Raw genomic sequence first — 288,358 nt, 5'->3', positions numbered from 1 at the left:
TAATACAACAACAAAACTACTTTTGCTCACACAGATTACATTTTCGTGTGTGCTTTTTACGCGACAATAAAATGAGTTGAAATAATTCTCATTTGGTTTATAGCATTAAATGTATAAGTATTTCAGTTTGCATAGAATAATGTAGTTATGTTTTTGTGAATCAAATTGAAATTTGCGAAGTGTGTTAAGTATTGTAAGTATGTTATCTTTATTTATATATATATATATTTTTTTCCTTTTTTTAGAAACTGTAATTTTACTGATTCAGTAAAATTTATTTTGTTTTCGATACATATCTTTAAACGAAATTTTGAACACATTGGATCATAATATGATCATGTATAACAATATTATTATGATAAATAGAAAAATATTATGATGAAATATTTTAACGGTATTTAATCATAATATGATATTTTAAATTTTTTACAATAACGATATTATGTTAAGACTACAATCATAATTTTAACCATAATATGTTGCTCTTAGAACATGGTTACCACAACCATGTTTTTTCTCTGCGTGCACAGAGTAAGCATTTCGGAAAGATATAAAACACAAAAATAGCTTGAAAACTTTGAAAGTTATTGCAAATATTTAGGAGATCTTATGGCAGGTAAAAATATTAGATAAGTATTTCTTACAGTTTAGCTGTACCTGCGATTCGGGAAAATCGTATTTTTTTAATATTTTAGAGAATACGTATTAATTCTTTACTGTTGCACATTTTACATAAAATATTATCGTAGTATTATAGTCCATTATAGATAATATAAAATATATATCCGAAGTTTTATTAAAATTGGACATTCTTAACCCATAAACTGTGGAGTTCAAAAGTCAAATTTTGGGAATTTTTAGTGTACCATATAGAAATAATATTTATTTGTCGACCTTTAGTATATATAGTCAAAAAGGGTTAATTCATAAATTTTTATACTTAATATAGAATTTTTTGTTTTATTTCTGTTATTCCTCTTATTATATGGAGCATTATTCAAGTAGATAGTGTTTTTTTCGAATTTTTGAACTGTGGTGTAAAATTATCTTATATATATATATAAAAGAGTAGCGTTACTGACTGACTGATTCATCATCGCACAGCCTAAATGGCTGAACCTAGAATCATGAAATTTTGACAGTAGATGTGTTTTTGGTTATGTAGATCCACTAAGGAGGGATTTTTGGAAATTTGTACATTTACGGATAAAAAGGGGGAAAACGGGTAAAACAGGGTTTGTTAATTATCTTACACAATATTAGTGATACAAGAAAAATTTTAAATGTACCTGTATCTATTCTTAAAATGAGCAGATGGGTGTCTGGTACTTTTTTGAAATACGTACTTTTAAGGGGTAAAAATGTGTAACAAAGGTGATTTTGGTACCTTTTTTAGCCCCTTATAACTTTTGAACTAATTAACATAATTGAATTTTTATAAATATTTTGGATACATCTCCCAAAATTATGAGACACCTGTTTCGTACTTTTTTAAAATTCAGTTCTTTTTGGGTGTAAATGGGAGAAAACTGTATTTATGGTACTTTTTTTTAGCACATTAAGAAAACTTTTTCGGTTTATTGAATTATTCCTATTAAATTACGGAATAACTCTGTAATATTTATTGTTATAAAATTTTTGATATTTCACTGGGGAAAAAAAGTACTAAAAAGGGAAAAAAACGGGAAATTTAATTTTATTCAAAGTCATTGAGCCAATTTCTATAAAATTTGAAAAAGTAGTTTATTTACTCACACAAAATGAGCTGTTGGTATATTAATTTGGAATTCGAGTACTATAGGACTTAGTACTCAGGATCAAATTCGAGCAAAATTGTTTGGTACTTTTTGAAAGCACTATTTTTCTGGAACAAATGAATGCAGATTTGAATCGTTTGAGTTTTATCTGTGATATATAGATTTAAATACGGAACATTTTGTAAACTTAATTCTCGAAAAAGTATATTTCTAAGCGAAAAAGGGAAAAATTGTACTATTTTTATTGGTACTTTCCACTTAGGTAAATTTTATTCCACTTTTGGTACTTTTTATACCCACCATAAAAATAGATGGGGGGTATATTGATTTTGTCATTCCGTTTGTAACACATCGAAATATTGGTCATAGACCCACAAAAGTATATATATATTCTCGGTCCTCATTAAATTCTAAGTCGATCTAGCCATGTCTGTCCGTCTGTCTGTCTGTTGAAAGCACGATAGAGTCCCAATGGAAAGAGCTAGAGGGTTGAAATTTCACATAAATATTTCTTACAGGTAAGGTTTGTTTGGTATTGAAAATGGGCAATATCGGTCCACATTTTCTGATAGCCCCCATACAAGTGGCCCCTCGAAAAGCAGCTTTAACAGCCATAACTTGTTTAAAAATACGAATATAGCGATAAAATTCGACATAAGTAAGTTTTTTATGATCCAAAATCATTATGCAAAATTTTATGAGGATCGGTCTATAATTGACCCTACCCCATATAAGGTCCCCTTCAGAAAATGACTTTAACGCTCATTACTGGCTTAAAAATACTAGTATATAGATGAAATTCGACTTAAGTAAGTTTCATACGAGACAAAATCTATCTAAAAAATTTTATGAGGATCGGTCCATGATTGACCCTACCCCCCATATAAGGTCCCCTTTAGAAAATGACTGCAACGCTCATTAATGGCTTAAAATACGAGTGTAGCGATGAAATTCGACACAAATAAATTTAATACGAACCAAATTCTGTCTACCAAATTATATTAGGATCGACCCATAATTGACCCTACCCCCTATATAAGGTCCCCTTCAGAAAATTACTTTAACGCTTATAACTGGCCTAAAAAATACGAGTATATAGATGAAATTCGACATAAGTAAGTTTCATTCTAGTCAAACGAGGTTTGATGGCGGGTATATAAGATTCGGCATAGCCGAATATAACACTCTTAATTGTTCTTTCTTCAAATGATACTCTTTGTATGTTCTTTAATATGAATTCAAAACACATGATTATTAAACATACACGGTCCTCATTGAATAAGATTCTTTAAGAGAGAACTTTTTAGTACTTTTTATCTCATAAATGGTACTTTTTTAATTTTCTAAAATATTCAACCTAGGAACATTAATTTTAACATGCATGGTCTTGACTGAATAAAATTCTGGAAGTGGGAACTATTTGGTACTTTTCTATTCTTCAAATGGTACCTTTTAGATTCTTTATAATGGTTAACCGGAACACACGGTCCTTATTAAATGAGAATTTATTGAGAGAGATTTTTGTACTTTTTCGTTTTTCCGATGGTACTTTTTGATATTTTTACGATATTGAACATAGATATTGAAAATAAATTTAAAATGTAGTCCCTTAGTGAATGAGAATCTACTGAAAGGGACTTTTGGTACTTTTTCATTCATTAAAATATTATTTTTGGAATTGTATATATTATTGAACAAAGAAACATACAATTTTTGATTAAATGATAATCTATTAGAGGCATTTTATAGTACTTTTTTCCAAATAGTACTTTCGAAATTATCTATAATGTGGAAGCTAAATGAATGAAACTAAAAATACAAGCTTCTTACTGAATGCGAATTTAATCACGTGATATTGAACGTATAAAACTGAAACATTAAAAAAATTTTTAATCAATTTTAATTTTCTATAAAAGTAAACAAAATTGTGTATGTAATTAATTTAAATTAGGGTAGCGAAGCACCCAGGGTATGCTAGTATACTATAAATTCCAGTCATTCTTGTTAAATATGGCCGACAAATAAATATTATTTCGGTATGGTACACTAAAAATTCCCAAAATTTGACCTTTAAACTCCACAGTTTATGGAAATTCGCAACTTCGTTTTTTTGGAGCACTCTAATGTATATATTTGACAATGGATGTTATTGAAAATTTTGTGTCAATTTGGTATCAGGCGCGTATATTTTTTTCCCTCTGTCTAGAGAATTTAAGTGTAAGATTATTTTTATATGTATTTAGTGCTTGTCTACACAAGGAAACTTTAGCTGAAAAACGTGTTCTTATTTCTCTTTTGTGGTTTCATTATGCATTGAACACATTGAAGACAGCAGACTACCAACTGCAATCTGTCAAAAATAAAATACACACGTTTATATGAAGACGATTCTTTTGATGACAGCAAGCTATACGACCACTCGACTGCTTTTGTAGCTGCAGTCGAATTAAGCTAATTTCTATTTTTGTCAACCACAAACAGAAACAGTGTTGCTTATATAATAAAAAATTTAAGTGCTTAAAAATATATTTTTTTTACTTTATTGAGAGAAGTTCTGATAACCATATTGGAATTAATTAATAATAGGTACGTAAATTATTACAACATATATATTTTTACTCAAAATAATAGTTTAAATCTTAAATTAAAAAAAAAGTAAGAACAAAAAACGATAAAGTGACACCACTGAATTATAAATTCATATCAACAAGAAACAGCTGTTTATTTATATTACTTTGTAGCTATAGTCTTTAAAATAATTCAGTAGCTACCACACGACTACAATGATATCTTTTCTCTCACACACAAAATCAAAGTTTGCCTGTGTAGGCCAGGACTTTTTCTTTAAAGCCCCTTTTACATTATACCTAACGTGACCAGATGGTTTTGGAATAAAATCGGGATCCGAGTGATTAAAAAGCGGGATTTGAATGAAAATATATTGAAAAAGCGGGATTTTGAAAATTATCATTCATTAAATAAGGATTTAATAAAACTTAATATAAAATCAAGTAAAAACATTTGTATATCGATATTAATTAGATGCTATTTTATGGTAGAAAAAAATTAATATTCAGAGTTTGTTATTTTTTATATAAAAAATTTTATTGGTGTTACTCACAAGACTCTAACAATAGTGTTCTTGTCACAAAAATGTTGTTGCACAGGAAATATTTATATAAATAAAAAAATATTGAAAATTCCGTTAAAATATTCTTAATAAATCTTGATGAATAGACGTCGAAAAAGATATTAATGGGAATTATATACTCGGATAAATAAATTTGTAATTCTGCAATAAAATGTCAAGAATTTTTTGAATTTTTTTATTTTTCCGTTCCAAAAAAATTCTTAAAAATCTGGTAAAAAGTGGGTTAAGAAAGTTCCAAATTTTATATTATAATTTTTGTTTTCTGAGTTGATTGTTAGGTTCCAAAAAAGATGCAAGCAAATATTTTATAAGCACTGAAGAATACTGCTGAATTAAAACCTCTTGCCTCTTGTTGTTGGCCTGTGTTATTTAAAAATCAGTATAAATTAAACTTTTTATACATCATTTTTCGTATATTCCTCGAGAATTCTGACTAAAATCTGAGGAAACATAGTGTATAAGAAAAATTCTATAAAATCACTCTGAAATATTAGTAAAAAAATAAAACAAATCAGAAGGGCCCACAAATGAAACTACTTATTTCTCCTGATTGTGAAATATTAGTGTATTCTGACGGATCAGATACACAGTCACATTAAGTGAGGATAAATTAAATCCTCCAGTAGCTCGGGATTTAAAATACTGGTCATAAAATTGAATTGATATTTTTCTTGTAACTCGACAAAAAAGCACAGCTTTATAAGTTAAAAATCATGGGTCCAAAAAGTTAATGTTCACTTGTCACTTTATTTTTTTTAGACCATTAACTTTAAAAATCAACCAGAAAATTTTTTATTTAAAAAGTGGATGTCTATTTTTACCCACATTTTGAAAAGTTATTAAAAAATACTAGAATATTTCTTTCGAATCTCTATTTTCTAACAAAATTTCTTAATTAAAAGTTTAAATTTTAAACTTTTAAATAGAAATTCCCAAAATGATTACAATAAAATTAAAGACGATTGACCTGTTATGTAACAAAAAGCAGGATTGAAATTTAAGTTGGCATCAACCTTTATAAAACGGGATAATAACGTTTGTAATAAAGTCATCACACATGAGAGAGAATACGAATGAAAAATTTGAAATGATTCAAAAAACAAAAAAGTTTCATTAGATCAGGGATGTATTTTTATGTAAACACATACAAAAATTGAAAAATCGTTTAACGTCGAAATCGGTTCCTGAAAAAGACGACCTTGAGCGAAACGACGTAAATCGAAATTCAAGTAACTTAAATCAAACGTATGAAAGGGACTTGAATGTGAGATTACAGGTATACTTATAGTTTAGTTTTTAAATAATTTTTTTATTCGATTTTGAATCCACAATAAAGGGAGTTTTTGTATAAAATGACTAATTAAAATAAAATATATGTTTTGAATAGGTTTATTAGATTTATATTCCGACCATGGTCATTATATTGATGTTATCATTGGTTATACATATATATACATTAGAGTTATTACTTTTTTGGAAGGCAAAATACCACAGCACTGCCAATACTGTCCTGATAATAAAAGGCTATTAAAGTTAAGTAAATTCGGTGAAAAAACTTCCCGCATCGAACGCAATTTCTAAAATGCTTTTGTTCGTTATTTTTACTAAAATTATTTTAATAATTTTCATATAAACGTATACTATTATCTATAACTTGCAATGTTATCGCGATTTGTTAGAAATTTCATTAAACAGGGGTTTAAAGAAGAATGTTCTCTTTAAGATAGTGTAATTCAAAAATGTTGGCAAAAATATTTATTTTTCTCATATAGAAAAAGTAATATTTATACAAAACATCATCGCCTTTGGTGCGGGAACTTTTTTTACGATCGCGAAAAAATAATATCACATTCATTAACATCTGTTCACGTCCTACAAGGTCTTGCTATGGTATTTTTGATATTTGCAAAAATTGCAAAAAGTCATAAACCTAATGTACATACCCATATTATTAAATCCTAATTAGTCTCTCCGTCTTTCTGTTGAAAATACGATTGTGCATAAATGGACAAAATCGGATCACATTAGACACTCTCAGGTTGCCTTCAGACTGAATTTAAAAATCTGTACAGAATTTTAGAAGTGCAGTAGTTTTCGTTTATATTCATCACTGTTATAGTCACATTAGTTATATTGTCAATTTTATTAGATTTAAATCTCTCTGTCGATAAATTTCATATAAAAAGATCGCTTTATAGTCCATTTTTGATATAAGCACTTTTCACATACAGTGGTTTCCCGGTTTAACGAAAGATATAATGTCAGGCCCATTCGTAAAACCGAAAAATTCGTTAAACCGAATAACAACTTTTCTATGATTTAATGATAAAAATACGGTAATGGAAGGTATGAAGTCTATTTTTTAAATCTTTTTGAATGCACCCATAAAGTTTTTGACAATTTCCATGCATTTTTATGCAGTGTGCAAAAGATAGAAATTAGTTTTTTGTTGAATTTGCAATCAAACCAAAATTAAAGATTTTATGAAAAATTTTATTACAATTAGGTAAAAAAAATATTTTTTGTTTAATGATGTTAAAGTTGTTTCATTTCGAAAATGAATTCTTCTCTTATAAAAAAATAGGGATTTGATGCCCATTTTAATTGGCATCCCATTTTAATAAAGGGAGTTTTTGTATAAAATGACTAATTAAAATAAAATATATGTTTTGAATAGGTTTATTAGATTTATATTCCGACCATGGTCATTATATTGATGTTATCATTGGTTATACATATATATACATTAGAGTTATTACTTTTTTGGAAGGCAAAATACCACAGCACTGCCAATACTGTCCTGATAATAAAAGGCTATTAAAGTTAAGTAAATTCGGTGAAAAAACTTCCCGCATCGAACGCAATTTCTAAAATGCTTTTGTTCGTTATTTTTACTAAAATTATTTTAATAATTTTCATATAAACGTATACTATTATCTATAACTTGCAATGTTATCGCGATTTGTTAGAAATTTCATTAAACAGGGGTTTAAAGAAGAATGTTCTCTTTAAGATAGTGTAATTCAAAAATGTTGGCAAAAATATTTATTTTTCTCATATAGAAAAAGTAATATTTATACAAAACATCATCGCCTTTGGTGCGGGAACTTTTTTTACGATCGCGAAAAAATAATATCACATTCATTAACATCTGTTCACGTCCTACAAGGTCTTGCTATGGTATTTTTGATATTTGCAAAAATTGCAAAAAGTCATAAACCTAATGTACATACCCATATTATTAAATCCTAATTAGTCTCTCCGTCTTTCTGTTGAAAATACGATTGTGCATAAATGGACAAAATCGGATCACATTAGACACTCTCAGGTTGCCTTCAGACTGAATTTAAAAATCTGTACAGAATTTTAGAAGTGCAGTAGTTTTCGTTTATATTCATCACTGTTATAGTCACATTAGTTATATTGTCAATTTTATTAGATTTAAATCTCTCTGTCGATAAATTTCATATAAAAAGATCGCTTTATAGTCCATTTTTGATATAAGCACTTTTCACATACAGTGGTTTCCCGGTTTAACGAAAGATATAATGTCAGGCCCATTCGTAAAACCGAAAAATTCGTTAAACCGAATAACAACTTTTCTATGATTTAATGATAAAAATACGGTAATGGAAGGTATGAAGTCTATTTTTTAAATCTTTTTGAATGCACCCATAAAGTTTTTGACAATTTCCATGCATTTTTATGCAGTGTGCAAAAGATAGAAATTAGTTTTTTGTTGAATTTGCAATCAAACCAAAATTAAAGATTTTATGAAAAATTTTATTACAATTAGGTAAAAAAAATATTTTTTGTTTAATGATGTTAAAGTTGTTTCATTTCGAAAATGAATTCTTCTCTTATAAAAAAATAGGGATTTGATGCCCATTTTAATCGATGTGAAATTCTAAGTATTTTATGGTAATTTGCAATTCCATTTCTCACTTTATTAGTAAAATAATCATAATATTCTCTTAAATAAAGAATTTTATATTAAAATGTATTTAATAAATTTTATTTATATTTCCGAAAATAATTTTTTAAATGTTATTTTCATTCCTATTCCCGGATTTTTGTATTTGTAGATTTTGTACCCATTGAATTGGGTATTGAACATACATAAAATCTTAATATGTTATTGCTTTTGGTTAATAAAGAAGTTTTTTATAGAAAATTTTTTAGAAATTCGTTATATCGAGTACAAAACTTATTCATTCGTAATATAAGGTACTCAATGGAAACAATTTGGCCGTTCGTTAAATCGCGAATTCGCTAAACTGAGTATTCGTTAAACCGGGAAACCAGTGTATATACCATCTACCCGTGGCTATTAAATATCATGTTATATGAAAAAACTTCACGATATTGTTACACACAAAATTTATGTCTAAAAAATTTGTTTTTAAAGTCGACAAAAAAATGTTAACTAGTAACGATCCAAATGAAGAAATTTTTGTTGAAGAAGTTTAAAGAAATTTTAAACGCAGTATATATTTTGCGTAATTTTTGTTTAGATCAAGAAACTTATATATATATATATATATATATATATATATATATATATATATATATATATATATATATATATATATATATATATGACTATAAGCGAAAAGTAATGTATCGGTATATTAACACCTCTTACAGAAAATCTTTGTCAACAAATCGTTCAGAAATAAGGGTGTTATAAGAATATCAACAAAAATTACTACCATTATTTATGAACTACCATTATATTCATATAAATAAGATTTTGATGGCAAAATATCCAGCAAACTATCCCGCATCAGTGACATAAATTTCAAAAGAAAAAATATGTTTTGGCAATTTTATTGCAATTTTTAAATTTCTCTATCTTAAATACAGAAAAATTCTGAATGCAAAACTCTCTATCTTATCCAAAAATTGCTTTTGGATAATTTTCTGTTGCAAAACAAGTATTTTCACTAATTTGGACATGCTGAACACAAATATTTGAAATCGATTTAATAGTTTTCGAGATATCGCTCATGATGATACTAATTTGATTAATTTTATTGCTGTGTTTATCCATATAACATTGATTTTGGACCAAAACCTTATAATCTGTTGCTTTTTCAATAATTTGGTTTATACATATTACTTCATTAAATTGCATAAAATATAATATTTACTGATATTAAATCAAATAAAAAATTTATATTTTTATGAAAAACTCTTTATTTGAAGGTTGTAAAAAAATTTTTCGTAGAAAAATCTGATATAAATTTGTGAATAATTCTGCAAATAATGCAAAATTTTAAATTCTTTTTATATAACGATGTAGAATATGGTCTTAAAAATATATTGTAGAAGAAAAAATTCAAAAATCTACACGAACTAGCTAAATAAACAGTTTTTTTTTTGCTCTCCTGAAAACATGTGTTATTTTAGTTAGAGACTATTGAATACACTTAGTTCATGATTTTGCTATTGATATTTAAATAAATCACACTTTAAGCATAAGTGGAATGTGTTTACTATTCATTTTTTACGGGCGAAACTTATTAATGAGTTTTAGTTCATCAAAAATAGTCGCATAGGCTCCATTTGGTAATTAGTTTTTTGACTGGTTGTGTAAAATTCTGTCTATTTTTAATTAGTTTATTTAATGTAATTTTTATCTCCAAAAAAAGCACCCCAAAGTGCGTCGTAATAAACTTCACCCTACATTCTCAGGTAATTCATTAATTTTCGTTTTTTCACACAAACTTTCAGATTATTTTATAAACTACCTTAATACACATTTGTATACCTGAGGCAAATAAAAAATACGTATGTGAACATACATATATATGTAAATTAGAGATTTTTTATGAAACAAATAGTTTAAAAACATATAAATTGAGACAACCAATATAAAAATGTTTAAAGTAAATCTGTCAACTTTACAAGGAAATGTTGTCAGATCTCGTAAAGTGAAAAACAAAATATTTCTATCATTGGAATATGTAATTTTTTGAAGAAGGATTAATAAAAAGTAGTCGGTCGCGCCGTCTATGTGCAAACCTAAAAGATAAATTAAAATATTTTACGCACGTGACCGATATGTCACAACCAATTATGAACAGTGTACAAAAAACATGGAACTTATTAGTATTGAGTTTCATAGGACTGTAATTTGTACAGGATTTTCGGAAGTGGACTTTATATGTGAGCTTTCTTATATGGGATCTTTTTTCTCCAATTAAATTTATACGTGTTTAATTGTGTTTCGATAATAGTTAAAAACCAATCGTTATGTTTAAAGTATGACCATAATAAATATTTGTTTATACATAATTTTATTTTATGTCATTATTGTAATTCGCGTCTTATTTTTTTTAATTTAACTTACTCGAGACTCCCACATAAGATCCACTTCAGAAAAGTTGGTAGTACATATATTAGAAGTACATACGTATATATTTATGTTATCACATAGTCGGACTTTCTTAATTGTTTTTATGAAGCAATATTCCATATTTTATTTTTAATACACGTATTCTTATAAATAATTATTGATTTATATTTTTCTTTCTTTTTTAGGATGGATTTTTTGAAAATAAATAAATCTTTAGTATTGAACTCATTTGATCAAGTTTATGTATTTGACAAGATGGAGCATTTAATTGGAGATGGTGATTTGTTTACAAATATGTACAAAGTTTGTGGTATGATTATTGGGTTAGCTATATTGTATTGGCTGTTTTACATACCATGCAACTGGAAAAAGGTAAGTACATAATATTATATTTGTGCTTTTCAAAAACATTAACATTATGATAAACGTGGCCCAGATTTAGATTTCAATTTAGCTTTTTCAGCAATTTGATTTATTTTGTACGTACGTATTTCGTATATTTGGGGAGGGTATATTGGGTTTGTGCTGATGTTTGTAACGCACAACAATATTTGTGTTTTATTGCTATCATTGAGTGTTAACTAGGGTGATCGATTATTCGACATTTTCCAAAATCGGTTTTCGAATAGTTGACATTTGAAAAAACCGTTTGTTATTTTCCAAATTGAGAAAGAACCGGTTAACTGATTTTTCATTGTCAATAAAAATGTCCTTTACAAAATGCAAAAATTAAATTTTTGTGTAATTTTACTTATAAAATGTGACCCGAATAGATTTTTAACATTTTAAAAGACTATAACTTTAGATTTAGTCGTATGATTTACATTATTTCTTTAAAGTAAAGAAATTAGGAAAAAAGTAGGACACTTTTGTGCAACTTAAGGAAACTAGGTAATCCTAGCCTATTCCAGCATATTTTTAATTTTTTTGACAAAAGTTTACTTAATTCTCATAGACATTTGACCAAGTCCATAAAATTTCAGCCCCAAATTGAAAGTATTCTTCTCTTATTATTTTAATTCGAATATAATCATAAAATTGATAAAATTTAACTTAAAACAAAATGTTATCAAACAATTTCGTATTAATTTTACAAATAAAATTTGTTAAATAATTAGAAAAATAAAAAAATATATAACAGTTCTTTTAGAAAAATGTACTCTAGTCACTGGACTCCTATTTTTTATATTATTATTTATTTCAAATTCTAATTTAAGTATCCGTTGAATACAAAGAAAATCAAAATATTCGAAACCTCAATCTTGAAATTACTTACAATTCTTTTCTTTAAATTGTATTTTAAAATATCTTTTTATTATTTGACATTCATATTTGTATTTATACCCTACACCACTTTAGTGGGGAGGGTACATTGGATTTGTGCTTATGTTTGTAACGCACTATAATATTGGACTTACACCCACCTTAAAGTGTACCAATAGGCTTAGAATTATCTGAGTCGATTTAGCTATGTCCGTCTGTGTGTCCGTCCAAGTAAACTTTTTAATCAAACTACAGGTCGCAATTTTAAAGATAATTCAATGGAATTTGGAACTTTATCTTCCATTGTTCAAAGGGACGAAGCCTATTGAAAATGCTTAAGGTCGATCCATTATTTCAAATAAAGTTTTGAACAAAAAATGTTTTTAAAAATATTAAAAATAAAGCACAACACATCAAAATATGCACTAAAAGAGTAAAATATATTACATATAAATTTGTTACAAAAGCCAAATCATTCAAAATTATGCTCTTATGGGTAAAATATGCTCTGACAAATCCTGAATTCAATGCCAAAATTCTTAATTTAGTCTGAAACGTGTAAATATGAGTCCATCGATACCCACAAAAATCATGCATTTGCAAATTTTCACAAAATTTATAGGTATGGCCGTAAGTTATAAGTGCATTAATGTACGAAAACCAGTATCTTAAGTTTTATTTATATTTTTAAAATTTAATTGGTTACTCGAATGAAAAAATTATTATAAGTTTTTATTGGAATAATTTTAAACAAGAATAATTGACAAAGCTAATATAATTTTAAAACATTGGTTTTCGGTTAACCGGGTTATCCGGTTTTTAAGTCTCGGTTAACCCGTTTCAAAAAATCAAATTTTTAGTACAAAATTTTATGTTTTCTTTGATTTGGAAATTTTGGATAGATAATTCTAAACATTATTTTCCGTTTGTGCATATGAAAACAGACCTAAGATTGTTAAACAAATGTTAGGACATAAAATTTACAATTTCAGACAATCAGGAAATTAGTAAAAAGTTGGCATTTAAACCAATAAAAAATTAACTATTTAAACAAATTTCAACCATTTTATGAAGAAATTTGTTATTTATTAAGACTAAATAAATAACTTTGATGATAAAATACTGCGTGAGTATAATAAAAATCGAGAAGTTTCTCAAACGTTATCAAAACGTAAGGGTTGTTGTCGCTGTCCGAGAATTTATGCTGCTGGGGTTTTTCGCAAACTGTAATGGCGCTTAGGTTGATTGACAGGAAGTCAGAATGACACCTGTCAATGTAGCTAAGCGTCATTCACAGTAATTTGAACAATCACAAGCGTAGCGAGCGGAGGGAGGTCACAATTAAAGCAGGGACACAATGTCTATGTCGAGACAGTCGTCGTCTACTTCCATTCCCGATGAATCGTCGCGAGCCTGAACACTATTTATACTTGATAGTCCTGGACATAAAATTTTTTATTGATATAGATGCATTATATATTCAAAGGTCAATTTATCCCTCCTATGGCAACTTCCATATACCTAACGAATCAATAATATCTTCAGATCTGTATAAGTTTGTTTTCTTACGATATATTAACGTACATATCTATACTAAAAAGTGCAAATATCTTATTAAGTGATTCATAATATTTCGCAAAATTACATTTTTCAACTAAATACATAATTTAGACTCGGTTAACCGACAAACCGGTTTTCTAGAAATGGTCAATTTTCGTTTAACCGAAAAATCGGGTTTTCCAAAAGTCGGTTTTTTATAAACACTATATGTCTGTCTTCCCTTATAAATATATCACAATAATTCAGACATAATGCATCGGCTTTGCTTATTTATTCAGTAGTTTTTGTAAAATATGTTTTTACAATCTACTAAGATTCTGTGATTGTTATAAAATTGCTACCAAATATATTACTTTTTTATGTTTTTTCATTGTTTTTATATATTTTTATATATATATTTTTTTTGGTCTCCAAGTGTTGGCAACTCTGGTGATGACATTGGTGGCAAGTATGGATGCGAATTGGGATTGAATTTTAGAAATCCCGGAATCTCGATATCATATTTTGTTCATTAGTGTCTAAAACTAACTGGTGTATAAATTTTGCCAAAGTGTAAACTTTGGTAAATAAAAGGTCTTTTTTAATTCATAACATTTCAACCAAATATTATCTTCTAGAGAAAATTATCATTCCAACAAATTATAAAATACTAGCTATACCCAGTGTGCTTTGCTACCCTAAAAGCAATATGAATAAAAAACCCACTTAACGATTTGGAAGATTCTTACTACAAAGTTTTCCACATATACAATTTTTACATATGAGAGATGCTCGGTTTTTAATAACCGGTTATAACCGGTTTTTCTGATCAAGTAGGTTTCGGTTTTTCTGAAAAGCTCACATTTTGAATATCGATGAAACCGGGTTTTTCTCCTCAAATAGCCGGTTTTTTTCAAAGTGTGTTTTTATGCAATTAAGTGTATTAAAAACTTTAAAAAATATTTCCTTTTAATGTATAACTTTCTTATTTATTGTTTGTTCATCTGGCAAACTATAAACAACGGCTAATAAAAAATGCGCCAATTACTCAGTAGAATGTGAGAAAAAACAAACTTCACGATAGATTTAATCATTAAATTTTAATGACATTATGGCACAGATTTTTAATAAAAAGACATTTTTACCAGATAGAATGATACATAGGTTCTCCACAAAATCCACTTTGTTGCATTACAAAATGTTTATCATCAGCGTTGTCAACTATTTTATACCAAAACGCGCTGTCTCTTTACTCAAAACGCGCTAAAAAGCGCTAAAATTAAATGTAAATATAAGGTCACTAAATATATAGTACTAGTGTAACCTGGGTGCCTCGCTACCCAATGAAAATTAAGTATAAAATTTTTATTACTTTTATAGTTAAGTACTAAGTACCAAAAATCTCCCTTTTATAAATTCTCATTTTATAAGAACCGTGTGTCATTTGTTTCAGATACCCACTGTAGAAACTTTAAAACGTTTGATTCTTGTGCGGATTCTTATTCAGTCAGAATTCTGCATGTTTTATAGTTAAGTACTAAGTACCAAAAATCTCCCTTTTATAAATTCTCATTTTATAAGAACCGTGTGTCATTTGCTTCAGATACCCACTGTAGAAACTTTAAAACGTTTGATTCTTGTGCGGATTCTTATTCAGTCAGAATTCTGCATGTTCAATATTATAGTACCATTTGAAGCACGATAAAGTTTAAATTTACTCTTTTCCCCCGAATTTCAAAATAATATACCAATAGTTTATTTTGTGTGAGTAAATTAAATATTTTTTCAAATTTTATAAAAATTGGTTCAATGAGTTTGAATAAAATTATATTTCCCGTATTCCCCTTTTTGGTACTTTTTTCTTCCCAATGAAATAGAAACTATTTTGTTTTCATAAATATTACAGAGTTAGTCCGTAATTTAATAGGTATACGTCAATAAATCGAAAAAGTTTTTTTAATGTGCTAAAAAAGTACCAAAAATACAGTTTTCTCTATTTTACACCCAAAAAGGACTGCATTTTAAAAAAAGTACGAAATAGCTGTCTCATAATTTTAAGATATGTCCAAAACATTTAAAAAATTTTGATTATGTTTATTAGTTAAAAAGTTATAAAGTACCAGAAAAGGTACCAAAATCACCTTTGTTACTCATTTTTACCACTTAAGAGTACGAATTTCAAAAAATTACCAGACACCCATCTGCTCATTTTAAGAGTAGATACAGGTGCATTTTTTGTATCACTAATATTATGTAAGATAAGTAAGAAAACCATTTCCAAAAATCCCTCCTTAGTGGATCTACATAACCAAACACACATCCACTGTTAAAATTTCATGACTCTATGTTCAGCCGTTTGGTCTGTGCGATGATGAATCAGCCAGTCAGTAACACGACACGATATATATATAGATTTACCTAAAATTTTTTATTAAAAATTGCTCGATATTTGGAAGTTTGATTCGGGAACGAAATTTAAAAAAAAAATCCAAAGCATGCCATTAATTAAGGTTAATACAAATATGTATGTTCGATTTTCTTATTCAATGACTCTTCCTACCATCTCAAGATCTCAATAACTAGTCAAAGCGATTTTTGCAAAATTTCCCATAATAAATCTGCATTTAAAACCTTCATTTCCAAAAATACCAAGAGGCAAAACTTTGTGAAAAAATAAGTCGTCAAGGAATTGTTTCCTTCGCAGTGAAATTATCAAAAAAAAGAAAACAGCATTTTGAATTTTTTATATAATTTTATAATCAATTCAATTCACGAAATCAATTTTCCCTTCGAAGAGAATGAAAATTTAAAGAGAACACAAATTTATCTTCTATTGGTGAATATTTCTTATTTTAGTTTTTTAATTATTTATGTAACTACTGTCCAAAATTATTCTGTTTATCTATATTGCTCCACTAGAGTAATTTTAAGTTATTAAAGAGATTTTTCATTTCTTCAAAAACAAAATAGGTTAAACGCGCTGATTCAGCCCCTTTTTCCACAAAAGCGCTAAGAGTAAAAAATGCGACTTTTGTGTTGTTAAATGGCGCTAAATCTAGCGCCAAAAGCGCTAAATTAGCAACGCTGTTTATCATATTTGTTTAGGGTTGCCAGCCTGGCTGGACTTGGCTGGATTGTCCAGGTTTTTTGATGCTTGTCCAGTTTCAAGCTAAAATTTAATTTGTCTAGCTAAATAGAATTTTTAGTATACTTCAATAATTTTTATGTTATCTTTGTCAAATCATGTTAGCCAACACTGATTGTACATTTGTTATACAACTAAGTTATGATTTCCCTCTTCTATCATCACTGACAACATGTCTCAACACTTGAACAGCTGATGTCGTAATAAATATTAGGTTTGTTCGCGTACTCGATAATTTGTAACAATTTGCAACAATTGTTACTGGATTCCGTTAGCGTACTTTTGAAAACTTGCAGCGATAGAGTAAGAGAGCGATAAAAATGACAGTTCGTTGATAGAGAATTTTTTGGTTTTACTGGATATTTTTTCCCCAGTAAAAAATATCCAACATATATTCACAACATATGTTTGATGAATATTTCTTGGTGTTACACACGGAATGACAACTTATATATACCCTCTATCACCACTGATGGTGGCGGAGGGTATAATAATTATGGTAACTTTTTTCTTAATTTGGTTATTTTTTATTCGAATTTCGGTTAGAAAAAAATTAATGTTGTGGCAACTTTGTCTGAGACCCAACAAAGTATATATATTCCGGTTCCTTATTAAATTCTGTGTCGATTTCGCTCTGTCCGTCCGTCTGTCTGTGTAAATCAAACTACCGAGATTATTAAATGAATTTTATCTGTCACACGCTATTTATATCGCCCAGAGATTAATTATGTTCAAACTCAAACAAATCGGTCCAAAATTTCCCATAGCCCCAATACATATTCTCGAAAATAGTTTTATCGTTAATAACTTCGTCAAAAATGTCGGTATCATCACGAAATTTTGCACATATGTATATAATATGAACAAAAATCATATTACCAACGAAAATCTGTATCGGTCCATAAATGGTCATATAAGGTTCACTTCCGAAAATCACTTAAATGCACATAACTTATTAAGAAATAAATATGTATATTTGAATAATATTTGACATAACGTCCGTTATGAATATGTTAACAAACCAAAGAAATCGAAAATTTGGTAAATTTTTAGTAAGAAATATATTAATTAATAACACACGAATATTAAAAAATTATTTGTAATTAGATTTATTTAAATTTTATTTATCACTAGCTATACCCAGTGTGCTTTGCTCCCTAAAAGCAATAGAAATAAAAACACACTTAACGATTTTGAAGATTCTAACTACACAGAAAAAAATATGCACAATTTTTTTCTTAACAATCGGTTGCTTAAATTTAATTTCGATTTTTATAAATATTTTTATTTGGGTTTATAACGAATTTGTTTGATGTTCACACAGAAGGAAAATATTTTCTAACAAACACTTTATTGAAATAAATTTAACTTTCAGTAAATATTTTTACTGATTCAATAAATGTTTCTGTTTGAGTTTTATTTTTATGTCAGCATATGGAATACAACAATAAAACCAGTTTTGGAATGTACTAAAACGAATTGATATAATTCTTATTTGGTTTATAACATTTAATGTATAAGTGTTTCAGTTTTCACAGTACAAAATAATAGTTTCTAGAATTAGAAACGTTTTCTTAAAAATGTTGTAAGTATATATGTAATTTTTTTACTACTTTTAATTTTAAATATTTTTTGTAAAATTTTTGTTAAAATTTAGTATATATTTTTTAACAAAATTTTTATAGATTCAATAAAAAATTTTCTTATTATTATTGCCAAAATACAATAAATAATTTAACTGTTTCAGATAACATATTTGCTTGAATTTCAGTACAAATACTAATAACTTGTGTTATTGTTTCAGTAAAATAATTGTTTGGAAATGTTGCGATTATTTATTAATGTTTTTCGTAAATAGTATATTATTTTAATAAGAAAAATCCTGAAATTTTTTCAATAAAGAATTTACGAATTTGAGTACTTGATTTTACGAATTTCGTGATAGGTCCTATTTTAGTAAAAAAAATACTTGGCTTTATGAATTTTTTGTTTGATTTTGAATTCCATTTTTTTCTGTGTACAATAGTTTTCAGGATTTGCAATATTTTACATATGAGCACAGAAAAAAATATGCACATTTTTTTTCTTAACAATCGTTTGCTTAAATTTAATTTCGATTTTTATAAAAATTTTTATTTGGTTTTATAACGAATTTGTTTGATTTTCAAGCAGAAGGAAAATATTTTCTAACAAACACTTTATTGAAATAAATTTAATTTTCAGTAAATATTTTTACTGGTTCAATAAATGTTTTTGTTTGAGTTTTATTTATATGTCAGCATATGGAATACAACAATAAAACTAGTTTTGGAATGTACTAAAATGAATTGATATAATTCTTACTTGGTTTATAACATTTAATGTATAAGTGTTTCAGTTTTCACAGTACAAAATAATAGTTTCTAGAATTAGAAACGTTTTCTTAAAAATGTTGTAAGTATATATGTAATTTTTTTACTACTTTTAGTTTTAAATATTTTTTGTAAAATTTTTGTTAAAATTTAGTATATATTTTTTAACAAAATTTTTATAGATTCAATAAAAAATTTTCTTATTATTATTGCCAAAATACAATAAATAATTTAACTGTTTCAGATAACATATTTGCTTGAATTTCAGTACAAATACTAATAACTTGTGTTATTGTTTCAGTAAAATAATTGTTTGGAAATGTTACAATTATTTATTAATGTTTTTCGTAAATAGTATATTATTTTAATAAGAAAAATCCTGAAATTTTTTCAATAAAGAATTTACGAATTTGAGTACTTGATTTTACGAATTTCGTGATAGGTCCTATTTTAGTAAAAAAAATACTTGGCTTTATGAATTTTTTGTTTGATTTTGAATTCCATTTTTTTCTGTGATACGGATTTAATATTTCCTTAATATGGGCGTGGCTCCTCGCCCACTTGAAATTTCAAAATAAGTAGCCATATATACAGAAATACTCTGTGAAAATTTCAAGAAAATCGGTTCAGCCGTTTAGTAATCTATAAAGTTCAAACCCTGCCAGCAACTCAACTAACTTTAAATGCATTAAAAGCCGACTTTTTCATCAACTAGTTATGGTTGATTCTTGGATTATTTTTAATGGAGCCAACTGACTATTTTAACATGGCGATGTCCTACGCAGTAGTCAATTGTCCGACTTCTCATGACTTTTCAACTAGCTTAAAGTTAGTTACTAAAAAATTTGCTTAAAGGTAACTCTTTATTAACTAACTTAAAGTTAGTTGCAGAAAAGTCAAGTAAAAGTTTTCTTTTGTATTCCCTACTGTATTAATTAACTACATTTAATTAACTATACTATATTTAAAATGTAACTACTAGTTAACTAAATTACATTTCGATTTAATACAAGTTATGATATTAGTTCGTTAAAATTAATAGACATCAGTTTTCTGCAGGGGAACTAATAATAACACCGATATCCATAAAATTATGAATGATTTGTTCATTATTTCCATGATTCCCATTGATCCAAATCTAAAATAAATTTTAAAATGTTATGTGTAATGTAATGTTAATGTATTATATTTACAGTATTAATCAGCAGAATTTAGAATTTAGGGGCCGAGTTTTGAAATATTTAACCTTTTATGATTAATTTTTCCAATTTACTGACTCTAATTTCATAACGTATACAAAAAAATGACAAAAATGTAAAACAAAATTCCAAATAATAAAGAAACATGTCGAAACAAAATGCTCTCCAGATAATTTTGGGGTACTCCCGCATTATATGATAGTTAGCTTGTAGCTAGTCTTTAAAAGTCGGTCGTTTACGTTAATAAATACCAAATTTTGGAACATTTCTGCATTACATTGTTGTTCGTTTATAGTCAGTCTACTAAAGTTAACGAATAAAATCATAATAATAGAGAAACAAGAGAAAACATGTTGAAATACAATTAATTCTCTCCAGATAATTTTGAGGCACTTCTGCATTACATTATAGTTAGCTTGTAGTTAGTATTTAAAAGTCGGTTCTTTACGTTGCCAAATACAAAATTTCGGGACAGCTCTGCATTAAATTGCAGTTAGCTTATAGTCAGTCTGTAAAAGTAAACTAGAAGTGAATTTTTCTCGTAGTCGACTACAAAATTGCTGGCAGGGAACATACAAACAAACACACATTAATTTTTTATATATAGATTAGTTGTTAAAAGAGTTTATTTGTTGTGAAAAATCATAACAAATATTGTCAATCTAGCGTTTATAAAACAATTTAGTTTGTCTTTCTCTTAGCGATTTTGTGTAAATTTGTATTTTAATAATATGTTTGTATCATGAAGTTTTAAAACAATAATATATTTTTAATGATACTACATGTTTTGTTAACTTTAAATATCTACGGCTGTATTTATAAAAACTTATTTTAGGTTTATTAAACAATTTTAGGCAAAATTCAGGAAAATCGTATTTATAAACGTGAAATAGCTTAAAACACCTTCAATAAACCATTGACAATTAGAAGAATTTTATTGTAGGCTCGACCCTTCTTTAAGCCAACAATAACTTGATTTTTAACAATTTTTTTCTCAGATAAAGATTTTTCTGGTAATTTTAGGTTGATTGCGAAAAGTAATTATGGTTTCTTTTAAAATAAAATCTAAAAATTCTAATTTTAACGTTTACAAATTTGTAAATAAAATCCCAGAAAATTTTTAAACGATTATATTTTGAGGAAAAAACTCAAATCTAGGCATTATTGGATTAATGCATGAATATTTGACAATATTCCAATTGTCCAGCACTATTTTTATGAAATTAAGAAAACCGAATCAACGAATATTTTATCCTAATTGTACGCAACACTAACACATAAAATGACAGCCATATTGTACAGTGCTGCCAACTTAAACATAAATCAGCACAATAGTTAATATACGTTTATTATTTGTTTATGAATATCACAATTTTATTAATGGTTTTTAAGGCTAAAGTGTGCTTTAACTATTGAGTGCATTAAAAGCAAAATAAGATTTTTTTATAAATACAAGCGCTAATCTTTATTTATAAACTTGCATTTTTTTTAATTGGATTTCGCGTACTTTTTTGGATATTTTTTGATTGAGAGTAAATTAAAAATTACTCTCTATCATAATGTTACTGGATATATCTTACAGGAAAGTACTCGAAAAGACCTATTATTGCGAGCGATAGTTAATTTCTTTACGAACAGCTTACGTACTTATGATTTTTACAATTTAAAACTTCAATAATGGCGCTTTTTAACATCTTTTGCTCTTAAAAACTAAGTTAACGAAGTGATCGGGTGTAACTAAAAATATATTCGTACCCTTTGGACTATAACAAAACGGAATTGGTATATGAGAAGCCCAGCTTTTTTTGGTATATCACTGTGAAATTATTTACACAAAACCAAAATTAACATTTTCTCAGTATTTTTTTTTGTCCAGCTTTTTTTGTTTTGTCCAGCTTTTTAAAACCCAATGTCCAGCTTTTTGCGAATCGGAATCTGGCAACCCTATATTTGTTATTAAACAAAGATTAAAAAAAAAAAAAAAATACCCAATTTTCCTGAACAAAATTATTGGCACACTTATTAACAATCTTAAAAATATATGGTTCTAAATAATTTTGGAGAAATCGCTATTATTTATACTTCCTAAAATGAACAGTTATCACTTGTCAAAATGAACTGGTCAGTGTGCCTAAAATTTTCATAGAATTAACGTATTTTTTAAAAAGTATTTGAATACAAAGAGAATCCGCTGAATCACAGAGTAAAATGATTCTTTTTTTGTATAAATGAGGCATAGATATTTTAGAAATGCTGGATTGGACTAGATACGATAAATATGTAGATTTCATTCGGAGAGTCATGCTGCGTTTCAATAAGTTATAAAACAAATTGGATTCGCAATTATATACAAAAAAATAGTTTTAATAAAGTGTGCTAATAATTTTGTTCAACCTACATAATTGGATCTTTTTTCCTTATTTTTTAAATAAATAATAATATGATGTTAAATTAACATTTTAGAATTAACATTGTTAATTCTAAAATGCAAGAAAGTGAATTTTGTAGAAAACTAGTTTCTCTATTTTGTGCTTTCTGTGCCAATAATTTAGTTTGTCAGTGTGTATTCATTATCATAATTATATGATCTCATTTCTATTTAGTTATGTTTTTCAATGAACTGTTTTTATTTAGTAAATAAAACTTTTTTTCTTATTATCGACAATTTTCCCGAACGTTAATTAATATTTTAATGTAATCTATGAAAATTTTTTTATAATCTAACAGTTTACCAGATGTACGAAATTTTGAAAATTGAAAGTCCGCCCGTTATTCTCAAAAGCTATAATAGTTTCTCAGATATACGTATTTTCTATTTAATTTATATGGGGGCTCCAAGACCCCCAGATGAAAATCCGCCCTGTTTTTTACAAAATGTTCAGATTAATATTAAAGTTCTTCGTGCAAAAATTTGAAGAATTTAGTTTTATTAGTTTCCCATATAAACGAATTTTTGTAATTAATTCATATGGGAGGTACCGCTCCCCTCATTAGTAGTCCGCCAATTTATAGCCCAAAATATTTACATGGCTGTTAAATTTCTTCGTGCAAAATTTTAAGATTCTAGTTGTAATAGTTTCCAAGATAAATGAATTTGTGTATTTAATTTATATGGGAGGTGCCATGCCCTCTGCTGCTAGTCCGCCTACTTTTTATCCTAAATAATCATATTGACTCTAAAGTGACTCGGACAAAATTTGAGGACTCTAACTGTTATATTACCTCAGATATACTTATTTAATATTTTCTTAATATGGGCGTGGCTCCTCGCCCACTTGAAATTTAAAAATAAAAGGTAGCAGATAATCTCTTACAGGAATACACTGTGAAAATTTCAAGAAAATCGGTTCAGCCGTTTAGTAGTCTATAAACTTCAAATATACAAACACACATTCATTTTTATACTCTACACCACCATAGTAGGGAGGGTATTATACGTTTGTGCTGATGTTTGTAACGCACAAAAATATTGGTCCTACATCCACTTTAAAGTATACCGATCGACTCAGAATCACTTTCTGAGTCGATTAAGCCATGTCCGTCCGCCTGTTCGGCTGGCTGGCTGTCCATGTAAACCTTGTGCGCAAGGTACAGGTCGCAATTTTCAAGATATTTTGCTCAAATTTGGACCATACGTGTTTTTCGGCCCAACGACGAAGCCTATTGAAAATGGTTGAAATCGGTCCATTATTTTACCAACCCTACCCCCCGGAAAGGGCTTATGAGTTCATAATTATGTTAAATACTAGCTTTTTGTACCCGGCGTTGCCCGGGATTTTAAGTGATTTATAACATTAATCAATGTATGCAAATTAACATTGACTTTGATTTTTACCCCTGAAATGAATATGACGAAATTACATTCAAAATATATAATTCAGAACAACTTTCAAAAAATTTACCAAAAACACACATTTTCCCCTTTTTCAAAGAATTTTGAATGGTAAAAAATTACCTTTAAAATTTTTAATTTCATAAAGCTATAAAAATATTAATACTTAAAATTTCTAATCATTTTCTCCTTTCAAGCATGATTTAAACTCTTCAAAGCATTTGAAAAGATACTTTACAAAAAATTGAGAAGCAAAATATATATATTTCCTTAAGGGGCCTTCACACTATCACACTTTACGTAAGTAAAGTCTAAAGAATAAGTAAGATGAAATTCCATTCGTATGTTTTATAATTTTTTGTTTACACGATTGGTATAAAACAATAACAAAGTAAGCTGTTTCACTTTTTTTGAGTTTACATAAAAATATATTCCTGATCTAATGCGACGAAGAGAGCTATACGAATGTCAAATTTTCCATCCGTATTTTCTCTAAATGTATGAAGGTTTCATTACATATTGTGTTTAGACGATCTCTTCCGTATCCTTCTACACAAAATTTTGACAGATACAGATAATATTCATTGACATTGAAAAAGTATGTACTAATTTTTCCCCTTTCTGAATCATGTTTCGAAAAATGGCTATTAAAGCTTCCCAAAACCGTAAAGTGTGTGGTTCAAATTTCATTAAATTCGATTCAGTCGTTTGTCATAATAAGACGTAATTGCATCACAAAAAGTATCAAAAATACGAATATTTCCTTTGCAGTTTAATTTGTCAAAAATATTGATATTTATAAATTTAAAATATTGAGTAGTATAACTTTCCACAAATTCAAAAACTTCATATCATTTTAAAATTACAAAACAAAATTCGTTCCTTTTAACAACATGCACGAATTAACCAAAAGCCTCTGTAAATCTGTAAATTTTAGTTTATTAAAATATTAATAATTAAAATTTTAACCCCCTTATTCACAAACAACATTTTTATTTTATAAAAGGTTTATAAACAAAATTTCCATACAAAATCTAATTTATAAACCATACATAAAATAAAAATTTTGTTTGTGAATAAGGGGTTAAGTATATATGTAAGTAGAAATTACTTTTGTTTCTTCAATTAAAAAAATAATAATTTTACCGCGTTCCGTATTTCGTCCCTTTCTGATTTTTTGGAATAAAGATATAACCAATCGAAACTTCTAATTAAAGATATATCTTTGTTTAAAACTTGTTAAAGTCGGCCCAGCCATTATTCACAAATGTATTTCTTGTTATTTTATAAAGCTACAATTGAGATATCATTGAGTTATGGCAACATTTAAAAAATGTATGAAAAAAGTGCCAAAATGCAAAACATTTCCCTCTTTCCCTATTAAATACAGACTTCCAAAATTTATGTTGTTTAATAAATGTTGCATCATTTGTAGAATAAATATTTAGAAAAAGCACGAAACTCCACTTTTTACCCAATTAAATTTTTCTAAAATATACCTTTTGACTGAATACAGCAAAATACTTCTCAAGTATTTGCATATTTCCGAAAAAGTACCTAATTATGTGTATTACCCGTTAAGTTTGAATTATCCACATGCCTATTTCCCCTTCAGGTCCAACTTTCGCAACGAATTTTTCCCAATACATATTTCTGACACTTTAAAAGCTAAATCGAAAGTATTTAGCTTTAGAATCACTTTTTAAGGACAAAAACAGTAATTTTGCCCGTTTTTCATCATTTCCCCCATTTTTTATCCGCTTTGGTCAAACTTTCGCAAAGGAACTTTGTTAATACAAATTTTTTACACTGTAGATAGCTAAATCAAAATAGTTTCGCGTTAGAATATACAAAAATCAGTTTTCAAGCGCAAAAGAACCGATTTTACCAGTTTTTCGCCCTTTTCCCAATTTTTTATACCCGTTTTGTTCCAACTTTCGCAACGCAACTTTGCTAATACATATTTCTGACACTTTAGATTGCTAAATCGAAAATATTTTCGCATTAGAATAGACAAAAATATGTTTTTATGCACAAAATTTTTTACCCCCTTCTAGTCCAATTTTCGAAAAGTAATATAGCCTATTGACGCTTCCAGACATATATCTTTCTATGTTCCAAATTTGAAGAAAATGGGTTCATCCGTTTAGGCGTGATTGTCTTACAAACAAATAAACAAACTTACAAAGAAATTTATAATATATATTAGGATTTTAGTATCTCTACAAAAATCAACAAAACTTAGTTCTATATACGTCTTAATAATACTACCAATTTTCATAATTATCGGACTTTATTTGACCCTAGCCCCCATACAAAGGCCCCTTCAGAAAATGACTTGAAGGTCAATAATTCACTAATAAACACTAGTATCACAATGAAATCCAGCATACATAACTCTAATGTAAAAGTAAAGCAATGTACCAAAATTTATAAGGATAGCCCCATAACCTCTCTTTTAGAAAATCACTTTTTTCAACAAATTGTTAAAATATTTCGGAATTAAACAACTTAAATGCTTTGTTATTAAATATAATCCACATTTTTAACATACTCAATGGTGTATGGTCTGCCATGCCCGACTATACTTTCCTACTTGTTATATATATAGATTACCATCGACAACAGCGACAAATAACAAAGATATAGGCATTTTTACAAATACATATTTACCCCTAGTCCCCATATAAAGCCTCTTTCAGAAAATTGGTTTTTCATCCATAAATTGCTTAAATGTATCGGAAGGCAATGGAAGATAAATGTTTTATTATGAAAAATAAATCACATTTAATATTCATAACTGCCCAGCAAAATAAGAACTTCCAAAGAAGAGAAAAAGAAGTAGAATTTACTCCATGGAAGTACTGAAAAAGACCTGTAGAAGTGATGATTTTAACACAGGCTTGTCATAGGAGGGATGTCCTTTTTATTTGATTCCAAATTTACTACTTCTAAAGTAATTCTTAAGAAGTAATTTTTATGTTCTTTTTTGGAAGTTATTCGGAAGTTAAATTGTATTATTATGGAATACAACTAATTTGACTTAAATAATATTGTCATTAATAAGGGTAAAACAGAAGTCCAAAAATAAAATTTTTCATCTCACAAAAATGTAAGAACAAAAATATATCTTCAGCATTGAAAAAATATAATTATTTTCGCTTCTTCAGAAGTCATTAAACATCACTTCCACAGAACGTAAAAAAAAATCACTAATTGCTACTTTTGAAGTGGTGATAAATGTTATTCTTTTGAAAGAACTTCGCTCTTTTTTTGCTGGGTGGTGTAGGGTATCATATGGTATCACGCCCGACTATACTTTCTTACTTATTTTTAGATATTTTTGTTTACATCACTTCTGCATGCAAAACAATGCAAAAAATTCATGATTTTTTAAATACATGGCTTGGGAAGTTGTCAATAACTTTGTTGTTTGTCCTTTGATATAAATGGTTTATACCTCTTTGGATAGAAGAAGATAAGATTTGGTAAAAGATAAGAAGAGATAAAAGCACAATTTTTGAAGAAATTAATTTACCCAATTTTACACTTTTAAATCGATTTCCGGCACTAATGAACAAAATAAGACCCATCCAAGCAAAATCGATATTCTTTGGATACATCTAATGTACATATATATGTATATCATCTTACCTTTTAATTGTATTTTTAAAATGTTAATATAAACAAATATTTTTGTATTTTTTGTTTATTAAAGAACATTGATGAAGTCGGTTATAACGTAATTCTGCGTGATGAAAAAAAATTAAATGCGATTAATAAAAAGGATGCTATAAACAGAATACGCAAATTACGCAAAATTGGAGTTAAAGAACTGCCACCGCCATATCCCAATGGATGGTATAGCATAATGGAGTCTTCAGATCTCAAACAAGGTGAATCCAAAAGTGTGTCCGCCCTGGGTGAACAATTTGTAGTATTTCGAACACTAAATAACACAGTTTACGTATTGGACGCGTACTGCCCACACATGGGAGCTAATTTAGGTGTTGGTGGCCGAGTTGTTGATGATTCTATTGAATGTCCATTTCACCAATGGAGTTTTCGTGGCAGTGATGGAAAATGCGACAATGTACCTTATAGTACTTGTGGTAAGTATGCAAAACATAACTTTTCTGAATCTGGTAAGCATGACTTAGTTGACCCCTTTGCAAAGGAAAGATATGAAATTTTGGTATCATAAGTCCTTGAGAGACGCTCTTAATTGGTTATCAGAATTTTTTTTGTAACAGCAAAAGTAGTAAAAATATTATAATTTTCCGAAAATGTTTCAGATTTTTTAAATTTTAAAAAATGATATTAAACTACCCAGCAAAAACTCGGTAATGTGTTGAACTTCCATAACCACTTTCTTTTCAATGACTACTACTTATCGTCTGCATTACTTAGAAGTACTTTAGTAATGACTTTCTTCTAATCTGATATAGAAGACTCTATTTACGACTTTTTTATTTTGTTTGTTTAATTGCGTGTTAAGAATTGTGTTTTACAAAAAAGAAAACAAAATTAAATTTGTATGTGAAAACCAATATTTGACGCGCAATAAAATAGCTAAGCAGTGGTGCAGTGAGTAGAACAGTTGACTAACAAACCGAAGTCCCTGGTTCGTATTCTAGCAGGTTCTTTTTATTATTAAAAAATAAAACAACTTACTAAACAACTTCGTTGTAAAATAAATTGCAAGTACTTCTTTAACTTCCTATTTGTAAGCGAGCGTGGAAGTACTTTCCTCCATGAAAATGCTAATGAAGAAGTAGTGAATAGAGGTTTTATTAGCATTTTAACTCATTACTTTTCAATGTAAGTTTTTCTTGGGTAAATGACCAAAGTAAAAATTTAGCTGCAAAATGTATTGTTTACTGTATATTTCGCTTTTATTAGGGACTAATCGGATAAATATTTTAGAAAATATAAAAAATATGAACATTGAACCTTGTTAAAATCTAAACCGTAACGAATTTAAAAATTTTGAAGAATTTTAAATTTCGTAATTACATGAAGAATGCGTGTACCGAATTTTATCGAAATCGGAAGGGTTATGTTCAAAATCCTATTTATACCCTACACCACATTAGTGGGGAGGGTATATTGGGTTTGTGCTGATGTTTGTAACGCACAATAATATTGCTCCTATACCCACCTTAAAGTATACCAATCGGCTTAGAATCATTTTCTGAGTCGATTTAGCCGATCGGTACATTATCTCACCTAGCCCCCATATAACTGAACCGGACTAATAGGGCTTTTAAGTTTATAATTTTGTTTAATATACTCGTATCTCGACAAAAAGCTGCAAAATCAAGTTCTATACTAGCCTTGATGACCCTCATGAATTTTTTAATTATAGGGTCTTATTTGACCGTAGCCACTATTCAACTTAAATGTCCACAATTTTATTTAACAATAAATGGCTTAAGTATATCTGAGGCAAGGTACAATTCAACTTAAATGCTTTATTATGAAAACTAAATCACATTTTTTGTTTTTTTTTTTGCATATTTTCTATAAAAAGAAGGAAAACAAAACAAAAAATTTGAAAATTATTGTACGTTTTAGAATGACATACATATGTAAATTATATGTAAATATTATACCATAAAAGAATGGACAAAAAAGTGAGTATAAAAAATAATAAATAAATATCTGCAAGATAGAAATTAAATAAAATTCTGCTAATTTGTCTAAACAATCTCTATACTAAGTAATCAAAAATTAAATCTTTTTTTTTTAATATTTTAAAATTTTACGGAAGTTGTGTTATGAATATTTGAAATTTTTTAATTTCCTAATGCGGTTTCGAAAGTCTTTTAAATGATACCTTTGTCGTCCTATTCCAATAAACATTTATATCTTTGCATAACAAGTGTTTACAAAATCACCAGTTAGGCCTTTGACAGGAGACTTGTGTCTTTGACAACCGGCCTCATCTCTGTATTATTTAATGTCCAAAATATTCTCTTATCGAAACTGAGACTTTTTATTTATGGAATGATAAGTAACATTCTTATTTACATATATTTTTTGTTATTGTTTTAGCGCCACAGAACTCAAAAATAAAAAAATGGATATCTTGTGAAGTAAATGACAACATATTTATATGGTATCATGCAGAATCTGATCAGGAACCGTGGATTCTTCCAGTTGTAAAGGAAATAGAGTCAAATGATTTTGTTTACCATGGAAGAAATGAATTTTATGTAAATTGTCACATACAAGAAATACCAGAAAATGGAGCTGATTTGGCACATTTTAGAGCAATTCACAATGCCAGTGTTTTAGCTGGAGGTACAGATCCACTAAATAGTGTATTAAAAAACGCTGGGAATCATCATTGGAAAGCTTTGTAAGTAAATAGTATTTTTATGCCATACAGTTTTTTTTTACGCTTCTCCTTCGTACATATAAGTTTGTCATTCCGTTTGTAATTTATATTTTAGTTTTGTTTTAAATATAATTTTGTTTAAATATATGGGGTATCATTTGATAGGGATTTTTAAGCCGCGTTCAATGATATATTAATCGTAAAATACCGTTTTCTAATAATTGTCATATTTCAGAAAATTTTAAATCGTTAGGTTTTTTATTAATACAAATAAAATGTATGTACAATTTGGCAAATTTTGTTCACCATTAAAAGTGGCTTCAAAAACTTTTCAAATGATACCACATGGTTGGTTGGTTAACGTGGTAGTTCACTGCAGGCGAACTGTCAAGTAGAGTCGAAGAGACTCCGTTTTGACCAGACCGGACTCGTCAGATGTAAGTAGTATTTATAGTATTAGATCGATTTCACCAAGGCCAGAGCAGGGCATTCACAGAGAAGATCTAAGACCGTTTCTTTTTCCTGTCTTTGCAACTGCGACAGTGATCGTTAAAAGGGAGCCCAAGCCGACTTGCATGTCTGCCTATCACCCAGTGCCCTGTTCTCATTGCTATCAGCCTCGATATGTCCCGCCTACTTCGGATCTCATTGAAGGATGGCCACAATAACTTGTCCCCTTTACATGTGTCTAGGTTATTCCACCTATTTGCAGCCTTTTGGAAAAATAATCTGAGGATACTGCTCTTGATGAAACCTTACGGAGTTGCTACTGAAACGGCGTTGGAAATATCAAGAGCAGATCCCGTTCTGGCAAGCTCATCTGCCCGTTCATTACCATAGTAGTCCCTATGCGCAGGGACCCAAACAAGGGTAATGCCAGACAGGCGAACCAGCCTTGACAGATCCTTCTCTAACTAATAGGGAAGTGGTAGTATAAAAGTTTAGTGAGAGAAGTGCCGCTTGACTATCGACAAAGAATCCTATGTTGCCGCGAATATAGAGGTCATGTAGTACCCTACAGGCTGACATTATTGCAAATATTTCAGCCTGAAAGACACTACAGTTGTCGGAAAGATGGTGACATATACTTACCCCAGCTTTTTCACAGAAGACACCAGAATCAACACCGCTGTTCATTTTAGAACCATTTGTGAAGATTTAGGTGGTATATTCGCTCGGTAGGTTACCTGTACACCACTCGCTCCTGGAAGGAACTCTGACTTTGAAAACTCTATCAAAGTCCGTGTGTGGGGTAATATAGTCGGATGGTTGGTTCAAGATTGGAGGTACTAGGCTTAAAATCTTAGCGTGTCCATATGTTCTTGATCTCCAACTTCCGGATAAGTTAAGCCTCGCTGCGCTGAAAGCAGATATGGCCATTATATGCAGATCTATAGGTAGGATGTGCAATAGGGATATAACTATTGACATTCTTTACAAATATGCAAGTTGGCATTCATAGTCGAATAGAGTATTAAAAACTATGAGAAATTACATTATTATTTTTTCGCGGTTGTCTGTCTGTTTTTTAAAATCAGTTTTTTGAAGGCTCCATATGTCTTCGGGATCCAAATCTTAGATAATTAATTTAAATATGCTTTTAAGTATTTACTTGTTTAAAACCAGTAAAATCGGTCCATATGAATCGGAGATATGGTCAAATCAAATATTATCAACAAATAACTTTTTATGGACTTTTTGATTTAGGGATGTAAAATAGTATATTTGCGAAAAATCAAAAAGTTCGGAGATATAGGTAATGATGAGTCGCGATGTGACAAAAATATACTTCTAGGTAGAAATGCCCATATATAAATATTTTAATCTTAAAATTAAAAAAAAAAATTGGTTTATATTAGAAATTGGTGCCTGATGTTTTTGATTTCAAATGACATAAAAAAATTATTTTCAATAATTATACAACATTGGCCATCTCGTGGTGGTATGCCAAAAATTTCGCCAAATTAGTTATATCCCTAATGTGCAATATACCTACTGTCATTGACGATTTCCTTGACAACATCTTTACAGCCGGAGAAATGAGTATTCAGTAGGATATCAAGACATTCTGCCGAGGATTCTGACCAAGTGTCGTCCTTCCTCTTAATATAGGTTAGATTGGCCTTTAGCAAGAATTTTGCTAAGTCTAGCAGAGTCCTTTGTGTTGTCTATAGATTCGCAGAAACTTCTCCATGAGGTTTTTTTTGCGACAGCTATAGCTTTCTTATAGACTTAGTTTTTCGCGGTATGGCTGACACGATTTATTTTTATAGCATGTGTTAAAGACTCTACGTGTTTCTTTACGTAGCTTAGATAGCTCCAAATTCCACCATGGAGGGAAGATTTTCTTGCCTTTGTGATTGGGCAGGAAACTTCAAAAGCTTTTATCAAAACTTTACTAAAGTTTTCCTCTATCTTTTCAAGACCAGCGATGTATTGTCTTAAGTTTGTGTCTGAGGATCCCTTTGTATTTAAATTAATCGGTTCTTCTTGGGTTCCTATAGAGCGTTTTCTCTGTCGGGTTTTGTAATCGTATATCGAAGAGAATTCAATTGTGGTCTGAGAAAGACTTTTTATTGGATACTCTCCACCAATCAGCTGATATTTTAGATTTTTTATTAATGAGTGTAATGTCTAGTACCTCCTCCCATCCATTATAATTACCCGTACTAAGAAAAATTAATGTTGGTGCGTTACCAGAATTACATATACTTAGATTGTTAGTATTAATGAATTTGAATAATGGCTCACCCCTTTAATTAATTTCGCTGCTACTCCAGATCGAATGCCTGGCGTTGGCATCACAGCCCAGGATTATGTCGTCAGATGCTCCTATTTGAGGCAGGAGATCGCTCACTTCGGCTGGTGGTGCTATCCTCTCAGTGCCATGTAGCTTGAGGCAATGATAAAGCTTCTATTGTTCGGTAACTCGACATTTGCGACTGTTAGGTCTTCTGAGCTAAACCGTGTACAAAGAGGCTTACCATTACTTCTTGCATATAGACTATTGTATGTGGACGCTGGGAACCCTTTGACTTCCGAGTCTGTGACCCAGGGTTCTTGAACCAGGCAAATGTCGAGGTCTTCCTCAGCTAGGAGTACCCTGTACCACATTTTTAATGCTTCAGATTAATTTGCACTACCTTTAGTGCCATTGTCAGGATTAGGAGGGGGTTCTGAGAGCTTCATCTCGGTGAGCAGAGAGTTTGTAACTTCGACTTCAGCTGCATCGCCACCCCCAGATTTTGTCGGACGGAACACCTTCACTTTAGTATCCCTGAACCCGAAGAAGAGCCTGTATCCTGCTTTCTCGTGCTCAGCAGAGACGGAGGCACGTGTAGCCGTCGAATAGTTCTGCGCGAATGATGGACCAGTTGTCCATGTGGATGTTGGGATTCTGACTCTTCAGGCATTCCAACATTTTGTGGGTTTTAGTGGTCATTTTGGTAACCAGATGCGTGCTCAAAGTCTCGTCGAAATTTCTTTGGTCATGCAGGCTATTAAGTTCGCTGTCATGCGGGAAAGCTCAACAGAGTTTAACAGCGCGTCAGAGAACCACAGCCACTAAGCCACCACATCGCGGCAAGATTGTTATCCAGGTGGTGGATGATACCACATACTGTATATTTTGTTTAAGAAAAAATTGTAAAATTTTAAAATAAAATCTAAAATTTGTAACCAGCTCACGAACGACCATCAATAGACCGAAAATATTTTGGGAACCCTCATAAAATAAAACAAAGATTTTTTGAAACTGGATAACATTTTGAATCGAACTTAAAAAATCGTGACCCACAGAAAATTATCCAGCTCGCGAATGTACAACTCTAAGCCCGAAATATTTTAGGTAAGATCATAACTTAATAAGGGTCGGTCTAATATACATACATACAGTGGTCCTTCGATGATCACGACTCATTACATTTTGTTCCACTTCTTTATTGCATATAGATTTTTTTCTTTCCTTTCAAAGTACATGTATATTCCGAGTCCTTATGTATAGCGGAGTCAACTAAGTTATGTCCGTCTGTCTGTTGAAATCAATTTTCTGAAGACCCCAGATATCTTTGGGAATAAAATCATAAACAAATATTTAAAATCAGCAAAATAACGGAGATATGAGCAAAAATCCAAGACAACCTCTAAAAATTTCATCTAAAATAACATTTGTTTAGCATGCTTAGACAAAAATTAATAACTATATACAGTTTCTTAAGGTATGTACAAGCAGAGAAAAAAATGATTCGGCATTTTGTTGCCACAACCATACAATTGTTATGTTTATTGAATTTCATCCATATTTTAGTTACTGTAAAAATTATATGTTTATGGCAATTATAAATTTGAGAGTAATTCACTGAAAATAATTATTTTTACAACAAATAAATAATGAAAACTATTTATGTAAACATATTTACCCATATCGTCAATAGATGTGAAATTTTTGTTCCCTTAAAATTTTCATTCCCCTCGAAGGGAAAATTGCTATCGTGAACTACTGTAAACTATTCATTCACAATAGTTGGTTTTGTATGCAACAGCTGAACGCCAAACTTTTTATATAAAAAATGCTGAAAATCTGTTTACAGAAGTTATCATACATCCTGGCTGTACAATAAATTTCGGATATACATAGGTACAAAACGCCTTTTTAACCGGCTGATTTGAAAAACTGTTAACCAGAAACTGATTAAAAAGCTAAGAAAAGTGAAACATTTAATTTGAATTATATAGTTTCGATTATAAATCTTTGATTTCATTTGTAACATCGAAATTTTCTAGGTTTTTATTCTAAAACGATCTAGACATGTGTGTCAGTCTCTTGAAAGAACGATATTACCTAAACTATTGTTGCAGTTTGATTGGTATTCAAAATGGACAAAATCGGTTTACATTTGGACATGGCCTCCATATATTGTTCGCTTTAGAAAATTGCTAACGTTCATAACAGGCTTAAAAATACTAGTAATTTTATGAACTTATACTTAAATTTTTTATGAACCAAAATTTCATATAAATTGGCAAATTGAAATTTGCGAATTGCGTTAAGTATTGTATATATATTTTTTATTTTTTTAAAAACTAATTTTACTGATTCGATAAAATTCATTTTGATTTCGATACATATTTAAAACGAAATTTTGATAAATACAAAAATATCATGATGAAATATTTTGACGGTATTTAATCATATGGGCAATTCCATGAAAAGGTAAACCACGACTGAAAAAATAAAACCCCTATAACATTTGCATTTTTTAAGATAATTCAACAAAAATTGGTATATGGTCTTTTGTAGCACCAAAGACGAAGTCTGTTGAAAATTTTTGAAATCTGTCAATTTTTACACCTCGTCCCCATACAAACGGACCCGCAAATATCTCTTTTTAGCTCATATTTATGTTAATTATAATACTATTCCTTCCAAAATCAGCAGATCTATAATGTATATAAGCCTAAATCATTATGACGATTTTCATAACGATTAGACCTCATTTGACCCAAGTTCCATTCAAAGTTTAATTTCAGAAAAACACTTAAACGTCCGTAACTCACTTATAAGCACTAGTATTATAATAAAATTTGGCACAAATAAGTCTTATATGAATAAAAATCCCACCACAATTTTATGAGGATCGGTCCATATTTGACCCTAGTTGCCATATAACTTCTGTTTTTTAATTTTATCTATAAATTGCTAATATAGGTCGGCCTTGTCCGACTGCACTTTCCTAATCCTTTTTATTTGTTGAGGTGTGTGTGTGTGCATGTATTTCCAAAATATATATTTTATAGCCTAAAAAAATCAGGAGAAGAATCTGTCACATACGATGTGTCACGTACGATATTCAAAAATGTTCATTATAAAATTATATTAATTATTTAAAAATTATGGATTACGAAAGAAAAATATGTCCCATAGTGAAAGAAATTAAAACAAAAAAGATACACCTACAGAATTCGCAGATTTTCGTAAATATTTACATGTACTTCAAAAACACTTCCGTTTTTCGTCACGAATGATATCGCTATATTTTAATCTATATGTTGGAAAACAAGATTCCTAAAAAAATAATTACAATTTACGGCGAACACATAAGAATAACCATATTATGTTTGATATGTAACCATAATATGGTTACTTGAAACTATAAGATTACTTGAACCCATAATATGATTACTTGAAACAATAATACGATTATTTAAAACAATAATATGATTACTTGAAACCATTATATGATTACATCAAACCATAATAAGGTTACTTGAAACTATAATATGATTACTTAAAACCACAATATGATTATTTTACACAATGACAATGTTATGATATTATTGGGTTATAATATGATGTTACAACATCACATTATGATTAATAAAATAATATTATGATGAAATATTAGGACTATATTTAATCATAATATGATATCTTATTATACTAATAATGATCATAATATGTTTTAACTTTAACCATAATTCTAACTATAATATGTTGCTCTTAGATTATGGTTACCACAACCAAAATTCTCTGCGTGCATATATGTAAATGTTGTGTTTGTACTTGTGTATTACTAAAAACAATACGGAGCTACAACAAGTTACGTATAAAAAGATGTGTGGTGTTATTGTTTTGTTAATGCCAAAACCAGAGATCGAAAATTGTGTTTGGGAAATTAAGCAGAGATGGTAAAAAACTGAATTTTTTAAATTAAATATGATTGGTGTGTTATTTGTAACACTTTTTTTGGTGCCTTTTCGTTCTTTAACAGGTATATTTAGAGTTGTCTAAAATATTGAAGCTAGAAACATGAAATTAACCATGTAGAGCACGAAGTAGGCACTTTTCTTTCTTTAAAATGTACTTTTTGAGTTTTCTATAATATTGAACCCATGATATTAAGCATGTATAGCCCGGAGTAAATGATAACAAATATACCCTACACCACTTTAGTGGGGAGGGTATATTGGATTTGTGCTGATGTTTGTAACGCACAATAATATTGGTCCTATACCCACCTTAAAGTATACCAATCGGCTTAGAATCATTGTCTGAGTCGATTTAGCTATGTCCGTCCGTCTGTCTGTCCGTCCATGTAAACGTTGTAATCAAACTACAGGTCGCAATTTTGAAGATAATTCAATGAAATTTAACACATGATCTTCTATTGTCCTAGGGACGAAGCCTATTGAAAATGGTTAATATCGGTCCATTATTTCACCTAGCCCCCATACAACTGAACCCCCGAATAGGGCTTGTAAACCTTGTAATCAAACTACAGGTCGCAATTTTGAAGATAATTCAATGAAATTTGGCACATAATCTTCTATTCTCCTAGAGACGAAGCCAATTGAAAATGGTTAACATCGGTCCATTTGCTCACCTAGCCCCCATACAACTGAACCCCCGAATAGGGCTTGTAAACCTTTTAATGAAACTACAGGTCGCAATTTTGAAGATAATTCAATGAAATTTGGCAGATGATCTTCTATGGTACCGGAGACGAAGCCTATTGAAAATGGTTAACATCGGTCCATTATTTCACCTAGACCCCATACAACTGAACCCGACGAATAGGGATTTTATTTTTTTTTATAATTATGTTTAATATACTCGCATCTCGACAAAAAGCTGCAAAACCAAGTTCTGTACTAGCCTTGATGACTCTCATGAATTTTATAATTATAGGGTCTCATTTGACCATAGCCCCTATACAAATCCCACTTCAAAATTTGACTTAAATGTCCACAATTTTATTCAACAATAAATGGCTTAAGTATAATTCAGGGCAAGGTGCAATTCAACTTAAGTGCTTTATTATGAAAACTAAATCACATTTTATTTTTGTAACAGGTGTAGGGTATTATATGGTCGGCCTCGCCCGACTATAATTTCTTACTTGTTTAATTTTCTATGATATTGAGTTTAGAAACATAAAATTAAGACACGTTTTTGTGCTTTTTCGTTCTTTAACTGGTACTTTTGAGTTTTGTATAATATTGAACCTAGAAACATAACATTAAGCATGTAGGTCCCGGAGTAAATGAGAAACTATAAAAGGGACTTTTTGGTACTTTTTCGTTCTTCAAAGGGTATTTTTTTAATTTTCTATAATATTGAACCTAGAAACATGAAATTTGCCATGTAAAGCCCGGAGCAAATGGGAACGTATAAAAGGGTACGTTATCGTTCTTCAAAAGGTACTTTTTAAATTTTACATAATATTGAGCCCAGAAACCTATAAAAGGGGACCTTTAGGAATTAAACTAATATTCAAGCGAATTATACTGTTGTTATGTCATATGTATGTATGTATTTATATTATACATATGCATTTCCTCATACTCACACTTATGTCTTTTGTATGTATGCATTGCGAAAAAGAAGAATTTCTTCAGTTCGACGTGCATTTATTAAATTTTAATAAAATAAAATATTAAATTTAACGAAATTTCTTGTATTCTACAAATTATTCTTCATTACTACATTCCTTTAGTTAACCAGAAGAAATTCCCTAAATTTTAATAAATTGATTTAGTTAAAACTGGAATATTCTGTGTGCGTCGCTACCCTAACCAAAATTAAATACATACAAAATTTTTATTACTTTTATAGAAAATTTTAATTGATTAAAAGTTTTTTGAGTGATTCTGTTTTTACGTTCAATATTATCGAAATTATCACGTGAATAAACACGTAAAATAAAAGTGAAACTGCAAGAGTTAAAGTAGGGAGTTAAAGAAGTACTTGCAATTTAAGTTGTTTAAGTAAGTTGTTTTATTTTTTTAATGTTGAAATAATTTGTTTATTACTTGTTTCTAATATACTTTGTTCTAAGCTTTTCAATTTAATCGAATATGTTTTATAATTTTTGTTATGTGAAAATATTGATAATAAAAATGTATGTTCATTCTTGAATTTTTGAATCAGAAAGAAAATGCTGAATTTTATTTGGCTCAACAGGTTATGGGCCCAGGATACGTAGCAAAAAAAAAAAAGAATTGTTAAGGGTCAGAAACAAAGAGTTTGTAAAGGATTATTGGAAGCTGGAAATCAATTAATCGGAAAATTAAACGACGCGACTCAATGATCGACATGGAAGTTTCAAGTCAAAATCACGACGATTGCTGCTGATATTTATGAGGTAGCAACAGGAGATGAAAAATGTCCATTGAATGATGACGCTAAAATCCGTGCATGGCGAAAGAAGGATGCTAAGAATCCAGTTTACTCTAGCTGCATCAGAAGTTCTTTAATTTTACAAAAGATGCTGATGAAAATATGATTTCGTATATTTCGAGAATTGAAGAGTTAGTTAAGCGTCTTCGAGATCTCAAGAAAACTATTTCTGATGATATGATAATTACGAAAATAATTTTGTCACTGCCGTCTGAATATGCAGCATTTAGCAGTGCATGGGAGTCAGCAAGTAAGGCAGAACGTAGTTTGGATAATCTTAGAGGAAGGCTGGAGATTGATGAAGAACATCTAATTTCACGAAAGGAGATTGAATCAATTGAGGCACTGGCTGCATCAAAAGGAATAAAAATAAAAAATGGCAGACAACAAGAAAATTGGCGTATTAAGGGCAAGTGGAATAAATTGACATCTCCTTGTTTTCTATGCGGTCAGAAAGTCATTGGAAGTGGTACTGCCCTAATGATAATAAAAATATAAAAAATGGTGGACAACACGAAAGTTGGCCTATTGGTCCATGTTTTATATGTGGTGACGAAGGCCATTGGAAGCGGAACTGCAATGATTTCAGAAAAAAACTGGCTACTGAATTCGGTGGCAAGTCATCACATGACATCTAATCGTAGATGGTTTCATACTTTCCGTTCAGAGGAAAGATATGTAAAAATTTCAGAAGATGATATTCAATCACATGGAATAGGAACCATAAATGTACAAATATTCGATGGGTATAATTGGAGATATGGAATTCTAAAACATGTCCTATTCGTCCCAAAAATTGAAGAAAATTTATTTTCTCAAAATCATGCATTAGACCAAGGTTTGATTTTGGAAGGTGACAGTTGTCGAATGAAATTTAATCGAAAATCTGACAGAAAAGTAGTTGTTCTGGGACAAGGTCATGGAAACGTTACTGTCATGAGTATGAAGGTATTAGTGTCTGAAGATCATGAATCTGGAGATTCGAATGACACTAATAATGATTCAAGTAAAATGCTTTTGAAACATGATGTTGAACATCATTTAGGAGAAGAGATTATCGACAATGGTGAAGAAAGAAGAAACTACATGATGGAAGAAGCACTATGTTCTGAAGACGAAACTTTGGAAGACGCTTGTGGGAATTCAGGTGTAATAAGTAGTATACAAATTTGTGAACCAGCGTTAACGGAAACTTCTTCACGCAGTATTGATAACTCGTCTCAGTACTTTATTGAGTTTGAAAGTAACCAAAATATACCGAGAGATTTTCCATATGTTAACAAGAGTAACACGAAAGAAAGTCAACTTAGCGTCAAATCCGAACATACTCTTGCAGTTGCTAGTACTTTTGTAGCATTAATCGAGGAAGTGTCTGGAAGTTATGATCACTCATGCAAAACTCCATGGAATGTGACTATTACTGATGTTTCAAAATCTGTAAATGAAGGTTACACCTGGAAATTAGCTCCATCAGTTAATAAGCAAATCAATGATAAATGGCTTTATAAGACTATAAACAGTGGTGCTGGTAGCATGAGCAAAAGCCTAACAAATTGTGCTAAAATGGGCCGTAAGAGATTTTCAATTTAATCGAATATGTTTTGTAATTTTTGTTATTTGAAAATATTGATAATAAAAACTTATGTCCATTCCTAAATTTTCGAATCAGAAAGAAAAGGCTGAATTTTATTTGGCTCAATATTTAATAATAAAAAGAGCCAGCTAGAATACGAACCAGGGACTTCGGTTTGTTAGTCAACCGTTCTACTCACCGCACCACTGCTTAGCTATTTTATTGCGCGTCAAATAATGGTTTTCACATACAAATTTTATTTTGTTTTCGTTTTTGTAAAACATAATTCTTAACACGCAATTATATAAAATGTGGGTATATCTGAAAAACTATTAGAGCTAGAAAATTTTACATGAAAAACTTTGACATTTATGTGAACATTTAGAGAAAAATGCGCGGACTTTCAATGGGACCTAGGCATCTCCCATATGAATTAAATACAAAGTTTCGTACATCTGGGAAACTATCATATTATTCAAATTTTTCATAGGTTACATTAAAATCTAAATTAACGTTTGGAAAAATTGGCGAACTTGCAATAATTTTCGTAGCATCCCCAAAATGTAAATAATGTGTATCTGGAAAACTATTATAGTTAGAATCTTCAAAATCGTAAAGTTTTTTTATATATACATTTTGCACTGGGTATAGCTAGTATTTTAGAAAATTCAATAAGTACCATTTGAGAGATAAAAAATACTACATAGTTTTATCCTAAAGAATTTAATTTAATAAGGACCGTCTATGTTTAATAATCATGAGTTTTGGATTCATATTATAAAACATGCACCTTTGTGGAAGTGATAATAAAAAGAGTACGATTTTCCCCCTTTTCGCCTAGAAATAGACTTTTTCAAAAATCAAATTTACAAAATATTCCGTGCTTAAATCTATATATCACAAATTAAACCCAAACGATTCAAATCCAAAAACAATTTACCCGAATTTGGCCCTACATAGGCCTTAGTACCTGAATTCCAAAATAATATACCAATAGCTTATCTTGTGTGAGTAAATTAACTATTTTTTAAAATTTTATAAGAATTGGCTCAATTAGTTTGAATAAATTAAATTCCCGTTTCCCCCTTTTTGGTACTTTTTTCCGCAGTGAAATAGCAAATATTTTGTTTCAAGAGTTAGTACGTAATTTAACATGTATACGTCAATAAGTCGAAAAAGTTTTCTCAGTCTGCTAAAAAAAAGTACCAAAAATACAGTTTTATTTCTTTAACGTCCAAAAAAGACTGAATTTTAAAAAAAGACGAAAAAGGTGTCTCATAATTTTTGAAGATATATCCAAAATATTTACAAAAAGTTTATTATGTTTTTTAGTTAAAAAGTTATAAAGGGCCTAAAAAGGTACCTAAATTACTTGTGCTCATTTTAAGAGTATAGACAGGTGCATTTAAAATGTTTATTGTATCACTAATATAGTGTAATATAATTAAGAAAACCTGTTTTACCCGTTTTTTTCCTTTTTTACCCTTAAATGTAAAAATTTTTAAAATTCCTCCTTAGTGGATCTTCATAACAAAAAACACATCTACTGTCAAAATTTAATGAATCTAGTTTAAGCCGTTTGGGCTGTGCGATGATGAATTAGACAGGCAGTAGCGCGAATATTATATATATATCGTGAATTCCAGGAAAGAACACAGAAAAACTGTCAATTTTTGACCTCATGGGTTTCAATTTCCTTCATATTATCAATATAAGTTCTTTATGTAGAATATAAAACAACTCCGTTGTTTAATTTGAAAAATTTCAAGAAACGCGTTTTTATGGCGATTTTAATTTGTTCGAAAACTACAAAAAATTAAAAAGGTATAAAACTTTGAAGGTACACTATCGGACAAAATAAAGTGCAAAAGTGCTCATGCTACATTATTTTATCGAAAAATCTGTTAAATGATTATTGAATATGGAACTTTTTTTTAAATTCATTTAGTTTATATACAATGCTACAAAAATAACTATAAAACAAATTTATTCCACCTAAAATTTTTCTGTATAACATTTAAAATTAAAGTAAATTCACTTTTTTGTCGGACAAAATAAAGTGTAAATTTTATATATCATTATTTTAATTTTATGTATATCAAAATTTTTTATCTATTTTGGTTCTGATTTGAATATCTGGATCTACTCAAGTCATTTTTGTAATTATTTTACCATTATTATTCGCAATCGCTTTCACTTTTCCTTGCTTTCTCCCATACTATTATTTTCAAAAGAAATCCGTTTTTGTTCGCTATTTCAGCGGAATTTTGTGATCAATTGTGGTCAAATATTAATCTATTAGATTTAGGGCGATGCTCTGAGCAGGTCATTCAAATTTTTCAGTGTTTTTTTTTGTACAATAATGTTTTTAACCTTAGTCGTGTGTTTGAAGTCATGAATCGGTTGAGGCATTAAGTCTCCCAAACCCATTTTTACGGCATTTATTTCCAAATTTTTATTAAATAAGCTCGTGAATTGCTCATTTGTTATTAGTTACTCCATTTTCACTAAGATTCTCGCTCTTAAAGTTGAATAATGTAACAATACCGATAGCCCTCCGCCATAATATTATTGAAACCTGGGGTATTGTTTTTTAAATTTTGTATATTGAAGGGCTTAATTCACACTCATTGTCGACATTTCAAAATTTTCGGTAGAAATTGGGACTCATCTGACTAACTACGTAAATTTGATCTAAAAAATATGAAATTAAATACTAAAATCGAAAAAAATTTTAAGCTTTTAAATATGTTGGTGAAAGATTGAAGGTATGGGTCAGTTGACTCTTCGTAAGTGTCCAATTTTTAACGTTAGGTGTGGGGAACCTAGGTGAAATTTATTCAAAAAGCTCCAATGAACACTATATGAGCATATTGCAGTGAAATCTTAAGATCAGTGCCTTCGAAATGGACTTGGGCAACTTTATATTTCGGCAAGATAATAAGCTTAAGCACTTGATAAAGTTAAAAAATAACATTACTGTAGGAAAAATCACTGAAAATTGAAATAAGTTGCTCAGAGCACCGCCCTAAATCCAATAGATTAATTTTGGACCACAATTTATCAAAAAATTCCGATGAAATAGTGATCAAAAACGTATTTCTTTTGAAAATTATCATATGGGGATAGCAAGGGGAAGGGAAAGCGATTGCGAATAATAATGGAGAACAAAATTACCAAAATGGCTTAAATAGATACAGATATTAAAATCAGAACCAAAATAGATAAAAAATTTTGATATACAAGAAATTTAAATAATGATATATAAAATTTACACTTTATTTTGTCCGACAAAAAAGTGAATTTATTTTAATTTTAGATGTTATGCAGAAAAATTTTAAGTAGAATAATTTAGTTTTATTGTTATTTTTGTAGCATTGTATATAAACTAAATGATTTTGAAAAAAATTCCATATTCAATAATCATTTAACCGATTTTTCGCTGAAAGAATATACATGAGTACTTTTGCACTTTATTTTGTCCGATAGTGTATATATCTTTGAGAGTTTACATCGGATTTTTTTGATTTAGAACCCAATCCATGATGAGATGAGATCTTTCTTTCTAATGTAATTTTTATATTAAAAAGTTTAAGATAGTTCATTTTTGATTCCTTCTCCCTATTGAAAAATTTTTAAAAGTGCATAAGTCAATTATTGAAGCTTTTTTTATGCAAAATATAAACATATTTTGTTGTGACGTTCTATTTTTTGTCGATTTTTAAAAAGTTTTATATTGAAAATTTTTTGATATTTTATGCATTTAAAGAAATTTTAAACTACTTAAAATATTTTACGGATCAGAACTGGGATGCAAATATTTAAATTAGATTACAACTAATGTACACATTCATAAAAATGCATTTCTAAATAATATTTGTTAAGATAAATTTTTAACTTAAACTGAAAAAATAAATATTAAAAAAATATGGAAAAATGATAATTGCATATACATACGTTTAATAAAAAAAATTATTTTATATAATTTAGAAAATAGCGGTTTAAAATTCCTTTAAATGCATAAAATATCAACAAATTTTCAATATAATAAATTTTAAAATATCGACAAAAAATAGAATGTGCAATCGAACTAAAATATTTGCATAACAATTGTGATCAGTAACGTATTTTAAGCAGTTTTAAAATCTGTAAAATTCTTAAAATATCATTAAAATTTAAAAATTTTACAATATAAACCAAAGAATAATATATAAACATTAAACAAAAAATAGATTTAATGCACGTCACAAAAAAAATCTATATATGTATATAAAAATTAATGTATGTTTATTTGTTTGTTTGAAGTCTATAGACTGCTAAAAAATTTTCACAGTGTCTTCCTGTATGTCTGGAAGGAACTATAGGCTACCTTTTATTTCAAAATGTCAAGTGAGCGAGGCATGTCTCAGAAACTGCAACAGCTAGACTCCTCAAATTTTGTATCGACAACTTTGATATCCATATGAACACATGTTGGCAAAATGAACAGCCTAAATACAGTGGGCGTGGCACCTTCATATAAACAAATCTTAAATTAGTATATCTGTAAAAGTATAACAGCTAGAGACCTCAATTTTTTTCGGAGCCACTTTCGTGGCATATGAATAAAATATACAAAAATTCGTTTATCTTGTGACGGCTCAAAGTTTACATTCCCCTACTTGTCGGAAAACCACGCTACCTACGGCCGTGCTCAGGGCTATGGGGTGGAATCTTGTTTTCCTCAAAGTAGATAATAGCCAAATCCATAACATTTAAAATTAGGTAGCAATATAGCCAATAATATCAATTACACCGAAAAAAATAAAGAAGAACCAAAAGAGAGAAAATAAATGACAAAGGTGAAGTTTAGTACAAGAGAGGTATAAGATGTAATTCACCTCTTAATTCTTCTACCCTCCCTACCATGCTATCTATATATAATTCTTTAGACAGCCCTATTCAAACTTATCTACATCTGACTAAACTTTTCGTAGAATGCAAATTAAATCTTTTAGAACGTCATATTCAAAAGTTTAACATATTTATTTAAAAACAAATTAAACAAAGTATTAAAATTCATAATTCTAAATTTTCATAATTAAGTTATTAAATTTTAATAATAAAAAAACAAATTAATAATAAATTCTAATAGTTATATGTATATCTAATTATAAAGTTTGATTAGTATCTCATTATTGACAAGTTATTATAAGTGTATTCAAGGTATTAATATATATTTTAAAGGAAATTGGTTATGAAATTATATATTCATCAAATTTAAGTTTTATTTATAATTATAAATTTTTTTTAAGGAAATTAAAAAAAACAGTATTTTCACTCACCAATTACTTCTCCATCGAGGACATAAGGCCTTGTGTCTGCTTGAGTTTTTTTTTGATGCTCTATATTTTCTTTAAAAAAAACTTAAATTCTTGAGGAATAAATTTTGAAATTTTCCATAACCAAATTATTTATGTATGTATGTGCTAATGAATGACAGCAAAATAATAACAACATTAGAATTTACAGCATTAAATAATCATTTAAAATATTAGGTAAACAGCCAATAAGATATTAATTAATTTAGATTTTTAATTTGGAAGTTATTTTAATTTTTTTTCTTTTTTTTATATAGTTAAATGAGAAGACGTGAAACAATATAAATTTAGATCGAATGCAAATTTTAATAAAAAAAATAACAAGATTCTGTTAATCTTATCAGCCACCCACTAAGTAATGATGATGAATACTTATCTATTTTACAAATACTTTGCCCTTGTATCTTTCCAGTATTCGATAGTCCTCAGGTGTTAATAATTTAGATTACAAGAAAATTTCATTCCCAAACTTGCCAAAATCTTACAATATTATCTACGAATATTGTTCCTCAATACCAAATTGTTTGCCTTTTCCTTTATTTTCTTGCAATGAAGAAAAATTTCCTGGATATCTATCGGTACCTTCAAACTAAATTGTCCGCTCTTCATAAACGTCTGGAGCTAAGTTTCCTGATATCCTTCCTAATTCTCATTTGCAATTTTCGTCTTCTTTTCGCTTTATTTCCTCCGTTTTCCAATTCAAAAATCTTTTCTTTTTCAAAATTATTATTCGTTTTTTTCCTTTGTTTTTTTCCAAAAAAAATCTTCTTTTCCAATCAAATTCTCAATAATCAATCCTAATTTCTCTCACATTTTTCCCAATGGTTGCTTTTCCAAATTTTAAATTTATATTTTTCAAAATTATAAACGAGTAAAATTCTCAGTACACTTTCGAGCATAACAAGAGCACCTCACAACACAGATACAGATCGTGATGCATTTATCAAAGATCTGGATCTGAAAAAGGGCGATAAATATAACCTTATGTTGTTTCGAAATCATTTAAATTTTTACGTCCATATGTCCTTCGAATGATAAATACCTATATTGTTACTATCTATATCCTTAAGTTCATAATTTACATGTCCAATCTTCCGAATAATGCGCTTTCACACCCACAGATGCTAATTTAACATTAAAATTGTTTATTTTAGAACTTTGTGCAAAATTTCTTCGTATAACTTCCTGTCCGATTTCGAAGTCCTTTTTCCTCGTCCGTAAGTTGTACAACCTTGCATTCTTTTCATAAGCCTTTTTCATGTCCTTTCTAATTGCATCTCTTAGTATAGTAAATTCGTCCTGTCTTTCTAATTGTGTATCGGTCTCTTCCAAAATTTTAAGTCTCTTCAGTAGTTCGTATTCTTGTCCGTGAGTAATCATTGTCTGTCCGAAAACGATCTGGTACGGAGATCTGCCAATAGTTTGGTGAACACTGTTACGAAGAGCGCAATTTATACTACCAATGTACTTATCCCAGTCTCGTTGATCTTTTCTTACATATGACCGCAGGGCTTCGTTTATTGAACGATTTACACGCTCGCTCGCATTGGCTTGGTGACTGTAAACTGCGGTAAGCATGTGTTTTACTCCATGTGATTGTAAAAATTTTTCAAAATCTTTGCTCCTAAATTGTGTTCCGTTATCAGACAGTAACACTTCAGGCACCCCGTAGCAGTTAAAAATTTCAGTCCGAATAAATTCAATTATCTGTCGAGAGTCAAATTTTCTAATGAGTTTCAAAAAAAGTAAATTTAGAAATGTGGTCAAGTACAATTAAAATTCCTATATTACCAGTCCTTGTCCTTGGTAAAGGTCCAATTAAGTCAATGTAAAGTCTCTGGAACGGTCTGTCTGTCGTTACCATTTGTCCCAGTGGTGGTTTTAAAATTGTGGTTGGTGATTTTGATGTCTTACATAGGTCGCAATTTTGTATGTAGTCCTTTACGTCCTTCACCAGTCTTGGCCAATAAAAATATCATCTTATACGTTCTAGATTTATTCCAATCCCACCATGTGACGAATTAGGTGTATCGTGTGCCGAGTAGATCACGCTGTGTCTTAATTCTTTAGGTACGAAAGGCTTCCAGGATTCCGAATCGTCAGTAAGTCGAGAAGAAAAGTCTGTCCGTTTGTAAATATATTTGTCAATAATTTTGTAGTCCGGTAAACTAGAATTTTGAAAATCGTCGCGTAATTTTGAATATTCGTCCGAGTCAAATGATTTTGATTCAAGGTCAATCGCCGGCATGCTTTCCAGTTCAATGGAGTTCACTAATTCATCACCCTCATACGCACGAGATAAAGTGTCAGGGACAATATTCTCCCTTCCACTACGATGCTCTATTGAAAAATTGAGTCCCTGAAGTTTTAGCGACCATCTAGCTAATATTCCTGATAAGTCTCTTTGGCCCATTAACCATTTAAGGGTAGCATGATCCGTAACAACCTTAAATTCTTGTCCCTCAATATACGCACGGAATTTTTTAATTGCCATTACAACGGCCAGGCATTCCAACTCCGTAATTGTATAATTTCGTGGAGCCTTATTAAGTTTGTGAGACATGTAGGCAATTGGTCTTTCCGTCCCGTCATCGTCCTTCTGCGCCTAAACCGCACCCACCCACAAGTACTAGCATCACACTGAAGTATAAATGGTTTGTTGTAGTTTGGGTGAATGAGTAATGGTGCAGATGTCAGTCTAGTCTTAAGTTCGTTGAAAGCTTCTTGAGCTTTATCGGTCCTAATAAATGTTTTCTTTTTAGTCAATAGTTCTGTAAGTGGAAAAGTCACAGTCGAGTAATTTTAAATAAAACGTCTGTACCATCCGGTCATTCCTAAAAATCGTCTCAAATGTCTAATGGATTTAGGTACAGGGAAGTCGCGTATGACCCTAACTTTGTCCTCGTCCACCTGTAAAGTCCCATTTCCAACGACGTAACCGAGGTATTTAACTTTGCTAAGAGCAAAACTACTCTTCTGCACATTAATAGTTAAACCTGCCTTTCTAAGTTGGCTAGCCACTTCTAATAAGTGAGTCTTGTGTTCTTCAAAATTTTGAGAAACTATTAACAAGTCGTCTAGGTAAACAAAAACGTGAGTCTTTAAATTAAACGGAATTACCATGTCCTTCACATACATACTCCAAACGCCATTCTTGTAAATTGATACAATGGCCGATTAGGGACCGTAAAAGCAGTCTTAGGTCTTGAGCTTTCCTCCAGTTTAATTTGCCAGAAGGCATCCTTCAAATCAATCTTCGAAATACAATAAACTGGAGGAAGTCTCGCGATTAGTCCGTCAATGTTCGGAATCGGGTATGCGTCTTTAACTGTCACTGAGTTTAACTGCCTGCTATCCACACACATTCTCACTTTGCCAGGTTTAACTACTACCACCGTCGGAGAAGACCACGGTGAGCTTGGTGCTTCCTCAATAACCCCGAGCGAGAGCATTCTATCAATTTCGCGCTTAATTGTTTTTCCACAGCAGGTGAAATAGGATAATACCTCTGCTTAATGGGTTTAGCATCACCAGTGTCTATGAAATGCTCCACTAACGTCGTACACCCTAACCCTTCTGTTTCTGAGTTTGGAAATGCCGCTATTATTTTGTCCATTGTTCCTTTTGTTCGTACGTCAGTTGTAATTTGTCTGTATCTGAATCTGTCTCTGTACAGTCAACTTCTGCAACGTCATTTATAAAAATTTTTAGTCCAAATGTCTTCCAAAAATCAAAACCACAAATAATTTCTTGTTGTATAGTCGGTACTACTAAGAAGTCAAATAATTTTGTCTGTCCTTTAAAAGTAACCTGTAATGTCACAGTCCCTAATATGTTCTGTCTCTTTCCGTCTGCGGTTCGTACATTGCCTACACATCTCTGAAAATCCGGTTTACCCTGAACTTTAAGTGCTAATTCCCCACCTATGACGCTTTTATTGGCTCCACTGTCCAATAAGGCTAAATACAATGCCTGTTCAATTTTCAAATGAATGTAGGGTCTACTATCGGAATCTTTATTTACAATAGAGGAAATTACACACGATCGAAGTGATTTAAGTTTACGATAAAAGTTCCTTATACGCCTTGATGATCTACTGATTCGTTTCTCCTGACCAAAAATTTTTGCACGAGCTTTTTCGTATTCTCTCAACCGTATATGGTAAGGCCTTCTTAAAGGATGTATGTTGTCAAATGTTTTGTCTAAGTCCTCGTCATTAATGTACGAAATTTTCAGGTCCTTTTTGTTTCTGTCCGATTCCAAATCCTTGGATGTCCGTACTACTTTCGACGGACATCCCTCTGTCCGTTTCCCTGTCCTTTTCTATTATAGTTGGGGCATGTCGGTTTATATGTGTCCCTAGCGCCGCATCCATAACAAAAAACTTTTCTACTCTCCATACATTCTTTGTACGTATGTCCACTCTTTTCACAATTCCAGCATTTTAAATTATGCTGGACTGCACAAATCTCTGTCTCTGTCAAATTTACCTCGTCTATTTCATCATTGTGTCCTGCGATTTCCGCAACTCTTACCTTAATGGATTTTCTATTTTTCATAGTATATAAATTTCTCATAAATTTTTCGTGTTTTTGGACCTCCTTTCGAAGTTGAGAAACGCTACGGATTTCCAAATGTAAAAGTTCGTGGCGTATCTCATATTTTAACAAATCGCTGTCCGATATAGGTAATTTTAATCTGTCCGTCAAGGCCGAAATTGCCTCAAAATATTCGTCAAATGTTTCATTTGGTTTTTGTCTTCGTCGTCTTATATCGTCTAAAATGTCAAAGTCGCTGTAGTCTACCTTGTATTCGTTTCGTAAATCGTTTGTAAAGTAATCCAGTCAATATCAACATGTGATCTATGATATCGCCAATACCATACTAACGCCTTACCTTCAAACAAACAATGTGCATGATCATCTAATATTCTGAAATTACCTCCCAAAGTCTTAGTTGTGAGTATGTCAACGCGATATATAGATTCATCAACAGGTATCGGATTGTCGTGCCCTATGAATTTTATTCTCCAGTTTCTAATTATATTTAGCACTTTTTCTGCATAAAAAGGATCTTGTGAACTTCCATTAGAACGTGGAGATTTATCTGTGAGACCATTATCAGGAGAATTATTACCGTTATTATTAGTACCCAGATTATTAGACACATTCAAATTTTGAAACATCGATCTTAACTCAGTCGAAATAAAATACCTCATTTCGCCGCGGAAACTATTTAAAGAATCGGAAATCATTTGTCCAACTTGAGGGTTGTTTCTACTATTGTCAGGTTGTATGATATTAGAACTATCCGAAGGAACTGTAATTGCTCTCTTAGACCGAGTACCGTGTGATACTGGAGTTGATGGGTTGTTAAATCTGTTTTCTCTGATTGAACTATTCTGAGCAGTAGCAGGTGTATTATCTGACCCCATGTCTACTGTGAAACTAACATTTGCTGGTTGATCTAAATTCGCTAAATTTTCACGACTTCTAGTAATTTTTCTGTTTAGTAATTAGCATAAATATACAAGTTTTAAGATATGTTCCACTACTTCATTTAGTCATTAGTAGATAGGTAAATGTATAAAATAAAATATAAAATAAACTAAACTTCACTCAAAATGAAATAAAGAAAAAAAAAATAAATAAAAGATGTCGCAACAATTGTCTGATTGAGTAATAAAATATAAACTATATCATATTCCAAAAAATCTCAAATCATAACAATCGATACAGGAAAAATTTTAGTCATATTATGTGAGTAGATATTCAGTATTGACCATATATAAAAATCTCAAACATAAATAAACTAAAAAAATAAATTTCAGGGAAACAAAAAATATCATCAAACATATAAAGTCCCTGTTATGTCTCCGTGGGTATAGTTACGAAATCGAAATCCTCCAAAACTAAATATCCCTGACACAAGATTATAACAGTAAGAAAATGTTATTCCATTTATCATATGGTAAAGAAACTTTAGAAAATTCAAAGATATCTAAAACAGAATTCAATATGACAAAGTAGAACAGTGAAAAGTAATAAAAAAAGTAATCAATACCACGATCTTATAATATGTTTTGGTAACCTCAGCTAAAATCAAAACTTAATTAAAAGCTTATCAAAACAAATATTTGTTTGCCAATTTTAAGTTAGTAAAACTAAACTCTATTTACGATGAGGCCCCACGTTGGGCGCCATTAAATTTATGTGACAGCTCAAAGTTTACATTCCCCTACTTGTCGGAAAACCACGCTACCTATTTAAACCGGCCGTGCTCAGGGCTATGGGGTGGAATTTTGTTTTCCTCAAAGTAGATAATAGCCAAATCCATTACATTTAAAATTAGGTAGCAATATAGCCAATAATATCAATTACACCGAAAAAAATAAAGAAGAACCAAAAGAGAGAAAATAAATGACAAAGGTGAAGTTTAGTACAAGAGAGGTATAAGATGTAATTCACCTCTTAATTTTTCTACCCTCCCTACCATGCTATCTATATATAATTCTTTAGACAGCCCTATTCAAACCTATCTACATCTGACTAAACTTTTCGTGGAATGCAAATTAAATCTTTTAGAACGTCATATTCAAAAGTTTAACATATTTATTTAAAAACAAATTAAACAAAGTATTAAAATTCATTAATCTAAATTTTCATAATTAAGTTATTAAATTTTAATAATAACAAAACAAATTAATAATAAATTCTAATAGTTATATGTATATCTAATTATAAAGTTTGATTAGTATCTCATTATTGACAAGTTATTATAAGTGTATTCAAGGTATTAATATATATTTTAAAGGAAATTGGTTATGAAATTAAGTAATGTATATCGCAAGTATATATTCATCAAATTTAAGTTTTATTTATAATTATAATTTTTTTTTAAGGAAATTAAAAAAACAGTATTTTCACTCACCAATTACTTCTCCAGCGAGGACATAAGGCCTTGTGCCTGCTTGAGTTTTTTTTTTTTTTTGATGCTCTATATTTTCTTTAAAAAAACTTAAATTTTTGAGGAATAAATTTTGAAATTTTCCATAACCAAATTATTTATGTATGTATGTGCTAATGAATGACAACAAAATAATAACAACATTAGAATTTACAGCATTAAATAATCATTTAAAATATTAGGTAAACAGCCAATTAGATATTAATTAATTTAGATTTTTAATTTGGAAGTAATTTTAATTTTTTTTCTTTTTTTATATAGTTAAATGAGAAGACGTGAAACAATATAAATTTAGATCGAATGCAAATTTTAATAAAAAATAACAAGATTCTGTTAATCTTTTCAGCCACCTACTAAGTAATGATGATGAATACTTATCTATTTTCCAAATACATACTTTGCCCTTGTATCTTTCCAGTATTCGATAGTCCTCAGGTGTTAATAATTTAGATTAAAAGAAAATTTCATTCCCAAACTTGCCAAAATCTTACAATATTATCTACGAATATTGTTCCTCAATACCAAATTGTTTGCCTTTTCCTTTATTTTCTTGCAATGAAGAAAAATTTCCTGGATATCTATCGGTACCTTCAAACCAAATTGTCCGCTCTTCATAAACGTCCGGAGCTTAGTTTCCTGATATCCTTCCTAATTCTCATTTGCAAATTCCGTCTTCTTTTCGCTTTATTTCCTCCGTTTTCCAATTCAAAAATCTTTTCTTTTTCAAAATTATTATTCGTTTTTTTTCCTTTGTTTTTTTCCAAAAAAAATATTCTTTTCCAATCAAATTCTTAATAATCAATCCTAATTTTTCTCACATTTTTCCCAATGGTTGCTTTTCCAAATTTTAAATTTATATTTTTCAAAATTATAAACGAGTAAAATTCTCAGTACACTTTCGAGCATAACAAGAGCACCTCACAATCTGTGAAACTAATAAAGCTAGCTTCTTCAAATTTTGCACAAAGAACTTTTATATCCATCTGAACATTTTGGAGAACAAAGCGGACTTTCATTATATTATAGCAAAAATCCTCAATTTTTGCACGAAAACTTTGAAATCAATATGAACATTTGGTACAATGTTTTTTAATGTAGCAAAGCACACTGGGTATAGCTAGTATTTTTATATTTTGCATTAAAATCTTTAAATAATGGACCTATGTTCTTTTAAAAAATTTTAAACAGGGAGAACGATTTCAAAATTGCATTCAAAAAGTGCATTTACATAATTAATACACTATCTTAAACTTTTTAAATAAATATATATATGATGGGCTTATTGCAGTAACTCGATATGCCACCAACCATCACAATTTGATTTTATGTGCTTTTTGAGTTGCTAGGAACCGTATCTAAAGTCCCTAAAAAGAGTTTTAGCATATTATGGTAAATTGGCGATATGAGGGTCATGCCTCATTTAAACAATTTGAAAAAAAATTTATTTCATAAACTCGATATACCACATATATTTTTTACACTTTTTAAGAAAGTCCTTTATAATAATGGAGATAAAAGCGGAATTGATATATTTTTATGTTACTGTGATAGAACAAGTTAAGACAAGAATCATTATACGAAGGGAAAATTTTTTTGCTCGAAATCTCGGGAGATATAATTTTTTTAAATTAAAGTGGCTTACCATTTTACTGCATAAAAATAATTTCATATATAATTATGTTGCTTACCAAGTTCTTGCTGATTGGAAAATGTTCGATTGCAAAACACCAATAAATTTTGCTTATAAATTTACTTTCATTTCGTGGAAAAATCTTATATAATGTTCAAACTATGTGCATAATATAAAATCATATTTATCATACCAAATTAGCAGACATTGCAGCATATCCTATAATCTTTGTAAAACATATCACAATCATCAGCATATACAAAAAGCATAATATTATAACGCCTGTTATATAAAGTGCACATCGAAACATCTTTTGAACAATGGACTTGAAATTTCTAAAATCCGTGCCAGACTTCTGACACAACGTGCATCGAAATTGGTTCAGATGTTTAAAATGATGATCAAGAAGCAGAAAATCAACTATGCTGAATAAACTCAAGATTATCTAAAATTTTAATCTGTGTTTTGTCATTCTATTCAAAAAAGAATCATACCACAGGACCTAGCTGCCTTTTACTGCAGAATAATTTAGCTAAGTATATTTAGCCAAATTTATTCTCATATAAAAAATAACTAAAAATATAAATTTCATATTGAAAATACAATTTATAATTTTTTTTTTGTAGCAAGAACATGATAAGCCACTTTGAAAATGTACTAGAACTTGTTTTTTGAAAATAAGAAAATTTCAAATATTGTTAGGCAATAACTTGATAAGCCACAATTTTTTGCTAAAACAGTTGTATCCACTTTATTTATGATATCCATCTATTGGCATAAGATAGTTATCGACCTTATATGATTATTAGGCGTGTTAAAAGTACAAATTAAAAAAAAAACTATTTTTTGAGAATTTTTTTAAACTTTAATGTCGATTTACTTAAAATTTTATTTTTGTGGCATATCGAGTTACTACAATAAGCCCTTCATATATAAGAATGAAAGAGCACAGCCATAGTTATAGATTGGTTTTTAAATAAAAAATCTATATAAACTTTCAAAGATATAAACCTTCAAAGTTTTATACCTTTATGATTTTTTGTAGTTTTTGAACACAGAGAAAACAGATTCGTTGTGATAACCGAATTTGCTTCCAATCGAATTCAGTCGGTTCTCACAACTATCCCAAAATTCGATTGTTATTATTGTAAAATTCGGTTGCTATTACTGAATATACGGTGTACACAACTATTTGTATTTATTATTCGGTAATCTGGATTGAAATTATTGGTAGTTGCAACTGAAATATTATTTATTGAAAACTAATTTGTGGATGATGTGTATTTTAAAATAAATTTTATTTTGTTTAAAATATTTATAATAAAATATGAATATGTATGTTTAAACTTGCAAAACTTATAAATATAAAATAACATATTCTCCCCTTTAGTTTATGTACTAGGGATTTTGCTCTTCATTCTGTCCAACATTTCCAATTTTACACGTTAACTCCTAACGTGTATAAATTTTAAATTTGAACGTTAGTAACAAAACACAACTATTATAAATTAATTTTTTATATTTTTGTATACGTCAACCAAAGAATATAAAGAAATTGGGGCTTGTCAGTTGGTACGTAAAGGAGTTGTCATTCGGTACCTAACTCTAAGTATGTATTGTTAGAATTTTTGTATTAGTATTGGAGCTCCAACCACTTTCACCACACTTTCCAAACATACATACTTGCATAAAATCGTACATAAAAATTTTAGGAAAAATAAATAACATTTAAATTTCTACATTCGCAGATTTTTTACTTTATTTTGCCCACATCTAATCAGTAAACAATTAATAAATATATTTTTCGGACTTAAAATCTCTTTTTATGCAAAAAAATAAGTTTATTTTAAATAATTTTTTCATTTTCAATACCAAAATATACAACTTTGTTTTGTTAATTTTAATTTCAACACACAAAAATTAATTGTCAAAAAAATTAAAAAAATGTTTTTTTAGTTTGTGAAAAATAAAAATATTTCGGATTGTTAAATGCGATAAAATTGTGTAAAAAATTAAAAAATAGTTATGTGTTTGTGAAAAAACGTCGTTCAAGTCCTATTATCCCGGTATTTTCGCGAAAAAGTTTTGAAGTATTGTGAGAGAATTGAGTTCTCACAAGTGTGTTGAATTTACACAGAACTCGTCTGTGAAGAGAAGGAAATGTTATTGTTGTAAAACAATGTCATAGTCCAACTTCTTATTATTCTTTGACGTCAACTACAACTACTAATTAATCGGTTGTGAACATCGAATTTGGTTCCTTTAACCTTAATTAAATTTTAAATAATTTTTCAATTGATAACACTGTAAGTAAAATTTCAACTTTCAAAAAGACACAGAAAAACGCCGAAATACGTGAACTTAATTTTCGGTCGTAGAATCTAGGTCAAAATCGGGAGATATTGGATTTTAAAGTTTGCACTGTTTCTGAGGTGTTTTTTGATTATTTAAATTAAAAAAAACTTTCACGCTTAGAAAAGTTTATAAATACATGAAACTAGAGTCCTTTTTAATTAATTATGCCTTTATATTTAGTTTTTTATAATTAGTTCGTATGTCTATGCGTGAAAACTTTTTTCAAAATTTAAAAAATAAAAAATCACCTCATAAACAGTTCATACTTTAAAACGCAATATCTCCCGATTTTGACCTAACTTTTCAAAACGGACTAAGCCACTAGATTCTACGACCTAAAATTAAGTTTAGGTATCTCGGCGTTTTTTTGACATACTGACAGTGTAATTGGTTGCAGTGCTCAATATTTTTTTCTTTCTATTGTTTTTCAGTGACAGCGACTAATATTTGATGTTCTCACGTTTTAATCCTAAATAAAAGTCGGTTGCATTTACTGAATTCACAAATCGGTTATTAAATTCATTTGTGAATTCAATAAATGCAACTGACTTTTATTTAGGATTAAAACATAAGAACATCAAATATTAGTCGCTGTAACCGTAAAACAGTAGAAAGTAAAAAATATTGAGCCCCACAACCAATTATCAATTGAAAAAATTATTAAAAATTTAATTACGGTTAAAAGAACCGTATAAATAATAATAAAATGAATTTATAAACCTAGTTACATTTGAAGATAAATTAATGCGGAAACACGGATAAAACAAGGTAATGTTTAGAATATTTTATATCTTATATATCTTTTGAATAATTTTACAGCCGCAGTAAGGCGTGGAAAGATAGCGTTCCTTTGGAAATGTTGGACAGAACGAAGAGCAAAATCCCTGGTACATAAACGCTATGTTTATTAACATCAAAATCTTAAAACTAAAGGGGAGAAGTTGTTATTCTATATTTATAAGTTTTGTAAGTTTAAACATATTCATATTTTTGTAAATATTTTAAACAAAATAAAATTTATTTTAAAATACATATAATCCACAAATTGGTTTTCAATAAATAATATTTCAGTTACAAATACCAATAATTTCAACCCAGATTACCGAATAAAAAATACAAATAGTTGTGCACACCGTATATCCAGTAATAGCAACCGAATTTTACAATAATAACAATCGAATTTTAGGATAGTTGTGAGAACCGACTGAATTCGATTGGAAACAAATTCGGTTATCACAACGAATCTGTTTTCTCTGTGTATATATATTAACGCTTTATTTCATTATTTCTTCTTCTTTGTTATACCTACCATCAAAAAAGATGGGGGGTATATTGATTTTGTCACTCCGTTTGTAACACATCGAAATATTGGTCGCAGACCCACAAAAGTATATATATTCTGGGTCCTTATTAAATTCTAAGACGAGCCATGTCTGTTGAAAGCCACAAATATTCCTTATAGTTAAGGTTTGTTTGGTATTGCAAATGGGCAATCGGTCCACGATTTCGCATAGCCCCCATACAAGTGGCCCCCCGAAAAACAGGTTTAACAGTCACAAGCATTTGAAAAATACGAGTATAGCGATGAAATTTTACATAAATAAATATGCGTCAAATATGCGACTTCAAATACGAATATAGCGATGAAATTCGACATAAATAAGTTTTATATACGCCAAAATCTCTCTACCAAATTTTATGAGTATCGGTCCATAATTGACCCTACCCGCCATATAAGTTCCCCTTCAGATAATGACTTTGACGCTCATTACTGACTTAAAAGTACAGCGATGAAATTCGATATAATTAAGTTTTATATGCATCAAAATTCCTCTACCAAATTTCATGTAGATCGGTCCATAATTGACCGCTCATTACTGACTTAAAAATACGAGTATAGCGGAGAAATTCCACATAAGCAACTTTTATAGAAACGTAATCTACCCCATATTAAGGTCCCCTTAAAAATGTGAGTACAGCCATGAAATTTGACAAAAAAGAATTGCTCCATAATTGAACCTACCCCTCACTTAAGGTCCCCTTCAAAAAATTATTTTAACGCTCATCACTTGCTTAAAAATAAGACTATAGGGAGGAAATTCGACATTAGCAACTTTTATAGGAATGTAATCTTCCTACCTATTTTCATGCAGAATGGGTCGGTTACTCACCCACTTTAGCGCCCTCTAGCTTCATGAAAAAGAGCAAATATAAATTTTATTTTACATATTTAGTTAGGACATTTTATAAGTTTTCCAAAAATTTCATCAATATCCTCGATACAAAAATAAAAATGAAGTTTGCCTATGGGGCAAAGCACTGTGCGGCGTTACCCTGCATTGTAGTTGCATAAAATTACACAAATTTCGTTGAATTATAACAACTTTCATAAAATTTATCAAAAAGTACCAAAAGCAAACATATTCGACTTTTTCATCCCTAACTATCTGATTTTTGGAAAATACCTCACAAATTAGTTTTTTTGCTTTTTATAAAGCTATAGGTCAAATTAATTTGATATAGTACCAAAAATAGAGTTTTGTAAACTTTTTATATACTTTAGTTTGAGTTTTTATACCCACCATCAAAAACGATGGGGGTATATTGTTTTTGTCATTCCGTTTGTAACACATCGAAATATGTCCGTCCGTCTGTCTGTCTGTTGAAAACACGATAGAGTCCAAAACGAAGGAAATTTTTTGCATAGATATTTTATATTGATGCAGATTGTTTGGTATTGAAAATGGGCAATATCGGTCCCCGATTTCGCCTAACCCCCATATAAGATTCTCTTCAGAAAATCACTTTAACGCTCATAAATGTCTAAAAGAAGCATCTAAAAGAAGCATCTATAGCAAAGTAATTGAATTCTCTACCGAATTCTATGAGGATCGGTCAGTAATTGACCCCATATATGGTGCCCTTCAGAAAATGACTTTAACGCTCATTACTAGCCTAAAAATGCGAGCAATGAAATTCAACATAGGTAAGCAAGATTTGTATAAACTAAAATCGTTTTAGAAAATTTGACGAGGATAAGGTAGTAATGAGCAAAAGCATAAAGAAAAATAGAAGTGCTGAAATGCTGCAGACAGTAGTGGTTGGTCGAAATTAGTCGCTCTGATTGACTGCGTTAGCAGAAAACATTTCACACCACCACTGCAGCTAATGAGTTTGTTTTTGTTTTTTTTTTTTGGCTTTGCTTTGGTTTGGATACAATTGCTGAAAAACTTTATGCAAAGCAGATATTTTGGTGCTTTTGCTAATTTTAAGCAAGCTGTACAAACACTGCTTAAAAATACAAGTACAGTGACGAAATTCGTTTTGTTCGAGCCAAAATTTCTCTACCAAATTTTAGGAGGATCAGTCCAGCGATTAAATTCAACATAAACAAGACCTATATGAACTAAAATCGTTCTACAAATTTTTATCGGGTCATAGGTGACCCTACCCCCATACAAAGTCCCTTTCACTAAATTACTTTAAAGCTCATTACTTGCTTAAAAATACGAGTACAGCAATGATATTCGACAAAAACAAGTTTCGTTCGAGCCAAAATCGTTCTACCAAATTTTATTAGGATCGGTTCTTAATTGACCCTACCCTCCATAGAATAGCTAGTTAATATCGATATATGTATGTATGATGGTAAAATTCTACATAGATGTAATAAATGAGAAAATTGTTTTGATAACAACAATTCTTAAATATCAATGTTTGTTTATAAGGAAGCTTCCCTTTTCGGCAATGATTTAATGGTGCGTATATAAGATTCGGCACATCCGAATATAACATTCTTACTTGTTCAAACTTATTTTGTTCAATCAGTTACAGAAAAAATATATTAAAGTCACACCCGTTTATAACGAACACCGGAGACCAGTCAAATTTGTTCGTTATAAGCGATGTTCGTAATATTATCTTTAATTGATGCTATTTGTTCATATACTTAACAAGCTTAAGTTTTTTCCAACAATATTAAACCCTGGTTTTTACGATTTCAACCAGGGTTTAATATTTAGTTTTTAGTTTTATTTTTTTAAATGTCGACTGAACTGAAGAAAGTTCAAGTATTTATTTTTCCCTCACAAGCTAACTGAAGTCAGTCAATTGTGTCAACGCACTGTTGCAATAACTTGCAAGTGGTTTTGTTTTTCTTCAGCAGCCACACACACACACGCAGCGGCCATGTTATATTTTTCAACTCAGCCGAACTGAACACAACGACTGAACAGTATAAACAGATTTGCGTGTGCTGCTTACGTATTGCTTAGTTCTTGGTTTCGTTTCCTTACTAAGGGACGTAAAAAAACTGATAGTTTGACTGGTTAGTACAAATCAAGCAGACTGAACAGTAAAACTTGATGGGTTGTTTGTTCATTAAGACTTTGTTATTGTATGCAATTTGTTTTAAAATATTGTATGTTTTTGTGTTTAAATTTGACAAAAGCAAATAAAGTAATTGATAATTATTGCTAATAGAAATTGTTAATTAATTTAAAATTTATAAAATTATAAATTACTATACTTATAAATTTAGATATTTTCTTTAAATAAAAATTGATTTAAATTTAAGCATTTTGATGATTCTTTAGTGAGATTTTGTTATTGTATGTATGTATGTATATTAGGGTGGGTCGAAAATAGGCTTTTCGCTCGGATCAACATCTAATAGTGAAATTATGTTGTATTTTAACGTCAAATGGAAGACTGTAAAATATTATTCAATTATTTTGAGGGTAAGAGCCCGCGCATCGCCGCCAAAGTTTGTAAATGCGTTTATATGGGAAAAATTGCACTTTTTGGAGTTTTTTCACAAAATGAGGCTTTAAGTATTAATTATTGCACCATTTTATAGCAAAATCGTAATGTCTACAAAAATTGTCTTTCCAAAAAGATGGAAAAACTCAAAATTAGTTAAAAAAGTTTTGAGTTATTAAAATTTCCCCCGAGAATTTTGTGATTCTGAAGACATATAAAAGTAAATATGTATAAGAAAATTTTTGTTAGTTTTGAAAAATTTTACAAAAAAATATTATGTTTATCTTTATAAGGTTCATAAATGTGCTAGTACGAATATTTCTTCAAATTGGATAACGCTTACTCGGTTTAGTCTGTGGTCAAAACTTTTCAAACTTTAAAAAATTTTGTTAAATGGATTATTAAAAATTAAAGTTTTCTATACTGGATATTATATATAGAATATATATAAGAATTAAACACAGAAAGAATGAGCTTAATACCTCTCATAGTTTTACCGTACCTGCGATGTGAATTTGAAGGATTTCGGGAAAAAGGCAATTTTTGCCAATAATTAAGTAAAAATTATATTACATATTACCAATTGTTGCTTAATCTTGATCAAGTAAATTGCGATTATTATTTCCGAGTCCATGGAAAGTTAGTTCTAATCAAATTTTCGAAACTAAAAATCATTAACCCTCTAAACACCGGGGTCAAAAACAAATTTTTGAATTTTATGTTCTTGAAGAAATAAGAGCATGATGTTGTTAATTTGTTGATGGATATTGATGAAACTTCTTAGAAGTTATTTTTACTACATTCAAATAATAAGATAAACCAAATACTGGATATATATCCATTAAATCTTTAAGAAAATTTATTTTAGAAAATTCCTTTTTAAAAGTGTTTTTTGTAGTGTTTAAAAAATCGGTCTTGAATTGACCCCAAGTATGACAGAGGGTTAATTTTTAAAGAAGTTTGATTCCTAGATTTCTGGATATATTTTCGTGTAGTTTGTCAAAATGAATTCATAATTAAATAATCAATATTTTGCTATTTTTAATGAAGAAAATTAAATATACAAAAACTTGATTTTGACCCCGGTTTTTAGAGGGTTAATGATTTTTAATTTCGGAAATTTTATCAGAAATAACTTTTCATGGACTCGGAAATAATAATCGCAATTTAATTGATCAAAATTAAGCAACAATTGGTAATAATATAATTTTTACTTAATTATTGGCAAAATTGCCTTTTTCCCGAAATCCTTCAAATTCACATCGCAGGTACGGTAAAACTATGAGAGTTATTAAGCTCATTCTTTCTGTATTTAATTCGTATATATATCCTTTATAATATCCAGTATAGAAAACTTTAATTTTTAATAATCCATTTAACAAAATTTTTTAAAGTTTGAAAATGGAGTTTTGGAGATGCTGTTAAAATAATGGCCCTTTTTTGACCACAGACTAAACTGAGTAAGCGTTATCCAATTTGAACAAAAATTCGTACTAGCACATTTATGAACCTTATAAAGATAAACATAATATTTTTTTGTAACATTTTTCAAAACTAACAAAAATTTTCTTATAGTTACTTTTATATGTCTTCAGAATCACAAAATTATCGGGGGAAATTTTAATAACTCAAAATTTGTTTAACGAATTTTGAGTTTCTCCATCTTTTTGAAAAGACAATTTTGTAGAAATTACGATTTTGCTATAAAATGGTGCAATAATTAATACTTAAAGCCTCATTTTGTGAAAAAACTCCAAAAAGTGCCATTTTTCCCATATAAACGCATTTACAAACTTTGGCGGCGATGCGCGGGCTCTTACCCTCAAAATAATTGAATAATATTTTACAGTCTTCCATTTGACGTTAAAATACAACACAATTTCACTATTAGATGTTAATTCGAGCGAAAAGCCTATTTTCGACCCACCCTAATATACATACATACATACAATAACAAAATCTCACTAAAAAATCATCAAAATGCTTAAATTTAAATCAATTTTTATTTAAAGAAAATATCTAAATTTATAAGTATAGTAATTTATAATTTTATAAATTTTACATTAATTAACAATTTCTATTAGCAATAATTATCATTTACTTTATTTACTTTTGTCAACATTAAACACAAAAACATACAATATACTAAAACAAATTGCATACAATAACAAAGTCTTACTGAACAAACAACCCATCAAGTTTTATTGTTCAGTCGGCTTGATTTGTACTAACCAGTCAAACTATCAGTTTTTTTACGTCCCTTAGTAAGAAAAAGAAACCAAGAACTAAGCAATACGTAAGCAGCACACGCAAATCTGTTTTTACTGTTCAGTTCGGCTGAGTTGAAAAACTTAACATGGCCGCTGCTTGTGTGTTTGGCTTCTGAAGAAAAACAAAACCACTTGCAAGTTATTGCAGCAGTGCGTTGACACAGTTGACTGACTTCAGTTAGCTTGTGAGGGAAAAATAAATACTTGAACTTTCTTCAGTTCAGTCGACATTTAAAAAAATAAAACTAAAAACTAAATATTAAACCCTGCATACAATAACAAAGTCTTAATGAACAAACAACTCATCAAGTTTTATTGTTCAGTCGGCTTGATTTGTACTAACCAGTGAAACTATCAGTTTTTTTACGTCCCTTAGTAAGAAAACGAAACCAAGAACTAAGCAATACGTAAGCAGCACACGCAAAACTGTTTGTTGAAAAACTTAACATGGCCGCTGCTTGTGTGTGTGGCTGCTGTAGAAAAACAAAACCACTTGCAAGTTATTGCAGCAATGTGTTGACACAGTTGACTGACTTCAGTTAGCTTGTAAGGGGAAATTTTAACTAGTTACTATTTTTTAAGCATGGTACTAAATTTAGTCAAATATTTAGTAATTTGCGACTGCAATTAGCAGTTTTTTGAAACCCTGATTTCAACACATAAGTTCGTTATAAAAAAGAAAAATTGTATGAAACTGTACTTTAGGGATTGAAAAAGTAGTTCGTTTTATCCGAGGATTCGTAATAACCGAGTTCGTTATAAGAGATTTTTTTAATGAAAATTGTTACCAAAATAGTTTGAAAAATTGTTTGTAATGGCCTACTAACCTTGGTGTGAATTTCATCCAAATCGGAAGATTTTAAAAATTGGGCCACTTGACACGAAATTGGCCATATTAATATTTATATACATATTTCCATGTTATTTGTTATATCCATAACGAGAATAATCGAAATGAGTTTTAATTATTAAAAAATATTTTCTTTTAGGTGGAAACCAGCGGAAGGGCAAACAAAACATATTGCAAGAGTTACATTAAAACATTCTATAGAACTGACGAAAAAACTACATGTTTTTGAAATGGATGTTGTTGGTGAACAGGTATGATTATTACAATATTTTTTATCGCCAAGAGGTGTCCAAAAATATCGATTATCAGATAGGTCTTATTTTTTATTACTGGTGTAAAATTTTAATCCAATCGGATAACGGGAACCCGTGCCGGAAATCGATTGAAAAGCGTAAAATTGGATAAAAATAGGACTTTTTATTTTTTCAAATAATGACATTCAAATAATATTTATTTATTAACTCAAGTTTTTGACAATTTCTCAAGCCACATAAAATTTTTTTTTTTGTTTTCTAATTTCTTCTACGTACAACAAAATATTCTACACAAAAATGTTAGTAAAATATGTAATATAACTGTAATGTACTTCATAAAAAATACTTTTTTATTATTAATTTAAAAAATCAATGTTTCTTGAATTTAAATTTCCATTATTTAAAAAATATGAAAAATAAAATTGTTTCACGATAGCAATTTTTTTATAAATCAGGTATGGGATCGCAATAAAAAATACATTTTTTTAATAAAAAACGGCCAAACCGACAAAAAATAATCGATACTTTAATTCCATCAGGAATACAATTTCCTGAATCAGCAACAATGAGCCAGTTAAGATGTTTATAGGATTCTGTGCTTTTGAATCAAGCCCATAATGATTGAATTCTTTGTGAGCAGATTGTTTCTCCTGTTACTCTCGATTTTACTTCTGTTTCAAAAATTGGTTTATTCACAACTGAATTTTCAGCAGCAACAGCTGATGCAACATTGCCTATAAACAATGTCATGCCAAGATATACTTCTGTTTATTCCAGTTTCTCGAGAACCTTTCCTCCTGTTACCACTTCTCCTCTCAAGGATTAGAACTTTTTTTAAATTTGAAAAAAATATACTAATAATTATAGTTATGCTTTTATGTTTGAAGTGGTTATTGGAAGCAACAGCTAGGGAATTTATGGAAAATTCAAGCAATTGGACATACAGTCATTTTAAGGAAACTCTTATGCAGGATTCAGAAGCCTTCAAAGAGCGGGCATGTAAAATAGCAATGCCTGAAGTAGTCAGATCTAATATTTATGGACTACAGGCGTAGAATTAAGAGGAAAAGTGGAGTGGCAAAATTGTGCTTTTTTACATTTCAGCTAATTTTGATGTCCTATAAAACCCAATGAATGGCAGTTACACACTTAATACTGTTAATAAATTATAAAAAACTAATTTTGCATAACTCTGGCCCATAGTGCAATGTTCGTCTTTCGAAAATTTCGATAATATATAATTTTAAAAAAATTATTGTGAACATAACCTATAAAGTCAGGGAACTATTTACACAAAATTTCATTGAAATCAGACTCTGGCTTCTACAGCGCTAATATAGACAGCCGGCTTATTTTGTTTTCAATATTAAACCATGTATACCATAATGTTTTTACTCTTTAAAAATTTTAAAAATAGCTACAAAATTTTTTAAGGTGAAGTTTGATCTTTATATATATTTGGTGGGAATATTACTCTGACCACATTGTGACCACCAATTTTGTCAAGTTTTATTCGTATTTATGACCTGTGACACTATCTAAAGTTATGGATAGACATACATTGCACCATGGGCGACACGAAATAACTCCCAATGAAATAACACCGAATTAGGAAAATTAAATTACTCCCAATGAAATAACATCCAATAAATATGAAATAACTTCCAAATAAAAAAGTGAAAAAACACCCAATTTTAACGAAATAACACCCAATTAAATCTACGATGTAATTTTCAAAAATTGGGCTTTATTTCATTATGAAATAACTCCCAAAAAAAGGAAATAAAGCCCAAAGAAATATTTCCCAAAAAAATGAAATAAAACCCAAATATGTTAAATTCAAATAAACGTTTTTATTAATCTTTACAAAAATACTTTCATGGTTTCTACCACCTGACGGCATACTGGACAATTCAATTGTTCATTGTTGGAAATAGCCTGAGCTTGTAATTTAAGGACACATTGGTAACACATTTTCATGTGTCTACATGGCAAAAACAAAGTATTAGGCTCTTCATTTACACAGACTAAACACAATTTAATTTCTATGTTGCGTGGTTCCATATGATCTTCTACATCGTCTTCTTCAATTTCCTCTTCCAAGTAGACCAATTCTTCAAACACATCTTCATAAGGTTCCATATCTGAGCATGTCCTGTTTTTTGGGTATACCATTCTATTGAGAAAGGTCGCTGAAGTTATTTTTCCTTTTTTTAACTCATCAACAGCTTTTTCAATTTTTTGATTTTTTTCTATTGCCGTCTTCCTTCTTTTCACCTGTCCAAATAAACCACCACTATTTGCAAATTCTTCGAACTCGCGGCTTTTGGAAAATTCTTCTCCTTGAAGAGTTTTTACAAATTTGAAAAAGTTTCCATGTTTTGGGATCATTTTCCCAAGGACGCCATTATATGCTTCTAAGGCTGATGTTGTTCTTGTCGAATTTTCGGAAACAGAAATTCCTTCTGGGCCAATCTGTAACAATTAAAAAAATTAGAAACTGACTAGTTAAAATATTGAATTTATTTACCTTTTTTAACCAGTGGCTTTCAAAATAATTGAAGAAGGGTGTAAATTTAAATTGATGATCAATTTTTTCGGTGTCATCTTTTATTTGTTGGAAGGAACTAGTGATGTAAATAGGTGGTAATAAAGGCAAGCATAAAACTTTATGATATTCTATCGACGCTTTTTTATTTTGTCTTATAAATGTTGCCAAGTCCTTATATTTTGTTGTAATTTGTCTTCTCAAGGCTTGGCAATAATGGAACCAGCATCCATATATTTTGGAACCTTCAAAAACTGTTTTAATACCTTTACGGAGACCTTGCTCATAGTCCGCTATGAATACAGCTCCATTTAAATTTAAAATTTCTTCATTTATATATTTAAATAAATGAATGTATCCTTTTGAACATTTTTTATTCATTAGAACAAATGCAAACGGAAATACCTTAAAAAATAGAGTTTAATTATCATTAATACTTAATGATTAACTTTAAGCAAAAGCTTATAATTAAAAGCAGAAGATGTTTTGTAATGAGGAAGGATGGAAAAGCGCCGCAGGCGAAAAATTTTTGTAACAGAAATTGCGGCGATTTCTGTTACAAACCTTTACTAACCTTTTCTAAATATTCAATTGTTATTATTATAAGTTGTTTGAAACAACCTAATGGAACCACTGCAAAAGTTCCATCAATTAAAATTTTCCTATTGGAATTTTCGGGAATATTTTCTTTTATGATGCCAACAATTTTATCTGACACAAAAACGCAATAGGAAAATTCTGTTTGTTCGTGGCAAATTTTAAAAAAAGGCGTTGCATCGTTGTGTTTGCTAAGTCCAAAATTTTTAAAAACTTCTTCTTTTTGAAACGCCTGTTGCACATCATTTGGTGTCTTTGGAGATGTCAAGAAAACTTTGCTAGTTAAATACTGCAACCCACGTTGAATTTTGGAAAAATCTATGTTTTTTGTAGCATCGTGGGATCTGCATGTATGCAAAATATTTTCAATATGTATCATTTAAAATTAATATTGGTATTTACTTACCTATTGCAGACACTTTTGAATGTTTCCCTAATACCAGTAATTGCATTTTGCTCATTGATGTTGCACAGTGGTATAGGAAAAAAAAAAGAGGGAAATAATTCGGTAACTTCTAAACGGTTAATCCGATTTTAATGAAATTTGGTATGCACAAAGAGGAGGTGTTGTCGAGTTTAGGTTTTGAATTTGGACCTTATAGGCCAACCAGGGGCCCGGCGGGGGGTCCTCAAATTAGGACACCTCGGCTATGTTAAATTTTTAAAACGATCCTATTTCTTCATTTGAGTTCCGATTTAAAAAAAATTTCGTATATAGAATCTCCTCATCGAGCACTATAAAAAATGTCGTCGTAGCAGTAAATTATCTCTTATAGTTTAGGAGATATTCGCATTTGAATATTAAAATTTTAAAATTTTTACCGTCCTTACTTTAGTTTTTTTGATAATAGCAGGTCCAAATATTTCCGATTTTCGCCATTTTTTTTTATTTGCTTAACAACAAGTTTATATACCAAGCAGTGAAAGAATTATGTAAAAATCATGACTGAGTCCAAAGTTATAGGCATTTAAATTTAAAAAATTAAAAAAAGGCGATTTTTTGTCATTTTTTTGGGAAAAAAGTATCTTTTTCTTTTTAAGTTATCTAAAAAGTTTCTAAGAAGATGTATATAGAATTTATACTTTTTGGAAAGCTGACTTTACATAAAATACGATAAATGAAACAAAACCTAAAAATTTTTGATACCGAGGGGACCAGGTCCATCCAAAAAAACCCTATTTTTTATGGAAAATTAAATTTTGAGCAAAAATTCTCAAATCGCATAGTCGATATCAAATTATAGTGACCTGTTTTATATGACCCAATAAGTTCTTAATCATTTTGTAACGGGTTTCGATAACCCCGCCCCTGGTATGGATATAATAGGCAAAAAACCAAAAAATCCCATTTTTGGGATTTTTTAAAACTTTTTTGGGAATTCCGGGATTTCTAATAAGAAAATTCGAAATTTTTATTTAATTTTGGATTTTGAGTAAAAAAATCTACCTAACTGTAAAATTTCATCAAAAAATATTCATAAATAAAATTTTTATTGCAATTTGAAAAATTTGTATCTTCGCAAAAACTGAATAAAAAACATTTTTTAATTTTTTTTTAAAAAAGTATTCCGCGAATTTTTTAATTTTCAAAAATTATATACAGTTTTGAAAAATAGACAAAATTACCTTTCCATTGATATATAACATGCCTACCTAATGTTTTTTAAGGGACAAATTAATTAGGGAAAACTCAACATCTTTTAGAAAATTTACCTAGCACTATTATTTTCATCCATATATGTAACAAATTTAAGAGTTAACCTTATGGATGAAAATAATAGTGCTAGGCAAATTTTCTAAAAGATGTTGAGTTTTCCCTAATTAATTTGTCACTTAAAAAACATTAGGTAGGCATGTTATATATCAATGGAAAGGTAATTTTGTCTATTTTTCAAAACTGTATATAATTTTTGAAAATTAAAAAATTCGAGGAATACTTTTTTTTAAAAAAATTAAAAAATGTTTTTTATTCAGTTTTTGCGAAGATACAAATTTTTCAAATTGCAATAAAAATTTTATTTATGAATATTTTTTGATGAAATTTTACAGTTAGGTAGATTTTTTTACTCAAAATCCAAAATTAAATAAAAATTTCGAATTTTCTTATTAGAAATCCCGGAATTCCCAAAAAAGTTTTAAAAAATCCCAAAAATGGGATTTTTTGGTTTTTTGCCTATTATATCCATACCGGGGGCGGGGTTATCGAAACCCGTTACAAAATGATTAAGAACTTATTGGGTCATATAAAACAGGTCACTATAATTTGATATCGACTATGCGATTTGAGAATTTTTGCTCAAAATTTAATTTTCCATAAAAAATAGGGTTTTTTTGGATGGACCTGGTCCCCTCGGTATCAAAAATTTTTAGGTTTTGTTTCATTTATCGTATTTTATGTAAAGTCAGCTTTCCAAAAAGTATAAATTCTATATACATCTTCTTAGAAACTTTTTAGATAACTTAAAAAGAAAAAGATACTTTTTTCCCAAAAAAATGACAAAAAATCGCCTTTTTTTAATTTTTTAAATTTAAATGCCTATAACTTTGGACTCAGTCATGATTTTTACATAATTCTTTCACTGCTTGGTATATAAACTTGTTGTTAAGCAAATAAAAAAAAATGGCGAAAATCGGAAATATTTGGACCTGCTATTATCAAAAAAACTAAAGTAAGGACGGTAAAAATTTTAAAATTTTAATATTCAAATGCGAATATCTCCTAAACTATAAGAGATAATTTACTGCTACGACGACATTTTTTATAGTGCTCGATGAGGAGATTCTATATACGAAATTTTTTTTAAATCGGAACTCAAATGAAGAAATAGGATCGTTTTAAAAATTTAACATAGCCGAGGTGTCCTAATTTGATGACCCCCCGCCGGGCCCCTGGTTGGCCTATAAGGTCCAAATTCAAAACCTAAACTCGACAACACCTCCTCTTTGTGCACACCAAATTTCATTAAAATCGGGTTAACCGTTTAGAAGTTACCGAATTATTTCCCTCTTTTTTTTTTCCTATACCACTGTGTGTTGCTTACATTTAAACACTCGGTTTTAATTTTATTTAAGGCTTTTAGTTCTTCATATAATTGTTTTTGTTTATCGTGATTATGTTCAATAAAATCAGAGTACTTTGCCAAAATATTATTTAATAAATAAACTCGCGATCTGCACTTTTTATTATAACAAATGTAAAAGACAGTATCTTTATATACAGATTTTTTTTTAATATAATTGTTCTTCACTAATAGAATAGAGTAATAGAGTAACCACAGATAATTTCGTATTCCATAATTTTCGATGTTGCTTCTTCAAATGCACTCAAAAGAATAATTGAAGTCAAATATTGATGATACTAAGATGTTTTAAGAATATTTGAAGATCGACCTAACGGTTTGAACTAAAATTTTAAAACTCTAAAAAACTTTTAAAACTTAATTTTATTAAAATGAAATAAAGCCCAAAAAAAATGAAATAAAGCCCAAAAATATTTTTTATGAAATAAATCCCAATTTTTTTGATTTTAATTTGGGACTTATTTCATAATGAAATAACTGCCAATTTTAAAATTAAATAAAGCCCAAAAAAATGAAATAACGCCCAATTTTGATTTTTTTTATATTTTATTGGGATTTATTTCATTTTCCTAATTGGGTGTTATTTCATTGGGAGTTATTTCGTGTCGCCTGCACCATGGGCCTTAGAGTGATTTTGAAGTAAAACATATAACAGCGTATAAGCATATATTAACAGCTTATAAATAAGTCAAAAATTATGACAAAATTGTTATCGATTATTATATTAAGATTTGAAAATATTAGTGAAAATAACTAATGATATGCAAAAATAGTCTTCAACTAAAATATAGAAAATATAATTCACAATAAGCAAAATAATTGTAAAAAACTGATTTTTGTAACCTATGACCCCTAATTCCTCGCTTAGCGTACATGGGATTAATGGTGGCTTTTATCTCCTTAATTGAGACCCCAAGACGAAGTTCTCTCTGTTTCATAAAGCTATCTAAATTTCCGCAGTTTGCTAATTTTTTTCGACTAATTTTGTTGGGCTATTAAAACAAAAAATATTTGGTGTCTAAAATTAATGTTGAGGGTAATTCAGACTTTTATTTGGCTGATACTCAAGAACTTTCAAAAGATTTTATTAATTACAATTCGAAGCTAAGTGAAGAACAAATATTGAAATTAAGTAAATTAATTGATAGGTTAGGGGATGTCCTCACTGGGGGCATACTTGGGTCCAGTATATTGATCCCTTTGATATCTGAAATGAGAAAAGCGGTCAGCGTATTAGTACACTTTAACCTAAGTACTCTTGATTCCTAAACCAAACCAGTTTGTCGCACGAATATATGCGTCTATCTTTCGGATATCAACCTGTTTTTAAATAAAAATAAAAGTGGTGAAATACGAATATGTGTAGACTATAATGCATTAAATAAAAAGACAATTCGAGTTAATTTTCCTTTGGCTTTTAATAGAAGATTGTATAGAATGTGGAATAGAAAAAATGTTTTACTCTTTTAGACCTCCTTTGTGACACCTCATGGACATGCTTATGAAACAGGATTAAAATTTAAATTGAAAAATGCAAATTTTGTTATCAATCCATTGAAAATTTGGGATACTTTTTAGATCCTTTAGGAATCCGTCCAAATGGAAATGTATACCATCTTTTCCAGTTATTGCCAGACCTTTATTAGATTTATTACGAAAAGAGAAAAAATATAACTTTTCTCCAGATTGTGTCAGATCCTTTAAAAAACTAAAGAAATGCTTAATGAACCAACCGGTTTTATCAATATATTCACCTAAAAGAGAATTGCATTGTGATGCAAGCACAAAGGGATTTGGAGCAGAAACAATATAACAAAGAATTTCCTCAGCCGAGTGTCGTTACCAAAGTTTTGAACTTGAGATACTTTCTATTATTCTATAATCTAGAATTGTTAAATGTGTTTTATAATTAGAAAACTTTGACTATTCTATTTAGCATCGTAGACGGATGTTTATGAACCACGTCGACGCTTTAAGTAGGAATTGTATTAATGTTATTACGGACAAAAGTAATGTAATAGCTGCTTTAGATTACAATAGTAATATAAAGAAATTAATTTTAGAATTGGAATCTAAATTAAAGGATATGAACATATGGATGGCATCTATTTCGTCAGGATGATACTTAATGTTGTTTGTGTATAAGGAAATGGAGGAAAATGTTATAAGAATGGGAAATGTTTTGACTAAATTCGCTTTAATTATTGGTTCCCAAATATGAAAGCTAAAATTAAAATTACAACCTACATTTAGAGTCGCAAAAAAGCCAACCAATTGTAGGCATGGAATGTCAGAAGAGAATAAAAATAGACATGTATTATTGTTTTGTTAAAAGACAAATGATTTGTAGTATATTCTTTTAATTCTCATTGAGTTTATAAAAATAATATACTATAATTATTTCTAGTTTTTCTAAAAACTTGGGAAAGGTTTTCTGATGAGCTGATTTAAGCAACCTGAGAAATGCGCATTGGAACTAGCTTATCCCGAATAATACATTTCATTTTATTCAAAATTTAACTTTAATTAAATTAAAGGCTTGGGAATATTTAGCACGTCTGAAACTAAATTTACTCGAAGAATAAACTAAGATTTCCCATTAATTAAATTTTGAAAGCTAAAATTGTTTCGTACATACAAAATTATGTACACAGAAAAAATTATCAGTAGTTTATTTTCAATTAACATGTTTTTCTCTTTCTTTAATTTTAATTTAAGCAATTTTTTATTTGTCTTAATTATCTCGTTGTTTAAAACCTAAGATTACAAATTTGATTAAATTTTTAATTGATTCAATTAGTTTTTTAATTGATTGAAAAAAAATTTCTGGCCAACTTTTCCATTTTAGTTTATTTTTAAATATTTTATTTTGATTTTCTATGCTAACAATGTTTATAATTCTTAAATAGTTAATACGATTTTAGGCATATAATATTCAAGTTTCCTGACAATTTATAAATTGAGAGTGTTAAAAGTGTTTGTGAAGTGTAAACAACTAGTGAGCTCTGATATAGTGTATAAAAGTTACAAAGTGCTTGAAAGGACAAGTTAATGGAAGAGAGAAAAGGAAAAAAAAAATTTTTTGATATATAAGGTCAATACAGATTTTGAGAAGCTTGCCTAAAATAGTAGGCATTTGACAAGTATAAGTGAAATTTTTGATCCATTGACTTTTTGAGAAGCGTGGGCAAAATAGTAGGCAGTCTGCCTTGTACTTTATTGTGTGTGATCACTAAATTTAGTGAGAAGTTCATAGGAGGCAACAGAACTTCGAATTTGCTTTGATATAAGTGAATTTTGTGAGAATACATTGGAATTTGATATTTTATAGACCCAAAGGGGCAAATTGAAAGTGAACTGTGAGTGAATAAGGAACTTTTGGGGTATATTTCGATAATTTCGTTTTAAATGCGGATAGATACTACCCCTTAACAGTGAGCGGTGAATATGGCGGAAAAAGGGGATCTTAATCCCCTCAAACGGCCTAGAGTTGGGACCACCCCTGAGGAATTCCAAACTATGCTGGAGGAGAAGCAGAAGGAGATTGATTTTTTGAATAAAAAGTTTGATTATATTATGAAGGAGAATGATAAACTCAGAATCCTATTGAAAAGATTGGAAAATGAAAGTGAAGAGGAAATTTCAAGCGAAGATGAAATGGTTATTGAAGAACAGGAAATACCTGTTGAGGGTGAGATAGTAGAAAACAAAGCTGAAGTTTCTACTAAAAATAAAGTGGAAGACCAGAATAATGCCGTATCTGGTTCATCATCTAATGTGAAGCCGAAGGCTAAGAAGCAGGAAGCTGCCAGTCCGAATGATCGTGTAAAGGTTTCATCCAAGGAGAAGTCAACTCAACCCAAGGAAGCAAGGAAGAAGAGTAAGTCTATTCCTGTGATAACTACTTACAATATTAATTTAAAGTCTATGATAGAATCTATTGACAAACTGTTAGGTCATAAGAACTATAACTTGAAATCATTGGGAAAGAATGTTGTTAACATAGGACTCTGCACTCTCGAGGACTATGACAGGGTAAAGGCCTTACTTGTAGAACAGAACGTATACCCCTAAGGGTCTACGTCCATACAGTGTTGTGATTGAGGGGCTACCTCACTCTTTTGAGTCGGGGGACATACTGGGATATCTGAATGGTCTCCAAATTAATTTTAATATTATTGGCATTGCTAAATTAGGCTTTGACAAATGGGTGGTTAGAATGGCCAGGAATTCTGACATAGATAGATTTTATGACATAAGGTACATATTGCGTTGTAGAGTTCATATTAGAAAGTTTATAATGAGAGGTATAACACAGTGTTATAATTGCCAACGTTTTGGACATGTTTCGACGAATTGTAGGATGCCCTATCGGTGTGTTAAATGCGGCGGGTCCCACGGTCCTGGGAATTGTAGTGTTCCTCCAAAGGGGGAGAATACAGGGGAGACTTTTGTCACTGACCCTGTGACTGGCGAGGTATCTAGACGTATAGGTTTACCGGTGCGTTGTGTTAATTGTGGGACTGAGGGACATGCGGCTAGCTCAAAGGAGTGTCCGCGTAGACTTCAACTCATTCGTAAGGTGGAGGAGAGGAAGGTATCGGGTGGCGTTTCTCGATCGGGACATGTGCCAGTTGACAGTGGTTTGAGGGCTGGGGTCTCATACGCTGCGGCAGCTGGGGCTGCTTCTGCCGCCGACAATGTAACGACCCGTAATGTGTCTAGGGTACCTGCGAACTCTCGTGGGTCTGAGGTGTCATTGGGTTCCGCCATGGCACAATACAATATTGTTGATGGTGACTGCAAACGATTCTTCGGGGGCGGACTGCTACAGTGTTTGGGTAAGATGGGTAGTTTTGCTAGGGATTATCAGGGTTTGGGTAGTGACGAGGATAAATCTCGTGCCCTACTTGGTTTACTAATGTCATTGAGTCATCATGGCTAGTACACTAAAGGTGATATTTGCGAATGTTAATTCAATTGTCTCTCGGCACAGGAGGCATTACTTGAATTTATTTTTGACGGAACATAGACCTGACATAGTGCTGTTGGCTGAGCACCGTCTCAGCTCTCGCCACAAGTTTGAGATTAAGGGGTTCAGGGTATTTAGACAGGATCGACGGACAGGACGTGGAGGAGGTACAGCTGTTCTTATTAGGGACAGGCTTCAATGTGAGGAGGTTGTCCTTGATACGGGTGCCATTGAGAATACGGCAGTGCGTATTCGTAGGCTGCATGGGAACGATATTATAGTGGTATCGATGTATCTAAGGCCAGGAGATGTATTAGTTGAGAATTACTTTGACGCAATACAACAACTGGTTGGGGGTTACAGTTTGGTGATCGGCGCGGATCTTAATGCTAAGCACCCGTACTGGGGAGACCCCTACACAAATGAGAGTGGACGTAATCTTCGGGACTTCTTACTGACTAGCCCTGATTTGGACATCCAACAGACTGAAGGACCTACAAGAATAAACGCTGTTTTGTCATCTTACATCGACTTTTTCATCACGACTGTGGACATTACCACGACCAATGGGAATAGACTTAGGACACTTGACTATGAATCGGACCATAGGGCTGTGGAAATGGTCTTCTCTACCAGTGAATGTGTGGTGCGCGAGAATACCACGAGATTTGATTATGACCGAATTGATGTTCGCAAATTTAAGCGTATGTTGACTGGGAATCTTGATAACTGTAGATTACCGGTGGATAGGAATGTTTCCAGAATGGAGATTGACGATGTGATTAGGACAATGGACAATGCTTTTAGTGAGGCTATGTACAACTCGATTCCTAGGGTATCCACTGGGAGGAGAGGTTTGATGAAACTACCACCACACATTCTTGGATTTATACAACAGAAGAAGAGACTCAGACGGACATTGCACAGATGTGATCCTGGGAGACGCAACACTCTTAAGGCAGAGATTAGGAATCTTGATAGAATTATACAGGGTGCCATTGCCGTTTTTGAACGGGATTATTGGTCGGATTTCCTTGGCAATATTCGTCTGAATAATAGAACATATAGGAATGTGAAGTTGGCAGCGGGTTTAAGTGCTCGTCCTGTAATTGGGGGTCTAATTGGTGACAGTGGTAGGATCGTATCTGACGATAGTGGGAAGGCTAACCTTTTGGCTGATAATTTTTCACGTGTATACCTGGAAGGCAACAGGGTCGCGTAGATACATTTGGCATGATGGTAGAGGAGACTGTATCAACATTGGACAGATCAACCCCTTTGACAACATTTGGAGAGACTTTTAGGGCTGACGGGAGGACTAGAGGAACTAATAACGACTTTGGACGGCTTGGGTTAATTGATTCAGAGTCGATAGGCAATGCGTTGAGGAAGAGATCGAACAAGAGGTCCTGTGGTGTTGATGGAGTTCCAGACTTTGTTCTGAAAAAAACTGATGTTAACGCCTGGGAGTTTTTGTCGATTCTATTCAACCATTGCCTGAATATTGGATACTTCCCGACTGCATGGAAAGAAGCTCTAGTTGTTCCCATATTGAAACCAGGGTCTGACCCTGGAGATCTCCTTGCTGTCAGCTTTTGGGAAGCTTTTCGAATATTTTATATTGACGAGGATCAGTGATACTTTAGTAGACAAGGACATACTTATTGACAACCAATTTGGATTTAGGACTGGATTATCAACGACGCATGCGTTGATGGTATTCTCGGACTATGTGGCAAGGGGACTTAATAAGAGGTGCCCGACAATGGCTGTGAGCCTGGACTTTTCTAAAGCCTTTTACTCAGTGTGGCAGGACGGTATTGTTTATAAACTTATTGAAAAGGGTTTTGACTCAACGACATGTCGGATGATTGACAGTTTTTTGACAGACCGTAAATTCAGGGTGAGATTGGGGGACACTTTATCGGACGAGAGGTCCATTTCAGCGGGAGTACCACAGGGTTCGCTTCTGGGACCTGTGTTGTACAATATTTATATGTCGGACATACCCGAACCACCAGGGGATGAGCTTTTATTAATATACGCTGATGACATACTTGTGGCCTCTTCTGGTTCTAGGGCAAGGACAGTTAATAACGGACTGAATGAATATCTGGCGACTCTGACAGATTATTTCGCGAAATGGGGACTTAAACTTAACGTACAGAAGACTGTGGCGATGACATTCAAGGGCAAACGGAAGCATATTTATCCAAATTGGAGGAAGCACATTCCATGTTTGATGGTAGGAGGGGAACCGATTCCGACATCGGACAGAATGAGGTACTTAGGTGTCACTTTCCAGGAGAAGTTCGAATACTATAGACACTTGGATAATGTTCTACAAAGGTCGAAGAGGGTGTACTCTGCGTATCAGGGTATTCTGAGGCGGAGGGGTGGACTTGATAAGAGGTTACGCCTCTTGGTATATCGTCAGGTAATCAGACCTCTCATTTCCTATGCCTTTCCATCTTGGTTTGGAATATCATCCTCCCAAATGGAGAGGCTTAGGAAGTGGGAGAGGAGAGTCCTCGTAGCTTGTCTGGGTATGAGACCCCAATTGGGATCTGACGGTATACCTCGTAGACCATCCTGTAGGTCGATCTATGATGCAATTGATTTTGCCAGGGTCGATGTTTTTATGGTGGAGGGAGCCATAAGGTTTCTTGAGCGTGCTCGTTCCTTAGAGAACGGTTTGATACGGGATTGTTTTACTAGGGAGAGGAATTTGGAGGCCATTCGGCTGTCAAGGTATCTTTCCCCGGTTGATCTTTTGACCCTTAGGGACGCTGGTCTTCTCTTCGAGGGTGCAGATCTCCTGTTTTATCATAGGAGAATTGATACTTTGAACATAGTTGATACGGTATACAATACCGCTCAATAATCCATTTTGGATATTTTCTGTATATAAATTTCCTTTACTACCTCTATCTTGTATATATTAGTCTGTAAGATGTTCTTATTTAGTTTTAAGTTAGATGTAAGATAAAATACGAGCGTCTCCCTTTTTTAAGCCCTTTTTTAGGGAAATGAGTAAATGTATAATTAATACCGTATAAGTGAAGCAGCTGAGCTGCATATGATTTGATTGAATGTATAGTCTTTGTATATTACCAATAGTATGTAAGGAATAGTAATAAGCTGAAAATGTATTAGTTCTTAAGATATTGATTGTATTGGAATGAATTTCTGGGGTAAATAAACTAAACTTGAAACTTGAAACTTGACAATTTATAAAACACTTTATATGTTTAAATTTGATAATAAAGTGATATTTTTTGTAAATGCTCAACGCATTGTTAAAGGTCAAGCATTCCTTTAACATTGTGAGTAATCAATTAATAATTTGATTGTTTTAATCATCAACTTAATTGGTTTTTAATACATTTTCTACCAAACAAACTAATTCATTTGATTAATAAATTAATAAAAATTAGATTTTATTTTTATTAAATATTTAATTTATACAATTAATGAATTAATCAATTTTAAATTTTGTCTCAATTATTGATATTAATTGTTCTGATTAATTCGTTATTTGGAAAAAAGTATTTTTTTAATTTTTTATAAATTTGATAATTGATATCATCACTTCGGTAATAGGTGCAAAACTTGCTTGATACAATTATTTTGATAATTGAAACATATTTTTAGTTTTTTCTGTGTATGTATATAAAATATATAACTCGTGTAAACGAACAAAATTTGTACGTATAACATTCCAAAGAAACCAAAAAGTTTATTATTCTTTAGAAAAGTACTTTAATTATTATAGAAGACCAAAAAAATTAATAACAGATCGAGGTTCTTATATTACATCTATGGAATTTGCAAATTTTCTGATTGGTTTCAGAAATTATCTCAAGTTGAATACATATGTTATAAACAATACTGTACATGGGTCCACATCCCACATTTGCTGAAAAACAGGGAGGTAAGGTAGTGGATGCATTAACAATATATTTGGATGATAAAGTAAAAAACCAGAATAGTCGTGATTTAGAATTACAGAGATTAAAAGCGTTAGAAGAACCAATAAATAATAAATGAATAAATCATAATATTCGATTCCAAAAGGATCTATCATCTATAATAACCTAAGTCCATATGTGCGACTCTTGATTTATTCGCCATATAGGTATGTATAGTAGGTGGGTCTAAAATCAACTTCTAATAGTGAAATTATGTTGTATTTTAACGTCAAATGAAAGACTGTTCCGTGGTTCTGAAGACACATAAAAGTAAATAAAAGAATTTTTTTTTAGTTTTGAAAATTATTATAAAAAATATAACGCTTACCTTTACAAGATCCATAAATATGCTAATACGAATTTTTGTTCAAATTGTATAACACATACTTGGTTTAGTATGTGGTCAAAAAGAGACCATTATTTTAACAGCATCTCCAAAACTCAATTTTCAAAATTTAAAAAATTTTGTTAAATGGATTTAAAAAAAATAAAATTTTCTATACTGTATTTTACAAGGGATATACATAGGAATCAAACATAAAAAGAATGAACTCAATACCTCACATTGTTTTGCCGTACTTGCGATGTGAAATTGAAAGATTTCGAGAAAAGAGCAATTTTTGCCAACAATAAAGTAAAAATTATATTATTAAAAATTTTTGCTTAATTTTGATTATGTAAATTGAAAATATTATTTCTGAGTCAATTAGAAGTTATTGTTAATCATTTTTCTTAAATCGAGAATCGTTAAACCTTTCAACCGGGGTCAAAAACAAGTTTTTGTATATTTGATATTCTTCATTAAATCTAGCAAAACGTTGTGTGTTTAATTATTAATACTCATATTTTGACAAACTACACAAATCTAGGAATCAAACTTCATCAAAAATTAACCCTTTGGCATACTTGGGTCAATTCAAAACCACTTTATTTTAAATACTTAATTAAACACTTATTTAAACACTTTTAAATAGAAATTTTGTAAAATTAATTTTCTTAAAGGATTAATGGGTATATATTCTGTATTTGGCATAAAGTATGATTTATATAAGTATACTACAATTAACTTCTAAGAAGTTTCATCAAATTCCATCAAAAAATTAGCAACATCATGGTCCTATTTGTTCAAGAACATAAAATATTCAAAATTTAGATTTTGACCCCAGTTTTTAAAGGGTTCTTAATTTGGGAAATTTGATCAGAAATAATTTTCTCGAAATAATAATCTCAATTTACTTGATCAAAATTAACCAACAATTTGTAATAGTAGGAAATTGCCCTTTTCCCGAAATCCATTAATTTCACATCGCAGGTAACACAAAACTATGAGAGTTATTAAGCTCATTCTTTTTATGTTTAATTCTTATATATATATATCCCTTATAAAATCCAGAATGGAAAATTTTAATCTTTTTAAATCTATTTAACAAAACTTTTTAAAGTTTGAAAGTAGAGCTTTTGTGATGCAGTTAAACTAAACCAAGTAAGCGTTATATTTATATTTATGGATCTTGTAAAGGTAATCATTATATTTTTTTGTAAATTTTTCAAAAATAAAAAAAATATTATATTTACTTTTATGTGTCGTCAGAACCACAAAATTCTCCAGGGAAATTGTAATAACTCAAAAATTTTTTAACCAATTTTAAGTTTTTTATGTTTTTTGGAAAGACAATTTTGTATGCATAACGATTTTACTATAAAATAGTGCAAAAAGTATTACTTAATACCTCATTTAGGTGAAATTTTTCCCATAATTAAATATATAATAATTTAATAATATTTTACAGTCTTTCATTTGACGTTAAAATGCAACATATTTTCACTATTAGAAGTTGATCCGAGAGAAAAGCCTTTCGACTCCCCTAATACATACATATGTATATAGGCATTCTCTTGCATGTTTTTGCCAGTTTTGTTACGAGCTTTTAGCTTCCTTGTTTGCGCTAAAAAAATATGTTTTTGATGGGAAATAAAAGTGATTTCAAATTTAGCTTGTTTTTTATGAAAAATGAACTTTTATATTTTTTTTATTAAAAAGTCAGTTTTTAGTGAATAATAAAAGTGATCACAGATTTTACTTGTTTTTATTCTATCTTCTATAGTTTCCGGGAAAATGCACTTTTAAATTTTTAATAAAAATCGGTTTTTATTATTTGTTCTTAAAAAAAGTCGTTTTTCGCCCAAAAAAATAACAAAAATCTACATATTTTGAATTTTTAAATTGAAAAACCCTTATTTTTGGATCCATAAATGATAGCTCTCTGATTTTTTTTGCATGTAATTGATAATTTGGTTGTTCAACTAACAAAAAGAAGATCTAGTCCATTCGATTCAAAATAACGTCCTTTATAAGAGGTAAATAATAGCACACGCAAACATGTAAAAAATCATTAATATCAGATGAAAAGAAAAATAGCAAGCGATTAAAAATTTTACATGTCGAAGGTACCCCACTTTGAGCTCCTATAACGCCGCCCCTAAATGATGTGTGGGCTTCATTTTTTAAAACTTTATTTTATCCTCATCGAAATGCCGGATTTATTTCCAAAAAATGTCCATTCCTCCCCATTGTGCCTTGTTAGATAGACAATTTTCTATGGGAGATAAGATTTGATTTAAATATTAAAAATTATGATATGAATGCCATTACTTTTGAAAAAATCAAAGAAAGACCTATCCTGTTATCCGATTTGACTAAAGTTTTACATAGGTAAGTTATAGACACAAATAAAGAAAATAAGACTTTTTTCTATATTTTTTGCACCACTAATGTTCATTACACTTATTTAATTACTGCTCATTCTACAGATTGGACCATCTTATGTACAACTCCACATGAAATCACCATCAATGGGTCGTATCGAAATTTTGCAAACAGTGACACCAATTGAACCCATGTTGCAAAAAGTTGTTCATCGATTTTATGCGCCTAGGATGCTGGGTCCCTTTATGAAGTTTGCTGTATTCGGAGAGAGCATTATGGTAATATACATATATATGCATTAGAGATGAGCGATATTTTCACTACTGTGATTTAAACAGGTTGATTGATAATTCACTGGTAACTACTGTGACTAAAATTATCAAATAACAGTTACTTGCAATGCCGTTCTTTTCAATTTTTACTTTATAAAATTAATTTATTTTTTATTTTTCCATAACATAAAATCCTCTGGCTCTGATGTCACCAATTCATACATCACCGTGCGACAGCAATTATTTTACCAGAACGAGATCATATACTCATGGTACTAGAGGTCATCTAAAGTGAAACTGGGTTTTCAGTTTTACATTTTGTGATATTTTCTCTTTTTTAAAGCACTTTAAAGTTGTAAGGATATTAAAATATATTAACTGAATAATTTTCATCAATATGGGTATCAAATGACAGAGGACAATCTCCGGAACTCAAATCAATTTTTTTGTTTTTACTTTTTAGGACGAAATATTTTAAATAATATCATTTGCAAATTTCTTCCCTTTATATCGTTTGGAATATCTAATATATTTTTCTTAAAAAAATATATGTTAAAACTTTACGTATTCTTAACCGAATACTTAATTTTTGTTCCTATAGCTTTATCAGTTTAGCCGCTAGAAAAAAATATATTATAACTCTAATATTAAAAAAAAAGTATTTCTTGCTAAATAAGGAAATTAATTTTAATAAAATACTGGACACTGCTTATATGACTTGAACAAAACTAAATACTCGTGAAAGCAGTGTTATTTTCAAAGAACGTCAAAGTATTAAGAGTATAAACATTTAAAAAAAGTTTCTATCTTTGTATCAATATATGCATCAAATTAAAGGAAAGGATGTCTAAATATGATAATGAAATATATTGCTTTCATTTTCAAGTTGAGAAATAGATTGACCTTTAAATATATTATTCCTTCAAATTACTGAAAATTTCCAATATATGTACATTAGAGGGTCACGAGGAACAGCCTTTTTAAGAATTTCATATAGGAATACCTCTCAATCGATACGTATTAATGTACTGAACACCAGAAGAATAAAAATTATTTTTTTTCGAATGGTCCTCAGTTTTCTACCAGCGATTGAAAATCCTGACCTCAGTATAATTTGTTAAAAATAAAGTATTTTCGATTATTTTGAAATGGTTCTCAAAAATTTTGAGGTAATTAGGGAAAAATAATTTTAAAATTTTTGTAGAGTATTTTTGGTCCATAAAATTATTTTAAGTTGGTTAGAAAGGCATATTATTTTCGCCTTTTATCGAAATTGGTGTCAAAATTGTCGTAAGTTTTAGTTTATACAGAGAAGTATTAAAAAAATAGTTTGGCATTTGGTTTGGTCCATTTTAGAATTTTTTAGATTCTTTTGAAATTTATGTACCCCTTATAATACACTAAAAGTCGTTTTTCGGACCAGGAATAGTCTAACAAAATTTTTAATTATTTTTCCCGCGATAAGCTCAAAATTATGGAATTTTTGAAACCCATTTCGAAAATATTGCATAAAATATTTTTTGTACTGAGATCAAGATTTTCAGTCGTTGCAAAAAGGGTTGAATTTGGGAAAAAATGGAGATTAATTGAAAATGTAAAATTATTTTTTTTGAAAATTTCTTTTTACTCGATTAAAGAGTACAAAATTCTACATCACTAGTAAACATTTCAATGTCATATGTTGTTGAATTTTTCTGTTACATAGCTTTAAAGTTGAGAACTTTTTCTTTTTTGTAAAAAGTTGAAATAATTTAAAATCGGACTATTTTGAAACTTTATAACCTTTTTCAATACTTTAAAAAACATTTTTGTTATGGAATCATGAACTTCAGTCAATTAGGTGGGATCGAAAAAAAGAATGGTAAATCCATGTTGAAATATTTTTATTATTTTTTCTTAAATATGTCAATGTTTGCGCTATTTTTGAAATGTAGAGTTTTAAATGGGTATTGGGTAACATTGGGTAAAAATATAAATTTTGTATTAAACTACAATATGTTGGCTTTAATAATCAAAACTAGTTTTGCGCGAATCACTTTTATTAAATAAATTGTAAAAATAGTCACTGATTAAAAACCAAATGTTCTTGTCTTAATTTGTTTATCATCGTTTTCGTTGTTTTGATTTATGTTTACAACAGAGACGAGCAAAACCACTCACGTGATTATCTTGAATCACGCGTGATCTCAAATTATCGTGATTTTTTACTTTTTTGTATTCATTCCCGTGGTTGTAATCAAGGTGAGTCATAAATATATTGACGTGGGAATTTCGTAGACCGATTAATGACCATGTTTGATTTTTCTTTATACTCTACTATACTTACATGGTCGTGGGTAAAAGGTACTCACGATCCCAACTCTAGTTTAGACAAAGCATTGAGAGCTGGTTTATATTACATAGTTCATCCTAATCAGCACTATTTGAATAGTTATGAGGTGGTTTATGAAGAGAAGTATAATAATTTTTGGCACCATGGGAAATATAAACGAGTTTACCACATTTTATTTTTATTAAAAAATGTGTATTTTTATGTGTTTTAACATATCGATGAACAATAAGTTCAAATTAAAGCTCTCGTATTTAGTACATTAATACGCATCGTTTGAGAGATATTCCTCCAAAAAAGTGGTTCACGGGACATCCTAATGTACATATGAGCAATATCGTGTCAAGTAATCCAACTCAAAAACTCGATTTGGATAAAATTTGCACCAAGATTAGTACTATTGGATAGTAGGCCAGACACAAATTTTCAGCTCCGGAGTTAGAAAAGGTCAAAGTTGGAGATTTTGCTCATACAGGGTTTTTTTCAAATGACTTTAACAAAAGAGTTTAGATAGCTATTTCTTCACTGTTTGCATTGTTTTTTCAAAATGTGCCCTTTTTACTCAAAAAAACCCAGTAAAAAATTTTTAGGCTTTAGGAAGCTAAAAAGGGAAGTAACTGCATCTGTATTCGCTTACTGTTAAGAATTACTGAGAAGCAGGAAATAAGGGAATACCAATGATAGGAGTAATTTTATAATGTAAGCTGAAATCCCTTACAATCCCTTACAGAGAAGCAGATTGTAAGTGAAGTATTTAAATAATATTTAAGCTTACTAGTGGGAATGCTTCCAAGTGGGAATTCGCTATATAAAAATCATGCCTTATCGAAGCAGGTTTGTAAGGGAGAAAATAGCTTCGTTCCCTTACAAACCTGCTTGCATGTAAGCTCCAATTTTTACTGGGAAGCTTATACAATTTCTTTTAATAGCTTAATGGGATGGGACATAAAATTGCCCATATATTTTGGTAAAGAATTTAATTATTAAATTGATCATTTGTTTCTATTTTTCAGGACGAAAAAAATTATTTTAATTTTGTTGGTTCTGATAAAAAATTTATCAACTTAATAATTTCATGCTTTATTTGGAAGAATAACATTTTAAAAGGATATTTCCATTTTTAGAGACCGTACTACCTTACTTCACGCCCAGTAACACAGAGATACAAATATTTGAACAAATAAAAAAATATTATATTCTTAAAAGTTTGAAGTCCTTAAAAAGGAAAAGGGATTAGAAAATTTAAATTAGAGTAATAATATAATTTTTTCTAGTGGCTTAACTATGAAATATATAGAAACAAATTTTATGTATGTGGTATATAATACATAAGGTTTCAACATATATTAATTAAAGAAACAAGTAATAAAAATTCTCAAGGATATGAAAGGATGACATTTTCAAAGACATTATTTAAAATATTTGGTCTTGAAACATAAAAACGAAAAATATATTTGATTTTCAGATATTGTCCTATATCATTTGATACACATAATGGCGTAAATTATTTTGTAAATATATTTTAGTAAATTTTAATATCCTTACAACTTTAAAGTCCTTTAAAAAGGAGAAAAGACCACAAAATGAAAAGCGGAAAACGCAGTTTCACTTTAAATGATCTCTAGTGTCATATGTATATATGTATATGGTCTCGTTTAAGTCCAATAAAAAATTGTATCACGCTGTAATATATAATTCTCACAAAAATCTTTAAGATCCAATAAAATACATTGTTATTGTAAAAAATTCGGTTTTAAACAAAATAGTCGTAAAAAAATATTAAAAAAATTAATAATTTATTAATAAAATACAGTGATTTACAAATCACGTTCATTAAGAACAACGGTCTTTAGAAATCATTGGATCGCTCATCTCTTATATGCATATTGTAAATTATTGTGTGCATTTGAAAATTAAAAAGTAATGTATTTATAGTTTGAACGGGATATGTGTATGTGGAACCACAAGATATTTCGAAAACAGCCTCAGTTAGTAAAAGAAGATATGTCTGTAAAATTATTTCGTAATTGGTATTCCCAATTCTACTCTCAGAATAGCCGCTCATTTAGCGAAGCTTATGAAAATTTTGATTGGTAATTTTAATTCATACACATATGTATTTTTACTATTAGAAAAAAATGCAACCAGTGGTCCTTGTGATTTAAATAAACTTTTCAGAAATTCAAAAACATAAATTAGTTGTATTTTTTCATGTAGCTTAATTAAATCAGGTAACAGTGCAAATCTCAGCATATTAAAAAAAAATATATATATATTTTTTAAATTTTCTAGAACATACGTATAATTTTAGATGCCTTTCAAGAAGGTTTTATATATTCCCAATAAATATCAAAAGTTGCGATTTTTGACCGACCGTTATTGATACGACAACATCGGATGCAACGGTGAGCGGGTGTTCCGTATCTAGATCAACTACATGCTAAGGAACAGATGGATAAGTTGCGTGATGTACGATATAACTATCAGAAAAAGGTATTTCGCGGTACACCACAAGGTGGTAAGCACGATTAATAGCTTCTGGACACATTGAAAGGCTATACACAATCATCGGTCGTGCCCGATCGACCAGACATAGAATATGTCGGGAACTTAAACACTGATTCCAGTGGATCATTACAGCAAATATCCATAGGAATCCGTTCCTACACGGATAACTCTAAATTTGAGGACAACGTAGGGCTGGGATTCTATATGAAGATACAGAAATAGAAATATACCACCGTTTACCTAATCAAAATACTTGCTTCCAGACAGAAGTTCGAGCAATAATGAAATGCGTAAGAGCATAATACAAAATTATCCACTATGTCAAATGCTTTAGAGCAGTGCTGCCCATACACATACTGTTACACATTAATTTGTATTGGTAAAGCAGCAGAGAACAAAATGTAACCCAAAATAAAACTGTACTAATAAAATGACTGCAAACTAAAAAGTATATTCTAACTGTCAAATTGATATTATGGATTTTGACAGACAGCGTACATTAAAGTTCATATATAAAAAACTATCAGCTGTGCTCTCTCATTCATCTACATAAATTCGGCTTCCTCAAAACTTTGTTGTTGTATTTCTGTGTGGATTTTAAAAAAGTTGCGTACAGATCTTGCTTCGACAAATGCTGATCAGCAACTGAGTTGATTTTGTTGTGCAAGTTGAGAGATAATCAACTAACACATGCTCAAATAAGAAAATACACAAGTAAGGTTATAGTGTAGGTGAGTCAACGCAACGTCAGCAGAAATTTCTGCCCTATCTCGCGTGATAGGGAATCGCGATTTTGGGCAACATTGCTTTAGAGTGATCTAGAAGGACAAATAATGTCACATTTCCAGAATCAATACTACAACGGTCAGTGCAGATACACAGTTGTGTTTTGAACGAAACCCAGATTGCTTTTCGCTTATAAGATTATAAGTACATAGATGTTCTCTATATTGACAAAATCTTATATGGGGAAGTTTGAAAAATCCAAATTTTTGGTAAATAATAGGAACACGCTTAGTATCTCAAAACAAAGCTAATATTGTTCTCCAAAATTTATATTATATTGTACATAATACTTGATACTTTAAGTCAAACAGAGTACAAAAACTTTTGTCCCCAAAAACGTGAACTGGTCGCGGTAGGAGCATACTTCGTGTATTTTGAAATTATGTATTAGGTATAAAACACAAAAATTGGTTGAAAATTTTAAAAGTTAAAAAAAATTTATCAGGCCATTAGCGTGTCCCAGGGCACTTGATTAGGAAATGTGGAAAAATTTATCTTATTTTGGAAAATATTCTAATAAAACTATTTTATTACATAAAATATACATATCTATATTTACTCGAATATAAGTTTTTTCCTTAAAAGAACTTCAATAAACCATTGACAGAGGCTCGACCCTTCTTTAAGCCAACAATAAGTTAATTTTTAACAACTTATTTCTCAGATAAAGCTTTTTTCGGGTTGATAGCGAAAACGAATTATGGTTTCTTTTAGAATGAAATCTAAAAATTCTAATTTTAACGTTTACAAATTTGTAAATAAAATCCCAGAAAACGATTATATTTTGGGAAAAAACTCAAATCTATACATTATTGGATTAATGCATGAATATTTGACTATTCCAATTGGCCAGCACTATTTTTAGGCAATTTGGAAATGTCCGTCTGTCAACCAAATGATGGACAAAATCATTTGATATGCCTTTTTCAAAGTTTCGCCGGCGTTAAAATTAGTCAAATATCAATATTTGCAAAAATTTATGAAAAAATACAGTGAATCAACAAAGTTTTTTTACCTACCTTTTTTAAGAGAATTTAGTTTTTTGTTCATAAATAAAATAAAAAAACAGGTAAAAAGTAAATTTATGTTTTCCAATTAAAAATAAAGATGGGAAAACCGTGAAAAAAAATATTAAAATACAAATTTTGGTGCATTTGTTGTTGCCTTTTATTATTTTTCATCAGAATTTGCAGGTCAATAAAGTATTTTGCATTTTTAGAATTCTAGTTAATTTCGTTGGGTTTTTAAAATTACTTTTTTAATTACTTTTTGGAATTTATTGTTTTGTTGTTGAAAGGACACTTGTTTTTCAATTGAAATTTGCAAAAATCATATCCTCATTGAAGCCTAGAAGTTATTTGCGTTAAAAATGTTTAAAGGAAAATAATGAGGCAATTCCAATATAAAAAATTAGTTTAGATTTTTAGAACAAGTATAAATCAATCAAATACAGTTATGAAATGTTTAATCAATATTATTAAAAAATATAAAATATATATAAAAAACGCACTGAGTGGTCTTTCAAAATCTTTAACTACCAGAGGGGAGCGGCTTGTATCCAAGGAAAACCATTAAACTCCTCATTTATCTTCTCCAAAGTCCATATACGAACTAGGAAGAACACTACGTTTAAATTTAGACCTCTAAACAGATGTTAGGTTGCTTGGAACCAATATAACATGAACTGTCGTCTGGTACAACAAAAATACTTAATTTAGATCAGGCGCGGATGCACGGAGGGAAAGGGGAACCCGCCAGCCCAGCCCCCCTCCGCAAAACCGAAAATTTTTGATACAAAATATAAACATGAGAAAAAATGAAAAAAGAAAATAAGTAAATATTATATTTATTTTTAGGATTTAATTTAATTTTATAAAATTTCAATTCATTTTTGTATTATATTATAATTTAACATTTTATATCTGCATCAAAGTAAGTAAAAACAACAATAACAAATAAATACATCATTTGTAGTACAAGCCTCATTTTGAATCGACTTGTATCTCTGCACACATATCACATAACAGCGCAGAAAGAAATATTAACCGTTGTACTGTAATACCACACTGAAACTGTATTACCACTTTCAAACAAATATGAGCTGTACTACCAACATATTACTGCTTTATTTCCTTGTTTTTTATGATTTTATTTATAGTTTGTTTAGGAAATTTTCAGAGGTAGTCTCAGATTTTTTGCCCATATCTCAGTTATTTATGGACCGATTTTGCAGATTTTCAATAGGAAACTTCTCGAAAGCATGTCTGACAGAATTATTGAAAATTCGGATGCCGAAGATATCTGGGGTCTTCAGAAAATTGATTTGAACAGACAGACAGACGGACATGGCTTAATCGATTCCGCTATCTATAAGGATCCAGAATATATATATACTTTCTAGGGTCGGAAAATAATATTGTGGAAATTACAAACGAAATGACAAACTTATATATATCCTTCTCACGAAGGTGAAGAAGGTGACTAAATTAATACCAACACCCCCCCCCCCCTCAACGCTTGAGCTGGATCCGCGCCTGATTTAGATATTTACAAGTAGAGGTGGTTATCATCACCTAAGGTTCACAAAAGCAATATTTTTCAGCTAATACATACACATATATAGATATAGATATATATATATGTATATATATATGTATATATATATATATATATATATATATATATATATATATATATATATATATATATATATATATATATATATATATATATATATATATATATATATATATATATATATATATTATATATTAAGAACCCAAAGAATAACTATCCAGATCCAAATGCGCCTACTGTATTATATTCATAAAATAAATCATTCATAATATAACAGTAACAGTAATACCCAAATAGATGAAGTTTCCGTAATGCAGTTTTTGTTTATCAATACAAAATGACCAAACCCCAGATTATTTTAAATAACAACCCAAAACAACAATGAAATATCTCCGAAAGCAAAAAGAACGAAATTTGGGGTTTTAATTCGCTTTTTGAGGCATTGTTTCACATTTAAAATGGCGAGTTATTTCATTATGAAATAATTCCTCAAAATTCAAATATGAAATATATCCCTAAAAAATTTCATTATATTACTTTTACCACACGAAAACAAAAAAAATGCTTGATAACGGGCCTTCGGCCGGGTGCAGTGGTTCTGCCTCTGGCTTATATTGGACACCGGCTTCGCTAAGTATACACTCTCCGTGTAAAAACAGCGTTCGGCCTTAGTCCGGCTACTTAGGTTAGGTTGATAGGAGGATGTATAGTACATCAAATCCGAAGAAATACGGCGTCATGAAATAACTCCTCACGAAATAACTCTCCAAAACAAAAATGAAATAAATCTTCAAATTTGGGGACTTATTTCATTATGAAATAATTCCCCAATTTAAAAATTAAAAAAAGCCCCAATGAAATGAAATAACTTCCTAAATTAAAATGAAATAACACCCCATTTTTGGGGATTTATTTCATATGAAACAAATCCCTAATTTTAAAATGAAATAAGTTAAAATGAAATTATGGAACAAGTGGGTTTTAGTGACATTTCTAAAAAAAGTAGGACGCTCATACTTTCGAGTGGAGCTTCAAAGTTTAATACATTTCAGTTTAATCGCTTAATAAAGATTCCCTTAATAGCCGGCCTGCGGCCGGGCGCAAAGACTTTCTCCTATATGGTATGTCCAACAACGGCTTCGCTTAATAAATATTTCCTAAATAGCCGGTCTACGGCAGGACGCAAGGATTTACCACTCTATAATATGACCAACACCGGTTTCGCTTAGTAAAGATTTTTTAAATAGCCCGCCTAAGGCCGAACACTCTTGATACAGGGAGAGTGTATTGTTAGCGAAGTCGGAGTCCAATGTACCCCAGAGGATAAAACCCGCCGGGCCGAAGGCCAGCTATCAGACATATATTTTTTATTTCGTGTGATAAAAGTAATATAATGAAATGGCGTCATGAAATAACTCCCCACGAAATAACTCCCCAAAACAAAAATGAAGCAACTCCCTAAAAATTTGTTCAGAAAGCAAAAACAACGAAATTTGGGGATTTAATTCGTTTTTTTGGGGCATTATTTCACATTTAAAATGGGGAGTTATTTCATTATGAAATAATTCCTCAAAATGCAAGAATGAAATAATAATAATTTCATTATGAAATAATTCCTCAAAATGCAAGAATGAAATAAATCCCTAAAAATATTTTTGGGAAGTTATTTCATTAGGCGCTGCGAATTATGGCCCCAGGTAAAATGGCCCCAAAATATAAAACGAAAAATTGCCCCAATGTTGGGGTCAAAATTCATTATGAAGTATAACCCTAACATTTTTTAAGAAAAATCACCCCAAAATTAATGAAAAATCCCCCCAAGGTTGAAATGAAAAGTGGCCCCAAAGATTGGGTTAATTTTTCGTAATGAACAATTACCCCAAAAACGTAAATGAAATTTCACCCCATTTAATTTTAATTCAAATATAGGTGACGTGTCATAAAGTCCAGTGTCATATTTTCCATGGGCGTTATGACTCACTAAATTGAGTCTAGTGTCCATGGACGTTATAACAATTTCAAAAGTGTCACAATGCATATGAGCAATGTAACATAAAGTCTATGGATTTCAAAGAGTCCATTTATCAAAAGAAGGCTTAATTTAGCGAAGCCGGTATTCAAAATACCCCAGAGTTTAAAACCCCTGCGCCCGGCCGAAGGCCGGCTATACAGAAAACTTTTTAAATGGAAACCAAAATGCAACATACACCAAATTTAGGATAAATTCCTTTGGGGGTAAGAATGTCCCTTTCATAAATTCTTTACAAATTTTCAAATACAGTTCTGTTTTAAAAGTGATACAATGTCAATGGACATTATAACACTTTTAAAAATTGTCATAACGTCCATGGACACTATGAAACTTTTTGGTGTGTCATAACGTCAATGGACATTATGACATCCCACCTCAAATATAAGCTAACATATTTATAAAATTTCATATTTAATAATTTTTGTTGTATTTTCATTAAATGTTTGTTAATTTTGAACATTCTTGAAATATTTTTTGTAAAAATATGTTCAAAATTAACAAACATTTTATGAAAATACAACAAATATTATTACATAAAATATTTTTTAATAAAAAATATCGCGCGATAATGTTCTGATTTTTTATAAAATATTAATAAATAGTAATAATGAAAGATCACCCCTAATTATTATATGGTTTTTTAGGTCCCTTTTTAATATTTTAATATTCACGTATTTTACAAAATTTAAGAATGAAAATTAGCCCCAAAGGAAAAAAGTTTTGTTTTGGGGTATTTCTTCATTTCACAACATTGGGGTCATTTTTATTTTTTTTGCAAAATGCAGTATTACCCCAAATGTAAAAATGTTGAAATACCCCAAAAAATATATGAAAAAAAACAAAAGTTTCGTGTTTTTGTTTCCTGTATCTTTGTTGGGGCCATATTTCGTTTTACGTTTTGGGGCCATTTTACCTGGGGCCATAATTCGCAGCGCCATTTCATTATATTACATTTGTCACACGAAATAAATAATATATGTCTGATAGCCGGCCTTCGGCCGGGCGCAAGGGTTTTATCCTCTGGGGTACATTGGACACCGGCTTCGCTAAGAATACACTCGCCTTGTATCAAAAGTGTTCGGCCTTTTATTAAGCGATTAAACTGAAATGTATTAAACTTTGAAGCCCCACTCGAAAGTATGAGCGACCTACTTTTTTTTAGAAATTTTGTTATTTTTAAATGGGAACTTATTTCAATTTAAAATTAGGGATTTGTTTCATATGAAATAAATCCCCAAAAATGGGGTGTTATTTCATTTTAATTTAGGAAGTTATTTCATTTCGTTGGGGCTTTTTTCATTTTTAAATTGGGGAATTATTTCATAATGAAATAAGTCCCCAAATTTAGGGAGTTATTTCATTTTTGTTTTGGGAAGTTATTTCGTGGGGGGTTATTTCATGACGCCTAATGAAATAACTGCCCAAAAATATTTTTAGGGATTTTCATTTTTGAATTTTGAGGAATTATTTCATAATGAAATAACTCCCCTTTTTAAATGTGAAATAATGCCCCAAAAAACGAATTAAATCCCCAAATATCGTTGTTTTTGCTTTCTGATCAAATTTTTAGGGAATTATTTCATTTTGGTTGTGGGGAGTTATTTCGTGGGAGTTATTTCATGACGCCGAGAAATACACCTAGGCCATTATCCTGTTCATGAAAAAAAATATTTCACTGAGTATATTATTTTTATACCCTTTACCACCATCAGTGGCGATAGAGGGTATATATAACTATGTCATTCCGTGTGTAACACCAAGAAATATTCGTCTGAGACCCAACGAAGTATATATCTTTTTCCAATTCAAAGTTGATTTTGCTATGTCCGTCTGACCGCTCACGATAAAACGAGCAATAGAATTTAACCAAATTCACCCAAAATGTTCTTAATTTTCCTAATTTGTATTGAAAATGAGCAAAATCGGTTCACATCGGGAACAATTATGAATCAAAATTCAAAACAACTCCGAAAAAAACTAAGCATTTTTTACACATTCTGATGTAATTTTCACGAAAACTATGCAATATATTCCATGAAAATCATCATACATTCGTTTCTATACGAGATTCCTGTTGAAAATTGCTGGAATCGGTCCGCAATTTCATATACCTCCGATACAAAAGTACATATTCTTGGAAAATGAGTTTATTATTAATAATATCTTCACAAATTTCTCCAAATTAAAATTTTATGTCAATAGAATTCATTTGGAGAAAAACTTTTCTGGGTCGGTCCATAATTGGACATAGTTCGCATACAAGCTCCCCTCCGAAAACCACTTAAACGCACATAACTCATTACTAAATTAAGATATCCATATAATAAATTTGGTACAAGTATTGCTGTTATACACAAAAATATTACTGTGAAATTTGTTTCCGATCGGTCCATAATTGGTCACAGCTCCCATACAAGGACCCCACCCGAAAATCACTTACACTAGCATAACTCATTACTAAATTAATATATCCATATAGAATTTGGTATAAGTATTGCTCTTATATACAGAAATGTTACTGTGAAATTTTTTCCGATCGGTCCATAATTGGTTGTAGCTCCCATACACGGTCCCAAGGTGATATTCATAAAAAATTGGCATAAATAGTATTTTTGAACATAGAAATGTTATTTTAATTTTTTTCACGATCGGTCCATATTTGGTCATAGCTCCCATACAAAGTCCCTCCCGATAAAGCTATTGATACAAAATTTGGCACAAATATTAGATTTGTATACAAAAATTATATTTCAAGATTTTTTCACTATCGGTTTATAACATGGGTGCGATCGGTTCCATACATGGTTCCCTGCTGAAAATCACTTAATCACACATTACTTATTACTAAATTACGATAATAGATACAATATTTGACTGAAATATAGCTTTTATATACACAAATGTTACGTAAAGAATTTTTTACGATCGGTCCATAATTGGTCATATCTCCCATACTAAGTCCTGCTCCGAAAATCACTTTAACCGTATTTAACTTGTTGCATTATCAATTTGTGTAGAACAATATTATATATATTTTGAATTTTCTTTAAATCTTTCACACACATGCAAATTATTAAATATCGCTAAAGCATATCTTAGGCCACTACAAAAATATAAAAGAAAATGACATTTGTAATGTTCAATAAATCTTGCAATTGTAACAGATTTAAGCTGTTTATATATTGCGGTTTTTCTATTTAAGACATGAGAACACTAATTGCTACAAATATTTGATCGATTAAAAAAGTATTAATATAAAAGCAGCTGGTGGAGGGTATTTCAGATCCGGCTCAGCCGAATATATCACTCTAACTTGTACAATGTTCAGAAACACAGTTTCCTGGACGTACATCACATCCAAAATACTTGGATCTAACTTCGACGAATGCTTGACAGTGGCAAAGAAAGTGCTCCAGAGTTTCACTGTCTTCTCCACATGCTCTACATTCGTCTGAATCCGCACGGCCAATTTTGTATAGATCTGTGATCTGTAATCCTGTGTGTCCACTCAGAATACAGACTTGCTCATTTGAAGGAGATTTCTGGTCTTGTTCTCATCAGGTTCACCCCATAGGATCTTTGTGGTTTTACCCAGCGTTTCATTATTCCAAGAGGCCATATAGGATTCTCTCACCCATATTTTTAATTCAGCTTTTGTTGCGGTTTTGCGTTTGTCAGGTTAACTGCCTCGAGCTCCCTTCCATTTAATGCTAGTACATTCGCGCTTTCATTGCCGGACGTAAGACTTATCGGTCGATAGGAATTATGTGTCGCATACCATTTAATGGGGGTATATGTGAATTTCAAGCAAGCAGTGAATATCTGAGACAAATGTACTGAAACTAGTCCCGTCTCCATCTGTAAGAGGACCGGAAAATGCCATCCGGCCCTGCAGCTTTATAGGGAGCGAAGCTCTTGATTGTCCCTTTAACCATATCAGATGTAATAACAATTTCCGTGTTAGCCTAACCTTCCTCCAATATCGGTTCATCTATGTTATTCGATATACCGGCTGGGAAATGAGAGTCCATTAGGAGTTTCATTGTCTCCTCCATATCCTCCAGCCTCCTGCCCGTGTCATCGACCATAGACTCAGTTTGTACATGAGTTTTTGATAGGAATTTTTTTATCTTCGATACGACATGTACGCCAGGAGTCTCGTTTGGCTTTTCGAACAATTTTCTTATATTCACCAAGTTTACTACGATACTCATCCCAGTATACTGCGGTCTTTTTACGTAGTGCCTGGTTAATAGGTTCCGAATCTCCCCTGTTACCCAGAGTTTCTCCTGGGCAGATCTCTGCTCTCGCAGATGGCAGCTGTCCTCGAAAGATTCAACCAGGGTAGTTGTGAGCATTTCTACTATAGGACATAGACTAAATATTTATTTCGACATTGAAAAGTGTCCTGACATAAACGGTTCTTTAGTAAGGAACCGAACATTGTCCAATTAGTTTTAGACTTATTCCGAAACTTTATCGGCTTTGGTGGCGGCCGTAGTATTTTGAATCTTAGTCTGTGTGCCAAACGGCAGCAAAGTTCTATGGTAAAATAAAATTTTCTTATGGTGGAAAATATTATCACTTTTGCTGTGCCAAACGAAATCTTTTTGATTACATTAAATTTTGACAATTGTCACCAATTGCATAAGAAAATCTGCATTTATTTTAATAAAATAAGCTCTTTATTGATTTTTTTATTATTGAAATATATTTCTACAATCACAAATGTATTATAAACTGAAATTATAAAATATTTTATTTTTGTATTTTCAAATTTTTCTTTTCATTTGTCAAAAATTTATGTAGCCCTATGAGCTAGTCAAATTTTATTCACCTCATATCTATCAAAAATTTACATTTTCAAGTAAATTGTTACCGATTGGCACACACCAGGGATGGCAAATTTGGTACGATGGTACTTTTTTTGATACTATTTGATGTTCAAAAGTACCGTGATACTCCCGAGTCTTATTTGATACTCTCAGGCCAATATCTCAACCTCCGGTTATCGTTTAGCAGGTGGATAGACTGCCGGTTAAAATAATTTTTGTATGTAAAATGTCAATTTATCGTTATGATAAAACATAATCAGACAATGAGAAAATGGGGGTCAAAGTATCTTTAAAAGTTCAAATTTGAAATTCTAAGAATGTTTTGAAATCTAGTTTTAAAAGCCACTTTTTAGAAGTATGTTTTGCAAATAACCAATGCAGCTCATTTCGAATTTTTATCTTGATTGACATTATATGAATATTAATCTAATTAAATTTCATTGTTAATATTATATGAAAAAATTACCAAAAATTTCAATTTTGAAAAAATATTTGACTTTAAAACTAATTATTTCCAAATGATAGAAGCGCATATGTATATTAGAGTTCATTCTAAGATACCATTTCTCAAAATTTTTGTCCTGACGTCAATATTTGGTGAGCTGGATCAAAGGATAAAAAGGTCCTTTTTAGGGTTTTTATGTTATTTTTTCACATTTTTGACAAATAAACCATATGCAAATTTAGTATCATATGAAAGGTCCTTGGGAGACGATTTCAATGACATACACAAAACCAAAATGATTACAAATGTCGTAATTTTTCGGGAAAATTTTAAGTTTTTCATATTTTTACATAGAAATATATAATGTAATTAATTGAAATTATTATATTATAAACCTCACCTCACCTAAATTTCACCGAAATGGTTTTTTCTGTTTTTCGAAATACTTTATATTTTGTATTTTATCTTAATATTTTAAACTCTATTTTGTCCCAGGTATTCTGTTAGCTATATTTATCTAACATACTTAATATGTACATCAGCATACGCGTAATTTCATTAGCTTTACAATGGTATATAACTCTTTATTCTATTATCAATCAAATTTTTCAGTTTAACTATTTACCAATGTCGGTTTTTTCTAAATGTTGATTTTTTCGATTATCGAATAACCCGGTTTTTTAACTTTTTAAAAGCCGGTTTCGAATACTTTTATTTGCTTTGTATTCAAAGATTACTTCAATTAAATTTTAAAATAAATAATAATACCTGTCTAAATTTTAAAATATTCGAGTCAAGAAACTAGAGTATATTTTTCTAAAGCACCTTTGGTTAAACTTTTTTGATTTTCCTAATAATTTAAAAAAAATTATTTGTAAAATTGATTGGAATAACTGTTGGATAAAATTTTATCAATCTTAAGATTATATTCCAATTACAATAATTAATTTGGCGCTGAAATATTATAGCAGTGTTGGAATGCCTATGAAAATTTACTAAACAGGGACTTTAGAATAAACTAGGATTATGATTCTTCCCAATTTTTTACATTAAAGAAATAATGTTTATTTTAAAAAATCAGTTCGGGTCATAATTTCTTTTCAAATTAAACTAGATGTTTTTATGTATAATAAAAATCCGTTTTCTCTGAATTTGAAAAATATCAACCGGTTTTTTTCACATGTCAACTACTCGAACTACTCGAAAACCGGTTTTTGGAAAATGTCGAATAATCGATCACGGTATATATATACCTTTTCTACTTCTGTTGTTAATTATTTAAAAATGTCTAAATATGTGAAGGTGTATTTAAAAAATTAACAACTTTCAGCAAAAAAAAATATTTTAGTACTCTAAGATCCAAAAAAGTACCCTCTGAAATATTTTTTGATACTGAAACAAAATCTCATTTTCCATCCCTGGCACACACTCTTATGTACAAATCCTGAATTTCGTTTATAAGATCTTCTGAACATATATACTTCTTCTCTGATTCCATTGACTGGGGAACTTTTATTACCTAAGTTCAATATGATCAAGTCTTTAGTATTAAATAAATCCATGAGGGCTTGTCCTCTGTGATTGGTGTTTGTACTACCCCAAGCTACATGGTGGGAGTTGGCATCACAACCTATTACAATTTTCTTATTTTTCCCTTGTGTCTCTTCAACCAGTTTCATCAGCTCCGACGTTGGTGGTAGTGTCGGAAAATCGAAAGGCAGGTAAACAAATGCAAGGTATATGTCGCCACGACCTTGCTTCAGCACCGTTGTATCCGATGTGAATAATCCTGTTGAGATGAGAAAACATAAGTTCTTGTGACATAAGATGCATGTTCTCGGTCGAGACCCTGTATCAGCGTAAAAAAGTTGGAAATTTACGTGATTTAAACCAGAAACCCTGTTGCGAATCGTCCAAGGTTCCAGGATTAAAGCCATATGTATCTTATCTGTCTTGGTAGCTGTCTCGCTCCGATAGAGGTTTATTTGGATAACTACAATCATTGTCATCCATTTAAACTGTCTTCCAGCGAGTTAGTGATCACCTACTCGCTCGTTGGATTTGACTCTTCCGGGTAACCTGAAGTGGCTCTTAATGCAATGGGTACTATTGATGCTACTGCGGTGTCCTTATCAGGCATAGGAAGAGCAGTCTTTTTAATCGACACTTTCCCAATTTTGGACATTCAATGCTGTTCTGTCTTCTGGCGAGTGAGTGATTTCCTCCTCGCTTTTACGATTTGAATTCTCAACGTTATCAGTAGTTGCTACTGATGCTGTGGTCTTAGATTATTTAGAGTCCTTTATTTATTTAGAGTCCTAGGATCTTTGTGGTTTTACCCAGCGTTTCATTATTCCAAGAGGCCATATAGGATTCTCTCACCCATATTTTTAATTCAGCTTTTGTTGCGGTTTTGCGTTTGTCAGGTTAACTGCCTCGAGCTCCCTTCCATTTAATGCTAGTACATTCGCGCTTTCATTGCCGGACGTAAGACTTATCGGTCGATAGGAATTATGTGTCGCATACCATTTAATGGGGGTATATGTGAATTTCAAGCAAGCAGTGAATATCTGAGACAAATGTACTGAAACTAGTCCCGTCTCCATCTGTAAGAGGACCGGAAAATGCCATCCGGCCCTGCAGCTTTATAGGGAGCGAAGCTCTTGATTGTCCCTTTAACCATATCAGATGTAATAACAATTTCCGTGTTAGCCTAACCTTCCTCCAATATCGGTTCATCTATGTTATTCGATATACCGGCTGGGAAATGAGAGTCCATTAGGAGTTTCATTGTCTCCTCCATATCCTCCAGCCTCCTGCCCGTGTCATCGACCATAGACTCAGTTTGTACATGAGTTTTTGATAGGAATTTTTTTATCTTCGATACGACATGTACGCCAGGAGTCTCGTTTGGCTTTTCGAACAATTTTCTTATATTCACCAAGTTTACTACGATACTCATCCCAGTATACTGCGGTCTTTTTACGTAGTGCCTGGTTAATAGGTTCCGAATCTCCCCTGTTACCCAGAGTTTCTCCTGGGCAGATCTCTGCTCTCGCAGATGGCAGCTGTCCTCGAAAGATTCAACCAGGGTAGTTGTGAGCATTTCTACTATAGGACATAGACTAAATATTTATTTCGACATTGAAAAGTGTCCTGACATAAACGGTTCTTTAGTAAGGAACCGAACATTGTCCAATTAGTTTTAGACTTATTCCGAAACTTTATCGGCTTTGGTGGCGGCCGTAGTATTTTGAATCTTAGTCTGTGTGCCAAACGGCAGCAAAGTTCTATGGTAAAATAAAATTTTCTTATGGTGGAAAATATTATCACTTTTGCTGTGCCAAACGAAATCTTTTTGATTACATTAAATTTTGACAATTGTCACCAATTGCATAAGAAAATCTGCATTTATTTTAATAAAATAAGCTCTTTATTGATTTTTTTATTATTGAAATATATTTCTACAATCACAAATGTATTATAAACTGAAATTATAAAATATTTTATTTTTGTATTTTCAAATTTTTCTTTTCATTTGTCAAAAATTTATGTAGCCCTATGAGCTAGTCAAATTTTATTCACCTCATATCTATCAAAAATTTACATTTTCAAGTAAATTGTTACCGATTGGCACACACCAGGGATGGCAAATTTGGTACGATGGTACTTTTTTTGATACTATTTGATGTTCAAAAGTACCGTGATACTCCCGAGTCTTATTTGATACTCTCAGGCCAATATCTCAACCTCCGGTTATCGTTTAGCAGGTGGATAGACTGCCGGTTAAAATAATTTTTGTATGTAAAATGTCAATTTATCGTTATGATAAAACATAATCAGACAATGAGAAAATGGGGGTCAAAGTATCTTTAAAAGTTCAAATTTGAAATTCTAAGAATGTTTTGAAATCTAGTTTTAAAAGCCACTTTTTAGAAGTATGTTTTGCAAATAACCAATGCAGCTCATTTCGAATTTTTATCTTGATTGACATTATATGAATATTAATCTAATTAAATTTCATTGTTAATATTATATGAAAAAATTACCAAAAATTTCAATTTTGAAAAAATATTTGACTTTAAAACTAATTATTTCCAAATGATAGAAGCGCATATGTATATTAGAGTTCATTCTAAGATACCATTTCTCAAAATTTTTGTCCTGACGTCAATATTTGGTGAGCTGGATCAAAGGATAAAAAGGTCCTTTTTAGGGTTTTTATGTTATTTTTTCACATTTTTGACAAATAAACCATATGCAAATTTAGTATCATATGAAAGGTCCTTGGGAGACGATTTCAATGACATACACAAAACCAAAATGATTACAAATGTCGTAATTTTTCGGGAAAATTTTAAGTTTTTCATATTTTTACATAGAAATATATAATGTAATTAATTGAAATTATTATATTATAAACCTCACCTCACCTAAATTTCACCGAAATGGTTTTTTCTGTTTTTCGAAATACTTTATATTTTGTATTTTATCTTAATATTTTAAACTCTATTTTGTCCCAGGTATTCTGTTAGCTATATTTATCTAACATACTTAATATGTACATCAGCATACGCGTAATTTCATTAGCTTTACAATGGTATATAACTCTTTATTCTATTATCAATCAAATTTTTCAGTTTAACTATTTACCAATGTCGGTTTTTTCTAAATGTTGATTTTTTCGATTATCGAATAACCCGGTTTTTTAACTTTTTAAAAGCCGGTTTCGAATACTTTTATTTGCTTTGTATTCAAAGATTACTTCAATTAAATTTTAAAATAAATAATAATACCTGTCTAAATTTTAAAATATTCGAGTCAAGAAACTAGAGTATATTTTTCTAAAGCACCTTTGGTTAAACTTTTTTGATTTTCCTAATAATTTAAAAAAAATTATTTGTAAAATTGATTGGAATAACTGTTGGATAAAATTTTATCAATCTTAAGATTATATTCCAATTACAATAATTAATTTGGCGCTGAAATATTATAGCAGTGTTGGAATGCCTATGAAAATTTACTAAACAGGGACTTTAGAATAAACTAGGATTATGATTCTTCCCAATTTTTTACATTAAAGAAATAATGTTTATTTTAAAAAATCAGTTCGGGTCATAATTTCTTTTCAAATTAAACTAGATGTTTTTATGTATAATAAAAATCCGTTTTCTCTGAATTTGAAAAATATCAACCGGTTTTTTTCACATGTCAACTACTCGAACTACTCGAAAACCGGTTTTTGGAAAATGTCGAATAATCGATCACGGTATATATATACCTTTTCTACTTCTGTTGTTAATTATTTAAAAATGTCTAAATATGTGAAGGTGTATTTAAAAAATTAACAACTTTCAGCAAAAAAAAATATTTTAGTACTCTAAGATCCAAAAAAGTACCCTCTGAAATATTTTTTGATACTGAAACAAAATCTCATTTTCCATCCCTGGCACACACTCTTATGTACAAATCCTGAATTTCGTTTATAAGATCTTCTGAACATATATACTTCTTCTCTGATTCCATTGACTGGGGAACTTTTATTACCTAAGTTCAATATGATCAAGTCTTTAGTATTAAATAAATCCATGAGGGCTTGTCCTCTGTGATTGGTGTTTGTACTACCCCAAGCTACATGGTGGGAGTTGGCATCACAACCTATTACAATTTTCTTATTTTTCCCTTGTGTCTCTTCAACCAGTTTCATCAGCTCCGACGTTGGTGGTAGTGTCGGAAAATCGAAAGGCAGGTAAACAAATGCAAGGTATATGTCGCCACGACCTTGCTTCAGCACCGTTGTATCCGATGTGAATAATCCTGTTGAGATGAGAAAACATAAGTTCTTGTGACATAAGATGCATGTTCTCGGTCGAGACCCTGTATCAGCGTAAAAAAGTTGGAAATTTACGTGATTTAAACCAGAAACCCTGTTGCGAATCGTCCAAGGTTCCAGGATTAAAGCCATATGTATCTTATCTGTCTTGGTAGCTGTCTCGCTCCGATAGAGGTTTATTTGGATAACTACAATCATTGTCATCCATTTAAACTGTCTTCCAGCGAGTTAGTGATCACCTACTCGCTCGTTGGATTTGACTCTTCCGGGTAACCTGAAGTGGCTCTTAATGCAATGGGTACTATTGATGCTACTGCGGTGTCCTTATCAGGCATAGGAAGAGCAGTCTTTTTAATCGACACTTTCCCAATTTTGGACATTCAATGCTGTTCTGTCTTCTGGCGAGTGAGTGATTTCCTCCTCGCTTTTACGATTTGAATTCTCAACGTTATCAGTAGTTGCTACTGATGCTGTGGTCTTAGATTATTTAGAGTCCTTTTCGAGGCATTTTGTAACAGCCCTTCCAATCGACACCTTCCCAATTTTGAATATGACAACTTTAGAGGCGAAGTAAGCCCTACCTTTATTCTTGGCAAGACTAGCCATAGATTTCAGTTCGTACTTATTACAAAGAAAGTTCCCTCAGGTTCTTCTTTCCTGTAAAGGACGTCCCATTTTTCCACTACCAGCTCAGCATTTTGACCAACAAGAATTTCCAGTATACGTTCATTAGCCAGTTTACTGCCCCATCCTTTTATGTAGACAGTGGACTTTAAGAGCACCGGAAGCTCGCTCTTCCTTGTCAGTCCCAGCTTAGCGCCGTCCCAGGGAGGAGGACTTAGTTCTTTACGGTGCTAACACATTGGTGAGATTCCAACCTCATCATCATCACGCCCATGCTGAACTCGCAGCTCACGCTCTATATTGGCTGTTTGCCCTTTGAAGCGATTGCGTAGTCCACTATCTTATTGTTGATCAGGTCTTCTATTCTACTCTGTTGGTCTATTGGAATTTTGCCTGTCGGATTACCGGAATCGTAAGCTGCATAGAAGAGATCGGCGGCTCTTTTCCTTTTCCATTGTCTAGCCTCTCCTCCTTCGACTCTCCATCATCGGCTTCTTTTGAGATACCCTTACATTCGAGGTTGATTTTGCCGAAGTGGTCGTCTTCGGAATATCTATCTTTGGGTTGTCACCCTTACTCGCAGTATTCTGACTTGAGGTTCCTTTGAGTGAAGTATGGCTTGTCTTCGACTCGTCTCTTTTTCTTCTTAGGTTTATTCTCAGTTGTCAACTCCTCGGGAGACCTGCTCTTAATATTTGCATATTTTGTATTTGATGTTGTATTTATGAAGTATTAAGTTTTTGGTGCCGTATACGTTTTAAGCTCCTCTTGCCTCTGCGTTAAAATTAACATAAAACAAGTAAGAAATTATAGACGGGCGAGGCCGACCCTACACCTGTTACAAAAAAAATGTGATTTAGTTTTCGTAATGAAGCATTTAAGTTAAATTGTACCTTGCCTCAGATATACTTAAGCCTTTTATTGTTGAATAAAATTGTGGACATTTAAGTCGAATTTTGAAGGGGACTTTGAATAGGGGCTGTGGACAAATGAGACCCTATAATTAAAAAATTCATGAGGGCCATCAAGGCTAGTATAGAACATGGTTTTGCAGCTTTTTGTCGAGATACAAGTATATTAAACATAATTATGAACTTAAAAGCCCTATTAGTCCGGTTCAGTTGTATGGGGACTAGGTGAAATAATGGACCGATGTTAACCATTTTCAACAAGCTTCGTCTCCGGTACCATAGAAGATCGTGTGCCAAATTTCATTGAATTATCTTCAAAACTGCGACCTGTAGTTTGATTACAAGGTTTACAAGCCCTATTCGGGGGTTCAGTTGTATGGGGGCTAGGTGAGATAATGGACCGATGTTAACCATTTTCAATAGACATCTGCCAAATTTCATTGAATTATCTTCAAAATTGCGACCTGTAGTTTGATTACAAAGTTTACAAGCCCTATTCATAGTTGTATGGGGGCTAGGTGAAATAATGGACCGATCGCAATAATTTTCAATAGGCTTCGTCCCTGAGACAATAGAAGATCATGTACCATATTTCATTGAATTACCTTCAAAATTGCGACCTGTAGTTTGATTACAAAGTTTACATGGACGGACGGACATAGCTAAATCGACTCAGAAAATGATTCTAAGCCGATTGGTATACTTTAGGTATAGGACCAATATTATTGTGCGTTACAAACATCAGCACAAATCCAATATTCCCTCCCCACTAAAGTGGTGTAGGGTATAATGACTTTAAAGCTCATTATTGGCTTAAAAATACGAGTACCGCTATAAAATTCGACATAAACAAGTTTTGTAGGAGCCAAAATCTCTCTACAACATTTTATAAGGATCGGTCGATAATTGACCCTACCTTCTCAGGAGAAATTTTTTTAAATCAAAATAAAGAACCTGAACATATTAATTATCTCAATGAGAAATAAATTTAAAAAAGTATACATACCCAGTAAAAACTCGGTAATGTTTGTACTTACTTATTAGTGACTACTACTTACAGCCTGAATTCCTTTTAAGGAATTCAGATCAACACTTGCCGCCGATATTGGGTTGTTTAGGTCCTGCACCGTAACTTTTATCTTTTTATTTTCCATGTTTGTTTTTTCCAGTTTTTTGGTCCGCGGGAAATATAATATTACCAGGTGGTGGACAATCTGACCTCCCTCAGCTTAAGTGACTCTAAAGCTGGGAGAGGACAGATGGCCTATCCGCCACCCGGGGACGAGTTCGGTAGGAAAAACTGGAAAACTCCCCCGAGAATTTTCCAGTTTTTTCAGTTTACTAAGCGAAGCCAGTGTTGGATATATTACAGAGCAGCAAATCCTTGCGTCCGCCTGTAGGCCTGCTATTTAGGAAATATTTATTAAGCGAAGCCGTTGTTGGACATACCATAGAGAAGAAAGTCCCCCAGATGAAAATCCTCCCTGTTTTTTTACAAAATGTTCAGATGAATATTAAAGTTCTTCGTGCCAAATTTGAAGAATTTAGTTCTGTTTGTTTGCATTATAAACGAATTTTGTAATTAATTTGTATGGGGGTGCCGCTCCCCTCATTGGTAGTCCGCCAATTTATAACCCAAAATGTTTACATTTAAATGGATGTTAAATTTCTTCGTGCAAGATTTTAAGATTCTAGTTGTAATAGTTTCCAATATAAACGAATTTGTGTATATAATTTATATGGGAGGTGCCACGCCCTCTGCTGCTAGTCCGCCTACTTTTTATCCTAAATAATCATATTGACTGTAAAGTGGCTCCGACAAAATTTGAGGACTCTAACTGTTATATTATCTCAGATATACTGATTTAATATTTTCTTAATATGGGCGTGGTTCCTCGCCCACTTGAAATTTCAAAATGAAAAGTAGCCTATAACCTATTCCGGATATAAAGGAATACACTGTGCAAATTTCAAGAAAATCGGTTCAGCCGTTTAGTAGTATATAAACTTCAAATATACAAACATTCAAACATACATATAAACATACAAACACACATTCATTTTTATATAGATAGATTATAAAATTAAAATATAAGATATTCTTAAAAAAAAACAACAAACAAATAACCTAATTTTGTTAAAAATAATTGATCAGATAAATTTTCTTCTTAAAATTTATAAAATTTTACATAGGCAAATTACTTAATTGATTCACTGTAAGTAAAAATAAGAAATTGCGCAATAGTGATGTTTATTTGACTGTAAAATATCCGTTTTATAATATGTTATATTTATACATCTGAACTAAATATGTATTTATTATAGACTCCTCGGCACTTGAATAGCACACATATCAATTTTTATACCCTACACCACTATAGTGGGGAGGGTATTATACGTTTGTGCTGATGTTTGTAACACACAAAAATATTGGTCCTACACCCACCTTTAAGTATACCGAATGACTCAGAATCACATTTTGAGTCGATTAAGACACGTCCGTCCGTCCGTCCGGCTGGCTGGCTGACCATGTAAACCTTGTGCGCAAGGTACAGGCCGCAATTTTCAAGATAATTTGATGAAATTTGGACCAAGCATGTTTTTTGGCACAAGGACGAAGCCTATTGAAAATGGTAGAAATCGGTCCGTTATTTCACCTAGCCCCCATACAACCGTACCTCCCGATTTGGGCTTTTTATGTCATAATTACGTCAAATATACTATTATCTCTCTAAAAATTGGCACAAATAAGTTTTATATAAGTATAAATGATACTGCAGATTTTCGTAGTGATCGTCCCTTATTTGACCTTAGCCCCCATACAAACCCCCCTTCAAAAAATGTCTTAAACGTCTAAAATGAAACTCAACATAATTAACTATTATTTAAAAATATATCCTTTTCCTAAATTTAATGAGGATCGGACCATGTTTGACCTATACTCCTATATAAAGCCTCATTTAGAAAATTTGGTTTTTATCAATAAATTGCTTAAATACTTTGGAATTAAGGTAAAATTCAATATAAAAGTTTCTTTGTGAAAAATAAAAATTTTTAAAATGTACTCATGGTGTAGGGTGTTATATGGTCGGCCATGCCCGACTATACTTTCCTACTTGTTTTTTTTTTTAAAAGCTTATATTTTTGGATCAGGAATTTCTAGAAAAATGTTTTTTTCCCTCATTATAATATTTTTTGTTCTGAATAAAATGTGATATGAATGGTTGTCATATCTGTAATATTTGATTTTTTATATTTTTTTTAAATTAACCGAAAAAAGCTACTGTAAAAGTGATTCCATAGCAATTTTTGTAATTAAAACTTATTTATTTAGATTATTTACAACGTTTAGACTTCTTAATTGCAGACTTATTTTATTGCATAGATTAGTTTAGGAATTGTTGAATACTGTTTTCTAGACTCATAAACTTTTCGGGCAAGCCATCCCCACAAGTTTTCTATAATGTTTAAGACTGGCGAATTTGGAGGCCAGTTCAACAATTCAACATTTTGGCCCTCTATATAAGATTTTACTATCCGGGCAGTGTGGATCTTGTTGTAGGATCCAAGGGCTGGGTCCATATAGGTCATTGAAAACCGAAAAAAAAACTGCTCCCCATGACACCGCCAACACTGCGAAGAGTTGACAACTGAGATACACAGTCGAAGCCAAGCCATACTTCACTCAAAGGAACCTCAAGTCAGAATCCGGAGAGTAAGGGTGACAACGCCAAGATAGATATTCCGAAGACGATCACGTCGGCGAAATCAACCTCGAATCTTACGCCAAAATTGCCAGAAGAAGACACCGGGACGATCTCTGCTATGCAGTTTACGATGCCGGTAATCCGACAGGCAAAATTCCAATAGACCAACAGAGTAAGGTAGAAGATCTGGTGAACAATAAGATAGTGGACCATGCAATCGCTTCAAAGGGCAAACAACCAATTGAGAGCGTTCAGCATGGGCGTGATGTTGATGAGGTTGGCATCTTAAAAATGTGTTAGCACCCTAAAGAACTTGATGGAAAGTATTCCTCCTCCCTGGGACGGCGCAAAGCTGGGACTGACAAAGAAGAGCGAGCTTCCGGCGCTCTTAAAGTCCACTGTCTACATAAAAGGATGGGACAGAAAACTGGCTAAGGAACGTATACTGGAAATTCTTGGTGGTCAAAATGCTGAGCTGGCCGTGGAAAAATGGGATGTCTTTTACAGGAAAGAAGAACCTGAGCGAACTTTATTTGTCATATTCAAAATTGGGAAGGTGCCGATTGGAAGGGCTGTTACAACAAGCCTCGAAAAGGACACTAAAATACCTAAGACCACAGCATCAGTAGCAACTACTGATAACGTTAAGGCGTCAAATCCTAAAAGCGAGGAAGCTACCACTAACTCGCCAAAAGAAGGTGCAGCTGCCCTTTCCAAAATTGGGGAGGCGCCGATTGAAAGGGATGTCAAAACCGGCCCCGATAAGGAAACTAAAACACCTAAGACGGTACTCAAAGCATCATTAGCAAGTACTGGTAATTTTGAGGAGTCAAATCCTAAAAGCGAGGAGGAAATCACTCACTCGCAAGAAGACAGAACAACAGTGCTGTCCAAAATTGGGAAAGTGTCGTTTAAAAAGACTGCTCTTGCTATGCCTGATAAGGACACCGCAGTGCCATCAATGGTACCCACTGCATCAATAGCCGCTTCAGGTTACCCGGAGGAGTCAAATCCAACGAGCGGGGATGTGATCACTAACTCGCTGGAAGACAGTTTAAATGGATGACAATGATTGAGGTCATCCAAATAAACCTCCATTGGAGCGAGACAGCAACCAACGCTCTGATGGCTAAAATTAACACAGGTAAGATACATATAGCTTTAATCCTGGAACCTTGGACGATTCGCAACAAGGTTTCTGGATTAAATCACGTAAATTTACAACTTTTTTACGCTGATACAGGGTCTCGACCGAGAACATGTATCTTATGTGACAAGAACTCCTTTCTTGTTTTCTCCTCTCAACAGGATTATCCACATCGGATGCAACGGTGCTGAAGCAAGGTCGTGGCAACATATATCTTGCATCTGTTTACCTGCCGTTCGATTCTCCGACACTACCACCAACGTCGGAGCTGATGAAACTGGTCGAAGAGGCACAAAGGAAAAATAAGAAAATTGTAATAGGTTGCGATGCCAACTCCCACCATGTAGCTTGGAGTAGTACAAACACCAATCGCAGGGGACAAGACCTTATGGATTTCCTTAATACTAAAGACTTGATCACATCGAACTTAGGTAATAAAGCTACCTTCGTCAATAGAATCAGAGATGAAGTATTAGATATAACTATATATTCAGAAGAGCTTATAAACGAAATTCAGGATTGGAGAGTTTGGGACGAGCACTCCTTTTCTGACCATCAGTACATAAGATTCAAAATACTTCGACCGCCACCAAAGCCGATAAAGTTTCGAACAGGTAGACAGCGTAAATGACGTATCGAAGATAAAAAAATTCCTATCAAAAACTCATGTCCAACCGGAATCTATGGTCGATGATACGGGCAGGACGCTGGAGGATATGGAGTAGACAATGAAACTCCTAATGGACTCTCATTTCCCACCCGGTATATCGAATAACATAGATGAACCCATATTGGAGGAAGTGGAGGCTAACACGGAAATTGTAATTACATCTGATATGGTTAAAGGGCCAATCAGGAGCTTCGCTCCCTATAAAGCTGCAGGGCCAGATGGCACTTTTACAGATGGAGGCGGGACTGGTTTCCGAACATCTGTCTCAGATATTCACTGCATGCTTGAAATTCACATATACCCCCATTAAATGGCAGGATGCAAGGGTAATATTTATACCCAAACCAGGGAAACCTAGCTATTCGACACGTAAGTCTTGTCGAAAATTTAAGCAGCATGCTTATGTAAAGGGACGATCGGTGGAAACCGCTTTACGAAAATGTCCACAACACAAGTGCATTCTTTGATAGCAAACTATATACACTGGCGGTATGCATTGATACTCTTATCCAATCCCTAGACCAGTTTTATGTTGACTGGGTGCTCCGTAACTGAATCAACCACATGCTAAGGAACAGATGGATAAGCTGCGAGATGTACGATATAACTAACAGGAAAAAGGTATTTCGTGGTATACCACAGGGTGGTATTTTGTCACCTTTACTAGGTTTTCACAAGAAAGACAAAAATTTCTACATATACAGAACCTTGCTTCCTGGGCAAGAAGATACCGGTGACAGACAAAGTTAAGTACTTAGGTGTAATACTTGACCGGAAATTAAAATGGAGACACCACATTGAGGATAGGATCAACAAGGCACATCGGTGCTGGGCGATATGTAGGAGAACCATAGGCATGAAATGGGGTCTTATTCCTACTATGGCAAATTGGCTTTTAAAAGTGTAATTGGACCAATTCTAGCTTATGCTTCAATAATCTGGTGGACTGCTTTAGACAAAAAGTGCAATATCAAACTACTTCAGGGAGTTCAGCGTACATGCTGCTTGGGTATAAGTGCCATGTGTACTACTTCAACCAAGGCTCTGGAAACGTTGCTAGATATTCCACCCATTGAAACATATTTAAGATATGAGGCGGCGCTTACAGCCGAACGGCTCTTTACTTTAGGCGAACTGGCCAAAAAGCGGTTATAGGACACGTCATCAATGTATACTGGACATATTGGAAGGTTATACACAATCATCGGACGTGCCTGATCGTATACCATACACAGAATATGTCGGAAACTTCGAAACGCTGATCCCAGATAGAATGTCTTGGTCAAGCGGAACATTAGAGCAAAGAAGAGTAAGAAAGCATTAACTGAATACTCTCCCAGAGGTAAGGTTCACATCATATGGGTACCAGCCCACTCGGGAGTAGTCGGTAACGAAAGGGCGAATGTAATAGCTTTAAAAGGTAGGGAGCACGAGACAGTTAACCTGACAAACGCAAAACCATTCAACGCAACCAAAGCTGAACTAAAAATATGGGTGAGAGAATCCCATAAGGCCTCTTGAAATAATGAAACAGTGGGTAGAACCACGAAGATCCTATGGTGTGACCCTAGGGTTGCCAGCCTGGCTGGATTGTCCAGGTTTTTTTATGCTTGTCCAGTTTCAAGCTAAAATTTAATTTGTCCAGCTAAATAGAATTTTTTTAGTATACTGCAATAATTTTTATGTTATCTTTGTCAAATCATCTTAGTCAACACTGATTGTACATTTGTTATACAACTAAGTTATGATTTCCCTCTTCTATCATCACTGACAACATGTCTCAACACTTGAACAGCTGATGTCGTAATAAATATTAGGTTTGTTCGCGCACTCGATAATTTGTAACAATTTGCAACAATTGTTACTGGATTCCGTTCGCGTACTTTTGAAAACTTGCAGCGATAGAGTAAGAGAGCGATAAAAATGACAGTTCGTTGATAGAGAATTTTTTGGTTTTACTGGATATTTTTTCCCCAGTAAATGTATGGTAACTTTTTTCTTAATTTAGTTATTTTTTATTCGAATTTTGGTTAGAAAAAAATTAATGTTGTGCAACTTTGTCTGAGACCCAACTAAGTATATATATTCCGGGTCCTTATTAAATTCTGTGTCGATTTCGCTATGTCCGTCCGTCTGTCTGTGTAAATCAAACTACCGAGATTATTAAATGAATTTTATTTGTCACACGCTATTTATTTCGCCCAGAGATTAATTATGTTCAAACTCAAAAAAATCGGTCCAAAATTTCCCATAGCCCCAATACATATTCTCGAAAATAGTTTTATCGTTAATAACTTCGTCAAAAATATCGGTATAATCACGAAATTTTGACATATGTATATAATATGAACAAAAATCATATTACCAACGTAAATCTGTATCGGTCCATAAATGGTCATATAAGGTTCACTTCCGAAAATCATTTAAATGCACATAACTTATTAAGAAATAAATATGTATATTGGAATAATATTTGACATAACGTCCGTTATGAATATATTAACAAACCAAAGAAATCGAAAATTTGGTAAATTTTTAGTAAGAAATATATTAATTAATAACACACGAATATTAAAAATTATTTGTAATTAGATTTATTTAAATTTTATTTATCACTAGCTATACCCAGTGTGCTTTGCTACCCTAAAAGCAATAGAAATAAAAACACACTTAATGATTTTGAAGATTCTAAGCACAATAGTTTTCCAGATTTACAATATTTTACATATGAGAAATGCTAAGCAAATTATTGCAATTTCGCCAATTTCTATCCATGAAAAATTTTAATAATCTAACAGTTTTTAAGTTATGCGAAATTTTGTATTTAATTCATGCCAAGTCCCATTGAAAGTCCGCCTGTTATTCTCTAAATGCTCTAAAGTGGCTCCTACAAAATTTGAGGACTCTGTTTTATTATCTCAAATATACGGCGTGGCTCCTCGCCCACTTGAAATTTCAAAATAGGTAGCCTATAACCTCTTCCATACATACAGAAATACTCTGTGAAAATTTCAAGAAAATCGGTTCAGCCGTTTAGTAATCTATAAAGTTCAAACATACAAACAAACACACATTAATTTTTTTATATATAGATTAATTAATTTTTTTATATATAGATTAGTTTTTAAAAGAGTTTATTTGTTGTGAAAATCATAACAAATATTGTCAATCTAGCGTTTATAAAACAATTTAGTTTGTCTTTCTCTTAGCGATTTTGTGTAAATTTTTATTTTAATAATATGTTTGTATCATTATTGTTTTAATAATATATTTTTAATGATACTACATGTTTTGTTAACTTTAAATATCCATTTATTTATAGGAAAACTCAACGTTTCAATTATTTGTTTTTTAGTGTTTTGTTAGCGATTGAGATTTCAGCAAAAGGGCATTACTAATCTTTATTTATAAACTTGCATTTTTTTAATTGGGTTTCGCGTACTTTTTTGGATATTTTTTTGATTGAGAGTAAATTAAAAATTACTCTCTATCATAAAGTTACTTGATATTTTTTACAGGAAAGTACTCGAAAAGACCTATTATTGCGAGCGAAAGTTAATTTCTTTACGTACTTTTAAAATTTACTATTTTTAAAATTTAAACTTCAAAAATTACGCTTTTTCACATCTTTTGCTCTTAAAAAGTAAGTTAACGAAGTGATCGGGTAAAACTAAAAATATATTCGTAATCTATGGACTATAACAAAACGGAATTGGTATATGAGAACCACTGCATTTTTTTGGTGTATCACTGTGAAATTATTTACACAAAACCAAAATTAACATTTTCTCAGTATTTTTTTTATGTCCAGCTTTTTTTGTTTTGTCCAGCTTTTTAAAACCCAGTGTCCAGCTTTTTGCGAATCGGAAACTGGCAACCCTAGGTGGCCCTGATGAGAGCAAGACGAAAAATCTCCTCAAAATGAGCAAGTCTGAAGTTAGTATGATGGTACGTATTTTGAGTGGACACACAGGATTACGAGCACATCTATGCAAAATTGGACGTGCGGATTCAGACGAATGTAGAGCATGTGGAGAGGACAGTGAAACTCTGGAGCACTTTCTTTGCCACTGCCAGGCATTCGTCGAAGTTAGATCCAAGTATCTTGGAAGTGATGTTATTCAGGAAATAACATTCCTGACTAATACTGATTGGAAGATTCTTAGGAATTACGTTCAGGAAACTGAGTTTATGAACACTGAAAAATAATTCATTCAGTTCGCTTTTTTTTATGATAAGGAGCGCACAACAGGCCCGATAGTGGCTTAGGTGTATTTCTTCGGATTTAGTATACATCCTCACAATATTCGCAGGTACAGCAAAGCTATAAGAGATATTGACCTAATTTTTCACTGTTTTATTCCCTAATCTATTGACCATAAATCTCACCGGGAGATTTATAGAGTTTTCAGACTGCCATGTAAAAAATATTTTTTATATTATAGCTGAGAACAGGTTCACGCTATATTTTAAGGACAAAAACTTATATACGAAATACGTTAATGACCTGGGGAATTTTTAATAGCTTTTAAATTTTTCAACCAATTTTTGTATTTTATATCTTTTTGAAATACTAAATCTATGTACATTACAATTCTTTAACAATAATATATAAAAATATTTACCTGATAGCAACATTTATCACATACAGTAGTTTTCCGATTTAACGACCATTCAATTCTACAAACATCGCATTTAAGGAACAAGCTAATTTTTCCTATTGACTACCTTAAATAACGAACAAAACTTGTTTTTTGTACTCTGTTTAACGAACTAATAAAAATATTATTATTTAAATGAAGATAAAGTGACATTTATCAAAAATGACAAATAACCTAAGTTGTAGCGGTGCTTTTATACCCAAAACTGTAACACATTCTGGGTTCTTATTAAATTTCAGTTCGATGTAGGTATGTCCGTCCTTCACATAATGACTTTAACGCTCATTACTCGCTTAGCAATACGAGTACGCCGATGAAATTCGATTCAAACATGTTCTATACTAACCGAAATCTCTAACAAATTTTATGGGAATCGGTCCATAATTGACCTTACCCTTCATATCAGGCCCCCTTAAGAAAATTACTTCAACGCTCATTACTCGCTTAAAAATACGAGTATAGCAATGAACTTTGAGAAATAACTTTAACGCTCATGACTGAATAAAAAATACAGCGATGAAATTCGACACAAATATGGTTTGAAGGTGGGTATATAAGATTCGGAATTTTGTGTTTTGTGCTATTTTTATAAAAAAAAAGAATTAATTTTTATAAAATACATTTAAAAAATATTTTATGTACCTATTTTTAATTATTTTCCTACCAAAAACCCACGTTTTAGTTAGTACTGCATATAACGAACTTTTCAATTTTACGAACAGGCCTGACAACATATGGGTTCGTTAAATCGGAAAACTACTGTAATATCAAAATATGTATGTGATGTATGCTCCTAGCGCGAACAGGTCACGTTTTTGTAGACAAAAGCTGTTGTAACTCTGTTTGGCTTAAAGTAACCAGAATTTTGTATATAATATAAAGTTTGAAGAATAATATTAGCTTTGTTTTGAGATACTGTTATTTACCATTCTGGAGTTAAAGCTTCATATGTTAGCTCTTTGGACAAAAATTTGGATTTTTTCAATCTTTGAGCGACGAGCGGCACGTGTTAACGTCGTTTAATCGAGTTCAAATTTCGGCTAACTCAATATCTGGAAAGGGGAATCGTTTTGTGGGACTCAGACGAACAAGATTCCAACATCGACTTTTTTGTGGTCACTCTAATGAATATTTTAGACAAATATGGGCGGTCTAGAAAAATGGGGCGAGGTACTTTCTTTATAAATTAAATACAAAAATTCGTATATCGGGGAAATTGTTGGAGCTAGAATGCTCAATTTTTACGCGACTCACTCACTCAAAACAAGTTAGAGTGCTATATTAGGCTTTACCGAATCTTAAATACCCTCCACCATGGATTTTAATTTACCATAACATACCTTCATATTCATTACAGAAGCTGAGACATTTAAGGAACCTGGAGAGATACACTATCGAACAAAATAAAGTGCAAAAGTACTCATGCTATATTCTTTCAGCGAAAAATCGGTTAAATGATTCTTGCATATGGACATTTTTTTTCAAAATCATTTAGTTAATATACAATACTACAAAAATAAAAATAAAACTAAATTATTGCACTTAAAATTTGTCTGTATAACATCTAAAATCACTTTTTTGTCAGACAAAATAAGTATAAATTTTATATATCATTATTTAAATTTCTTGTATATCAAAATTTTTATCTATATTGGTTCTGATTTGAATATCTGGATCTACTTAAGCCATTTTGGTAATTTTTTTCACCGTTATTATTCGCAATAGTCTTCCCTTCTACTTGCTTTCCCCATATGATTATTTTCAAAAGAAATCCATTTTGATCACTATTTTTTTGGTCAATTGTATCTATTGGATTTAGGGCAGTGCTCTGTGCAACTTATTCCAATTTTCAGTGTTTTTTCCTACAGTAATGTTATTTTTTTAATATCAAGTGCTTAAGCTTATTATCGAAATTTTAAAAATTGCAATCCCGTTATCCGTGATTTTACGGGACTATGGGATTACATAAATTTAATTATTTTATATATGAAAATTTTTAAATTTTCATGTTTGTAAAGAAAAGTGTTTAATTTTGTGGAAATTAAAACAATCCAATTAATTCCATTTAGAAAAAACTTTTAGAATTTTTTAATTTCTGAAATTTTTTAACGACATAATTCTTCCTAAATAAAAATAATTATCAAGTTCTGAAATTAGACGTAAGCACTTTTTAAAACCACTGTTCCATGTGAACTAATAATTATAATAGAGCCCAATTCAATTATTCGAACATCAATTTAGAAACTTTTATTTGAAAAATACTTGGAATTTTACACAAAATACATATTAGTTTTGAAATATAGCATATTTAAAATGTTATGTACATTTAGAACAAGGTAATTTACCTTTCCCGGTATAACTCAGATATGTAGAACGTTTGAAATGCAAAATCTTCTGGTATTGAAAAATAAAGTTTGTATTCGACTGTGCCGATCCACCATAAAAATATTGTAATGTATGTTACGAAACCTTGCGTTTATTTTCGTTGAGCAATGATGCCGCCTCTTGCTAGCCCAAACTCCAGCGTGGGAACTCAACCCGCATCTACATCACCTATGACTCGTCCTAACAAAAAATATTTACTTCTAAACATCTAAATCCCAAGATATCTTGATAATTTTCTAACACCAACATATTAACGATGGGTTTAGATGTAACAACCATCCTCGTCGCCCACCCTACCTAAATCATTTCCATCAATTATGACCACTGTTGCCAGATTTGACGATTTATAAATTATAAATTTTATTATTATTTTATCTATTATTTAATAGAAAATCGAAACATATTATATTATCCATTGATCAAATATTTGACGTAAAATCGAAAAGTTTTTGAGAATTACTTTTTATTTGACCAGCACTCAGGGTATGACCGGTACTCACGCAGTGCATTGTGTTGGACAGATAATAACAACTAAAATAATAGTTAAAATAATTAATAAAAAATCGGTAGAAATGCCAAATATGTATATTATATATAGAAAATTGTTTTGACGATTCCAAAATTGACGATTTTTTCTCAAAATTTTACGATTTTACACCCGAATCATCTGGCAACTATGATTATGACCCCTTCTTAATTTTGTTTATATATTCAATTTCTCACCATATTACACAACCCATACATCTTCGGCCCACTGTTCCTGTAACTGAACTAGATTTTGCAATACATTTCTTTAAACAAAATTTCTTTTCAAATCACATTTATTACACTTAATACTTAAAATACACATAAATATATCTTAAACTAACAACAAAAAAATATTTTTGTTAAGCACTCTCATATCTCATATCTCTTTGTTGTTACATTTGAACAAATAAAGTGATTTATAAATTTTAAAATATTTATGAAACTTCAACTTCTTATGCCTAAAATATTATTGACTATTTAAGAATTATAAACATTCTTTCCATTATAAATAAAGAAATTATTAAAAGAAAATATTAAAACAAAAAAAAAAAAACGAAATAAAAAAGTATGCTAGAAATATTTTTTCAGCCAATTAAAAATTTAATTGATTCAATTAAAAATGTTATCAAATTTTTATTAGGATCAAAACAATGAGATATTTATGAAAATTACAAAATTGTTTAAATAAAAGCTAAAAAAAAGAGGAAAACATGTTAACTGAAAATTAACTTTTCAGTGTATGTATATCAAAAAGGTCTTTTAATTTTAAAATTCAAAATATCAAAATACGTTATTTTCTTAAAATCTATTATATTACTTGTCACTTGTGTATTAAATTATTTATCTAATCTTTCTCGTTTTTCTGGTGTTAAACTAAATGAAGAACATTCAAGTTCAAACGAGCGATTAATTCTAAAAACAATTTTAAATATTTCTTTTCCTTTTAAATTTTTGAAATATTTTATTAAAATTCGTTCTCTTATTTGCCACTTACTTGTTTTTAAAAACAGTGAAAATCGGCACACACTATTTATTCAGTTTTTCTATCATACAGAATTAGAATAATAGTGTGGGTTTTCTTTACGTAATTAATTTTTCTCCTTTTGTTTGCAATCTAAGAACGATATTAAAAACTATCTTTTTCCTAACTACTAAACTTATTCTATACTAAAATTAATCACTACACAAAAACGATTAATTTATACAATTAATAAAGTAATTGAACTACTTAAGGATCAACTAAAACAACTTTTCCATTGATTTTCAAAACTTCACTCACTTTTCCTAAAACGTTATTTATTTGTTTATTTCTCAAATCCCTAAAGGAGCTCCCTGAAGAATGAATCTTTTGAGGCTCCAATGCACTATTCCTTGCCTTCTTTTACCGTTAAACTATAAATGTATTTAGATAGATCCCTTCACAAACATTAAATAAAATCAAAATTAACAATTATATTTCTTAATTTTAAAAGAGTAAGCTATCCTAAACAAAAAAATATGTAACTTAATCTGCCCTAATTCGTATTGCCCTAATTCCTTTTTGCTATAAAATCACTTATCTTGATATTGTGGAATGTATTTGCAGGTTCTGGTCCTGATTAAAGGTTCTAATCTAGGCTTTCTTTTCACTACCAATACTGTTATTATCAATTTAGACTAGTAGATGATGGGTTGTATTTTTTACTACTGGATCAATCATATGTATATAATTTTTATTGGAACAGTATTACCTTACGTAAGCTTTATTATTTAAATTATTCCACGTTTTATTTTGTGTTCAAAAAGGTTGATTTAAATGGAATCCTCGCAGTCTTCGTGAGCTTCTCACTTTTTGGTGTGACTTCATAATTTATTTAAAACAAAACTGTAATATATTTAATAATTCTCAGGTTTAATACTCACAGATCTTTTTTTTATTATTCTTTAAAAAAAACTATTTGGTAAATACGGGAGGAAAGATTTTGTAAGAAATTATACTTGAAAAGTTGCTTTTTTTTAAGAGAAGAGAAGAATGTTCAATATAAATTGTTCACATTTCTCTAATTGCGTATTAATTCTTTTAAATACTACACATTTTGACATTTATATTTTTGACAGATCAACAAAAACATTGACACAAATCACAAAAACAGAATACAAATACAAACAATTAGATAAAAAAATTAATAAAATTTCAAATTATACAATTTTGTACAAAACCAATAAAAAGAAACAAGGAAAACCCATGAAGCTAAACAGAAAATACATAACAACATTGAACACAAAAAAAGAAAACGGAAACCAACCATCCACGAAACTGAAACAACAAGAAACTGAAACAACAAGAAACAACACATCAAAAGACAAGTGAACAATGTTAGCCACCATCATTTGGACTATGCACAAAGAGCATGCTAAACTCCCCCTGAAATCTCAACATGTATTGATTGTGATTTTCAGAGGAGTTCCTATTAGGTTTTCTTGTGTCAATTTTGGTTTAAATTTGCAGCCTAAATGAATGAGTCTTCTAGCTCGAGTTTTCAACGTAGAACACAGAAAGTGTATACTTTTTGGGTCTACAAACAACAATTTTAAAAACGAAATGAAATGGAATCATGCATAAGTCAAAAATAAAATATGTTCGTAATTTTCAAACTAATAAAAATTATGGCTCAAAAAAGAAAAAAATATTTTTTTAAACAAATCCCGGGATTCATTTTGAAAATCCCGGGTTTTGGGATAACCTAATCCCGAAAAAATCCCGGGATTTATTTCGACAAATCTCTGGAATCTGGATTGGCATCCCTAATACGTACCTAACAAAAACTCGGCAATGACTTGTACTTATATAACCACTTACCTTTCCATGACTACTACATACATACTACTTACATATAATCAGATACGTAAGTATTTTAGCAACTGTATTTTAGACAAACACTGGTTTCTGTACATCTGTCACAAATATACACTGCATGCCTGTAATTAACATATACCCCAGTTAAATAGCAGAATGCAAGGGTAATATTTATACCCAAACCAGGAAAACCTAGCTATGCGACACCTAAGTCCTATCGACCGATAAGTCTTACATCCTTCCTACTTAAAACCTTGGAACGGATAGTCGATAGTATGACCTTAATATAAACAGCATGTTTATGTAAAGGGACGATCGGTGGAAACCGCTTTAAACGAAGTTGTCCACTACATAGGTGCAAACTGTATACTCTGGCGGTAAGCATTGACATCGAATGTGCCTTCAATAACGTGCACACTGATACTCTTATCCAATCACTAGACCAAATTTATGTTGACCTGGTGCTCCTTAACTGGATCAACCACATGCTAAGGAATAGATGGATAAGCTGCGAGATGTACGATATAACTATCAGGAAAAGGTATTTCGCAGTATACCACAGGGTGGCATTTTGTCATCTTTACTCTGGGTTACCACGATTAATAGCCTCCTAAGGACCCTAACCGAGAAAGGACTTAGACCTGTCTGCTATGCAGACGATGTCGTAATATTTTTAAAGGAAAAGTGTCCAAATTACTTGTGTAGAAGAGCTGAGGAGTCTCTGAATACGGCCTTGAGCTGGGCTCAACCGAGAGGCCTCAATGTTAGCCCGGCAAAAACGGAAATCTGTATTTTCACAAGAAAGACAAACATTTCTTTACACATACTGAACCTTGCTTTCTGGGCAAGAAGATACCAGTGACAGACAAAGTTAAGTGCTTAGGTATAATCCTCGACAGGAAATTAAAATGGAGACACCACATAGAGAATAGGATCAACAAGGCACATCGGTGCTGGGCGATATGTAGGAGAACTATAGGCATGAAATGGGGTCTTAGTCCTACTATGACAAATTGGCTTTATAAAAGTGTAATTTGACCAATTCTAGCTTATGCTTCAATAATCTGGTAGACTGCTTTAGACAAAAAGTGCCACGTTTCCAACCAAGACTCTGGAAACGTTGCTAGATATTCCACCCATTGAAAAATCAGTCCATGTTGTCTTCCGGACCATATACAAATGGAAACAAAATCCTGGAAAATCATTTGAATATAAGTTGGTTATGCAGCAATTTTGAACTAATTTACCGAAATTCTGTTATAAGTACTCAAAAATCATACTATAAGGTATCGACAATGCCGGTCACCTAGCTCCCATATAAGAAACCCTCAAAATAAAACTAATATGTATCTATAAAATACTAATACATATGGGCAATTCCATACGCTTGTATGTGACATTCGCACGCCTTCAGAGTGGTATAGATTTTGTAAAATTAGGAGTACTTGGAAAACAATTTTGTCATTCTTTTCCATTTAAAGAATACTATATTTGCAAAAGGAATCATCCCATACGGAACCTTGTTTTCCAAAATATGGATTAAAATATGGCGATATCATACGTGACAAAAAACAGAAGTGTTTTTAAAGTACATATATATATTTACGAAAATCTGCGAATTTTGTAAGGGTATCTTTTTTGTTTTAATTTCTTACACTATGGGACATATTGTTCATTAGTAATCCATAATTTTTAAATAAAAAAAATTAATGTAATTTTATAATGAACATTTTTAAATATCGTACGTGACACATCGTATGTGACAGATTTTTCTCCTGATTTTTTTAGGTTATAAAATATATATTTTAGAAATATATACATACACACACTTCAACAAAGCAAAAGGAGTAGGAAAGTGCAGTCGGACATGGCCGACCTATATACATGTTTAAGCAATTTATAGATATGAATAAAAAACTGGAGTTATATGGCGACTAGGGTCAAATATGGACCGATCCTCATAAAATTCTAGGGTGTGATTTTAATTCATATAAAACTTATTTGTGCCAAATTAGTGAGTTACGGACGTTTAAGTGTTTTTCTGAAATTAAACTTTTAATGGAACTAGGGTCAAATGACGTCCAATCGTTATGAAAATCGACATAAAGGTTTAGGCTTATAAACATTTTAGATCTGCCGATTTTTGAAGGGATAGTATTAAAATTAACAGAATTATGAGCTAAAAAGTGATATTTTCGGGTCCTAGGTGTAAAAGTAGACCAAGTTTACCTTTTCATGGAATTGCCCATATGTGTATTCCTATATACCCAGTAGGATTTTGAGTTAACTTAAAACGAACTTATGGTTAACCACAAATGAGTTAGAGGTGACTCAAAAGCTATAAAATACTATTCAGTTTTTCAATGTGATGTCATAGGAACGAGTCAGTACTCACTCCCTATACATCAGTTTCAGTTAACCAGAAGTTATCCCATGATGAGTTAACTTCTAGTGCATAAATAAAAAATCAGCTGTAAGTTACCTGTGTAATTTTCTTATATTTTTATACTATTTTTACCAAATTATTGCTCTTTACAAAAGGTTGTTGTCATTGAGTATGACTGCTAGTATGAGTATAACAGTTTACTTAAATTTTTTTATTGACATCGTGGAGCAAAGATTAGCTTTTGGTTATTATTTTGATATCCAGTTTGCCAATTTGGGGGATGGGGCTCTTTACAGAGGTTGAAAGTTTTCAGATTGCCACTCACTTGGGAGTGGCCAGGACGATTCCTATGTGAAAAGTCCAAACTGCTGAATCATGGCTGAACCGCGGGATTGGACGTTGACGACCTTTGCATATCGAACTAGGACTATGATTGGATTCTGGAAAATTAGAACGCTTAGAGATGGTGATGACACAACATCGGCTTTAAATGCCAAGTACTTGCAGGTTGAACGCAAAATGTTAAAATATAACCTTAACATCCTGGGCCTGAGCTGGACAGGCTGTGGGGAACATTCGTCTTCCACATCGGAAACTGTGATGCTATATTCCAGAAAGGTTATAGGGGGCACCCACGAATCTGGTGATGGTATAATGCTTACAATGAAATCACGTAAAAGCCTAATTGACTGGAGACCAGTATCGGACAGACTTATCGGACAGGGCTACTGATAATATTAAAGACTTATGCTATGGTCAACTGAACGCAACATACGATTGTGATTGTAATGGGAGACCTGAATGCAAATGTTGGCTCCGATAATGAACCATTGAAACAGGTAATGGGTAGGCATGGACTTGGTGCCCGGAATGACAATGGTAATCGTTTTATTGACTTCTGTGTTGCCAGGAAACTTTTAATCGGTGGAAATCTCTTTCAACATAAGAATTGTCATAAGGCAACTTGGCTATCACCGGATAGACACCAGACGACAAATCAGATCGATCACTGTGCCATTAGCCACCGTTTTAGGAAATGCCTTCTTGATGTCCGTAGCAAGAGGGGTGCTGACATTGGCCAATCCCGGGATCATTACTTGGTAGTGGCTAAAATTAGACTCTGCACCGCGGCAATCCAGGAGAACAGGCGAAATCTGCGACCCAGACCCGTATGGAAGACAATGCATTTCCCTCTATTGACGCTAAGTGGAAAAATATTTGGGACACGATAAGATTATGTGCGGACAAGACCATTGGACTAGACTCTAAAGGAAGAGAAGTGTGGATGTCGGAGGATACTTGGAGCAAAATTACTGTGCGGAAGGAAGTTAAGGTGAAATACTACGCCACCCAGAACGCGGAGGAGAAATTTAATCTGGAAAATGAATATCGGACACTCCACAGAAATAGACACATTGGTAGCCTTGCAGAGGAGGCGAAAAGAGCCGCTGTCTCTGGAGACACACGTACAGAAGATACTTACTGAACACCCTATTTGCGACCTTACCGGCAATTTACTGAGTACCGCTCATGAACAACTGAAAAGATGGAAAGAACATTTTTCCACCATACTGAACAGCATTACTGTTGATCCTGGGCCCCCAGTTCCTGCGAGCACAGTCATAACTACTAACCCTATGATTAGAACTGCTCCCCCAAGTCTGTCGGAAATTGCAGCAGCCATCAGACACCACCAAATGGTAAAGCAGCAGGTACAGATGGTATCCCTGCCGAAATTTATAAGTGCGACCCAACTCTCACTACTGCACTCCTACGGTCTCTTATCATGGAAACTTAGGAAAACGAATCATTCCCTAAGGAATGGAAAGATGGATAATCGTCAAGATAGAAAGGAGACCTGAAGAATTGTAGCAAGTGGAGGGGTATATGTGTCCTGCCAACTATTGCAAAGCTAATATCAATAATCATCCTCAATCGGATAAGGGATCACCTAGAACAAAACATCAGTTCATGCCAAGCGGGCTTTCGCAGTGGTTATTCGGCTGCGGATCACATTAATACCCTACGTATAGTTATTGAGCAGTGTGTGGAATTTAACTCCGAGCTTCATTTACTTTTTATAGATTTCGAGAAGACATTTGACAGTATTAATAAGCACTATATAGAAGGGGAATACCGGAGAAACTTATTTCTCTAATTAAGGAAAGCTATGCACATGCTCAATGCTACGTTCTACACAAGGACAAACTATCTGAACATTTTATGGTCAAAGGTGGATGTATACTATCGACTCTCTTGTTCCGGACTACATCGGATCTTCAGGAAACAATAAAATGTACGGGACTTAAAATTAACACCGTCAAAACGAAAGAACATAGGTGTCAGTGAGGCCGAAACAAACTTTTGTGAACCGTTGCATCAGAAGAATACTCCGCATATTCTGGCCCAGAACCATCTCAAACTCAGAGCTACTATCACAAAAACCCATAGCTGCAGTCATACGTGAACGCAAGTGGCAGTGGATTGGACATACTATGTGTAGGGATGATGACAACGTGGCCAAGCATGCATTAAGATGGAACCTATTTCACCAGTCAGGTCGACAAGCTGGCAGACCACGTAACACATGGCGACGTTCCACGGAATCCGAAAGGAACAACCTATGCTTAACCTGAAATGAATTAAGAGCTATTGCAAATAACCGGGTCCGTTGGCGGTCGGCTGTTATTGGCGCCCTATGCTCCAGTGGGAGTTAGAGGAACTCATATAGCCAAAGTCCTACGAGAACTTTGTGATCGCTATGGAGGCGAGAGATGAAGTTCACCTCCACTCAAAGTTTTCAGAGTAAAACTCTTAGAAGAAAGATAACGTAGACGTGAAGATGCTAAATCCATTAGCATTTTATGCACATGACAACAAACGCAACAACAAAAAGAATGGCAACAACATGCAGAAAAACTAGAACAAATTCAATGGCAATTGTTTTAAATGTAGCATGCATGGTCATGTATCACCAAAGTGTATAGCGAAGAAGAATGATGAAAAGAAAACAGAACAAAGTTACGCATTCACGATGCTTGCAGCAACAGATGAAATGATCGACACACACCCATGCTTTGGACAGCGGCGCAACCGCACACATGTGTTGCGACCAGGCCTGCCAGATTTGCCGATTTATCGGCATTTTGCCGATATTTTACCTTCAAAATAGTAAAGTGCCGATTTCCCGATTTTTGCTTAAAAATGCCGATTTTTTACCCAATCGAACAAATTAACGAATTTATTATAACTTTACATAAGCAAAAATTACATGGAGCTTTTAAAACAATTGGGAAAGGAAAATTTACAGTACGGTAGAACACAATTTGCTCCATCACCAATGTCAATTGGATCGATTATGAAAAGGAAACACAATTTATGTATGAAAATCCTGAATAGGTTCTAAAAGTCTGATCTAAGGGTGCTAAAATTTTTAAGAAATTTTTTATGGTTCGAAAATAAATTTACACATTTTTGTGGAAATGTTAAAAAATTTGGAGAAAATTTCCCATTATAAAAATGTACTCAGCAAAATCTTTACCTATCCGATTTTTGTTCGACGATAAGCAATAACAAATGTGATAACACCACTTTCCTGGATTTAAAATCGGCTTTGCAGTAATTTTCTGTGTTTATTAGTCTATTCTATTTGATCGTGCAATTTGGAATTTAAAAAACAATATTTTTTCAAAAAACTTCTAATATTGACTAGGATTAGAACCATTAACTAATTCCATATTAGACACACGCTCTAGGCAATTGGTTACAAATCCTATTGTAAAAATTAATTAATATTGTTGATAACTATCACTCACTGTCAAGTGATGTATGAAATAACTACCTACATCACTCATAACCAAAATTACATTACATTTTTCTGCAAAAGTGATACAAATTCTAATAGATTTTATTCCAGTAAACCAAAGTTTCGGTGTACCCTTACAAAGAGTTCTTTTATTAGACCTATTCTGAATAAAAATTCCCTGAGTTATGCATGTATGTAAAAACAATATTGTGATTTTTGAATTTATTTGTGTTATGTTTCTTTGGTACAAAATAGTGTTTCTTTCAATTGTCGATTTATTGCCGATTTTTAAAACGTAAGTGCCGATAAATGCCGATTTTTTGGGAAAAAATTGCCGATATTTCTACAAATTTATCTGGCAGCCCTGGTTGCGACAAAACAGTTTTTGTTAAATTTGAGCTGCATAAGGAGAGTATTCCATTGGCTGGCCACAACTACATTGTTGCTGAGGGTATTGGTGAAATTAAGTTGAATTTCAACGACACAGAATTTATTTTGAGTGTTTTTCTCTATGTACCGACAATGAAGAGTAATTTTCTATCTGTAGATAGAATAACACGGAAAGGTTTTTCTGTTGAATTTAATCCTGTCTGTTTTGTAAACCGAATCCGAGTAAAATTTTCGATTAAAAACGAATCTCATAATTTTTCTCGTTTTGAAACCGAGTACACAAATTTAGTCGAAAGTAAATCGACTTTAATTTTATTAAAATAAATTAAATAATTGCTTTTTGCGTTTTTTAATATAATTGTAACTTAATATAAATGCTATGGGCATTTTAAACTCTTTTTCATTTAAAATATGTATGTATGTTTTTCTGAATTTTACGTTCAAATAAAAATTCGATTTGCAGAACACCATATTCGGTTTTAAAAGTTTCTCGGGTTTGAAACCGAATCGATTTACAGAACAGACTGGAATATGAATGCAGCAAATGTTCTCAGTAATGCAAAGAAGATTGTTATTGGTATGGATGGCGAAAATTTTAAAGATCCGGAAAAATGTGTTCAATGTATGAAAACAAAGATATGTACGCAGCCATATTGGCATGCATCGGATAATAGAGCAGAAAATCTACTAGATTTGGTACATATGGATGTTTGTTGTCCCTTTGAAAAACAATCCATCTCTGGCTCAAGATATTTTAAAACGTTTATTTATTATATTTAAAAATATGGCAGAACGACAAACTGGTCGAAATCTAAAGAAGGTTAAAAGTAACAATGATGGTGAATTTATAAATGGTAGATTTAATGCATTCCTAGAGGCCAACTTACTGCACCATACAGTCCAGCACAGAACGGTGTGGCCGAACGTTTCAACCGGACTTTGGTAGAGATGGCCAGAAGTATGCTAATACATTCAAACATGACCGAATTCCTATGAGCAGGGGAAATTGCAACAGCCGTCTATATTCGTAATCGTTCACCGACTAGAGCTTTAGTAGAAGTAACGGCGTATGAAGTTTGGAGCGGTAAAGTGCCATCAGTTAAGCATTTCAGAATATTTGGGTGTAAAGCAGTGGCTCTTGACAAGACGCATCATGGCAAGAATGTCGTATGGTAGGCTATTCGTTAACATCAAAGGCGTATAGACTGTACGACCCAGGTAAACGTGACGTGGTCGAAAGAAGAGACGAGTTGTTTAATGAAGAAAACCAGGCGCCAAATGAGAATGAAATCGTTTCATATGATTTGATCAACTTTACTGAGAGTGTCTGTGATCAAAATTCAGCTGAATATACAACGGAAGAAAGTGAGTCTAATGCGGAAGGAAAGTCCAGAATGCCAAAGCGAAGACTATGAGAGTGCTAATGATATAGACGATTTGGAATATTTCTCAGGTGATAATGAAACTGGTGCTGCAGGTCCAGGTAGACCAAAAATTTTACGTACTGGTAAACGTGGTCGACCGAGAAAAGTATTTAATGTCTTGGATGTTATGGTGAAGGATTATGGTGGAATACTAGTACCACAAACTGTATCCGAGGCGATGAACAGCTGTGAATCGAAACATTGGTATGATGCCATGAACAAGGAGTACAATTCCTTGATATTGGCGATTGCTGTAGAGATGAAAATGTATCTTCATCAAATGGACGTATGTACAGCATATCTTAACAGTGAGATGTTGGATGATGTTTATATGAAGCAGCCTGAAGGCTACATTGATAAATTGAATTTGGTTTTGAAGCTCAACATATATATATGGTTTAAAACAATCTGGAAGGGCGTGGAATTCCAAGATAGACTCTTTATTGAAAAATATTGGTTTTAGGAAATCTGATCATGAACCATGCCTATATTTTATGCACAGAAAATGTAAATTATGCATTACTATTATTTATGTTGATGATATGATTATAGGTTGTGAGTCCAAGGATGGAGATTAAGAGTACAATTACTTCGAAATTGAGTTGATTCCGGCCAATTAAAGTTATTTTTGGGTATGAGAATAACTCGTGATGGTAAATGTGGGGCAATTTCTATTGACCAATCCCAGTATATAGAATAGTTATTGGCTCAATATAGTATGACCGATTGTAGAACCGCAGCAACCCCATTGGATACAGGAGCTAAACTCAAATGTTTAAACGAAGATTGTCCTAGAGTAGATCGCATTGGCGACGAGACCAGATATCCTACATTCAGTTACTAAGCGGGTACAACACAGTGTAGATCCACATGTAGAGCACTATACAAGCATAAAGCATATATTTCTATATTTGACGATTAGCACTGAAAGGAAATTGGAATATAAGTCAACAGGTATACAACTGAATGATTATGCAGACGCCGACTGGGGAGGCTACACTTCAGATCGTAAGTCTCATACAGGTTTTGTATTTTATCTTGCCGGATTCGCTTTTTCCTCGGTATCCAAGAAGCAAAATTCTGTGGCATTGAGTAGTACCGAAGCCGAGTATCTACCGCAGTGAAGGTAGCTGTATACCTTAAGGCGCTTTTGAACGAAATTGGTTACATGGAATAAACTGTTCCTGTGGTTGTGTATGGCGATAATCTAAGTGCAACAACTGACGAAAAACCCTGTTTATCATTCCAGAACAAAACATATTGATATTAGATACCATTTTACGTGAGAGGACATGGAATGCGGCGATGTGGAATTGAAATATGTTTCTACTGACGACATACATATATCAGCCACATATTGACGAAATGTTTAATGATAATTAAACAACATACACATACACATACAATATGCTACATTATTTCATCGAAAAATCTGTTAAATGATTATTGAATATGGAATTTTTTTTTTAAATTCATTTAGTTTATATACAATGCTACAAAAATAACAATAAAACAAATTTATTCCACCGAAAATTTTTCTGTATAACATTTAAAATTAAAGTAAATTCACTTTTTTGTCGGACAAAATAAAGTGTAAATTTTATATATCATTATTTTAATTTTATGTATATCAAAATTGTTTATCTATTTTGGTTCTGATTTGAATATCTGGTTCTACTAAAGCCATTTTTGTAATTTTTTTACCATTTTTATTCCTGCACTTCCCCTTGAAAGAAATCCGTTTTTGTTCGCTATTTCAGCGGAATTGTTTGATCAATTGTGGTCAAAAATTAATCTATTGGATTTAGGGCGATGTTCTAAGTAGGTCATTCCAATTTTTCAGTGTTTTTTTTACAATAATGTTTTTAACCTTGTCGTGTGTTTGAAGTCAAAAATCTGTTGAGGCATTAATTCTCCCAAACCCATTTTTACGGCATTTATTTAAAAATTTTTATTAAAAACGCTAATGAATTGCTCATTTGTTATAGCTTACTCCAATTTTACTAAGATTCCCGCTCCTAAAGTTGAATAATGTACCAATACCGATAGCCCTCCACCATAATAATAAATAATTTAGAGAAACCATTCTGAATTTCAAAATGCAGGAAAATGCACTTCAAAGACGAATTATCAAAAATTACAGTAAAATGGTATACATTTACTTTATTTTACGTTAATTTGCTCTTAAAATCTGAAAATATAAATAAAAAACTTAAAAAAAAACGCTGTTCTTTGTAAATAAAGCAACAATTTTAAGCTTAGGTTGCAAAGAATGTATGAAAAGCTCGAAATGCTTTGCCGCGAAGACGCGTAGTCTGGACCTCCAGCTTTAAGAATAAAAAATTTACATTGTATAAAAAAGCACTAATTTTACCCGTTTCCCCCAGTTTTGTGCCTTTCTGCTCCACAGTGGGGCAGAATGGAAATTTTTTGGAAATAAATCTGGCATTTCTAAACGGCTGATCCGATCGGAATAAAATTTGGCGTGAGCGTAGCCAAGGAGTATTCGAGTTTAAGTTTTGAAGATGAACCCTGCAGATGCCCCAGGGACGGCGCTGTGGCGGCTCAAAGTAGGGTACCTACGACATGTAAAATTTTTAAACTCGTGCCATTTTTTTGTTTTTCATCCAAATACAAAGATTTTTTTATTTTCTGAAAGCGCTCGACGAGATCTTGGACATACTACTTATCTCTTATAATATCCGAGTTATAGGCATTTAAAAATTTAGTGATACAAAATTTACCATACCTTGGTCCGCCTTTTTTTGAATACCGGGCGTAATTTTGGACCAAATGGACTCAATTTTTTCTTGTTAGTTAGACAACAAAATTTCCAATAATATACAAAAAATTTCAGATCAATATCATTTACAAATCCAAAAATATACGTTTTTTAATTTAAAAATTCAAAAAATTTTAGATTTTTGCAGTTTTTTTGCCCAAAATGTGTCTTAACTCTTTTATTAATAAAATAAAATTTTCTTTAAGAACATATAACAATTTTATAGTTTTCTAAAAGGTATCTTTACGCAGAACGCTTTGGCGTAAAAAACTTGTCCTATTTTTTGAAAATGTTGCCACTGCGTCCTTCCGAATATGACCTATTTTTTATCAAAACTTCAACTTTGGGCGACATGTTCTAAAATCTCAAAGCTGGGATCAGAAAACTGAAAGCAGTTTTGGAAACCTCAATATGTTTTCTATTTACTCCAAAAGTATTTTCCCAGCCATGAAAGAAATGTGGACCCTATGGGCTAAAATGTAAAAAATCCCATTTTTGGGATTTTCATTTGAAATGACAAATTTAACAAGCGTTGAAAATTTCATTGAGTTTTGTTCATAAATAAAGATTTTGTCTTATATTACATATTTGTTAAATTTCTAAAACTATGATTTATATCAACATTTTAATAGGGTCGCAGATAGCTACAACTATTTAGTCCATATTTATCTCTTAATATCATTTTTTAGTTAGATATGGAAATTCTCGACCCTTTACAAAAAATTTCAAGCCAATATCTCAATTACATTCAAAAATATGATTTATATCAAAATTTTAATAGGGTCGCAGATAGCTACAACAATTTAGTCCATATTTATCCCTTAATATCTTTTTTAGTTAGATATGGAAATTCTCGACCCTTTACAAAAAATTTCAAGCCAATATCTCAATTACATTCAAAAATATGTTCATTTAAACCTGTATCCTTTAATTTCATATTTTTCATATTTTAGTATTAAATATGACAGAACATGTTTAAATCTTATATTTACCTATTTTCTATTTGTTTGCTTATCCTTATAGTTGAAAGGTCCTATTATGCTTAAATTTTCAGAAATTTATAACTATTTTTTACCTAAATTTTTTCGAAAGATCATTTCGTTCTGTTTCGTTTATGATCATGTAGGTAAAAATATACAGGTAATGATAATTTCGATTCATTCATTTACCATACCTTGGTCCGCCTTTTTTTGAATACCGGGCGTAATTTTGGACCAAATGGACTCAATTTTTTCTTGTTAGTTAGACAACAAAATTTCCAATAATATACAAAAAATTTCAGATCAATATCATTTACTGATCCAAAAATATACGTTTTTTAATTTAAAAATTCAAAAAATTTTAGATTTTTGGCGTTTTTTTGTCAAAAATGTGTCTTAACTCTTTTATTAATAAAATAAAATTTTCTTTAAGAACATATAACAATTTTATAGTTTTCTAAAAGGTATCTTTACGCAGAACGCTTTGGCGTAAAAAACTTGTCCTATTTTTTGAAAATGTTGCCACTGCGTCCTTCCGAATATGACCTATTTTTTATCAAAACTTCAACTTTGGGCGACATGTTCTAAAATCCCAAAGCTGGGATCAGAAAACTGAAAGCAGTTTTGGAAACCTCAATATGTTTTCTATTTACTCCAAAAGTATTTTCCCAGCCCTGAAAGAAATGTGGACCCTATGGGCAAAAAAGTAAAAAATCCCATTTTTGGGATTTTCATTCCTATTTTTGGGAATTGCGGGATGCCCTTTGACCTTTTCAATTTTTTTTTTGCATATTCTTATTTGAAATGACAAATTTAACAAGCGTTGAAAATTTCATTGAGTTTTGTTCATAAATAAAGATTTTGTCATATATTACATATTTGTTTAATTTCTAAAACTATGATTTATATCAAAATTTTAATAGGATCGCAGATAGCTACAACAATTTAGTCCATATTTATCCCTTAATATCATTTTTTAGTTAGATATGGAAATTCTCGACCCTTTACAAAAAATTTCAAGCCAATATCTCAATTACATTCAAAAATATGTTCATTTAAACCTGTGTCCTTTAATTTCATCTTTTTCATATTTTAGTATTAAGTATGACAGAACATACATTTGGCGTTGAATAAAATATTTGGACAATTTTTAAAAATTATTTATTTAATTATTTTATTATAATATTGTATATAAAATAAAAAAAATTATAATTTTATTATGAGCCACGCACAACAACACCTAAATCACCCCACACAAATTACCTTTCCCGCCCACCGAAATATAAAACACAATTTAATACAATATCATCAGTTAGTATAATAGCTTTTTTTATTTGAACTGTTTATCTTAAACATAATACAATTAATTCTTACAACCTACTTATATAGTTAATTCCTAACACTACTTATTTTCTATAAAATAATCTGTCATATCGGTATACATATCCAGAAGGTAATATAAGTTCTTTAAATCTTCCTTGTTTTGAGATGATAGAGTTTCATAACAAATCCATCTTTTTCGCATAGTTGAAAGAACAGGATCAGAAGATAGAAGTAAACTATTAAAAATATCTTCATTCTGTGATTGCCTGGAGCATTTTCTTGAGCTGAATAGTTCAACATGCTTAAAATCTCGATTCCTCGCTTCCTGGGCTTCTTCTGTTAACTCTCCAAGTGGAAGAATATTCGATTCAATTATTATTTGACCATGACACAATACTTTGTGTACTGTTGGTGTTAGTTCCCTCCATGGATACAGAGATACAAGTAATTTAGAAATTTCAGATGTGTATTCCCCAAATCGATTTTCATTAATTTTATGTTTACTATTCAGTGCCATTAAAATAGTTTTAACTCTTCGAAGCAACTCCTTGTCGATTCCAGTTATTTTTGAAGTAATTTCAAAATCACGAAAAAACCTTCTCGACGTATTACCGTCATTTGTACTACCGCAACTTGAAAGTGGTTTGTCGATGTTTAATCCCATCTGAACTTTAAATTCTTCTTGGATTCTGCTTTTTTCCGCAGCTCTCAGTTCTTTCAATTCTTCATTATTTTTTGTTGATTTAGTAGGATAGTTTGTTTTTTTTTTTCCTGGATCGCCTTGTATGATGGTAATATATTGTGTCCTTTTTCATGCAGAGCTTTCCTTCATATTTGGTACTTATTTCGACTGAGACCCAGTTCCAACATAAGCGCTATTGCTTCCTCTTCAGTAAAATTTGATGATGTTGGAGTTGGTATACTTTCCACAATTCGCTTAAGTCGTTTTGGTGATGCATTAGGAAGAATAGTGGCAATATGTACGACATCTATATGTTGGTTTTCCTTTTTCAGCATTTCGTTAAATGTATCAGCAATTTCCTCATTTGAGATTGAAAAAAGTTTTTGTGTGACCCTCTTTTTTTTACCTTGAACATAAGTCTTCGTATGACTTGCAAGGCGCTCCTATTGATGTGTTGTAAGTTGAGATTTCCGTAATAGTTTCCATCCAACTACAAAATTTTAATCGAAATTTCTTTTGATTTCCATCCACAGACTTACTTTTTACATCAAAAAGTTTTCAATTTTTGATATGCCTGTTTTGTCTACTTTTCTACTATATGTAGTTTTTATATAATTTGAAATGTCTTCAATTCTTTCTGGCCCTTTTGAAGATACACTCCATAAAACGGAACACAACTCTTCGTACTTTAATGTAATCTTCATTGTAGATTTATTAAATATGGTACTTAAAATCTGAGAAGTTTACTTATATACCAATTCTTGTCATTTCCGATACAGGTATTCCAAAGTAAAAAATTACGAATTGTCTACCTATTAACATTTAGGACTATATTACTATAACCTGTAATTCAGTCATTGATATTTCTTATTAGTGAATGAATCGAAATTATCATTACCTGTATATTTTTACCTACATGATCATAAACGAAACAGAACGAAATGATCTTTCGAAAAAATTTAGGTAAAAAATAGTTATAAATTTCTGAAAATTTAAGCATAATAAGACCTTTCAACTATAAGGATAAGCAAACAAATAGAAAATAGGTAAATATAAGATTTAAACATGTTCTGTCATATTTAATACTAAAATATGAAAAATATGAAATTAAAGGATACAGGTTTAAATGAACATATTTTTGAATGTAATTGAGATATTGGCTTGAAATTTTTTGTAAAGGGTCGAGAATTTCCATATCTAACTAAAAAAGATATTAAGGGATAAATATGGACTAAATTGTTGTAGCTATCTGCGACCCTATTAAAATTTTGATATAAATCATATTTTTGAATGTAATTGAGATATTGGCTTGAAATTTTTTGTAAAGGGTCGAGAATTTCCATATCTAACTAAAAAAGATATTAAGGGATAAATATGGACTAAATTGTTGTAGCTATCTGCGACCCTATTAAAATTTTGATATAAATCATAGTTTTAGAAATTAAACAAATATGTAATATATGACAAAATCTTTATTTATGAACAAAACTCAATGAAATTTTCAACGCTTGTTAAATTTGTCATTTAAAATAAGAAAATGCAAAAAAAAAATTGAAAAGGTCAAAGGGCATCCCGCAATTCCCAAAAATAGGAATGAAAATCCCAAAAATGGGATTTTTACTTTTTTGCCCATAGGGTCCACATTTCTTTCAGGGCTGGGAAAATACTTTTGGAGTAAATAGAAAACATATTGAGGTTTCCAAAAGTGCTTTCAGTTTTCTGATCCCAGCTTTGGGATTTTAGAACATGTCGCCCAAAGTTGAAGTTTTGATAAAAAATAGGTCACATTCGGAAGGACGCAGTGGCAACATTTTCAAAAAATAGGACAAGTTTTTTACGCCAAAGCGTTCTGCGTAAAGATACCTTTTAGAAAACTATAAAATTGTTATATGTTCTTAAAGAAAATTTTATTTTATTAATAAAAGAGTTAAGACACATTTTTGGCAAAAAAACGCCAAAAATCTAAAATTTTTTTAATTTTTAAATTAAAAAACGTATATTTTTGGATCAGTAAATGATATTGATCTGAAATTTTTTGTATATTATTGGAAATTTTGTTGTCTAACTAACAAGAAAAAATTGAGTCCATTTGGTCCAAAATTACGCCCGGTATTCAAAAAAAGGCGGACCAAGGTATGGTAAATGAATGAATCGAAATTATCATTACCTGTATATTTTTACCTACATGATCATAAACGAAACAGAACGAAATGATCTTTCGAAAAAATTTAGGTAAAAAATAGTTATAAATTTCTGAAAATTTAAGCATAATAGGACCTTTCAACTATAAGGATAAGCAAACAAATAGAAAATAGGTAAATATAAGATTTAAACATGTTCTGTCATATTTAATACTAAAATATGAAATTAAAGGATACAGGTTTAAATTAACATATTTTTGAATGTAATTGAGATATTGGCTTGAAATTTTTTGTAAAGGGTCGAGAATTTCCATATCTAACTAAAAAAGATATTAAGGGATAAATATGGACTAAATTGTTGTAGCTATCTGCGACCCTATTAAAATTTTGATATAAATCATATTTTTGAATGTAATTGAGATATTGGCTTGAAATTTTTTGTAAAGGGTCGAGAATTTCCATATCTAACTAAAAAAGATATTAAGGGATAAATATGGACTAAATTGTTGTAGCTATCTGCGACCCTATTAAAATTTTGATATAAATCATAGTTTTAGAAATTAAACAAATATGTAATATATGACAAAATCTTTATTTATGAACAAAACTCAATGAAATTTTCAACGCTTGTTAAATTTGTCATTTAAAATAAGAAAATGCAAAAAAAAAAATTGAAAAGGTCAAAGGGCATCCCGCAATTCCCAAAAATAGGAATGAAAATCCCAAAAATGGGATTTTTACTTTTTTGCCCATAGGGTCCACATTTCTTTCAGGGCTGGGAAAATACTTTTGGAGTAAATAGAAAACATATTGAGGTTTCCAAAAGTGCTTTCAGTTTTCTGATCCCAGCTTTGGGATTTTAGAACATGTCGCCCAAAGTTGAAGTTTTGATAAAAAATAGGTCACATTCGGAAGGACGCAGTGGCAACATTTTCAAAAAATAGGACAAGTTTTTTACGCCAAAGCGTTCTGCGTAAAGATACCTTTTAGAAAACTATAAAATTGTTATATGTTCTTAAAGAAAATTTTATTTTATTAATAAAAGAGTTAAGACACATTTTTGGCAAAAAAACGCCAAAAATCTAAAATTTTTTGAATTTTTAAATTAAAAAACGTATATTTTTGGATCAGTAAATGATATTGATCTGAAATTTTTTGTATATTATTTTGTTGTCTAACTAACAAGAAAAAAATGAGTCCATTTGGTCCAAAATTACGCCCGGTATTCAAAAAAAGGCGGACCAAGGTATGGTAAATTTTGTATCACTAAATTTTTAAATGCCTATAACTCGGATATTATAAGAGATTAGTAGTATGTCCAAGCATGTTTTTTCAAGATCTCGTCGAGCGCTTTCAGAAAATATAAAAATCTTTGTATTTGGATGAAAAACAAAAAAATGGCACGAGTTTATAAATTTTACATGTCGTAGGTACCCTACTTTGAGCCGCCACAGCTCCGTCCCTGGGGCATCTGCGGGGTTCATCTTCAAAACTTAAACTCGAATGCTCCTTTGCTACGCTCACGCCAAATTTTATCCCGATCGGATCAGCCGTTTAGAAATGCCAGATTTATTTCCAAAAAATTTCCATTCTGCCCCACTGTGTGCTCCAAGATAAAAAAAATGATATAGCCTATTGACGTGGCATAGCTTTATGTTTAATAATTTCAAAATGTAGAGTTTATTTAGTCCCCCTAAAACTGCAAAATCTGACACTGTGATGCTTTGCCGCGAAGACGCGTAGTGTGCACCTCCAGCTTTAAGCGTCAATTTTTTGCTTTATTTAAAAGAACTTCGCGTTTTTTAATTTTTTTTTTATATTTTCCCAATTTAACTCCTTTTAGTTTATTAAAATTGATAAATGCATATTAATAATAGAATATAAATTGTCAAAATCAGCTGATATATTCGTGCGCCGCTTATGACGCTTACAAAAATATATCTACTTTAAGCATTCTACGCGTCAAGGCTTTTGTGCTTGTAACTTGTAGCACACAACAACATTATGCTTTTTTGACAGCCGCGTAGAATGCGAAGAAGCGTCAAGGCTTTTGTGCTTGTAACTTGTAGCACACAACAACATTGATTATGCTTTTTTGACAGCCGCGTAGAAGCGTAAAACGCGTGGTGTGGACCTCCAGCTTTAATAGTTCCTTAAAATTTCGTAGAATGTAATCAGTTTAGTTTTGTCGATGCAATTTTAGGCTAATTTATATAATATGCTCAAAAACAATGCACAGGGGGTCTCCCTGAACAAAACTTGGCATTAATTAAGCTATAATGTTTGGTATATTATGGGTATCGATAGATAGAGGAAGTCCTCTCATTTTTTTTTTTTTTTGCAAAATTTTCAAATCAACATTTTTTTAAATTTTATTTACGAAAAATTTTTATTACATTTATGTATGTTTATCCTAATTACTTCCGTGAAAGACTAAATTTAATGCATCTTCTGGAAGATTTTTGGATTTTTTTAGGAAAAGTTCTGTTTACAGTTATATAGGATTTGGGATAGGGAATTATACGAAAAGCTGTTTTATTTCCTACATTTTGTCAATAAAATTATTTTACTAGTTTCTACTCTTTTACTGATTATTGAGAAGATTTCAGAGTATCGTTGGGATATGATAGGGATCGCTTAGAGGCCATCAGTGGTACTTTTTCACTTTTAAAAATTGTCGTTTTTTTAAAAGTCGTTAATAATTAAATCTTTGTCTGTAAAGATGATTTAAAATAACACATTTTCATACATAACAATAGTATATTTTGTATCGAAAAAGAACATTTTTAGATTTTTGTATTAAATGGTAGATTCGTATAAAAAAAATTTTAGAAAAATATACATAAAAACATAAACTTTGCTACATCATCTAAAGGCCTATACAATAAAAATGGGAAAACTAATGATGGCGTTATATAGAATAACATATTTATCTCTCATCTGCTTTCATGTAAAAATCCCATGTGTGGAAGACCCAGTTATTGTTGGTGGCCGATCACGGTGGCAAGAATACGCCACAATATTTGAAGGTATTTCAATTGAAAAAGATTCAACTGTTTTTAAAAGACCTTAATGCGAAAGAGACATATGCAACAGTATTCGAATATTATAACATTTCGGGGTAATGATGCTTTATCACAGGAGATATTGGCGTTGAAATCTCCGCTTGACATTTTTTCGTTTTTTATTTCGGACGATATTATTTTAAATATTGTAGAACAGTGCAACTTATACGCTGTGCAAAAAGACATCGCAAAGCCCCTGAATACCACCCCAGATGAAATTAAAAGATTCATGGGAGTTAATTATTATATGTCGGCATTCAAATATCCAAGCGTACGATCTTATTGGAGTGATTATGGTTTTAAACCTATTATGGATTGTATGACTCGAAATCGTCATGAAAAAATTAGACAATTTTTACATCTCAATAACAACGAGACAATGCCCCGTCGTCAACATTTTCAAGACGCAGCTGATCAACAGCCATCGACGTCATCGGGAGTTGCCCGTAGAAGCTATGGATCTATACCACAGTGTGATTCGGGCTACGATAGGCTGTACAAAATACGGCCTGTTATAACAGCCTTGAATAGAAACATTAAAAAAGTTCCAATGAGAGCACGTTTGTGTGTTGACGAACAAATTTGTGCTACCAAAATCAAACACTATCTAAAACAATATATGCCTGATAAACCACATCCATGGGGCGACGTGTGATGACTCTGGGTTTTGTTATAGTTTTGAAATATATTCTGGTGATGATGACCACCGTGAAGAAAATGAGCCGAATTTGGGTGCATCTGCAAATGTTGTGGTAAGATTGGCTCGTTCGGTTCCTCGATTCGTCAACCACGTCATATTTTTCGATAATTATTATACATCTGTTCCTTTAATGGTTTATTAGCGAACACATGGGATATACTCAATTGGTACAGTTCGCCGTCCACGTCTTCCATTGTGCAAATTGTCACAAAAATTTGCTAATCGCGGTGATTCCGAAGAATATGTTGGAATATTTCATGGAATCGATGTCACAACAGTGGCATGGAATGATAACAAAGTTGTCACCATGGCATCGACAATGGCCGGACTAAAGCCATTTATTTCATCTGATGGTCAGACGCCCAAGGATACACCAACCATAGAACGATACAACAAAAAGAAAAAGGAAAGTATTCAATGTCCAAATATCGTCCATGAATACAATAAATATATGGGTGGTGTTGACCTTTTGGACTCGTCTCTCGGTCGTAGTCACATCCGTATAAAATCCCGCAAATGGACAAGCCGTTTGTTTTATCATATGTGTGATATTGCCATCATCAACGTATGGATTTTATACAAGAGGCATCATGTAGAGACTAATAATGTGGAACCACAGAAGGTATTACATGAATTTGTGTCAGAAGTTGCACATTGTTTGACGAAATCTGGTACTGAAATACGAATGGGAAATGGTCGACGAAGTAACGTTGAATCTGAAATTATTGTAAAGCGTCCACGCTCAATGTGTGCTGCATTACCACCTCTTGATATTCGCTTAGATAATATAGGATATTTTCCAGAATTTATAAAAGAAGGCAAACCACGGTGCAAAAATCCAAAATATACATCTCGTACAAAGTTTCGATGTCAAAAATGTGGCATAAATTTATGTTTTTCGGCCGAAAAGAACTGTTTTTATGAGTTTCATCAAAATTAACAATCATTTATAAGTTATTAAAAGTTGTTTTTAATTTTCCTTTATATTTCCCTTAAATAAAATAAACATGTTTATTTTTGCCTTACAAATACTATTTACTACTAGTTGTAATTTGTGATGTCCGGGAGCCTGGTGGTTCCTCAAAGAACCAGCCAGGTATTTTTGACATAACTCAGGTAATTAATATTTAAGAACAAAGTTGTAAAACAAAAGTTGCTTAGAAATGCCAGTTTTATAACATTATTTTTTTTCAGCTCAAAAAAAAATCAGGATATTAAGGGTTAAATTTTTGTCAAAAAAAAAAAATGATTTCTAAATATTTACTTTATGCCAAGTTTACTTAAAGGAACCCCCAATGTATTTTGCAATGTATTTTAACTTTAAACAAGACTATGTTTCATTGTTTTTATAATTTTTAGACTATATTCTTCTTAAACTAATATTTTATTACAAAATAACCAATTTGTTAAATTTTACTAAGCTTTTTTCTAACAAGTAAAAGTTTGTGCTTTAGTTTTGCCTGACACTGTATATATAAAAGTTTTGAGAGATAAAACACACATATTTCCACGTTAGAATAAAAAATTGACATTATATAAAAAAGCACAAATTTTACCCGTTTTGTGCCTTTCTGGTCCAAGATAAAAAAAAAAAATGATATAGGCTATTAACGTAGTATAGCTTTGTGTTTAATAATTTCAAAATGTAGAGTTTATTTAGTCCACCTAAAATTGCAAAATCTGACACTGTGCATTGGTATGAAGGGTTTGCAAAAAAAAAAATATTTCATTAATTGTGTCAAAATTGGACATTCCAAGACATTAAACTTTATAAGGTATAAATGACCGCAAGAGTTCTCAGCTGTTTTGGAAGCGAATATCTGGAATATTGATGACCCATTGCGGAAGCGAAATTTTAACTTTAGCAATTTTTTAAATATCTATAAATATTTAGATGTGATTTTATACAAAGTATCTTACAGGTGGAGAGTATTTAATATTTGGTAAAGCCGAATATAGCACTATAGCTTGTTTTATTTGTTTTTAAATACCTATAAGCTAATTTTAATATAGGACTTGTGATAAAATAAAAGATAAATTTTTTGATTGACTTCAAATAAATGCATATCTTCACCTGAAATGCAAAAAGCCATAACAACCAACAAATCTAAAATCGACTTATAGCAACAATAGTTTTCATTTTACTTAGTTTTTTGTCTCTCCAGTAAAATTTTTAAAAGTGTTTTTACGACCTTTTGCATTTCAGGTTGATATGTCTTTTTTTATTAAAAATATAAATGTATACAAATTATAAAGAAAATACTTTTAAACTCATATATTTATATTGGGCGTGTTTCTCGCTCTAACCAGGACAATGTCATCTCATCTCCTTGTTCCTTTAGTATTGGGGAAAGAGTATTCCAAACATAACGGTGATAGTCATTAAGTAGATCAACCTAGAATAAACAAAAATTATACATACATTTGTATTTTAATATGTGTACATTCAATTAAAAAATCAATTTTATCTTCAGTATTAAATTCAATTGTTTTTTTACAGCCTCCAATTTCATTTTAAAATTTACATTACAAAACATCGCACTATGGGCCAGAGAAAACTCCGACGAAAAAAGTGTAATAAAATAATTATATGTGTTAATTACTAATAGCCGAAGAGAAAATTTTTACATCGCAATAATAGTTCTATTGCCTATTTTTTATAATAAAAAATTAAGAAAAACAAAATACAATTTTTCAGGATTTTGAGGATATTCAAGGACAACGGACATTTTCCTTTTTATGGTCCTTGAGCCAGGACCAAAAAAAAAATTTATGAAATTGCAATAATAAGTAATCGGTGTCCTGTCGAACGAGACCTCATTTGTTATAATCGGATTACGGGTTCCAAAGTAATTAAGTCGTCAACATTGCTAATTTTCAACAAAAATACTCAAGATGTCCAACTTGATGAGCCTATAATATATGAACCGTATAAGCAATTTGTACGTCATACAATCAGTACTTAAGAGTAGAATAAATGCTCCAAATTTTGATTATATCAAATGACAATAAGAATGGAATGAAAACTGTTTATTTTTTTTTTTCTATGTGTTTACATAAAAATACATCCCTGATCGAATGAAACATTCTTGTTTTTTGAATCATTTAATTTTTTATTCGTATTTTCTCTCATGTATAGTGGTTTAATTACATATTGTATTTAGATTATCCCATAAATTCTTGCATAAGGCGACGATTATTAAAATTAACAATGGTTTACTACACACTTCCATATAAAAACAGCTTTTAACAACCATTGTTAACTTAATAATTGTTTTTGCATAAGGCCTTAAATTGCTTGTGGTATAATGTAAAATAAATAAATTATGGACCGATTATCACAAATTTTGTTCGAAAGATTAGAGCCAAATTTCGTAAGTCCCTACGCTTCACTTCACCTTGCAATTGTTAAATTTGTATTTTGTAAAACACTTCATTATGACAGGTGATTGTTTGATTTACAACTAGTGAACAAGTCTTGTTATTAAAAAATTGTATAGAATTTGATATCAGGGACCGAAAATAATAATTATTTTTGAATTTTTAAATAAAAAAAGCAACCACAAGAAAATATCGGAAAACAACATCAAGTATACCATTTTGATCGCCGTGGAATAAATTTAAAGAAAGTGCAATGCTTTTTTTATTTTTATTTTTTTGAGCAGAAATAAAAGTAATTTTCTTACTTTTATTTTAAAGTCAAAAAATAAATGTTATTTTTTGACTTTAATTTTTTCAAGCAAAAATAAAAGCTATTTTTTGAGCAGAAAAAAGTTTTTGCTTTAGAATCGTTAATTTTTCAATAATCAAAAAATAACTTTTATAACTGCTCGAAAAATAACTTTTATTTCTGCTCAAAAAATAAAAGTAAAAAAACAACTTTTACTTCAGCTCGAAAAAATAAAAAAATAATAAAAATCAAAAAATAGCTTTTATTTATGATCGAAAAAATAAAAGTCAAAAAATAACTTTTATTTCTGCTCAAAAAAATAAAAATCAAAAAATAACACTTATTTTGTGACTTTTATGATACAAGTCATAATAGTTACGGTCCCTGTTTGATATTTTATAAAACGCATCACCCGAAAAATGCACACTTGAAACTTCAGGAAACTTCGAGTTTATAAAATTTATATCCACGTATTTCATCTAGAATTTGCAGTCGAATGGCGAGTAAACCACAGTACACATTATAAGATGAATTCGTTCTTCGTATAGCAAAAGCTGTTCCATGGTAATACCGATAAAACTTGTCATCAGTGCTCCAATGAACTAATAAAGTTCGGTTTTTCACAAACCGGTTTTTTAAAAACATTGGTTTTCGGTTAACCGAGTTATCCGGTTTTTAAGTCTCGGTTAACCGGTTTCAAAAAACCTAATTTTTAGTACAAAATTGTATGTTTTCCTTGTGATTTTTAAAAATTTTGGTAGATCGAAACATAAGGGTTGTCGTCGCTGTCCGAGAATTTATACTGCTGGGGTTTTTCACAAACTGTAATGGTGCTTAGGTTGAGTGATAGGAAGTCAGAATGACACTTGTCAATATTACTAAGCGTCATTCACAGTAATTTGAACAACCACAGGCGTAGCGAGCGGAGGGAGGTCACAATTAAAGCAGGGGCTCAATGTCTATGTCGAGACAGTCGTCGTCTACTTCCGTTACCGATGAATCGTCGCGAGTCTGAGCACTATTTATACTTGATAGTCCTGGACATAAAATTTGTTATTGGTATAGATGCATTATATATTCAAAGGTCAATTTATCCCTCCTATGGCAACTTCAATATACCTAACGAATCAATAATATCTTCAGATCTGTATAAGTTTGTTTTCTTATGATATATTCATGAACATACATATGTATCTATACTAAAAAGTGCAAATATGTATCTTATTAAGTAATTCATAATATTTCGCAAAATGAAATTTTTCAACTAAATATTGCAATATTTTAAAGATTTCCAAACATTTCGGTTAACCGGTTTAGCCGTTTTTTTATACTCGGTTAACCGACAAATCGGTTTTCTACAAATGGTAAATTTTCGGTTAACCTAAAACCCGGTTTTTCCAAAAGTCGGTTTTTTATAAACACTACAAATCATACATACATATGTACCAGAGAACTGCAAAAAGCAATTTTTTCCTGATTTAATCATACAATAAATTTTTTTATTCAGTTTAGTTCATTCAAAAAAATTCAATATTTAATAAAATCAAATTCAAATATTTCAAAACAACACATTCGTATAAAAAAACAAAACAAAGAAAAAACAATTTAAATTATTGTATTTTTAAACACAATTTTTTATTCACACATTTGAATGAAAAAATATGGTTTTGAATAAAATCAAAACATTTAAAAATTAATTAATATAATCAGAACGTTATGATTGAACTGATTAATGTGAATTTAAGATATATGGACATGAAAAAACTACTTTTAAAAAATGTCAAATGACTAATATTAAGAGTTAGAGCAAATTTGTAAAGATTTGTATACATTATAGACGAAGCGCAAGGATAGACTTCAATATTACCCAAATTATTGGCAATTTTAAGCAATATAGAGTTATTTTTGCAATTTAAGAGTCCAAATGTTTAAAAATCAGTGTGACCATTTTGGCATTTTTGCAGCTAGATTTAGCATTTTTTATTTTGATTTAGCTGTAAAATTTTAATTTAGCATTTGGCATTTTATTTAGCATATTTATAAAATATTTTTAGCATTTTTAGCTTTTTTTGCAATTTTAGTATATAAACAAAAAAAAAAAAAAAGAAAAATTTTTGCAAAAAAGATTTATATTGGAAATAGGTTTAACCGGAAAAAATCAGAATTAAATGTCTACCCAACAAACACAAGCAACAAGAAATATGAGAAATGTAATAATTTACACTGTAATTCAAAATAATGTCAAAAGATTTATGAAGATAAATAACTTAAAATTACGCCAATACAAGTGAATACTTTAAAATGTTGTATTCTAAAATATTTTTCTGGAACCCAATGCTTTTTTAAATTCGAGGTGATAGAAATAATTCAAGAGATTTCATATATTTTTACAAATACGGTCAGTACGCTATTTTACAAACTAATACTTTTTGTTTGCTCATGGAATGAAACATATAATTTTTACAAATAAAATTGTTTATATAAAAAAAGTAAAACTAGAAATATTATACTTTTCCTTCCGAAAACACATATACCATGAGCAACTAGTTTAATTAATAGAGTTTTAATGTAATTTTTGCATTCAGAAATATTTTAAAGTTAGAGACATTACATCCCAGCAAAAAATCTGAAATTATTGGTAATAGCCAGTAGTTATTTCATACATTACTTGGTAATGAGTGTTCATTATCATCCACATTATTTCATTTAGCTGAATAGGTTAAGAATCATTTTCTGAATCGATTAAGCCATGTAAGTCTGACCGTCTGGTAGAGGTTGAAATTTTCAAAACAATAAGCACGCATGCTTTTTGATCCAATGACAAAACCTTTTAAAAATGGTTAAAGTCCTTCCTTTAGTTTACCTAGCCCCCATACTATACAAATGTATAAAGCCTTTCTCAGAAAATTAGTTCAAATATATCGGAACCAAGGTTCAATTCAACATAAATGCTTTATTACGAAAAATAAATCAAATTTTATACTCATATGGTCAACCACGGCAGAATATACTTTCTTACTTGTTATAAATTACAATGAATTTCAGTTACAAATTAATATGAATTGTTCATAAAAACACTTAAAAAATTTTAGCATTTTTTTGGCATTTTAAAATCAATTTAGCATTTTTTCTAGCATTATTTTGGATGGGATTTAGCTGCAACATTTTTTGAGACCTGGTCACACTGTTAAAAATTGTTGCAGCAGAAGAGAAAGGGCGTTATTGTGAATGGGATTACTAAAGAAGTCCAACGAATTTCATTCCTCTATGGTTTCAAAAAACTCAAAGTTTTTAATAAATTTTTTGGCAATAAATCACACACATTGATTGTTGCCGTTTTGAGTTTTATTTCTAATCAAACAAATAATTTCTGAGTCGATCGAATAAACACTCAAATTGATTAGAATGAATTGAGCAATGATTTTATTCACAAAAAAAAAAAAAAACAAAATGTACAAATTTGATTTATTTAAAAACAAATTTTATTTTTTTGTTGAAACAATTTTGAACATTTGAATAAAAATTCACAAAAATATAATCATTATACCGTACACCACTTTAGCGGGTCTTAATGACCCTGGCAAATTTCATAAAGATCGGGCCCCATTTGACCCTAGTTCCCATACAAAGTCCCCTTCAGAAAATTACTTGAATGTCCCAAATTAACTTATAAACACAAATATCGCGATGAAATTCAGCACAATAAAATATTATGTAAATATAAATATATTCACAAAATTTTATCGGCGGGCTTGGTACATATTTGTCCCTAGCCCCCATATAAAGCCTCTTTCAGAAAATTAGTTTTTAATCCATAAATTGCTTAAATGTATCGGAACAAGGGAATGTTGAAGATAAATGCTTTATTATGAAAAATAAATCACATTTAATATTCATAACTGGTGTAGGGTATCATATGGTCGGCCACGCCCGACTATACTTTCTTACTTGTTTTTAGGGTGTGAATATTTTTCAATCACCCATTGCAGTTCTCTGATATGTACACACATGAACAAAAAATATGTAGGTGTGTAATTTACATAAAAATCGATATAAATCTGTTTTAATATTGAAAATATTTCTAAGATTAGAAAATAAGATTTCAACTGAATTGTGAAAAATGCACTGATTTTTTTTTTTTTTTGGTCAAAAAGATGAGAAAAAAGAAAAAAGATTTGAAAAAATACGCCAAGACTGTTGGTATTTTGAATAAATATTTATTGGGACTATCAATAGCCGCAATCATTAATTTTATCAATAATTGCTATTAAGGACGAAATTGCCTTAGGGCAGGACATACCCTGGTTTTTTACCGTTATTTTGAAAAAAAATCCAAAATTACTTTTCTTTGCTACAGAAATGTTTAATATATTTTTTTTTTTTAATTTGTCTCATAGGTTTTCCACAGATTTAAGGTCGGATAATTGACTTGTCTACTGAAAAATTTTCGGGTTCTACATCAAAACCATGCACTCTCCAAATTCAATGAGTCCTTAGAGTGACTGTTTTGTTGAAATATACATTATGAAAGCGTAATTTTTATCACAGTGTGATTTAATAACTTTTTTCAACAAATCAATGTAAACATATCCATTGCGATATTCATACTTTACTTTCTTTTACTTTATGTCTCTTTTGATATTTTTTTATAATTACAAAAAAAAAACGTATTTTTTCGTCCATAAAAGGATATTTTGCTTTTTTACATTTTCTTGTCTACACTATGCTACAAACGCCGAGTCAAAATATTTCCTCATCTTACAATAAAAAAAAATTATTTTAACAATTTCAATCGATAATTTTGCTATAAATAATCATTTTCGCTGCATTAGGATAAAATAGTATTCCCAGTTACCCTTAAAACCCTTTTAGAGCAATTAGTATGCCTCCATTTAGTTGAAGGATTAAACATCGTAACGTTATATTTTAGTTTAAATGCATTTGTAACTAAGTTTGCTTAACATCTTAAGGATTTGGTAATAATAATTTAATATTTTTTATGTTGCCGGTGCTTAACAACTAATTGTCGAACTCTCCACTCCATTGAAGTAAATTTTTACGATTTATGTCGCTTTTTATTTAAAAGTAAATCTCACACCTATTTTTTTGTTAACACGCAGAGAAAAAACATGGTTCGGAATGGTTAGGACAACTATTCTATGTTTTTTGTAACAATATTTTGTTGTCATAACCAAACAATTGTTATTTTTATTGAATTTCATCATTATTTTAGTTACTGTAAACATTTATATATTTATGACAATTGTAAATTTGAATTATTCTCTGAAAAATAATTATTTTTACAACAAATAAATAATGATAACTATGTAAACATATTATATTATTTAGAGCCATTTAAACTTTCAAACAACCATTGAATGGTATAAGATATAAGCAAAATACGTGTACTATTAAAAATATTTTGGTATCGTTTTTATATCATTTTTATATCAGTACTAGATCGGATTAAATAAAGTGTTGAAGAAACGAAGTGTAAAAATAATTGTGAAAAATAAATAATATCTAAAAATATAATCGTAGACAACATTATAAAATTTAAAAGAAATATAAAATACATGAAAAATACATTAAAAAATTAATAATTAAAAAAAATTGTAAATTATCTTAATATTGATATGAAAGTGTGAATATATTAATTTTTATTTATGGGAATACCAGTGCTTGGAAGTTTTGTGTTTGTTTAAAGGAAAACAAAAAAAATAATTACAATTTATACCGAACACATTAGATTAACCATATTATGCTTAATATGTAACCATAATATGGTTACGTGAAGCCATGTGATTACTTGAAACCATTATAGAAATCAGTACCCAAAGCATCATTAGCAAGTACTGGCAATGTTGAGGAGTCAAATCCTAAAAGCGAGGAGGAAATCACTCACCCGCCAGAAGACAGAACAGCAGTGCTCTCCAGAATTGGGAATGTGTCTATTAAAAATACTGCTATTCCTATGCCTGATAAGGACACCGCAGAGCCATCAACAGTACCCACTGCATTAATAGCCACTTCAGGCTACCCGGAGGAGTCAAACCCAAAGAGCGAGGAGGTGACCACCAACTCGCTGGAAGACAGTTTAATGGATGACCATTATTGAGGTTATCCAAATAAACCTCCATCGGAGCGAGACAGCTACAAACGCTCTGATGGCTAAAATGAACAAGGTTTCTGGATTAAATCACGTAAATTTCCAACTTTCCTACGCTGATACAGGGTCTCACCCGAGAACATGTATCTTATGTCACAAGAACTTATGTTTTCTCCTCTCCACAGGATTATTAACATCGGATGCAACGGTGCTGAAGCAAGGCCGCGGCAACATATTCCTTGCATCTGTTTACCTGCCGTTCGATTCTCCGGCACTACCACCAACGTCGATCTGATGAAACTAGTTGAAGAGGCACAAAGGAAAAATAAGAAAATTGTAATAGGTTGTGATGCCAACTCCCATCATGTAGCTTGGGGTAGTACAAACACCAATCGCAGGGGACAAGCCCTCATGGATTTCCTTAATACTAAAGACTTGATAACATTGAACTTAGGTAATAAAGCTACCTTCGTCAATAGAATCAGAGAAGAAGTATTAGATTAGATTCTGGGAGATCCGGAACCTTGGGAAGACTCTTCGCAAACTATTTAACCGGGCACGGCGTAAAAAGACCGCAGTATACTGGGATGAGCATCGTAGTAAACTTGGTGAATATAATAAAATCGTTCGAAAAGCCAAACGAGACTCCTGGAAACTTTTCTGTGAACAGGTAGATAGCGTAAATGACGTATCGAAGATAAAAAAATTCCTATCCAAAACTCATGTCCAACCGGAATCTATGATCGATGACACGGGCAGGAGGCTTGAGGATATGGAGGAGACAGTGAAACTCCTAATGGACTCTCATTTCCCACCCGGTATATCGAATAACATAGTTGAACCGATATTGATTAAAGGGGCAATCAAGAGCTTTGCTCCCTATAAAACTGCAGGGCCGGATGGCATTTTCCCGGCACTTTTGCAGATGGAGGCGGGACTGGTTTCCGTACATATGTCACAGATATTCACTGCATGCTTAAAATTGGCATATACCCCAGTTAAATGGCAAGATGCAAGGGTAATATTTATACCCAAACCAGGGAAACCTAGCTATGCGACACCTAAGTCCTATCGACCGATAAGTCTTACGTCCTTCCTACTTAAAACCTTGGAACGGATAGTCGATAGCATGGTTAAAAGCAGTATACCATACAAAGACCTTAAATATGCTTATGTAAAGGGACGATCGGTAGACGTTTTAAACGAAGTCGTCCACTACATAGGTGAATCTTTCGATAGGAAACTGTATACACTGGCGGTATGCATTGACATCGAAGCGGTATACCACAGGGTGGCATTTTGTCACCCAGGGTTACCACGATTAATAGCCTCCTAAGGACCCTAACCGAGAAAGGACTTAGACCTGTCTGCTATGCAGACGATGTCGTAATACTTTTAAAGGGAAAGGATCCAAATTACTTGTGTAGAAGAGCTGAGGAGGCTCTGAATACGGCCTTGAGCTGGGCTCAACCGAGAGGTCTCAATGTTAACCCGGCGAAGACGGAAATCTGTCTTTTCACAAGAAAGACAAAAATTTCTACATATACTGAACCTTGCTTCCTGGGCAAGAAGATACCGGTGACAGACAAAGTTAAGTACTTAGGTGTAATACTTGACCGGAAATTAAAATGGAGACACCACATTGAGGATAGGATCAACAAGGCACATCGGTGATGGGCGATATGTAGGAGAACCATAGGCATGAAATGGGGTCTTAGTCCTACTATGACAAATTGGCTTTATAAAAGTGTAATTAGACCAATTCTAGCTTATACTTCAATAATCTGGTGGACTGCTTTGGACAAAAAGTGTAATATCAAACTACTACAGGGAGTTCAGCGTATATGCTGCTTGGGTATAAGTGGTGCCATGTGTACTACTTCAACCAACGCTCTGGAAACGTTACTAGATATTCCACCCATTGAAACATATTTAAGATATGAGGCGGCGCTTACAGCCGAACGACTCTTTACTTTAGGCGAACTGGCCAATAACGGTTATACACGTCATCAATGTATACTGGACACATTGGAAAGTTATACAAATTCATCGGACGCGCCTGATCGCATACCAGATACAGAATATGTTGGAAACTTTGAAACGCTAATCCCAGATAGAATGTCTTGGTCAAGCGGAACATTGGAGCAAATACCAGTAGGAATCCGTTGCTACACGGATGGCTCTAAATTAGGGGACAAAGTGGGCCTGGGGTTCTATATTGAAGACCAAGAAATAGAAATATACCACCGTTTACCTAATCATAACACAAGCTTCCAGGCAGAAGTACGAACAATAACGGAATGTGTAAATTGGTTTAGAATAAATATGGCGACCACATGGCTTAATATATTTACCGACAGCCAGAAGGCAATTAGGGCGATATCAGGTGATAGAATTAAATCTAAGACCGTATTGGATTGTATGAAAGCTTTAACTGAATACTCTCCCGGAGGTAAGGTTTACATCATATGGGTACCAGGCCACTCGGGAGTAGTCGGCAACGAAAGGGTGAATGTAATAGCTTTAAAGGGAAGGGAGCTCGATGTAGTTAACCTGACAAACGCAAAACCATTCGACGCAACAAAAGCTGAATTAAAAATATGGATGAGAGAATCCCATAAGGCCTCTTGGAATAATGAAACGGTGGGTAGAACCACAAAGATTCTATGGGGTTACCCTAATGAGAGCAAGACAAAAAATCTCCTCAAAATGAGCAAGTTTGAGGTTAGTACGATGGTACGTATTCTGAGTGGACACACAGGATTACGTGCACATCTATACAAAATTGGACGTGCGGATTCAAACGAATGTAGAGCATGTGGAGAGGACAGTGCAACTCTGGAGCACTTTCTTTGCCACTGTCAGGCATTCGTCGAAGTTAGATCCAAGTATCTTGGAAGTGATGTTATTCCGGAAATAACATTTTTAACCAAAACTGATTGGAAGATTCTTAGGAATTACGTCCAGGAAACTGAGTTTCTGAACATGGGAAAATAATACATTCAGTGAACAAATTTTTTTTCATGAATTGGAGCGCACTACAGGCCCGATAGTGGCCTAGGTGTATTTCTTCGGATTTGACGTAGTATACATCCTCCTATCAACCTAACCTAACCTAACCTGAAACTATTATATGATTATTTGGAACCATAAACCATGCTTTGGTTACTATGATGCAACAACAACACATTATGATTAATAAAACTATATTATGATGGAATATTCGGACTACATTTAATCATAATATGATATCTTATCATATGATATTTTTTGATACTAATAATGATCATAATATGTTTTAATTTTAACCATAATTCTAACCATAATATGTTGCTATTAGATTATGGTTACCACAACCATATTTTTTCTCTGTGTATGTCTAACAGCACTACTACCATGAATAGTGGAAAAAATAGATATTGTTCAGATCAACCATTTTTTCGGTCCATTTGGATCGAAAATGTGGTAAAAATCTCAATTTTAATTGTAAAATCAAGTGTGTGATTCCAATAATTGTTTGTACTATGTACATACGAGTATACACAATTAACTTGAAAAGGTTCGCCATTTTCTTTATTCAAATTAACTTTTTTTATTAATCTCTTAAAAGCACGAAGTATTGATATTGATATATTGATTTTTTCAAATAGCCCTCATACAAATACAGTTGAAGCAGCCATAACTGTCCTAAAAAAACAGTAGAGCGATGATATTTGATATAAACAAGTCTTATACAAACGGAAATGTCTGCACCAAATTTTACGACGAATAGTCCATATAAGATCGCCTTCAGAAAATGTCTTAAATGTTCATAAAAACAAAAGAACGGCGATGAAATTTCATATAAATAAGTTGTGTACAAACCAAACTTTTGTTGGTTCATTACTGACTTTTTTGTCAGTAATGATTTTTCTGACAACGTTGCAAAAGGAAAATTGTACGTTCAAACGATTGTTATATATATATATATATATATATATATATATATATATATGTGAAATTCACACATATCTCTCCAGGTTACTTAAACGTTATATAAAGTATTCTTCGAAACCTATTGTAATTGATTTATTCACAATTATATAATTGATAATAGTAATATTATGTGTCTACATAATAATAACTCCATAAATAGCTGCTCGAAACTTAAGCAACTTTTTGATCTTCTTATGAAAATCTTTGGTCCTCTTGAGTTATATATATATATATATATATATATATATATATATATATATATATATATATATATATATGTGAAATTCACACATATCTCTCCAGGTTACTTAAACGTTATATAAAGTATTGTTCGAAACCTATTGTAATTGATTTATTCACAATTATATAATTGATAATAGTAATATTATGTGTCTACATAATAATAACTCCATAAATAGCTGCTCGAAACTTAAGCAACTTTTTGATCTTCTTATGAAAATCTTTGGTCCTCTTGAGTTACAAACACCTACTTTGCCAAAGGTTTTGGTTCATTATCATGCTAAAAATTGCAATAAAGTAAGTTGTTCTGTTCAATGTACTTAATCCTATGATTTATTTTGTTGGCCAAAAATGTCCCAGAAAGTAAAACAATCCAATTTTATTTGTATTTCAACATCAGGACTTACTATACTCACTAAAAATCTTGCCCACAACCTTAATTGTTTGACCTCCATGCTTTTTCAAGTCTTTAATGTACGGTGATGTAACCGCATATGAATCCCGCAGTGACATGGCACAGAGTTTACTTTAATAAATTCGATTTTTTCAAAAATTTTGTACAATTTTGGGTAGAATATTGAAATAGATTACGCAAGACTAATAAAACAGTTTTATTTACAAACGGGTCCACATTTTCCTTCTTAAATTCAAACAGAGTATGCGAGGCTCGAAGGCTGAAGGAAATATTACAATATACCCTTTTAGTAAAGGCCCAATAATGAATGGAGAGCAACAATTTAAGGCTGTGGTCACATTTTTTGTAGAGAAGAGTTAGTCCTGATGTTGAAACACATACAAAGTTGGACTGTTTTTCCTTTTGGGACGTTTTTCGCCAACAAAATGAATCATATGATTGAGTACACCGAACAGAACAACTTACTTTATTGCGATTTTCAGCATGATAATGAACCAAAAGCTTTGGCAAAGTTGATCTAAGAGTTTTTATCGGGTAATAGGACCCAAACTCTTTGATTTTCATCAAAATTTCCTGACTCAAATCCCTTAGAGATGCTGTTCGGCGTTTTGAAGTGCTATTTCGGAACTCGCTGTTTTAGAAAACATTACAGCTGGCGAATGGCTTAAAATCCGATTGGGATTCATTACGAACTACACTAGTAACTACTCTATTCAATAAAGGTGTTTGGAACTCAAAACGACCAAAGATTTTCATAAGAAGATCAAAAAGTTGCTTAAGTTTCGAATAGCTATTTATGGAGTTAATTCAGTTATTATTTTCTTGTAACTCACATCGAAATGGAATTAAAATTTTGTTGTTGTTATTATAATATAGACACATAATATTATTATTATCAATTATATAATTTTGAATAAATCAATTAAAATAGAAAATATAGCACTTTATATACAATGCCAAAACAAGTTGCTTAGGTTTCGAACAATACTGTATGTCATTATAAAGGCTTCCGCTTCAGTAGGAAAACCCGGTTTTTTACCCGTAACTCCAGATTTTGGAGGTGTTCGGCAAATTTCAAAAACATATTTTTGTTCTACTCGGATCCACCTTTCAGAAAAATAGTGTCAATTTCCAGGTATTTCAATTTTCGTTTATTTTGTCTCACTGTGTAATAGGTAATCCACCGATTTTTGCCCCGAATTTTGAGCAATATTTAAATTTTTTGCAATTTAACCCGCTACACACGCAGAAAAACCGGCATGGTTCGTTACTATAACTACACCATGTTTACTGTAACAATATATTGTTTTCAAAAAAATGTAAGTGTTATTTTAATTAGATTTTAACATAATTTTAGTTACTGTAAACATTCTATGTTCAAGGCAATTATAAATTTGAGTATGATTCACTGGAACGTAATTATTTTTACAATTAAATAATGAGAACAATAAAAACATATTATGTTATTTACAACCATTTATAACCATTATATATTATGTTATATAACCATTGTATGTTATGTTGTTATAAATAACCATTATATGTTATGTTGTCTGCTGATACAACAACAAATGAATACAACAACAAAACAAATTTTGCCACACACATTTACTCATACAGATTATTTTTTCGTGTGTGTTTTTTTACGCGACAATAAAATGAGTTGAAATAATTCTCATTTGGTTTGTAACATTAAATGTTTAAGTATTTCAGTTTGTATAAAATAATGCAGTGAAGCAAATTGAAATTTGCGAATTGTGTTAAGTATTGTAAGTATAATATATTTATATATATATATATATATATATATATATATATATATATATATATATATATATATATATATATATATATTTACTTTTTTAGAAACCGTAATTTTACTAATTCAGTCAAATTTATTTTGATTTTCATACATATTTTTAAACGAAATTTTGACCACATTGGATCGTAATATGATCAAGTATAACAATATTATGATAAATAGAAAAATATTTCCAGGATATTTAATCATAATGCATTTTAAAATTGTTACAATAACGATAATATGTTTAGACTACAATCATAATTTTAACCATAGTATGTTGCTCTTAGAACATGGTTACCACAACTATGTTTTTTCTCTGGATGCAGGAGGTTTAAAAGTGTAAAAATTATTTAAAGCTAAGATAGATTTAACACAAAAAGTTCAAAAAATTTCAAAATTTGTATAATTGGTCTAGATTTTTAGGTAGATAAATGTATAAGAATTAATACTATTATAGAGACAATACGATCTAACTCAAAAAAAGGAATGGTTTAAAAAGTAGGAAAACAAAATATGTTTTTTATGATATCTTAGCTTATGGCCCTTTGCAATACTGTTTCTATTATTTTTTCCAAAGCCAAATTTTTTGAATGCCAATAAAATACCATGGAGCACAAAAATCTGTAAAATAGATATATATCATATGAAAGAAGAGATAAATACCTTTTATTTCAGATACTAATCATCAAATTCTAACGGGTAGTTTTTGAGAAAATTTTGTTTTCAACACAAAATAAAGACGTTTCTATTATTTTTGCCACCACTAGATGTATTTTTGGTAATGTAGATCCACTAAGGATGGATTTTTGGAAATTTTTATATTTGAGGATAAAAAACGGGTGATACAAGAAAAATTTTAAATACATCTGTACTCGGTTTTATTAAACGATGGTCTAAGGAATTTACTGATTTATTGATAACAAAACAACTTTACATTTCCCTAGTAAGACCTCGAATATGGTTCAATCATTTGGGACCCTTTTTATAACATCCATAGTACCGTATTGAATCGGTCCAAAAACAGTTTTTGTTATTTGTATTACGGAGCTCATACCCAAATCCATCCATATATCTTCCGCTTTATAGATCCTAGTTATTGCAACTCAATTTACCAACTTTGAAAAGCCGTCAAATTATGCTGAATGTGACTTTTGTCATCAATCTTATTAATTAAAATATTTGCTCAGAGTCAGAGAGTCATTAAGAAAACTTTTTCTATTTATTGACGTATAAATACATATGTACATATTTAATTATTGACTGACAATGCAATATTTTTCGACATAAGTACCAAAGGGTACTCTATAATGGGCAACCGGAACACGTGGTCCTTATTAAATGAGAATTTATTTAGGGAGATTTTTGTACTTTTTCGTTTTTTAAAAGGTACCTTTTGAATTTTTTACGATATTGAACATAGAAATAAAAAATTTAACAAGTAGGGACCTGAGTGAATAAGAATCTCATGAAAGGGACTTTAGTACTTTTTCGTTCATCAAATCATATTTTTGAATTTTCTATAATATTCAACACAGAAATATTCTATTTTTTATTGAATTATCTATAAAAGGTATTTTATTTTTTATTTTTTAAAAATACTCGCTCCTTACTGAATGCGAATCCTAATATATATTATAAATCTCTTTGTAAGTCTGTTCGTTTGTTTGTTTGTTTGTCAATCACGCCTCAAATTTGGAACATGGTTAGATCTATACTTGGAGAGTGTTATAGGCTATATATTTTTTTCAGAACTTGGACTAGGAGGAGGCAAAAAGGTGGTAAAATGGGTGAAAACGGGCAAAATGAGTACTATTGATAGTAAATACTGATTTTGTCTATCCTTAAGCAAAATCATTTTCGATTAAACTACTTAATTTGTTAGAAATATAAATTAATAAAGTGCCGTTGCGAAAATTGGACTGAAGGGGACAAAATAATAGGTCAAATGGCGAAAATCTGACAAAATTAGTACTTTTGTGCTTTAAGAACGATTTTTTCTATTTTAAAGCCAAAATATTATAAACTATGATTTTGATAGTCTCAGACATATGTTCATATATTTAGAACTCCCACCCTTAGGGGAAAAAGCCGGTAAAAAAAAGGGAAATCTGTATTTGCTGCGTAAAGATACTCAATAAATGCATATTTTCAGACAATTCAAACTAGTGCTGTGAATAAATAAAACAAATAAATAAATAAACAAGTAAAAATTTATAGTTGATCATGGCTGACGATATGATGCCCTACACCAGTGATTACGTTACAAATGTTGATTATTTTTTTAATAATAAAACATTTAAATTAATTTTTACTTTATTTCAGAAATATTTTAACAATTTATTGACATATTGGATTTTCTGAAAGAGGGTTATATGGGGGTAGGTGGTTAATAGGGGCCTATCCCTATAAATTTTGGTAAAGGGATTAACGTCTACATTAAAGTTATTATATCGCCGTAATATTAGTGTTTATAAGTGAATTTGAACCATCAAGTCCTTTTATGAAGGGGACATTATATGGGGGACAGGGATGGCAAATTTGGTACGATGGTACTTTTTTTGATACTATTTGATGTTCAAAAGTACCGTGATACTCCCGAGTCTTATTTGATACTCTCAGGCCAATATCTCAACCTCCGGTTATCGTTTAACAGGTGGATATACTGCCGGTTAAAATAATTTTTGTATGTAAAATGTCAATTTATCGTTATGATAAAACATAATCAGACAATGAGAAAATGAAATTCTAAGAATGTTTTGAAATCTAGTTTTAAAAGCCACTTTTTAGAAGTATGTTTTGCAAATAACCAATGCAGCTCATTTCGAATTTTTATCTTGATTGACATTATATGAATATTAATCTAATTAAATTCCATTGTTAATATTATATGAAAAAAATTACCAAAAATTTCAATTTTGAAAAAATATTTGACTTTAAAACTAATTATTTCCAAATGATAGAAGCTCGAAGGACTCAATTTCTATCTAATATAAAACGATATGTTTTGAAATTAAGAATTCAACCATAGATAATAAGAGAAATTTTTTGGTGAAAATTATTTGGACTTTAAAGCAAATTACTGTTTCATGTCATGGATGGTCTTATGTATGGTCTCATGTGTAGAATTTGATATGACTATTGATTTTTTAAAAAATGAACACCTATGTACATCGAATTTTAATTTAATAACACATATGTATATTAGGGTGGCCCCAAAATGGAAATTGCTGATGTTCCCACCAAAAATGAAAATTTAGTTCATTCTAAGATACCATTTCTCAAAATTTTTGTCCTGACGTCAATATTTGGTGAGCTGGATCAAAGGATAAAAAGGTCCTTTTTAGGGTTTTTATGTTATTTTTTTCGCATTTTTGACAAATAAACCATATGCAAATTTAGTATCATATGAAAGGTCCTTGGGAGACGATTTCAATGACATACACAAATTTGTATACAACACCAAAATGATTACAAATGTCGTAATTTTTCGGGAAAATTTTAAGTTTTTCATATTTTTACATAGAAATATATAATGTAATTAATTGAAATTATTATATTATAAACCTCACCTCACCTAAATTTCACCGAAATGGTTTTTTCTGTTTTTCGAAATTCTTTATATTTTGTATTTTATCTTAATATTTTAAACTCTATTTTGTCCCAGGTATTCTGTTAGCTATATTTATCTAACATACTTAATATGTACATCAGCATACGCGTAATTTCATTAGCTTTACAATGGTATATAACACTTTATGGTTTCATTCTATTATCAATAAAATTTTTCAGTTTAACTATTTACCAATGTCGGTTTTTTCTAAATGTTGATTTTTTCGAATATCGAATAACCCGGTTTTTTAACTTTTTAAAAGCCGGTTTCGAATACTTTTATTTGCTTTGTATTCAAAGATTACTTCAATTAAATTTTGAAATAAATAATAATACAGCCTGTCTAAATTTTAAAATATTCGAGTCAAGAAACTAGAGTATATTTTTCTAAAGCACCTTTGGTTAAACTTTTTTGATTTTCCTAATTAATTAAAAAAATTTATTTGTAAAATTGATTGGAATAACTATTGGATAAAATTTTATCAATCTTAAGATTATATTCCAATTACAATAATTAATTTGGCGCTGAAATATTATAGCAGTGTTGGAATGCCTATGAAAATTTACTAAACAGGGACTTTAGAATAAACTAGGATTATGATTCTTCCCAATTTTTTACATTAAAGAAATAATGTTTATTTTAAAAAATCAGTTCGGGTCATAATTTTTGTTTCAAATTAAACTAGATGTTTTTATGTATAATAAAAATCCGTTTTCTCTGAATTTGAAAAATATCAACCGGTTTTTTTCAAATGTCAACTATTCGAACTACTCGAAAACCGGTTTTTGGAAAATGTCGAATAATCGATCACCCTACGGTATATATAATACCTTTTCTACTTCTGTTGTTAATTATTTAAAAATGTCTAAATATGTGAAGGTGTATTTAAAAAATTAACAACTTTCAGCAAAAAAAAATATTTTAGTACTCTAAGATCCAAAAAAGTACCCTCTAAAATAATTTTTGATACTGAAACAAAATCTCATTTTCCATCCCTGATGGGGGATGTGATCAAATGAGGACCGATCATTGCAAAAATCAGCAGTGTCATTAAAACTTATAAAAAACTTAGTTTTACAGATTTTTGGTGTGTTACAAGAACATTTAACATATTTATGAGCTCAAAAGCCATATTCGGGGGTGCGATTGTATGGGGGCTATGCGAAATAATGGTCCGATTTTAATCATTTTCAATAGGATTGGAAGAGTATGTGCCAAATTCATCAAATTATCTTGCAAATTGCGACCTGTAGCGTGTGCATAATGTTTTTAATTACACTAAATTTGAAACATAGTTAGATATATAGGTGTATGGTGTGATATACTATATTCTTTTTCAAAACTTGGATAAGAAGGGACAAGAAGGGTTATGTGTATGAAAAAGAGACAAAATTCCTACTTTTGGGAGTAAATACTAATCATTGTCTATACACTGAAAAAATCCATGGTTTTAAGTGGTTTCATAATATTATACTTAAGTATTCTCCCGTCAGAAGAAACTAAAACATCTGCTTTATGTCCATAGATCAATTTCTGAAATTTTTCAACATTCAGAAATATAAAAATTTCCAAAATTATAATTCTAAAGCTATTTAGTTAGTGCTGAAGGTCTCCTTATGAAGAAACTCCTTACAATTTCTTTGTGACCTTATAATGCTATAAAAGAAATTTCCTTGAATTTGAACAATATTTATAAAAGGTACCAACACAGTACCAAAAATACTATCCATACCCTCTTTCTCCATTGAATTATTCAAATTTATGTATTTTGTTTAATATATTTTGTATCATTTCAGAAATCGAAGTTGTAGAACATTTATTAAGAAAATCACGTCAGAGAGGAACCTTTCCTTCTTTAATGATGTAAAAACATTTTTTAACGATTATGGAATAATATTAATAAAAAATATACATATATTTCTCAAATTTCATAAAAGTACAAAAATATAGCAAAGGAACACATAATTAGCCGTTTTTGCCCGTTTAGTTTGAATTTCTTTTTCCTGTTTTCCCTTAGGGGTGGACTTTCGAATACACATACATATCTCTGAAATTTAAAGAAAATCGTTCCAGCCGTTTAAGTGTAATTAAAAACATTATGTGCATGCTACAGGTCGCAATTTGCAAGATAATTTGATGAAATTTGGCACATACTCTACCAAAGAACAATTATTTCGCATAGCACCTATGCAATCGCACCCCTGAATATGGCTTTGAGCTCATAAATATGTTAAATGTTCTTGTTTCACACCAAAAATCGGCAAAACATAGTTTTATATAAGTTTTAATGACACTGCTGATTTTCGTAATGATCGGTCCTCATTTGATCACATCCCCCATATAAAGTCCCCTTCATAAAAGAACTTGATGGTTCAAGTTCACTTACAAACACTAATATTACGGCGATATTCTACATAAATACTTTAATGTAGACGTAAATACCTTTACCAAAATTTAGAAGGATAGGCCCATATTAACCACCTATCCCCATATAACCCTCTTTTAGAAAATATGCATTTATTGAGTCCATTTACGCAGCAAATACTGATTTCCCTTTCTTACCCCTAAGGGTGGGATTTCTAAATATATGTACATATGTCTTATAGGTTATAATATTTTGGCTTTAGAATAGAAAAAATCGTTCTTAAATCACAAAAGTACTATTTTGTCAGATTTTCGCCATTTGGCCTATTTTTTGGTCCCCTTCCGGTCCAATTTTCGCAACGGCACTTTGCTAATATATATTTCTAAAAAATTAAGTAGTTTAATCGAAAATGCTTTTGCTTAAGGATAGACAAAATCAGTATTTACTATCAAAAGTACTCATTTTGCCCGTTTTTCACCCATTTTGTCCCCTTTTTGCCCCTTCTTAGTCCAAGTTCTAAAAAAATATAGCCTATAACACTCTCCAAGTATAGATCTAACTATGTTCCAAATTTTCGGTCCAGTCGTTTAGGCGTAATTGACGAACAAACAAACGAACAGACTTACAAAGAGATTTATAATATAAATATGTTAGGATAATGCAAAATAAAAAAAATTTATTTACATAAATTGAAAAAAATGAATTTTTAATAAATATGGTAAAATTTACGAAATATTAATTTATGCAAACATTTTTGTTAATTTTAAAATTATTTTTCTAATATTAGTTAAAAATTATTCTCCACACAAATTTTTAATTTAAATTTAATTTTTTTTTATTAAAATAGTGCGACAATTATATTATACTTTTTCTTAAATTTTATAAAAATGTTGTAGTTTTATCTAATGATAATATACTTAATATCAGTATGTTTAATTTCGCTAAAATTTATGAAAAAATATTACGAAAGTTTTCGTACTTTCGTAAAAATAGAAAAGGGTTATTATTAAGTAATATTTCGTATTATACACGAAATTTTTGTAAATATTACGAAAATATAAGTTACGAAATTTTTTTCGTAAAGTTGAGCATGGATTATTTTCAGTGTGCTCAAGCAAAAACATTTCTGATTAAGCTTTCTGAAATTGTATTATGTAGCAAATTTCCGTTTCGAAATAGGAGAAAAGGCGAAAAAACAGGAAAAATTTGTACTTCTATGTTTTAGTCTGATTTTTTTCGTTCTTAAGTAAAAATATTTTAGACGATGAGTTTTTAGTTTCAGAGATAAGTGTATTCAAAAGTCCACCCCTAGAGGGAAAAACATATAAAAGAAATTCAAACTAAATGTGCAAAAACGGCTTATTATGCGTTCCTTTGCTGCATTTTTTGTAGTTTTATGAAATTTGAGAAATATATATTTTTTTATTAATATTTTTCCTTAATCGGTCAAAATATGTGTTTTTGAAAAATGTTTTTGCAAAACATCATTAAAGAGGGAAAGGATCCCCTCTGACGTGATTTTCTTAATAAATGTTCTACAACATCGATTTCTGAAATGATACAAAATATATTAAACAAAATACATAAATTTGAATAATTCAATGGAGAAAGAGGGTATGGGTAGTATTTTTGGTACTGTGTTGGTATCTTTTATAAATATTGTTCAAATTCAATGAAATTTATTTTATAGCTTTATAAGATCACAAAAAAAATTGCTAGGAGTTTCTTTATAAGGAGACCTTCAGCATTTTTTGAAACATGAATAAGTTAGGGAAAAATTAGCACTTTATGCTTTAAGTCAAGAATTATTCTTTCTCCTAAGTTAAATATGTATATTATAGTCTTACCTAACTAGATATTATTAGAATTATAATTTTGGAATCTTTTAGCTTTGTAAATTGGAAAAAAATTGTGAAGTAATCTCTTAGTGAGGAATAAAATGAGTAAACTTTTTTCATTTCGTAAATGCTATGTTATGTTATTTAAGTCAACGAAATTTTTATATTTCTAAATGTTGAAAAATTTCAGAAATTGTTCTATGGACATAAAGCACATTTTCTAGTTTACTCTAACGGGAGAATACTTAAGTATAATGTTATGAAACCACTTAAAACACCGGGCAACGCCGGGTACAAAAATCTAGTTTTTATATAAAAGTAATTAAAATTTTGTATGTACTTAATTTTGGTTAGGGTAGCGAAGCACCCTGGGCATTCTAGTTGTTTATATTCACAAACACTCAAATATTAGTGGATTTTACCCGCTGTCATATTGACTTTTCAAAATCGTCAAAATTATTTTTTTTCTATACATAATTAATATACATGTTTGATGGTGTTTTTACCAATTTGTATATTAAATATTTTAACTAACTAGCCATTTTTATCAGTTTCGATAGATTTTTATTGATATTATCTGTTTAATTTATCAAATATACTTCAAAATGCCTTATATGTAATGAGTTATTGTAAATTAATTTGATATGCTCTCTAGTAAATGTATATGAGATGACATTAAAATTAAATGGTTTATTTTTTCATAAGTATTTATGTATATGTAAACACAGAACATAGTTAGTTAGTTAGTTAGTTTGAAAGGAGGATGTATATACATCAAATTCGAAGAAATACACCTAGGCCTCTGTTGTGCGCTCCTTAACCAGTGCCTCAGGTGGGAATCGAACCCACCACCTCCGGTCTACCAGACTAGAACACTAACCACTAACCTACCGGAGGCCACAAACAAACACAGAACATACTCATGTCGAATTTTATCCGGATATAATCATTTAATAACGAATTAAGTGGTATTAAGTGATTTTCATAGTGTTTACAAAAAACCGACTTTTGGAAAAACCGGGTTTTCAGTTAACCGAAAATTGACAATTTCTAGAAAACCGGTTTGTCGGTTAACCGAGTATAAAGAAACCGGTTAACCGAAATGTTTGGAAATCTTTAAAATATTATAATATTTAGTTGAAAAATGTCATTTTGCGAAACATTATGAAACCACGCAGTAAACAAGTAAGTGCATCCTGCATTTTATCATCAAAGTTATTTATTCGACTTAAAAAAATTTCGTAGTGATTCATATTTAGACAAAACATATTTGTGTCGAATTTTATCACGATAACTTTATTTGGCAATGAAATATGTGCTTTTAAGTGATTTTCGGATGTTGGCATTATATGGGAGCTATGACCAATAATGGATCGATCCGTAAAAAATTTGGTACAATGATTTGTATGTACACAAAACTTTCAAGTCGAATTTTATCACAATAGCTTTATTTTTTTTTTATTTATCAATGAAATATGTGCGTTTAGCTGATTTTCGGAAGTAGTCCTTATATGGGAGCTATGACCAATTGTGGACCGACTGAGATCTACGTTGATAGTATGATTTCTGTTTATATTATATTTGCATGTATAAAATTTTGTGTTGATACCGATATATTTGAGGCAGTTATTAATGTTAAACTAATTTCCGGAAATATATACCTTTGTATGGGGGCTATGGGAAATATTGGATCGATTGTAAAGATTTTAAACATAATTGATCACTGCCCTGAAAAAATAATGTGTGACAAAATTCATCGAAATATCTTTGGTAGTTTCTGAGAAAACTTCTTAAAAATTATAAGAACGTAATATATAGCAATGAAATTTCACAGGTGATGGAGGACGGAATGGGGGCCAGTGGGTAGCCCTACAAAGTTGATCGCCTCGGGTATTAATTTTGTTTAAATCGCCAAAAAAAACCGTTTGTGATCTGAATGAGCAGAGATTTAAAATATAACTAATCCTTAAAAAGATCTACAAAAATACGATTACATGTCTCTTTAGCTTTAAGAGAAATTTAGATTTAACATTTTTAACATTTTTTCAAAGTATCTTCTAGATTTCTGACAAAATTTTAAATAAAACAAAAAAAAAACTCCTCAACAGTTATCTTGACCCTAAAAACTTAGACACATTCAAAGTTGTAACATGTAAAAAGTGCCGTATTTTTTAGGGTTTTCCCAAAAAAGCCCCTGTAATCTTTCTTTTATAGAAACAAATTTTATTGGGACTATATACTACAAATTTTATATGATCCGGAAAGAGAACTTAAGCGTGTAAATTTAGCTCATTAAAGCGGACACTGCTTCTTGTATATAGAAAAAGAGATAACTGGTAACGATGTTATTTGAGAAAGGCTTGGATCTATATATATCCAAAATTTTGTTCCGACATCATTATCCGTTAAAATTTTATATTTGTAATTTTAAAAAACATATCTATTATAGTTTAATCCCTCATTATTTTTATACCCACCATCAAAAAAGATGGGGGTATATTGTTTTTGTCATTCCGTTTGTAACACATCGAAATATTCGTTTAAGACCTATAAAAGTATATAGGAAATTTTCTTTTCAATTTAGATTTTGGGTTTCAAAAAAATTATGAACATTTTTTAATAGCACATCAACAATATTTTGTGTGGACATTGTCTAATATCTTAGAAGTGCAATTATCTTATCTTGAATAACTTTTAGCAAAGGCCGCCAAAGTTATTGCGGTTTGAACTTCCAAAATTACCTTTTTACCTGAAACTCGAAAATATTACCGTGGATATAACCCACAACGAATGACCCAACATACAAATTAATTTAACCCAAATATTTTATATAACGGATATTTTATTAGAACACCATTTACGAAAAAGTAAAAAATCATGGCGATTAAAAAAAAAAAAAAAATAACTCCCGCCCACAATTGCCTATAACTTAATTAACTCGAAAACACCTCAGCTTCAAACATGTGAAATTTCATTGCAAAATATCCAATAGTTTCAGAGATACCGAATTATTTCCAAAAATAAAAGTTTCTAAACCGCTGTGCATCAGCAAAAACACATAACACCATCCCCAATAGTGGTGTAGGGTACAAAAATAGTAAAATTTATAGTTAAAATCGTTAAATCGCCAAAAGATCATTTTTACCACTGAAAATCATCAAATCTGTCAACAGTGAATATGATAAAGAAAACTGATAGCAGATTCGCTATCAGCTACTGAAAATACGTACATATGTATATGAAGTTTAAAGTTTTTACAAAACCTTGATAATATTCATGTTTTAAATATGAAATAAGAAATAACAATTGTTGTAGCAATATACAATTAATTTTTTACAAACCTCTTTTTGAAGTAATAATTCCTTTTTGATCATTTTGGTTTGTTTTGGGCATAGTGTAATTGTTTTAAAAGTTAGTGCCCCACGACCATTAAAATCATATGTGGTATCAGCTGGAACTATTTGAACAAGATCTTCAATGCGAATGCCGAATACTCCATCTTTATAAAATCCAGGCTCTAAAAATATATATAGAGATGATTTGAATAATAACGTAATAGTTGTACTTTTTTTTTGTTTGAAATAAAGTTTTTATTTTTATACCCTTCACCTTCGTGAGAAGGGTATATATAAGTTTGTCATTCCGTTTGTAATTTCCAAAATATAATTTTCCGACCCTATAAAGTATATATATTCTGAATCCTTATAGCGGAGTCGATTAAGCCATGTCCGTCTGTCTGTCTTTCCGTCAGTCTGTTGAAATCGGTTTTCTGAAGAGCCCAGATATCTTCGGGATTCAAATCTTCAATAATTCTATCAAACATGCTTTCGAGAAGTTTCCTATTTAAAATCAGCATAACCAATTGGTGAAAAGTTACACTTATTTCAATAAAACACAGTCCGGCAGTTCTGGACCGATAGCGCTGAAAATTTGTGTCTGGCCTACTATCCAATAGTACTAACCTTGGTGCAAATTTCATCAAAATCGGAAGACATCGATTTTTAAAGTTGGATCACTTGACACGAAATGACCCATATTTATATTTCTTAAAAGTTTATTTTTATTGTCAAAAATCTATTATAAACAAAACTAAAACACAAAAACAGCACAATAATTAATATAGGCTTATTTGTTTATGAATATCACAATTTTATTAATGGTTTTTAAGGCTGAAGTATGATTTAGCTATTGTCTGCATTAAAAGCAAAATAGGATTTTTATACCCTACACCACTACAGTGGGAAGAAACGTGCGCTTCTTTTGATCCAAGGACAAATGCTATTGAAAATAGTTAATCGGTATATTATTTCACCCAGACCCCATACAACCGAACCTCACGATTTGACCTCATAATTATGTTAACTGATAAGTCTTAATAATTCTAGCGATTTTCGTTTTAATGTTTTTATACCCTACACCACTTTAGTGGGGAGGGTATATTGGGTTTGTGCTGATGTTTGTAACGCACAATAATATTGGTCCTATACCCACCTTAAAGTATACCAATCGGCTTAGAATCATTTTCTGAGCCGATTTAGCGATGTCCGTCCGTCTGTCCGTCCATGTAAACCTTGTAATCAAACTACAGGTCGCAATTTTTGAGATAATTCAATGAAATTTGGTACATGATCTCGACGCAAGGCTGAAGCAAGTATTTAAATCAACTGCACCATTTGGAGGAATTTCTCTGGTAGTGTTTGGGGATAAAGGTTTCAAAACATCCGAGGCACAAGGACTTCGGTATGACTTGAAATTAAAGACAACTGCAAAGTATATGGTTACACTAAATATTAACACTAACGATGGTTTAGCCAATGGAGCAACAGGGCAACTCATGCAAATTGACTTCGATAACAATCACAAACCATTTACATTTTGGATTAAATTTCCTGATACTTCCATTGGTGTTTTGGCTCGATTACAAAGGCGACATCCAAATGAAGCTTTATGGACACCTATAGAAATGTTAGTACGGTCCTTTCAATATAAACGGAATGAAAATGTGAACATTGACCGTAAACAGTTTCCAGTTGTACCAGCTGAAGGTATAACTATCCATAAAAGCCAAGGAGCAACATATGAAAGCGTAGCTGTTCATTTAAAATCAGGCAAGAAACGCTCTGCTTTATATGTTGCTTGTAGTCGAGCAACAAGTGCTTCGGGACTTTACTTAATTGGAAAGTTCCCAGTTAATTTACCTAAAGTGGCAAATAATGACTTAGTCCAGATTGAGATGAACAATCTTCAAAATAGTAAAAAATTAACAACAAATTTTGATTTTTTTATGGATAGGAGATTAAATATAACTTCCCAGCAAAAATTTTCATTACCTAGTAATCTAGAAAGTAATATTGGAATCACGTGGAAACTAATTACTTTTGGGGTGAATAACTAATTATTTTTGTTCGACGAGGTTCAAATAATATGTACCTACCTTAAACAAATTAATAAATGGTTACTAATTTGATTACAAAAACTTTGCGAAATAACTAGTTACAAATAAACCTACAAATATGTTATGTGATAGCTAGTTATTTTGGGCCGACTTTGTATGTAGAAAACAAAAAATAAAAAAAATTCCTCGGCCGGGATTTGAACTCAGGCATTCAGTTGTTCTCTATGTTTCCCACTCCAGCCGCTTACTTGATGCTCCATTAACATGTTGCTTTTTGTAATTTTGAGAACGGCTTTTTAAAAAAATATGTAAATGAATGTCATTTTGAAAAAAAAAAAAAAAATAAACAGTATCCAGCAGGGCTCGAACCACGAACCTTTTTGTTAAATGAACGTCCTAGACAATTGAGCTATAACAAATCCAAATTGTTTAGTTCTTTACCAGTAATAACCTATTCAGCTAAATGAAATAATGTGGATGATAATGAACACTCATTACCAAGTAATGTATGAAATAACTACTGGCTATTACCAACAATTTTAGATTTTTTGCTGGGTTATCATAATGTTCCAAGCTTGCATGCTCATATTGAAGATGTTCGTTGTGATAAGTTGATTTTGCAGTCGGATATCCTTGTTTTGTTGAGACTTGCGGTTGTATTCATAAAAAGTTGTTTTAGGTTTATTAAACATTATTAGGCAAAATCCACGAAAATGGTATTCATAAACGCCAGATAGCTTAAAATACTTTCAATAAACCAATGACAAATAGAAAAAATTTATTCTACGCTCGCCCCTACTTTAAGCCAACAATAAGTTGATTTTTTTACAAATTTTGTTTCTGATTAAGCTTTTTTCATTAATTTTAGGTTGAGGACGAAAACTAGTTATGTTTTGTTCTGAAATGAAATCTAAAAATTGTAATTTTAACGTTTACAAATTTGTAAATAAAATTCCAGATAAATTTTAAAAGTTTCTATTTTGGTGATAAAAACTAAAATCTAGGCATTATTGGATTAATAGATGAATAATTGACAATATTCCAGTTGGTCAATACTATTTTTGGCAATTTGGAAATGCCCGCCTGTCAATCAAATCATGGCCACAATCATTTTATTTGTCTTTTTTATGGTTTATTCGCTAAATATAAAGCCATGAAGTATTCTATCAATGCAAAATATCTTCTCCGGCAATAAAATGTAGTCTTTTATCAAAGAAATTTATCAGTATTTGCAAAAATTTATTAAAAATTGTTATAAAAATAACAAAATGTGTATAGTGATGTTTATTTTGTCACAAAATATTCGTTATTCGAATACTTTTAATTATAATTAAAAAAATATATGTTATATTCATTCATCTGAACTAAATATATATTTATTGTAGTCATGTATACATTTATTTTTCTTAAAAGTTCGTTTTTATTTTCAAAAATGTGTTATAACCAAAAATATAAAATTAAGAAAACCGAATCAACGAATATTTTATCCTAATTGTACGCAACACTAACACAGAAAATGACAGCCAAATTGTACAGTGATGCCAAGTTAAACAATAAACAGCACAATAGTTAATGTTGGTTTATTATTTGTTTATGAATACCACAATTTTATTAATGGCTTTTAAGTCTAAAGTGTACTTTAACTATTGTGTGATTTAAATCTAAAATAAGCATTTTTTATGAATACAACTGTTGGACTTTAAGTCATGAAAACTATGATATTCCTGGTTTTAGCATTTTACCTAGAATGCGATTAGATTCAAATGAAAACGCAAATAGACGATGCAAACGTGGAATTATCGTTTACGTGAAAAATTAACTTGCAAATTCTATACAATATTGCGATATTAAACAAGCTCACATTGCAAATAAAACATTTGAATTTATTATATTTAAGTACCAGGATATCATCATTATCGTTTTATATAGAAATAAAAACTACCCTGCTGGATCTGTAATTAGAGAGTTAAACGAGTTGTTTTCCCAAAGTAACAATTTTAATGACAAATCCATTATAATTGGAGATTTTAATATTTGCCGAAGAAATAGTTGCAGCGAGTTAGAAAGACAACTAAGGGATAAAGGTTTTAACTCTCTAAATTCGACGAGCACTACAAAAAGTGCAACCTGAATTTCGTCTTGGTCTTTTAAAAAAGTATAAAATTATTATTTTACAAGTAAGAACGCACAGTTGGACATCGCCGATCATATTATACCCTACACCATTATGTAAATATACTCATGTGTTTATTTTTTAAATAAAACACCATATCCTTTTAGCTCTGATACCGTTACTACTAAAACAACGCTATTGAAATAAACCAAAGCCAAGTCGTTACCGTTTTTTTAAGTTATTGTTTTCCAGTGTTAACCCATTATTATCTTTATAATACGTTTTCAAACACCAAAATGAGACAAAATGTACTTGCCGACTTGGACTGAAAAAAAAAAACGTTGGGGTACCTAAAGTTATATAAATGATATTTTCTTGAATTTAATCGTGGACAATCTAAACATGTGTATAAAATTCTGACACAACCTAAACGGTTGAAGCTTAAGAGCTGAAATTTTAAAAGTAGATTGGTCCTTTTGGTACTTTTTTCAAATTCGGCCCGTTTTGGTACTGTTTTTCACCCCATCTCTCTTTAAAAGCAGTCAAAATACAAACATGTGTTAGACTCCTTAACTTCCCTGCAAAAATTATTGGAGTACACCATCCATTTAAGTAATCCATAATCTTTATATGTATATTATTGGAGTACATGATCCGTTTATTATTCCTATGTAACGCAGGCATGAATCACGTTTCCTTTTTGAAAACAACATGGGACCATGTTGCAGATCATGTAACCCCAAGGGAGTAGTTTTGGAATTTCTCCGATGTAATGCATGGAAATAATATAAATACGAATTTAGTATTTTTTATTCGAACGTTTAAGGGGTGAAAATTTTACCTATTTTGGTACCTTTTTTAAACACTACATACATAACATTGTTTCCTATGTATTGACTTCGCATATGAAAATAAGCATGGAGTTAGTGAGAATCTATAAAAGATGAATTTTTGGTACTTTTTCATTCTTCAAAAGATACTTTCTGGGTTTTGTATAATATTAAATCTTGAAGCATGACATTGAATATATAGAGCACGGGATAAATGTGGACCTTTAAAATGTACATTTTGGAATTTTAGATTCTTAAAAAAGTGCTATGAATTTTCTACAATATTGAACCTGGAAACATAAAATTAAGAACCTACCCAGGAAAAACTTCGCTTACTAGGGGACTATGAACTACTTTTTTAATGACTTACTTTGTAGGTAAAATCTAAAAAAATCAAAACACACAAACACAAATTTGTTTCTTTTTTTATTACGCTTTAGCAAATGTCTATTTTTAGACAAACAGAAAAGAAAATAGTATTTATATGTGAAAACCATTATTTGACGCATAATAAGACAGCTAAGTGGTGGTGTAGAGAGTGTGTGGCAAACTGGCAGCCAGTTCCAAGTTAAAGCCCTGTCTGTGTCTTCTTTTTATTTTTTAATTTTTTTATAAATTGTTCTATAAATAACTCAACTTACAAAACAACTTATTATCAGCCGAAAAATAAAGGATTTCTTTTGGGACACCACGAACAAAAATAAGTACTCTTTGTAGTAGAAAAGGAAGTAGTCTTTCCTTCGAATTCTACTTACTTTTCTACATGCTTTGGGAGTTAAGTTTTTACTGGGTATAAAAGCGGTATTTTTTTGTTCTTCAAATAAAAAAATGTATGACACATAAATAAACATAAATCCCGACAATAAATTTTATAGGGATCGGCTCAATTTTGAAAATAAAATTTCCGTCTGAATATGGGGGGGTTATACTTTATGTTAAAAAAAATGCATTGTAGAAAAATTTAGGGCAATAGGACCTCGTTAACTGGTGATGTCACGGCTCTGAAGAGGAACATGAAAATTGGAATTATCGTTCCAAATAGGTTTTATAAAACTTAGAAATCGGTTAAAAATTGTAAATTATTACAAATTCCCAAGAGCATTTAGTGCCACCAAACAATTACATACATATACAAGTAAGAAATTATAGTCGGGCGTGGCCGACCATATGATACCCTACACCAGTTATGAATATTAAATGTGATTTATATTTCATAATAAAGCATTTATCTTCTTCTTCTCTTGATACCCTACACCAGTTATGAATATTAAATGTGATTTATTTTTCATAATAAAGCATTTATCTTCAATATTCCCTTGTTCCGATACATTTAAGCAATTTATGGATGAAAAACTAATTTTCTGAAAGAGGCTTTATATGGGGGCTAGGGGCAAATATGGACCAAGCCCGATAAAATTTTGTGAATATATTTATATTGACATAATATTTTATTGTGCTGAATTTCATCGCGATATTTGTGTTTATAAGCTAATTTGGGACATTCAAGTAATTTTCTGAAGGGGACTTTGTATGGGAGCTAGGGTCAAATGTGGCCCGATCTTTATGAAATTTGGCAGGGTCATCAAGACTTCTATAAAACTTAGTTGTGCCGTATTTTATCGATATATCTGTATATTTAACATAATTATGAGCTCAGAAGCCCTTTTCGGGGGGTTCTGTTCTATGGGGGCTAGGTGAAATAATGGACCGATCTTAACCATTTTCAATAGGCTTCGTCCTTAGGTCAAATAAAACGTGCGTGCCAAATTTCATCCAATTATCTTGAAAATTGCGACCTGTACCTTGCGCACAAGGTTTACATGGACAGCCAGCCAGACGGACGGACGGACGGACATAGCTTAATCGACTCAGAAAACGATTCTAAGCCGATTGGTATACTTTAAGGTGGGTCTAGGACGAATATTTTTGTATGTTACAAACATCAGCACAAATCCAATATACCCTCCCCACTAAAGTGGTGTAGGGTATAATAAGAAATAAAAAAGAATTACATGTTGCAATAAACCATGTAATTACATTAAATATATTCGTATTTACTTAAATATGAGTTTTTATCTTTATTATATAACGTAAACCGTATTTTGGGGCAAAGCCATAACTAAGAAACCCTTCAAAACTTTAAAAAAGTTTGTTAGGTTATGTTGATAGGAGGATGTATACAACATCAAATCCGAAGAAATACACCTAGGCCGCTATCGGGCCTGTTGTGCGCTCCTTATCATGAAAAAAATGTTCACTGAATGAATTATTTTTCAGTGTTAAGAAACTAAGTTTCCTGAAAGTAATTCCTAAGAATCTTCCTATCAGTGTTAGTCAGGAATGTTATTTCCGGAATAACATCACTTCCAAGATGTTTGGATCTAACTTCGACGAATGCCTGGCAGTGGTCTGAATCAACATGTCCAATTTTGCATAGATCATACTAACTTCAGACTTGCCAATTTTGAGGAGATTTTTCGTCTTGCTCTCGTCAGGGTCACCTAGGGTTGTCAGATTCCGACTCGAAAAAGATGGACATTGGCCCAAGTTATTGCAGTGTACTTAAAAAAATTCTATTTAGCTGGACAAATTAAATTTTATCTTGAAACTGGACAATCCAGCCAAGTCCAGCCAGTCTGGCAACCCTAGGGTCACCCCATAGCATCTTCGTGGTTCTACCCACTGTTTCATTATTCCAAGAGGCCTTATCGGATTCTCTCACATATATTTTTAGTTCAACTTTTGTTGCGTCGAATGGTTTGTCAGGTTAACTGCCTCGAGCTCCCTTCCCTTTAAAGCTATTACATTCGCCCTTTCGTTGCCGACTACTCCCGAGTGGCCTGGTACCCATATGATGGAAACCTTACCTCTGGGAGAGTATTCAGTTAAAGCTTTCTTACAATCTAATACGGTCTATCACCTGATATCGCCCTAATTGCCTTCTGGCTGTCGATAAATATATTAAGCGCTGTGGGCGCCATATTTATTCTAATACAATTTACGCATTTCGTTATTGCTCGTACTTCTGCCTGGAAGCTTGTGTTATGATTTGGTAAACGGTGGTATATTTCTGTTTTTGGGTCTTCAATATAAAACCCAGCCCCACTTTGTCCCCCAATTTAGAGCCATCCGTGTAACAACGGATTCGTACTGATATTTGCTCTAATGTTCCGCTTGACCAAGACATTCTATCTGGGATCAGCGTTTCAAAGTTTCCGACATATTCTGTGTCTCGTATGCGATCAGGCACGTCCGATGATTGTATATAACCTTTCAATGTGTCCAGTATACATTGATGACGTGTCCTATAACCGCTTTTGGCCAATTCGCCTAAAGTAAAAAGCCGTTCGGCTGTAAGCGCCGCCTCATATCTTAAATATGTTTCAATGGGTGGAAGTGGTACACATGGCACCACTTATACCCAAGCAGCATGTACGCTGAACTCCCTGTAGTAGTTTGATATTGCACTTTTTGTCTAAAGCAGTCCACCAGATTATTGAAGCATAAGCTAGAATTGGTCTAATTACACTTTTATAAAGCCTATCTGTCATAGCAGGACTACGACCCTATTGCATGCCTATAGTTCTCCTACATATCGCCCAGCACCGATGTGCCTTGTTGATCCTATCCTCTATGTGCTACCTCCATTTTAATTTCCGGTCGAGGATTACACCTAAGTACTTAACTTTGTCTTCTTGCCCAGGAAGCAAGGTTCAGTATACGTAGAAATTTTTGTCTTTCTTGTGAAAAAGTTTGTTACGCAAATTCGAAAATTTTTAGAAAATCTCCATGTGATTCATGAACAATAAATAAATAAAATAGTCAAAAATGAAGGTCAAAGTTTTTTAATCATTTATTTTATTTCAAGAAAAAAACATCTTTGGAGGTTGAAATTTAGTTTTGGTCATTATTATCTGAAAATACACTGTATAAGCTAATATAAGGTCAAAATTAAAAAAATTAATTTTAGTGCAAAAATGGCGGTTCTGCAGCCAAAAAAAATAGTTGGATTTAGCTAATTTCAATATGGAAATGCTTTGTATTCATAGAAAAAAAAACAAAATAATTTTAATAGAGATTAATTTGTTTTATTTTGCTATTCACCAATAGATAGCAAATATTTTTTAAAATGTATAAAAATAGTAAAATAAACAAAAGTTCTGTAACATAAATAGTACACTTCATGGTGCAAATACCTATTTTTGCAACAAATTGTTGCAAATTTTGTGGAAAATTAATAATTTTGATATTGAGTTTTGAAATAACTCCATCTGTTGGTCGCTGCTGACGTTATGATTTGAAATTTGTTTAGACTCGATAAAAACCATTTGCCTTATCCACCTGGCGTACAGAGGGAGAACTAAATTTTGGATTTAATAAATCCAATTGTTTAAAAAATGCTGCTATTAAATCATACCAGCACCCAATAGGCATTGGTTAAATTTAAGAAGACAAAGGCCAATTCAAATATATATATATATATATATATATATATATATATATATATATATATATATATATATATATATATATATATATATATATATATATATATAAATATATCGTCACCTTAATATAAAAAACACGTCTCTAACATTTGTTACTCAATAAAAGTACATTTTCATTTATGATATAAATATATTGTAAATGTTTAATACGTACATATTTCTTATATTGAGGAAATGAGTAAATTTCCAAATTTTGTTGAAAACAAATGGGTAAAATCAACTAAAAAGGATTCGCTAAAATTAAAGGCTAGATAAAATAATGGTGAAAACTTCTCTGTTTGTTTATTTTAAATTCAGTAATGAAACTTTTTTATTTAAGAATTAAAAGTAATATTAAATTATTGTAAATATAAAACAGACTTACCATTAGACATTATCATATTTTCCTGTAGACCTGGATCGTCGGGCATCAGACGAATGCCTATACCCATAGGCCCCTCATGGACGTTAAGGAAATGACCAACTCCATGTCCCGTGCCATGTCCATAGTCTAAGCCAATATCCCAGAGCGACTTTCGGGCTAAAGTGTCTAAAACTTGTCCCTGTTAATGTGTAAAATTATACAAATTAATTATAACTTCGATAAAAGTGCTACCAATTCAAAAATAAAAACACAAATATTAATAATCTAACAAAAAATATTATGAAATAAAAACAAGTAGAAAAGTATAGTCGTACGTGGACGACCATCTGATACGCTACACAAGTTATGAGTATATTTAAAATGTGTATTAATTTTAATAGTAAAGCATTTATATTGAAATTTTCCTTAATTTTGATATATTTTTGGACATGGACAGACAGACAGACAGACGGACGGACATGGCTTAATCGACTCAGAAAATGATTCTGAGCCAATTGGTATACTTAAAGGTAGGTAATTCTATGCGTTGCAAACATCATCACAAATCCAATACGCCCTCCCAACTAAAATGGTGCAGGGTATAATGAAAAATTAAAAAAATAGTGGAAAATTAAGTGCCAAATATTGAAAAATCTTAATCTTGAGTTAAAAAAAATATTTTTTTGATGGATATCCCACTCGAATCCCATTATGTTACTATAAAGCACTTAAAGGAAATTGTATTAGGGGCCCATTTCGAAAAAAAAAAATAATTAAAAACAATTAAACTTTTTTTTTGAAATCAATGAAGAAGTAGCTATCTAAAATCCTTTGGACAATTTTTATTAGGACCAATAAGCAAAAAGTTACAAAATGTCCAACTTTGACCCCTCTAACTCTAACTTTGACCCCCTCTAACGTCTACTATCCAATAGTACTAACCTTGGTCCTCTTACACAATATGATACATATTTCTATGTAATAAAACTATATATTCAAATTTTATAACTAATCTATATACAGTTAATCTCAAAAAAAAGTATACTGAAATACTGACAATTGGTTTTATTTAAAAAAGGATATTATTTTTTCAAAAATCAAAAAAGTAACACATTTATTTTTAAAAACAATTATGATAATTATTATACACTACTTTTTTCCGGGTTATTTTGTTTACTTGAGTTCTCATTTAAGGTGTAGTTAATAGGTGCAAAATTTACGTCACAAAAGTAAGTATACAGATAATTTCAATATGTATTTTGCTTAATGATATTAACAAAATTCATGAACATTTTACCTGTTTGAATGTAATTATTTTATAATAAAATATTCTGTACACTATAACATGAAAAAAATTCACTTTTTGTTCCGAAAAATTTAAATTTTTGGTAATTGATCTGAACATTATTTATAGGATAATTTTTTCCTATTTAAGAACATCTGACTATTTAAACCCCCGGAGTTTTGGATCGGGTATTCAATAATATCCCTCGTTTGTTCATTATGATGCATTGGAAGACGATATTTTAACTTTTAAATTAATTGTTTCTTTACAATATCGGTTCTGAAATTGGTTATTGTCCAAAATAGTAACATTTTTATATTAAACAATTTTATTTTTTTATTAAAACAATTTTGAACACGGATACATCTTAGTTTGTTGCTAGATGGGCACAACATATTTCGTGTATCTTGGAAACTCTTATATTAGTCAAATTTTTCATAGATAGATAGATAGATAGATAGATAGATAGATAGATAGATAGATAGATAGATAGATAGATAGATAGATAGATAGATAGATAGATAGATAGATAGATAGATAGATAGATAGATAGATAGATAGATAGATAGATAGATAGATAGATAGATAGATAGATAGATAGATAGATAGATAGATAGATAGATAGATAGATAGATAGATAGATAAGATAGATAGATAGATAGATAGATAGAAGATAGATAGATAGACTAGATAGATAGATAGATAGATAGATAGATAGATAGATAGAAGATAGATAGATAGATAGATAGATAGATAGATAGATAGATAGATAGATAGATAGATAGATAGATAGATAGATAGATAGATAGATAGATAGATAGATAGATAGATAGATAGATAGAATAGATAGATAGATAGATAGATAGATAGATAGATAGATAGATAGATAGATAGATAGATAGATAGATAGATAGATAGATAGATAGATAGATAGATAGATAGATAGATAGATAGATAGATAGATAGATAGATAGATAGATAGATAGATAGATAGATAGATAGATAGATAGATAGATAGATAGATAGATAGATAGATAGATAGATAGATAGATAGATAGATAGATAGATAGATAGATAGATAGATAGATAGATAGATAGATAGATAGATAGATAGATAGATAGATAGATAGATAGATAGATAGATAGATAGATAGATAGATAGATAGATAGATAGATAGATAGATAGATAGATAGATAGATAGATAGATAGATAGATAGATAGATAGATAGATAGATAGATAGATAGATAGATAGATAGATAGATAGATAGATAGATAGATAGATAGATAGATAGATAGATAGATAGATAGATAGATAGATAGATAGATAGATAGATAGATAGATAGATAGATAGATAGATAGATAGATAGATAGATAGATAGATAGATAGATAGATAGATAGATAGATAGATAGATAGATAGATAGAAATTGGTGATAGATAGAAACTGGCAAACTTGCAATAATTTGCTTGACATCTCTCATATGTAACATATTATAAATCTATTGTAGTTAGGGGACAAGCCCTTATGGATTTCCTTAATACTAAAGACTTGATCACATCGAACTTAGGTAATAAAGCTACCTTCGTCAATAGAATCAGAGAAGAAGTATTAGATATAACTATATGTTCAGAAGAGCTTATAAACGAAATTCAGGATTGGAGAGTTTCGGACGAGCACTCCTTTTCTGGCCATCGGTACATAAGATTCAAAATACTACGGCCGCCACCAAAGCCGATAAAGTTTCGGAATAAGTCTAAAACTAATTGGACAATGTTCGGTTCCTTGGAAGAAGGGGAGGCTAACACGGAAATTGTAATTACATCTGATATGGTTAAAGGGGCAATCAAGAGCTTCGCTCCCTATAAAGCTGCAGGGCCGGATGGCATTTTCCGGCACTTTTGCAGATGGAGCCAGGACTGGTTTCCGTACATCTGTCTCAGATATTTACTGCATGCTTGAAATTCATATATACCCCCATAAAATGGCAGGATGCAAGGGTAATATTTATACCTAAACCAAGGAAACCTAGCTATTCGACACCTAAGTCTTATCGACCGATAAGTCTTACGTCCTTCCTACTTAAAACCTTGGAACGGATAGTCGATAATATGATTAAAAACAGTATACCCGACAAAGACCTAAAATTTAAGCAGCATGCTTACGTTAAGGGACGATCGTTGGAAACCGCTTTAAACGAAGTTGTCCATTACATAGGTGCATCCTTAGATAGCAAACTATATACACTGGCGGTATGCATTGACATCGAAGGCGCCGTGCACACTGATACTCTTATCCAATCCCTAGACCAGTTTTATGTTGACCGGGTGCTCCGTAACTGGATCAACCACATGCTAAGGAACAGATGGATAAGCTGCACGATGAACGATACAACTATCAGAAAAAAGGTATTTCGCGGTATACCACGGGGTGGCATTTTGTCACCTTTACTCTGGGTTACCACGATTAATAGCCTCCTAAGGACCCTAACTGAGAAAGGACTTAGACATTTCTGCTATGCAGACGATGTCGTAATACTTTTAAGGGGAAAGGATCCAAATTACTTGTGAAGAAGAGCTGAGGAGGCTCTGAATACGGCCTTGAGCTGGGCTCAACCGAGAGGCCTCAATGTCAACCCGGCAAAAACGGAAATCTCTCTTTCACAAGAAAGACAAAAATTTCTACATATACTGAACCTTGCTTCTTGGGCAAGAAGATACCGGTGACAGAGAATGTTAAGTACTTAGGTGTAATACTTGACCGGAAATTAAAATGGAGACACCACATAGAGGATAGGATCAACAAGGCACATCGGTGCTGGGCGATATGTAGGAGAACTATAGGCATGAAATGGGGTCTTAGTCCTACTATGACAAATTGGCTGTATAAAAGTGTAATTAGACCAATTCTAGCTTATGCTTCAATAATCTGGTGGACTGCTTTAGACAAAAAGTGCAATATCAAACTACTACAGGGAGTTCAGACTACATGCTGCTTGGGTATAAGTGGTGCCATGTGTACTACTTCAACCAAGGCTCTGGAAACGTTGCTAGATATTCCACCCATTGAAACATATTTAACATATTTAAGGCGGCAGTTACAGCCGAACGGCTTTTTACTTTAGGCGAACTGACCAAAAGCGGTTATAGGACACGTCATCAATGTATACTGGACACATTGGAAGGTTATACACAATCATCGGACGTGCCTGATCGTATACCAGACACAGAATATGTCGGAAACTTTGAAACGCTGATCCCAGATAGAATGTCTTGGTCAAGCGGAACAAATACCAGTAGAAATCCGTTGTTACACGGATGGCTCTAAATTGGGGAGACAAAGCGGGGCTGGAGTTCTATATTGAAGACACAGAAACTGAAATATACCACCGTTTACCAAATCATAACACAAGCTTCCAGGCAGAAGTACGAGCAATAACGGAATGCGTAAATTGGATTAGAATAAATATGGCGCCCACAGCGCTTAATATATTTACCGATAGCCAGAAGGCAATTAGGGCGATATCAGGCGATAGAACTAAATCTAAGACCGTATTGGATTGCACAGTGGGGCAGAATGGAAATTTTTTGGAAATAAATCTGGCATTTCTAAACGGCTGATCCGATCGGGATAAAATTTGGCGTGAGCGTAGCCAAGGAGTATTCGAGTTTAAGTTTTGAAGATGAACCCTGCAGATGCCCCAGGGACGGCGCTGTGGCGGCTCAAAGTAGGGTACCTACGACATGTAAAATTTTTAAACTCGTGCCATTTTTTTGTTTTTCACCCAAATACAAATACAAATACAATTTTTATATTTTGTGAAAGCGCTCGACGAGATCTTGAAAAAACATGCTTGGACATACTACTTATCTCTTATAATATCCGAGTTATAGGCATTTAAAAATTTAGTGATACAAAATTTACCATACCTTGGTCCGCCTTTTTTTGAATACCGGGCGTAATTTTGGACCAAATGGACTCAATTTTTTCTTGTTAGTTAGACAACAAAATTTCCAATAATATACAAAAAATTTCAGATCAATATCGTTTACAGATCCAAAAATATACGTTTTTTAATTTAAAAATTCAAAAAATTTTAGGTTTTTGGCGTTTTTTTGCCAAAAATGTGTCTTAACTCTTTTATTAATAAAATAAATTTTTTATTAAGAACATATAACAATTTTATAGTTTTCTAAAAGGTATCTTTACGCAGAACGCTTTGGCGTAAAAAACTTGTCCTATTTTTTGAAAATGTTGCCACTGCGTCCTTCCGAATATGACCTATTTTTTATCAAAACTTCAACTTTGGGCGACATGTTCTAAAATCCCAAAGCTGGGATCAGAAAACTGAAAGCAGTTTTGGAAACCTCAATATGTTTTCTATTTACTCCAAAAGTATTTTCCCAGCCCTGAAAGAAATGTGGACCCTATGGGCAAAAAAGTGAAAAATCCCATTTTTGGGATTTTCATTCCTATTTTTGGGAATTGCGGGATGCCCTTTGACCTTTTCAATTTTTTTTTTGCATATTCTTATTTGAAATGACAAATTTAACAAGCGTTGAAAATTTCATTGAGTTTTGTTCATAAATAAAGATTTTATCATATATTACATATTTGTTTAATTTCTAAAACTATGATTTATATCAACATTTTAATAGGATCGCAGATAGCTACAACAATTTAGTCCATATTTATCCCTTAATATCATTTTTTAGTTAGATATGGAAATTCTCGACCCTTTACAAAAAATTTCAAGCCAATATCTCAATTACATTCAAAAATATGTTCATTTAAACCTGTGTCCTTTAATTTCATCTTTTTCATATTTTAGTATTAAGTATGACAGAACATATTTAAATCTTATCTCTTTACCTATTTTCTATTTGTTTGCTTATCCTTATAATTGAAAGGTCCTATTATGCTTAAATTTTCAAAAATTTATAACTATTTTTTACCTAAATTTTTTCGACAGATCATTTCGTTCTGTTTCGTTTATGATCATGTAGGTAAAAATGTACAGGTAATGATAATTTCGATTCATTCACTAATAAGAAATATCAATGACTGAATTACAGGTTATAGTAATATAGTCCTAAATGTTAATAGGTAGACAATTCGCAATTTTTTACTTTGGAATACCTGTATCGGAAATGACAAGAATTGGTATATAAGTAAACTTCTCAGATTTTAAGTACCATATTTAATAAATCTACAATGAAGATTACATTAAAGTACGAAGAGTTGTGTTCCGTTTTATGGAGTATATCTTCAAAAGGGCCAGAAAGAATTGAAGACATTTCAAATTATATAAAAACTACATATAGTAGAAAAGTAGACAAAACAGGCATATCAAAAATTGAAAACTTTTTAAAACTTTTTGATGTAAAAAGTAAGTCTGTGGATGGAAATCAAAAGAAATTTCGATTAAAATTTTGTAGTTGGATGGAAACTACTACGTAGTGCTGTTAAAGTATTGAGTAGTGGGTATCGAGTATTTGCCCTATTTTTTGGGTACTCAATACTAAAAAGTAGTTACTCAATACTTTCAAACTTGTATATGGACTTAACTTATTTAAATTTAACGGCTATGATGTGAAAAAATACAGCTCTACAACTAATACAGATCATATCATTATTAGAAATGCAACTCTTAGCAATATCAAATCAATCTAAAAATAATTTAAAAACTGCAATAATAGTTAAAAAGTCACAAATATTTATTGATGTCTGGTTTAACTTTTCTTAAAAAAAAGGAAAAATTTCTCGTTTTTAATTTAAAATAAAACCGTTAAAAGTATCGAGTAGTATTGAGTACCCAAACGAAAAGTATTGAGTAGTATTGAGTAATCAAAAGTAGTAGAATATTACAGCACTACTACTACGGAAATCTCAACTTACAACACATCAATAGGAGCGCCTTGCAAGTCATACGAAGACTTATGTTCAAGGTAAAAAAAAAGAGGGTCACACAAAAACTTTTTTCAATCTCAAATGAGGAAATTGCTGATACATTTAACGAAATGCTGAAAAAGGAAAACCAACATATGGATGTCGTACATATTGCAACTATTCTTCCTAATGCATCACCAAAACGACTTAAGCGAATTGTGGAAAGTATACCAACTCCAACATCATAATCAAATTTTACTGAAGAGGAAGCAATAGCGCTTATGTTGGAACTGGGTCTCAGTCAAAATAAGTACCAAATATTAAGAAAAGCTCTGCATGAAAAAGGACACAATATATTACCATCATATAAGGCGATCCAGGAAAAAAAAACAAACTATCCTACTAAATCAACAAAAAATAATGAAGAATTGAAAGAACTGAGAGCTGCGGAAAAAAGCAGAATCCAAGAAGAATTTAAAGTTCAGATGGGATTAAACATCGACAAACCACTTTCAAGTTGCGGTAGTACAAATGACGGTAATACGTCGAGAAGGTTTTTTCGTGATTTTGAAATTACTTCAAAAATAACTGGAATCGACAAGGAGTTGCTTCGAAGAGTTAAAACTATTTTAATGGCACTGAATAGTAAACATAAAATTAATGAAAATCAATTTGGGGAATACACATCTGAAATTTCTAAATTACTTGTATCTCTGTATCCATGGAGGGAACTAACACCAACAGTACACAAAGTATTGTGTCATGGTCAAATAATAATTGAATCGAATATTCTTCCACTTGGAGAGTTAACAGAAGAAGCCCAGGAAGCGAGGAATCGAGATTTTAAGCATGTTGAACTATTCAGCTCAAGAAAATGCTCCAGGCAATCACAGAATGAAGATATTTTTAATAGTTTACTTCTATCTTCTGATCCTGTTCTTTCAACTATGCGAAAAAGATGGATTTGTTATGAAACTCTATCATCTCAAAACAAGGAAGATTTAAAGAACTTATATTACCTTCTGGATATGTATACCGATATGACAGATTATTTTATAGAAAATAAGTAGTGTTAGGAATTAACTATATAAGTAGGTTGTAAGAATTAATTGTATTATGTTTAAGATAAACAGTTCAAATAAAAAAAGCTATTATACTAACTGATGATATTGTATTAAATTGTGTTTTATATTTCGGTGGGCGGGAAAGGTAATTTGTGTGGGGTGATTTAGGTGTTGTTGTGCGTGGCTCATAATAAAATTATAATTTTTTTTATTTAATATACAATATTATAATAAAATAATTAACTAAATAATTTTTAAAAATTGTCCAAATATTTTATTCAACACCAAATGTATGTTCTGTCATACTTAATACTAAAATATGAAAAAGATGAAATTAAAGGACACAGGTTTAAATGAACATATTTTTGAATGTAATTGAGATATTGGCTTGAAATTTTTTGTAAAGGGTCGAGAATTTCCATATCTAACTAAAAAATGATATTAAGGGATAAATATGGACTAAATTGTTGTAGCTATCTGCGATCATACTAAAATTTTGATATAAATCATAGTTTTAGAAATTAAACAAATATGTAATATATGACAAAATCTTTATTTATGAACAAAACTCAATGAAATTTTCAACGCTTGTTAAATTTGTCATTTCAAATAAGAATATACAAAAAAAAATTGAAAAGGTCAAAGGGCATCCCGCAATTCCCAAAAATAGGAATGAAAATCCCAAAAATGGGATTTTTTATTTTTTTGCCCATAGGGTCCACATTTCTTTCAGGGCTGGGAAAATACTTTTGGAGTAAATAGAAAACATATTGAGGTTTCCAAAACTGCTTTCAGTTTTCTGATCCCAGCTTTGGGATTTTAGAACATGTCGCCCAAAGTTGAAGTTTTGATAAAAAATAGGTCATATTCGGAAGGACGCAGTGGCAACATTTTCAAAAAATAGGACTAGTTTTTTACGCCAAAGCGTTCTGCGTAAAGATACCTTTTAGAAAACTATAAAATTGTTATATGTTCTTAATAAAAATTTTATTTTATTAATAAAAGAGTTAAGACACATTTTTGGCAAAAAAACGCCAAAAATCTAAAAATTTTTGAATTTTTAAATTAAAAAACGTATATTTTTGGATCTGTAAACGATATTGATCTGAAATTTTTTGTATATTATTGGAAATTTTGTTGTCTAACTAACAAGAAAAAATTGAATCCATTTGGTCCAAAATTACGCCCGGTATTCAAAAAAAGGCGGACCAAGGTATGGTAAATTTTGTATCACTAAATTTTTAAATGCCTATAACTCGGATATTATAAGAGATAAGTAGTATGTCCAAGCATGTTTTTTCAAGATCTCGTCGAGCGAGTGAAAAACAAAAAAATGGCACGAGTTTAAAAATTTTACATGTCGTAGGTACCCTATTTTGAGCCGCCACAGCGCCGTCCCTGGGGCATCTGCAGTGTTCATCTTCAAAACTTAAACTCGAATACTCCTTGGCTACGCTCACGCCAAATTTTATCCCGATCGGATCAGCCGTTTAGAAATGCCAGATTTATTTCCAAAAAATTTCCATTCTGCCCCACTGTGGATTGTAAGAAAGCTTTAACTGAATACTCTCCCAGAGGTAAGGTTTACATCATATGGGTACCAGCCCACTCCGGAGTAGCCGGTAACGAAAAGGGCAAATGTAATAGCTTTAAAAGGTAGGGAGCTCGAGGCAGTTAACCTGACAAACGCGAAACCATTCGACGCAACAAAAGCTGAACTCTCGAGAGTAGCCGGTAACGAAAGGGCGAATGTAATAGCTTTAAAACGCAGGGAACTCGAGGCAGTTAACCTGACAAACGCGAAACCATTCGACGCAACAAAAGCTGAACTAAAAATATGGGTGAGAGAATCCCATAAGGCCTCTTGGAATAATGAAACAGTGGGTAGAACCACGAAGATCCTATGGGGTGACCCTGATGAGAGCAAGACGAAAAATCTCCTCAAACTGAGCAAGTCTGAAGTTAGTATGATGGTACGTATTCTGAGTGGACACACAGGATTATGAGCACATCTATGCAAAATTGGACGTGCGGATTCAGACGAATGTAGAGCATGTGGAGAGGACAGTGAAACTCTGGAGAACTTTTTTTGCCACTGCCAGGCATTCGTCGAAGTTAGATCCAAGTATCTTGGAAGTGATGTTATTCCGGAAATAACATTCCTGACTAACACTGATTGCACGATTCTTAGGAATTACGTTCAGGAAACTGAGTTTATGAACACTGAAAAATAATTCACTCAGTTCATTTTTTTCATGATAAGGAACGCACAACAGGCCCGATAGTGGCCTAGGTGAATTTCTTCGGATTTGATGTAATATACATCCTCCTATCAACCTACCTACCTATCTTGTAGTTTTTAGGGAAGCAAAGTACACTGGGTATAGCTAGTCTATATATAAAAATGAATGTGTGTTTGTTTGTATGGTTACACGTTATAGACTACTAAACGGCTGAACCGATTTTCTTCAAATTTTGACAGCGTATTTCTGTATGTCTGGAATAGGTAATAGACTACTTTTTATTTTGACATTTCAAGTGGGCGAGGAGTTACGCCCATATTAATAAAAAATCAAATCCGTATATTTGAGATAATATAACAGTTGGAGTCTTCAAATTTTGTCGGAGCCACTTTAGTGTCAATATGATTATTTAGAACAAAAAGTAGGCGGACTAGCATTAGGGGGTGTGGCACCTCCCATATAAATTAAATACAAAAATTCGTTTATCTTGAAAATTATTACAGTTAGAATCTAAAAATTTTCACGTATAACTTTAACATACATTTAAACATTTTTCGTAATAAATTGGCGGACTAGCCACGAGGGGAGCGACACCTCCCATATTAATTAAATACAAAAATTCGTTTATCTGGGAAACTTATAGAACTAAATTCTTCAAATTTTGCACGAAGAACTTAAGACACATTTTTGGCAAAAAAACGCCAAAAATCTAAAAATTTTTGAATTTTTAAATTAAAAAACGTATATTTTTGGATCTGTAAACGATATTGATCTGAAATTTTTTGTATATTATTGGAAATTTTGTTGTCTAACTAACAAGAAAAAATTGAACCCATTTGGTCCAAAATTACGCCCGGTATTCAAAAAAAGGCGGACCAAGGTATGGTAAATTTTGTATCACTAAATTTTTAAATGCCTATAACTCGGATATTATAAGAGATAAGTAGTATGTCCAAGCATGTTTTTTCAAGATCTCGTCGAGCGAGTGAAAAACAAAAAAATGGCACGAGTTTAAAAATTTTACATGTCGTAGGTACCCTATTTTGAGCCGCCACAGCGCCGTCCCTGGGGCATCTGCAGTGTTCATCTTCAAAACTTAAACTCGAATACTCCTTGGCTACGCTCACGCCAAATTTTATCCCGATCGGATCAGCCGTTTAGAAATGCCAGATTTATTTCCAAAAAATTTCCATTCTGCCCCACTGTGGATTGTAAGAAAGCTTTAACTGAATACTCTCCCAGAGGTAAGGTTTACATCATATGGGTACCAGCCCACTCCGGAGTAGCCGGTAACGAAAAGGGCAAATGTAATAGCTTTAAAAGGTAGGGAGCTCGAGGCAGTTAACCTGACAAACGCGAAACCATTCGACGCAACAAAAGCTGAACTCTCGAGAGTAGCCGGTAACGAAAGGGCGAATGTAATAGCTTTAAAACGCAGGGAACTCGAGGCAGTTAACCTGACAAACGCGAAACCATTCGACGCAACAAAAGCTGAACTAAAAATATGGGTGAGAGAATCCCATAAGGCCTCTTGGAATAATGAAACAGTGGGTAGAACCACGAAGATCCTATGGGGTGACCCTGATGAGAGCAAGACGAAAAATCTCCTCAAACTGAGCAAGTCTGAAGTTAGTATGATGGTACGTATTCTGAGTGGACACACAGGATTATGAGCACATCTATGCAAAATTGGACGTGCGGATTCAGACGAATGTAGAGCATGTGGAGAGGACAGTGAAACTCTGGAGAACTTTTTTTGCCACTGCCAGGCATTCGTCGAAGTTAGATCCAAGTATCTTGGAAGTGATGTTATTCCGGAAATAACATTCCTGACTAACACTGATTGCACGATTCTTAGGAATTACGTTCAGGAAACTGAGTTTATGAACACTGAAAAATAATTCACTCAGTTCATTTTTTTCATGATAAGGAACGCACAACAGGCCCGATAGTGGCCTAGGTGAATTTCTTCGGATTTGATGTAATATACATCCTCCTATCAACCTACCTACCTATCTTGTAGTTTTTAGGGAAGCAAAGTACACTGGGTATAGCTAGTCTATATATAAAAATGAATGTGTGTTTGTTTGTATGGTTACACGTTATAGACTACTAAACGGCTGAACCGATTTTCTTCAAATTTTGACAGCGTATTTCTGTATGTCTGGAATAGGTAATAGACTACTTTTTATTTTGACATTTCAAGTGGGCGAGGAGTTACGCCCATATTAATAAAAAATCAAATCCGTATATTTGAGATAATATAACAGTTGGAGTCTTCAAATTTTGTCGGAGCCACTTTAGTGTCAATATGATTATTTAGAACAAAAAGTAGGCGGACTAGCATTAGGGGGTGTGGCACCTCCCATATAAATTAAATACAAAAATTCGTTTATCTTGAAAATTATTACAGTTAGAATCTAAAAATTTTCACGTATAACTTTAACATACATTTAAACATTTTTCGTAATAAATTGGCGGACTAGCCACGAGGGGAGCGACACCTCCCATATTAATTAAATACAAAAATTCGTTTATCTGGGAAACTTATAGAACTAAATTCTTCAAATTTTGCACGAAGAACTTAAATATTCATCTGAACACTTTGGAGAAAAAAGAGCGCACTTTCATCTTGGGGGGCTTGAAGCCCCCATATGTATTAAATAGAAAAATTCGTATATGTGAGAAACTATTAGAGCTAGAATCTTAATATTTTACTTAAATAACTTTGACATTCATCTAAACATTTAGGGTATAACGGGCGGACTTTCAATGGGGAGTTGGTACCGCCCATATGAATCTATTTTGTTTGTTTGTTTGTATGTTGTTTGTATGTTTGATTGGACTTTATAGACTGCTAAACGGCTGGATTTTCAGTGATTTTCCTGAAATATTCACAATATCTTCCTGTATATGCGGAAGGAACTATAGGCTACCTTTTGTTTTAGAATTTCAAGTAGGCGAAGTGCCACGCCCACTTACAAAGTTAGTCTTAAAAGTCGCATATCTCGGAAACTGCAACAGTTAGAGTCCTAAAACTTGTTACGGACAACCTCGAAATCCATATGAATATTTGTTGACAAAATGGGCGCAAAATATTAAATCAGTATATCTGAGAAAATATAACAGTTAGAGTCCTCAAATTTTGTCGGAGCCACTTTAGTATCAATACAATTATTTAGGACAAGAAGTCGGCGGATTATCAGCAGAGGGCGTGGCACATCTTATATGAATTAAATATAAAAATTCTTTTATCTTAGAAACTATTAGAGCTAGAATCTTCAAATTTTGCACGAAGAATTTTAACATACTTGTAAACATTTTGGATAATAAATTGGCGGACTGCCAATGGGCGTAACGGCACCTCCATATCAATTAAATACAAAAAATAATATACATACATACATACAACATACATATACATACATACATACATACATACATACATACATACATACATACATACATACATACATACAACTACATACTACATACATACAGACATACATACATACATACATACTACATACATACATACATACATCATACATACATACATACATACATACATACTACATACACATACTACATACATACATACATACTACTACATACATACATACATACATACTACATACATACATACATACAACATACATACATACATACATACTACATACATACATACATACATACATACATACATACATACATACTACATACATACACATACATACATACATACATACATACATACATACATACATACATACATACATACATACATACATACATACATACTACATACATACAACATACATACATACATACATAACAAGTATATATTGAACTTTGTGAATTGTTTGCAAAAAATCTAACAATAAAATCTCAGAGTTTAATTTTAATCATTGATAAATAAAATAATAACAAATTAAATAAGCAATGATTATATTTGGGGTATTCACACGCTGTGCTAACTTGTCTTATTGTCATAAAATACTAAAGTTTTATGATAGTTGTAAAAAATTGTTGTTGGGCTTCAATGAAAAAAGTCATAGAATAATAAGACCTTTTTAAGCTGTGTTTATTGTTTAGTGTAAATCTAAGTCAAAAAGGAAAAACTCTTCATCGAGCCGGCGATATTTAGAATTTGCCGCCATTGAATATTCGGAATATACATATACATAAACACGCTATACGTTTGTGCATAGTTCTTTAAATTCAAGATTAATTACAATTTATTAATTTAAGTTGAATTAAAAAAAATATACATTTAAAAAATAAAAGGAACAAAATTTTTTGTGTATACTGTAGCTGGCTGGCCACCGAACCACAGTGGGGCAGAATGGAAATTTTTTGGAAATAAATCTGGCATTTCTAAACGGCTGATCCGATCGGGATAAAATTTGGCGTGAGCGTAGCCAAGGAGTATTCGAGTTTAAGTTTTGAAGATGAACCCTGCAGATGCCCCAGGGACGGCGCTGTGGCGGCTCAAAGTAGGGTACCTACGACATGTAAAATTTTTAAACTCGTGCCATTTTTTTGTTTTTCACCCAAATACAAAGATTTTTATATTTTGTGAAAGCGCTCGACGAGATCTTGAAAAAACAAGCTTGGACATACTACTTATCTCTTATAATATCCGAGTTATAGGCATTTAAAAATTTAGTGATACAAAATTGACCATACCTTGGTCCGCCTTTTTTTGAATACCGGGCGTAATTTTGGACCAAATGGACTCAATTTTTTCTTGTTAGTTAGACAACGAAATTTCCAATAATATACAAAAAATTTCAGATCAATATTGTTTACAGATCCAAAAATATACGTTTTTTAATCTAAAAATTCAAAAAATTTTAGATTTTTGGCGTTTTTTTGCCAAAAATGTGTCTTAACTCTTTTATTAATAAAATAAAATTTTTATTAAGAACATATAACAATTTTATAGTTTTCTAAAAGGTATCTTTTCGCAGAACGCTTTGGCGTAAAAAACTTGTCCTATTTTTTGAAAATGTTGCCACTGCGTCCTTCCGAATATGACCTATTTTTTATCAAAACTTCAACTTTGGGCGACATGTTCTAAAATCCCAAAGCTGGGATCAGAAAACTGAAAGCAGTTTTGGAAACCTCAATATGTTTTCTATTTACTCCAAAAGTATTTTCCCAGCCCTGAAAGAAATGTGGACCCTATGGGCAAAAAAGTAAAAAATCCCATTTTTGGGATTTTCATTCCTATTTTTGGGAATTGCGGGATGCCCTTTGACCTTTTCAATTTTTTTTTTGCATATTCTTATTTGAAATGACAAATTTAACAAGCGTTGAAAATTTCATTGAGTTTTGTTCATAAATAAAGATTTTGTCATATATTACATATTTGTTTAATTTCTAAAACTATGATTTATATCAAAATTTTAATAGGATCGCAGATAGCTACAACAATTTAGTCCATATTTATCCCTTAATATCATTTTTTAGTTAGATATGGAAATTCTCGACCCTTTACAAACAATTTCAAGCCAATATCTCAATTACATTCAAAAATATGTTCATTTAAACCTGTGTCCTTTAATTTCATCTTTTTCATATTTTAGTATTAAGTATGACAGAACATACATTTGGTGTTGAATAAAATATTTGGACAATTTTTAAAAATTATTTAGTTAATTATTTTATTATAATATTGTATATAAAATAAAAAAAATTATAATTTTATTATGAGCCACGCACAACAACACCTAAATCACCCCACACAAATTACCTTTCCCGCCCACCGAAATATAAAACACAATTTAATACAATATCATCAGTTAGTATAATAGCTTTTTTTATTTGAACTGTTTATCTTAAACATAATACAATTAATTCTTACAACCTACTTATATAGTTAATTCCTAACACTACTTATTTTCTATAAAATAATCTGTCATATCGGTATACATATCCAGAAGGTAATATAAGTCCTTTAAATCTTCCTTGTTTTGAGATGATAGAGTTTCATAACAAATCCATCTTTTTCGCATAGTTGAAAGAACAGGATCAGAAGATAGAAGTAAACTATTCAAAATATCTTCATTCTGTGATTGCCTGGAGCATTTTCTTGAGCTGAATAGTTGAACATGCTTAAAATCTCGATTCCTCGCTTCCTGGGCTTCTTCTGTTAACTCTCCAAGTGGAAGAATATTCGATTCAATTATTATTTGACCATGACACAATACTTTGTGTACTGTTGGTGTTAGTTCCCTCCATGGATACAGAGATACAAGTAATTTAGAAATTTCAGATGTGTATTCCCCAAATCGATTTTCATTAATTTTATGTTTACTATTCAGTGCCATTAAAATAGTTTTAACTCTTCGAAGCAACTCCTTGTCGATTCCAGTTATTTTTGAAGTAATTTCAAAATCACGAAAAAACCTTCTCGACGTATTACCGTCATTTGTACTACCTCAACTTGAAAGTGGTTTGTCGATGTTTAATCCCATCTGAACTTTAAATTCTTCTTGGATTCTGCTTTTTTCCGCAGCTCTCAGTTCTTTCAATTCTTCATTATTTTTTGTTGATTTAGTAGGATAGTTTGTTTTTTTTTTCCTGGATCGCCTTATATGATGGTAATATATTGTGTCCTTTTTCATGCAGAGCTTTCCTTAATATTTGGTACTTATTTCGACTGAGACCCAGTTCCAACATAAGCGCTATTGCTTCCTCTTCAGTAAAATTTGATTATGATGTTGGAGTTGGTATACTTTCCACAATTCGCTTAAGTCGTTTTGGTGATGCATTAGGAAGAATAGTTGCAATATGTACGACATCCATATGTTGGTTTTCCTTTTTCAGCATTTCGTTAAATGTATCAGCAATTTCCTCATTTGAGATTGAAAAAAGTTTTTGTGTGACCCTCTTTTTTTTTACCTTGAACATAAGTCTTCGTATGACTTGCAAGGCGCTCCTATTGATGTGTTGTAAGTTGAGATTTCCGTAGTAGTTTCCATCCAACTACAAAATTTTAATCGAAATTTCTTTTGATTTCCATCCACAGACTTACTTTTTACATCAAAAAGTTTTAAAAAGTTTTCAATTTTTGATATGCCTGTTTTGTCTACTTTTCTACTATATGTAGTTTTTATATAATTTGAAATGTCTTCAATTCTTTCTGGCCCTTTTGAAGATATACTCCATAAAACGGAACACAACTCTTCATACTTTAATGTAATCTTCATTGTAGATTTATTAAATATGGTACTTAAAATCTGAGAAGTTTACTTATATACCAATTCTTGTCATTTCCGATACAGGTATTCCAAAGTAAAAAATTACGAATTGTCTACCTATTAACATTTAGGACTATATTACTATAACCTGTAATTCAGTCATTGATATTTCTTATTAGTGAATGAATCGAAATTATCATTACCTGTATATTTTTACCCACATGATCATAAACGAAACAGAACGAAATGATCTGTCGAAAAAATTTAGGTAAAAAATAGTTATAAATTTTTGAAAATTTAAGCATAATAGGACCTTTCAATTATAAGGATAAGCAAACAAATAGAAAATAGGTAAATATAAGATTTAAATATGTTCTGTCATACTTAATACTAAAATATGAAAAAGATGAAATTAAAGGACACAGGTTTAAATGAACATATTTTTGAATGTAATTGAGATATTGGCTTGAAATTGTTTGTAAAGGGTCGAGAATTTCCATATCTAACTAAAAAATGATATTAAGGGATAAATATGGACTAAATTGTTGTAGCTATCTGCGATCCTATTAAAATTTTGATATAAATCATAGTTTTAGAAATTAATCAAATATGTAATATATGACAAAATCTTTATTTATGAACAAAACTCAATGAAATTTTCAACGCTTGTTAAATTTGTCATTTCAAATAAGAATATGCAAAAAAAAAAATTGAAAAGGTCAAAGGGCATCCCGCAATTCCCAAAAATAGGAATGAAAATCCCAAAAATGGGATTTTTTACTTTTTTGCCCATAGGGTCCACATTTCTTTCAGGGCTGGGAAAATACTTTTGGAGTAAATAGAAAACATATTGAAGTTTCCAAAACTGCTTTCAGTTTTCTGATCCCAGCTTTGGGATTTTAGAACATGTCGCCCAAAGTTGAAGTTTTGATAAAAAATAGGTCATATTCGGAAGGACGCAGTGGCAACATTTTCAAAAAATAGGACAAGTTTTTTACGCCAAAGCGTTCTGCGTAAAGATACCTTTTAGAAAACTATAAAATTGTTATATGTTCTTAATAAAAATTTTATTTTATTAATAAAAGAGTTAAGACACATTTTTGGCAAAAAAACGCCAAAAATCTAAAATTTTTTGAATTTTTAGATTAAAAAACGTATATTTTTGGATCTGTAAACAATATTGATCTGAAATTTTTTGTATATTATTGAACATTTTGTTGTCTAACTAACAAGAAAAAATTGAGTCCATTTGGTCCAAAATTACGCCCGGTATTCAAAAAAAGGCGGACCAAGGTATGGTCAATTTTGTATCACTAAATTTTTAAATGCCTATAACTCGGATATTATAAGAGATAAGTAGTATGTCCAAGCATGTTTTTTCAAGATCTCGTCGAGCGCTTTCACAAAATATAAAAATCTTTGTATTTGGGTGAAAAACAAAAAAATGGCACGAGTTTAAAAATTTTACATGTCGTAGGTACCCTACTTTGAGCCGCCACAGCGCCGTCCCTGGGGCATCTGCAGGGTTAAACTCGAATACTCCTTGGCTACGCTCACGCCAAATTTTATCTCGATCGGATCAGCCGTTTAGAAATGCCAGATTTATTTCCAAAAAATTTCCATTCTGCCCCACTGTGCGAACGTATTTAAAATAACCGCCGTCAGAAAACATTCCCGCTTAGCCATTGACAACAGCTGTTATTGTTTATGCTTTTAAACAATTTCTTATGTGCCAGAAAATATTTTATAATTTTTATAAAAATGGATTGTTGAATCAACCATTACAACGTAAAATATGTATTTTTTGCACAAACCATTATTTAAGTTTTTTGACTAGTTTTTTGCATTTTTATTGAAAATATTTGTGATTTTTATAATAATTTTTTCTTTTGTCAGCTGACTCAAATTTTAAATAGCACACAAACTTATGAGGGTTGCTCACGACAGTCATATTTTTTCGTGTTATTCTTTTATGATATATGACTTTATGACGACCGTGTGAATACCCTAATTGTATGTTACCGGTCATAATTTTTATAACTAGAAACATCTTACCTTTACTTTTCTGGGAAACACGGTAGATCCAAGTACTAATTGGCCTTTTAATACGCGTGTATAGCATTCCTTTTCAAAATCTGATGGAATTCCAAAATGTAGTGTTCTGGTCACATCAGTTGTACCATCCCTTCAAAATATATACATACATATTATTTATGTTTTATATGTATTTCATCTAAGAAATTAAAGCAGAACTCACATATACTGCGCTCCAGAATCACATAAATAAATTTCTTTATCAGTAATTTGTCGATTCGTTTCTTTGGCTGGATGGTAATGAATAACGGATCCATTTGGTCCAGACGAACTAATCGTTGGAAAGCTTAAGCCCTTGAAATGTAAGTTTTTCCTAAATAAAATAATTATCAAAAAAAGCTTTATATTTGAATTGGGTGTATACAGACGATCTAAATTCCTCAAGTTTATCTGCTCCAGAAATTTCATCAACGTATTGTTTGTTTGTTATCATATGCTCTAACCATGCAAAATACTGACACAAAGCTACACCATCGCGGACATGGCAATTAATGAAACCTTCCAATTCGGTGGCATTTTTTATTGCCTTGTTAATAGCAATAGGTGTTATCTATAAATAAAATTAAAAGGGAATGTGAACATACATATTTACCCTTGTATGTATGTACATTAGATTGACCGGATCTTATATGGGGAGAAAAAAATGTCGGAATCTTGTTCGTCTTAACCCCTCAAAATGATTCCCCTTTCCAGATATTGGGATAGCCGAAATTTTGTACTTCATAATTTATATTATATACATAATTCTTGTTACATTAAGTCAAACAGAGTTATAACTTATAACAGATTTTGTCTCCAAAAACCTGACTTGGTAGCGGTAGGTGCATACTTCGTATATTTTGATATTATGTGATAAATGTTGCTATTAAGTAAATATTTTAAATTTTATTGTTAAAGAATCATAGATCATAGATCATAGATTTAGTATTAAAAAAAACTCAAAAATTGGTTGAAAAATGTGAAAGTTATTAAAAATTCTTCAGGCCATTAACGTGTCTCAGATCACTCAGATTAGGAAATGTGGAAACAAATTTGACTTATTTAGGAAAATATTCTAATAAATCTATTTTATTACATAAAATATATCAAAATATACGAAGTATGCACCTACCGCGACCAGGTCATGTTTCTGTAGACAAAATCTGTTGTAACTCTGTTCGACTTAAAGTAACAAGAATTACCTCATGTCTAATATGTCAGTTTTCTTCATATTATCAACATGTGTTCTTGAAGTAGAAAATAAAACAACTCCATTGTTTATTTTCAAAAATTTCAAGAAACGCGATTTTTATGGCGATTTCAATTTGTTCGAAAACTACAAAAAATCAAAAAGGTATACAAATTTGAACCTTTATATCTTTGAGAGTTCATATCGGATTTTTTTGATTTACTGTGGATGAGCTCTTTCTAATATAATTTTTATATTCAAAAGTTTAAGATAGTGCATAATTATGGAAATGCACTTTTTGAATGCATTTTTGAAATCGTTCTCCTTGTTTAAAATTTTGTAAAAGTGCATAAGTCGATTATTTGAGGCCTTTTATGGAAAATATAAAAATATTTTGTTGTGACGTTCATTACATCTATTTTTGCCGATTTTTTTAAATGTTTTATATTGAAAATTTTTAAAATTTTATTGATATGTTATGCATTTAACAGAATTTAAAACTGCTTAAAATACATTACTGATCACATTTGGGATGCAAATATTTAAATTACAACTAATGCACACTTTCATAAAAATGCATTTCTAAATAATATTTGATAAGATAAATGCATTCTTATTGCAAATGCATATTGGATGCATTTTCTACATTTTACTCCATGTTTAACGTATCTTGTAAGTCCATTAAATATATATATATATATATATATATATATATATATATATATATATATATATATATATATATATATATTAAACTTTTTAATATAAAAATTATATTATATTATATATTAGAATGAAAGAGCTCCTTCACAGTAATATAAACTCTCAAAGATATAAAGGTACAAAGTTTTATTCATTTTTGATTTTTTGTAGTTTTCGAACAAATTAAAATCGCCATAAAAATCGCGTTTCTTTACATTTTTAAGAATTTTACGTTGATATGTTTATTATGTGTTTACAAAAAATTAAAGAAATCTGAAGACCATCGGTCAGTGCTTATTTGAATTCTCATGGAATTCATGAAATAATATAAATTATGAAGTACAAAATTAGCTTTGTTTTGAGGTACTAAGCGTGTTTCTATTATTTACCATTCTGGAGTTATAGCTTCATATGTTAGCTTTTTGGCCAAAAATTTGGATTTTTTTAAAACTTTGAGCAACGATCGGCACATGTTAACGTCTATTAATAGAGCTCAAATTTCGGCTATCTCAATATCTGGAAAGTGGAATCATTTTGTGGGGTGAGACGAACAAGATTCCAACATCGACTTTTTGCGGTCACTCTAAAGTACATTAGACCGGCACACAAAAAATTGCGCTTGAGTTACCCTCCTCAAAATGTACACTATCGAACAAAATAAAGTGCAAAAGTGCTCATGCTACATTATTTTATCGAAAAATCTGTTAAATGATTATTGAATATGGATTTTTTTTAAATTCATTTAGTTTATATACAATGCTACAAAAATAACAATAAAACAAATTTATTCCGCAGAAAATTTTTCTGTATAACATTTAAAATTAAAGTAAAGTGTAAAGGTAGGATTACCCAACCGCAACGTACTGTAACCGTAAGAAAACGTGTCAGCTGATCGTTTTTGATTAAGGAAAAGCAATGAAAATGCTTACCGAAATGTAGCCGTAACGTTTCAACCTGTATAAAATAGAATTTTATAACGTTGTTACGTGACATTTTTAGAACAGTGATGGCACTTTTGTATGTAGAATAGAACTGTGGCACAAATTCCCTTTTTTCTTACTTTTTTTATTTGTATGTACAAATTTGAATTTTTATATTATTATGCATAAATTTAATAAAATTGTTTAGCTTTTAAATTTTTAGGTTGCATATGTGATGTTAGTAATGTGTATATATAAAATTTTATAGAAAATACATTAATAACATATCAAACTCTAAGAAATCATAGTTAGACTGTTCAAAATACCTTCTAATTATGGAAGCAGGCGTAAGTCAAACGTTCTAATTCAGTTAATTCCAAGAAAAAAATATACATAATTAAAATATTTCTCCTGGAGTTAGAGGTCTCCAAAATGTTGATATATAATTGATTATATCTTGATTAATTATTTATATATATGATCGATATAGGTATCAATAATAAGGTCTTTGAAATATCATTTGATTGATATATAATATGACATAAATTATTAACCCATTGAGAGCCAGGCAAAAAATCGCGCGATTGAGATGAGATAGGCCTCTCAATCATATATCACATGGAAGCCCAACATGTTGTCTACAAAATTTGATGTGATATGAAGAACCGTTATATCGATATATTTTTGAGATAACTATGCTTTTGTAAAAAAGTCAATATCAGAAAACATAAAATTTGACTTTTGGTCTCAATGGGTTAAAGATATATGTAATATTCTATATCGATCGATAGATATTTCTGAGACCTTTCTATTGATACCCATGTTGACAATATATAATAATTAGTTGCCGAGACATATTCAATTATATATCACAACTTTGAAAGCCTATAACTCCTGCACCTGAATAGAGAAGATAAATATTTTTCCACTTTTATACTCAGAGGAAGAAGTGCTATCATATGGTGTATTCAACGTTTTTACTTATATATATGTATATATTTTTTAATTTTGGTACCTTTTCTACTTAAACATTTTAAAGAAAGTGCCTCTCAATAACCATAACTGTTTCGAACAGTTGATTGAATATTAATTGTACTTTATTTTTGTTTTCTATAAATGTTGAATTTTTTTTAAAATACATAAAATATTCTTAAGAAAATAACAAAATAAGCAAATTATTGCGAATTAATTAAACATTTATATTAAAAAACGTCTGAAAACTCCAATTATTTTGTTTTTATTTTCAAAACAAGTGTTACGTTTTTAAATGTTCTATAATTGAACAAACGTGCTAACAGTACGGTACGTTACAGTACGTGGGCAGCAACGTTCGGGTAATTCTACCTTAAATTTTATATATCATTATTTTAATTTTATGTATATCAAAATTTTTTATCTATTTTGGTTCTGATTTGAATATCTGGTTCTACTCAAGCCATTTATGTAATTTTTTACCATTATTATTCGCAATCGCCTTCCCTTCCCCTTGCTTTCCCCCATAATATTATTTTCAAAAGAAATCCGTTTTTGTTCGCTATTTCAGCGGAATTTTTTGATCAATTGTGGTCAAAAATTAATCTATTGGATTTAGGGCGATGCTCTGAGCAACTTTTTTCAAATTTTCAGTGATTTTTCCTACAGTAATGTTATTTTTTTAACTTATTCAAGTGAAAATAATCACATGGGAAAGCAAGGGGAAGGGAAAGCGATTGAAAATAATAATTGAGAACAAAATTCAGTTTTATTGTTATTTTTGTAGCATTGTATATAAACTAAATGATTTTGAAAAAAATTTCCATATTCAATAATCATTTAACCGATTTTTCGCTGAAAGAATATAGCATGAGTACTTTTGCACTTTATTTTGTCCGATAGTGTATGTATCTTGTTATACCGTATAATTTTGCTCAAAATATTTTAGGTTAAGTGTTGTCCGTTCGTTACTGGACCGTTTTCAAGAAAATATACTAAGCGGGACATGATTTTACATGCTTTATTCAATATTGTACTCGGCTTAAGAATAATCTTTGTTTTATGTTGATTCCCAAAATAATTCGTGACTATCGCTGGCTGTTCGTGTGCTGGTCTGGTTCTAAAAAAGGTCCATTTGTTATTTTTTTAAATTTTACTGTTTTTTCTTAAATAAAATAAACAATATGTGGTATACAAAACTTCTAAAATTATTCTGAATTTCTTAATGAAAATCTTTACAATATTAAGTTTTTTTGAATATTGGATGCGGCTTTAAGAATACCTCGTATTGAATATATTGTTTTAAAAATTGAATTTGACTTAAAATATGTATTTTGGGAATCATCATAAAACAGAGCAAGTTCATTTTTGAGGCAGTAAGAAAAACACGATTTAGCTTTCCGTACGAAGTCGATATAATGCAATACATATGTCGTTAATGAGTTTACTTACCTCCTGATGACGTTGCTTCTTTGGAATTAAAGCAGTAAGGTAATAACTTGAACTTGGTGATATCCATATTTTTCCAGAATTATTTTTCACCTAAAATATACATACATAAAACATTTTCAAAATTTTGAGCGATTTTAAATCAAAAGCAGATTTTTAACAATGGTATAAAAACTATGTATGTATATACATACATACCCAGCAAAAAAAATTTGAAGTTGTTAACGAAGAAGGGATATTTTCATGATTTCTTTTGTACGTATTCTATTTAATGCGTTTTAAATACATGCCTAAATTCTAATAAATTTGTCATCAGTGAAGGCATGAAAAATGCACCCAAATTCACTCATGTAACTCCACTATAGGAATTGTAATATTTTACTATAATTTGGTATTCTCTTAGGAGATTTAATGAAAACGTGCATTTCATACAATAAATATTAAAAATTACATTAATTTTTTTATTAGATTTTTGTTTTTGTAGGTACCTACCTAGTAATATTAAGTCCATTTTAACATTAATAAGAGAAGGAAAAAACTAAGACTGTTTAACGGATTTTAAAACACAATGGGTATTTTTCCTCTGCATGAATTTAAATCCAATAAAAATCAGTTAGTTATGTTTTATCTTATTTTATTTTTATCAATATCACACAAAAAAATTATTTAAATATTGATAATTAAATTGAAATACCATTATTAATGCATTTTTAAATAAATATAGTGCACCAATGAAAATTCGCTTGAGAATCATCGAATATTCATTGGTTATAAGAACTCATTTAAATGGCGAACTATTTTTCCAAATACGAACACATGCATGCCAATGACACGCTAATCTTAAAATCATGCATGTTTCCCCTGACATGATTCATTCGATGATTCTCAAGCGAATTTCCATTAGTGCACTATATTTATTTTAAAATAAATTATTAAAGCTATTACGAATTAATTATTAATATGTAAATTAATTTTTTAGCGCGATATTGATAAAAATTAAATATGATAACAAAATAAAACACTAATAACAGATTTTTATAGAAGGGATTCTGCCCGGTATTTACTCGGTATACCGAGTACCCAACTATAGTTGGGAAAATTGTGGGTAAATACCTTTTTACACCTTTTAAGGGTATTTATAAATATCATTGTTAATGGAAAAATTGGTATCCTAATGACCCAAACCTTGGACTACTCTAACACTCATATGTTTAGAAATATTTCTTACGAAAATTAACAAAATCGATGACCGAAATATGACCGAAAAATATCGAACATTTTGTTAATGAGTTATCACAGATACTAAAGGCCTTCCAAATGCAAGTTTTTCCACGAGAAACATTTTTTTGCATTTTTTTTTTTTCGCGGGAAAAAATTTGTATTCTCCAAAAACAGATGCTATTAATATATCTCGTTGCTATGAAAAATTTTATTTTTTAAGTATTTCAAGGTATATGAGATGTAGTAATCATTTTTGCTATTTTTGAAATTTGTTATGAATATGTTTTTATCTCAAAAATGTGTGAATTTTTTTGGGGGCACCCCCGTAAAATGTTTTAGGATTGCCAAAGTTTGAGCACAACTGTAAGATGTTAGTTAACCCGTGCCACTGGGGCCGTAAAGCGACCCATATATCTGGAACTGCTAAAGCGATTTGCCCGTGTCATACATCAAATTAAAGGCCATACTGTTTATATTTTATATTCTACGCAATAAATCCGCAACTAGTACTGAAACTGAAAAAAATACATTATGTCCCTAAAGACGTGACTAGGTACCTCTGAGAGAGAAGATGCATTATTTGTATTATTATTGCTTTCACTTTGGAATCTCATTTCATTTAAATATGTTTGCTATAGTACACCGTTATACAACAATGTTATTTTATGTCTATTTTTTTCTCATACTGTATCACTGGAGACCCCAAGCAGATAAAAACAAACTAGTTTAAAAACGTATTGGGCAGATTTATGATACCCAAGGTTGTTTGTGTGCACTGGGATTTAAAACTACTACCAGGCATCTGATATCACATGGGACTAAAGGACAACTCTTAGGCGTTCCTGAAACTGACAGTAGATCAGGGGAGGAACAAGCCCTAGCAGTGTACGAATGTCTAGAGGAATGGTTCGCCAGCTCGGTCGTGGCTATGTGCTTCGATACAACATAATCAAATACAGGGAGACTCAATGAAGCGTGCAGATGTTAGGTCGAGATGTTACAGAGCTGTTGGCATTGATATATCTTGACTATCTTGACGGAAAACATGTGCGCTTCAGATCTCCAGATCCAGTACACCATGCGCGATGGATGGTAAAACCTATTTACTGTCTAAAAATACAACTTTTCAGTGTAATCGTATTTTTAGATGTGATTAAGATATTGTTTGTAAAGTATGACATCAATTATTTTTTGCTGTGTAATATAAAATTCATAGGTTTTTCTCCCGAATTTGAAGCACTTCGAGTTACTAGACGTGATGAAAATACTGTATCTTTTTCCATACGATGATTAACTTACCCGGAGGAATATGTGTGCATTTCATCAGCTAACATATTTTTCATATTAGTTTTACACCGTTTTTACAAATTACTTACATAAGAACCGTACTATTTATTAATGTATTAGCAAATTATGTCAATTCTGGATAAAACCCGATTTGGTTTTTATTGACTTAGTTAGTTGTTAGTTAGTTAGTTAGTTAGTTAGTTAGTTAGTTAGTTAGTTAGTTAGTTAGTTAGTTAGTTAGTTAGTTAGTTAGTTAGTTAGTTAGTTAGTTAGTTAGTTAGTTAGTTAGTTAGTTAGTAGTTAGTTAGTTAGTTAGTTAGTTAGTTAGTTAGTTAGTTAGTTAGTTAGTTAGTTAGTTAGTTAGTTAGTTAGTTAGTTAGTTAGTTAGTTAGTTAGTTAGTTAGTTAGTTAGTTAGTTAGTTAGTTAGTTAGTTAGTTAGTTAGTTAGTTAGTTAGTTAGTTAGTTAGTTAGTTAGTTAGTTAGTTAGTTAGTTAGTAGTTAGTTAGTTAGTTAGTTAGTTAGTTAGTTAGTTAGTTAGTTAGTTAGTTAGTTAGTTAGTTTGAAAGGAGGATGTATATACATCAAATCCGAAGAAATACACCTAGGCCTCTATAGGGCCTGTTGTGCGCTCCTTAACCAGTGCCTCAGGTGGGAATCGAACCCACAGACTAGAACACTAACCACTAACCTACCGGAGGCCACTTTTATTGACTTCGTTATTGATCTTTTTCTAAACACAATGTTGTTTAAAAACTGATTTTCTTAAAGATGCTTTATATGAGAAATAGGGTTTAGTATGAGCAATCTAATATTTCAAGTACCAAATTAACTAACTATATTGTTGCTAACTTTTTTGTGTGCAAATCACCATAAAAGAAAGATAGCAGCTCCTTAGTTAGTAGTTAGTTTTTATTATCTGTACCGCAATTCTGTAACTTTTCAATATTTTCTACCGATATCGTTAAGTAACGATAGATATCGGTCGACTTAACGATTTATCTATTCTCCATTTTAACGTTAAATACATCTATCATAAATATGTAAATTAGTGCTGTAATATTCTCCTACTTTTGATTACTCAATACTACTCAATACTTTTCGTTTGCGTACTCAATACTACTCGATACTTTTTTATTTTAAATTAAAAACGAGGAATTTTTCCTTTTTTTAAGTAAAGTTAGACCAGACGTCACACCTCTTTTGAGACATTTTCTTTTTTTAGATTGCGTCAATAAATATTTGTAACTTTTTAACTATTATTGCAGTTTTTAAATTATTTTTACATTGATTTGATATTGCTAAGAGCTGCATTTCTAATAATTATATGATCTGTATTAGATGTAGAGCTGTATTTTATCACATCATAGCCGTTAAATTTAAATAAGTTAAATCCATATACAAGTCTGAAAGTATTGAGTAACTACTTTTTTGTATTGAGTACCCAAAAAATAGGGCAAATACTCGATACCCACTACTCAATACTTTAACAGCACTAATGTAAATGTTAACTACAAATAAGGGTATAAATAAAATGTAAAAATTTGAAATTGATAAATATTTCAATAAAAATATTTAATTTTCTGTTAAATTTTGTGTTAAATAAATATAAAACGATTTGAATTTGTTCATTCATTAATTTATACCAATGATTAGATGTTCCCGAGTCGCTGCTCATCGAGTTTCAAACACAGGAATGCACTATAGTTCAAACTACCAGTTTTCCTGTGCGAAATTCAAATTTTGGAAATGTGAATATAACTTATTTTTTGATATCATCCTATTAATAATACACCAATATATTCAAATTCGCAATAAATTTTTGCGAAATGCTAAACACTGTTCTACTGCAAGCAGTCAAAGTCATCATTTCAAAATATTTACATAATTTCTTTTGTAGAGTCTATATTTTATCATTATTTTTAAACGTTAATTCTGGAAAGTGAGTAAATAATTTTCAATAACTGTCAAATGGATAGCACTAAGAGGTGTCATTAGTTTATATATATTCTTGTAAAAGGTTGGAAATAATATTTCTTCACTTCGAAAAAGACACCATTTAAAATAACATTGAAAAAAATTAATTTGATTTTAAAATTTTAACTTCATGAAAGCTTTTAAGAAAATGTTAACGTTTGTTAAACGTGAAATAAGCAGAAATGAAATGTTGTGAATTAGTTTCAATTTACCCGAAATTGCGCATTTCTGCGCGTTTTGAGTAATTTAATATTTTCTAGGGTGCTACCTTATAAGCATTTTCAAATTTGATTAAAGGACTACACAAAGGATGATGTCCTTATCAAATATGTGTTTTTGTCATCCAGTTATCCATAGTGTTTGCAAGGAATTACTGTATTTAAAGGTCCGAATTTTCGTAATTTCTTATCAGCAAAACGGAAAATTGCAGTAGAAAGGAAGAAAAAAATTTTGTATTAAAATTGATTTATTATTTCGGGCAGTAGCAACCGCTGCTTGGAAGCAAAGACCCTCACGCTCACGCGAGTCCGACAAGTCCTTCTAAAATGAAAAAAAGTTGTGTTGTATAAGTCATCTTCATTGAAGACAATGGGTTAATAACCGCCAAAGGGTTAATTTTCCCTTAAATTTGCTCTAATATATCTATTTATGCCTATGCTCCATCTTAGGCTTTAAAGAGTTTCATTATTTTGTCGATCTTAATTTCGCACTGAAAAAGTGATGATTTGAACCAATGTAGAATGGTACAGAATGGGAAACTAGTTATAAATTTGTGTTGGTATAACCACATGTTGATTTATTAACAAACAAACTTGAGTCCTCGGAAATAAAGAGAAACAAGAGGAATCTTTATTAACTGCGTCTAATTTATATACATTTATTTACGCGGGAAATAGCGCAATTTGAGATTTCAAAAAACCCAACACCGAATATGATGAGTATCAAAATATTGTCCTAAGACCGCATAGAATGTTTCATGTTACAAATATCTTTTTCGGAAAAATAAGGGAATAATCTAATATCGAGAAAGATTTCGTGGTATCACAAAAACATACAAATTCTTTTTTGAACATTAACGTTCATGTTAAAAATTATGTAAATTATTATCCAAAAACATAGAATTTTTAATGCTTTTGTTAAAATTCAATACAATATCAATTATCGTTACGCCTTAACAAGAACTTTTTACCTGTCGTTATCTTACCGAGACATGTCGTTAATTGTCGATACTTTTTAACGAAACTAACGAATTTCGAATTTGTCGGAAAGAAGTTACTGAATTGCGGTACTGTTTCACTTATTGCAAACATAAAAAATGCAGAAAATCATTTTTGAAACTGGAATTGTATAAAAGTTATTGGATAATTTCAAAAAATTTCGAACAAAAAACTAGTATTTTGAGCATGACCCTCTCCGATTTCGATGATATTCGGTGCACACATTCTTCACGCAAATACGAAATTTGACGTTCTCCAAAATTTATAAATTCGTTAGGGTTTAGATTTTATCGAGGTTCAAAGTTTATATTTTTTAGGCTTTTTTCAACAAGTATTGAATTTGACATCAAATATTTTCAAAAATATATATCCGATTTTATTTATTTTAGACCCTTATTACAGCCTATTTTCTTTTCATTTTCTTTATTCCTTCACATAAGATTGCTTATAGTGTACTCAACAAAATATAAAAATTTCAGAATGAGACAATGAGGGGATTTCAAGTAAATAATCTTTTAGTAAAATAATCCACATCATTTCCATACAAAATTCATAATTTATAGTTTTATTTCTTGAAGAGCATAAAAATAAATTTGTAAAATTTAAAACAAAAAATAAATTATTCTTTAACAAAAAATAAAAATTTTTTAAATTTGTTTTTAAAATGTGTGGATTGTTTTACTAAAATTTTTATTACTTGAGATCCCCTCATAGTCCCTATATGAAGGAATTAAGAAAATGAAAGGTACCTTCTCTTGAGATATCTTTGACTAAATGACGTTTTTTTATATCATTATCCTTATGTTAGAACTATAATATTGTAAATAAAATACTGTTAAACTATAGTTTAGAAAATATTAGATGTCAAATTTAATGCTTGTCGAAAAAATCTTAAAAAATGTGAACTTTGAACTTTCATAAAATCTAAACAGTAATTTATTACTGACACATTACCAGCCAGTAGATCAACATTTGCCGCCGGTACTGGGTTATTTATTCCCTGCACTGTAACTTTTATATTATTTTTATTTTCACCCCATAGGATCTTCGTGGTTCTACCCACTGTTTCATTATTCCAAGAGGCCTTATGGAATTCTCTCACCCATATTTTTAGTTCAGCTTTTGTTGCGTCGAATGGTTTTGCGTTTGTCAGGTTAACTGCCTCGAGCTCCCTTCCCTTTAAAACTATTACATTCGCCCTTTCGTTACCGACTACTCCCGAGTGGGCTGGTACCCATATGATGTGAACCTTACCTCTGGGAGAGTATTCAGTTAAAGCTTTCTTACAGTCCAATACGGTCTTAGGTTTAGTTCTATCGCCTGATATCGCCCTAATTGCCTTCTGGCTGTCGGTAAATATATTAAGCGCTGTGGGCGCCATATTTATTCTAATCCTGGAAGCTTGTGTTATGATTTGGTAAACGGTGGAATATTTCTGTTTCTGGGTCTTCAATATAGAAACCCAACCCCACTTTGTCGCCCAATTTCGAGCCATCCGTGTAACAATGGATTCCTAATGGTATTTGCTCTAAGGTTCCGCTTGACCAAGACATTCTATCTGGGATCAGCGTTTCAAAGTTTCCGACATATCCTTTGTCTGGTATACGATCAGGCACGTCCGATGATTGTGTATAACCTTCCAATGTGTCCAGTATACATTGATGACGTGTTCTAGAACCGCTTTTGGCCAGTTCGCCCAAAGTAAAAAGCCGTTCGGCTGTAAGCGCCGCCTCATATCTTAAATATGTTTCAATGGGTGGAATATCTAGCAACGTTTCCAGAGCCTTGGTTGAAGTAGTACACATGGCACCACTTATACCCAAGCAGCATGTATGCTGAACTCCCTGTAGTAGTTTGATATTGCACTTTTTGTCTAAAGCAGTCCACCAGATTATTGAAGCATAAGCTAGAATTGGTCTAATTACACTTTTATAAAGCCAATTTGTCATAATAGGACTAAGACCCCATTTCATGCCTATGGTTCTCCTACATATCGCCCAGCACCGATGTGCCTTGTTGATCCTATTCTCTATGTGGTGTCTCCATTTTAATTTCCGGTCGAGGATTACATTCATAGGTTTTTCATCCGATTTTGAAGCACTTCGGATTACTAGTTGTGATGAAATTACTACTTCTTTTTCCACACTTTTTTGCTGGGGTGTCATTGAAAGAATGTGGTTTATTTTTGACATACAAATATCGGATTTTTACAGTTTCTAAAGATAAGATTAGATGTAGTTCAAAGTTGTCAAAAATGACCAACATCCCTCCAATGAGACGCTAATGTAAAATTCATAGGTTTTTCACCTGAATTTGAAGCACTTCGGTTCACTAGTTGTGATGGAAATTCTACATTTTTTTCAACACCGCACAGTGGGGCAGAATGGAAATTTTTTGGAAATAAATCTGCCATTTCTAAACGGCTGATCCGATCGGCATTTGGCGTGAGCGTAGCCAAGGAGTATTCGAGTTTATGTTTTGAAGATGAACCCTGCAGATGCCCCAGGGACGGCGCTGTGGCGGCTCAAAGTAGGGTACCTACGACATGTAAAATTTTTAAACTCGTGCCATTTTTTTGTTTTTCACCCAAATACAAAGATTTTTTTTTATGCTTGGACATACTACTTATCTCTTATAATATCAGAGTTATAGGCATTTGGCCTCCGGTAGGTTAGTGGTTAGTGTTCTAGTCTGGTAGACCGGAGGTGGTGGGTTCGATTCCCACCTGAGGCACTGGTTAAGGAGCGCACAACAGGCCCGATAGAGTCCTAGGTGTATTTCTTCGGATTTGATGCATATTCATCCTCCTTTCAAACTAACTAACTAACTAACTATAGGCATTTAAAAATTTAGTGATACAAAATTTACCATACCTTGTTAGTTAGACAACAAAATTTCCAATAATATGCAAAAAATTTCAGATCAATATCATTTACAGATCCAAAAATATACGTTTTTTAATTTAAAAATTCAAAAAATTTTAGATTCTTGCCGTTTTTTTACCAAAAATGTGTCTTAACTCTTTTATTAATAAAATAAAATTTTCTTTAAGAACATATAACAGTTTTATAGTTTTCTAAAAGGTATCTTTACGCAGAACGCTTTAGCGTAAAAAACTTGTCCTATTTTTTGAAAATGTTGCCACTGCGTCCTTCAGAATATGACCTATTTTTTATCAAAACTTCAACTTTGGGCGACATGTTCTAAGATCCCAAAGCTGGGTCAGAAAACTGAAAGCAATTTTGGAAACCTCAATATGTTTTCTATTTACTCCAAAAGTATTTTCCCAGCCCTGAAAGAAATGTGGACCCTATGGGCAAAAAAGTAAAAAATCCCATTTTTGGGATTTTCATTCCTATTTTTGGGAATTGCGGGATGCCCTTTGACCTTTTCAACTTTTTTTTTTGCATTTTCTTATTTGAAATGACAAATTTAACAAGCGTTGAAAATTTCATTGAGTTTTGTTCATAAATAAAGATTTTGTCTTATATTACATATTTGTTAAATTTCTAAAACTATGATTTATATCAAAATTTGAATAGGGTCGCAGATAGCTACAACAATTTAGTCCATGTTTATCTCTTAATATCATTTTTTAGTTAGATATGGAAATTCTCGACCCTTTACAAAAAATTTCAAGCCAATATCTCAATTACATTCAAAAATATGTTCATTTAAACCTGTGTCCTTTAATTTCATCTTTTTCATATTTTAGTATTAAATATGACAGAACATATTTAAATCTTATATTTACCTATTTTCTATTTGTTTGCTTATCCTTATAATTTAAAGGTCCTATTATGCTTAAATTTTCAGAAATTTATAACTATTTTTTACCTAAATTTTTTCGACAGATCATTTCGTTCTGTTTCGTTTATGATCATGTAGGTAACAATATACAGGTAATATACAGTAATAAGAAATATCAATGACTGAATTCGATTAAAATTTTGTAGTTGGATGGAAACTACTACGGAAATATCAATTTTCAATCTCAAATGAGGAAATTGCTGATACATTTAACGAAATGCTGAAAAAGGAAAACTAACCTATGGATGCCGTACATATTGCAACTATTCTTCCTAATGCATCACCAAAACGACTTAAGCGAATTGTGGAAAGTATACCAACTCCAACATCGCAATCAAATTTTACTGAAGAGGAAGCAATAGCGCTTATGTTGGAACTGGGTCTCAGTCGAAATAAGTACCAAATATTAAGGAAAGCTCTGCATGAAAAAGGACACAATATATTACCATCATACAAGGCGATCCAGGAAAAAAACAAACTATCCTACCATCACCTATTGCTGTTAATAATGTGGAAGCTTGTATTGATATATCATCTTTGCTCGAAAACACAGCATCAAGAATTGTGTCAGACTTTTCAGAAGACCAACTAAGGAAAATTCATAACTGTGATGTTGTCTTAATGTGTAAGTGGGGATGTGACGGTTTATCAGCACTTCCAGAATACAAACAAGCTTGTGGAAGTCGGACATTAGCAGACTACAAAAGTGTATTTATGTCATCATTAGTGCCATTACGAATTCGTTCATATTCCCTTAATCCATCATCGTCAAGCATCGGAAATTCATTTGAAGATATATGCATCAATACAACTTCGGGTTCAAAAAATTTTTGTAGACCCATTGGATTTGAATATATAAAGGAGTCAAAGAAAACAACAAAAGATTTGGATATGTATACCGATATGACAGATTATTTTATAGAAAATAAGTAGTGTTAGGAATTAACTATATAAGTAGGTTATAAGAATTAATTGTATTATGTTTAAGATAAACAGTTCAAATAAAAAAAGCTATTATACTAACTGATGATATTGTATTAAATTGTGTTTTATATTTCGATGGGCGGGAAAGGTGGTTTGTGTGGGGTGATTTAGGTGTTGTTGTGCGTGGCTCATAATAAAATTATAATTTTTTTATTGTATATACAATGTTATAGTCTTTAATAAAATAATTAACTAAATAATTTTTAAAAATTGTCCAAATATTTTATTCATCGAGAATTTCCATATCTAACTAAAAAATGATATTAAGAGATAAATACGGACTAAATTGTTGTAGCTATCTGCGACCCTATTAAAATTTTGATATAAATCATAGTTTTAGAAATTAATCAAATATGTAATATAAGACAAAATCTTTATTTATGAACAAAACTCAATGAAATTTTCAACGCTTGTTAAATTTGTCATTCCAAATAAGAAAATGCAAAAGAAAGTTGAAAAGGTCAAAGGGCATCCCGCAATTCCCAAAAATAGGAATGAAAATCCCAAAAATGGGATTTTTTACTTTTTTGCCCATAGGGTCCACATTTCTTTTAGGGCTGGGAAAATACTTTTGGAGTAAATAGAAAACATATTGAGATTTAAAAAACTGCTTTCAGTTTTCTGATCCCAGCTTTGGGATTTTAGAACATGTCGCCCAAAGTTGAAGTTTTGATAAAAAATAGGTCATATTCGGAAGGACGCAGTGGCAACATTTTCAAAAAATAGGACAAGTTTTTTACGCCAAAGCGTTCTGCGTAAAGATACCTTTTAGAAAACTATAAAACTGTTATATGTTCTTAAAGAAAATTTTATTTTATTAATAAAAGAGTTAAGACACATTTTTGGCAAAAAAAACGGCAAAAATCTAAAATTTTTTGAATTTTTAAATTATAAAACGTATATTTTTGGATCTGTAAATGATATGATCTGAAATTTGCATATTATTGGAAATTTTGTTGTCTAACTAACAAGAAAAAATTGAGTCCATTTGGTCCAAAATTACGCCCGGTATTCAAAAAAAGGCGGACCAAGGTATGGTAAATTTTGTATCACTAAATTTTTAAATGCCTATAACTCTGATATTATAAGAGATAAGTAGTATGTCCAAGCATGTTTTTTCAAGATCTCGTCGAGCGCTTTCAGAAAATTTGGGTGAAAAACAAAAAAATGGCACGAGTTTAAAAATTTTACATGTAGTAGGTACCCTACTTTGAGCCGCCACAGCGCCGTCCCTGGGGCATCTGCAAAACTTAAACTCGAATACTCCTTGGCTACGCTCACGCCAAATTTTATCCCGATCGGATTAGCCATTTAGAAATGCCAGATTTATTTCCAAAAAATTTCCATTCTGCCCCACTGTGCACCGCAGTGCCATCAACAGTACCCATTGCATCAATATCCACTTCAGGCTTCCTGGAGTAGTTAAATCCAAAGAGCGAGGAGGTGATCACCTACTCGCCGGAAGACAGTTTAATGGATGACCATGATTGAGGTTATCCAAATAAAGCTCCATCAGAGCGAGACGGCTACCAATAGCTAAATATATATACAGTTAATCTCAAAAATAAGTATACAGAAATACTGACAAATGGTTTTATTTAAAAAAGGATATTATTTTTTCAAAAATCAAAAAAGTAACACATTTATTTATTAAAAAATTATGATAATTATTATTCACTACTTTTTTCTGGGTTATTTTGGTTACTTGAGTTCTCATTTAAGGTGTAGTTAAATAGGTGCAAAATTTACGTCACAAAAGTAAGTATACAGATAATTTCAATATGTATTTGGCTTAATGATATTTACAAAATTCATGAAAATTTTACCTGTTTGTATGTAATTATTTTATAATAAAATATTCTGTACACTATAACATGGGAAAAATTCACTTTTTGTTCCGAAAAATTAAAATTTTTGGTAATTGATCTGAATATTATTTATAGGAGCATTTTTTCCTATTTAAGAACATCTGACTATTTAAACCCCCGGAGTTTTGGATCGGGTATTCATTGGAAGACGTTATTTTAACTTTTAAATTAATTATTTCTTTACAATAATTACAATCCATTGCGGAACATTGCCGTTTTTAAGATAGTGTAGCGTTCATATTCGATATTTAACGGCGATTTCCTAAAATTTATATCTTAAAATGCGATAGTAATAATATGTGTACTAGTATCCATTAATTAAAACAAGTTTTTTGGTTCCAATCATCCATTACACTCTCCTAAATGCTACCAATAATCGTCAAATGGTGACCATGTCAATAACTTACACTACATATCGGTTCTGAAATTGATTATTGTCCAAAATAGTAAGATTTTTATATTAAATCAGGCTCAAGTGGTGGTATGAATACGAATTGAACAATTTTGAAAACGGATACATCTTAATTTGTTGCTATAACAAATAAAATGTCCGATCCATAAAACATGGTTATTGTATCGAGTATATCAAGATATGAATGGTAGCATTGTAGCATTGTATGCTTTGGAAATCGGAGTATTAGGAAAACTTGTTAAAATTAAAGGAAATATATAGAATTATTCAAATTTTAAAGTTTATGTTGTAATTCTTAAGAAATCGGAGTTAAATTTCTGTTTTTTAAGAACGTACTGTGTTCAAAATGGCTAAATACATGCATATAACATTAATTTCGAAATAACAACTCTTTTCAAAAGTTAAAAATTATATTTCTAATGCATCATTTGGAGGGTTCAATGACCACAAAATCCAAAATCCGGGGTCTAAAGTAGAAAAAATCGTAGAAATGAGAAAAAAAACTGTTCTACTAATTAATTCCGGAGCCAATCGGCCCAAATTTCAAGATTTCGGAACTAAGAGTAGATTTTTTCCAAGTTATTGTGTAAAAAATATTTTATTAAAAAGTAATTATATAAATACAAGTAAAATTTTCATAAATTTTGATAATATTATTAAACCAAATGTATACTGAAATGATCTGTATACTTACTTTTGTGACGTAAATTTTGCACCTTTTTAACTTCAGCTTAAATGAGAACTCAAAGAACCAAAATATGAAGAAAAAAAGTAGTGAATAATAATTATCATAATTGTTTTTAATAAATAAATGTGTTACTTTTTTTTTTTAAATAAAACCAATCGTCAGTATTTCTGTATACTTATTTTTGTGATTAACTGTATATATATGTAAATATATTTAATAGCTAAAATAAACAAAGTTAAGATACATATAGCTTTAATCCAGGAACTTTGGACGATTCGCAACAAGGTTTCTGGATTAAATCACGTAAATTTCCAACTTTTTTACGCTGATACAGGGTCTCGCCCGAAAACATGGATCTTATGTCACAAGAACTTATGTTTTCTCCTCTCAACGGGATTATCAACATCGGATGCAACGGTGCTGAAGCAAGGTCGTGGCAACATATACCTTGCATCTGTTTACCTGCCCTTCGATTCTCCGACACTACCACCAACGTCGGATTTGATGAAACTGGCTGAAGAATCACAAAGAAAAAATAAGAAAATTGTAATATGTTGTGATGTCAACTCCCACCATGTAGCTTGGGTAGCAAAAACACCAATCGCAGGGGACAAGCCCTCATGGATTTCCTCAATACTAAAGACTTGATCACTTTGAACTTAGGTAATAAAGCTACCTTATTTAGGTAGAATCAGAGAAGAAGTATTAGATATGACTAAATCTTCAGAAGATCTTATAAACGAAATTCAGGATTGGAGAGTTTCAGACTCCCTTTCAGACCATCGGTACATAAGATTGAAAATCCTACGGCCACCAGCAAAGCCGATGAAGTTTCCGAATAAGTCTAAAACTAATTGGACAATGTTCGGGACCTTACTAACGATTTAATCGGGAACATCGTAAAAAGGCCGCATTATACTGGGATGAGTATCGTAGTAAACTTGGTGAATATAGGAAAATCGTTCGAAAAGCCAAGCGAGACTCTTGGAAACTTTTCTGTGAACAGGTAGATAGCGTAAATGACGTATCGAAGATAAAAAAATTCCTATCCAAAAATCATGTCCAACCAGAATCTATGATTGATGACACGGGCAGGAGGCTGGAGGATATGGAGGAGACAATGAAACTCTTAATGGACTCTCACAACACAGAAATAGTTATTACAACTGGCATGGTTAAGGAGGACATCAAAAGCTTTGCGCCCTATAAAGCTGCGCCGGATGGCATTTTCCCGGCACTTTTGCAAAGGGAGGCGGAAAATCTAGCTATGCGACACCGTCCTATTGACCGATAAGTCTTACGTCCTTCCTACTTAAAACCTAGGAACGGATAGTCGATAGTATGGTTAAAAGCAGTATACCAGACAGAGATGTCAAATATAAACAGCATGCTTATGTAAAGGAACGATCGGTAGAATCGGCGTTGAATGAAGTTGTCCACTATATAGGTGAATCCTTCGAAAGCAAACTGTATACACTGGCGGTATATACTGACATCGAAGGCGCCTTCAATAACGTACACACTCATACTCTTATCCAATCCTTAGACCAACTTTATGTTGACCGGGTGCTTCGTAACTGGATTAACTACATGCTAAGGAACAGATGCATAAGCTACGAGATGTACAATATAACCTTCAGAAAAATTGTATCTCGCGAACACCACAGGGCGGCATTTTGTCCCATTTACTCTCTGTAACCTTTAAAGCAAATACCAGTAGGAATCCCTTGCTACACAGATGGCTCTAAATTGGGAGCCAAAGTGAGCCTGTGTTTTTATATTGAAGACCCAGAAACAGAAATATACCATCGTTTACCTAATCACAACACTAGCTTCCAGGCAGAAGTCCGAGCAATAACGGAATGCGTAAATTGGATTAGAATAAATATGTCGCCCACAGGGCTTAAAATATTTACCGACAGCCAGAAGGCAATTAGGGCGATATCAGGTGATAAAGTTAAATCTAAAACCGTAAAGTTAAATCTACACCCTCCCAGATAAAGTTAAATCTACACCCACCCAGAGGTACGGTTCATATCATGTAAGTACCAAGCCACTCGACAGTAGTCGGCAATAAAAAAGCGAATGTAATAGCTTTAAAGGGAAGTGAACTCGAGGTAGTTAACCTGACGAACGCAAAACCATTTGACGCAACGAGGGCACAACTAAAATTGTGGGTGAGGGAAACCCACAAGGCCTCTTGGAGTAATGAAACCAAGGGTAGAACTACAAAGATCCTATGGAGTGACCCTAAGAAGGCAGAACGAGAAACCTCCTCAAAATAAACAAGTCTGAGATTAGTCTGATGGTACGTATTCTGAGTGGACACACAGGTTTACAGGCACACCTATACAAAATTGGACTCTGGAGCACTTTCTTTGCCATTGTCAGGCTTTCGCCGAAATTAGATCTAAATATCTTGGAAGTGATATTACTCCGGATATAATATCCCTCACGAACACTGATTGGAAAATTCTTAGGAATTATCTAAAGGAAACTGAGTTTCTGAACATCGGACGATAATACATTTAGCGAATACTATATAAGGTTTTTGTTTTTACCAACAAACATTTTCCATGAAAAGGAGCGCACAACAGGCCCAAGAGTGGCCTAGGTGTATTTTTTCGGATTTGATGTAGATACATCATCCTATCAACCTAACCTAATAAATTTGGAAATTTTGGAGAACTTAAAACTTCGTATTTATACCAAGAATGTGTGTACCAAGTTTCATCAAGTTTCATCAAAATCAACATTGCAAAATATAAATTTTTATAAATTACAAAAAGAAGTAAAAGTCTTGTTTCAATTATAAAAGATCTTTCGATTTACTGCCTGTTTCACAATATCGAAACAACATTTTCTTTCTTATAAATATAATGAAAACAAAAACAAAATTTTAAATTTATTTGTTGTTTTCAATAAATTTATAAGAATGAAAATGTTTTTTCGCATTTAGAGAAACTTGCAGTTAAAATTTGTTTTACAAAATACGTACTTTTTTGTTCAATACTATAAAAAAATATTCGTAAAAAGTAACATTAAAATATTATTCGAATATTCGATTAATCGACAAACATTTTTGGAATTATTCTTTACTCTAAATTGGAAATTTTTATTCGTAGGAATAATTTATATTCGAATGACAACTATACTCCAATGACGCTCTAATGTAAGATTCATAGGCTTTTCACTCAAATTTGAAGCACTTCGGGTTAACAGTGGCGATCGAGGAAGATCGTTCCCACGACCGGGTCGTTCCGTTGGAAGAACCGATGTGCCGTGGGAACGATCTTCCTCGATCTTCAACGAACAACGACCAAGGATTTTAAATGTGTCGCTGCTGCAACAACAACAACCAGTAGTGATTGTGTAGTTGTTGAAGATATGTGCAGGATCCGTATACAGCAGTTTTGAACGACATTCATAGAGACGCCATCAATACCGCGGTTTCAATTTACCGCATGAATGTCATTCTTGGAGGTTGCCCACCGCTCATAGCAGAAATAGAGAAGAACCGCGGAAAGCAAGACTTGCTCTGGCACACAGATCGGCACCGAGCAACAGGCTCAACGCCGTGCCGTCCCCAATATATGCCCAGCATGTGGGCAGGTTCCCCATGATACCCACCACATATTCAACTGTCCAGCCCACCCTACATCACTTAGCCCAATGGATTTATGGACTTTACCTATTGAAGTAGCCCAATTTCTTGGCTTGGACTTAAATACAAAACCCCCGGATTAAAAATTGTATAGTTTAACCTGTTATAACAACAACAACTAGTCGTGATGAAAATACTACTACGTCGGCGATGCGCTGTTAAATTAACTAAATGTATATTCAAAAAACTTTTGAAGATTAATTTTTCATAATTTAATAGCAGTATGGACGTTTCTCCCCAAATATTTTTACGGATAAGGGAACTATTGATTTTATTGAGCTCCCCACAGAAAATTTTCAGAGTACAATTTTAAATTTGTTTGAATTTTCAATACCAAAAATTGAAACTCTGTTTGTAAATTCAAATTCAACAACAACAAAAATAAAATGTCAATAAATAGAAAAAAATATTTTTTCCAGTTTAAGAAAATTAAACAATATTTTATGTGAAAAGTGCAATGAATCTATTTTAAAAAATCGCAGATTTTTTGTGGATAACTGAAATTTCGCGTACGATCCTTAAAAGTGGTCAAAAAAAGTAAGGTATACTTTTGAGTGTTTTGACAAGTTTAAACTTCACACAAGAGAGTTGAATTCACACGGAACGCGTATATGTGAGAGAGTAATTTCCTATATGTGAGAGTCGGACTACTTGTTATACTTCGATCTTAATATACTTGTGATAAACATTGTATATGAGAACAGAAAATTAAAATATAAAAAAATCAAGTCTGCTGTAATTTAATCAACAAACAATTTTTCATTTATTTAAAAATATTTTTTGGATCAAAACTTTTTCAATGTTCAGATGAATTTTAAGCAGAATTTATTGCTTAAAATTTGGATCATGATCTAGCGATAATTGGAACGGTATTAAACTTAACAATGAATTTGTATATATGTATGTATGTAGTACATGTATGTTGATAGCATTTTTAAAAATATATATTTAGATACTTCTTAATACAAATGTATGTAAACTAGAAAGTTGTTGTAGATACTTTTTGATACACTTGTGTTTCAGCTGGAAAGGTGTTGTAGAAACAATTTTACTTACTAGGTATATCGGTAAGAATGTAGGAATAAATACTTTTCCATACACAAGTATATTATAAACAAGTTTGTAAGAACTTTCGAATACAAAACAAGCAACACAATATCAATGTAGTAAGCTATATATTTTCTGTGGGGCTAATTGCATTACCATATATGTACATTAGAGTGATTCAAGCTTGTATGAAGGAAAAAAATTTTGTCAGGCCGACCCCCTCTAGAATTGTTCAATGGGTTGTAAAACTATGTCATAAAAAATTTAGGCTGATTGGATAACGTTAACAGGTGCCGCAACGGCTCTGAAGTTTTCAAGTGCATTTACAAGGGGAAAATATAGATTTTTTTCAGTTTTTGCTCAAATTTGGCCATTTAGTAATAAATTTTGAACTTTATTGTAAAGGAATATATATTATAAAAAATCATTTTGTTACTTAAAATATATTTATAATTCATACACCGGCGTATAGAGAGGCAGATGAAAAAAAATCACCACTACACACACACTATTGGTATTTTTTCAATGAAATTGCACTGAAAAAAATATTTGGCTATTTTAAATTTTGAAGATTAAATTGCACTACTAAAAAATGGGAATATTTATAAACCAAATATAATCAATGGACATAAGAATGATAATTTCTTCACATAGAAAGAACGTTTCAAATTAAAATGTACAAAAAAGTATTAAATAAGAATGATCTTATTTAATTTCATTGTTATGCATTCTAGAAAATGATTTAGGGTGTATGTTGTTTTTGTAAATTATGCTCTTGTTTTTGAAGTTGTGTTTTTGTTTTTTCAAATTGCGTTTGCAATTTATGAAACAAAGCGACATCAACCTATTTTGTTGAATGCTGCCAAGCAACTTAATAAAATATTTGTATTTTTGATGCTCTTCTTGAGAAGTTCGTATGCGATCGTGCTGTATACATGTAAATTGCCGAAAATCTTCGTATTTAGAACAATACTAGCGCCGACGTTTGCTATAATTACTCGAATATTAGTTTTTGCCCTTATAAGATAACGCTAACTCGTTTTCAGATATGGTAAAAAAGTTTGATTTTTTCAAAACACTGTCTATTTGAATAATGCTATATGTAATTAGAGGAATAACAGAAATAAAACAAAAAATTTTATATTAAGTATAAAAAGTTATACTTTAACCCTTTTTGACTATGGAGTAAACTTAAGGTGCACATTTTTAAAAGAAAAATTTTGTTTTTAAAACTGATAATTTACATAATCCTTTTTTACGGTCGATTTTCAATTCAATTCCAGTCATTTCTGGTAAAGATGGCCTACAAATAAATATTATTTCGATATGGTACATTAAGAATTCCCAAATATTGCGAAATTTGACCTTTGAACTCTACAGTTTATGGGTTAAGAATGTCCGATTTTAATAAAACTTCGGATATATATTTTGTATTACACTATGCAACACTATTCCTTCACAAAATGAAAGTATGCCATTAGCGTATTCAAACCCCCGAAGCATTTTTCGCTGCTAGGTCAAACTTTTACGCTATCGCTAATTGAAAGTTATAGTGGGTTAACGGGATTTTTAACTTTAATTAATAGAAACTATTAACGAATGGGGTATCATATGAAAGCTCCTTCGAAGTGCCATTGAATAATATGTAAATCAAGAACATCCATTTCGAAATTTTCGCGGTTTCCGAATAAAAGCATATTTTTTTTGGAAAATTGAAAAAACGGTTTTTAAACGGCTAACTAAATGGCCAAATTAAATTTTTTTTTTTTGGAAATTTTAAACTATAATATTTTTTTAAAAAAGGAAACTTTTGATTTTTTGCACATTTGGAATAAAAAGGTGGGGGAAAATATTTTAATTTGAAAATAATTGCACGTTTTAGAAATGTCAATGACAAATGTAAAAGTTTGATAACTATATTAAATATTTTTGATATAAATTTTGAGACTGTAAAAGAATGGACAAAACGCGAATATAAAAAATAATAAAATACAAGATTCATTTAATCACATAGAAATTAAAAAAATAAAAAATTAAATATTATATATTCCAAAAAAAGTATTTTTTTGTCACATTTTGAATTCATGTGCTGTGGGACACGTTAATGGCCTGGGGAATTCGCAATAACTTATAAAGTTTTCAAGCAATTTTTGTGTTTTATATCTTTTCGAAATGTTTACTCTGTGCACATTACGATTCCTTTACAATAAAGTTTAAAATTTGTTACTAAATGGCCAAATTTGAGCAAAAACTAAAAAAATCTATATTTTCCCCTTGTAAATGCACTTGAAAACTTCAGAGCCGTTGCGGCACCTGTTAACGTTATCCTATCAGCCTAATTTTTGTATGACATAGTTTTACAACCCAAAGAACAATTCTAGAGGGGGGACGGGCAAAATTCGCAACTTCGTTTTTTTAGAGCACTCTAATGTACACATATGTATACTATAAAATTGTAATATAATTATTTATATAACGCAAAATATAAGTCCTATTTGTCAAGTCTCATATAATTTTTATTATATGTGGCATACAGTTACTCCAATAAGCCCTTCAAATACAAAGCGAAGCTCTCTAAAAATAAAAAATGATTTAATTAAAAATAAAACTTACAATATAACTTAACTGCTCTCCAATTGATTGGTATGGATATTTTGTGATTTCGATTCCGTTATTTACTTCGTGTTCGTGGAAATTATAAGGTAATTTTGAATCATCGATAAATAACATTAGTTCAGATTTTGTTATTATCAAATAAGCAAAAAATACAGGATTGTAACTTATGTCCGAACCTCGTAAATTTAGAAACCCTAAAAAGAAAAAAAATTGTCATTACCATTCATTCATTATTAGTATGTAAAGTGGTGCAAAATTGTTCCAAGGCTAAAAAAATATATTTTAAAATCAAAAGAAGTTGTTAGGAAATCAAAATTTATATGAACAAAAGCATATTTTTAAATTTTTTTAACAAAACTAATTCTTTGTTTTAAATATTTTTACAATAAATGTGATTTTTACATACATACATATTTAAAATTTTTTGATATTTATTTAAACAAAATCTAACAAAAAAATACTAGGTTCCATCTCTGAATTTCTATGATATTAAATTTTACAGAGTTTTAGTAATTTTTTAAAAACCACACCACCTACACTACGTGCTGATGATTATAACTTCCAAAATATTGGTCCTATACTGTTATATTTTTATGTCAGTTGTAGTGTTAATAATTTTTGTAAACAAATTAATATGGCAACCACACCATCAAACATCTTTTTACTTTCTTTTATCTTGTAGTTATTTTCGTTATTTTATAAACTGAGCGCCATTTAATAACACCTTTATAAAATGTAGTTTTGAATATTATTTATAAATAGTTATAATAAACAGAAGACCTGCATTATTATTTACATTCGACTACCAAATTACAACAGCATTCAACAATACAATAGTTGGCGACGAGAGTAAAATTGTTATATTGTTATAAAAAAAATAGTTTTTTGTAATTTTTTTTTTTTTTGTATTTAAACAAGTGCAAGCTTAGAAAAAAATCAAGATGGATCCCAGTCAATTTGCAATATTCATGAAGATTTGATAACACAAATATCCAATTTGACTTTGGTGCATCCTCCTCAAGTGCAGTACCGAACAGTAACATCATCAACACAGCATTAGTTCCAAACTTTGAAGCATTTGATACAGCCAAGCAGACGTTCCGTAATTACATACAGCGGTTCACAAATTACGTGAACATGAAGAACGTTGAAAATAATAAGGAATATCAGAGTGAGGGACAATCGGTGGCAGATTTTGTCGCAGTACTTCGTGCCGATATCATCGATTGTGAGTTTGTGTCAGATTGTGAGTGCAAAAGTTCAATTCCTGATGTGTTTTTAAGAGCACAATTTATCAGTGGCATTAATGACAACGGCATTCGTGAACAGCTACAAATCAAATGTAACTAAATTTGAAAAAATTGCTTAGAAATAGAAATTGTGATCGTTACTATGCAAATATTTCGATAGAAGGAAAAACTGTAAAATTTGAAGTAGACTCAGGCTCTGGATATTCATTTTTACCCCGAAGTATGTTCACAGAACTGAGTTTGTCTAACGTAATAACCATAACTAATATCGTGTTCCGTTCCTACACACAAAATACGTTTACTCCAGATGGCAAGGTACATGTACATTCATGTAAATTCAATAACAATTCTATAACTGATGACCTTTATGTGGTACCGGACGGCTCTAATAGGAAGGACATAGAAGATTTAATGGCCAAATTTGCGTTAGTTTTTGAGCAGAAAATTGGACGTATTCCTAACTACAAAATTTCGTTACAATTGCGTGAAAATTCCACACATATCTACACAAAAGAGCACCAAATTTCGTATGCATTAACAGAACGAGTTAATAAGGAGCTTGACGAATTGGAAAAAGGTGGGATCATCGCCAAAGTTGCCAATAGTGACTGGGGTTCACCCCTAGGAGTTATTCCAAAAGCGTGCGACTTTGCGTAGACTATAAGGTGGGCGTAAATCAAAGGTTAGTAAGTGCACACTATCTAATACAAAAATAGATCAAATATTCAATAGCCTGAAGGATTCAAAATATTAATTGATCTTTACAAAGCCTATTTACACGTCCCAGTCGATGAGCTTTCATCCGAAATTCAAACTATTTCAACTCATCGAGGCACCTTTAGGATGAATCGCCTTTCATTTGGCATTAAAACAGCGCCTGCTGAATTTAATAGAATCATAGATCAAATATTACGTGAAGTTCCGAAGACATATTTTGATGATATTGTGGTTCATGGTGAATATTTAGCTGAGTGCAAAGCCAATTTAAAGTCTAGTTTGACCCAATCAAAAAAGTACGACCTTCATTTAAACCTTTCAAAATGTACATTCTACAAGGAAGAAATCGATTTCTTGGGTCATATTGTGCAGTACAAAAAGAAGTCTGTTTCTAAAATAAAGGCTATTGTTGAGATGCCCCAACCAAAATGTGTGGAAGATGTCCGCCGATTTCTTGGCACGGTGACCTATTATTCTAGATTTATACCCAACGCCTCCAAATAACAACACAGTTACGACTTTTGTTACGTAAAAATGTATGTTTTAAATGGAATTCTAGCTGCCAAAAGTCATTCAAAGTGCTGAAAAAGGAAATTGCTAGTGACCTTGTGTTAATGCCATTCAATCCTGAGTTAAAAGTTATGCTTGCATGCGACGCTAGTCCCACAGGGAAAGCGGGCGTTTTGTCACATGTAGCTTTTGGTACGGAAAGGCCGATTGCCTTCTCATCGAGATCATTAACACCAGCAGAACAGAATTATTCTCAACTTGACCGAGGCTTTAGCGATTGTGTTTTCTGTTCAACATTTTCATGAATACCTTTATGGTAGACTTTTTAAGCTTGTAACTGCCAACCATCCATTATCCCGTATTTTCCACCAAAATTCTAAATTACCACAAATGACATCATCGAGGCTTCATAGGTATGCTGCATTTTTGACTGGCTATAATTACGAAGTTACTACGAAGAAAAGTGAGGAAAACATAAATGCTGATTGCCTATCAAGAGCCCCTTTAACCAGAAGTATGGATCACATAAATTTTACAGACGATGAAGTGCACACTATTTGTAATTCAACCTTGTTTCAAATAAGTTCATTACAAATAGAGATTCACAGCTTGCAAATTACGCCATTCAAATGTTGCCGATACGGAATATACTATTAATTCTGATATTTTATTTAAAGGTAAAAGGGTTATGGTTCCAACTTCACTTCAACAAGCTGTACTTAATGAACTTCATTATACTCACATTGGTATAACTAAAATTAAACAACTGGCGAGAAGGTACGTATTCTGGTCCTCAATAAATAAAGATGTTGAAAATTTCGTCCGTTCGTGTGCTGCTTGTGCCTCTGTACAGAATAATCCACCAAAAGCTATTTTACATCCTTGGGATGAATCACAAGAAAATTGGCAGCGTATTCACATTGACTATGCAGGACCTTACCAAGGGTATCAATTTCTAGTAGTCATTGATTCCAAATCAAAATGGGCAGAAGTTGGCGTATGCTCCTCCGCAGCAACATCTTCTTCAACCATTGGAATGTTATTAAACATTTTCGCCAGAAACGGATATCCAGATATTATGGTATCGGATAATGCAACCGTCTTTAAAAGTGACGAATTTGCAAAATTTTGTCGGAATTCTGGCATTTTTAAAAAATTTATTGCCCCTGGACATCCAGCAACAAACGGTTTGGCCGAAAGGAATATACAGACTCTTAAGAGGCGCATAGCGGCCATGTCTGACGATTTATCGCCCATTCCCAAAAAGATTCGTGAGATACTTTTTAGATACAGAGCAACACCGCTGCGAATGGAAAAGCACCCTTTGAGCAGTATCTAGGAAGGCAGATTAGAATACAACTTGATGCCTTAAAAACTTTAAAATCCTACAAAACTTCAAATTCAGGTAACTAGTTCGACAGCTAGGTGAGGGAGATCGTGTTCAAGCCAGATATAACGTCGTAAATAAGCCTTCATGGAGAATTGGTACCATCATTAAAAAACTTGGTTACCTACATTGTTCATCTTGATAATGGGTTCGTATTTAAGCGCCACATAAACCAATTACGCCTTACTAACATACAAACACCTGACACAAAAACATGTTTGAATCCCGATACAACCACCGCAAGATCAGCAACCATCTAGTTCAAGCCGACATACATCTAGTCGACAACGGAAACCCCCCGGTCATTATAGTGATTATTACCGACACTGATTCCAGATGCGAAATTATAAATGTTCCTTTTAACTAAATATACACTAAATATAATTAGTGTAGATTATCATATGGTCGGCCATGTCCGACTATACTTTCTTGTTTTAATTCGAACATGTTCGTTCTGTTAAAGTGGTACATACATAGCGGCAGCTCTGTCATCGAGAACCTATATATTTGTTGTCAAAAACTTAAGTTCTAAATATCTATAAATATATATTTAAATACGATAAAAGAAAAATGATATATGCAGAATATTTAAAACTAAAATATTCGCAGTGGCTGAGGCAGCAAGGCTAATATCTATGAGACCAATATTTACATGCGATATTACGATTTACACGGATTGAATCTGTAGTGAATACCGGGTCATAATAACATACATGGAAACGAAATCGCGGATGAACTGGCAAGAGCCATAGCAAACATGGACAGGAAGTTTTTCCTGGCCTTGACTTCGTATATAGAAATATAAGAGAAATTTTTAAATCAAATCGGATACACTCTGGGAAAGTGCAAACAGACGAGGACTCTTTGGAGACCAGAAGTAGAATTACACTGAAAAAATAGTGCAACGAGGAGGAAGATACATTCCACTTTTTCTGCCAATGCGTTGCATTATCATATTATCGCTTTAAATGCTTTGAGAGTCTTGAGGAACTGAGAGGAATCAGTCCAATGAAGATAATAAAGTAATAGCTTTCTAACGTGCCATTACGACAGTGGAGACTATGGCATCGTACAATCCTAACACTGAGGACATTCTATGAATTTAGTCTTGTAAACAAACACAAATTGTGTGGTCCTCCCTAAACCTTAAAGTCCAAACACATAATTAGTTTCGATAAAATACTCAAATTATCGTTCAAAACATATTGGATACAAGCAAAGCTTGGAAAGAATGAATTCCATTCTTTAAAATCATTCTTTGAATTTAAATTCTAAAGCTTAATTCCTTGGCTTTATAGTTCATTGAATTAATTCCTGCGAGAATTTATTCTTTATAGGAATGAATTCAATTGAATGATCATTTTTATTTGTTTAAAATCTTCTATTACAAATTGAATGAAAGAAAAATATGTTTAATTAAATTTTTAATATAAAGAATGCTTTTGAACTATACAACAAAACTTTCATTCAATCTACAGTGAATCAACTAAGTTTTTTGCATACCTTTTTTAAAGAGAATTTAGTTTTTTGTTCATAAATAAAATTTGAAAAAAAAAAGATAAAAAGTAAATGTATGTTTTCCAATTAAAAATAGAGATTGTATTAAATGGGAAAACCAAGAAAAAATATTAAAATACAAACTTTTGTGCATTTGTTGTTGCATTTTATTATTTTACATCAGAATTTGAAGGTCAATAAAGTATTTTGCATATTAAGAATTCCAGTTAATTTCGTTGGGGTTTTCAAATAAGTTTTTAATTACTCGTTGGAATTTATTGTTTTATTGTTAAAAGGACATGTGTTAAGTATTTTTCAATTGCAATATGCAAAAATCATATCCTCTTTGTGTAAAACTGTGAAGTTATTTGAGTTAAAAATGACTAAAGGAAAATAATGAGGCAATTCCAATATAAAATATTAGTTTAGATTTTTAGAATAAGTGTAAATCAATGAAATGCAATTATGAGATGTTTAACCAATATCATTAACAAATATAAAATAGAGCAATTGATGAAATTACCAAAAAACTGAATGGTCTTTCAAATCTTAAACTGCCATAGGGGAGCGGCTTGTATCCAAGGAAAACCAGTGAACTCCTCATTTATCTTCTCCAAAGTCCATATACGAACTAGGAAGAACACTATGTTTAAATTTAGACCTCTAAACAGAACTTAGGTTGCTTGGAACCAATATAAAGTGAACTTTCGCGTAGTTCAGGGAAAATACTTAATTTAGATATTTACAAATAGAGGTGGTTATCATCACCTAAGGTCCAAAAAAAACTATATTTTTCAGCTAATACAAACAGTTATATATATTTAGAACCCATATAAAATAAAGCATTCAAAATATGAGGAAGAAAATCAAGATTTTAGCATTTAATAGTTCTATAGTGGTATACGGTAATACCCCCATACTTAGAGTAGCTAGGATGGAACTTAGTGTTAGCTTTACTGAGTAATAATTAATGTTATACAATTCTAAATAAAATTCACACAGTACTCCCCAAATAGATGGGGTTTCCGTAATGTAGTTTTTGTTTATCAATACAAAATGACCAAAAACCCAGATTATTTTGTTATATATATATATATATATATATATAAACCTTTTTTCTAGGTCCAAATCCATTGATTTTCTAGTATATCATGTTTCCAATTTAAAATTACTTCTTATTTTCGAAATAAAATCAAAGAAACGATAGATTTCTTGTTATGTCAAATATTGATAAATTCTTATAGGTATATAGGATAATAAATCGGTTGAGAAATGTCCAAATTTAGTCATAACTACTAAATATCTAAAAATTGTTATTTTAATATATAGAAGTAATTAAAATGTAAAATTTTATAAAATAATTCAGCAATATTTTAAAAGTTGAAAATTTTATTTAAATTCAATTTGTAAGAGATTGAATTTAAACAAAATTTTCATTATTCACAGGGAATTTAAAAATCAATAAGAATTGTTGAAATTTATGTTATACCCCATTTACACATACATATACGAAATCTAGTAGATTTCATTTAAAATTTTTTTGCAAATCTAGACCGTTTACACTTACTTTTCTTGACATTTAGGAAGATTTCATTTTTTCTAATATTTCTCGAAAAAGTGTGTAATATGAAAAACTAGAAGGAAAAATTGGATATTTTTTAAATTTTATTTATAATAAAAAATAGATATTTAAATATAACATTAACTTTTATTTTAGATTCACTTTTCATTCATGTTTTTCAATTTATAAAATTTTGTCGACATTTAAAGTTTGTTTTCTTTTTCTCTTTTTTCTTATGTAGCATCGTTTTAGTATTATTAACGGAAAAACAGAGTTGCATCACTAAAAACTATTCGATTTTGAGTAGATTTTAATGTATGGGAAATCTAGTTAAAATCAACTAAATTTGGCTCGAAATCTCATAAGTACTAGATTTCGTGTATGTGTAAATAGGGTATTAATTCAATTTGAACCAGATTGAATTCAAACAAAATTAAATAATTCAATACAGGGAAAGTTTCAGCATAAATAATATGAACTGCTTTCATTGACTAAAGTTAATAATATTTAAGAATAAGTTCCTAAATTGTATCGTTTTTATTTTTTTTAACATAATCTAGAAGTAGTATTTATAAACCGGGTTAAAATAAAATCATTTTTAGTACAAAATTGTATGTTTTCTCTGAATTTTTATTGTGATTCGCATTTTCAAAAATTTTGGATAGATAATTCTAAAAATTATTTTCAGTTTGTGTATATGAAAACATACCTAGGTAGGTAGGTTGATAGGAGGATGTATACTACATCAAATCCGAAGAAATACACATAGGCCACTATCGGGCCTGTTGTGCGCTCCTTATAATGAAAAAAAAATTATTTTCAGTTTGTGTATATGAAAACAGACCCAAGATTGTTAAACAAAAATTAGGAAAGTTAAACGTATGTATATTATGTATATAAAATGGAGATTGACAATTTCAGACAATCAGGGAATCAGTAAAATGTTGGCATTAAAACAAATAAAAAATTAACTATTTATACTTGATAGTCCTGGACATACCATTTTTATACCCTACTCCACTATAGTGGGGAGGGTATTATGCTTTTGTGCTGATGTTCGTAACACTCAAAAATATTGATCCTAAAGTATACCAATCGGCTCAGAATAACTTCCTGAGTCGATTAAGCTATGTCCGTCCGTCTGTCTGTATGTCGGTCTGTGTCTCCATGTAAACCTTGTGCGCACGCTACAGGTCGCAAATCTTAGGATAATTTGATGAAATTTTGCGCGTACGCTTCATTTAGCTCAAGGACAAACATTACTGAAAATGGTTGAATCACATATAATACTCGTAATTGGTGTAGGGTATCATATGGTCGGCCACGCCCGACTATAGTTTTTTACTTGTTTATTGATGTAGATGCATTATATATTCAAAGGTCAATTTATCCCTCCTATGACAACTTCCATATACCTAACGAATCAATAATATCTTCAGATATGTAAAAGTTTGTTTTCTTATGATTTATTATGTACGTCTTATTATCTAATTCATACTATTTCGCAAAATGACATTTTTCAACTAAATATTAAAATATTTTAAAGATTTCCAAACATTTCGGTTAACCGGGTTTTTTATACTTTTTCCAAAAGTCGGTTTTTTAGAAGCCTTGACTTAAAATATTTTAAATTTATTTTTATACCCTCCACCACCATCAGTGGTGATAGAGGGTATATATAACTTTGTCATTCCGTGTGTAACACCAAGAAATATTCATCTGAGACCCAACAAAGTATATATATTCTGGGTCCTTATCAAATTCTGAGTCGATTTAGCTATGTCCGTCTGTCCGTCTGTCTGTGTAAAACACGCTCACGATAAAACGAAGCAATAGAGCTTAACCAAATTCACCCAAAATGTTCTTCATTTTCCTAAGTTGTTTGGTATTGCAAATGGGCAAAATCGGTTCACACCGGGAAAAGTTATGAATCAAAATTTAAAACAACCTCGGAAAAAAATAAGCATTTTTTACACATTCTGATGTAATTTTCTCGAAAACTATGCAAGATAATTCCATGGAAATCACCATACATTCGTTTCTGCACAAGTTCTTGATCCCTGCTAAAAATTGCCAGAATCGGTCCACAATTTCATATACCTCCCATACAAAAGTACATATTCCCGGAAAATGGGTTTTTTGTTAATAACTTCTGCCACAATGTCGATATCTTCACAAAATTTTACAAATTAAAATCTTATGTCAATAGAATTCTTTCAGAGAATTTTTTGGATCGGTCCATAATTGGACATAGCTCCCATACAAGGTCCCCTCCCGAAAATCACTTAAACGCGCATAACTCATTACTAAATTAAGATATCCATATAAAATTTTATATAAGTATTGCCCATATGCATAGAAATATTACTGTGAAAGTTTTTTCCGATCGGTCCATAATTGGTCATAGCTCCCATACAAGGTCCCCTCCCGAAAATCACTTAAACGCGCATAACTCAGTACTAAATTAAGATATCCATATAAAATTTGGTATAAGTATTACTCATATGCACAGAAATATTACTGTGAAAATTTTTTTCGATCGGTCCATAATTGGTCATAGCTCCCATACAAGATCCCCTCCCGAAAATCACTTAAACGTACATAACTCATTACTAAATTAAGATATCCATATAAAGTTTGGCAGAAATATTGCTCATATACAGAGAAATATTACTGTGAAATTGTTCTCCTATCGATCCATAATTGATCATAGCTCCCATACAAGGTCCCTTTCAGAAAAACACTTAAAGGCACATAACTCATTACCAAATAATTATATAAATAAATACTATTTTTGTTCATAAATACTATTTTGTAATGCAAAAAGCACTTAATGTTATTTCAAAAATTTTTCACGATCGGTCTATATTTGGTCATATCTCTCATACTAGGTCCTGCCCCTAAAAGCGCTTTAACCGTATTTAACTATTTGCATTATCAATTTGTGTAGAACAAAATTATATATATGTATGTAAGTATTTTTAAAATCCTTAAATCTTTCACACACATGCATACATGCAAATACGAGATATCGCTAAAGCATATCTTAGGGCGCTATAAAAATTTAAATGAAAGTGGCGTTTCTAATGTTCAATAAATCTTGGAATTGTAGTAGATTTAAGCTGTTTAAATCTTGGGATTTTTCTATTTAAGACATGAGAAAACTTATTTCTACAAATATTTTATTAATTAGAAATGTATTAATACAAAAGTTGCTGGTGGAGGGTATTTAAGATTCGGCTCGGCCGAATATAGCACTCTAACTTGTTATTTCTCTATTTGTTAAAATTTGTCTGTTAAAATTTTTAGATTAAAATCGATGAAATTTGCGTGCCTTTTTGAAGAATGGATCTTTAACTATGTTTGCTAATGATTTCCTGTTTTAGATTTTATTTTTCAACATTTAAATTTCAATTTTTTATTATACAAAATTCGCTAATAAAGGATTATTATCGACTAAATATGGAAACAGAATAGTAAATAATGGAGTTTTATGCAATTATTTCATGAATATCGTTGAAAAAAGTAAAAATTCAAAAAAATTCCGTCATGTGCAAGTTCATACATTTTATGAATTTTTAATATTCTGAATGAAAATGGTTTGGGAATAAAGTCATGTTCGATTCATACAATTTATTACAAAATTCATTCCAGTTATGAATTAATTTTTTCTGTGTATTCTGAATGAAAATGGTTTGGAAAAAAGTCGTGTTCGATTCATACAATTTATTACAAAATTAATTCCAGTTATGTATTATTTTTTCTGTGTAGGAATTTAACATTCTATAGGCATTAATTCATTAGAGAATTAATTCAACTTCATCGAAAGCTTTAAGAATTAATTCTAGGAATTAAAGCAAAGGGAATGAGTTTAAAGAATTGTTAATTCTTTAAAATATAAATCAATTAAAAAAAAGAATTAGGGAATGAATTCTTTTAGTGCTTTGGATACAAGTAACATGTTAAATACACTGAAAATAATCAATGCCTAATATACGAAATGTTTCGAGGTTTCGCACCACGAAATTCTTTCGTAATATATACGAAATAATTTAGTATAATGCATAATTTTATATAACTTTAGAAAAAAAAATTATTTTACGATTTTTTTTAAACGACATACAGTGTCTCACATAAGTATTCGAATTTAGGTGTACTTTTGAAAGAAACATAATTTAATAATATTTATTGTGTGTATAATTAATAATTAAATGTGATATATTGTCTAGAGAGTCCTAAGGTTTAATATCACAATCCTTAAAATTTGGATAAATTATATTTACTTAAATAAATTTAACTTTTTTAAAAAAAAGTCCATAAGTCCATAAAATTACCTCACAAAAGTATTCGATTTTTCCTGTATTTCATATTTGACCATATTTTACGAAACACAAAAATTAGAATCGAATGGTCTTTTTGCTTAAAATTGTTTTAAGGGGTTACTATCAACCGAAAGGATATATTTTTGGCCCATTTGGCCCACAATTTTGGGGCATTTGTACCATCTTTTCATATAATATCATTAAAATTACGATTTTTGACAATATTTGTCATTTTTTCCTTTTTTCCATTAATTAATATTGGGATTTAATAGATTCCTTGAAGTATCTAAAAATAATAATTTTTGTTATAAGGATCTGTACTTAAACATTCCAAGATATATTTTTAGTACCGTTCTTCTATTTCCAATTGAATTATCTGGATCTTAAGTCCCTTTTCGTACCACTAGGATCGATATTTTCCGACAAAGTTGGCTAGTATATATTAATGTAGATATTAGCACTAATATATTTTAAATTTTCAAGACATCGCACAGTAGGAAATGGTAGAATAGAAGCTGATCATAAATACTTTTTATAAAATGTTAAATTTTGACATAATATTTTATTCATAGTAAAGCTAAGATATTGTGTAATATAATATAAAAATATTCGAGAAATCCAACTGGCATAACTATCCTAAAATATTGTTCAAATGTGAAGGATTTCAAATACAATATTTTTGTACTTTAAAATAGCCATTTTTAAGGTCATTATTTTCGATGATATAGCATTTATCGAAAAATATTTTAATTAACATTAGATAGAGTATTTTGTTTAGATATTTATTAAGTCATAATCTTTAAAAAGATTATAAACTGCTCTTAATATTTGCATATTTTCTATTTAATGTTTTATTTATGTAGTATTAAGTTTTTGGTGGAGTATACGTTTTAAGCTCCCCTTGCCTCCGCGTTAAAATTATTATAAAATGAAAGCTTAATGTATTGTGTATTAAATTTAATGAATTTAATTTGCGGCGGTCTGCAGCTGCAGTCAGGGGAAATAAAAATCCTTTAGAATTCACAAATTTATTTTTAAAATTTAATATATATTGTATTTTATATATATCTATGGTATTTTAGTCCCATTTAATAAACCAATTCAGGAGAATGTTTCTTTAGTATGCAAATGTGCAATATCGGTCCACGTTTTCTCATAGTCCCCTTACAAGTGCCTCCCCGGAAAACAGTTTTAACACTCATAACTGGTTTAGAAATACCAGTATAGCTTTGAAATTCCACATAAACAAGTTTTATATGAAGCAAAATCTCTCTACCAAATTTTACGAGGATCACGCCATAATTAATCCTACCCCCCATATAAAGTCCCCTTTATAAAATGACTTTAACGCTCATTATTAGCTTAAAAATAGGAGTACAGCGACGAAATTCGACATAAACAAGATTTATACGAGCCAAAATTTGTCTACAAAATTTTAAGAGGATCGGTAGATATTTGACCCTACCCTCTCAGGAAAACTTTTTTGAAATAAAAAAAAGACATTCATCACGATATACTGAAGCTTTTTAAAGAACCTGAACATATCAATTATCTCAATGAGAAATAAATTTAAAAAAGTATACATACCCAGCAAAAACTCGGTAATGCTTGTACTTACATAACCACTTACTTATTAATGACTACTACTTACAGCCTGCATTACTTTTAAGTATATTTATAATGACTTACATATAGTCATATAATTAAATACTTTATTTTGAGTTTTTCAACACACAGAAAGCTTTTCTGTGAAAACAAATATTGGACACACAATAAAATAACTAAGCATTGGTGTTGTAAGACAGCGAACTAAAAAACAAGAAGTCCGACCCATATTCTGTGTGAACAATTCTATTGTTTTTAAAACAAAACAACTTTTTATCTCTTTATTTATAAGTACTTATATAAGTAGTGATTTGTAAGAGAGCGTGGTAAGTACTCGCCTTCAATGTCATGACCGTGTTAAAATAATGAGTTAAATTGATATTGAATAAGTAGTGAAAAGCGTATTTATTAGCTTTTAACTCATTATTTTTCAATATAAGTTTTTGCTGAGTATTGGTAGGTTTTTATTTATTCACAATTAATTTATATGTATAAATTATATTTATATAAAACTTATTCCTATATAAGTAGTTAATAATATCAATTGTTCATTAATTCATTACATTCGAAAAGAAATATTACCACAAAAGTTGTGTTCAAACTGTTGCAATAAAAATATTCAATTTCAAACATTTCATTTCAAACAAGCAACCATTGAATTTTTGAAGCTCATATTAATATATTGATCAGAAAAATTGTCAAAATTATTGGTGTCAAATTTTAGTCATTTATCTCTTACAGATAAAAAGTTACAGATTTATGATCAGAAAACGAAAAAATTTCCCACTGTGCATCGTAGCGGTATACAACTCCAAAACATGCCTTAACAAAACGTCATCCTATACCGCAAATTTCAGTTTTTACTACACATAACATTCACGATTATGTTGCCCATTACAACAACACTGTATGTCCAAAATTTTGGGTTTATTTTGATCATAGTAGATAATATTTAAACAGATATCAATATTTTTGAGTTAGACCATAATGATATGGTGACATTCAGCCTGGAGGCCATTGGTTATAAAAAGAATGATTCCACTATATTGAATGGCATTTCTTCGAGGCATGCTTTGGAGTTGTACACTTCCACAATATATTGAAAACTTAAAATGTATAACAGCTGATATCTAAAATAATATATAGAAGACCAGTTTCCCCGAAAATTTTTGACTTGAGATCCAATAAATTGAATTAGCGATAGAAGAATGATTCCAATAATATATCTTAAAACGTTTAAATACAGATTCTTGCAACAAAAAATATTATTTTAGATACCCCAAGGGTTATATTAAATCCCAATAACAAATTTTGGTTTTATCTCTGGGAAAAAGGAGAAAAAAATACAAATATTGCCAAAAATCGCCATTTTAATGATATTACAAGAAAAGATGGTACAAATGCCCCAAAATTGTGGACCAAATGGGCCAAAAATATATCCATTCGGTTGATAATTACCCCTTAAAACAATTTTTAGCAAAAAAAAACCATTCGATTCTAATTTTTGTGTTTCGTATAATATAGTCAAATATGAAATACAAGAAAAATCGTATACTTTTGTAAGGTAATTTAATGGACTTTTTTTAAAAAAAGCTAAATTAATTTAAGTAAATTTGAATTTTTAGCGTTTTGAAGTTTTAAAAGCGTGATATCAAATCTAAGGACTGTCTAGACCATTGGCGGCCAAACATGCCCCTGCGGGCATTGTGTTATTCTCACTCATACAAATTCAATACGAATGTTCTCAGCAACAAAACAAACTATACACAAAACAAAAACAATTTAATTTAGTTGCTCTCTTTATGAAATGATACACAAAGAATATTTTCAAAAGCCGCTACAAATAAATGTTTGTATAAATACTTTTGATAGATAGATTTATTATGTCAATAATTATTTACAATTATATTTGTATTGTCATTTATTCAAGCAATTAATCGCCAAAATTTTATCGATTAACGGTTAATCATTTGAACACTTATAGACGGACATACATACATGCATATGTACATAAATACATCAACATATGCATTAATACATTCTTACATCAATATATGCATCAATACATCGTTTCGTCAATACATACATACATCGATGTATACATTCCTTCTGTTGTTCATTTATAATACAAATAATATGAATAACACAAATAAGTACAAACATATAATTTTTTTCAGTGCAAAGCATACATATTTTCATTTATGTTCTCTTTCATATTTTACACTACAACATATGCATTTTAAAAATTCTCTTTCTGGCCACCATTGGTCTAAACCATCATGTGTAGTGTAAAATATGAAAGAGAACATAAATAAAAATATGTGTGCTTTGCACTGAAAAAAATTATATGTTTGTACTTATTTGTGTTATTCATATTATTTGTATTATAAATGAACAACAGAGGGAATGTATACATCGATGTATGTATGTATTGATGTAAGAATGTATTAATGCATATTTTGATGTATTTATGTATGTACATATGTATGTATGTATGTATGTATGTATGTATGTATGTATGTATGTATGTATGTATGTATGTATGTATGTATGTATGTATGTATGTATGTATGTAGTATGTATGTATGTATGTATGTATGTATGTATGTATGTATGTATGTATGTATGTATGTATGTATGTATGTATGTATGTATGTATGTATGTATGTATGTATGTATGTATGTATGTGTATGTATGTATGTATGTATGTATGTATGTATGTATGTATGTAGTATGTATGTATGTATGTATGTATGTATGTATGTATGTATGTATGTATGTATGTAGTATGTATGTATGTAGTATGTATGTATGTATGTATGTATGTATGTATGTATGTATGTATGTATGTGTATGTATGTATGTATGTATGTATGTATGTATGTAGTATGTATGTAGTATGATGTATGTATGTATGTATGTATGTATGTATGTATGTCCGTCTATAAGTGTTCAAATGATTAACCGTTAATCGATAAAATTTTGGCGATTAATTGCTTGAATAAATGACAATACAAATATAATTGTAAATAATTATTTACCTAATAAATCTATCTATCTATCAAAAGTATTTATACAAACATTTATATGTAACGGCTTTTGAAAATATTCTCTGTGTATCATTTCATAAAGAGAGCAACTAAATTAAATTGTTTTTGTTTTGTGTATAGTTTGTTTTGTTGCTGAGAATATTCGTATTGCATGTGTATAAGTGAGAATAATACAATGACCGCAGGGGCATGTTTGGCCATCATTGGTCTAGACAATATAACAAATTAATTTATTAATTTTGCACACAAAATATATTATTAAATTCGGTTTCTTTTCATATTATACCTAAATTCGAATACTTATGAGAGACACTGTAAGTATGTTAGTTCATTTAAAAATATTATTGTAAATTTAGAAAAACAAATTATTTTATGTTTATCACATACTTCAAAGATTTAATTATTTACTGATATTATTTAAACCTCTTATATTTTAAAACATCACATTTTCATAATAATACTTCCCAGCAAAAAATAATTGATGTCATACTTTACAAACGACATCTTAATCACATCTAAAAATCGATTGCATATTTTTCGCTTCAAATTTTGGTGAAAAACCAATGAAATTTACATAAGCGTATCATTGAAAGAATGTGGTTTATTTTTGACATCCAAATATCGGATTTTTACTGCATCTATGAATAAGATTAGATGTAGTTCAAAGTTGTCAAAAATGAACAACATCCATCCAATGACACGCTAATGTAAAATTCATAGGTTTTTCACCAAAATTGGAAGTACTTCAAGTATGTTATTTGTGGTGAAAATTCTACTTCTTTTTCCTCACTTTTTTGCTGGGTTATTATTTGTATTTTAAACACTAAACACCTTTATTCAGTATGTGTGACTTTAATATTTTAAATTGGATAAAAATTTTCAAAATATTATTGTGATCAAGATTAGGTCGATATATGTATGTACGTTAGACCGACTCACTATGTACGGAAAGCAAAAACTTGTTTTGTTACCCCTCTCTAAATTTACATTACTTTGTATTATGATGATTCCAAAATATTTTAAGTCTAGAGATGTCCATTCGTGAGCTGGACCAAATTTAAAAAAGGTATTTTTGAATTATTTTTTTAAATTTTAGTTTTGTTTTGAAACAATATATTCAATATAGGGTATCGTTTAAAATGGGGTTTAAAGCCGCGTCCAATGATGTAGATATGTATCATAAATAAAGGGTACTCATAATTGCCATATTCCAAATAAAATTAAAATTTTAGATGCTGCTTCAAAGAACCTTTCAAATGATACCACATATTGTTTATTTTATTTAAGAAAAAACTGTAAAATTTAAAAAATAACTAAAAAGGGACTTTTTTGTAACCGGTCCAGCTCACGAATCTCCATCGATAGACTAAAAATATTTTGTGAAACATCATTAAACTAAACAAAGATTAAAGCTAGGTAAAATTTTTAATTGAACATGCAAAATCGTGTCTTCCATAGGATATTTCGTACTTTCGTAATGTTAGAACAGGGCTTGATTAAATAATATTTCGTGTTATACACGAAAATTTCGTATATATTACGAAAAAAGTAGTTATAAATTTTTTTCGTAAAGTTAAGCATAGATTATTTTCAGTTTATATTTTAATAAATATGGATAGTTTCGCTTAAATTTACTAAATTAAAAAAGATATTAATAAAATTATTTTATTTGGTAGAATAAAAACAATATTTTCTTATATTAAGAAACAGTTGTGTTACGAAAACTAGGTTAGGTTGATAGGAGGATGTGTACTACATCAAATCCGAAGAAATACACCTAGGCCGCTATCGGGCCTGTTGTGCGCTCCAATTCATGAAAAAAAAATTGTTCACTGAATGTATTATTTTTCCATGCTCAGAAACTCAGTTTTCTGGACGTAATTCATAAGAATCTTCCAATCAGTGTTAGTTAGGAATGTTATTTCCGGAATAACATCACTTCCAAGATACTTACGGAAACTAACGTAATAAAATTATTTTTGTAAAAAAAACAAAATTTCTTAATGTATACGAAATATAATATTACGAAATGTTTTCGTTCTTTCGTAAAAATTGAAAAGGGTTTGATTAAATAAAAAGTATTTTGTAAACTACACGAAATTTTCGTAAGTGTTACAAAAAAAAAAAATAGTTACGAAATTTTTTTAGTAAAGCTAAGCGTAGATTATTTTCAGTGCACTGAAAATTGTACGAAATAAAATTGTTGTTCATTTTAAAATATTTTTAGTAATTTTAGTAAACAAATTATGAGCCACACGAATTTTTTCCTTTATGTTATGAAAATAATTCGTGAGTTTTACTTTTCTTAAATTTTATGAAAACGTGTTGTTTTATTAAAGTATAATGTAAATAACATTATGTTTAATTTTGCTAAGATTTACGAAAATTAAAAAAATCGTAAATAAAAAATATTCTTGTATAATACGAAATACACTTAAACCTCGATTTATGCGAATTTGAATTAATTCGGTTTCAAAATTTTTAGATGTTTCTTTGCAAAAATGATTTTGAGGAAAATGTTGGTTCACATACATCCAAAAAGTTCTCAACAAAGAACTTCTACTTATTTTTTACCAATTGCGGTTCGGATATATATGTAAAGTATTGTTCAAATCCTTTGTACATTTAGAAATATGTATTAGGGACTTTTTTTAATCACTTGGATTTATTTTAGATTTAATTAATTTCAAGAAAAAAATCAATCTTTGGAGGCTGAAATTTAGTTTTGGTCATTATTATCTGAAAATACACTGTATAAGCTAATATAAGGTCAAAATTAAAAAAAAATAATTTTAGTGCAAAAATGGCGGTTCTGCAGCTAAAAGAAGTAAATCCAAATTGGATTTATTAAATCCAAATTGGATTTATTAAATCCAAAAAAAGTAGTTGGATTTAGCTAATTTCAATATGGCAATGCTTTGTATTCATAGAAAAAAACCAAAATAATGTTAATAGAGATTAATTTGTTTTATTTTGCTATTCACCAATAGATGGCAAAAATTTTTAAAATGTATAAAAATAGTAAAATAAACCAAATTTCTGTAACATAAATAGTACACTTCATGGTATTTCAGTGCAAATGCCTATTTTTGCAACAAATTGTTGCAAATTTTATGGAAAATTAATAATTTTGATATTGAGTTTTGAAATAACTCCATCTGTTGGTCGCTGCTAACGTTATGATTTGAAATTTGTTTAGCCTCGATTAAAACCATTTGCCTTATCAACCTGGCGTACAGTGCGAGAACTAAAATTTGGATTTAATAAATCCAATTGTTTAAAAAATGCTGCTATTATTATTTATTTTAAAAAATTATATATTTTCTTCATTATTTGGAATTTGTATTGTTTTGTTGTTTGTTTTATTTATGGTTTCAGTAAAGAATTAAATTGTTGTTCATTTTTAATATGCGATTTTGTCTGACTTTTAAGGGAACAATTTGAAAATATGCGTTTTTTATTTAAAACCGAATTTAAATTATGCGTTTTTTGCGAAACGAATTAATCAAATAAAACGAGGTTTGACTGTAATTTTTCGTAATATTTACAAAGATTTCGTATATGATATTATAATAAATTTATTATAATATTAAAATATATAAAATTTATTTAATCCCTATCTTTATTTTACAAAAGTACGATATTTTGTAAAATTAAATGTATTAAGAAACTTTGTTTTAATTAACTTAAACATATTAACTAAGTTACTACACTGAAAATAAGCCATGCTTAACTTTACGAAAAAAAATTAAAACTACTTTTATCGTAATATTTACGAAAATTTCTTGTATAATACAAAATATTATTTAATCAACTCCTTTTCTAATTCTAGAAAAGTATGAAAACCTTTTGTAAAATATTTTTTCGTAAATTTTAAGAAACTTAGTTTTATTTTACAAAATAATTTCATTAAAGCATGTGACATTTAACGAAATCAAAGATTTTTTCGTAATTTTATTACGTTTTTTATTTTCGTAAATTTAAACGAAATTAATTTAGGTTAGGTTGATAGGAGGATTTATACTACATCAAATCCGAAGAAATGCACCTAGGCCACTATCGGGCCTGTTGTGCGCTCCTTATCATGAAAAAAAGGAAACTTAATGAATTATTTTTCAGTGTTCAGAAACTCAGTTTCCTGAACGTAAATCCTAAGAATATTCCAATCGGTGTTAGTCAGAAATGTTATTTCCGGAATAACATCAATTCCAAGATTTTTGGATCTAACTTCGACGAATGCCTGGCAGTGGCAAAGAAAGTGCACAGAGTTTCACTGCCCTCTCCACATGCTCTACATTCGTCTGAATCCGCACGTTCAATTTTGCATAGATGTGCTCGTAATCCTGTATGTTCACTCAGAACGAAATTAAACATAAATAAAACTTTAAATGTTTGCATAAATTAATATTTCGTAAATTTTACCATTTATTCTAAATTTACATTTTAAAATTTATGCGCTGAAAATAATCCATGCCTAATATATAAGAAAAATGCAAGGACCGTAACAGTTATAAGTTATATCAAAAAAGTTAATTTATAACAGTTATTTTGTGACTTTAAAAATAAAAATCCATCTGAAAAAGTTATTTTTCAACCTAAAAATAAAAATTCAAATGAAACTTTAAAAAAAGAGTTTTATTTTTCCGTCATAAAATAAAACTTATTTGAAGAGTTTTATTTTTTCCGTCAGAAAATAAAACTCATTTTCAAAAAAATGCCTTCCGAAGAAATTAAAAAAGCTTGTGTTCATTCATAACAGAAAAATTACCATTTGCCGTTTTTGATTCAGATGTTTTCAACGTCAGTAGAAATCAACTATTTAATGGACATGGTCAGATGTACTCAATAAAATAAGGGACTGAAAAATTATATAAAAACATTGTTTAATTTTTTGACTGGAAAAACAAAACTCCCCAAATGAGTGTTATTTTCTGATGGAAAAAATTAAACTCCTCAAATAATTGTTATTTTATGACGGAAAAATAAAACTAATTTTTTAACTGTTTCAATCAGACTTTTATTTTTCCGTTAAAAAATAACCGTTATTTGAAGAGCTAAGAGCGTTTTTTTTAAATCACCATATATTCTGAAAAAACACTTAAATACGATTATATTGGTATATAATACGTTGACTCCAATATAGAGATTTTTTGGGTTAAAAATTTCAGAATAACTGTTATTTACAGTCCCTGGAAAAATGTCGTACATTGTACGAATCTTTCGTTGTTTCGCACCACGAAATTGTTTCGTAATGTATACGAAATTGTACAAAATATTTTAGTATAATGCAAAAAAATTTGAAAATAATTTTTCTGATTTTAGGTAAGAAATTATCATCCACACGAATTTTTCCTTTTTTATGAAAATAGTTCGTGAATTATAATAATACAATAATATAATATAATTAATATCATTATGTTTAATTTCGCTTATATTATCGAAAAAAAATATTACGAAATGTTTTCATACTTTCGTAAAAATAGAAAAGGGTTATATTAAAAAATATTTCATATTATACACGAAATTTTTGTAAATATTACGAAAAAAGTAGTTACGAAATTTTTTTCGTAAAATTAAGCATCGATTATTTTCAGTGCGTAATTTAATAAAGTATTTTGTAAAATTTTTTTCTATATTATTTATTATATATTACGAAATAATTTCGTGGTGCGAAACATCGAAGCATTTGGCACAATGAACGACATTTTTAGTATATATTAAAAATATGTCGGAAACTTTGAAACGCTAATCCCAGATAGAATGTCTTGGTCAAGTGGAACATTAGAGCAAATACCAGCAGGAATCCGGTGCTACATGTCTCTAAATGGGGCGACAAAGTGGGCCTGGTTGTGTTTATAAAAAAACCGACTTTTGGAAAACCCGGTTTTTCGGTTAACCAGAAATTGACCATTTCCAGAAAACCGGTTTGTCGGTTAACCGAGTAATAAAAACCGGTTAACCGAAATGTTTGGAAATCTTTTATATATTATATTTAGTTGAAAAACGTCATTTTGCGAAGTATTATGAATTACTTAATAAGATATTTGCACTTTTTAATATAGATATGTACACTAATATATCATGGGAAAACAAACTTATACAGATCTTAAGATATTATTGATTCGTTAGGTATATGGAAGTTGCCATAGGAGGGATAAATTGACCTTTGAATATATAATGCATCTATATCAATAAAAAATTTTATGTCCAGGACTATCAAGTATAAATAGTGTTCAGGCTCGCGACGAGTCATTGGTAACGGAACACAGTGGGGCAGAATCGGAATTTTTTGGAAATAAATCTGGCATTTCTAAACGGCTGATCAGATCGGGATAAAATTTGGCGTGAGCGTAGCCAAGGAGTATTCGAGTTTAAGTTTTGAAGATGAACCCTGCAGATGCCCCAGGGACGGCGCTGTGGCGGCTCAAAATGGGGTACCTACGACATGTAACATTTTTAAACTCGTGCCATTTTTTTGTTTTTCACCAAAATACAAAGATTTTTATATTTTCTGAAAGCGCTCGACGAGATCTTGAAAAAACATGACATACTACTTATCTCTTATAATATCCGAGTTATAGGCATTTAAAAATTTAGTGATACAAAATTTACCATACCTTGGTCCGCCTTTTTTTGAATACCGTAATTTTGGACCAAATGGACTCAATTTTTTCTTGTTAGTTAGACAACAAAATTTCCAATAATATACAAAAAATTTCAGATCAATATCATTTACAGATCCATAAATATACGTTTTTTAATTTAAAAATTCAAAAAATTTTATATTCTTGCCGTTTTTTTGCCAAAAATGTGTCATAACTCTTTTATTAATAAAATAAAATTTTCTTTAAGAACATATAACAATTTTATAGTTTTCTAAAAGGTATCTTTACGCAGAACGCTTTGGCGTAAAAAACTTGTCCTATTTTTTGAAAATGTTGCCACTGCGTCCTTCCGAATATGACCTATTTTTTATCAAAACTTCACCTTTGGGCGATATGTTCTAAAATCCCAAAGCTGGGATCAAAAAACTGAAAGCAGTTTTGGAAACCTCAATATGTTTTCTATTTACTCCAAAAGTATTTTCCCAGCCCTGAAAGAAATGTGGACCCTATGGGCAAAAATGTAAAAAATCCCATTTTTAGGATTTTCATTCCTATTTTTGGGAATTGCGGGATGCCCTTTGACCTTTTCAATTTTTTTTTTTTTTGCATTTTCTTATTTGAAATGACAAATTTAACAAGCGTTGAAAATTTCATTGAGTTTTCTTCATAAATAAAGATTTTGTCTTATATTACATAGTTGTTAAATTTCTAAAACTATGATTTATATCAAAATTTTAATAGGGTCGCAGATAGCTACAACAATTTAGTCCATATTTATCCCTTAATATCATTTTTAGTTAGATATGGAAATTTTCGACCCTTTACAAAGAATTTCAAGCCAATATCTCAATTACATTCAAAAATATGTTCATTTAAACCCGTATCCTTTAATTTCATATTTTTCATATTTTAGTATTAAATATGACAGAACATATTTAAATCTTATATTTACCTATTTTCTATTTGTTTGCTTATCCTTATAATTGAAAGGTCCTATTATGCTTAAATTTTCAGAAATTTATAACTATTTTTTACCTAAATTTTTTCGACAGATCATTTCGTTCTGTTTCGTTTATGATCATGTAGGTAAAAATATACAGGTAATGATAATTTCGATTCATTCACTAATAAGAAATATCAATGACTGAATTACAGGTTATAGTAATATAGTCCTAAATGTTAACAGGTAGACAATTCGTAATTTTTTACTTTGGATCCATTTACGATCCAGGAAAAAAACAAACTATCCTACCATCACCTATTGCTGTTAATGATGTGGAAGCATGTACTGATATATCATCTTTGCTCGAAAACACAGCATCAAGAATTGTGTCAGACTTTTCAGAAGACCAACTAAGGAAAATTCATAACTGTGATGTTGTCTTAATGTCTAAGTGGGGATGTGACGGTTTATAAGCACTTCCAGAATACAAACAAGCTTGTGGAAGTCGGACATTAGCAGACTACAAAAGTGTATTTATGTCATCATTAGGCCAATACGAATTCGTTCATATTCCCTTAATCCATCATCGTCAAGTATCGGAAATTCATTTGAAGATATATGGATCAATACAACTCCGGGTTCAAAAAATTTTTGTAGACCCATTGGATTTGAATATATAAAGGAGTCAAAGAAAACAACAAAAGATTTAGTGGAATATTTAAAAGATGAAATAAATGCACTGGAGCCCATTTGCATAAAAATAAAGGAATTCTCTATTAACGTATCATATCAGCTAAGCTTAACAATGGTTGATGGAAAGGTCAGCAATGCCATAACAGAAACTTCTTCCTTCTGGAGATGCTCAATATGTAATGAGAAAAAGTCGCAATTCTCAAATATAAACAAAAGCAGAAGTATTAATGAAGAAGTCCTGTCTTTCGGAATTTCACCACTTCATGCCAGAATACGATTTTTGGATTACTTTTTACACATAGCATACGACCTCAAATATAGAAGTGTGCCAGAGAATCTTACTAAATCAACAAAAAATAATGAAGAATTGAAAGAACTGAGAGCTGCGGAAAAAAGCAGAATCCAAGAAGAATTTAAAGTTCAGATGGGATTAAACATCGACAAACCACTTCCAAGTTGCGGTAGTACAAATGACGGTAATACGTCGAGAAGGTTTTTTCGTGATTTTGAAAATACTTCAAAAATAACTGGAATCGACAAGGAGTTGCTTCGAAGAATTAACACTATTTTAATGGCACTGAATAGTAAACACAAAATTAATGGAAATCGATTTGGAGAATATACATCTGAAATTTCTAAATTACTTGTATCTCTGTATCCATGGAGGGAACTAACACCAACAGTACACAAAGTATTGTGTCATGGTCAAATAATAATTGAATCGAATATTCTTCCACTTGGAGAGTTAACAGAAGAAGCCCAGGAAGCGAGGATTCGAGATTTTAAGCATGTTCAACTATTCAGCTCAAGAAAATGCTCCAGGCAATCACAGAATGAAGATATTTTTAATAGTTTACTTCTTCTGATCCTGTTCTTTCAACTATGCGAAAAAGATGGATTTGTTATGAAACTCTATGTGTTGTATGTCAGCAGCTGCTACAATAGTCATAACAATGTTGTTGGTATTTTCTATGCAAAAGCACTATACAACTCCTACGACAATTTTTCATAAGTTTTTCGAATTTTGTAAGAAAGTTTAGTGTTGCCAATTGTTTATTTCGACATATAAACAAAAAATTCAAACGATTTTAGCATAAAAAACGATAAAGTGGTAACACTGAAATCAAAAACAAACAGATGTTTACCAAAACAAAAAAAAACTAAAATTTTATTAAAAACTGTTTATTTATTAGTTTAAAATGTGGAATAAAGAATATAAAAGCATTGAAAATTCAAAGAAATTAATTTGGTTTATTTCGCATGTTTAATTAATTTAATATTTTTTTGATTTTTTTATCTTTTGACATTGTTATGTATATTTGTGTTGATTGTTTTTTTTTTTTTCATTGAAAACATAAACTTATGACTTGCTGCAAAGATCTGTTCACAATCACTGTTACTACACTTTAGTAGGTACAATATACAACTTGATTGTGAATTGAACAAATGTTATAGTCTTTAATAAAATAATTAACTAAATAATTTTTAAAAATTGTCCAAATATTTTATTCAACGCCAAATGTATGTTCTGTCATACTTAATACTAAAATATGAAAAAGATGAAATTAAAGGACACAGGTTTAAATGAACATATTTTTGAATGTAATTGAGATATTGTCTTGAAATTTTTTGTAAAGGGTCGAGAATTTCCATATCTAACTAAAAAATGATATTAAGGGATAAATATGGACTAAATTGTTGTGGCTATCTGCGACCCTATTAAAATGTTGATATAAATCATAGTTTTAGAAATTTAACAAATATGTAATATAAGACAAAATCTTTATTTATGAACAAAACTCAATGAAATTTTCAACGCTTGTTAAATTTATAATTTCAAATAAGAAAATGCAAAAAAAAAATGAAAAGGTCAAAGGGCATCCCGCAATTCCCAAAAATAGGAATGAAATTCCCAAAAATGGGATTTTTTACATTTTTGCCCATAGGGTCCACATTTCTTTCAGGGCTGGGAAAATACTTTTGGAGTAAATAGAAAACATATTAAGGTTTCCAAAACTGCTTTCAGTTTTCTGATCCCAGCTTTGGGATTTTCGAACATGTCGCCCAAAGTTGAAGTTTTGATAAAAAATAGGTCATATTCGGAAGGACGCAGTGGCAACATTTTCAAAAAATAGGACAAGTTTTTTACGCCAAAGCGTTCTGTTTAGAAAACTATAAAATTGTTATATGTTCTTAAAGAAAATTTTATTTTATTAATAAAAGAGTTAAGACACATTTTTGGCAAAAAAACGGCAAGAATCTAAAATTTTTTTAATTTTTAAATTAAAAAACGTATATTTTTGGATCTGTAAATGATATTGATCTGAAATTTTTTGTATATTATTGGAAATTTTGTTGTCTAACTAACAAGAAAAAATTTAGTCCATTTGGTCCAAAATTACGGTATTCAAAAAAAGGCGGACCAAGGTATGGTAAATTTTGTATCACTAAATTTTTAAATGCCTATAACTCGGATATTATAAGAGATAAGTAGTATGTCCAAGCATGTTTTTTCAAGATCTCGAGCACTTTCAGAAAATATAAAAATCTTTGTATTTGGGTGAAAAACAAAAAAATGGCACGAGTTTAAAATCGGATCAGACGTTTAGAAATGCCAGATTTATTTCCAAAAAATTCCGATTCTGCCCCACTGTGCGGAAGTAGATGACGACTGTCTCGACATAGACATTGAAACCCTGCTTTAATTGTGACCTTCCTTCGCTCGCTACGCCTGTGGTTGTTCAAATTATTGTGAATTACGCTTAGGAATATTGACAGGTGTCATTCTGACTTCCTATCAATCAACCTAAGCGCCATTACAGTTTGTGAAAAACCCCAGCAGCATAAATTCTCGGACAGCAACAACAACCCTTATGTTTCGATAAATAAAGTGCATCCTGCATTTTATCATCAAAGTTATTTATTCGTCTTAATAAATAACAAATTTCTTCATATAATGGTTGGAATGGTTAGAATTTGTTTAAATAGTTACGCTTGTATTTATAAAAAAATCTTATTTTGCTTTTAATGTACTCAATAGTTAAAGCACACTTTAGCCTTAAAAACCATTAATAAAATTGTGATATTCATAAACAAATAATAAACGTATATTAACTCTTGTGCTGATTTATGTTTAAGTTGGCAGCACTGTACAATATGGCTGTCATTTTATGTGTTAGTGTTGCGTACAATTAGGATAAAATAATCGTTGATTCGGTTTTCTTAATTTCATATTTTTGTTTATAATAGATTTTTGACAATAAAAACAAACTTTTAAGAAAAATAAATATATATATGGCTTTAATAAATGTCTATTTAGTTCAGATGTATAAATATAACATATAATTTCTAATTATTATTAAAAGTATCCGAATAACGGATATTTTGCGACAAAATATACATCACTATGACACATTTTCTTATTTTTACTTATTTTCCTTGTAATTTTTGATAAATTTTTGCAAATATTGATAAATTTCTTTGATATTTGACTAATTTTAATGCCGGCGAATATATTTTGCATTAGTATAACACTAATCAATATAATTTACATGGTTAATTACTTTATGGCATTATATTTAACCAACAAACTTTGAAAAAGCCAAATCAAATGATTTTGTCCATCATTTGGTTGACAGACGGGCATTTCCAAATTGCCTAAAAATAGTGCTGGACAATTGGAATATTGTCAAATATTCATGCATTAATCCAATAATGCCTAGATTTGAGTTTTTTCCTCAAAATATAATCGTTTAAAAATTTTCTGGGATTTTATTTACAAATTTGTAAACGTTAAAATTAGAATTTTTAGATTTTGTTTTAAAAGAAACCATAATTACTTTTCGCAATCAATCTAAAATTACCGGAAAAATCTTTATCTGAGAAAAAAATTGTTAAAAATCAAGTTATTGTTGGCTTAAAGAAGGGTCGAGCCTACAATAAAATTCTTATAATTGTCAATGGTTTATTGAAGGTGTTTTAAGCTATTTCACGTTTATAAATGCGATTTTCCTGAATTTTGCCTAAAATTGTTTAATAAACCTAAAATAAGTTTTTATAAATACAGCCGTTAATTTTTTATTGCCAACTTTTTACTAATTTCCTGATTGTCTGAAATTGTAAACCTCCATTTTATATACATAATATATATATGTTTAACATTTCCTAACATTTGTTTAACAATCTTAGGTCTGTTTTCATATGCATATACGGAAAATAATGTTTAGAATTATCTATCCAAAATTTTTAAAAATCACAATAAGAAATCAAAGAAAACATACAATTTTGTAATAAAAATTAGATTTTTTTGAAACCGGTTAACCGAGACTTAAAAACCGGATAACCCGGTTAACCAAAAACCAATGTTTTAAAAAAACCGGTTTGCGAAAAACCGAAATATGCAATAAAAAACGGTTTTTCGGTTAACCGTTTTATAAACACATAAAATAACAAAAAATCGAATGGATAATAATTTGTTAACTAAAATGACAAAAATTTTTTAAAATGAAAACAGTTTTTGTGTAATTAAAAAATATTTCGTAAATTTCATCATTTTTATTTTAAAATTACAATTATCAAGTAATTTAAAAAAAATATTTCGTAATACTAAATTACTAAATATTTTCTAAAATATTTCTTACATATTACGCATCAATTTCGTGGAGCGAAATAACAAAGCATTTCGTACAATGTACGAAAGTTTTGTATGAGAAAAAAGATATTACAAAATGTTTTCCTAAAATTAGAAAAGGGTTTGATTAAATGAAATTTTATATTATGCACGAAACATTCGTAAATATTGTTCCCATTGTAGCATGTAATTTTTCAGTATTATTCTTTGAATTAAACATTTTGAATTCAAACTTGTACTTTGAGCTGTTGTTACTCCAAAACGAATCAACAATTTTCAATAATACTTTACATATGGGCAATTCCATACGATTGTATGTGACGTTCGTACGCCTTGAGAGTGGTGTAGATTTTATAAAAATAGGAGTACATACCTAGAAAATAATTTTGTCATTCTGTTCCATTTAGAGAATGCTATATTTGCAAAAGGAATCATCCTATTCGGAACCATATTTTCCAAAAAATGGATTAAAATATGGCAATATCATACGTGACATGAAAATGTGTATATTTTTAAAATTTTTAAATAAAAAAATTAATATAATTTTATAATGAACATTTTTGAATATCGTACGTGACACATCGTATGTGGCAGATTTTTCTTCTGATTTTTTTAGGTTATAAAATATATATTTTGGAAATATTTATATGCACACACTTCAACAAATAAAAAGGAGTAGGAAAGTGTAGTCGGACATGACCGACCTATATACACTCTTGCTCACTTAAATAGGTTCACTGTTTTGTTCACATTCAAATTAAATTTTTTTAAAAAGTAAAGGACTAATTAGTAATTTTATAATTTTAGATAATAACGTGATGTCTTAGGTATCACTAGTAAGACAAAAATTAGCGAAATACCTAATAGCTGATTTTTAGTAATTTTTTTCTAACATTACGTTTTTTAGCTATATTTTTTTGGTTCACTTGATTAGGTTCAATCAGAATAAAATCAGTTTACTGCTGGCAGTGGAAAAAATCCATTTATATTCTGGTGTCTGTGAATATAGACACACATTTTTTAAAAAATAGCCCGCGGTAAGCCATTAACTGAAGAATAAAATGGCAAAATTTTAGCCTCTAAACATTCCGTCTAATTCCAAAAATCAGTTTAACATTTGTTGTCCTCCGATGGAGGATCTATCAGATCACTACACTGTGATGCGCTACACTAATGCACCTACTCAACACCAGAGGCGCTGCAACACTGTTCTGAAAATAAACATAACGTGCAATTACAGAGTTGTAAATAAAAAAAAGCTTTCTTCTATGCTTCACTTTCACCACCTTTCTCCTCTACTCTATCCCTTTCCAAAGAAAGTAACACTGTCTATGTATTTATAGGTATTAATGACTGAGTGTTACTTCTCTTTTCTAAAAAAAAAAAAAAATAGCGTTTTTGGAAACTGTCCAAAATCACAGGAATTTGGCAAAAAAAAAAAATTGGGCAAATTCAGAATGTTATTCGCAATTTTATAAGAAAACTGTCTGAATATTAAGAAAACATTAATAAACGCACATATGGAGTCATAACAAAAGAGGACAGAAGAGATTTCTTAAAATCTGTCATTACTTAAGAATCTTAATAACTCTTTATCACTTTGAATTTTCGAAGTTATATCAAGTAACGGCGGATATGTTTCTTACTCAGTCTTTTCTAAAACCTTGTAAAAAATACTAGAAACAGCTTTTTTCACATTTTCGGATATCTTGAACCCTTACCGCAGATATTTCAAAAATATAATGCCCCGATCCATACCGCCAGGGCTGTAAAAGGATGGATTCGATGCCAGAATGTAAAAATTTTGGAGTAGCCTCCATAATCTTCTCACCTATTTATTTTTGAAAATGTTTCGGATATTCTTTCTCGTAAAGTGTATATGTCGGGCAGACAGTATGACACAAAAGAAGCCTAAATTGGAGGAACTAAAAAGGCTTGGACCGAAATTTCCTTGACATTACTTAAGAATCTTAATAACTCTTTATCACCTCGAATTTTCGAAGTTATCTCAAGTAACGGCGGATATGTTTCTTACTCAGTCTTTTCTAAAACCTTGTAAAAAATATTTATAACAGTAAAAAAGTTTATTGAAAAATGCATTTTGTTGTTGTTTTTGTAAATTAAAGATGATGAATCTATTCAAATGAGGCAAAAAAATATTGTTCAAAAACATAGTGTTTTAGAAAAAATAATTATTAAAAATCGATTATTAAATATTGCACTAATGTTTGTCTATCTAGTGATAGCTATCCATTAAAATTTTAATATAACCAATTTAGTGCATTATTTTTTGCAAAAAATTAATTTGAATGTAAACAAAATAATCAAAATATAGTCAAAATAGTTTAAGTGAGCGGGAGTGTACATTAGGGTGGGTCGAAAAAAAAGTTGAGTCAGTCACCCCCTACGATTAAAGATATGTTAATAACATTTCAAAAAATATAAAAAATATTTTTTTGCCATGCCTAGAAATACCGCCCTTTTTGTTTTTTATATATAACGTCGCCATAACATATAATATATCAATATTTATGGCTTGACTGTAGCTATATTTCACCCTTTGACAATTTTTTAATTCGATGTCATATTCTATGCGCAACTTCTGATATCTCGGATCCTTCCCCAAATTCTAAAATTGTGGCTATACTGTAATAAAGTACATTTAATTATATGAGCTATTTGCTTCTAAAATGCTCACTTTTACGGGTATTTAAAACTACGTGTATAGTTCTAACTACAAACAATTAATTTGCTAGGGATATGTCGAAAACTATTTTTTCAAATTAATTTACAATACAAACATTTCATTCTGCCCCCTATCTTAACACAAGAAAGATAATTTTATTCAGCATTTAATTTTATTCATTAATAACAAAATCATGTAGGTACATAAAAACTAAACATTTTATTTTATAAAAATCGATGAAAAATTAAGGAGTTTATTAAATATTTCATGTTTTTACCACACAATTACTTGCATGTTTCTTCTTTTTTTTTTTTTTTAAATTTTCAAAAATGTTTATACTAATTTTTATAAAATGTAATAAATTTATTTAAAGATATATTAACTTTTCTTAAATAGTTATATATTTTTAAAGAAGTTCTTGAAATAAAACTAATTAAAAACTGGTAGGAAAGTATAGTCGGCCGATCATATAATACCCTACACCATGAGTATATTTTTAAAATTTTTATTAATTATATTTTCATAAAAAACTTTTGTATTGAATTTTACCTTAATTCTAAAGTATTTAAGCAAGTTATTGATAAAAATCAAAATTTTCTAAATGAGGCTTTATATAGGAGTATAGGTCAAACATGGGCCGATCCTCATTAAATTTGGGAAAAGGATATATTTTTAAATAACAGTTAGTTTTGTTTCATTGCGATACAAATGGTTACAAGTCAATTTTAGACGTCTAAGTCATTTTTTGAAGGGGGGTTTGTATGGGGGCCATGTATAGGGTCAAATAAATGCCGATCATTACGAAAATCTGCAGTGTCATTTGTACTTATATAAAACTTATTTGTGTTGATTTTTAGAGAAATAATAGTATATTTGACGTAATTATGGCATAAAAAGCCCAAATCGGGAGATACGGTTGTATGGGGGCTAGGTGAAATAATGGACCGATTTTCAATAGGCTTCGTCCCTGTGCCCAAAAACATGCTTGGTCCAAGTTTCATCAAATTATCTTGAAAATTGCGGTCTGTACCTTGCGCACAAGGTTTACATGGACAGCCAGCCAGCCGGACAGACGGACGGACGGACATGTCTTAATCGACTCAAAAAATGATTCTGAATCGATCGGTATACTTTAAGGACCAATATTTTTGTGTGTTACAAACATCAGCACAAACGTATAATACCCTCCCCACTGTAGTGGTGTAGGGTATAAATATTAGTCGTGAATGATACCAGTTATGAGTATATCTAAAATGTGATTTATTTTTTAATAAAGCATTTATATTGAAATTTGTCCACTACTTTTTAAGCAATTTATTGATGAAAACCTGATTTTCTGAAAGAGCCTATATATGGCAGGATCAATTATAGACCGATCCTAACAAAATTTAGTGGAGGGATTTATGTTCATATAGGAGTTAGATATGCAGAATTTCATCATAATGGTAGTGTTTAAGAGGGAAATAACGGCAATCCACAAATAAGAGCTCCGATTTAATCCATCTTCAATCAACTTCGTCCTTTGGTAAAATGAAATATTTGAGCCTATTTTCATCAAATTATCTGGAAAATTGCGATTTGTGGTTTGACAACAAGGTTTACATGGACTGACAGTAGGACGGACATAGCTAAACCACTATATTGCTGTAGGATTAGGGTTGCCAGATTCCGATTTGCAAAAAGCTGGACATTGGGCTTTAAAAAGCTGGACAAAACAAAAAAAGCTGGACATAAAAAAATACTGAGAAGATGCTAATTTTGGTTTTGTGTAAATAATTTCACAGTGATACACCAAAAAAATGCAGGGGTTCTCATATACCAATTCCGTTTTGTTTTGTCCACAGAGTACGAATATATTTTTAGTTTTCCCCGATCACTTCGTTAACTTAGTTTTTTAGAGCAAAAGATGTGAAAAAGCTCCATTTTTGAAGTTTTAAATTTTAAAAATCATAAGTACGTAAGCTGTACGTAAAGAAATTGACTACCGCTCGCAATAATAGGTCTTTTCGCGTACTTTCCTGTAAGAAATATACAGTAACTTTATGATAGAGAGTAATTTTTAATATACTCTCAATCAAAAAGATATCCAAAAAATACGCGAAATCCAATTTTTTGTTTATTAACAAAGATTGGTAATGCCCTTTTGCTGAAATCTCAATCGCTAACAAAACACTAAAAAACAAATAATTGTAACTTTGATTTTTCCTATAAATAAATGGATATTTAAAGTTAACAAAACATGTAGTATTATTAAAAATATATTATTGTTTTAAAACTTCATGATACGAACATATTATTAAAATAAAAATTTACACAAAATCGCTAAGAGAAAGACAAACTAAATTGTTTTAAAAACGCTAGATTGACAATATTTGTTATGATTTTTTATGACAAATAAACTCTTTTAAAAACTAAATTATGATAAATAAAATTAAAATAAATCTAATTACAAATAATTTTTTAATATTCGTGTGTTATTAATTTATATATTTCTTTCAAAAAACTTTAAATTTACCAAATTTTTGATTTCTTTGGTTTGTTTACATATTCATAACTCATATGTTTTGAATATAAGTTGGATATTTTTTACTGGGGAAAAAATATCCAGTAAAATCAAAAAATTCTCCATCAACGAACTGTAATTTTTACCGCTCTCTTACTCTCTCGTTGCAAGTTTTCGAAAGTACGCGAACGGAATCCAATAACAATTGTTGCAAATTGTTACAAATTATCGAGTACGCGAACAGACTTAATATTTATTACGACATCAGCTGTTCAAGTGTTGAGACATGATGATAGAAGAGGGAAATCATAACTTAGTTGTATAACAAATGTACAATCAGTGTTGGCTAACATGATTTGACAAAGATAACATAAAAATTATTGCAGTGTACTAAAAATATTTTATTTAGCTGGACAAATTAAATTTTAGCTTGAAACTGGACAAGCATCAAAAAAGCTGGACAATCCAGCCAAGTCCAGCCAGGCTGGCAACCCTATGTAGGATATATGTAGTTAACTTTCTTTTATTTTGAAAGGAAGTAGGATCTGAAATGGTTTATAACTGAAAAAATTAAAAGGATTTCTGTTTTATATATTTCATTAAAAAAAAATTTTCGACTGTTTTTCCTGGCAAATTAATGTTTGTTGTGAGAACGGTTGATAAATACTTCAACATTTTTAAATATCTATAAAATAGGTGTTTATGCATAAAAGTGAGCATTTTAAAAGCTAATAGTTCATATAATTCAATGTACTTTATTCCAGTATAGCCACAATTTTAGATTTTTTGGAAGGATCCGAGATATCAGAAGTCACGCATAGAATATGACGTCGAATTAAAAATTTTCTAAGAGTGAAATATAGCTACAGTCAAGCCATAAATATTGATATATGTTCTTTTTGATCCTATTGGATCTGTCCATCTGAACGTCCGTCAAATCCACCAGCGTCTGTTTTTCCCACATTGGGCGGCTTGGTGGTCTGCCTTCTCCATGTGGTGAGGCAGCCTCTAAAACTTGGCAGTAAGTAAAAAATGCAAACCTTTTTATATGTCAAATGTCCGATAAAAAGATATGCCCCATGTATCCGGTCGGGGGCCTTACAATCTCCGGAAATCCTATTCCCGCGGCGGCGATTTCAGGTCGGGGTGAATCGAATGCTACTGAGATCCGGGCTAGTTTGGCGGCAACACCGGGCCAGACTAATCCGCGAGTTACCGACAATCAATCACCGGCAGGAAAGGAGGAGGGGAAACCCAAATCCAACGAATGCCTAAAGAAAGCACCCCCTAAAAAGGGTTGCACTAACAAAGGTGGCGAAGTACCTCTGTCTTCTACCCCAAGTACTTCAAAGGCTGCCCAGGCCCTTACCGATGAAAATTCGGCCAATTCCCCTGTCTTGGGTACTGCTAAGGCAGTCAACCCTGTGCCAGTTGTGAGCAATGGTACTGCGAACCAGATTTCGGGTACCATAGCAACACCTCTCCCCGCCAGTGAAGGAACTGCGAACTCGATTTCGGGTTCAGCCCAATCGGGCGATAGTAAACCCACAAGGCACGTAACACCTGCTAGAAGGGCCTTCATTAAACGGCGCGCCGCCGAGAAAATTATCGACCGGTTAGGTAAAGAACCTGCCGAGTCCCTGTCTTCCGATGACTTGTCATCCCTAAACTGGGCTAAGTCCGTCTTGGCTGACCAACAAACTCTCCCCCTCACGTCGAAAGACGCGCCTAAACGGCAACGTTCGGAGGAGGAGACACAAGGTCAGTCGCAACAGCCCGAGACCAAAAAATTGAAGCAGCATAGGTCGTTTGATAGGTCCTTCAGTGAGGTTGCCAAGGGTCACCTCGTTAGAGCTATCATTGACCGTGCAGATTCAGATTGCTCTATATCCCACTCAAACTGGGATATGGTGCGTAGAAAGCTGATGGGAGTGTTCTGGCGAGTTCTTAAGGAGAACCCAGGTCCCCCCCGCAGTGTGATGATGCTGGCTGGTACCGTGGTCGTGTAAAGCTAATGGCCTGCTCAGCTACTTAAGCTGGCGATAGCTCTTTTGGATGGCCTGTGGGATGGAGCGAAGCTGGATGTGGTCTCTGTTAACGAGATACCACGCCGGCCTAGGTCCACCGCCCTGTTTCCCGACGAGCCAGCGAAACCAGAGGAGATATTGGAGTTACTGAAGATTGGAAACCCTGAAATCCCCACTCATGACTGAAAGGTAGTCAGGGTATCCGAATCTGAAGGACACTCCAGAAGAATCAAGGAGTCCTTGGCGCCGCTTCGGGAGAGACGAGGAAAGGTCTACTACGGCTTTGAGTCGATCTTTCTCCGTGTCTACCGAGGTGACGACAAGGACAAAACTGTTCACAATGACGAGGATTCGGCTCCGGAAGAGATGTCGTGCGACGAGGCTGCCAGTTCAATCGCCGAGGAGGACTCCACAACCAATTCACAACTGGTTGGTGAGTTTTTCGAGGGGGTTGAAGAGACAGTCGACGGCGGCGAAACGGTTGACGAGGACGACCTCCTGAAATCCGATCAAGAGTACGCCAACGTCACAGTTTTACGCGTCTCGAAGAAGAAGAAGAATGGTGAAGGTCACACAAATTAACCTTCACTATTCCAAAGCAGCTTCGGCTGCCCTGCTCCTCCGGTTGGCAGAGGGAGGGGAGGAGCTCATACTGGTCCAAGAGCCCTGGATCCACCGTGAAAGGGTTTGCGGACTTAGTATCAATGGCTATAAGCTTTTATACATGAATGGTACAGGTAGGATTAGATCATGTATACTTGCCAAAAGCGATCTAAAAGTCTTCATCCTCTCTGATTCTCTCAAAAGACTGCTCCTTTTCTGATTACATGTATATTGACTTTAGAATAGAGTTCGGGGAAACGAAGGCTATGCCTATTCGAAATAGGAAAAGAACGGATTGGACAAGACAACATGAGATCCTATCCAACCTTCTCTAGCAACCACCGTACATACAAAATCGGACGGATATTGAGAATGCGACTAACGTACTTACAAATGCGTTCGACAGAGCAATCTCGGAATCTTGCAGACCAAAGGTCTGTAAAGGCAAGAGTAAACCACCATGGTGGTCCTCCGAAATAGCAGACACTCGCAAAGCGTATCGCAGATTGTTTAATGAGGCCAAACGACTAGGAAACTGGTCGGAGTATAAAGCCTCAGTGAACAGGTTCAAAAACCTGGTCAGGAATGCAAAACGCAAGTCTTGGTTATCTTTCTGTAGCGGCGTGAAGGGATCTTCTGAGACGAGCCGCGGAAAATACTGTCTACATCGACGGTTGTTCCTAGCTACATCCAAAAGGACTGTGGCTCATGGACAACTTGCGGTAAGGAGACTCTAGAAGTCCTCCTTGACGCCCATTTTCCTGGTAACTCGCCTCTCACGGGGGAGCTCTCCAATGAACTCTCTGATACGCGCATGGAGGCAAACAATCTCATTAATGAGGATAAGCTGAAATGGGCCCTCGAGAGCTTTGACCCGTATAAATCACCGGGTCCTGATGGTATAATACCTGCTGATCTCCAGCACAATGAGGATGTCATAATCCCCTGGCTGACTAGAATCTACTCGGCCTGTCTTGAATGGTCCTACATTCCTGAATCTTGGACCAGATGCACGGTGGTCTTTATCCCCAAAGGGGGGAAGGCCTCTCATACAAAACCGAAAGATTTCAGGCCAATCAGTCTGTCATCCTTTCTCTTGAAAACCTTGGAAAGGATTATCGATCTGCACATTAGAAGTACGATCGATTCTGACCGTTTATCTGCATCTCAACATGCCTATATGAATGGTAGATCTATTGAAACTGCACTTCACTCACTCGTAGGCTTTGTTGAATAATCCCTCGAGCACAAGGAATATGCATTAGTGGCCTTCCTTGATATTGAAGGGGCCTTTAATAATGTACTACCAGAATCAATTTTATTGGAACTGGCTAGGCTGGGTGTTACCCAGCCGATCTCCTAATTAGTAGACTTTTGACTAATCGAGTCATAATTTCTACAATGGGAAAATTCCACTGTTTACAGGATGGTGAAACGCGGCACTCCACAAGGAGGAGTCTTATCACCTCTTCTTTGGAACATTGCCATTAACTCACTACTCATGGAACTCGATTCCATGAAGTGCAAGACTATTTCATATGCGGATGACGTGGCGGTCGCTGTCTCTGGCAAACATCTAACCACCATCTCACAATGCCTGCAACAATCACTGAGCCGACTGAGTCGATGGAGCTACAACAGTGGTCTCAGTGTCAATCCTGGGAAGGCCGAACTTGTTCTATTCTCGAACAGATACAAGATTCCCTCCTTTCCTCTTCCTCGCCTGAATGGGGTAGAGCTTAAACTCTCCGACAGTGCAAAATACTTAGGTATCATTCTCGATTCTAAGCTACTATGGAATCTAAACATCAAAGCGAGAGCCTCTAAGGCATCTATCGCGTTGTACGCATGTAGGAAGGCCATTGGTAAGAACTGGGGAATTAGTCACTGCAAAATGGATCTTCGACATGGTTATAAAGCCTATTCTGTTGTATGGAGCGCTTGTCTGGTGGAAAGCTTTGGAAAAATCCACCTACTGCAATCATACTGAAGGAATAATGCGAGCTTCTTCACTAATGATCACCGGTGCGATTAGAAGTACGCCATCACACGCGTTGTTCACACTTATGCACTGGTTGCCTGCCGATCTGATGGCCAGGCAACTGGCATTAAACTAGGCAGTCAGACTTCATGCTGTCGGAATATGGAAGCCAAACCGACATGGTCATGCTTCTATCCTGGGAAGTATGACTTACATCCCCGAAAATATAGATTACTGCTCTCCCACGCTCCTTCCGGACAAAAGATTCACAGTTAGGATGTCAAATGAACCATCCTTCTCAGAAGGCGAAACACTTGACATCTTTACTGATGGGTCTAAGTCCACTACAGGCTTGGGTGGTGGTTTCTTTATTCCCCGCTTAAATAAAGCGGTATGTTTTAAGAATACTAAATCTTCCATACAATGATTATTGCAGCAGCTGTTAAAGTGAGGAAGAAGAGGAAACTGTAGAACACTTTCTCTGCCTCTGCCCTGCCCTAGCTAATATCAGGACTGAGTTTCTAGGCAGTCCAATATTGCATGAACTTGCGGCTTTATCTAATATAGACATATATAAGATTGAATCGTTCATTCGTTCCTCTGGCTGGTTTAACACCATGTTAATCACGGACATGTAATGTCCCATAGGTTGGTCTTCTCTTGGCAGAATCCACTATAGGGTATCACAACGGGACCATTAGGACCCAAGTGAGTCGGTCAAATGGCCGACTGCCTCAATAACCTAACCTAACCTACGATCGGACTTAAAATGGCGGCGTAATATATAAAAAACAAAAAGGGCGGTATTTCTAGGCGTGGCAAAAAAATATTTTTTATATTTTTTGAAATGTTATTAACATATCTTTAATCCTAGGGGGTGACTGACACAATTTTTTTTTTGTCCATAGAGACCGACCCACTCTAGTGTACATGTTAAAGCAATTTATAGAAAAAAATAAAAAAAAAACAGGAGTTATATGGCGACTAGAGTCAAATATGGACCGAGTGATTAGAAGTGAGTTACGGACGTTTAAGAGTTTTCTGAAATTAAACTTTGAATGGAACTAGGATCAAATGAGGTTCAATTAATATGAAAATCGGCATAATGTTTTAGGCCTATATAATCTAAAATGTATATACATTTTCGCCGTTTGTATGGCGGCGAGGTGTACAAATAGACCGATTTCAAACATTTTCAACAGTCTTCGTCTTTGGTGCTTCAAAAAATCATATACCAAATTTTATTGAATTATCTTCAAAAATGCAGTTATTAGAGTTTTATTTTTTCAGTCGTGGTTTACCTTTTCATGGAATTGCCCATATGATATAATAGAAGTGTTTTCTTTTAAAATACTAAAAAAGTAAAATCAAATTCAAACCATTTTTTGCTAAGCTCGTAACATTGTGCGACTTCAGATACTACTAGTACATTTCTGTATACAATTAAATATTCCACATTTTAGTTGAAATCTATTATTAGTTTTTTCGAGCTATGGTGCATTGTTTTTCTATTGCATCGATATTTTCAAACCTTTGTATATTTTGAACAGATATCAATATGGGTCATTTCGTGTCAAGTGACCGAACTTTAAAAATCGAAAAATGAAATTTGCACCAAGGTTAGCACTATTGGCCAGACACAAATTTCAGAGCTATCGGTCCAAAACGGCCGAACTTAGAGGGGACCAAAGTTGGACATTTTGGTCATACAGGGTTTTATTCAAATGCGTGTAACTTTTCACCTATTGATCCTAGCAATAATTGTCCAAAGGAGTTCAGATAGGTATTTCTTCAATGTTTCCATTTTTTTTTAATTTTTTTAATTTTATTTTTTTTTTAATAATTTAAAAAAAAAATCAAAAAACCCCCATTTTTTCTTTTTTGCTCAAACGGAATCTTAGACAATTTACTTTAAGGTCTAAAAAAAATAGTGGCCACAATCCACATATTTGGAGTATTGTTATCCATACTTAATTTTTAAGTTTATTTAAATTTGCATTGAAAAGATTAATGTTTGTAGCAGACTTAAAAATGACTCAAAAAAGACTACAAATTTTCTAAAATATGATCGCAAAATGACTCTAGAACAATTCCACCATTTTCTCCCGACAAAAGTATCATTTATGATCAGAAAATGAGCTCATATATGAATATTTTAATAATTCAGAAGAGTAAAAGAAGACTCGAAAGTATTCCAAAATTTCAAAAACATGAAGTTGACTCGGTGTCGGGTAACATAATACACATAATGCATTTCTTTAAATTAATTTTTTAAACGAAGAATTTGTGCGAAAAGTATAAGAATTTATTATAATTTTTCTTTAATTTATTATTAATTATTATTAATTTATTTAGTATTCAATTTTAAGACTTTAAGTAAAAAAAAGTTTTTACAAGCATTTATTTAACTTGATTTGTTATTAGTTTATTGGTTTGTAATGGTACACATTTTGTAACTGAATTTTCGACCAATTCGCGTAGCCGGATTTGGTTGAAATGATGGCAATGCAATGTTATGATCGAAAATTGAAAATAAATTTTAACTGGATTTTTTTTAACCAATTCTTGTTGCTCAAATATGCAGAAATTTGGAATATTGATTTGTAGACATCTAATAATTTAATGGAATATTGAATTTTCAAAATGACATTCGAAAATTTGAAGTTGTAATCGAACAACATAATTTTAAAAATTTGGTTTGTGGATTTAAAAATTGGTTTATGAATTTTAAAAAGTGGTTTGTAAATTTGAAAAAAATTTGAATTAGTTTCCTTTGTGCTTAAACTAAACAAAAGAAGGAAAAAAGCTATATAATACTAAAAGCTTGTCGGTTAGGTAACAAATCTATTCATTTTTTTATTCTGTTATCCGACAAACTGGGTTTATTCGTTCAACCGATAAATTTTAATATTAAAGACTTATCTTAGTCGTTTTCATTTTCATAGAAAGTACAGTCCAAACAAAACCTAATTTTTATGTTTGGATTTTTTATAAGCTAAGTTATACATACATAAGTGTGTAGAAATTTTTAATACGTACATGCAACTTCATCCAATGCACTCACTACCAATACTTCGCAATTTTTTTCATTCATTTTATTTTTTACTTTTTCCCATTTATCAGCAACAGATTCGCCTGCAAGTTTCAAGTCTAACATTATTATAGGATTCGATGTCGGCTTTGGCTGATCTGCTCCCCATACAAGGTCAACAAGATTATCTTCAACAGGTATTAGTGAACAATCTAAAATTAAATATTAATTAAGATTATATGCTATTTACATATCGTCATATGAAATCCAAAAGGCCCTAAGTTACAAAAAAATCAAAATCGACTTTTTGATTGATTATGATGCACCGTATTAAAATACATGTTCCTGCTAAATTTTACACTCCTACAAACAAAATCAACGGTGAAATCAAAAGATTATATTCTATCTGACCAACAAAAACCGATTTTAATTTAGTTAAAAATGTTGAAACGTACTATTTTTTAATGTAATTGGATTTCAGAAAAAACAAATTCTCAAGGGCGTAAGTTTCATATCTCCGCAATTAAAACAAAAAACGCAAATTTTTCTAATTTACTAATTTGTTAATTAAAAATAAGCTTATCTTGAGAAAATGTTGAAAATGTTTGGATTATTTATCATTTTAGAAGGTTTTTTGCTTCTCCTGAATAATTTGTTCAATGATACTTAGGAATTTTTGGATTTCATATGACGATATTAAATAATCTCACCTGTGGCCAATAAATCCTTCTCTATAGGCTTCCATACACGATATGAATATAGCTTAGGATCAACACCTACAGCACTGCCTTTAGGTATATTCTTAGACAGCCAACTGCCTATGCTTGGGGTCGTAGGCAGACCATCTTTCATTAGTGTCCAATTCTTATCCAATTGTTTTAAAGCTTGCTGATAGTATCTACCATCCGTCCAAAGCAATGCATTGTCCATAGTGACAACAGCCGTACCAGCAGATCCATCAAACCCAGAAACGTATGCTCTTCGCTCATCATGTTCACAAATATACTCACTCTGATGTGCATCATCTGAGGGCACAATATAAGCAGCTATTTTCAATTCCGGATTTAACGGCGGGTTTTGCATTAACTTGCGCAATTTTAATAATATCTCAGTCGTGTCCTTCATTATGCGCACTAGAAAATATAGTATGATTTATTCAACAATCTTTCTGTTAACTAATTTTATACGCGATTAACTTACTCGAAGTTTGCTTATCTCTTTTTCTATAGTTATAAATTATTATCAATCTTTAACGGTTACACTCAAGTGTTCCAGTAAAAATAGATTAGTGCAAAGTCATAACAATAATAATAACAAGTTGCCCTATTCATAAAAATATTCAAAACAACATACAATTCACTACAAGAACAGTGACAGTCATTTTACCGGTCATTTGACTGGCACTACTGATGGATATATCCATCATCCCGTAGAACAAAGTTTCTTAACTTAAAAGTATTTTTTTATCTACGTTTTTTTTCACATTGTTGTTGAAAGAAATTTTTGTTAAACTTTAGAAACAAAAACCATATGATTTCGACACAATCGTAAACTAATTCCAAAAACAAAATGTATGTGGTTTTTGTAGATGGGCTGTAAAACAAGAGAGTCACTACTTTATTAATATACTTTGCTTTGGGCACGGTATACTTAACAAGGTACCAGTAGCTGAGAGAAACCGCACGATTGCCAATTTTTTTATATGGAGTTTGACAAACGTGCGGTTTAGCCTGTATACAAGTCTATGTATAAAAAATTATAAACAATGATCAGCTGGGCTAGTGATGTCACCTCCCTACAAGAAATGTATGACCGAAACTAACACATACAAAATGATTTCACTAACACTCTTGCAACATTTTTTTTATAAAATTGCTAAAAAAAAATAGTTAATGGATAATTCCATCAATAATGACAGTCAAATGACCGGTAAAATGACTGTTAATGTACCCAATGTGTGGTAAAGGGTTTCATTTGCATATGAAAGAGTGAAACAACTACATTTGACTGTACTGTGTTTTAGAGTTATATATTTCGACGTTATAAATTAATTATTTCTGTAAAAGCCAAAGATCATGAAGCGAAAAATCTCAAAATTTACAAAGTCTATAAATTATTGAAAATAAAGAGAATTATTATAAACAGAATTTAAAAATAGTGCAGGAAGTGGAGCTGAAGATAAACACTTCGGAGCTTAATCAATCTATGGTAACATGATTACTTACTTTTAATTTTTATATTTCGATATTTATATGTATTTCTTACAGACAACTTATTTTCACAAATTAAAAGGAGCATCAGCGGATTTAAGATCCTGCGAGGTATGTAAAATGGTGAAATGATTGTTTATTTATGTACATGCTTATTATATTAATAAAATTAACAAATATATATCTTATAATAATAATAAATTGTGTTTTATTATAAATTGGTATAGCCGTCACATTTGACGGATATATTCATCACATATGATTAGTCAACAATGACCGATAAATACATCATTTTTAATTTGTTAACTGTGATGGATATATCCATCAAGCATGATCAGTCAATCCTGACTAATATTTATGTCATCCTTGGTTAGTAAACAACAAAAGAGTGAGGAGCTCAAATATATGTTTTAAAGTCGATAGAATTCATAAGTGCAAGGGAGAAGAAAAATCACATGTACACAAATGTTTCCATCACTTTTGTCCATTTGCCTTAAGAAACTGATAGAAACTTTGCTTTACGCTGTGATAGAAATAATACATCAGTAGTGCCAGTCAAATGACCTATCAAATGACTGTCACTGTTCTTGTAGGGCTTCTATTCAGTACACCCTGGCTTTGGACACTTATATCAAGTTCACACGAGCTGTTGAATTATACCCATTCACGCTCTCATTCAACTTTGCGACGAACTACGACTGACAGCTACGCAACGTAAAAAAATGATGTCCAATCGTTGCGTTGATAAAGTATGAAAAAATAATTAAATATGCTTTAAAAAAAATAAAAAATATTCAATATAAAATATTTAATGTAAAAAAATATTTAATTTAAAAATTTATTTTTCGCACACACTCGAATCACAATTATACACAACAAAAAAGACAAACAATAATTTTGACAGTTATGATTTTGTTCTCATTTTTTCTTCTTTTTCGTACGCCAAAGTTTAATATTTTTCAACTTTTTTACTTCGTGCACAAGTTTGACGTATTGATTGTGACCGCTCTCTTTAAATACATACAGTAACACGATATGTCAGTCGCAGTTCGTCGTAAAGTATTGTATAGAATGCAATCGAACAGTCGAATCGATATGTCAGTCGCAGTTCGTCGTAAAGTATTGTATAGAATGCAATCGAACAGATGATTATTTTTTGTATACGTAAGTAGTATAGCTTCTCTCTCAAAGTTCGTTTTTGTCTATTTGAAGTGACAGTTATAATAAATTAATTTGAGTTTTAAAAATTTAAACAAAAACCTTGAAAATTTGAAATTGTGCTAAAATTCGTGTAGGTAAAAAATGCGAAAGGAAAAGTGATAAATTTGAAATGGTTGTTGCCTGTTGCCTTTGTAAAAGGAAAAGGGGAATGGGACGTTTTTTACCGATCCCAAAGACGAGAAAATGCGATTGAAGAGGGTAGAAATATGCGAAAAACCATTAAATCCCAGCACCCGTATATGTGTTTACCATTTTCATGCTTCTCACATAATAACGGCTGGACGAAATCTGCTGCTAATGTCGAATGCGGAGCCGGAGCGAATATCCAATTGTCGTGGGAACGATAAGAGCTTGTTTGTTTCAAAACGATTTATTTTTGCATTTTATTTGAGTTTTATTTTTATTTAAACAAAGAAAAAAATAAAAACAGAAACAAAATGAAAATTTGCGTTTTTTCTTTGAATTTTTTCAAATTTAAGTTTAATTTTATTTCAAATATGATAGTGTACAACAAAATACATTTCTATTTGATTTTTTTGATAATCATACCAATTTTCATTCAAATAAATAGAAAATATACAACTTATACCTTATTTACACATACACGAAATCTAGTACTTATGAGATTTCGAGCCAAATCTACTTGATTTTAACTAGATTTCCCATACAAAACAAAATCTACTTCGTAACTAGATTTCGTTAAAATCTACTCAAAATCTAATAGTTTTTAGTGATGCAACTCTGTTTTTTCCTAAATAATACTAAAAAATACGACACTACACAAGAAAAAAGAGGAAAACAAAACAAACAAAAAAAATTAAAATGTCGACAAAATTTTTATAAATTGAAAAACATGAATGAAAAGTTAATCTAAAATAAAAGGTAATGTTATATTTAAATATCTATTTTTTTATTTTAAATGGAATTTTGATAAATATCCCATTTTTCCTTCTTATTTTTCATATCACACACTTTTGCAAGAATAGTAAGTGTAAACGGAATAGATTTGGAAAAAGATTTTAAATGAAATCTACTAGATTTCGTGTATGTGTAAATGGGGTATTAAACTGTTGAAATAATGTAATAAACGTATTTTTGTTTCATACACATAAATTACAAAATGAATGATATGAATGAAATGAATGAAAAAAACATCATACGATGAACTGTCAAAACGAATTACGAATGTGTCGTAGAAACGGGTTAATTGGCTACTGTCATTCAGAGGCCGAATTAAGGGATTCAACTGCTCCGTGTAAACTTGGTATAATTGAGTTTGAATTGCGTACGAATTACAAATTTTTATCGGGTGTTTATCATAATCAGCCGTTTGTTTTCATTGGTTGGAGACAAATAAAAAATAAAAGTACAAAAAATGCAAATAAATAGAAAATTGATTTATTTATTCACTTTATATTTTATAAAATATATTTACAAAATATAATAAAATAGAAATATATAACATAATTTGTTAAAATAATGTAACAAACGTATTTTTGTATCATACACACACACACACTAATATTCCAAAAATGACAAAATAATGAATAAAAAAAACAATATGGCGATGAACTGTCAAACGAATTACGAATGTGTCGTAGAAACGGTTAATTGGCTATCGTCATTCAGAAGCCGAATTAAGTAATTTAACTGCACGTGTGAACTTGTTATTATTTAATTCGGCCTCTGAACGACAATTAACCCGTTCATCGCAATGTTGCTTTTTAATTTATTATGTTGTTATTTTTTGGAATATTTGTGTGTGTGTGTGTGGGATACAAAAATACGTTTGTTACATTATTTTAACAAATTAATATTACTATTAACTTGCATTTTTAGGTAATTTAATTTTTTATCTATCTCCAACCAAAGAATATAAACAGATGATTATGATAAATACCCGATAAAAATTAGAAATGATACTCATTCATTACAAATTCGTACTTAATACAAACTAAATTACATACAGCTTGTGTAATTCGCAGCTGAAATTTTATATGGCTAATCATCCCTATAAGAACAGTGACAGTCATTTGACCGGTCAATTGACTGGCACTACTAAGAATATACCCATCATTGCGTAGAACAAAACTCCCATCACTTTCTTAAGGGCAATATGTAAAAAGTGATGGAAACATTTGTGTACATGTGATGTTGCATCACCCTCGCACTTTTGAATTCTATCGACTTTAAAACATATATTTGAGCTGCTCACTCTTTTGTTGTTCACTAATCATGGATGATATAAATATTAGTCATGATTGACTAATCATGCTTGATGGATATATCCACCACAGTTAACAAATAAAAAATGATGCTTAATCGGTCATTGTTGACTAATCACACTTGATGAATATATCCGTCAAATCTGACGGCTATACCAATTTATAATAAAACACAATTTATTGATATTTTAATATATATATTGTTAATTTTATTAATATAGTAATCATATACATAAATTACCAGTCTTTTCACCATTTTACATATCTCGCAGAATCTTAAGTCCTCTGATGCTCCTATTAATTTGTGGAAATAAGTTGTCTGTAAAGAAATACATAAGTATTCATAAATATCGAAATATAAAAATCATAAGTACATATTTATGTTACCATTGATTGATTAAACTCCGAATTGTTTATCTTCTGCTCCACTTCCTGCACTTTTTTAAATTTTAGTTTATAATAATTCTCTTTATTTTTAATAATTTAAAGACTTTGTAATTTTTTTTATTTCTTCGCTTTTTGATCTTTGGCTTTCGCAGAAACAATTAATTTGTAACGACGAAAGATACAACTCTGTAACACAGTGACAGTCATTTGATCGGTCATTTGGCTGTCATTGTTGATGAAAATATAAATTTTAATACATATTAATCAAAATGTAGTTGTTTCATTCTTTCATATGCAAATTCAACCCTATACCACACATTGGGTCCAGTAACGGTCATTTTACCGGTCATTTGACTGTCATTGTTGATAGAATCATCCATAAATTTTTTTTTTCGACAATTCTATAAAAAAAAAAAATGTTGCATGTGTGTTAGTAAAATCATTTTGTATGTGTTAGTTTCGGTCATTCATTTCTTATAGGGATGTCTCTTTCTGATGATTCAGTTTGTAATTGGGGGTTTAATCACGGTATACTTAACAAGGTACCAGCACCTGAGAGCAACCGCACAATTGTCAAATTTTTTTATAAGGAATTTGACAAACGTGTGGTTCAAGTTTGTATACAAAATTGTAAACAATGATTAACTGGGCTAGTGATGTCACCTTGTATTCAGTACACCCTGGGTTGAATGGGGAACAAGTCGGTTTTAGTGACATTTCTCAAAAAAAAAACCCAATATAGAGCGTTTTGAGACGATAAAAGATATAATTTTTTTTGTCGGCCACGCCTACTTTAGAGTGGGCGGGGCTCCAAAGTTTAATACATTTTTGTGTATATCTCGAAAACTGGTTTGTTTACAATAAAAATTTATACATTAAATTAAATGTATTGAAAATACCTTTCCAATATATATAACATGATACTAAAATATGGACCGACTATGGGTATTTTTTCCGACTTTTTTTTTCATCTAAAAGAAATCGGAAAAAATATCTATATAATACTATTATAAATTTCTATATATTAATAGCCAATGAATTAAGCTTTTATTTAAGGTATAAACCATTTCTGTATCTAATCAAATGAAAGAGATATTTGAATTCAAAAACCATTTATTTTATAATTTAATTTACATATCATCAGAGTTGTCAGATTCCCCTGATGAAGACATTTAAAAAATATTTGTTTACACGGCTTTCTTTGCTTAATAAAGATTTCTTAAATAGCCGGCCTATGGCCGGGAGCAAGGATTTTCTCCTCTATGGTATGTCCAACACCGGCTTCGCTTAATAAAGATTTCCTGAAGGCGCAAGGATTTTCTCCTCTATGGTATGTCCAACACCGGCTTCGCTTAATAAAGATTTCCTGAATAGCCGGCCTACGGCCGGGCGCAAGAATTTTCTCCTCTATGGTATGTCCAACACCGGCTTCGCTTAATAAAGATTTCCTAAATAGCCGGCCTACGGCCGTGCGCAAGGATTTTCTCCTCTATGGTATGTCCAACACCGGCTTCGCTTAATAAAGATTTCCTAAATAGCCGGTCTACGGCCGGGCGCAAGGATTTTCTCCTCTATGGTATGTCCAACACCGGCTTCGCTTAATAAAGATTTCCTAAATAGCCGGCCTACGGCCGGGCGCAAGGATTTTCTCCTCTATGGTATGTCTAACACCGGCTTCGCTTAATAAAGATTAGTATACATACGTTTTTTTTCTTAATAGCAAAATCATATGATTTTGCTATTAAGAAAAATTGAATTCAATATTGAATTCAAATTTATAAAAATAACTTTATTTTTTAATAATTTTTCTATTGCATAATTATTTCCATTATTCATATGTATGTATTTATTTTCATAATTGAATTCAAATTTATATTTAATTTTTTTTTTTATTTAAAGTTGACAAAAAATGCCAATGCAATAAACAGTATAAAACGAATATCAATACTTTTTATTTTTAGCATATTTTTAGGCATTTTAGGATCAATTAAAATCTTCTTTACGATCGTTCCAAGACTCTTCTATAATTCTTTTTATCGCATCGTAGAAGATTCATTAAGACGATTTTGTAAAGATTCTGTTTATCGCATCGTAGAAGATTCATTAAGACGATTGTGTAAAGATTCTGTTTATCGCATCGTAGAAGATTCATTAAGACGATTGTGTCAAGACTCTTTTTAACACATCGTAGACGATTCATAGAGAAGAGTCGCGGCTGTGACACAGTTACTCCCGTTGCGTTGAACTTTCGTAATTGGAATACGATATCGTGGAAGATTAATTTAATCGCCACCTCCAATCGCGGAAGATCCTTTTTTGAAAGAAAATGCTAGCTGGGATAATTAAATTATTAATATCTCAGGAACTATAATACTTACAAAAACATATTATACCTTAATAAAATCTCCATATCTTGGCTTTTAAGCAATCTAATTTATATACTTACCTATAAAGCAGTGTTGCCCGTACACACACTGTTACACATTCATTTGTATTGGTAAAGCAGCAGAGAACAAAATGTAACCCAAAATAAAACTGTACTAATAAAATGACTGCATACTAAAAAGTATATTCTAACTGTCAAATTGATATTATGGATTTTGACAGACAGCGTACATTAAAGTTCATATATAAAAAACTATCAGCTGTGCTCTCTCATTCACCTACATAAAATCGGCTTTCTCAAAATTTTGTTGTTGTATTTCTGTGTGGATTTTAAAAAAGTTGCGTACAGATCTTACTTCGACAAATGCTGATCAGCAACTGAGTTGATTTTGTTTTGCAAGTTGAGAGATAATCAACTAGCTCATGCTCAAATAAGAAAATACACAAGTAAGCTTATAGTGTAGGTGAGTCAACGCAACGTCAGCAGAAGCGTGATATGGAATAGTGATTTTGGGCACCATTGCTGTAAAGGCATTTTTCCCGATTTTTAGATAAACCTCAAAAATATCGGGTCAAAAATTATGTTTCCCAAAATTGACCTATAATGGGTCCTTTTTTGTATATCATGTTACATATCATTGGAAAGGTCTTTGAAATACCTTTAATTGATATATATATATCGGTCCAAACAAATGTATATTTTTCGAGATATAGCCCTAAATATTTTGAAGTTTAGAGGCCCGCCCACCCTAAAGTAGGCGTGGCCGACAAAAAATTTTTACGTCATTTCACTCACAAACGAACTCTCTATTAGTGGTGAAATTTTCGACCTGATTTGAAAAATGTCACTGAAACCGACTTAAGCCAAATTTAGTTCGGAAGCCTATCTGTAAACATGAAAACTAAGTATGAAATGTAGGCCGGACCTCGCTCTACAGGGGTCCATATTTCAATTTTTGGCACAAAGTTAAAATTGGTCCAAAAAAAAAAAAAAAATTTGTCAAAAAACAGTTTTTTGAAAATTTTGTTGGGAGGCCTATCTGTAAATATGAAAACTAAGTATGAGGAAATGTAGGCCGGACCTCGCTCTACAGTTCTCCACATTTCGATTTTTGGCACAAAGTTAAAATTGGTCCAAAAAAAATTGAGTGATTTTGTCAAAAAACTGTTTTTTGAAAATTTTGTTCAGAGGCCTATCTGTAAACTTGAAAACTAAATATGAGGAAATATAGGCCGAACCACCTTCTATAGGTCCACATATTTCGATTTTTGGCACAAAGTAAAAATTGGATCCTTATGGTCAAAAAATAAATTTAGTTTTTTCTTATTATTTTTAACAATTATAAATTATTATGAACAATTATAAATTAAAATCAATTATTTAATTTTTGTTTTTATTTATAAATATATTCTCGGGGGAGTTTTCCAGTTTTTCCTACCGAGCGCCTCCCCGGGTGGCGGATAGGGGGTAGTGATGGACCATCTGTCCTCTGCCAGCTTTAATTTCACTTAAGCTGAGGGATATTATATTCCCCGCGGACCAAAAAACTGGAAAAACAAATATGGAAAATAAAAATAAAAAGATAAAAGTCACGGTGCAGGGCCTAAATAACCCAGTACCGGCGGCAAGTGTTTATCTACTCGCGAGTCACGTGTCGTCGTCATCCTGCAATCGTGAGCAAAATACTACTACGGAGGTGGGTACCTTAGCCTCCGTGGCGGACAATGCGTCAAGTGTACAGCATGCCACAGTCAAAAATATAGGGGTGAAAGAGAAGGATGTACTCGGAGAGAGCTCTAAATATAGGTGAGGGCTCCGACTCTGAATCCGTAGATAATAATAATACCATTATAGCAAATCCCAAAAAGGATGAAGTAGAGCAAATGGTGAAAGAGGTGAGTGATAGCATAGCTAAACTACCTATTACTAAGAAAAGACTTTCTGGAGCACAGAGGAGGAAGTTGAAAAAGATGCTTCAGGAAATCAGAGTTAGTCAATCCCACGACACTCCAAAGGAAAAATCGGAATCTCTCACAAGATCTGAGGCAAAAAGGATCAGGTCTCCCGAAGAGTTGACAACTGAGAATAAATCTAAGAAAAAAAGAGCTCCCCGTCTTCTAATACACAGTCGAAGCCAAGCCATACCTCACTCAAAGGAACCTCAAGTGAGAATCCTGCAAGTAAGGGTGACAACGCCAAGCCAGATATTCCGAAGACGAACATGGATTATTATTACTATAAAACTGGTATCGCTAATAACCATGTACATATTTCTCCCTAAATATTACTTAAATATTTAGTTCTTAATAGTTTATACCCGCCGTTATAATTATCTGCATTATTATTTATATTTAAGTTTAGTGGGAACCGCTTTATTAAAATCCACCCTAGTGTAAACATCACATATCAGTTTTGTATATTATTATATATTACATGCATATTGGTAATATGTTATAATTCTCACTTAGTTTATATATACTTCTGTATAAGTACACTAAGTTGGTATGTGGTAGGCGCGGTTCAACCGGGACAAGAATTTGCCAAACACTTCAAATATACTTTGAAGACGGTTGTTATAGCTTTAAGCGATAACAACTCCTGGTGTTCGGACTTGGTTCGAGCGTCACCTTGCACTGCGACTTCGGTCGATAGTTTCGGACACTGCGACTTCGGTCGATAGTTTAGCCACTGCGCCTTTGGTCGTTAGTTTTAGCTATAATTGACAATAGCTCCCGCCGTTCGGACTTGGTTCGAGCGTCACCTTGCACTGCGACTTCGGTCGATAGTTTCGGGCACTGCGACTTCGGTCGTTAGTTTCGGCACTGCGACTTCGGTCGTTAGTTTAGACCCTACGACTTCGGTCGTTAGTTTAGACACTGCGACTTCGGTCGTTAGTTTAGACACTGCGACTTCGGTCGTTAGTTTAGACACTGCGACTTCGGTCGATAGTTTCGGGCACTGCGACTTCGGTCGTTAGTTTTGGCACTGCGACTTCGGTCATTAGTTTCGGCACCGCGACTCCGGTCGTTAGTTTTGGCACTGCGACTTCGGTCGTTAGTTTAGACCATACGACTTCGGTCGCTAGTTTAGACTCTGCGACTTCGGTCGTTAGTTTCGGCACTGCGACTTCGGTTGTTAGTTTTGGCACTGCGACTTCGGTCGTTAGTTTAGACCCTACGACTTCGGTCGTTAGTTTAGACACTGCGACCTCGGTCGTTAGTTTAGACACTGCGACTTCGGTCGTTAGTTTCGGCACTGCGACTTCGGTCGTTAGTTTTGGCACTGCGACTTCGGTCGTTAGTTTAGACCCTACGACTTCGGTCGTTAGTTTAGACACTGCGACTTCGGTCGTTAGTTTTGGCACTGCGACTTCGGTCGTTAGTTTCAGCACTGCGACTTCGGTCGTTAGTTTTGGTACTGCGACTTCGGTCGTTAGTTTAGGCACTGCGACTTCGGTCGTTAGTTTAGACACTGCGACTTCGGTCGTTAGTTTTGGTACTGCGACTCCGGTCGTTAGTTTATTAAAATAAGTAAGATAGACTTAAGAAAATTGTATTATTTTAAATATTAGTTTTAAGTACTACACCGATCCTGATCGAGGACCGCACCGATATTGTTCCAGATCCAACCGACAACATTTCGTGCTCCTGAACCGGTCAGCGATATACTGTGTTCCCGTTACAAACCAGAAGGAGTCATCAGAAATATCCGTTTAAATCCTGAATTCATATCAACGTTGCCATAATTCCTATATCTACATATTGTTTACTATTCCCGAATATTAAATAATAATAAAGAACACCATTATTAACCCCCAATAAGGGCAAAACAATTGTGTTTTCTTTAACTTAAGGTTTGTGGATCCGTAAGTCGACCTTGGACACCCTGAACTACCTCAGCCGACGATAAAACCACGTTACAAATGGCGCCCGAGCAGGGACCTGATTCTAAGTCGCAACGCGAAAAAAAGGAGAACGTCGCCAACGAGGAGGAATCGGTTCCGAATTATGAAAGCAACAAAGTTAATAATCCATCTACAAGTCAAACTTTAAGTAAGGATTCAGTCGGTTGGATATACCTACTACGAAAAGAGCAACTTATCGAACAATGCAGGAATGCAGGTATTCCAACAGTTGGCTTTACTGTTGAACATCTACGAAAACAGCTCGCCGAGAACCTCCGGGCTAAGCGGCTAAGGAAGTCCACCGAAAATATGTTGCTGGAATTGGAGAAGGAAATAAAAACTGCAGAGCGAAGTGTTGTTCCCGAAGATGAATTTTCCCTAACAGTACCATCGATATCGTCACGTAGTAACATTTCGGATTTAGAGATTATGAACATTGTCCATAGGTGGGATTTGAAGTTCTCGGGAGAAACCGATGTAATGGAATTCCTTGAGCGGCTCGAGGAATTATCCGAATGTCATCAAATACATCCTGACCGCCTTTTGCCGTCTATGTTGAGTATGCTAAGTGGCAATGCTCTTAAATGGTTTCGAGTAAGAAAAGAGACAATCCACACCTGGCAAATTTTTAGGCATGAAGTCGAAAAATTTTTCCTCCCTACAAGATATCTCTCCCACTTAGAACAAACCTTTTATAATCGGAAGCAGAACAGCAGAGAACGCGCCAAAGATTACATATTAAATATGCTTACCCTCTCCAGGCAACATCCCGTTTTAAGGAAAATTAACCATCTTGACCGAATATATGACGGTCTTCGTACGGAATATCGTCATTATGTCCGACGTAACGATTTTACCAACTTGGATGAGCTTACCACTATGACCGACGAATACGAAGCTTTGAAACGAGAAGAGCGTCCTCAACCTTCGCACATGATGGCTAGTTTGACCTATAACCGAGCGACGAGTTGTTGGAGGTGTAAAGGCGTGGGTCATAAAAGAATGACTTGCACTCTCCCGGCAAAATTATTTTGTTCGTACTGTGGCCACGACGGCATACTTTCCCGAACATGTAATTGTAGAAACCAATCCCAGTCCAATATGACCTGTATCCCGACCTTAGGTGACTGTCGGTATTATGTCGCAGTTCTGATTCACGGCCGTCAAATTCAAGCACTTGTTGACACTGGCTCATCACGCACATATATTGGTGAGTCTTTAAGACAATATTTATTAGGCCTGAAAATATGCCCCGTGAGCACCAATGGTATAGTACAGATGGCGGATCAATCATTGGCCAGCAGTCTCGAAGTATTTTCGGTTCCCATTAACTACAAACACACCACAGTGATAATACAGACTTCAGTAATATCTTCATTAGCGGAACCCATGATACTCGGCATGGATTTTCTGAATGCCTTCAATCTTGAGATTCGGCTAAATGGGGAAGTGCTTAAAAAACCCACTAGCATGAGTATGACACAATACGAACCTCTGCATACGATTACACATCGGGATTTCTTAACCGAAGAGGAAAACAAGAAACTGGCCAACTTACTAGAAATCCATAAAAACAAATTCGACACCGTGAAAGGCTTATGTACAGTCGCCAAACATGAAATCCGACTTCGCCACCATACCCCTATTAAACAGAGATATATGCCTAGAAACCCAGCGATGATGGAAATAATCAACCAGGAAATTGATAACCTGCTGACCGAAAAACGTATTGAGCCATCACGAAGCGCATATAGCTCTCCTATAGTGGTAGTAAGGAAAAAACAGGGAGGTTGGAGAATGTGTATAGATTATCGACAGCTCAATGCTGCAAGTGAGCCAGATGCATATCCCCTGCCGCAGATCAACGCTATCCTGGATCAATTACGAGAAGCAAAGTATATTTCCTCGCTAGACCTGAAAAATGGGTATTGGCAGATCCCGTTAGAAAAAAACTCCAAACCATACACTGCATTCACTGTCCCGGGAAGGGGGTTATTCCAATGGAAAGTAATGCCCTTTGGGCTGCACTCGGCCCCGGCTACTTTCCAACGTACTTTAGATCGTATCGTTGGGTCCGACCTATACCCACTAGTATTTGTATACTTAGACGACATTATAGTCCTTGGTCGTACGTTCGCTGAACACCTACAAATCTTGGAAGCAGTCTTCATTCGTCTTCAGCAAGCACAAATGATGTTAAATTTCGAAAAATGTGAATTTGTTCGTACCAGCATCCGTTACCTTGGACACGTAGTCACTCCTGAGGGCATACAAACCGATCCGGAAAAAATTGAAGCGATACAGAAATTACCGATCCCGACTAACTTAAAAGAACTTCGGCGAGTACTGGGTGTAGCCTCATGGTACCGCCGCTTTGTACCAAATTTTTCCAATCTAGTAGCACCGTTAAATAAACTATTAAAGAAATCAGTTAAGTGGTCCTGGGGAGTAGAACAAGACCAAGCTTTTAACAAGTTAAAAGAAGTTCTCACCCAATCCCCTGTGCTTGGATGTCCGAATTTTGAAACCCCGTTTTACCTGCAAACAGATGCCAGCCAAGAAGGGTTAGGTGTAGTTCTATTCCAGCGTCAATCGGGTATTGAAACCGTTATCGCCTACGCCAGCCGAACCTTAACCGACCTTGAAAAAAAGTATTCAACAACGGAACAAGAGTGCCTAGCGATTCTATATGGAATAAGGAAGATGAGATCGTACTTAGAAGGCTACCATTTTACCGTAATCACGGACCATCACTCGCTTAAGTGGCTACATAGGCTACAAAACCCCTCAGGACGACTTGCCCGCTGGGCATTAGAGCTACAACAGTATGATTTTGATATCGAATACCGTAAAGGGGCTTCTAACGTAGTAGCCGATGCACTTTCGAGGGCACCTTTACGCAACCCCGAGGTACCTACATTAATGGCAACAACTTCACCATGTTGGTATCAGCGAATGTCACATTTAGCCCAGTCAGATAGTAAGAATTATCCTGACTTCCAGGTCATAGATCAAAACCTGTATAAACATATTCCCAGGAAGTCAGCTTTGGATTCAAGACCAGAATGGAAACTATGTATCCCCTTGGAGAATCGCAATCGGATTCTCAAAGAATGTCACGATGCGATCGAAGCAGGTCACTTTGGCATATTCAAAACTCTTCGCAGGGTGGAAGAAAAATATTATTGGCCGGGTCTTTATCGAGATGTCGTGAACTATGTTCGTTCCTGTGAAACATGTGCCCGTTACAAACCAGAGCAAAGATTACCAGCTGGGATTATGAGGACCGTACAATGCGATTCTCCGTGGGAGATTGTAGCAGCTGACTTCATTGGCCCTTTACCGCGATCTACAAATGGCAATACTGCTCTGCTCGTATTGATAGATGTATTTAGTAAATGGGTAGAACTCGTTCCAACTAGACAAGCCTGTTAGAAAGATGTCGTAAGAGCTCTTAAAGAAAGAATAATTTTTCGTTTCGGTTGTCCAGAAATATTTTTATCAGACAACGGAGTTCAATTCATGAGCCGCATAGTACAAAGTCTGTTGTCCGAACATGGTATCCAACATCGCACAACCGCCCCATATGCACCGCATGAAAATCCGACTGAAAGGATGAATCGAACTGTTAAGACAATGATAGCGCAACAAACTGGTTCTGACCATCGTTACTGGGATAAAAAGATACCCGAAATTGCTTTTGCCATCAATACCGCAACCAACGAAGTAACATCATTTACCCCAGCGGAAATAATTTTCGGGAAGAATCCGAAAAGTCCCAATGAATTTCGTCATAGATTTGAGTGCCCATTAGAAGAAGATTTTGAAAGAAACATGCTGGACTTATGGGGTGAAGTTGCAAAACACAAGAAGAAAGGTTCGGCGAAACAAGCAAAATACTATAATCTGCGCAGACGGCCATGGGTACCAAATATAGGTGATAAAGTCTGGAAACGAGAACGGAAATTGTCTTCGGCAGCAGACAAATTTAACCAAAAATTAGCTGAAAAATATTCCGGTCCATTTACAATTATACGAAAATCAGCTTCAAATATATTTGAAATTAACGATCATGACAATAAAACATTCCGAGCCAATGTGCAAGACCTTAAACCATATATAGAAAGAGATGAGAATTAAAGAAAAAAGTCTACAAGAAAAAAAACTATAGAAAAGTAAATTAAAAAAAAAATGAACTTTTAAGAGCACAGTATAATTATTCTCTCTTTCAATTTCACACTCTAACACACTCAATAATTTTTTTTTTCCTCTCTTTGCTTTTGTCTAAGGGACTGTACAATGTAAAACATGATTATGCACGATCATTTTATTTTCTTTTCTTTCTTAATTCTCATTACGTTGATGTAATATAATATTATTAAGCTGAACCTTGTGCATATTGACTCATCAGTCACACATGAGCAGTAATTAACATGGAACGTAAACGCACCAATCCCAACCGCGTAGCTCATAGCAGTGCAAATCCAAAGAAACCTCTTCCATATAAACCTCCGCCAGAGGCTCGTCCGAAAATAGTCAGTAATATACAGGTCCGACCTCCAATTAGGAACGTTCCACCACCCCCATTAGTCCCTTGTCAACAAGGGCCACAACAAAGAGTAGTAACATTGGCTTCGGCCCCAACACCACCAGCCATGGTACCAGCAAAATGTCATGCAACTACCCCTCCGAAACGGGTAATATTAGAGCCCAATGGTCAGTTGCCATCCGTATTAGATAATAAAAATCAACTGTCGACTCCGAAATCGGCTATAGCAGCACCCATTAATCAGCTGCCATCCGGATCAGGACAGAAACAACCGATGGTACCAAATCCTAATCTTGCCCAACAAAATCCTGGAAACCCGAAGGGGACAAAACCCCCAAAAACTGTCAGGTATCAAGGAAAGAGCTTCACTGAGCAGGAAATTTGGAAGGGGGTCAACATCAGACGACGCCGACATTATGTTCATCACCAGCAGTTTGTCATAAGGCGCGCGGTTCGGCCACCAGTAAAAGTAACTATACTAAACAAGCATGTCGCTCGACTTCGTTGTTTGGACCTCGAGAAAATTGTAGCAATGACATGAAGTCGTCTTTTAAACTGCATTATAAGCATCTATAACCTCAATGAATTACTTTATTCTAAATGAATTTATTATTTTGGATTGTGAAAAATTTATGAATTAGTTTTCTCTTTTGTAATGAATTTTATTTTATTATTTTACTTATTCATGACTGTAGGACAGTTCAATTAATTTAAGAATGATTTTAAAGGGCCGAGCCTTTCCTTTGAAAGGTTAATGTTACCTTCGTGGTAGTGTGGGTCTTCGGACCAAAACTCGCCCAATATTAAAATAAACAATTGATTGTATACACATTTTCTTTTCCTTCACTAAGCACTATGTGCTCCGTTCTCCGAAGAAGGGGGGAAATGTAACATGGATTATTATTACTATAAAACTGGTATCGCTAATAACCATGTACATATTTCTCCCTAAATATTACTTAAATATTTAGTTCTTAATAGTTTATACCCGCCGTTATAATTATCTGCATTATTATTTATATTTAAGTTTAGTGGGAACCGCTTTATTAAAATCCACCCTAGTGTAAACATCACATATCAGTTTTGTATATTATTATATATTACATGCATATTGGTAATATGTTATAATTCTCACTTAGTTTATATATACTTCTGTATAAGTACACTAAGTTGGTATGTGGTAGGCGCGGTTCAACCGGGACAAGAATTTGCCAAACACTTCAAATATACTTTGAAGACGGTTGTTATAGCTTTAAGCGATAACAACTCCTGGTGTTCGGACTTGGTTCGAGCGTCACCTTGCACTGCGACTTCGGTCGATAGTTTCGGACACTGCGACTTCGGTCGATAGTTTAGCCACTGCGCCTTTGGTCGTTAGTTTTAGCTATAATTGACAATAGCTCCCGCCGTTCGGACTTGGTTCGAGCGTCACCTTGCACTGCGACTTCGGTCGATAGTTTCGGGCACTGCGACTTCGGTCGTTAGTTTTGGCACTGCGACTTCGGTCGTTAGTTTCGGCACTGCGACTTCGGTCGTTAGTCTTGGCATTGCGACTTCGGTCGTTGATTTAGACACTGCGACTTCGGTCGTTAGTTTAGACACTGCGACTTCGGTCGTTAGTTTTGGCACTGCGACTTCGGTCGTTAGTTTCGGCACTGCGACTTCGGTCGTTAGTTTAGACCCTACGACTTCGGTCGTTAGTTTAGACACTGCGACTTCGGTCGTTAGTTTAGACACTGCGACTTCGGTCGTTAGTTTTGGCACTGCGACTTCGGTCGTTAGTTTAGACCATACGACTTCGGTCGCTAATTTAGACACTGCGACTTCTGTCGTTAATTTCGGCACTGCGACTTCGGTCGTTAGTTTAGACCCTACGACTTCGGTCGTTAGTTTAGACACTGCGACCTCGGTCGTTAGTTTAGACACTGCGACTTCGGTCGTTAGTTTCGGCACTGCGACTTCGGTCGTTAGTTTTGGCACTGCGACTTCGGTCGTTAGTTTAGACCCTACGACTTCGGTCGTTAGTTTAGACACTGCGACTTCGGTCGTTAGTTTTGGCACTGCGACTTCGGTCGTTAGTTTCAGCACTGCGACTTCGGTCGTTAGTTTTGGTACTGCGACTTCGGTCGTTAGTTTAGGCACTGCGACTTCGGTCGTTAGTTTAGACACTGCGACTTCGGTCGTTAGTTTTGGTACTGCGACTCCGGTCGTTAGTTTATTAAAATAAGTAAGATAGACTTAAGAAAATTGTATTATTTTAAATATTAGTTTTAAGTACTACACCGATCCTGATCGAGGACCGCACCGATATTGTTCCAGATCCAACCGACAACATTTCGTGCTCCTGAACCGGTCAGCGATATACTGTGTTCCCGTTACAAACCAGAAGGAGTCATCAGAAATATCCGTTTAAATCCTGAATTCATATCAACGTTGCCATAATTCCTATATCTACATATTGTTTACTATTCCCGAATATTAAATAATAATAAAGAACACCATTATTAACCCCCAATAAGGGCAAAACAATTGTGTTTTCTTTAACTTAAGGTTTGTGGATCCGTAAGTCGACCTTGGACACCCTGAACTACCTCAGCCGACGATAAAACCACGTTACAACACGTCGGCGAAATCAACCTCGAAGGTAAGGATATCTCAAAAGAAGAACCAAAAAACGAGGAAGGAGAAGCTAGACGGAGGAAAAGGAAAAGAGCCGCCATCTTACGCCAAAGTTGCCAGAAGTAGGCACCGGGACGATCTCTTCTATGCAGCTCACGATGCCGATAATCCGACAGGCAAAATTCCAAAAGACCAACAGAGTAAAATAGAAGACCTGGTCAACAATAAGATAGTGGACCATGCAATCGCTTCAAAGGGCAAACAACCAATAGAGAGCGAGAGCTCCGAGTTCAGCATGGGCGTGATGTTGATGAGGTTGGCATCTCACCAATGTGTTAGCACCCTAAAGAACTTGGTGGAAAGTATCCCTCCTCCCTGGGACGGCGCTAAGCTGGAACTGACAAAAAAGAGCGAGCTTCCGGTGCTCTTAAAGTCCACTGTCTACATAAAAGGATGGGGCAGTAAACTGGATAATGAACGTATACTGGAAATTCTTGGAGGTCAAAATGCTAAGCTGGCCGTGGAAAAATGGGATGTCTTTTACAGGAAAGAAGAACCTGAGGGAACTTTATTTGTAATAGGTATCGACCAGAAATCCATGGCTAGTCTTGCCAAGAATAAAGGTAGGGCTTACTTCGCCTCTAAAGCTGTCATATTCAAAATTGGGAAGGTGCCGATTGAAGGACTATTACAACAAGCCTCGAAAAGGACACTAAAAAACCTAAGACCACAGCATCAGTATCCACTACTGATAACGTTGAGGAGTCAAATCCTAAAATCGAGGAATTTACCATTAACTCGCCAGAAGAAAGTGTAGTTGCCCTTTTCAAAATTGGGAAGGCGCCGATTGAAAGGGCTGTCAAAACCGGCCCCGACAAGGACACTAAAACACCTAAGACAGTACCCAAAGCATCATTAGCAAGTACTGGTAATGTTGAGAAGTCAAATCCTAAAAGCGAGGAGGAAATCATTACCCGCCAGAGGACAGAACAGCAGTGCTCTCCAGAATTGGGAATGTGTCTATTAAAAATACTACTATTCCTATGCCTGATAAGGACACCACAGAGCCATCAACAGTAACCTCTGCATTAATAGCCACTTCAGGCTACCCGGAGGAGTCAAATCCAAAGAGCGAGGAGGTGGCCACCAACTCGCTGGAAGACAGTTTAATGGATGACCATGATTGAGGTTATCCCAATAAACCTCCATCGGAGCGAGACAGCTACCAACGCTCTGATGGCTAAAATGAACACAGGTAAAATACATATAATGCAACGGTGCTGAAGCAAGGTCGTGGCAACATATTCCTTGCATCTGTTTACCTGCCTTTCGATTCTCCGACACTACCACCAACTTCGGATCTGATGAAACTGGTTGAAGAGGCACAAAGAAAAAATAAGAAAATTGTAATAGGTTGTGATGCCAACTCGCACCACGTAGTTTGGGATAGTACAAACACCAATCGCAGGGGACAAGCCCT

General features: G+C 31.4%; 3 protein-coding genes across 4 annotated transcripts; 2 read left to right on the top strand and 1 right to left on the bottom strand.

Moving 5' to 3' along the window:
• The first annotated feature begins 11,454 nt into the window (after nucleotides 1–11,454).
• LOC119600883 (cholesterol 7-desaturase) lies at nucleotides 11,455–88,784 on the top strand. Its single transcript, XM_037951453.1, has 6 exons — nucleotides 11,455–11,641; nucleotides 28,317–28,710; nucleotides 30,656–30,962; nucleotides 66,024–66,135; nucleotides 84,118–84,291; nucleotides 88,550–88,784. The coding sequence occupies exons 1-6, from the start codon at nucleotides 11,456–11,458 to the stop codon at nucleotides 88,709–88,711; spliced, it is 1,335 nt and encodes a 444-aa protein (XP_037807381.1). The 5' UTR covers nucleotide 11,455; the 3' UTR covers nucleotides 88,712–88,784.
• A 42,270-nt stretch (nucleotides 88,785–131,054) lies between these two features.
• Nucleotides 131,055–144,714, top strand: LOC119600882. Its single transcript, XM_037951452.1, has 4 exons — nucleotides 131,055–131,390; nucleotides 142,079–142,726; nucleotides 142,920–143,605; nucleotides 144,672–144,714. The coding sequence occupies exons 1-4, from the start codon at nucleotides 131,055–131,057 to the stop codon at nucleotides 144,712–144,714; spliced, it is 1,713 nt and encodes a 570-aa protein (XP_037807380.1).
• Nucleotides 144,715–144,815: 101 nt separating this feature from the next.
• On the bottom strand, nucleotides 144,816–268,825 carry LOC119600880 (xaa-Pro aminopeptidase ApepP). Of its 2 annotated transcripts, XM_037951446.1 has the most exons (11): nucleotides 268,578–268,825; nucleotides 268,088–268,510; nucleotides 267,386–267,589; nucleotides 225,773–225,969; nucleotides 204,990–205,079; nucleotides 200,144–200,325; nucleotides 199,939–200,088; nucleotides 199,737–199,866; nucleotides 180,014–180,191; nucleotides 170,145–170,320; nucleotides 144,816–145,173 (listed from the first exon to the last, which is right to left on the bottom strand). In XM_037951446.1, coding segments are annotated over exons 1-11 (1,848 nt in total). In that variant the 5' UTR covers nucleotides 268,579–268,825; the 3' UTR covers nucleotides 144,816–145,056. The 2 variants fall into 2 exon arrangements, with proteins under 2 accessions (XP_037807374.1, XP_037807376.1); XM_037951448.1 differs by lacking the exon at nucleotides 268,578–268,825 and having other exon boundaries at nucleotides 268,088–268,568.
• Between the last annotated feature and the right edge of the window lie 19,533 nt (nucleotides 268,826–288,358).

This window comes from Lucilia sericata, unplaced genomic scaffold, assembly GCF_015586225.1.
Source record: "Lucilia sericata isolate MDLA Ls3-8-SP2 unplaced genomic scaffold, ASM1558622v1 Contig000125F_arrow, whole genome shotgun sequence".
NCBI classification, from domain to species: domain Eukaryota; kingdom Metazoa; phylum Arthropoda; class Insecta; order Diptera; family Calliphoridae; genus Lucilia; species Lucilia sericata.
This window is presented reverse-complemented; position numbering and strand designations above follow the sequence as displayed.

Coding starts and splice junctions, on each gene's coding strand:
- LOC119600883 (XM_037951453.1), top strand. CDS start 11,456: ATGGATTTTTTGAAAATAAATAAATCTTTAGTATTGAACTCATTTGAT. Junction 28,711..30,655: donor TGTACCTTATAGTACTTGTG/GTAAGTATGCAA, acceptor TTATTGTTTTAG/CGCCACAGAACTCAAAAATA. Junction 66,136..84,117: donor TGGATGTTGTTGGTGAACAG/GTATGATTATTA, acceptor CTCATTCTACAG/ATTGGACCATCTTATGTACA.
- LOC119600882 (XM_037951452.1), top strand. CDS start 131,055: ATGCGGAAGGAAAGTCCAGAATGCCAAAGCGAAGACTATGAGAGTGCT. Junction 142,727..142,919: donor AACCACATCCATGGGGCGAC/GTGTGATGACTC, acceptor ATGGTTTATTAG/CGAACACATGGGATATACTC. Junction 143,606..144,671: donor ATAAAAGAAGGCAAACCACG/GTGCAAAAATCC, acceptor ATAAATATTTAG/ATGTGATTTTATACAAAGTA.
- LOC119600880 (XM_037951446.1), bottom strand. Junction 200,326..204,989: donor AGAAGCAACGTCATCAGGAG/GTAAGTAAACTC, acceptor TTTTATTTATAG/ATAACACCTATTGCTATTAA. Junction 180,192..199,736: donor TGTTTCCCAGAAAAGTAAAG/GTAAGATGTTTC, acceptor ACACATTAACAG/GGACAAGTTTTAGACACTTT.